Consider the following 241,189-nt stretch of genomic DNA (forward strand, 5'->3'; position numbering starts at 1 on the left):
TGCACCACTTACTGATGTTTGCTACTTTTCCGGTTTTTCAAGAAATACTTGTTGTAGCGACTAGTGTCAGTTTCAGTTCGTACGGTTTGCCAAAACTGACATGAGACAAAAAAGGAAGTGGAGGCACGGGTAGCCCAGTCGTCTGAGCGCCAAAATTCGCTTTGATGAGTTGCTCCCCTTGGGCACGCTAGAAACCTATGATTGTGGGTTAGAAGCCAGGGTCGCGCTGATATGTTTCTGTATGATTATGTTGTCAGCACCATACCTGTGCTCATAGGTTTCACCAAAGTGGTAAACGTCTGAGACATGCATCTCTTCGGGCTTTCCTCCCACATTAGGGTTACAGCCCGTGATACAACTTGACAAAGTGGCGTTAATCCCGCTTCACAATTAAAAGTTACACACTGAACCATCAGGAGATACCGCGAATTTCAGTTTCAACACTGGCTGTTCATTAGTTTGACCAACCCTTTAAATTTATGATCGTTTTCAAAACTGCCATGATTGTCGTGTAAATGGCCAAATATTACACACCACGAATAATCAAACAAAAATATGAATTCATGATCGGATGTTCTGATAGTTTAATTCGTACATTAGTGGGTCATTGAATTACACACTTTTTAAAAACCTTAACAGCTGATCGTTTGCTTGCTTTGCTTCATCGGTATGCTACATTATCAGTGACAGCATCCCCATCAATGCCACCTGGTAGGACGTTAGTATAAGTAAGCCTTTGCAGACTTACAGTTTTTCTTTTTCTTGATCTTTGAAATCTTTTCAGATACAACCAGTATCGCTGTCCACCCCCACCCACCAGCAGGAATCCAACTACCAAGCACAGCAAGCAAGGGTGCAGCGGCTTAGCCGTGATCTGACTGAAAAACAGTTAGTTACAAAGGGATATATATAGGCGAAAAGTCTAACGACTTGCAAAATGACAATCATACTAGACACACGTTACACTGAAGTGAGTAAGCGAGTTTATGCTTTACGTCACATCGGCAATATTTCAGCTATATCGTGACGACGTTACACTGAAGCTGCACAGCGATATGTTTCGCATGTACTTTTTACACCATGTTTTGATATGGACACTCAAAGAGAACGACTGCGTACAAATAACGGTTATGACATTAACATCTAATTACAATGGAAATCTCTGCAGCGAATGTGGTATGTTCGGGCTAGTATCAAGAAGTAACAAGAAAAAATATGACACCAGTGGTCCTCGGTATCTATAAAAAACAGATTAGTTTGTTTAACCATGTGCGGACTTAGAGTACAAACGAATTTGCTGTATGTATCAAATAAAATGTCAATAAATATTTCTTTATCCCCAGATGTCCTTAGATAATGTCCGTGCTGTAAGATAAACTGTCCATTTCAACACGCGTCACAACAAATGTAAAGGAAGCAGGCGTAAAATGTTAGGATTTCTACACAAGTACGTTCACCAAAGATGAAAGTAATATCAAACGAAGATGGTGTTTGTTGTTTAATGCCACAGGCAATTAAATCTACGTAAATTGTACAGTAGGAAACAAACAAGGTTGGATGATTAGCCCAGCATTATTTGTTATATTTTTGAATGAATATATTGACACAGAAATCTGAGTGCAAAGGAATCTAGTTTGGGGAATTACTGTAAAGTCTTACTACTTTGTTATTTGCTCATGATATGGTTAATGCAGCCGGCACAGTGTTGAGATTACACCAACAGATTGGCCTTCTGGGTGACTTTAATAGATTTAATTTGAAATGAAAGTGAACAAAGATAAAACAAAGGTCGTGGTATTTAGAAGAGGAAACATTTTAAAGAGCACAGGAAATTGGAATAACGATGGATCCCAGTTAATGTCAATACCTCACTCTTAGTATCTTTCATGGAGCAAAACCCATTTGCATTTGTCAAGAAAAGCATCACTCTGCTTAGTTAGATTTATTCGTGAATGCGTCATTGATATTAGGATGTGCAGATATATTTCTACACACCTTCACTCAACGTTCATCATCAGACGTGGAACTCAAATTTGCAAAGAAAACTCCATCTTCAAATATTACTGAATGGGTGGGGGCGGTCGGGTAGCCTACTGGTTAAAGCGTTCGCTCGTCACGCCGAAGATCCGGGTTCGATTCCCGACATGGGTACAATGTGAGAAGCCCATTTCTGGTGTCCCCCGCCGTGATATTGCTGCGTAAAACCATACTCACTCACTCACTGAATGAGTGAGTGTGTGAATTGGGGTTTAACACCGCTTTTAACGGTGTGCCAGTTAAGCTTCATGTGGGAGGAAGCCGGAAGTGATGCAGGTTTCTAACGTTTACAACTTTGATGAAACCCACGAGCACAGGTGGTGCTGACAAATCAAGGAACATAATCCGGTCGAATCCATAATCCTATTCCACCATGATGAAACCCACGAGCACAAGTGGTGCTGACAAATCAAGGAACATAATCCGGTCGAATCCACAATCCTATTCCACCATGATGAAACCCACGAGCACAGGTGGTGCTGACAAACCAAGAACCATAATCTGGTCGAATCCACAATCCTATTCCACCATGATGACACCCTCGGAATTCCAGAACACGGAGGCCATGAGCATCAGCTTTGTCACCCATGCGTGAACTTGGAAATGTCCTTCTCTGTAAAACGTTTCTTAGGCCTTGAATGTTGTAACCCTGATCAAACAATTTATGAACAAGAGACGTATGACACTTTTAAAATTTTGGTAGAAAGAGCACGGGTATGGTGCTGACACATCTAGAAACATAATCGGGGGGAACAGGGATTCGAACCCACGATCAAAGGTTTCTGGCGTATGCAAGTTACGCAACTCTGCACAGCAAATTGCGGCGCCTTACGCGACTGAGCCACCCGTGCCCCTATGTTGCCTCCCTTCCAGGTTGCGGTTTTGGAGCTTAGGACACTAAGCGGAGCAACTCCATGTGACGGAGGCTTGGCAACAACGCGTTTCTGGGCGACCGCCAGGGTAGTCCTGGACGGACGGTATTGTGAAGATCTAGTGTGTACTTCTGGACTGTGACATAAAGCCGTTAACGCAAACTGTTTATGAATTGATCAGTGGAAGGCAGGATGACACCGGGTCTTCAGTCCACGCGAGTCCGAGTTAAGTTGGGTTAAAATGCAATACTAGTAGAGCTTTTTATGATTTCCAAGGAAGTGGAATCATAGTATCAAGATATCGCAGACAGACAGACAATAGTTTATTAACGTCTCACTTCTGTACATACATAAAACAGCTCTGTACAACTTGACATAGATAGAATGTACAGAACCATTCTATAGAATTATGAGAGACAAATTATCACAGAATTTATACATAAATGATATAAAGATGATATAGTAAAAAGTTATCCATATAAAAGATCTTTTCTACGATTAAGAATTAAAAAGCAGGCTTTGGCAAGTATAAAACACACACTGGAGTCACTGAAAATTAAACAAAATTTGTCGATATCAGGTATATCTAAAACATTATAAGATTTAGCAATACATTCATTAAAAAGAGTTGCCCTGATATCGTCATATAATACGCAGTGAAACAAAACATGGACCTCGTCTTCTACGCTGTTATTACAGTGAAAACATTGTTGACAGGTACACCTTCGTACCGACCGGTTTCCACTCGAATAGGAGCCACGCCACATCTAAACTTGGCTAGTTTCTGGCCATCTTATTTGAAACCTAGTATTCTGTCCCATATACTTGTTTGTAACATCGAGATATTCTCAATTTATTAAGCCCACTTCGCCCCTCTTCCTTTCTTAACATATCACTCCAACGGGTAACATATTCATTCATACACCATTGTTCCACCTGTGTACAAACAGAAAATTTATCAATAAAACCTGTAGCGTTTAATAGATGTCCTAAATCCATATTAGTTAACTTCTTTCTTACCCTACCATTCCAATTTTTACAACCATTTACAGCGTATCTATCAGCCCAGTTAAACACGTGTTTGTTTAACCTACTAGACATATTCTTAAGGTGACACCATTGTCTTGCTACACTTTTCCACTGTCTGACAACAGGCGGTATCCATCCGATGTCCCCATTTATAGCGACGTTAGGGGCGTATTTGCCGGGTCCCAAATAAAATATAATGGCTCTATGGTGTACAGCATTTATTGTTGACACATCATAATTACCCCAGATAGCCGCCCCGTAGTCAAGAACAGACCACACCATACTATCGTACAGTTTGAAATAGGTTTGGAAATGAATACCGCCTATTGTCTTAACTTTGGATATCAACAGGCCCAAAGCCCTATTAGCAGACTTCGCTGCTGCACGTGCCATTGCAGTAAAATCTAAGTGGTCTGTGAACAGTAGACCAAGATAATTATACTTAGCAGCAATGTCTAAAATCATATTTCCGACATTAAAAACAGGCTTCGTCTGTATGACAGACGGGTTTACAAAATGGAAATTTTTAGACTTTTCCTTATTGATCTCTATCTTATTTGTGCAACACCAAGTATGTAAAACATCTAACAGTCGACTGAGATCAGCTTCATTCTCAGCTAGCAATGCTAAATCATCTGCATATGCTAATGCAGCAATATTAAAATTGTCTACAGTTACACAAATATTAAGACTGTTGAGAGTATATAATAAATCATTTATGAACAAGTTAAAAAGCAAACTAAACGTAGCCGCTTGACATTCCGTGTCACGGTATCCGGTCTGATGGCAAAGCTGTGTCACGTCGCCATCCTCCTTCAGCAACACTTCAGTGCGTGTAGAGCGATGCATCCGACGACTTATCTTGTACCGGGAAGTGCAATCTCACAGAGGCATCTTTTAACAACGCTTCATCAGTCAAACGGTTCACGCCACTAAATTCGAAATGATTATCTATCAACGACGTCAACTGTTTTCTTAATTGTTTTCATGTCCCGTGTTATTGCTCATGTTGGAATATATGTAGAGTATTTGCAGGAACTGATACTATTATTTATCTCACCTTACATTAAAATACCAGCTTCTCTATGGTTTTAGGAGTGGGTAATTACTTTCCATGTAGCCGCTCATGAAGCCCGCTGAGAAATTAAACGGGACACACTATAGGTAACTTGCTTATCTCGTATAAGTATCGTTTAGCAGAAACGAACCGATATTTATCCGGAGTTATTCAGTTTGCGTCGTCTGCTAGCTGTCAAAAAGGCTGAATCAAAGCGTTTTACCCGGTGAAACTTCGGACATATAGTCTGTGTGAATGAATGTCGGTGAGATAAATTCGTCGCAACAGATCCCTCGAGGCATCACGGCTTGGGGTACATAGGCTCACACACTGGGTACATCACACCATATACCTTCGAGATCCGTTGTCAACTTAAAATGCATATCTAAATTTATATGTTGGTGTTTATGATTATATGTATGTGTTTGGATGTGTTTGTCTTTTATGTGCGTTTCTGCGTTAGTCTTTTGTATGCATGTACGTGAAGCTCACGGGCACGGGCGTAGTTCTGAATGACAAAACATTTAAACGGGGCAGTCCTGGGATTCGAACCCACGGTCAAGGGATTTTGTCCACCTGTACCTCTACATATTTCCGACTAAAATACCGTTATGTCGGTCGGTCTACAGGAATGTCGCGATACGTCTGCATGTAACTGTAACACTGTAACCTCGTTAATCTGAACAGTACAGTTCGCAGTGAAATAGTTTGGATAAATATATTTCCGGATTCATCAATGATGGATGCGTCGTAATGTTGCTTCAGATATGGTGATCTTCTGGATACAATTATTAAAGACGAAAATGTACATGGCATTGCTTTTGCAATTGTAATATAATGAAAACATCAAAAAATGTATAAATTAAGTTATCAAAAATCTCTTGCAACTGAAAATGAAACCCCTTTAAAATTATAATTTCATTCATTTCGCTATGTCATACCCGGTGCTGTATGAGTTGTAGCCGCCCTATATAAAATCAGCGTGTAATAAATCACAACTTTGCAGTGAGTAGGACATATAAATAGACCACACCTTCACCCTCGAACTTGCACCCTTGAACCCAGGAGACATGTACATAGCAGAGGACTACAGCGACACCACTGCCTAGGCTTACAATGGCTAAACACATCTATCTTTGAAGCAGTCCTTCAACTGACCGCGTGAGTCAGTAAATTTGAAACAGTGTGACAGTTACCAGCCGGGAAATCGGGAGTAGGATTCATACCGGGGAGTGTTTTCCTACCCCCACTTTCCAGCTGACCTACTTGGCGCCGTGTATCTGGGACGAGTGAGGTAAGAAATAGCATTGTTGTTAAACTGTTCGTCACTATACTGGCTGGGATCGTTTGAATTACCAGGCATTGGGGTTAAATATGCCCAAGGATAGCGTTCAACGACAGGTAAGTTTTCAAGTGTACTTGTATAACCATTCATTTTGACAAGACCCCCATTTTAGCAGTATGTCTAACGTGGGAACAATTACGTGATTTTTTAATGTCTCGATTACTTAGCAGACCGAATCCTACAGCAGATGTTTACTTAAGTGTCAACTAGAGGCCGTGGAAGGAAAGACGCTGTGACACATGACTACGGTATTCTGTCTATGCATGTCACCATGTTCCTGGTAAGACCAGTGTTCCCTTGTACTCCAGAAATAGCTGACACACAAGTTTTTGACGCTAGGTATTAAACTGATAACAACGTTGAAAGTTAGAGTGACATAACGGAAGCATACTGTACACTGTGCGTTGCGGCCGCTGCAACGACAATTGGGGAAATAACAATAGTTGTAGGAGCGGTCTACCTAACCCGTCCATATATTTGCATAATTAGCTCCTTATTTACAATTTATCAATGAATCAATGTTATGATAACTGGTAATACGTTTGATCTGTCGCAGTGAGAGACAAAGAGTCTGGGTGGTTACAGAGAAGAGATGCCGGTGTGATAAGACTGCATGTGTCTGGATGTTCAAACACTCGCTGAACCGACATTACATGATTACATGTTAGCCCCGGCAAAAGGCTTAGATGGTGTCATCAAAAGAACCTTCAATCCCAAACTGACGTGCTATTACGTATTTATGGCCAAAATTCATTCCAGCTTGCTTAAATGCTATCATTGTTAAATCGTTCGTATTCCGACATACATGTAGACACGTTTAGTTTGTTTTACGACGCAATGTTCTAGCTATAATGTATGATAATGGTACGCATCGGTGTGGATATGTGTATTAAATTAAAAAACCCTAAAAATCTGTAATTTAATAAAACAAACATGCTTCTTCATTGACAATTGATCGTTATGAAGCGCTTGTTCAAATTGTAGACACAGTTTTGACCTGTTGACCGGTTTATTTGTACCCCGAAACACATTCCTCTGCTACACTCCTTTTGTGTAACACGATATGGCGGAAATATTGCCGATGTGACTTTTAATCTCACTACTCACTCCTTTTGAGTAAACCCATCTATAGACCAAGTAACATCATAACTATTAGAGTAATGCTTATAATAATACATGTGCTGTACTTATTTAATATTTCAAATTCAGGGCAAGTTGAAGTGTTATTATTGTATTCAAGACATCCATAATTTTTCAATTTTTCAAATTCAAGTCAATTCGAAGTGTTATTATTGTATTCAAGACATCCGGCTCATGGACAACAATGATTAATACATACACGCGTCTCGTTTTGACATACGTAGATATAGAAAGGCCCACAATGTATACATAAATACACAAATATACAGCCTTTCTCGTATTTGTAATCAAATATAAATATAAACTATGTGAGGACAATCGAGACAAAATTAGAGTCGTTAGGGAGCTAAATGGCGGTGTAGAGCTCGAAGTGATGTAGGATAGAGACGGTTACTACGTTTACAGCAGTCTGTGAAAAACCCATGAGCACATATATGGCTACCGACAAACTATAGATCATAATCAGGGCAAATCTGCATTCGAACTATACTCAGATCCTGTCATGACTAAAGGGACTCAACTCTGCACGTCAAATTGCGACTCAATATGCCACAATATCACACGTGTATTCTTGTTGGAATGTTTTTCCTATTCACATGCGTACACAAGACATGATTGTTATTTATGCAACTGTCCAATATTTAAGTCCTATATATATCCAAGAAAAGGGTTAAGCACCCCCTGCAATTTTTTACAGAGAGGGTCGTACGAGCGTTGGCAGTGAAACCCTGATAACATAACCTTTGAAAAAACAAATACATACCAATCATACGCCATTTTTGCGCCTCTCATAACTTTCTTCGTGTCATGTTCACAGATAATGCTTCAACCGTGCAAAACAGTGACGGTAAATACCCACAAAATTGCGGTGAACGGAAACTGCATTTGAAACATGCATGGGTGGCATACGGCACGTGCATGTCGTGCTGCGATGTGATGTCACAGTTGCCATTGTGCTCTCCTATCATTTCAACGGAACGCCATTCTAGATGTCTCTTTTTCTTTCAGGTTCAATCAACAATGGATCGCAACCCGTGTGTTATGTGTGAACTGGCGTCAACGGTTGACATAATGCCAGTAGGGAAATCTCTGAACAAATTCGGCTTACTGTCCAAGGAAATATATCACGACTTGCAGAAGTCGTCAGTGAATGAGGGAATAAAGTGGAGAGGACTCTTACATTCTCTCAACTTCCAGGAAAATGAATTAGCCAGAATTACCCTTGTTGAACTTGTTCGAATAGATAACCCAAACATTGCAGATGAGCTGGAAAAACCGGATTTCCGACGTCAGATCGGTTGTGTTTGCGGGCAGAGGACCAGTGGTCCTCGTTTGAAGAGATCCAACAGTCTCCCCCATATGAGAGACACGTCCGGCACCCAAGGCTTGCAAGCGTTTACCTTCGAGGGGTTCAATTTAGGAGCGTTTAACAACAGCTTTCCTCAATTTGGTGAAAACCAGGATGAGAACAATTACAAGTATATGTCCCTCCAAGTACCTAAATCCCCTGATATCACACCGAGTCCTCGTCGAAGGTCAAGGTCTCTTGAGATTCTCAGACCGTTTATTCCCTTGGAGCGAGAAACATTTATGCCGATGGACAATTCCGAATCAGATTTAGATGATGAAATTGATTTTCTATTTGCTGGTATAACCGACACATCCCTTGGTTCGGAGGACGTAGCTGATTTATCAAATGAAGGCATTACAAAAGAAAATAAAGATGACACTTCAAGAACACAGAAAGACGATTCTACGCTTAAACGAAATATGGAATTTGACGAGAATTTCTTTCCCATGTCCTCTTGGGTGGGTAGCACATCTTCTGCAGATACTGTAGAACATGTGTCTCTCAGTGAACAAAGGGACTCAGTGTTTCTGGAGGATGATGGACACACTCACGATACCTACGCCTCTTGTTCCGATGGTGCTACAACTTTGGAAGACAGGGATTCAAGCTCCATCAATGGAGAAACCAGTACCAAGCAGACAATATCTGAACGCTTACCTGCCCGGGAACAACTTGGCGACCGAGGTATGTCTATGTGTTATCAATCTGCAGTAGAATACTCTGAAACCCTAAATTCAGAACTGAATAAGTTACAGCTTCATCTGTTTGAATAAATGGATGGTTTTTTCCACCGTAGTAAGCAATACCAAAGCTGTATACCGGTGGCATGGTGATGGTCGAATCGGGATCAGGTAAACGAGTGGTTTGTGATATGAGATCGTACAAATCGTCTACAAACTGACATTGACGAGCTCATCGTTTGTCCAATATCAGAGGATGTTCTCACCGGATGATTTACATAGTATAATCAGATTCGTACTACGGACTCTGCTTTTAGCAGAGATTTCTTATGATTATTTACGCTTTTATTCACATGCATGTTGTTCGCGCCAGACTGGCCGTCATCTTATAGTAACTGTCTATGTCTTAAGCATTTCTCTAATTTTATCAACACATTAAATGAAAAGACAAAAATGCATTTTGATATATATGAGAACATTTCTCATATGTTGCATTTAGCAACCTTGACGTTTAAGAGTGTATTCTACACAACATATATATGTGTTTGAACTAGCTGACGATGTTATCCTATGTTACAGATGCTGAACAGCCTGGGTTGGTCCCGACAACGCATAGAACTCTACATTCCCAGGTATTTTAACATTTAATGTTTAAATAGGAAAAGCAACTGTGATCATGACTTTTGAATAACTGAAAACCAATGCCGACTAGATTATATAAACTAAATCGGTTTGATTACCGGGGTTTCCTGGGCTATTGGAGCAATAATGAGAATCACAGTTTAAGTTTCTTTCCCTTCAAACTGTCGCACTGCGTAATGAGATTTCACTAGGAGGTGCAACTTCACTAGTGTACAAAATACCTAGGGAGTATGCGATTTCAAATACAAATTTGTTTAAAATAATTCTTGAGAAAGCTAATGAGGATTTGTTTAGTCAAATTTATCAGGAGTTAATTCAAAGAACGTGTTTTATATTGCTAACAACAGCAATACTATAAGGAAGCACACTTACACAGCCACTTTCCTCCACTGGTAAACAAGGTCATGTTCAGCTGACAACAGACTGTCCGTGTATATCGTAATCGTCTCGTTTCAAAGACTAAATTATCCAACTTGGAAACAATATGACACCGAGGGGTTAAACGTTTCATATTCTACCGGTTGTTGTACGAATCGCAATTTGATGCAGTCTCACTGATTACATTATTAACGATGCTTGAAGAACTCTTCTTAATCAATGTTTCTAGTCTCACTGATTACCAATATTCTTTTGGTTTCAACGAATCGGACATGTTAACAAATATCGAGTGCACATATTTAACTTTCATATCTAATTGTTTAAATAAAGCTTACATGCTTATCATAAACCTAACAGTTCTCATCCATATGTTCTCTTATAGTTTGTTATGCGCCTACATGCATTATGATTTCAGAGACGTCAGGTGCCCCCTGCCGACGCATCCTGGGCATTACATGTGACAATAGCGCTGTTCCTCCTACCACTCGGACTCTGTCTGCTGCCGAAAGATCTTCTATTCAGTATTGTAGCACTGGTAGCTTTACAAATATACACAGACAGGAACAGGTAGAACATGTCCCTTCAGATGTTTATTGAAATTATCCATTGTTTGTAAAGATTAAAACGTCAGTCCCTTACGGTGGCTGAAACATGCTTAGCCTAAAAGACGAAGGCTGCATAGTCGAGATTGAACAGTTGCATGCATTAAGTTAAAATCGTCCCAGGCTTATGATGCACACAGGGACCACCGACCACTAGACCACTAGACCTCTGTTTTTTCTCCAACTGAAAGGGCTGACTCCGTGGATAAAGACCTAGTGTCAACTGTAGCGACTGATGCTCCTTCCTTTACCATTGTTAAGAGGTGGGCAGCGGGTTTGAAGCGGGGGAGAGAGCCTCGAAGGTGATCCAAATGAGGAAGTCCTGGATCTGTCACCACTGAGGAAAATGTTGATAAAGTACATGATATGATAATGAATGATCGAATGAGAACAAATGTTTAAGCATGCTGGATTCCAAGACTCCTTTTTCCTGATCAGACACGAGCCAGGTTCATCTTCTCTCGTGAGAACTTACGTCATTGTGAGGTAGACCCTGCTGATTCTGTTGAGCGATGTGTAACCATTGATCACCACCATCAGCCAGAGACTAAACAACAGTCAAAGCAATGGACCAGGCTAGCGTATCTTCCTCCGAATAAGGGCATATGTTCCTTCATCTGACAACGAGATGGCTTCGGTTTTCTCGGATTCCTAAGGAATCCTTCTGGTGGACTACCTCCCGAAATGTCAGACCATTAATGGACAGTATTATGCTAATCTACTTAGGCAACTATGTGAGAATACCAAGGCTAAACGTCGTGGAAAAACCCACCTGTGCACAAATCTGTTGTTACCATGGCTGCAATGCCGTCAGATTTCCACCTTTTCTCAAAGTTTAAGAAAGAACTGTCTTATGCAATTGACGATGGCGTCATTTTCGCTGTGGATGACTTTTTACACCTCAAGGAGGACACCTCCGACACCAGTGGGATCCAGGGACTCCATCAACACAATCCATCAAAGACTCAGGACAGTTCAGCTATCCCTCCCTTAAAGTGAAAACATTCTAAATACGTTAGTACGTTCATGTGTTTTGTTATATATTTTGATATGAAATATTTATCCGTTATTGAACTCAAACAGGCATGCACTCACTGTAAGTGTGCGATTTATGTTATTGTTTAAAACGTAAGAATATTTTTTCGTTTCATTGATAAAAAGCATCAAGTCACAAATCTATAGGGTCTACGTCCGTTATGTCGACCTTGGGGAGTTTTGCGACGAACAATTAACGATATGAATAATTAATTAGGAAACTTCGAAATAAACATTAATTGTGATATATGAGTAGATAAAAAGATTGGTAAAATTCGCTTGTTCAAATAATTTTGTGAAACAAGAGTTCGAAATGACTCACACATGTAACTGGTCTGGGAGCCTTTATTGTGCCCAGCAAATATATCCAGTCAATCATACAGGGAACGTACACCAGGAAACCTTGTTAATCCGGAACTTTGCTTAACCAGGTAAACAGACATCCGCACTGACGATTAATTATGTAACACCCCCCCCCCCCCCCTCTCGTGTGTCAAATAGGGGCACAGTAAAGGCCTCTCACATTTAACCGGTCTGTATTCTGTAAACCACCTTCTTCTGTGAACCTGCCATGCCAATGTTGTTATGTTTTGCAAACATTTTATGCAGTATTCTAACATTCCTCGATGTATTTAACTCGCACCGTGAATGATCGTTTGTTACTTTATAGATACACGCCAGAATATATTTACCGACAACTTGTCGAACACTTCAACTAACCGGGTATATTAAAACTGCACACCCCAGTAAACACCATCATTATCACCGCTTGTGTAGCAGGCAGTCACTGTTAGCCTGCTTTGTAGGGGTGAAACTTGTTGACTGGGATACAGGTCACGTTAATCTGTGGAATGTGTCACCCGGTTCGTACAAACTAGTCCAACTGTCACGCACGAACAATCGCATATACTTATATCATTGTATAAAATTATCCTGACTCGAAACGGAAATAATTTTCACGTAATGAGCTCCACGATAGGCACTGATAATAACATGCCATTGAAGAAGACTAAAATGAGCGAAATGATGTTTTCATGTGTATATATGTAATTCATGTTTTGCACCAACGGTTTATGTGTAGACACAATACAGACACAATACAGGCACAACAGAGACACACTCACACATATGAAAGACACACATGCACACACACACACACACACAGAGACAAGCACATACATTCACTAACAAGCACAGAGGCTAAGACACTGCGCATGCGCGCGCACACACAGACAGAGATACAAGCATGCATTTATTTGATAGACACAAACAGGCACACACTGACACACACACATACACTAACACACACACACACGCACGCACGCACGCGCGCGCGCACACACACACACGCATATGCAGGCACAACACAAGTACGACAACATTTTTATATCGTTGTTTTATTATTAATTGCAAGAAGATGAACTGTACTCGTTATGATTATAATGTCATGCCTGTGTATCACCAATGACCGTGTTACATAAACTGTGTTGCCTAAAGGGGGACTTTACTCCAGGCTCCGGTGCCGGCGTGAGACAAGATCTAGACGTTGTTTCTATGTAATTCTGTAATTCGTCACGGTTAGATTGATACACATCACGGTGGAGAGACCTTTACCACAAGGTATACACATGTACGTCCACTAGGGGAGAGACCTTTACCACAAGGTATACACATGTACGTCCACTAGGGGAGAGACCTTTACCACAAGGTATACACATGTACGTCCACTAGTGGAGGGACCTTTACCACAAGGTATACACATGTACGTCCACTAGGGGAGAGACTTCACAACAAGGTATGCACATGTACGTCCACTAGTGGAGGGACCTTTACCACAAGGTATGCACATGTACGTCCACTAGGGGAGGGACCTTTACCACAAGGTATACACATGTACGTCCACTAGTGGAGGGACCTTTACCACAAGGTATACAAATGTACGTCCACTAGTGGAGGAACCTTTACCACAAGGTATACAAATGTACGTCCACTAGTGGAGGGACCTTTACCACAAGGTATACACATGTACGTCCACTAGTGGAGGGACCTTTACCACAAGGTATACAAATGTACGTCCACTAGTGGAGGAACCTTTACCACAAGGTATACACATGTACGTCCAATAGGGGAGAGACCTCTACAACTAGGTATGCACATGTATACACAGGTAAACGCAGATATTTTTAACATTAAATCTATGAGCCAAAATATTTTTTTCTAAAAGATACCACATTGCAACAGTTTAATTTTTGTGGCTGACAATATCTTTTCAATTGAGAAAATGTGAACATAATTATATTTATCGAGAATTTTCGATGACAATTTATGTTGAAAATGTGTGACCAAAACGCAAGTCTTACTACTCGCTTAAGTATATGTATTGTGATATGAATGACCAAGTCGTGATATAATGTATTTAGGCAGAGATTGATACTGTGATTTAGTTGTTTGTGACATGTGATAATTATCGATATTCCTGTTTACCTTCAAGCAATTTGTGGGAGGTTTTGTTGTTTTATTTTAGGAAAGCGGAACAAAGATTTCCGTGTTTGTACAGATGTACAGTATGTATCATTTCGTTAATATTTCGAGACAAAAGAATACATATTGTATGGAATTGATGTAATATCCCATATGTGTCAATAGTTGATGTGAGAGAGAGGGAGAGAGAGAGAGAGAGAGTGTGTGTGTGTGTGTGTGTGTGTGAGAGAGAGAGAGAGTGTGTGTGTGAGAGAGAGAGAGAGTGTGTGTGTGTGAGAGAGAGTGTGTGTGTGTGTGTGTGTGAGAGAGAGTGTGTGTGTGAGAGAGAGACAGTGTGTGTGTGAGAGAGAGAGAGTGTGTGTGTGTGAGAGAGAGAGAGTGTGTGCGTGTGTGAGAGAGAGAGAGAGAGAGAGAGTGTGTGTGTGTGAGAGAGAGGGAGAGAGTGTGTGTGTGTTAAAGATATCCTGGAATCACACTGCTTCCTCGAAATAATTAATTTCTCAACAAGAAAGTGTGTTCGTGAAATACATGTACAATAAAACTGGGCATATTGTGTGTTAACATTTACCAATTACACATAGTCCATGTACAAACACAAGGTTAACAAGCACGATTTCATTTGATGAATTACACCACACATGCGTTACACTATCTGTAAATGCAGAAATGGTGTTTTTCATCTGTTTCAAGAGTTTTGTTAAAAGTTCATTTTCTATATTTTGGTAATGGTTTAAGTTTCATTTATTTTTAAAAAACAAAGTTTTTCTTAGTTAAATATTAGGTCCGCTTAAAGTCATCTTCATTTGAACCTCCTCACTTTGGCTTAGTGGATAAAGTGTTTGGTCATAAAATGTCACATGACCTTTGAAAGCTAGACATTGTGAGTTCAAATCCCCATTTCTCAATAAACTTTTGCAGATAAATTAATTACTTGTTTACAGCCTCAATTCCATTTCAAGTCACATGATCTAAAAAGCACATGTTCCCCACACAATCAGTCAAATCTCCATCTTGTTAGGACCACGGTTACATTCTCCAAAGTGTAAAGCAACACAAATGTAAGTAAACTCATATTTTTCAATGCCAAAGTTAATATTATTTTATCTCTCAAGTGCTCAATGCATTTATAACTTCAATTCAGTAACCATTTGGCAGTTGTAAGCAATTTTGAGTATTTTGTCAGACAGTTGTTTGTTATTCTTTTAAATTGGTAATTTTGACTATTTAATTGGTTCAGCCTAAAGTAAGGATTGTATTTTCTTTCTATTTTTAGTTTTCTGAACCTCACCCACCAACGTATTCAACGTAAACAATGTAAACAAAGATAGTCGTCTTGTAACGAGACTGAAATTGCCTCATTATAACGCCTTAGAACGTAAACATAGTTTGAAGTTGTATTTTGAAGTCGTCTTTACCGTTCAACGTCAGCTCTTCAATTCAACTCCTTCACCAACGATTATATCTGAATGGATATTGTTCAACGTTTGTACTGAACCTTGTGATTAACGCTCAACATCATGTAATAAAAATCCCTGTGGGTGCGAGTGTCAGAAGTTTGTGTTTCTTGCATCTACACTATCTGAATATCACCGTACTCATTACAATATCAAATATGACTGACAAAAAATTGAATAAAATAAGAAATATCTCAATGCTTGTTTTGTTCAGTTTGTCCTGGAGCCGACACTGGAGAGAAACTGAAACACTTTTCCTGTTGGCGGTGAAGTGGCCTAGTGGTTAATGCGTTCGCTCCTGACGCAAAAGCCCCGGGTTCGGACTCCCCACATGGATAAGATATGTGTAGCTCAATCGCAAAAAAGGGCATTGAAATACAAATTCAAAATGTGCGCTATATATTATTCATGCTAAAAAGCTAAGAGAGAATAAAGTGAATACTTTACACTTCAAAGGTCGTTACGTATTGAATATGACAAACTTTCTAAATTTCCAAATCATGATATCTCCCATATTTAAGATCTTGAAAATGATTTAGAGCAATTTGTACATAGAAAATGTCAAGCAGCGATTCTTCGATAGAAGGTTCAGTGGTTTCTAGAATCATATAAATATATACTGAGTCAAATTAAAAACTTCACATTTTTAAAAGTAATCCCATATATGATATACATCGGACAAATGTATCAGAGAAGGTAATTTTTAATCATTAATGTCCAAAGAAGGATTTTAATTAACGGTGGTAACCATAATTTGTTCCAAGTACCTACGGTATTCGGTAATAAGATCAACAGTTTAACTCATAAGTCCCAAGCACAAGAATCTGATGGCACACAAGTTCAGTAGCGTGTATGGCCACCATGTGCGTTGACAACTGCCACACAACGCCTCCGCATGGACCTTGTGATGCTTGTGAACACATGATTGGGAAGACGACGCCATTGTTGCTGCCAAATGGTGCCAAGATCTTGCAAATTCTGTGGTTTGTTCTGGAGAGTGCGCAGACTTCTGCCAAGAGCATCCCAGACGTGTTCGATGGGATTGAGGTCGGGAGACCTTGACGGCCAGTCCATGACGTTGACTCCCGCATTCTGAAGGAAATTCCTTGTCAAAATTGCTGTGTGGGGTCTGGCATTGTCGTGTTGGAAGATCAATCCGGGTCCATGTGCAGCCATAAAAGGCAGAAGTTCTGGTGCCAGTACCTGGTCGCGGTAAGCAGCAGCGTTCATGACGGCGCCTCCACACCCTCGCCCTACCATCAGCAAATCGAAGATTAAATCGGAATTCATCACTGAAGACGACTTGATTCCAATTCCTCCGAGTCCATCGTAAGTGTCGCTGTACCCACAATTGACGTTGACGTCTGTGTAATTGAGTCAGAATCGGCCCGCAGTATGGCCGTCGTGCTTAAAGGTGAGCAGTTCTCAGACGGTTTCGAACAGTTTGCGCACTCAGTCTACCCCTAAACAGTTCATTTCTGGTTGATGTAGCCGTCAAAAATCGGTTACGGAGGTGACGTAAGACAATCTGACGATCCTCTGTATGTGACGTCACACGTGGTCGACTTGGCCGAGGGCGATCAGCGGTGGTACCCGTTTGCTGTAGACGCGTCTGTAAATCATAAACAGTCCGTCGACTACAACCCATCGTCCTTGCCACTTCAGCTACGGACGTTCCCGTCTGCAACATGCCGATGGCACGTTCACGTTGCACATTTGAAAGACGTGGCATGACAAATGGCCGTAAAGACTTTTGTTTTCTTGTGTTTTTCTTTTTTTGTTAATGACTGCTAACAAGTATGGCTGAAAACACGCGCGGTATTATGGCCACGTGACCAGTTGCACGTGAAAAACCACTTTTGCCACTATAGTGCTGTGCAAATGATTTTGATCGATTCACCTGCACAAAAACGGGTGTTATCTGAAGACAATACGTGGCCATTACTGTTTAAATACACAGGGCCCACAATGATAACTGGTCAAAATGTTAAAATTTTAGGATTGTGAAGTTTTTAATTTGGTTCAGTATTATACTCCTTTTTTTCTACACCAGGAAAAAAGTAAACAAGAAGCTAATTGTATCAAATTACTTGAAACAGGCAATGGGCTAGTTCAACCAACTGAGTAAGTGAGTAAGTATGGTTTTAAGCCTCCTATAGCAGTATGTCATCTATATTCCGGCGGGGTACACCAGAAATGGGCTTCACCTATTGTACCCATGTGGGGAATCGAACCAGGGTCTTCGGAGTGACTAGGCTGGGTACACCACCCCCAAACCACTGAGGACATATTGGAGCATGCATACTAATTTTATTCATACAGCAGTAGAAACTGACGCAGATAAGCAACATGAAATTCTAGGTTTAGTAACTGATTGTTTATCAGATGAAGATAGAAACAAACTGGGTGTGGGTATCACTGATGAAGCAATAACTGCAGCCTTAAAGGCAATGAAGCGCCGTAAATCACCTAGTAATGACGGGCTACTGTAGAGGTTTATGTTTCATTTTGACAACATTGTAAATTGTATATTTCAGGAGAAACATATGTCCAGAACCATGAAAAGGGGCGTGATAAGTCTTTTCTTTAAGAAGAAAGGGAGCAAAAGAGATATTACAGGCCTATCTGATAATATTCACTCCATAAGATATGTTTTGATTATGTATATGCATTTATTTTGCAGATGGGAATGAAGATAATACTTATATTTAAGTCTTTGAAAGGCATTTAGAAGTGATGTACAAAAGGAAGTGAATTTATGGATGTCAACTTCTTTATTATGAGGAACACAACGTTTCGGAGGTTTTTTTGGCGTTTATCAATTTCTATATTTCCGTACTGAGGAGGCCACAGGCCTATAGTACATTTATGATTTGTACATTCAGAGCAGTAGAGTCTACAACATAATATTTTTCCTGTGTCTCATTGCATGATAAATGTACATAGATACATTTTGTAAAAGTAAGGACTCAGAGTTGTTTAACAGAGATGTGAATTTAAAGAAATTGGGATTGACATGTTAATATTCAGGTATATACTTAGCACTTAATGTTGCATAAAATGGGCATATAAAAGGAAGTGGTATTCATCTTCAATGTAATTCAGGGCGCACAATTAACAAAAGCGTTGTTCTCTTTAAATACGCGTGTAACGTCAAGTTTCAATAAATAAATCATGTGAACAACATCGAAATCTTGCTGAGGAAACCCGGATTTTTTTACATTTAAAAAGGATAAAATACTGTTCGAGATATAAATAATATTTTACCATTTTGTAAAAAATACAAATACAGATTGAGACCAATTTTGTAAATATATATCTTTTAGTGTTTGTGTTAATGATCTAATGAAATAAGAGTGACATTGGATACATAGCCATAACCAACGGAAAACAGTTAGTCTTTTACGTCCTTTTCATTTTTATCAAAGAGTACCATCATATTATAACATTCTTTTGGAACCTATAAGATGGCATATTCAATAGTCTTAACCAAAATTTAATAACCTTTAGATATGACTATATACAGAACCGCAAAAGAAACGTCACCATGGATAGATATATGAGAAACCTTATCTTTCTAAACACTGTAAACATACTTTGAGACATATTAAAAAGATGAAACTTGCCAATCTGATCATCAAGGTTGAAAAGTGTCAAATGTTCTTTAAGTGAAACACACCACTAGTCTCTGAGAAAATGGCATCACAAGTCAGAATCTCGTGTGTCCGCCATGTACATTGATGACAGCCGTGCAGCGTCGATACATGGAATGGTTGAGGCGGTTGATGAAGGCCATATGCACTTGAGCCCACACTCTGAGGAACGCTTGTCGCATTTTAGCTTCAGTTGTCAGCCTTGGTCGGACGTCATTCAGCCGTCTTTGAATCTCGTCCCACAGGTGCTCAATGGGATTTAAATCGGAACTGAGGGCAGGCCGCTGCATCGCTCTGATGCCATTCTGGTGAATGAAGTCTCTTGTTGCTCTCGCAGTGTTGGCACAGGAGTTATCATGCTGAAACTCGTGGTTGCGGCGACATGCCAAATGAGGTATGGCGTGTGGTCTCAAGACCTGATCATTGTACCGAGCTGCTGTGACACCATTGCCTCTCCCTGAACGATGTTCTGGAAGACCACAGGGCCGACCCTCTGTGCAAGACCAATTGCACCCCACACCATGATGCTCGGACCACCCAACGAGTCTCTCTCAACAACCCAAGCATCCGAATAACGTTTCCCACGGCGTCGCCAGACTCCCTCTCTGCCATCTGCTGTTGGGATACAGTAACGGCTCTCGTCTGAGAAGAGTACTCTTCTCCACTGCTGGTGGCGCCAATGCTGGTGCTGTGTTGCCCACTGAAGACGGTCCCGGTGATGACGTGGTGTCAGAATGGGTCCTCGGTGTGGCCTGTGACAATGGTGTCTGCTCGTCAATCGTCGACGCGCGATGTCCGCACTAATGTGTCGCTGGTGTGTCCCCATGGTCTGTCGAGCAGTTTCCGCAGCAGTAACAGCGATCTTGATGATGCTCTCGCACGATCCTGACGTCGGGTGGTGACCATTGGTCTGCCACAACGTGGTCGGTCATCTGTAGTGTTGGTGGTCTGGTACCGTTGCTGGAGCCTGTATATGGTCCTTACGTGGACCTGAAATACATTGGCTACTTGCCGGGCGGCTCGTCCAGCTTGCAGTCGTCCAAGGGCTTGGTGTCGCTGATTTCTTATCAATCTTGGCATGTGGTAGCAATTCAATAACGAATAAATGTTATCTGATCTGGTTAGAGGGCAAGAAATGGGTGCGTTTCAATTTGCATTTCAATTTGCACGGAACTCACGTGCATCGGGTTACCATGGCCGTTGCCGTGATGCGTTTGGGCGATCGGTTTTATTGTCATCTGGGTTTTTTTTATCATCAAATTTCATTTTTCCGGACAAGGTTATGTTAAATTTAAGAAACTTTGACAAAAATTATCCATATATTTAAATGACAACTTTCCATGCAATGTTACTTGGGGTGACGTTTCTTTTGCGGTTTAGTATATATAGATTGGAAATCTGCCACAATCACCATATACCATAACACTTGGTGTATTAACCTTAACACCAAGGCATTTCTTGCAGGCATATAAATGTACTTTTTCTATTTGTTCATGCTTACTGAGTCCCCATATCTCTGCTCCATATAGTAATATCGAACTCATCTTTAAATCTAATATCTTGAAGAACGACCTGTAAATAATAGTTCCAAGAGTAAAGATTTGTTTTAACACACCAATTAATACCCTTTGAGCTTGCGTCGATGCTTGATTGCATGCAGAGACCAACGAAGATTATTTGTAAACAGGTAGTTTCTAGGCATTCCCCTTTGCTAAACCATTTTCCTTTTGAGCAAGTTTCCCACCATTTTTTAAAAACAACGATCTTCGTTTTATCTTTGTTTACAGTTAATTTCCATTCATCACAGTATTTTTCTATTTCTTTAATTTGCGTCTGTAAGCCGCCAATACTACTTGAGAATAATATAATATCGTCCGCAAATAATAGTGAAAATAATTGCGTCAGGATGTAGTTGAATTCCATTTGTACACTTATCTTGAAATTGTGTTGCTAATTCGTAAATAAAAAAATAGAACAAAAAAGGACTTAGCAGACTTGTCTCACTCCTAGTTCACTATCAAACATTTCCGTCGATTCCCGGTTATTTCTGACACACACTTTTCATAAATATTACATAAAAGTTTGCTCATTTTACAACTAAGACCATGGGAATACAGAAGTGACCGTAACTTATGTCGTTGTACAGAGTCAAATGCCTTTGCAAAGTCAACGAAAAGAGCAAGGAATTTTCCACCTTTTGTACTTTTGTACGATTGTTTGTAGTATAAACATATTATAAATAGTTGTATAACTCTAAATCCAGCTTCGGCTTCACTTAATTTATCCATAGCGTTACCCCAGAACACTAATCTCTTGTTAATGATAGATCTTACTGAATATGCTTCAAAGGGTAATACCTCTGTAATTATTTACGTTATTTATATCATCTTGTTTATGGATTGGGACGATAACACCAATCGACCATAAATTTGGAAAATGTCCATTTCTAATATCAAATTAAATATTAATTCTATGTATGGAAGTAGTAAATCTGAAGAATGTTTAAAGAATTCAGGAATGGTATCATCTATACCAGCTGCCTTGTTACTTTTAAGATTATATATGCTGTCTACATACTCAGCATATACTTACTCCTTCATCAGGTGAATGAATGATATGGAGCCAGAGAGCATATATATGTACATGTAAGGACAAAAAAAGTAATAAGACAACAAGAGCTTGAAACTTTACAAGAGAAGCCAACAAATAATTGGCGCTGATAGGTGATTGGCGATAGACAATGGAAGCCAACACTTTACAGTAATTAGCGCTGATAATTATGGACAACTGGAAGCTAGGACTAAATTATCACTGATTGGTAATTTGACAATGAACAAACGGGAGGCCGGGGGTAATTAGCACTGATAGGCGCTGATTATATTGTCACTATTGACCAGGAGAAGGCTTTTTATAGAGTTTCTCATTCATTTTTGGTTCAAAACACTAGAAAAGTTGAACTTCGGTGATAATTTCAAATCACGGATAAAGATTTTATACACTGACATGAAAAATAGTGTCAAAGTTATACACCATATTTTTCCTAAAGTCAATCTGTAAGCCAAGGAGATCCACTTAGACGTTTACTGTATGTCATCATCAGTGAACCTCTTAATTTGCTTATAATGAATAATGTGCATATTCATGGCATAAAAATATCTCACAATTGCACATCACCCTCATATCAACATACTGATGATACTTCAGTTATGGCATCTGATGTCCAATCTGTTTATTATACCATTTTAACAGTGAATGAAATGTGTTCAGCTACTGGAGTCAAAGTTATTTTTCCCAATCAGTCATTTTGTGTATAGGTACAAACAGCTTGGATCTTGTTTTTTTCAACATTCCTGCTGCAGTACAAACCGACTGTCTTATAATACTTGGGATTTTCCTTGACCTGGATTAAAAATAAAATAAAATTGCCAAAATGAAATCATTGTTTGGATTATGGATACAATAAAATCTAACCTTCGGAGGTAAATCAATTGTTGTGAACACATTTATCTTCCGAAACACTGTACATTATCAACCAGTGGGAAATGGGCAGCTTGGACAATCATGGGACCAGCTGTTCAATTCATACACACCAGCTGTCCTTTTTTTGCCAAGTCTTGAATTACAGAAGAAACGAATCTCCTAACAGAAGCTTGAAGCTATTTAGAAGAGCTTTAATTTCAGTTGAGAAAGGGAGAATGAATTATTGAGGAGGCTGATATGCTTACCCTAGCTTCTGTGATATGATGGGATGGAAAAGCTGAATTCATTTGCTGAATATTTTGTGAATCGGGGACGGACATGTCACAAGGTTGCAAAATCTAAGAATTATCGAATTTGGTTACCATGACAAATATTATGATCTGAAGCCTGGCTGTTCCCGGAATATAATGTAAAATGTATCTTAAACTGTTCAATAGATTCAAAAACGAATCTCCTCTGAGAAGCTTGAAGCTATATAGAAGAGCTTTAATTTCAGTTGGGAAAGGGAGAAAATATTATTGAGGATGATATGCTTATCCCAGCTTCTGTGATAGGATGGGGTCGCAAAGCTGAATTCATTTGCTGAACATTTTGGTATTCGGGGACGGACATGGCACAAGGTTGCAAGTTCTTTGTAATTAGCGAAATTGGTTACCATGACAAATATTATGATCTGTAGCCTGGCTGTTCCCGGAATATAATGTAAAATGTATCTTAAACTGTTGAATAGATTAAGAAACGAATCTCCTCTGAGAAGCTTGAAGCTATTTAGAAGAGCTTTTATTTCAGTTGAGAGAGGGGGAAATTATTATTGAGGATGATATGCTTATCCCAGCTTCTGTGATAGGATGGGATGGAAAATCTGAATTCATTTGCTGAACATTTTGGCATTCGGGGACGGACATGTCACAAGGTTGCAAGTTCTAAGTAATTAGCGAATTTGGTTACCATTACAAATATTATGATCTGAAGCCTGGCTGTTCCCGGAATATAATGTAAAATGTATGTTATTAAACTGTTGAATAGATTAAGAAACGAATCTCCTCTGAGAAGCTTGAAATTACTTAGAAGAGCTTTAATTTCAGTTGAGAAAGGGAGAAATCATTATTAAGTAGGCTGATATGCTTACCCTAACTTCTGTGGCAGGATGGGGTCGAAACGCTGAATTCATTTGCTGAATATTTTGTGAATCGGTGACGGACATGGCACAATGTTGCAAGTTCTAAGAATTACCGACCTTGGTTACCATGACAAATATTATGATCTGAAGCCTGGCTGTTACCGGAATATAATGTAAAATGTATCTTAAACGGTTGAATAGATTAAGAAACGAATCTCCTCTGAGAAGATTGAAGCCATTTAGAAGAGCTTTAATTTCAGTTGAGAAAGGGAGAAATTATTATTGAGGAGGCTGATATGCTTACCCCGGCTTCTGTGATAGGATGGGGTCGAAAAGCTGAAATCATTTGATGAACACTTTGGGAGTCGGGGACGGACATGGCACAAGGTTGCAAGTTCTTTGTGTAGTCGACCGGGGGTTATTGTGGGTAAATATATATATTTAAGAACATAGTGGGTTGGTTAGTTTAAGGGTGAGTTGAACGGCTGACGTAGTACCTATCTTTGTAGTCCTCGCGTAGTGGCTTATGCCCACGCGGGCGTAGTGGCTGGGAAGACGTGACGACGGCACGCTTCTTGCATGCTCGGCTAGGCGGAAGCCATGATTGAGAGAGCTGAGATGTAAGGAGCGTGTTCATTGGTTGTGTCCGTTTTCCTGGACACATGGTCCGCGTGTTGGCTTTATAAGCCTACCCTGGGTAGGAAATCGTCAGTCGACACTCACCAGTACCTGGTAAGCACGGTCGACTCCCGCGTCCTGAATCAGGATCATTCATTATTATTATAGGGCTTTCATTGAGGTGTTAGATTAAGATGGTATGGGTGGGGGAAAAGTAGAGCAGTGATTGAATAGGTTTGTTTATAGACGTTTTACTTTTGGGAGTTAAGTTAGACGGGTGGTTAATAGTACAAGTTTAGTTATACGGTTGAATAGGTTTAAGTAGGTAGGGAAGGGGGAAAATTACGTAGGGAATAGATAAGGTTAGGATTTTGCCCCTTTTGTTTTGTTAAATAAACTTTAAACCTAACTCCGTTCTTTGTGTTTTCTTTCTGATTAGAATTGATAACCTGGTCAGGAGCCTCCTAGAATGTAGAGACATAAGAATACTGCCCAGAGAGAAGAAAACACAACGCAAAATAAGGCAGTATAACATCTGACCTTTTGTCAAATATGTCTATAATTCTACTGTCACTGGGCGCCTTTTTACAGGCTTTAGAGGGAGCCTATTACAGATTTGGTGCCGAGACCAGGATCGGGTTATATTTTTCAATTTCTAGTTATAGTCTGTTTCTGTAAAGTTAAAATTCAAGTGAAAATATGACTGAAGGTTTAGGTTTAAATTGGTCAGTTCTGTCTGAGATGATGATCATTTTCTTATCGATTTGACAAGTGAGTTACCACTCCCTCAGCAAAATACGTTTCTTACCTCTACACCGTACACACTTCTACCGTTTGTAGAAGATACAGTCGATTTAAGGAGTGGGCAAGCTGGCAGGGATACATATTTGGGGTCAAGCTATAACGCACCTGCACATCGGAACGCTGATTATCCGTTGTTTGGTCACTCTTTTCCAGACGGCATCATGACGGGTGGTCGTTCAGTTCATTTCAGTACACCAGGAATGTCACAGGATAGGTCAAGGGTTTATTTTCCGAGACCCAGAGGTTGTGATAGTGCAAGGTCATTAAATACAGCGGGCACTGTTTTGTCAGAATTTGAAAAGACTAGGGTTTCTCATCGGGAAGTTAGACCTGACAAATTTGACCGGACGTCATGTGATTGGCAAGATTATATTGTTCATTTTGAACAAGTTGCTTCATGGAATGGGTGGACCGAGTATGAAAAGGCTCAACAACTTAGTATGTGTTTGAGGGGCGCAGCACAAAAACTTTTGAGTAATCTTACGTTAGGACAACTCAATAGTTATCAGGCGGTCAAAAATGCATTGAGTCAGCGTTTCAACCCAGTAGAACGTAATGTAGCCTATAGAAGTGAATTCCGAAATCGTCGACAAGGTCATGACGAAACAGTTTCGGATTATGGGTATCAGCTCCGGAGATTAGCAAATTTAGCTTACCCTACCAGCACTTATTCATCACTAGAGGTACATTTAATTGATCAGTTCTTAACTGGCCTGCATAGCTTTGACATGAGGAAACATGTCACTTTTGCACATCCCCAAACACTTGAAAATGCTATTTCATACGCCATGGAGTTTGAAGCTGTGGATGGTAGCAGGAGAAAGAAACCTGAAACCTTAGACGGAGTAGCAGGAATCAATCAAACTGTTCAACCAGTTGGTAGTACTGGGGTGACACTTGAGGCAGTTGCCAAGTTGATCGATGATCGTCTGGAAAGTTTCAAACGTAGCTTACGTAGTGTTAGGCCCAATACCTGCTATGTCTGCAATCAACCAGGTCATTTTCGTGATAGGTGTCCTTACTTATCAAAGCTGGGTTTACCACATCAGTCTGTTACCAATAAACCTGAATCGGGAAACTAGATGCGGCTGCGATTGAGGCTGGGATTTCAGCCAATGTTGGACAGATGGGTAGGCCACGTGAAGATGTAGTTCCGGTGAAGTTATCTTCACCTGATGTGAAAGACAAAACTATTTTAACTGTTGATATTGGAGTGCAAGTAGATTTACCTAAGTTGGAAGGGAATAGTGTAGATCCCTTGGTGAAGCAATCTTCACTCCATGGTGTTGGGTTGGGAGAGAGGTTATCTTTGTCAGCATCAGGTGTAGGGAAACCGATGAAGTCATCTTCGTCAACGAGGACTGGTATGTCTAGTCCACGGGAGAAAATTGTTTTGCGTTCTCCAGTCTCGAATATCTCACAAGATGATGTCCTTAAACTGGAAGTTCATAAAGATTTCTTTTACGGCCAACGGTACACCTAAAGTTGTTCATGGTTCTGCTTGTTTTGAGTTTTGTGTTGGAAACGTGCAGTTTCAACAAGAGTTTGTGGTTGCAGATTTGGGTACTATGGGTAGTATTCTTGGCATGGATTTCCTGGAGGATTCTGACGGTGAGGTATATGTGAGACGAAAGACACTGTCTACATCTAGAGGTAGGCTCAAGTTGTACAAATTGAACACAAGCAATTGTGCACGGGTCAGAATTATTGATAAGGTTAGAAATTAATCAAATGTACTGTTGACGGTTCATTGGAGAAACAAAGGAATTTTTGTGGCTAGAAGTCTAGTCCAACCTGACAAGGATGTAGTAGTCATTTCAGTGCTAAATATGAATAGCAAGAGGGTAACCATAGATAGTTCATCCGTAATGGGTACAGTTGGCATGGTAGAGCAATTGGTTGCGTGTGAGGATGTTGTTACCGCTAATGCTGAAGGCCAGGACTTACCTAGACACTGCAGTCACTGGTTGATTGCTTTTCCACTGATCTTTCAGAAAGCCAAAAACAGTCTGTTTCTGATTTAGTGGGAGAATTTCAGAATGTTTTCGTCAGTGAAGATGGTTTGATGGGGCAGACAGATGAGATTACGCATACCATCAATACTGTTGGAGCAACCCCTATCAAATTACCTGCTAGGAGGGTTCCTTTAACTAAGAAACAGTTAGTAGAGGAGGAAATTGACAAGATGTTGCAACAGAACAATATAGAGCTGAGTAGTAGTCCTTGGTCTGCTCCTGTTTGTCTAGTAACCAAAAAAGATGGATCCTGCAGGTTCTGTATTGATTTTAGAAAATTGAATGACATCACTTTACGGGATGCCTATCCTCTTCCCTGAATAGATGAAACACTTGAAACGTTAGGTGGTTGTCATTGGTTTAGTACCCTGGACTTATCTAGCGGATATTGGCAAGTCAAAATGGATCCGAAATTAAGCATAAAACTGCTTTCGCTACTCATGTCGGACTCCATCAGTTCAATGTCATGCCGTTTGGAGTCACTAACGCTCCAGCTACTTTTGAGAGGTTGATGGACAGGGTACTGGGAAATTGAAGTGGAAAAAGTGTCTGTGTTACCTGGATGATGTCATCGTTTTTGGGTCAGATTTTCAGTCCGCTTTAAACAATCTTAGGTTAGTTTTCATTCAGTTTAGACAAGCTAATTTTAAACTCAAACCTAAAAAGTGTATGCTCTTTCAACCTGAAGTTGCTTTTCTAGGACAAATAGTCTCAGCCAATGGTCTGAAAAGGTAGAAGCTGTCAAAAGTTGGCCTAGACCAGAGACCCGGTCAGATATTTGCAGTTTCTTAGGTCTTGTAGGTTACTACCGGCAGTTTGTACCTAACTTCTTGGATATCGCTTCTCCTATGGTGCAGCTCACTTGAAAGGGTATACCATTTCAATGGGCTAAGGATTGTGAGAAGGCGTTTGATCAGTTGAAGCAATGTGCCATAACTGCTCCAGTACTTGCTTTCCCTCAAGACGAGGGACTTTATGTGCTTGATACAGATGCTAGCGGGTTCGGTATAGGTGCAGTATTGTCCCAGGTGCAGGAAGGGGAGGAAAAAGTTCTTTCATATGCAAGTCATACTCTGGGACAGTCACAACGCAACTATTGCACAACCAAACGTGAGCTTCTGGCAGTGGTAACATTCCTTAAGCACTTTAGACACTTTCTCTATGGCAGAAAGTTTGTTTTGCGCACGGATCATGCTCCTTTGATTCGGCTGCAAAACTTCAAGGATCCAGAAGGAATATTAGCAAGGTGGCTTAGTGTTGTAGAAACCTATGATTTTGAGATCAAGTATAGGCCTGGTAGAAAGCATCAGAATGCAGATGCATTGTCACGTAGGTCACAGCGAAGGTGTACATTTGAGAAGTGTCTTGATTGTCATTCTTCAGATTTGGCTTGTAGTCAGCATGATAGTCAGTTGGTCGCATCCATAGAGCCTATTGATGATCTGCAAGTTGCAGAAAGCCGTGTTCAGTCACCTGAACCTGTCAGTCCGATTGAAGTAGAGGAGAGGAATGTTATACCTACTGATTCGGAGGGAGATGGGAATTCTACGGATGACGGCTCTGATAGTTCTGGAGTAGGCGGTAGACTATTCAATGACTCTGCAGCTCGTAGTGGCGTGGCTAACTGGTTACCAGTATGGACTCGGGATGAGCTAATTGGCAATTAGCTGACCTAGGCATAGGTCCAGTATTGAAGTTGTTGTCAGTGGATGGTGGTCAACCTGAGAAATCAGAAATCATAGATTGGAGTTCAGATGCAAAGATGCTATGGGGACAATGGCAAGATCTTAGGCTGGAGAATAGACTGTTGTACCGTCAGGTAGAATCTGATATTTTTGGCTCTCGTTTACAGTTGGTAGCACCAACCGCTGTACGTACATCCATTTTTGAACATTTGCATACTTCACATACAGCTGGGCACTTCGGTCGAGATAAAACTATGAAATCTATCAAAACCAGATTTTATTGGCCAGGAATGTCTGAAGACATTAAAAGATGGTTGAAATCTTGTGACTTGTGCGCGCGCTGTAAACAAGGTCCAGGACGAGGCAGGTCTCGATTACAACAGTTTACTGTACGAGCTCCTATGGAATGTCTGGCCATAGATATTGTTGGTCCTTTACCTATAAGTAGAAATGGCAATGAGTACATTATGGTAGTTGGAGATTATTACACCAAATGGAAGGAAGCGTTTGCATTGAGAAATCACACAGCATTATCTGTCACTGACAAATTAGTGTCTGAGGTGATCTATAGATTTGGATGTCCTGAGCAGATTCACACCGATCTGGGGAGAGAGTTCGAGTCTCATTTATTCCAAGAAGTGTGCCATTTGTTAGGGATTGATAAAACTAGAACTACCCCTTATAGACCTCAATCAGAGGGGTTAGTTGAACACTTCAATATGACCTTAAAGCAGATGCTCAGCATTTACTCTGATCAAGAACCCTTAGATTGGGACGACCATCTACCATACCTACTTATGGCATATAGAGCCTCCGAGCACAAGAGCACTCACTGCTCACCCAATCTAATGATGTTGGATCGAGAAGTAAGTCAACCGATATATCTCATGGTGGGTACCCCACCTGCAACTGATTGTGACCGTTGCCCTAGTGAATATGTGAAATGGTTGAGGGAGACCACGCAAGACATATTTCAGTTTGCAAATGACCAGTTAGGTAGAGCCGCTCAATTACAAAAGAGAAACTATGACCACAAGTTGAAGGCTAGATCTTATGAAGGAGGCTCCTTTGTTTGGCGATGGTATCCGCCTAAGGCCAATCAGAAGTTAGGGTTGGGATGGGATGGGCCCTATTTGCTAGTAGGTCAGCTGTCCCCTACAACATATCGAATCCAGAGGAGTCTGGGGAAGCCAGTTATCAGCGTTAATGTTGATCAACTAAAACCAATTGAGGGTTCTCCATGTCCCAGGAATTGGTTGAATCAACCAGAGGAAGACGCGCTGCTGCGGAGGTCCAAGACCTCACATTTGCGGACACGGAGGGATCCTTTTCAGAGGGGGGAGTAGGATCTCCCGAAGCTGTGAGAACTCGTGTGGGGAGGACTATCAAACCGCGAATAAGGTTTAGTCCCAGTTAGATGGGAGGGGGTTTGTGTTCAGTGATATGTAGATAGTTCCATTGTCGTTTGATTGTGTTTGTTGTTGTTTTGGGGTTGTTTTGTTTTTCTTGAAGGGGTTCCGGATGGGCAAACTTGACCACTATATATTTTTTCACTGGGAATAGATCTGCTTTTCAAGTTCTGCTTTCAGATGGAACTGCAAATTAAAGTCAGTGAGGCCGAAATGTCTGAGTTTACTGAAAGGGAACGGCCTATCTGGCCAGATGAAGGCATGACATGTGCCGTGGAGGGTTGCACAAGTAGACACTTCACGAAATACCGGCAGATGGTGTACCATTGGGTCTGGGCACACCGCCCTAACCATAATCTGAGGGAGTGCTCCATCTGCCGGAGGGTCTTCCAGCGTAAACCAGAGGCATTAAAACATGTGCAGACTTCCCTTCCAGGAATAATCACTATTGTGCAGAGGAGGAACCGCCAGTTCCATGATCCAGGAGACTGTTTGCTGCCACGGAGAGACCCTGTCTCAGGGCCTAGAAGAGTACAACGCGAGCAGGCTGCTCAATTACGGTCGGCTCAACCAAAACGACGCCTGAGCCGAGAGGCACAAGACATGGAAGATCAAAAAACGCTGGCCAACTTCTCCAGTGATTAAGAACGTTTGGCATTTTGCATTGTCGCATTTTGCATTTTGACAATAATGTATGGGCCTGAATCCTTTTATTTATTTTTGATATAATCCACAGGTTTTTCTATATATTTACACTTGTTGATTTATTTAGATTGTTTTGTTTGGTTTTTTGGGGGGTATTTTTGAAGGTGGAAAAAGGGGGAACTTTTTTACTTAAGGGGGGGTGCGGTTACCATGACAAATATTATGATCTGAAGCCTGTATGTTCCCGAAATATAATGTAAAATGTATCTTAAACTGTTGAATAAATTAAGAAACGAATCTACTCTGAGAAGCTTGAAGCTATTTAGAAGAGCTTTAATTTCAGTTGGGAAAGGGAGAAATTATTATTGAGGAGGCTGATATGCTTACCCCGGCTTCTGTGATAGGATGGGGTCGAAAAGCTGAATTCATTTGATGAACACTTTGGGAATCGGGGACGGACATGTCACAAGGTTGCAAGTTCTTAGTAATTAGCGAATTTGGTTACCATGACAAATATAATGATCTGTAGCCTGGCTGTTACCGGAATATGTATCTTAGACTGTTCAATAGATTAAGAGCCGAGGTCCGTATGGGTAGCGTGGCCGAGCGGTCTAAGGTGCTGGTTTAAGGCACCAGTCTCTTCGGAGGCGTGGGTTCGAATCCCACCGCTGCCACAGTTCTTTTGCATCCTCTATAGATTTCAAGTCTCCACGACAATTGCAGCTTGGGGAATCGTGTGACTAGCTGGTCAATTCATACACACCTGTTGTTCTTTTTTTTCCAACTCTTGAATAACAGAAAAAATGAATCTCCTCTGAGAAGCTTGAAGCCATTTAGAAGAGCTTTCATTTCAGTTGGGAAAGTGAGAAATTATTATTGAGGAGGCTGATATGCTTACCCCGGCTTCTGTGATAGGATGGGGTCGAAAAGCTGAATTCATTTGACGAACACTTTGTGAATCGGGGACGGACATGTCACAAGGTTGCAAGTTCTTAGTAATTAGCGAATTTGGTTACCATGACAAATATTATGATCTGAAGCCTGGCTGTTCCCGGAACATAATGTAAAATGTATCTTAAACTGTTGAATAGATTAAGAAACGAATCTCCTCTGAGAAGCTTGAAGCTATTTAGAAGAGCTTTAATTTCAGTTGAGAAAGTTAGAAATTATTATTGAGGAGGCTGATATGCTTACCCTAGCTTCTGTGATAGGATGGGATGGAAAAGCTGAATTCATTTGATGAACACTTTGGGAATCGGGTACGGACATGTCACAAGGTTGCAAGTTCTTAGTAAATTAGCGAATTTGGTTACCATGACAAATATAATGATCTGTAGCCTGGCTGTTCCCGGAATATGTTTCTTAGAATGTTCAATAGATTAAGAGCTGAGGTCCGTATGGGTAGCGTGGCCGAGCGGTTTAAGGCACCAGTCTCTTTGGAGGCGTTGGTTCGAATCCCACCGCTGCCACAGTTCTTTTGCATCCTCTATAGATTTCAAGTCTCCACGACAATTGCAGCTTGGGGAATCGTGTGACCAGCTGGTCAATTCATACACACCTGTTGTTCTTTTTGACAACTCTTGAATAACAGAAGAAACGAATCTCCTATCAGAAGCTTGAAGCTATTTAGAAGAGCTTTAATTTCAGTTGAGAAAGTGAGAAATTATTATTGAGGAGGCTGATATGCTTACCCCGGGTTCTGTGATAGGATGGGATGGAAAAGCTGAATTCATTTGCTGAATATTTTGTGAATCGGGGACGGACATGGCACAAGGTTGCAAGTTCTTAGTAATTAGCGAATTTGGTTACCATGACAAATATTATGATCTGAAGCCTGGCTGTTCCCGGAACATAATGTAAAATGTATCTTAAACTGTTGAATAGATTAAGAAACGAATCTCCTCTGAGAAGCTTGAAGCTGTTTAGAAGAGCTTTAATTTCAGTTGAGAAAGTTAGAAATTATTATTGAGGAGGCTGATATGCTTACCCTAGCTTCTGTGATAGGATGGGATGGAAAAGCTGAATTCATTTGCTGAATATTTTGTGAATCGGGGACGGACATGGCACAAGGTTGCAAGTTCTTAGTAATTAGCGAATTTGGTTACCATGACAAATATAATGATCTGTAGCCTGGCTGTTCCCGAAATATGTTTCTTAGAATGTTCAATAGATTAAGAGCCGAGGTCCGTATGGGTAGCGTGGCCGAGCGGTCTAAGGCGCTGGTTTAAGGCACCAGTCTCTTCGGAGGCGTGGGTTCGAATCCCACCGCTGCCACAGTTCTTTTGCATCCTCTATAGATTTCAAGTCACCACGACAATTGCAGCTTGGGGAATCGTGTGACCAGCTGGTCAATTCATACACACCTGTTGTTGTTTTTTTTCCAACTCTTGAATAACAGAAAAAATGAATCTCCTCTGAGAAGCTTGAAGCCATTTAGAAGAGCTTTAATTTCTGTTGGGAAAGTGAGAAATTATTATTGAGGAGGCTGATATGCTTACCCCGGCTTCTGTGATAGGATGGGGTCGAAAAGCTGAATTCATTTGACGAACACTTTGTGAATCGGGGACGGACATGGCACAAGGTTGCAAGTTCTTAGTAATTAGCGAATTTGGTTACCATGACAAATATTATGATCTGAAGCCTGGCTGTTCCCGGAACATAGTGTAAAATGTATCTTAAACTGTTGAATAGATTAAGAAACGAATCTCCTCTGAGAAGCTTGCAACTATTTAGAAGAGCTTTAATTTCAGTTGAGAAAGTTAGAAATTATTATTGAGGAGGCTGATATGCTTACTCTAGCTTCTGTGATAGGATGGGATGGAAAAACTGAATTCATTTGATGAACACTTTGGGAATCGGGTACGGACATGTCACAAGGTTGCAAGTTCTTAGTAATTAGCGAATTTGGTTACCATGACAAATATAAAGATCTGTAGCCTGGCTGTTCCCGGAATATGTTTCTTAGACTGTTCAATAGATTAAGAGCTGAGGTCCGTATGGGTAGCGTGGCCGAGCGGTTTAAGGCACCAGTCTCTTCGGAGGCGTTGGTTCGAATCCCACCGCTGCCACAGTTCTTTTGCATCCTCTATAGATTTCAAGTCTCCACGACAATTGCAGCTTGGGGAATCGTGTGACCAGCTGGTCAATTCATACACACCTGTTGTTCTTTTTGACAACTCTTAAATAACAGAAGAAACGAATCTCCTATCAGAAGCTTGAAGCTATTTAGAAGAGCTTTAATTTCAGTTGAGAAAGTGAGAAATTATTATTGAAGAGGCTGATATGCTTACCCTAGCTTCTGTGATAGGATGGGATGGAAAAGCTGAATTCATTTGCTGAATATTTTGTGAATCGGGGACGGACATGGCACAAGGTTGCAAGTTCTTAGTAATTAGCGAATTTGGTTACCATGACAAATATTATGATCTGAAGCCTGGCTGTTCCCGGAACATAATGTAAAATGTATCTTAAACTGTTGAATAGATTAAGAAACGAATCTCCTCTGAGAAGCTTGAAGCTATTTAGAAGAGCTTTAATTTCAGTTGAGAAAGTTAGAAATTATTATTGAGGAGGCTGATATGCTTACCCCGGCTTCTGTGATAGGATGGGATGGAAAAGCTGAATTCATTTGCTGAATATTTTGTGAGTCGGGGACGGACATGGCACAAGGTTGCAAGTTCTTAGTAATTAGCGAATTTGGTTACCATGACAAATATAATGATCTGAAGCCTGGCTGTTCCCGAAATATGTTTCTTAGAATGTTCAATAGATTAAGAGCCGAGGTCCGTATGGGTAGCGTGGCCGAGCGGTCTAAGGCGCTGGTTTAAGGCACCAGTCTCTTCGGAGGCGTGGGTTCGAATCCCACCGCTGCCACAGTTCTTTTGCATCCTCTATAGATTTCAAGTCTCTACGACAATTGCAGCTTGGGGAATCGTGTGACCAGCTGGTCAATTCATACACACCTGTTGTTGTTTTTGCCAACTTTTGAATAACAGAAGAAACGAATCTCCTATCAGAAGCTTGAAGCTATTTAGAAGAGCTTTAATTTCAGTTGAGAAAGTGAGAAATTATTATTGAGGAGGCTGATATGCTTACCCTAGCTTCTGTGATAGGATGGGGTGGAAAAGCTGAATTCATTTGCTGAATATTTCGTGAATCGGGGACGGACATGTCACAAGGTTGCAAGTTCTTAGTAATTAGCGAATTTGGTTACCATGACAAATATTATGATCTGTAGCCAGGCTGTTCCCGGAATATTATCTTAGACTGTTCAATGAATTAAGAGCCAAGGTTCGTATGGGTAGTGTGGCAGAGCGGTCTAAGGCGCTGGTTTAAGGCACCAGTCTCTTCGGAGGCGTGGGTTCGAATCCCACCGCTGCCACAGTTCTTTTGCATCCTCTATAGATTTCAAGTCTCCACGACAATTGCAGCTTGGGGAATCGTGTGACCAGCTGGTCAATTCATACACACCTGTTGTTGGTTTTGCCAACTTTTGAATAACAGAAGAAATGAATCTCCTATCAGAAGCTTGAAGCTATTTAGAAGAGCTTTAATTTCAGTTGGGAAAGTGAGAAATTATTATTGAGGAGGCTGATATGCTTACCCCGGCTTCTGTGATAGGTTCGGATGGAAAAGCTGAATTCATTTGCTGAATCCCACCGCTGCCACAGTTCTTTTGCATCCTCTATAGATTTCAAGTCTCCACGGTAATTGCAGCTTGGGGAATCGTGTGACCAGCTGGTCAATTCATACACACCTGTTGTTGTTTTTCTTCCAACTCTTGAATAACAGAAGAAATGAATCTCCTTTGAGAAGCTTGAAGCTATTTAGAAGAGCTTTAATTTCAGTTGGGAAAGTGAGAAATTATTATTGAGGAGGCTGATATGCTTACCCTAGCTTCTGTGATAGGATGGGGTCGAAAAGCTGAATTCATTTGGCGAACACTTTGTGAATCGGGGACGGACATGTCACAAGGTTGCAAGTTCTTAGTAATTAGCGAATTTGGTTACCATGACAAATATAATGATCTGTAGCCTGGCTGTTCCCGGAATATGTTTCTTAGAATGTCCAATAGATAAAGAGCCGAGGTCCGTATGGGTAGCGTGGCCGAGCGGTCTAAGGCACTGGTTTAAGGCACCAGTCTCTTCGGAGGCGTGGGTTCGAATCCCACCGCTGCCACAGTTCTTTTGCATCCTCTATAGATTTCAAGTCACCACGGCAATTGCAGCTTGGGGAATCGTGTGACCAGCTGGTCAATTCATACACACCTGTTGTTCTTTTTGCCAACTCTTGAATAACAGAAGAAACGAATCTCCTATCAGAAGCTTGAAGCTATTTAGAAGAGCTTTAATTTCAGCTGGGAAAGGGAGAAATTATTATTGTTGAGGATGATATGCTTACCCCGGCTTCTGTGATAGGATGGGGTCGAAAAGCTGAATTCATTTGATGAACACTTTGGGAATCGGGGACGGACATGTCACAAGGTTGCAAGTTCTTAGTAATTAGCGAATTTGGTTACCATGACAAATATAATGATCTGAAGCCTGGCTGTTCCCGGAATATTTTTCTTAGAATGTTCAATAGATTAAGAGCCGAGGTCCGTATGGGTAGCGTGGCCGAGCGGTCTAAGGCGATGGTTTTAGGCACCAGTCTCTTCGGAGGCGTGGGTTCGAATCCCACCGCTGCCACAGTTCTTTTGCATCCTCTATAGATTTCAAGTCACCACGGAAATTGCAGCTTGGGGAATCGTGTGACCAGCTGGTCAATTCATACACACCTGTTGTTCTTTTTGCCAACTCTTGAATAACAGAAGAAATGAATCTCCTATCAGAAGCTTGAAGCTATTTAGAAGAGCTTTAATTTCAGTTGAGAAAGTGAGAAATTATTATTGAGGAGGCTGATATGCTTACCCTAGCTTCTGTGATAGGATGGGATGGAAAAGCTGAATTCATTTGATGAACACTTTGGGAATCGGGGACGGACATGTCATAAGGTTGCAAGTTCTTAGTAATTAGCGAATTTGGTTACCATGACAAATATAAAGATCTGTAGCCTGGCTGTTCCCGGAATATGTTTCTTAGAATGTTCAATAGATAAAGAGCCGAGGTCCGTATGGGTAGCGTGGCCGAGCGGTCTAAGGCGCTGGTTTGGTGACCTCCCTTGCTTCGGAGGTGTGTGGACGTGCTGACGATCGAGCAACACAGATTCTCATATTAAATCGTTCACAAGTTCCGTGGAATACCAGATTTACGCTAACAAGGTAGGCAACACTTTGATATGTAGTTGTCCGAAGACCTTAAACATTTGCATGCACGTTTGTGCATGCTATTGACTTTGGTTGTCTTTGAATCTCCCACGCTCACTGGGTTCAAAATGGCGGACACCAAACAGAAGAGAAAATATCTGAAAGATTGCACTATTGAAGTGAATGTTGGTAACAACAAAGTGATTAGTGCTAGTGTATTATCTTGTGCGCTATTGGAATATGTGTCCGATGTATGGGCGTGCGTCCTAAAAGGAACAGAATGCTATGATGTCACTGTCCCAGACAGTAACGAGGCAAGGATTCTTGCAGAAACTGATGACTTGAAAATAGGAGGTACACCGATTAACTTCAGGTTACTTCATTGTGAAAGCGTCGTAGTATCATTCCTACACCTTCCACCCTACATTGATGATGAGGAAATTGAAAACATGTTGATCAAAAGGGGTATCACTTTGAAAAGTGATATTAAACACAGGACCCTGAAAGGCACTAGCATTTTTGATGGTACCAGGTATGTGCGCGTCGCTTTCCCCCCTGAGTGTAAATCCTTGCCATACTCCATGGGTTTCAACACATTAGATGGTTATCGATACTTTCGAGTCATTCATAATAATCAAGAACGATTGTGTTTTAAATGCAACTCGGGAGACCATATGGTTAAAGAATGCCCAAATACCAAATGCTTTAAGTGCAACGGACATGGCCACATTGCCAAAAACTGCAACACAGAAAGAAGACTTAAACGTAGTTGTGAACTGTGCTCTCTACCTATTGGTAGCTGCAGCTGTTTCCTAGACGAGGAAGACAACGGTCAGTACAGCATGTCAGACGAGTCGGAGCAAGAAAAGGAACTAGCCCCTGAAAGGTCCTGGGATGAAGATCCTTTAGATAATGATGATACATCTGTTGAGGACTTTGAGCCTGAAGAAAAGAAAAGAAACAAAGATGGACCAATAGAGGAAAAAGGAGAAGAAAATGAAGACGAAAAACTTGATCAAGCCTCTGAAATTCCTTGTACAAATAACCGTGTTGGAGATGACATGGAGAGTGATGATAAGACAATGAGACAGTCGTTGCCTCAAGATGGACATGAAAATATAACACCTTTTAAATCTTCGAAGAAAAGAGGAAGAAGAAATAAAATACAACCCAAGATCACAGACTGTGTACTTCAGAACAATGACTTAAAAAATAAATTGAGAGAAAGTAAAAAAGATGAACAAAAGAAGAAGAAAGAAGAAAAGGTTAACGATCGACGAGAAATATCTGGCGTGTCTGAGAACGGTGTATAAACTAACAATGTGTTTGTACATACATTTCATATTTATATTTGCAATGGTCACAACATGGTCATGGAATGTGAATGGACTCCGTGATGTCACAAAAATGCAAAATGTATTCTCTCTACTAACGAACTCCCATGTCAATATTGCCTTTTTGCAGGAGACCTTTTGGTCTGATGAATTCATTGAAAAATATATATATTTATGGCCAGGAACAATTTTATACTCCAATGCTGGTAATGCTAGAAAAGGAGTTGCTCTTTTGATCTCTCCTGACTTTGAAGAAAAGGTGGCCATGCTTGAAAAAGACATTGATGGAAGACTACTAAAGGCGTCTCTATCTCTTGAAGATAAAACAGTGATTTTATTAAATGTGTATGCCCCAAACGATCCTAGAGAGAGAATACTATTTTTCAATGATTTAATGAAATGGGTTAATCATGAGCATTTAATTTGCGCTGGAGATTTTAATGAAATTCTTGATCCTTCACTTGATAAAGGTCCCAATAACACAACATTTAACATCCAAAGTAGCAATGTGTTAAACACCTTTCTTCACAAAAACAACCTAATTGATATATGGCGGTACAAGAACTATGACAAAAAAGAGTTTTCTCGAATACAGTCTGTATTAGGAGTTATTAAACAATCTCGGATCGATCTGATATTTGTTTCAAGAAACCTTATTTCAAATATGATCAACTGTTACATTAGATATTCCTCTGTGAGTGATCACAACATTGTTGTATCAAGGTTAGACTTTTCTCCTATAGAAAGGGGTCCTGGTGTATGGATTTTTAATAATCAGCTTCTTGACGATTGCACATTCTATCAAAAGATCACTGAAATAATAGAAGAGGCAAAAGGGTGCCCTTTACTTAAAACTGAACCATTGATATGGTGGGATAACTTAAAATATCAGTTCAAAAAGTTTTCCAGGTATTATGCATCCAAAAAAAGCAATCACGAAAAAGCTGATTATTTTAAAATTCAAAATAAGCTTAGAATAGAATATCATAAGATATCCTCCATTCCTGGCTATGTATCTTCTGTTTTACAATCAATAGAAAATGAGCTGGAGACATACGAGATTAACAAATGCAAAGGAGCCATTCTCAGGTCAAAGGCCCAGTGGACGCTCGTTTCCGACAGAAATACCTCATACTTTTTAAATCTAGAAAAAACAAAACAGCAAGCAAACTCGATCAAAGAATTATTCAGAGGAGACGGTACAATAGCCAACAACACAGAGGATATCTTGGATACTGCTCAACAATTTTACTCCTCTTTATTCACTGCTGAACACTGTAATGTAGAAAAACAACAGGACATTGTTAATAATATCAAGGACAAGCTTTCCGAAGATGAGAGGAATTCATGCGAAGTACATATTTCTCAGAGTGAGCTTACCGTGGCACTCAAAGGTATGCAGAAAAATAAATCACCAGGCCCAGATGGTCTAACAGTTGAGTTTTATTTGAAGTTTTGGAACATTTTATGCCCCTTCTTCATACAAGTTGTTGATTGTGTACACAAAGAAAACAGTCTTTCACGTACCATGAAAAAGAGCATAATTAGTTTATTTTATAAAAAGAAAGGTGACAAGAGAGACATTAAATGTTACAGGCCTATTTCATTGATAAATGTAGATTGTAAACTAATATCCAGAGTGTTGTCATTAAGATTACGAACTGTCATGTCCTCAATTGTCTCCCCTGAACAATCTTGCTGTGTACCAGGAAGAGACATAGCTAACAACCTTCACTCCCTAAGAGATGTTATTGACATTGTAAATAATCGTGATGATGATGATTCATATCTCATCAAAATAGATCAAGAGAAAGCTTTTAACAGGGTCTCACATCAATACTTATTTCAAATTCTCAGAAAATTTAACTTTGGAGATTTCTTCATCTCATGGATTAAAATTCTCTATACTGATATACATAGTTCTGTTAAATGCAATGGCCATTTGACGCCTTATTTTCCTTTAACTCGTGGTGTTCGTCAAGGAGATCCAATGAGCTCCATGCTGTACGTTTTGGTGTCAGAGCCACTTAATCTCCTAGTTAAGAACAATCCTGAAATCCACGGAATAAGTATCAACAATGACATTTATTCTTTGATATATCAACATGCTGATGACACTTCAATCACTGTTTCAGATGTCAACTCCGTCGAAGAAACATTTAGCACAGTTAACTCATACTGTGAAGGAACGGGAGCAAAAATCAACATCGAAAAATCAGAAGTTTTGTTGTTGGGTAAAAATAACCTTCGTGACTGTTCAATCAACGTCCCGGTTAAAATCAAAAAAGATTGTGTTGAAATATTAGGCATTTATTTCGGCAAGGATAAAGCAATGTGTGAAACGTTGAATTGGAGAAAGAAAATGGACAAAATTCAAACATTGTTAAATTCATGGTTACGTAGACAACTTACTCTACAGGGTAGAGCAGTTGTAATAAATATCCTTATGAGTTCCCGCTTATGGTATGCGTTTACTGTACTACCTGTCCCACAATGGGTTGAGCATAGATTTACTCATATGTTTAGTAAATTCTTGTGGCACAATAAAACTGCCAAAATAACATCAGATACCTGTATTGGTATTTGTTTAGATGGTGGTCTGAATATACCAAAGTTGTGTTTTAAAAAATATGCACTGAGACTTAAGTTGCTGAGGGCTTTTGCTAATTCCCAGCTTAATTGTATTTGGAAACAAACAATGCTATATTTTATGTCACATCTTCTGAAAATGAACTTGGGAATTCATGTTTTATCTCTTGAACATAATAAGGGTGATTTACAAGATATAAGCCCATTTTATGCTGAGCTTTTATCTGCATGGAATGAAATTACTGGAGGGAAAAGACCCTTGCTTCAAAATGTAGATGATATCATGAACCAACCACTTTTCAAAAATCCATTAATTACTTTCAATGGAAAAACTCTAATGTTTCAATCGTTTATTTCAAGTGGAATTATTTGTATTAAACATATTTGTTTTGAAGTTATTCCAAAATTCATGTCCTCACAAATTATTGTAGACATTGTACGTGATACTTTACCTGAAATGGACAAAAACACTATACAACAATGCTATGCAATCATTTTATACGCGCTTCCATCAGAATGGAAAAATATCATTTTGTCTGATGTCGGCAAAAACCTTCCCTCTGGAGACATCTTCTGCACGATTGATGGACAGGACATGTCAGTTGAAGTTTTAACAGCTAAATTTTGCTACGAAATATTCAGACAAAAACACTTCAAAAAGCCAGTTGCTATTTCTTTTTGGAATAATATTGCTTTGGACATTAATTGGAAAGATATTTGGCTGAATGTGTGGCAGAAAGATAAATCAACAGACTCTATACAGTTGGATTTTAAAATTGCTCACAATATTATCTTTACATATGATAAACTGTGCAAAATTGGATTGTCAAACACTGATGTTTGTCCTGTGTGTCAAAATGAAACAGAGGACATTTTACATTTGTTTATCTTCTGCCAAGAGTTATCTTCCTTGCAATCTCTATTAATTGACATGTTGACAGATGTTTGTCAAGATTCAGGGTTTAGTCTTGGACAGTTAAATCTCTGGTTTCTGTTCGGATTCCTGCCAGAAAAGAAGTTGTCATGTAAACCGTTCATGAACATTGTATTGTCAATATATCGCATTGCTGTATTTAAAAGAAGAGTTATTATGAGTCAGGAAACAATCTCATTTCACATGAAAGCTTTTTTCAAATCTTTGATTAAGCGGCATTTCAGCCTTTTGTTGTTTCACTATTCAAAAATGAATCAATTACATATCTTTATTCAAAGATATATAATGACCAATACATTTATCACATTAGATGGAAATGAGATTGTTCTCAAACCTCCTCTAGAATAGAAACATGTAACGTATAAAGAACGTGTTCAATCTGCATTCATCTTTTTGTATCTGTAAAGACGTGTTTAGATAATCAAATGTAAAAGACTATTTCTCATATTTTCTTTCTGTAGAATCGGAATGTTATCCACTGCCACCCTACTTCTGTGATAACCATTTTATTTTTGTGGTGGCAGTGTCAGCACTGTCTGCGTTTGTATTATATTCCTGTGAATAAATTTTATCAAGAAAAAAAAAGGCGCTGGTTTAAGGCACCAGTCTCTTCGGAGGCGTGGGTTCGAATCCCACCGCTGCCACAGTTCTTTTGCATCCTCTATAGATTTCAAGTCACCACGGCAATTGCAGCTTGGGGAATCGTGTGACCAGCTGGTCAATTCATACACACCTGTTGTTCTTTTTGCCAACTCTTGAATAACAGAAGCAACGAATCTCCTATCAGAAGCTTGAAGCTATTTAGAAGAGCTTTAATTTCAGTTGGGAAAGGGAGAAATTATTATTGTTGAGGATGATATGCTTACCCCGGCTTCTGTGATAGGATGGGGTCGAAAAGCTGAATTCATTTGGCGAACACTTTGGGAATCGGGGACGGACATGTCACAAGGTTGCAAGTTCTTAGTAATTAGCGAATTTGGTTACCATGACAAATATAAAGATCTGTAGCCTGGCTGTTCCCGGAATATGTTTCTTAGAATGTTCAATAGATAAAGAGCCGAGGTCCGTATGGGTAGCGTGGCCGAGCGGTCTAAGGCGCTGGTTTAAGGCACCAGTCTCTTCGGAGGCGTGGGTTCGAATCCCACCGCTGCCACAGTTCTTTTGCATCCTCTATAGATTTCAAGTCACCACGGAAATTGCAGCTTGGGGAATCGTGTGACCAGCTGGTCAATTCATACACACCTGTTGTTCTTTTTGCCAACTCTTGAATAACAGAAGCAACGAATCTCCTATCAGAAGCTTGAAGCTATTTAGCAGAGCTTTAATTTCAGTTGAGAAAGTGAGAAATTATTATTGAGGAGGCTGATATGCTTACCCTAGCTTCTGTGATAGGATGGGATGGAAAAGCTGAATTCATTTGATGAACACTTTGGGAATCGGGGACGGACATGTCATGAGGTTGCAAGTTCTTAGTAATTAGCGAATTTGGTTACCATGACAAATATAAAGATCTGTAGCCTGGCTGTTCCCGGAATATGTTTCTTAGACTGTTCAATAGATTAAGAGCCGAGGTCCGTATGGGTAGCGTGGCCGAGCGGTCTAAGGCGCTGGTTTTAGGCACCAGTCTCTTCGGAGGCGTGGGTTCGAATCCCACCGCTGCCACAGTTCTTTTGCATCCTCTATAGATTTCAAGTCACCACGGCAATTGCAGCTTGGGGAATCGTGTGACCAGCTGGTCAATTCATACACACCTGTTGTTCTTTTTGCCAACTCTTGAATAACAGAAGCAACGAATCTCCTATCAGAAGCTTGAAGCTATTTAGAAGAGCTTTAATTTCAGTTAAGAAAGTGAGAAATTATTATTGAGGAGGCTGATATGCTTACCCTAGCTTTTGTGATAGGATGGGATGGAAAAGCTGAATTCATTTGCTGAATATTTTGTGAATCGGGGACGGACATGGCACAAGGTTGCAAGTTCTTAGTAATTAGCGAATTTGGTTACCATGACAAATATTATGATCTGAAGCCTGGCTGTTCCCGGAACATAATGTAAAATGTATCTTAAAATGTTGAATAGATTAAGAAACGAATCTCCTTTGAGAAGCTTGAAGCTATTTAGAAGAGCTTTAATTTCAGTTGGGAAAGTGAGAAATTATTATTGAGGAGGTTGATATGCTTACCCAGGCTTCTGTGATAGGATGGGGTCGAAAAGCTGAATTCATTTGGCGAACACTTTGGGAATCGGGGACGGACATGTCATAAGGTTGCAAGTTCTTAGTAATTAGCGAATTTGGTTACCATGACAAATATTATGACCTGAAGCCTGGCTGTTCCCGGAACATAATGTAAAATGTATCTTAAACTGTTGAATAGATTAAGAAACGAATCTCCTTTGAGAAGCTTGAAGCTATTTAGAAGAGCTTTAATTTCAGTTGGGAAAGTGAGAAATTATTATTGAGGAGGTTGATATGCTTACCCAGGCTTCTGTGATAGGATGGGGTCGAAAAGCTGAATTCATTTGGCGAACACTTTGGGAATCGGGGACGGACATGTCATAAGGTTGCAAGTTCTTAGTAATTAGCGAATTTGGTTACCATGACAAATATAAAGATCTGTAGCCTGGCTGTTCCCGGAATATGTTTCTTAGAATGTTCAATAGATTAAGAGCTGAGGTCCGTATGGGTAGCGTGGCCGAGCGGTCTAAGGCGCTGGTTTAAGGCACCAGTCTCTTCGGAGGCGTGGGTTCGAATCCCACCGCTGCCACAGTTCTTTTGCATCCTCTATAGATTTCAAGTCACCACGGAAATTGCAGCTTGGGGAATCGTGTGACCAGCTGGTCAATTCATACACACCTGTTGTTCTTTTTGCCAACTCTTGAATAACAGAAGCAACGAATCTCCTATCAGAAGCTTGAAGCTATTTAGAAGAGCTTTAATTTCAGTTAAGAAAGTGAGAAATTATTATTGAGGAGGCTGATATGCTTACCCTAGCTTTTGTGATAGGATGGGATGGAAAAGCTGAATTCATTTGCTGAATATTTTGTGAATCGGGGACGGACATGGCACAAGGTTGCAAGTTCTTAGTAATTAGCGAATTTGGTTACCATGACAAATATTATGATCTGAAGCCTGGCTGTTCCCGGAACATAATGTAAAATGTATCTTAAAATGTTGAATAGATTAAGAAACGAATCTCCTTTGAGAAGCTTGAAGCTATTTAGAAGAGCTTTAATTTCAGTTGGGAAAGTGAGAAATTATTATTGAGGAGGTTGATAAGCTTACCCAGGCTTCTGTGATAGGATGGGGTCGAAAAGCTGAATTCATTTGGCGAACACTTTGGGAATCGGGGATGGACATGTCATAAGGTTGCAAGTTCTTAGTAATTAGTGAATTTGGTTACCATGACAAATATAAAGATCTGTAGCCTGGCTGTTCCCGGAATATGTTTCTTAGACTGTTCAATAGATTAAGAGCCGAGGTCCGTATGGGTAGCGTGGCCGAGCGGTCTAAGGCGCTGGTTTAAGGCACCAGTCTCTTCGGAGGCGTGGGTTCGAATCCCACCGCTGCCACAGTTCTTTTGCATCCTCTATAGATTTCAAGTCTCCACGGCAATTGCAGCTTGGGGAATCGTGTGACCAGCTGGTCAATTCATACACACCTGTTGTTCTTTTTGCCAACTCTTGAATAACAGAAGAAACGAATCTCCTATCAGAAGCTTGAAGCTATTTAGAAGAGCTTTAATTTCAGTTGAGAAAGTGAGAAATTATTATTGAGGAGGCTGATATGCTTACCCTAGCTTCTGTGATAGGATGGGACGGAAAAGCTGAATTCATTTGCTGAATATTTTGTGAATCGGGGACGGACATGGCACAAGGTTGCAAGTTCTTAGTAATTAGCGAATTTGGTTACCATGACAAATATTATGATCTGAAGCCTGGCTGTTCCCGGAACATAATGTAAAATGTATCTTAAACTGTTGAATAGATTAAGAAACGAATCTCCTCTGAGAAGCTTGAAGCTATTTAGAAGAGCTTTAATTTCAGTTGGGAAAGTGAGAAATTATTATTGTTGAGGATGATATGCTTACCCAGGCTTCTGTGATAGGATGGGGTCGAAAAGCTGAATTCATTTGATGAACACTTTGGGAATCGGGGACGGACATGTCACAAGGTTGCAAGTTCTTAGTAATTAGCGAATTTGGTTACCATGACAAATATAATGATCTGTAGCCTGGCTGTTCCCGGATTATGTTTCTTAGAATGTTAAATAGATTAAGAGCCGAGGTCCATATGGGTAGCGTGGCCGAGCGGTCTAAGGCGCTGGTTTTAGGCACCAGTCTCTTCGGAGGCGTGGGTTCGAATCCCACCGCTGCCACAGTTCTTTTGCATCCTCTATAGATTTCAAGTCACCACGGAAATTGCAGCTTACGGAATCGTGTGACCAGCTGGTCAATTCATACACACCTGTTGTTCTTTTTGCCAACTCTTGAATAACAGAAGCAACGAATCTCCTATCAGAAGCTTGAAGCTATTTAGAAGAGCTTTAATTTCAGTTGAGAAAGTGAGAAATTATTATTGAGGAGGCTGATATGCTTACCCTAGCTTCTGTGATAGGATGGGATGGAAAAACTGAATTCATTTGATGAACACTTTGGGAATCGGGGACGGACATGTCATAAGGTTGCAAGTTCTTAGTAATTAGCGAATTTGGTTACCATGACAAATATAAAGATCTGTAGCCTGGCTGTTCCCGGAATATGTTTCTTAGACTGTTCAATAGATTAAGAGCCGAGGTCCGTATGGGTAGCGTGGCCGAGCGGTCTAAGGCGCTGGTTTTAGGCACCAGTCTCTTCGGAGGCGTGGGTTCGAATCCCACCGCTGCCACAGTTCTTTTGCATCCTCTATAGATTTCAAGTCACCACGGAAATTGCAGCTTGGGGAATCGTGTGACCAGCTGGTCAATTCATACACACCTGTTGTTCTTTTTGCCAACTCTTGAATAACAGAAGCAACGAATCTCCTATCAGAAGCTTGAAGCTATTTAGAAGAGCTTTAATTTCAGTTAAGAAAGTGAGAAATTATTATTGAGGAGGCTGATATGCTTACCCTAGCTTTTGTGATAGGATGGGATTGAAAAGCTGAATTCATTTGCTGAATATTTTGTGAATCGGGGACGGACATGGCACAAGGTTGCAAGTTCTTAGTAATTAGCGAATTTGGTTACCATGACAAATATTATGATCTGAAGCCTGGCTGTTCCCGGAACATAATGTAAAATGTATCTTAAAATGTTGAATAGATTAAGAAACGAATCTCCTTTGAGAAGCTTGAAGCTATTTAGAAGAGCTTTAATTTCAGTTGGGAAAGTGAGAAATTATTATTGAGGAGGTTGATATGCTCACCCAGGCTTCTGTGATAGGATGGGGTCGAAAAGCTGAATTCATTTGGCGAACACTTTGGGAATCGGGGACGGACATGTCATAAGGTTGCAAGTTCTTAGTAATTAGCGAATTTGGTTACCATGACAAATATTATGATCTGAAGCCTGGCTGTTCCCGGAACATAATGTAAAATGTATCTTAAACTGTTGAATAGATTAAGAAACGAATCTCCTTTGAGAAGCTTGAAGCTATTTAGAAGAGCTTTAATTTCAGTTGGGAAAGTGAGAAATTATTATTGAGGAGGTTGATATGCTTACCCAGGCTTCTGTGATAGGATGGGGTCGAAAAGCTGAATTCATTTGGCGAACACTTTGGGAATCGGGGACGGACATGTCATAAGGTTGCAAGTTCTTAGTAATTAGCGAATTTGGTTACCATGACAAATATAAAGATCTGTAGCCTGGCTGTTCCCGGAATATGTTTCTTAGACTGTTCAATAGATTAAGAGCCGAGGTCCGTATGGGTAGCGTGGCCGAGCGGTCTAAGGCGCTGGTTTAAGGCACCAGTCTCTTCGGAGGCGTGGGTTCGAATCCCACCGCTGCCACAGTTCTTTTGCATCCTCTATAGATTTCAAGTCTCCACGGCAATTGCAGCTTGGGGAATCGTGTGACCAGCTGGTCAATTCATACACACCTGTTGTTCTTTTTGCCAACTCTTGAATAACAGAAGAAACGAATCTCCTATCAGAAGCTTGAAGCTATTTAGAAGAGCTTTAATTTCAGTTGAGAAAGTGAGAAATTATTATTGAGGAGGCTGATATGCTTAACCTAGCTTCTGTGATAGGATGGGATGGAAAAGCTGAATTCATTTGATGAACACTTTGGGAATCGGGGATGGACATGTCATAAGGTTGCAAGTTCTTAGTAATTAGCGAATTTGGTTACCATGACAAATATAAAGATCTGTAGCCTGGCTGTTCCCGGAATATGTTTCTTAGACTGTTCAATAGATTAAGAGCCGAGGTCCGTATGGGTAGCGTGGCCGAGCGGTCTAAGGCGCTGGTTTAAGGCACCAGTCTCTTCGGAGGCGTGGGTTCGAATCCCACCGCTGCCACAGTTCTTTTGCATCCTCTATAGATTTCAAGTCTCCACGGCAATTGCAGCTTGGGGAATCGTGTGACCAGCTGGTCAATTCATACACACCTGTTGTTCTTTTTGCCAACTCTTGAATAACAGAAGAAACGAATCTCCTATCAGAAGCTTGAAGCTATTTAGAAGAGCTTTAATTTCAGTTGAGAAAGTGAGAAATTATTATTGAGGAGGCTGATATGCTTACCCTAGCTTCTGTGATAGGATGGGACGGAAAAGCTGAATTCATTTGCTGAATATTTTGTGAATCGGGGACGGACATGGCACAAGGTTGCAAGTTCTTAGTAATTAGCGAATTTGGTTACCATGACAAATATTATGATCTGAAGCCTGGCTGTTCCCGGAACATAATGTAAAATGTATCTTAAACTGTTGAATAGATTAAGAAACGAATCTCCTCTGAGAAGCTTGAAGCTATTTAGAAGAGCTTTAATTTCAGTTGGGAAAGTGAGAAATTATTATTGAGGAGGCTGATATGCTTACCCTAGCTTCTGTGATAGGATGGGATGGAAAAGCTGAATTCATTTGATGAATATTTTGTGAATCGGGGACGGACATGGCACAAGGTTGCAAGTTCTTAGTAATTAGCGAATTTGGTTACCATGACAAATATTATGATCTGAAGCCTGGCTGTTCCCGGAACATAATGTAAATGTATCTTAAAATGTTGAATAGATTAAGAAACGAATCTCCTTTGAGAAGCTTGAAGCTATTTAGAAGAGCTTTAATTTCAGTTGGGAAAGGGAGAAATTATTATTGTTGAGGATGATATGCTTACCCCGGCTTCTGTGATAGGATGGGGTCGAAAAGCTGAATTCATTTGGCGAACACTTTGGGAATCGGGGACGGACATGTCACAAGGTTGCAAGTTCTTAGTAATTAGCGAATTTGGTTACCATGACAAATATAATGATCTGTAGCCTGGCTGTTCCCGGAATATGTTTCTTAGAATGTTCAATAGATAAAGAGCCGAGGTCCGTATGGGTAGCGTGGCCGAGCGGTCTAAGGCGCTGGTTTAAGGCACCAGTCTCTTTGGAGGCGTGGGTTCGAATCCCACCGCTGCCACAGTTCTTTTGCATCCTCTATAGATTTCAAGTCACCACGGAAATTGCAGCTTGGGGAATCGTGTGACCAGCTGGTCAATTCATACACACCTGTTGTTCTTTTTGCCAACTCTTGAATAACAGAAGCAACGAATCTCCTATCAGAAGCTTGAAGCTATTTAGAAGAGCTTTAATTTCAGTTGAGAAAGTGAGAAATTATTATTGAGGAGGCTGATATGCTTACCCTAGCTTCTGTGATAGGATGGGATGGAAAAGCTGAATTCATTTGATGAACACTTTGGGAATCGGGGACGGACATGTCATAAGGTTGCAAGTTCTTAGTAATTAGCGAATTTGGTTACCATGACAAATATAAAGATCTGTAGCCTGGCTGTTCCCGGAATATGTTTCTTAGACTGTTCAATAGATTAAGAGCCGAGGTCCGTATGGGTAGCGTGGCCGAGCGGTCTAAGGCGCTGGTTTTAGGCACCAGTCTCTTCGGAGGCGTGGGTTCGAATCCCACCGCTGCCACAGTTCTTTTGCATCCTCTATAGATTTCAAGTCACCACGGAAATTGCAGCTTGGGGAATCGTGTGACCAGCTGGTCAATTCATACACACCTGTTGTTCTTTTTGCCAACTCTTGAATAACATAGCAACGAATCTCCTATCAGAAGCTTGAAGCTATTTAGAAGAGCTTTAATTTCAGTTAAGAAAGTGAGAAATTATTATTGAGGAGGCTGATATGCTTACCCTAGCTTTTGTGATAGGATGGGATGGAAAAGCTGAATTCATTTGCTGAATATTTTGTGAATCGGGGACGGACATGGCACAAGGTTGCAAGTTCTTAGTAATTAGCGAATTTGGTTACCATGACAAATATTATGATCTGAAGCCTGGCTGTTCCCGGAACATAATGTAAAATGTATCTTAAAATGTTGAATAGATTAAGAAACGAATCTCCTTTGAGAAGCTTGAAGCTATTTAGAAGAGCTTTAATTTCAGTTGGGAAAGTGAGAAATTATTATTGAGGAGGTTGATATGCTTACCCAGGCTTCTGTGATAGGATGGGGTCGAAAAGCTGAATTCATTTGGCGAACACTTTGGGAATCGGGGACGGACATGTCATAAGGTTGCAAGTTCTTAGTAATTTGCGAATTTGGTTACCATGACAAATATTATGATCTGAAGCCTGGCTGTTCCCGGAACATAATGTAAAATGTATCTTAAACTGTTGAATAGATTAAGAAACGAATCTCCTTTGAGAAGCTTGAAGCTATTTAGAAGAGCTTTAATTTCAGTTGGGAAAGTGAGAAATTATTATTGAGGAGGTTGATATGCTTACCCAGGCTTCTGTGATAGGATGGGGTCGAAAAGCTGAATTCATTTGGCGAACACTTTGGGAATCGGGGACGGACATGTCACAAGGTTGCAAGTTCTTAGTAATTAGCGAATTTGGTTACCATGACAAATATAAAGATCTGTAGCCTGGCTGTTCCCGGAATATGTTTCTTAGAATGTTAAATAGATAAAGAGCCGAGGTCCGTATGGGTAGCGTGGCCGAGCGGTCTAAGGCGCTGGTTTAAGGCACCGGTCTCTTCGGAGGCGTGGGTTCGAATCCCACCGCTGCCACAGTTCTTTTGCATCCTCTATAGATTTCAAGTCACCACGGAAATTGCAGCTTGGGGAATCGTGTGACCAGCTGGTCAATTCATACACACCTGTTGTTCTTTTTGCCAACTCTTGAATAACAGAAGCAACGAATCTCCTATCAGAAGCTTGAAGCTATTTAGAAGAGCTTTAATTTCAGTTGAGAAAGTGAGAAATTATTATTGAGGAGGCTGATATGCTTACCCTAGCTTCTGTGATAGGATGGGATGGAAAAGCTGAATTCATTTGATGAACACTTTGGGAATCGGGGACGGACATGTCATAAGGTTGCAAGTTCTTAGTAATTAGCGAATTTGGTTACCATGACAAATATAAAGATCTGTAGCCTGGCTGTTCCCGGAATATGTTTCTTAGACTGTTCAATAGATTAAGAGCCGAGGTCCGTATGGGTAGCGTGGCCGAGCGGTCTAAGGCGCTGGTTTTAGGCACCAGTCTCTTCGGAGGCGTGGGTTCGAATCCCACCGCTGCCACAGTTCTTTTGCATCCTCTATAGATTTCAAGTCACCACGGAAATTGCAGCTTGGGGAATCGTGTGACCAGCTGGTCAATTCATACACACCTGTTGTTCTTTTTGCCAACTCTTGAATAACAGAAGAAACGAATCTCCTATCAGAAGCTTGAAGCTATTTAGAAGAGCTTTAATTTCAGTTGAGAAAGTGAGAAATTATTATTGAGGAGGCTGATATGCTTAACCTAGCTTCTGTGATAGGATGGGATGGAAAAGCTGAATTCATTTGATGAACACTTTGGGAATCGGGGATGGACATGTCATAAGGTTGCAAGTTCTTAGTAATTAGCGAATTTGGTTACCATGACAAATATAAAGATCTGTAGCCTGGCTGTTCCCGGAATATGTTTCTTAGACTGTTCAATAGATTAAAAGCCGAGGTCCGTATGGGTAGCGTGGCCGAGCGGTCTAAGGCGCTGGTTTAAGGCACCAGTCTCTTCGGAGGCGTGGGTTCGAATCCCACCGCTGCCACAGTTCTTTTGCATCCTCTATAGATTTCAAGTCTCCACGGCAATTGCAGCTTGGGGAATCGTGTGACCAGCTGGTCAATTCATACACACCTGTTGTTCTTTTTGCCAACTCTTGAATAACAGAAGAAACGAATCTCCTATCAGAAGCTTGAAGCTATTTAGAAGAGCTTTAATTTCAGTTGAGAAAGTGAGAAATTATTATTGAGGAGGCTGATATGCTTAACCTAGCTTCTGTGATAGGATGGGATGGAAAAGCTGAATTCATTTGCTGAATATTTTGTGAATCGGGGACGGACATGGCACAAGGTTGCAAGTTCTTAGTAATTAGCGAATTTGGTTACCATGACAAATATTATGATCTGAAGCCTGGCTGTTCCCGGAACATAATTTAAAATGTATCTTAAACTGTTGAATGGATTAAGAAACGAATCTCCTCTGAGAAGCTTGAAGCTATTTAGAAGAGCTTTAATTTCAGTTGGGAAAGGGAGAAATTATTATTGTTGAGGATGATATGCTTACCCCGGCTTCTGTGATAGGATGGGGTCGAAAAGCTGAATTCATTTGGCGAACACTTTGGGAATCGGGGACGGACATGTCACAAGGTTGCAAGTTCTTAGTAATTAGCGAATTTGGTTACCATGACAAATATAATGATCTGTAGCCTGGCTGTTCCCGGAATATGTTTCTTAGAATGTTCAATAGATAAAGAGCCGAGGTCCGTATGGGTAGCGTGGCCGAGCGGTCTAAGGCGCTGGTTTAAGACACCAGTCTCTTTGGAGGCGTGGGTTCGAATCCCACCGCTGCCACAGTTCTTTTGCATCCTCTATAGATTTCAAGTCACCACGGAAATTGCAGCTTGGGGAATCGTGTGACCAGCTGGTCAATTCATACACACCTGTTGTTCTTTTTGCCAACTCTTGAATAACAGAAGCAACGAATCTCCTATCAGAAGCTTGAAGCTATTTAGAAGAGCTTTAATTTCAGTTGAGAAAGTGAGAAATTATTATTGAGGAGGCTGATATGCTTACCCTAGCTTCTGTGATAGGATGGGATGGAAAAGCTGAATTCATTTGATGAACACTTTGGGAATCGGGGACGGACATGTCATAAGGTTGCAAGTTCTTAGTAATTAGCGAATTTGGTTACCATGACAAATATAAAGATCTGTAGCCTGGCTGTTCCCGGAATATGTTTCTTAGACTGTTCAATAGATTAAGAGCCGAGGTCCGTATGGGTAGCGTGGCCGAGCGGTCTAAGGCGCTGGTTTTAGGCACCAGTCTCTTCGGAGGCGTGGGTTCGAATCCCACCGCTGCCACAGTTCTTTTGCATCCTCTATAGATTTCAAGTCACCACGGAAATTGCAGCTCGGGGAATCGTGTGACCAGCTGGTCAATTCATACACACCTGTTGTTCTTTTTGCCAACTCTTGAATAACATAGCAACGAATCTCCTATCAGAAGCTTGAAGCTATTTAGAAGAGCTTTAATTTCAGTTAAGAAAGTGAGAAATTATTATTGAGGAGGCTGATATGCTTACCCTAGCTTTTGTGATAGGATGGGATGGAAAAGCTGAATTCATTTGCTGAATATTTTGTGAATCGGGGACGGACATGGCACAAGGTTGCAAGTTCTTAGTAATTAGCGAATTTGGTTACCATGACAAATATTATGATCTGAAGCCTGGCTGTTCCCGGAACATAATGTAAAATGTATCTTAAAATGTTGAATAGATTAAGAAACGAATCTCCTTTGAGAAGCTTGAAGCTATTTAGAAGAGCTTTAATTTCAGTTGGGAAAGTGAGAAATTATTATTGAGGAGGTTGATATGCTTACCCAGGCTTCTGTGATAGGATGGGGTCGAAAAGCTGAATTCATTTGGCGAACACTTTGGGAATCGGGGACGGACATGTCATAAGGTTGCAAGTTCTTAGTAATTAGCGAATTTGGTTACCATGACAAATATTATGATCTGAAGCCTGGCTGTTCCCGGAACATAATGTAAAATGTATCTTAAACTGTTGAATAGATTAAGAAACGAATCTCCTTTGAGAAGCTTGAAGCTATTTAGAAGAGCTTTAATTTCAGTTGGGAAAGTGAGAAATTATTATTGAGGAGGTTGATATGCTTACCCAGGCTTCTGTGATAGGATGGGGTCGAAAAGCTGAATTCATTTGGCGAACACTTTGGGAATCGGGGACGGACATGTCATAAGGTTGCAAGTTCTTAGTAATTAGCGAATTTGGTTACCATGACAAATATAAAGATCTGTAGCCTGGCTGTTCCCGGAATATGTTTCTTAGACTGTTCAATAGATTAAGAGCCGAGGTCCGTATGGGTAGCGTGGCCGAGCGGTCTAAGGCGCTGGTTTTAGGCACCAGTCTCTTCGGAGGCGTGGGTTCGAATCCCACCGCTGCCACAGTTCTTTTGCATCCTCTATAGATTTCAAGTCACCACGGAAATTGCAGCTTGGGGAATCGTGTGACCAGCTGGTCAATTCATACACACCTGTTGTTCTTTTTGCCAACTCTTGAATAACAGAAGCAACGAATCTCCTATCAGAAGCTTGAAGCTATTTAGAAGAGCTTTAATTTCAGTTAAGAATGTGAGAAATTATTATTGAGGAGGCTGATATGCTTACCCTAGCTTTTGTGATAGGATGGGATGGAAAAGCTGAATTCATTTGCTGAATATTTTGTGAATCGGGGACGGACATGGCACAAGGTTGCAAGTTCTTAGTAATTAGCGAATTTGGTTACCATGACAAATATTATGATCTGAAGCCTGGCTGTTCCCGGAACATAATGTAAAATGTATCTTAAAATGTTGAATAGATTAAGAAACGAATCTCCTTTGAGAAGCTTGAAGCTATTTAGAAGAGCTTTAATTTCAGTTGGGAAAGTGAGAAATTATTATTGAGGAGGTTGATAAGCTTACCCAGGCTTCTGTGATAGGATGGGGTCGAAAAGCTGAATTCATTTGGCGAACACTTTGGGAATCGGGGACGGACATGTCATAAGGTTGCAAGTTCTTAGTAATTAGCGAATTTGGTTACCATGACAAATATAAAGATCTGTAGCCTGGCTGTTCCCGGAATATTTTTCTTAGACTGTTCAATAGATTAAGAGCTGAGCTCCATATGGGTAGCGTGGCCGAGCGGTCTAAGGCGCTGGTTTAAGGCACCAGTCTCTTCGGAGGCGTGGGTTCGAATCCCACCGCTGCCACAGTTCTTTTGCATCCTCTATAGATTTCAAGTCTCCACGGCAATTGCAGCTTGGGGAATCGTGTGACCAGCTGGTCAATTCATACACACCTGTTGTTCTTTTTGCCAACTCTTGAATAACAGAAGAAACGAATCTCCTATCAGAAGCTTGAAGCTATTTAGAAGAGCTTTAATTTCAGTTGAGAAAGTGAGAAATTATTATTGAGGAGGCTGATATGCTTAACCTAGCTTCTGTGATAGGATGGGATGGAAAAGCTGAATTCATTTGATGAACACTTTGGGAATCGGGGACGGACATGTCATAAGGTTGCAAGTTCTTAGTAATTAGCGAATTTGGTTACCATGACAAATATAAAGATCTGTAGCCTGGCTGTTCCCGGAATATGTTTCTTAGACTGTTCAATAGATTAAGAGCCGAGGTCCGTATGGGTAGCGTGGCCGAGCGGTCTAAGGCGCTGGTTTTAGGCACCAGTCTCTTCGGAGGCGTGGGTTCGAATCCCACCGCTGCCACAGTTCTTTTGCATCCTCTATAGATTTCAAGTCACCACGGAAATTGCAGCTTGGGGAATCGTGTGACCAGCTGGTCAATTCATACACACCTGTTGTTCTTTTTGCCAACTCTTGAATAACAGAAGCAACGAATCTCCTATCAGAAGCTTGAAGCTATTTAGAAGAGCTTTAATTTCAGTTAAGAAAGTGAGAAATTATTATTGAGGAGGCTGATATGCTTACCCTAGCTTCTGTGATAGGATGGGATGGAAAAGCTGAATTCATTTGCTGAATATTTTGTGAATCGGGGACGGACATGGCACAAGGTTGCAAGTTCTTAGTAATTAGCGAATTTGGTTACCATGACAAATATTATGATCTGAAGCCTGGCTGTTCCCGGAACATAATTTAAAATGTATCTTAAACTGTTGAATGGATTAAGAAACGAATCTCCTCTGAGAAGCTTGAAGCTATTTAGAAGAGCTTTAATTTCAGTTGGGAAAGGGAGAAATTATTATTGTTGAGCATGATATGCTTACCCCGGCTTCTGTGATAGGATGGGGTCGAAAAGCTGAATTCATTTGGCGAACACTTTGGGAATCGGGGACGGACATGTCACAAGGTTGCAAGTTCTTAGTAATTAGCGAATTTGGTTACCATGACAAATATAATGATCTGTAGCCTGGCTGTTCCCGGAATATGTTTCTTAGAATGTTCAATAGATAAAGAGCCGAGGTCCGTATGGGTAGCGTGGCCGAGCGGTCTAAGGCGCTGGTTTAAGGCACCAGTCTCTTCGGAGGCGTGGGTTCGAATCCCACCGCTGCCACAGTTCTTTTGCATCCTCTATAGATTTCAAGTCACCACGGAAATTGCAGCTTGGGGAATCGTGTGACCAGCTGGTCAATTCATACACACCTGTTGTTCTTTTTGCCAACTCTTGAATAACAGAAGCAACGAATCTCCTATCAGAAGCTTGAAGCTATTTAGAAGAGCTTTAATTTCAGTTGAGAAAGTGAGAAATTATTATTGAGGAGGCTGATATGCTTACCCTAGCTTCTGTGATAGGATGGGATGGAAAAGCTGAATTCATTTGATGAACACTTTGGGAATCGGGGACGGACATGTCATAAGGTTGCAAGTTCTTAGTAATTAGCGAATTTGGTTACCATGACAAATATAAAGATCTGTAGCCTGGCTGTTCCCGGAATATGTTTCTTAGACTGTTCAATAGATTAAGAGCCGAGGTCCGTATGGGTAGCGTGGCCGAGCGGTCTAAGGCGCTGGTTTTAGGCACCAGTCTCTTCGGAGGCGTGGGTTCGAATCCCACCGCTGCCACAGTTCTTTTGCATCCTCTATAGATTTCAAGTCACCACGGAAATTGCAGCTTGGGGAATCGTGTGACCAGCTGACTAGTAATTAGCGAATTTGGTTACCATGACAAATATTATGATCTGAAGCCTGGCTGTTCCCGGAACATAATGTAAAATGTATCTTAAACTGTTGAATAGATTAAGAAACGAATCTCCTTTGAGAAGCTTGAAGCTATTTAGAAGAGCTTTAATTTCAGTTGGGAAAGTGAGAAATTATTATTGAGGAGGTTGATATGCTTACCCAGGCTTCTGTGATAGGATGGGGTCGAAAAGCTGAATTCATTTGGCGAACACTTTGGGAATCGGGGACGGACATGTCATAAGGTTGCAAGTTCTTAGTAATTAGCGAATTTGGTTACCATGACAAATATTATGATCTGAAGCCTGGCTGTTCCCGGAACATAATGTAAAATGTATCTTAAACTGTTGAATAGATTAAGAAACGAATCTCCTTTGAGAAGCTTGAAGCTATTTAGAAGAGCTTTAATTTCAGTTGGGAAAGTGAGAAATTTTTATTGAGGAGGTTGATATGCTTACCCAGGCTTCTGTGATAGGATGGGGTCGAAAAGCTGAATTCATTTGGCGAACACTTTGGGAATCGGGGACGGACATGTCATAAGGTTGCAAGTTCTTAGTAATTAGCGAATTTGGTTACCATGACAAATATAAAGATCTGTAGCCTGGCTGTTCCCGGAATATGTTTCTTAGACTGTTCAATAGATTAAGAGCCGAGGTGCGTATGGGTAGCGTGGCCGAGCGGTCTAAGGCGCTGGTTTTAGGCACCAGTCTCTTCGGAGGCGTGGGTTCGAATCCCACCGCTGCCACAGTTCTTTTGCATCCTCTATAGATTTCAAGTCACCACGGAAATTGCAGCTTGGGGAATCGTGTGACCAGCTGGTCAATTCATACACACCTGTTGTTCTTTTTGCCAACTCTTGAATAACAGAAGCAACGAATCTCCTATCAGAAGCTTGAAGCTATTTAGAAGAGCTTTAATTTCAGTTAAGAAAGTGAGAAATTATTATTGAGGAGGCTGATATGCTTACCCTAGCTTTTGTGATAGGATGGGATGGAAAAGCTGAATTCATTTGCTGAATATTTTGTGAATCGGGGACGGACATGGCACAAGGTTGCAAGTTCTTAGTAATTAGCGAATTTGGTTACCATGACAAATATTATGATCTGAAGCCTGGCTGTTCCCGGAACATAATTTAAAATGTATCTTAAACTGTTGAATGGATTAAGAAACGAATCTCCTCTGAGAAGCTTGAAGCTATTTAGAAGAGCTTTAATTTCAGTTGGGAAAGGGAGAAATTATTATTGTTGAGCATGATATGCTTACCCCGGCTTCTGTGATAGGATGGGGTCGAAAAGCTGAATTCATTTGGCGAACACTTTGGGAATCGGGGACGGACATGTCACAAGGTTGCAAGTTCTTAGTAATTAGCGAATTTGGTTACCATGACAAATATAATGATCTGTAGCCTGGCTGTTCCCGGAATATGTTTCTTAGAATGTTCAATAGATAAAGAGCCGAGGTCCGTATGGGTAGCGTGGCCGAGCGGTCTAAGGCGCTGGTTTAAGGCACCAGTCTCTTCGGAGGCGTGGGTTCGAATCCCACCGCTGCCACAGTTCTTTTGCATCCTCTATAGATTTCAAGTCACCACGGAAATTGCAGCTTGGGGAATCGTGTGACCAGCTGGTCAATTCATACACACCTGTTGTTCTTTTTGCCAACTCTTGAATAACAGAAGCAACGAATCTCCTATCAGAAGCTTGAAGCTATTTAAAAGAGCTTTAATTTCAGTTGAGAAAGTGAGAAATTATTATTGAGGAGGCTGATATGCTTACCCTAGCTTCTGTGATAGGATGGGATGGAAAAGCTGAATTCATTTGATGAACACTTTGGGAATCGGGGACGGACATGTCATAAGGTTGCAAGTTCTTAGTAATTAGCGAATTTGGTTACCATGACAAATATAAAGATCTGTAGCCTGGCTGTTCCCGGAATATGTTTCTTAGACTGTTCAATAGATTAAGAGCCGAGGTCCGTATGGGTAGCGTGGCCGAGCGGTCTAAGGCGCTGGTTTTAGGCACCAGTCTCTTCGGAGGCGTGGGTTCGAATCCCACCGCTGCCACAGTTCTTTTGCATCCTCTATAGATTTCAAGTCACCACGGAAATTGCAGCTTGGGGAATCGTGTGACCAGCTGGTCAATTCATACACACCTGTTGTTCTTTTTGCCAACTCTTGAATAACAGAAGCAACGAATCTCCTATCAGAAGCTTGAAGCTATTTAGAAGAGCTTTAATTTCAGTTAAGAAAGTGAGAAATTATTATTGAGGAGGCTGATATGCTTACCCTAGCTTTTGTGATAGGATGGGATGGAAAAGCTGAATTCATTTGCTGAATATTTTGTGAATCGGGGACGGACATGGCACAAGGTTGCAAGTTCTTAGTAATTAGCAAATTTGGTTACCATGACAAATATTATGATCTGAAGCCTGGCTGTTCCCGGAACATAATGTAAAATGTATCTTAAAATGTTGAATAGATTAAGAAACGAATCTCCTTTGAGAAGCTTGAAGCTATTTAGAAGAGCTTTAATTTCAGTTGGGAAAGTGAGAAATTATTATTGAGGAGGTTGATATGCTTACCCAGGCTTCTGTGATAGGATGGGGTCGAAAAGCTGAATTCATTTGGCGAACACTTTGGGAATCGGGGACGGACATGTCATAAGGTTGCAAGTTCTTAGTAATTAGCGAATTTGGTTACCATGACAAATATTATGATCTGAAGCCTGGCTGTTCCCGGAACATAATGTAAAATGTATCTTAAACTGTTGAATAGATTAAGAAACGAATCTCCTTTGAGAAGCTTGAAGCTATTTAGAAGAGCTTTAATTTCAGTTGGGAAAGTGAGAAATTATTATTGAGGAGGCTGATATGCTTACCCTAGCTTCTGTGATAGGATGGGATGGAAAAGCTGAATTCATTTGCTGAATATTTTGTGAATCGGGGACGGACATGGCACAAGGTTGCAAGTTCTTAGTAATTAGCGAATTTGGTTACCATGACAAATATTATGATCTGAAGCCTGGCTGTTCCCGGAACATAATGTAAAATGTATCTTAAACTGTTGAATAGATTAAGAAACGAATCTTCTCTGAGAAGCTTGAAGCTATTTAGAAGAGCTTTAATTTCAGTTGGGAAAGTGAGAAATTATTATTGAGGAGGTTGATATGCTTACCCAGGCTTCTGTGATAGGATGGGGTCGAAAAGCTGAATTCATTTGATGAACACTTTGGGAATCGGGGACGGACATGTCATAAGGTTGCAAGTTCTTAGTAATTAGCGAATTTGGTTACCATGACAAATATTATGATCTGAAGCCTGGCTGTTCCCGGAACATAATGTAAAATGTATCTTAAACTGTTGAATAGATTAAGAAACGAATCTCCTTTGAGAAGCTTGAAGCTATTTAGAAGAGCTTTAATTTCAGTTGGGAAAGTGAGAAATTATTATTGAGGAGGTTGATATGCTTACCCAGGCTTCTGTGATAGGATGGGGTCGAAAAGCTGAATTCATTTGGCGAACACTTTGGGAATCGGGGACGGACATGTCATAAGGTTGCAAGTTCTTAGTAATTAGCGAATTTGGTTACCATGACAAATATAAAGATCTGTAGCCTGGCTGTTCCCGGAATATGTTTCTTAGACTGTTCAATAGATTAAGAGCCGAGGTCCGTATGGGTAGCGTGGCCGAGCGGTCTAAGGCGCTGGTTTAAGGCACCAGTCTCTTCGGAGGCGTGGGTTCGAATCCCACCGCTGCCACAGTTCTTTTGCATCCTCTATAGATTTCAAGTCTCCACGGCAATTGCAGCTTGGGGAATCGTGTGACCAGCTGGTCAATTCATACACACCTGTTGTTCTTTTTGCCAACTTTTGAATAACAGAAGCAACGAATCTCCTATCAGAAGCTTGAAGCTATTTAGAAGAGCTTTAATTTCAGTTGAGAAAGTGAGAAATTATTATTGAGGAGGCTGATATGCTTAACCTAGCTTCTGTGATAGGATGGGATGGAAAAGCTGAATTCATTTGCTGAATATTTTGGGAATCGGGGACGGACATGTCATAAGGTTGCAAGTTCTTAGTAATTAGCGAATTTGGTTACCATGACAAATATTATGATCTGAAGCCTGGCTGTTCCCGGAACATAATGTAAAATGTATCTTAAACTGTTGAATAGATTAAGAAACGTATCTCCTTTGAGAAGCTTGAAGCTATTTAGAAGAGCTTTAATTTCAGTTGGGAAAGTGAGAAATTATTATTGAGGAGGCTGATATGCTTACCCTAGCTTCTGTGATAGGATGGGATGGAAAAGCTGAATTCATTTGCTGAATATTTTGTGAATCGGGGACGGACATGGCACAAGGTTGCAAGTTCTTAGTAATTAGCGAATTTGGTTACCATGACAAATATTATGATCTGAAGCCTGGCTGTTCCCGGAACATAATGTAAAATGTATCTTAAAATGTTGAATAGATTAAGAAACGAATCTCCTTTGAGAAGCTTGAAGCTATTTAGAAGAGCTTTAATTTCAGTTGGGAAAGGGAGAAATTATTATTGTTGAGGATGATATGCTTACCCCGGCTTCTGTGATAGGATGGGGTCGAAAAGCTGAATTCATTTGGCGAACACTTTGGGAATCGGGGACGGACATGTCACAAGGTTGCAAGTTCTTAGTAATTAGCGAATTTGGTTACCATGACAAATATAAAGATCTGTAGCCTGGCTGTTCCCGGAATATGTTTCTTAGACTGTTCAATAGATTAAGAGCCGAGGTCCGTATGGGTAGCGTGGCCGAGCGGTCTAAGGCGCTGGTTTTAGGCACCAGTCTCTTGGGAGGCGTGGGTTCGAAACCCACCGCTGCCACAGTTCTTTTGCATCCTCTATAGATTTCAAGTCACCACGGAAATTGCAGCTTGGGGAATCGTGTGACCAGCTGGTCAATTCATACACACCTGTTGTTCTTTTTGCCAACTCTTGAATAACAGAAGCAACGAATCTCCTTTCAGAAGCTTGAAGCTATTTAGAAGAGCTTTAATTTCAGTTAAGAAAGTGAGAAATTATTATTGAGGAGGCTGATATGCTTACCCTAGCTTCTGTGATAGGATGGGACGGAAAAGCTGAATTCATTTGCTGAATATTTTGTGAATCGGGGACGGACATGGCACAAGGTTGCAAGTTCTTAGTAATTAGCGAATTTGGTTTCCATGACAAATATTATGATCTGAAGCCTGGCTGTTCCCGGAACATAATGTAAAATGTATCTTAAACTGTTGAATAGATTAAGAAACGAATCTTCTCTGAGAAGCTTGAAGCTATTTAGAAGAGCTTTAATTTCAGTTGGGAAAGGGAGAAATTATTATTGAGGAGGCTGATATGCTTAACCTAGCTTCTGTGATAGGATGGGATGGAAAAGCTGAATTCATTTGCTGAATATTTTGTGAATCGGGGACGGACATGGCACAAGGTTGCAAGTTCTTAGTAATTAGCGAATTTGGTTACCATGACAAATATTATGATCTGAAGCCTGGCTGTTCCCGGAACATAATGTAAAATGTATCTTAAAATGTTGAATAGATTAAGAAACGAATCTCCTTTGAGAAGCTTGAAGCTATTTAGAAGAGCTTTAATTTCAGTTGGGAAAGGGAGAAATTATTATTGTTGAGGATGATATGCTTACCCCGGCTTCTGTGATAGGATGGGGTCGAAAAGCTGAATTCATTTGGCGAACACTTTGGGAATCGGGGACGGACATGTCACAAGGTTGCAAGTTCTTAGTAATTAGCGAATTTGGTTACCATGACAAATATAAAGATCTGTAGCCTGGCTGTTCCCGGAATATGTTTCTTAGACTGTTCAATAGATTAAGAGCCGAGGTCCGTATGGGTAGCGTGGCCGAGCGGTCTAAGGCGCTGGTTTTAGGCACCAGTCTCTTGGGAGGCGTGGGTTCGAATCCCACCGCTGCCACAGTTCTTTTGCATCCTCTATAGATTTCAAGTCACCACGGAAATTGCAGCTTGGGGAATCGTGTGACCAGCTGGTCAATTCATACACACCTGTTGTTCTTTTTGCCAACTCTTGAATAACAGAAGCAACGAATCTCCTTTCAGAAGCTTGAAGCTATTTAGAAGAGCTTTAATTTCAGTTAAGAAAGTGAGAAATTATTATTGAGGAGGCTGATATGCTTACCCTAGCTTCTGTGATAGGATGGGACGGAAAAGCTGAATTCATTTGCTGAATATTTTGTGAATCGGGGACGGACATGGCACAAGGTTGCAAGTTCTTAGTAATTAGCGAATTTGGTTTCCATGACAAATATTATGATCTGAAGCCTGGCTGTTCCCGGAACATAATGTAAAATGTATCTTAAACTGTTGAATAGATTAAGAAACGAATCTTCTCTGAGAAGCTTGAAGCTATTTAGAAGAGCTTTAATTTCAGTTGGGAAAGGGAGAAATTATTATTGAGGAGGCTGATATGCTTACCCTAGCTTCTGTGATAGGATGGGATGGAAAAGCTGAATTCATTTGCTGAATATTTTGTGAATCGGGGACGGACATGGCACAAGGTTGCAAGTTCTTAGTAATTAGCGAATTTGGTTACCATGACAAATATTATGATCTGAAGCCTGGCTGTTCCCGGAACATAATGTAAAATGTATCTTAAAATGTTGAATAGATTAAGAAACGAATCTCCTTTGAGAAGCTTGAAGCTATTTAGAAGAGCTTTAATTTCAGTTGGGAACGTGAGAAATTATTATTGAGGAGGTTGATATGCTTACCCCGGCTTCTGTGATAGGATGGGGTCGAAAAGCTGAATTCATTTGGCGAACACTTTGGGAATCGGGGACGGACATGTCACAAGGTTGCAAGTTCTTAGTAATTAGCGAATTTGGTTACCATGACAAATATAATGATCTGTAGCCTGGCTGTTCCCGGAATATGTTTCTTAGACTGTTCAATAGATTAAGAGCCGAGGTCCGTATGGGTAGCGTGGCCGAGCGGTCTAAGGCGCTGGTTTAAGGCACCAGTCTCTTCGGAGGCGTGGGTTCGAATCCCACCGCTGCCACAGTTCTTTTGCATCCTCTATAGATTTCAAGTCACCACGGAAATTGCAGCTTGGGGAATCGTGTGACCAGCTGGTCAATTCATACACACCTGTTGTTCTTTTTGCCAACTCTTGAATAACAGAAGAAACGAATCTCCTATCAGAAGCTTGAAGCTATTTAGAAGAGCTTTAATTTCAGTTGAGAAAGTGAGAAATTATTATTGAGGAGGTTGATTTGCTTACCCTAGCTTCTGTGATAGGATGGGGTCGAAAAGCTGAATTCATTTGGCGAACACTTTGTGAATCGGGGACGGACATGGCACAAGGTTGCAAGTTCTTAGTAATTAGCGAATTTGGTTACCATGACAAATATTATGATCTGAAGCCTGGCTGTTCCCGGAACATAATGTAAAATGTATCTTAAAATGTTGAATAGATTAAGAAACGAATCTCCTTTGAGAAGCTTGAAGCTATTTAGAAGAGCTTTAATTTCAGTTGGGAAAGGGAGAAATTATTATTGAGGAGGTTGATATGCTTACCCCGGCTTCTGTGATAGGATGGGGTCGAAAAGCTGAATTCATTTGGCGAACACTTTGGGAATCGGGGACGGACATGTCACAAGGTTGCAAGTTCTTAGTAATTAGCGAATTTGGTTACCATGACAAATATAATGATCTGTAGCCTGGCTGTTCCCGGAATATGTTTCTTAGAATGTTCAATAGATTAAGAGCCGAGGTCCGTATGGGTAGCGTGGCCGAGCGGTCTAAGGCGCTGGTTTAAGGCACCAGTCTCTTCGGAGGCGTGGGTTCGAATCCCACCGCTGCCACAGTTCTTTTGCATCCTCTATAGATTTCAAGTCACCACGGAAATTGCAGCTTAGGGAATCGTGTGACCAGCTGGTCAATTCATACACATCTGTTGTTCTTTTTGCCAACTCTTGAATAACAGAAGAAACGAATCTCCTATCAGAAGCTTGAAGCTATTTAGAAGAGCTTTAATTTCAGTTGAGAAAGTGAGAAATTATTATTGAGGAGGTTGATTTGCTTACCCTAGCTTCTGTGATAGGATGGGGTCGAAAAGCTGAATTCATTTGGCGAACACTTTGGGAATCGGGGACGGACATGTCACAAGGTTGCAAGTTCTTAGTAATTAGCGAATTTGGTTACCATGACAAATATTATGATCTGAAGCCTGGCTGTTCCCGGAACATAATGTAAAATGTATCTTAAACTGTTGAATAGATTAAGAAACGAATCTCCTTTGAGAAGCTTGAAGCTATTTAGAAGAGCTTTAATTTCAGTTGGGAAAGTGAGAAATTATTATTGAGGAGGTTGATTTGCTTACCCCGGCTTCTGTGATAGGATGGGGTCGAAAAGCTGAATTCATTTGGCGAACACTTTGGGAATCGGGGACGGACATGTCACAAGGTTGCAAGTTCTTAGTAATTAGCGAATTTGGTTACCATGACAAATATAATGATCTGTAGCCTGGCTGTTCCCGGAATATGTTTCTTAGAATGTTCAATAGATTAAGAGCCGAGGTCCGTATGGGTAGCGTGGCCGAGCGGTCTAAGGCGCTGGTTTAAGGCACCAGTCTCTTCGGAGGCGTGGGTTCGAATCCCACCGCTGCCACAGTTCTTTTGCTTCCTCTATAGATTTCAAGTCACCACGGAAATTGCAGCTTGGGGAATCGTGTGACCAGCTGGTCAATTCATACACACCTGTTGTTCTTTTTGCCAACTCTTGAATAACAGAAGAAATGAATCTCCTATCAGAAGCTTGAAGCTATTTAGAAGAGCTTTAATTTCAGTTGGGAAAGTGAGAAATTATTATTGAGGAGGCTGATATGCTTACCCTAGCTTCTGTGATAGGATGGGACGGAAAAGCTGAATTCATTTGCTGAATATTTTGTGAATCGGGGACGGACATGGCACAAGGTTGCAAGTTCTTAGTAATTAGCGAATTTGGTTTCCATGACAAATATTATGATCTGAAGCCTGGCTGTTCCCGGAACATAATGTAAAATGTATCTTAAACTGTTGAATAGATTAAGAAACGAATCTTCTCTGAGAAGCTTGAAGCTATTTAGAAGAGCTTTAATTTCAGTTGGGAAAGTGAGAAATTATTATTGAGGAGGCTGATATGCTTACCCTAGCTTCTGTGATAGGATGGGATGGAAAAGCTGAATTCATTTGATGAACACTTTGGGAATCGGGGACGGACATGTCATTAGGTTGCAAGTTCTTAGTAGTTAGCGAATTTGGTTACCATGACAAATATAAAGATCTGTAGCCTGGCTGTTCCCGGAATATGTTTCTTAGACTGTTCAATAGATTAAGAGCCGACGTCCGTATGGGTAGCGTGGCCGAGCGGTCTAAGGCGCTGGTTTAAGGCACCAGTCTCTTCGGAGGCGTGGGTTCGAATCCCACCGCTGCCACAGTTCTTTTGCATCCTCTATAGATTTCAAGTCACCACGGAAATTGCAGCTTAGGGAATCGTGTGACCAGCTGGTCAATTCATACACACCTGTTGTTCTTTTTGCCAACTCTTGAATAACAGAAGAAACGAATCTCCTATCAGAAGCTTGAAGCTATTTAGAAGAGCTTTAATTTCAGTTGAGAAAGTGAGAAATTATTATTGAGGAGGTTGATTTGCTTACCCTAGCTTCTGTGATAGGATGGGGTCGAAAAGCTGAATTCATTTGGCGAACACTTTGTGAATCGGGGACGGACATGGCACAAGGTTGCAAGTTCTTAGTAATTAGCGAATTTGGTTACCATGACAAATATTATGATCTGAAGCCTGGCTGTTCCCGGAACATAATGTAAAATGTATCTTAAAATGTTGAATAGATTAAGAAACGAATCTCCTTTGAGAAGCTTGAAGCTATTTAGAAGAGCTTTAATTTCAGTTGGGAAAGGGAGAAATTATTATTGTTGAGGATGATATGCTTACCCCGGCTTCTGTGATAGGATGGGATCGAAAAGCTGAATTCATTTGGCGAACACTTTGGGAATCGGGGACGGACATGTCACAAGGTTGCAAGTTCTTAGTAATTAGCGAATTTGGTTACCATGACAAATATAAAGATCTGTAGCCTGGCTGTTCCCGGAATATGTTTCTTAGACTGTTCAATAGATTAAGAGCCGAGGTCCGTATGGGTAGCGTGGCCGAGCGGTCTAAGGCGCTGGTTTTAGGCACCAGTCTCTTGGGAGGCGTGGGTTCGAATCCCACCGCTGCCACAGTTCTTTTGCATCCTCTATAGATTTCAAGTCACCACGGAAATTGCAGCTTGGGGAATCGTGTGACCAGCTGGTCAATTCATACACACCTGTTGTTCTTTTTGCCAACTCTTGAATAACAGAAGCAACGAATCTCCTATCAGAAGCTTGAAGCTATTTAGAAGAGCTTTAATTTCAGTTAAGAAAGTGAGAAATTATTATTGAGGAGGCTGATATGCTTACCCTAGCTTCTGTGATAGGATGGGACGGAAAAGCTGAATTCATTTGCTGAATATTTTGTGAATCGGGGACGGACATGGCACAAGGTTGCAAGTTCTTAGTAATTAGCGAATTTGGTTTCCATGACAAATATTATGATCTGAAGCCTGGCTGTTCCCGGAAGATAATGTAAAATGTATCTTAAACTGTTGAATAGATTAAGAAACGAATCTTCTCTGAGAAGCTTGAAGCTATTTAGAAGAGCTTTAATTTCAGTTGGGAAAGTGAGAAATTATTATTGAGGAGGCTGATATGCTTACCCTAGCTTCTGTGATAGGATGGGATGGAAAAGCTGAATTCATTTGATGAACACTTTGGGAATCGGGGACGGACATGTCATTAGGTTGCAAGTTCTTAGTAATTAGCGAATTTGGTTACCATGACAAATATAAAGATCTGTAGCCTGGCTGTTCCCGGAATATGTTTCTTAGACTGTTCAATAGATTAAGAGCCGAGGTCCGTATGGGTAGCGTGGCCGAGCGGTCTAAGGCGCTGGTTTAAGGCACCAGTCTCTTCGGAGGCGTGGGTTCGAATCCCACCGCTGCCACAGTTCTTTTGCATCCTCTATAGATTTCAAGTCACCACGGAAATTGCAGCTTAGGGAATCGTGTGACCAGCTGGTCAATTCATACACACCTGTTGTTCTTTTTGCCAACTCTTGAATAACAGAAGAAACGAATCTCCTATCAGAAGCTTGAAGCTATTTAGAAGAGCTTTAATTTCAGTTGAGAAAGTGAGAAATTATTATTGAGGAGGTTGATTTGCTTACCCTAGCTTCTGTGATAGGATGGGGTCGAAAAGCTGAATTCATTTGGCGAACACTTTGGGAATCGGGGACGGACATGTCACAAGGTTGCAAGTTCTTAGTAATTAGCGAATTTGGTTACCATGACAAATATTATGATCTGAAGCCTGGCTGTTCCCGGAACATAATGTAAAATGTATCTTAAAATGTTGAATAGATTAAGAAACGAATCTCCTTTGAGAAGCTTGAAGCTATTTAGAAGAGCTTTAATTTCAGTTGGGAAAGTGAGAAATTATTATTGAGGAGGTTGATATGCTTACCCCGGCTTCTGTGATAGGATGGGGTCGAAAAGCTGAATTCATTTGGCGAACACTTTGGGAATCGGGGACGGACATGTCACAAGGTTGCAAGTTCTTAGTAATTAGCGAATTTGGTTACCATGACAAATATAATGATCTGTAGCCTGGCTGTTCCCGGAATATGTTTCTTAGAATGTTCAATAGATAAAGAGCCGAGGTCCGTATGGGTAGCGTGGCCGAGCGGTCTAAGGCGCTGGTTTAAGGCACCAGTCTCTTCGGAGGCGTGGGTTCGAATCCCACCGCTGCCACAGTTCTTTTGCATCCTCTATAGATTTCAAGTCACCACGGAAATTGCAGCTTGGGGAATCGTGTGACCAGCTGGTCAATTCATACACACCTGTTGTTCTTTTTGCCAACTCTTGAATAACAGAAGAAATGAATCTCCTATCAGAAGCTTGAAGCTATTTAGAAGAGCTTTAATTTCAGTTGAGAAAGTGAGAAATTATTATTGAGGAGGCTGATATGCTTACCCTAGCTTCTGTGATAGGATGGGATGGAAAAGCTGAATTCATTTGCTGAATATTTTGTGAATCGGGGACGGACATGGCACAAGGTTGCAAGTTCTTAGTAATTAGCGAATTTGGTTACCATGACAAATATTATGATCTGAAGCCTGGCTGTTCCCGGAACATAATGTAAATGTATCTTAAAATGTTGAATAGATTAAGAAACGAATCTCCTTTGAGAAGCTTGAAGCTATTTAGAAGAGCTTTAATTTCAGTTGGGAAAGGGAGAAATTATTATTGAGGAGGATGATATGCTTACCCCGGCTTCTGTGATAGGATGGGGTCGAAAAGCTGAATTCATTTGGCGAACACTTTGGGAATCGGGGACGGACATGTCACAAGGTTGCAAGTTCTTAGTAATTAGCGAATTTGGTTACCATGACAAATATAATGATCTGTAGCCTGGCTGTTCCCGGAATATGTTTCTTAGAATGTTCAATAGATTAAGAGCCGAGGTCCGTATGGGTAGCGTGGCCGAGCGGTCTAAGGCGCTGGTTTAAGGCACCAGTCTCTTCGGAGGCGTGGGTTCGAATCCCACCGCTGCCACAATTCTTTTGCATCCTCTATAGATTTCAAGTCACCACGGCAATTGCAGCTTGGGGAATCGTGTGACCAGCTGGTCAATTCACACACACCTGTTGTTCTTTTTGCCAACTCTTGAATAACAGAAGAAATGAATCTCCTATCAGAAGCTTGAAGCTATTTAGAAGAGCTTTAATTTCAGTTGAGAAAGTGAGAAATTATTATTGAGGAGGCTGATATGCTTAACCTAGCTTTTGTGATAGGATGGGATGGAAAAGCTGAATTCATTTGATGAACACTTTGGGAATCGGGGACGGACATGTCATAAGGTTGCAAGTTCTTAGTAATTAGCGAATTTGGTTACCATGACAAATATTATGATCTGAAGCCTGGCTGTTCCCGGAACATAATGTAAAATGTATCTTAAACTGTTGAATAGATTAAGAAACGAATCTCCTCTGAGAAGCTTGAAGCTATTTAGAAGAGCTTTAATTTCAGTTGGGAAAGTGAGAAATTATTATTGAGGAGGCTGATATGCTTACCCTAGCTTCTGTGATAGGATGGGATGGAAAAGCTGAATTCATTTGCTGAATATTTTGTGAATCGGGGACGGACATGGCACAAGGTTGCAAGTTCTTAGTAATTAGCGAATTTGGTTACCATGACAAATATTATGATCTGAAGCCTGGCTGTTCCCGGAACATAATGTAAAATGTATCTTAAAATGTTGAATAGATTAAGAAACGAATCTCCTTTGAGAAGCTTGAAGCTATTTAGAAGAGCTTTAATTTCAGTTGGGAAAGGGAGAAATTATTATTGTTGAGGATGATATGCTTACCCCGGCTTCTGTGATAGGATGGGGTCGAAAAGCTGAATTCATTTGGCGAACACTTTGGGAATCGGGGACGGACATGTCACAAGGTTGCAAGTTCTTAGTAATTAGCGAATTTGGTTACCATGACAAATATAAAGATCTGTAGCCTGGCTGTTCCCGGAATATGTTTCTTAGACTGTTCAATAGATTAAGAGCCGAGGTCCGTATGGGTAGCGTGGCCGAGCGGTCTAAGGCGCTGGTTTTAGGCACCAGTCTCTTCGGAGGCGTGGGTTCGAATCCCACCGCTGCCACAGTTCTTTTGCATCCTCTATAGATTTCAAGTCACCACGGAAATTGCAGCTTGGGGAATCGTGTGACCAGCTGGTCAATTCATACACACCTGTTGTTCTTTTTGCCAACTCTTGAATAACAGAAGCAACGAATCTCCTATCAGAAGCTTGAAGCTATTTAGAAGAGCTTTAATTTCAGTTAAGAAAGTGAGAAATTATTATTGAGGAGGCTGATATGCTTACCCTAGCTTCTGTGATAGGATGGGACGGAAAAGCTGAATTCATTTGCTGAATATTTTGTGAATCGGGGACGGACATGGCACAAGGTTGCAAGTTCTTAGTAATTAGCGAATTTGGTTTCCATGACAAATATTATGATCTGAAGCCTGGCTGTTCCCGGAACATAATGTAAAATGTATCTTAAACTGTTGAATAGATTAAGAAACGAATCTTCTCTGAGAAGCTTGAAGCTATTTAGAAGAGCTTTAATTTCAGTTGGGAAAGTGAGAAATTATTATTGAGGAGGCTGATATGCTTACCCCAGCTTCTGTGATAGGATGGGATGGAAAAGCTGAATTCATTTGATGAACACTTTGGGAATCGGGGACGGACATGTCATTAGGTTGCAAGTTCTTAGTAGTTAGCGAATTTGGTTACCATGACAAATATAAAGATCTGTAGCCTGGCTGTTCCCGGAATATGTTTCTTAGAATGTTCAATAGATTAAGAGCCGAGGTCCGTATGGGTAGCGTGGCCGAGCGGTCTAAGGCGCTGGTTTAAGGCACCAGTCTCTTCGGAGGCGTGGGTTCGAATCCCACCGCTGCCACAGTTCTTTTGCATCCTCTATAGATTTCAAGTCACCACGGAAATTGCAGCTTAGGGAATCGTGTGACCAGCTGGTCAATTCATACACACCTGTTGTTCTTTTTGCCAACTCTTGAATAACAGAAGAAACGAATCTCCTATCAGAAGCTTGAAGCTATTTAGAAGAGGTTTAATTTCAGTTGAGAAAGTGAGAAATTATTATTGAGGAGGTTGATTTGCTTACCCTAGCTTCTGCGATAGGATGGGGTCGAAAAGCTGAATTCATTTGGCGAACACTTTGTGAATCGGGGACGGACATGGCACAAGGTTGCAAGTTCTTAGTAATTAGCGAATTTGGTTACCATGACAAATATTATGATCTGAAGCCTGGCTGTTCCCGGAACATAATGTAAAATGTATCTTAAAATGTTGAATAGATTAAGAAACGAATCTCCTTTGAGAAGCTTGAAGCTATTTAGAAGAGCTTTAATTTCAGTTGGGAAAGGGAGAAATTATTATTGTTGAGGATGATATGCTTACCCCGGCTTCTGTGATAGGATGGGATCGAAAAGCTGAATTCATTTGGCGAACACTTTGGGAATCGGGGACGGACATGTCACAAGGTTGCAAGTTCTTAGTAATTAGCGAATTTGGTTACCATGACAAATATAAAGATCTGTAGCCTGGCTGTTCCCGGAATATGTTTCTTAGACTGTTCAATAGATTAAGTGCCGAGGTCCGTATGGGTAGCGTGGCCGAGCGGTCTAAGGCGCTGGTTTTAGGCACCAGTCTCTTCGGAGGCGTGGGTTCGAATCCCACCGCTGCCACAGTTCTTTTGCATCCTCTATAGATTTCAAGTCACCACGGAAATTGCAGCTTGGGGAATCGTGTGACCAGCTGGTCAATTCATACACACCTGTTGTTCTTTTTGCCAACTCTTGAATAACAGAAGCAACGAATCTCCTTTCAGAAGCTTGAAGCTATTTAGAAGAGCTTTAATTTCAGTTAAGAAAGTGAGAAATTATTATTGAGGAGGCTGATATGCTTACCCTAGCTTCTGTGATAGGATGGGACGGAAAAGCTGAATTCATTTGCTGAATATTTTGTGAATCGGGGACGGACATGGCACAAGGTTGCAAGTTCTTAGTAATTAGCGAATTTGGTTTCCATGACAAATATTATGATCTGAAGCCTGGCTGTTCCCGGAAGATAATGTAAAATGTATCTTAAACTGTTGAATAGATTAAGAAACGAATCTTCTCTGAGAAGCTTGAAGCTATTTAGAAGAGCTTTAATTTCAGTTGGGAAAGTGAGAAATTATTATTGAGGAGGCTGATATGCTTACCCCAGCTTCTGTGATAGGATGGGGTCGAAAAGCTGAATTCATTTGGCGAACACTTTGGGAATCGGGGACGGACATGTCATAAGGTTGCAAGTTCTTAGTAATTAGCGAATTTGGTTACCATGACAAATATAATGATCTGTAGCCTGGCTGTTCCCGGAATATGTTTCTTAGAATGTTCAATAGATAAAGAGCCGAGGTCCGTATGGGTAGCGTGGCCGAGCGGTCTAAGGCGCTGGTTTAAGGCACCAGTCTCTTCGGAGGCGTGGGTTCGAATCCCACCGCTGCCACAGTTCTTTTGCATCCTCTATAGATTTCAAGTCACCACGGCAATTGCAGCTTGGGGAATCGTGTGACCAGCTGGTCAATTCATACACACCTGTTGTTCTTTTTGCCAACTCTTGAATAACAGAAGCAACGAATCTCCTATCAGAAGCTTGAAGCTATTTAGAAGAGCTTTAATTTCAGTTGAGAAAGTGAGAAATTATTATTGAAGAGGCTGATATGCTTAACCTAGCTTCTGTGATAGGATGGGATGGAAAAGCTGAATTCATTTGATGAACACTTTGGGAATCGGGGACGGACATGTCATAAGGTTGCAAGTTCTTAGTAATTAGCGAATTTGGTTACCATGACAAATATAAAGATCTGTAGCCTGGCTGTTCCCGGAATATGTTTCTTAGACTGTTCAATAGATTAAGAGCTGAGGTCCGTATGGGTAGCGTGGCCGAGCGGTCTAAGGCGCTGGTTTAAGGCACCAGTCTCTTCGGAGGCGTGGGTTCGAATCCCACCGCTGCCACAGTTCTTTTGCATCCTCTATAGATTTCAAGTCACCACGGAAATTGCAGCTTGGGGAATCGTGTGACCAGCTGGTCAATTCATACACACCTGTTGTTCTTTTTGCCAACTCTTGAATAACAGAAGAAATGAATCTCCTATCAGAAGCTTGAAGCTATTTAGAAGAGCTTTAATTTCAGTTGAGAAAGTGAGAAATTATTATTGAGGAGGCTGATATGCTTACCCTAGCTTCTGTGATAGGATGGGATGGAAAAGCTGAATTCATTTGATGAACACTTTGGGAATCGGGGACGGACATGTCATTAGGTTGCAAGTTCTTAGTAATTAGCGAATTTGGTTACCATGACAAATATAAAGATCTGTAGCCTGGCTGTTCCCGGAATATGTTTCTTAGACTGTTCAATAGATTAAGAGCCGAGGTCCGTATGGGTAGCGTGGCCGAGCGGTCTAAGGCGCTGGTTTTAGGCACCAGTGTCTTCGGAGGCGTGGGTTCGAATCCCACCGCTGCCACAGTTCTTTTGCATCCTCTATAGATTTCAAGTCACCACGGAAATTGCAGCTTGGGGAATCGTGTGACCAGCTGGTCAATTCATACACACCTGTTGTTCTTTTTGCCAACTCTTGAATAACAGAAGCAACGAATCTCCTATCAGAAGCTTGAAGCTATTTAGAAGAGCTTTAATTTCAGTTAAGAAAGTGAGAAATTATTATTGAGGAGGCTGATATGCTTACCCTAGCTTCTGTGATAGGATGGGACGGAAAAGCTGAATTCATTTCCTGAATATTTTGTGAATCGGGGACGGACATGGCACAAGGTTGCAAGTTCTTAGTAATTAGCGAATTTGGTTACCATGACAAATATTATGATCTGAAGCCTGGCTGTTCCCGGAACATAATGTAAAATGTATCTTAAACTGTTGAATAGATTAAGAAACGAATCTCCTCTGAGAAGCTTGAAGCTATTTAGAAGAGCTTTAATTTCAGTTGGGAAAGGGAGAAATTATTATTGAGGAGGCTGATATGCTTACCCTAGCTTCTGTGATAGGATGGGATGGAAAAGCTGAATTCATTTGCTGAATATTTTGTGAATCGGGGACGGACATGTCACAAGGTTGCAAGTTCTTAGTAATTAGCGAATTTGGTTACCATGACAAATATTATGATCTGAAGCCTGGCTGTTCCCGGAATATAATGTAAATGTATCTTAAAATGTTGAATAGATTAAGAAACGAATCTCCTTTGAGAAGCTTGAAGCTATTTAGAAGAGCTTTAATTTCAGTTGGGAAAGTGAGAAATTATTATTGAGGAGGTTGATATGCTTACCCCGGCTTCTGTGATAGGATGGGGTCGAAAAGCTGAATTCATTTGATGAACACTTTGGGAATCGGGGACGGACATGTCACAAGGTTGCAAGTTCTTAGTAATTAGCGAATTTGGTTACCATGACAAATATAATGATCTGTAGCCTGGCTGTTCCCGGAATATGTTTCTTAGAATGTTCAATAGATTAAGAGCCGAGGTCCGTATGGGTAGCGTGGCCGAGCGGTCTAAGGCGCTGGGTTAAGGCACCAGTCTCTTCGGAGGCGTGGGTTCGAATCCCACCGCTGCCACAGTTCTTTTGCATCCTCTATAGATTTCAAGTCACCACGGAAATTGCAGCTTGGGGAATCGTGTGACCAGCTGGTCAATTCATACACACCTGTTGTTCTTTTTGCCAACTCTTGAATAACAGAAGAAATGAATCTCCTATCAGAAGCTTGAAGCTATTTAGAAGAGCTTTAATTTCAGTTGAGAAAGTGAGAAATTATTATTGAGGAGGCTGATATGCTTACCCTAGCTTCTGTGATAGGATGGGATGGAAAAGCTGAATTCATTTGATGAACACTTTGGGAATCGGGGACGGACATGTCATAAGGTTGCAAGTTCTTAGTAATTAGCGAATTTGGTTACCATGACAAATATAAAGATCTGTAGCCTGGCTGTTCCCGGAATATGTTTCTTAGACTGTTCAATAGATTAAGAGCCGAGGTCCGTATGGGTAGCGTGGCCGAGCGGTCTAAGGCGCTGGTTTTAGGCACCAGTCTCTTCGGAGGCGTGGGTTCGAATCCCACCGCTGCCACAGTTCTTTTGCATCCTCTATAGATTTCAAGTCACCACGGAAATTGCAGCTTGGGGAATCGTGTGACCAGCTGGTCAATTCATACACACCTGTTGTTCTTTTTGCCAACTCTTGAATAACAGAAGCAACGAATCTCCTATCAGAAGCTTGAAGCTATTTAGAAGAGCTTTAATTTCAGTTAAGAAAGTGAGAAATTATTATTGAGGAGGCTGATATGCTTACCCTAGCTTCTGTGATAGGATGGGACGGAAAAGCTGAATTCATTTGCTGAATATTTTGTGAATCGGGGACGGACATGGCACAAGGTTGCAAGTTCTTAGTAATTAGCGAATTCGGTTACCATGACAAATATTATGATCTGAAGCCTGGCTGTTCCCGGAACATAATGTAAAATGTATCTTAAACTGTTGAATGGATTAAGAAACGAATCTCCTTTGAGAAGCTTGAAGCTATTTAGAAGAGCTTTAATTTCAGTTGGGAAAGTGAGAAATTATTATTGAGGAGGTTGATATGCTTACCCCGGCTTCTGTGATAGGATGGGGTCGAAAAGCTGAATTCATTTGGCGAACACTTTGTGAATCGGGGACGGACATGTCACAAGGTTGCAAGTTCTTAGTAATTAGCGAATTTGGTTACCATGACAAATATAATGATCTGTAGCCTGGCTGTTCCCGGAATATGTTTCTTAGAATGTTCAATAGATTAAGAGCCGAGGTCCGTATGGGTAGCGTGGCCGAGCGGTCTAAGGCGCTGGTTTAAGGCACCAGTCTCTTCGGAGGCGTGGGTTCGAATCCCACCGCTGCCACAGTTCTTTTGCATCCTCTATAGATTTCAAGTCACCACGGAAATTGCAGCTTGGGGAATCGTGTGACCAGCTGGTCAATTCATACACACCTGTTGTTCTTTTTGCCAACTCTTGAATAACAGAAGCAACGAATCTCCTATCAGAAGCTTGAAGCTATTTAGAAGAGCTTTAATTTCAGTTAAGAAAGTGAGAAATTATTATTGAGGAGGCTGATATGCTTACCCTAGCTTCTGTGATAGGATGGGACGGAAAAGCTGAATTCATTTGCTGAATATTTTGTGAATCGGGGACGGACATGGCACAAGGTTGCAAGTTCTTAGTAATTAGCGAATTTGGTTACCATGACAAATATTATGATCTGAAGCCTGGCTGTTCCCGGAACATAATGTAAAATGTATCTTAAACTGTTGAATAGATTAAGAAACGAATCTTCTCTGAGAAGCTTGAAGCTATTTAGAAGAGCTTTAATTTCAGTTGGGAAAGTGAGAAATTATTATTGAGGAGGTTGATATGCTTACCCTAGCTTCTGTGATAGGATGGGATGGAAAAGCTGAATTCATTTGCTGAATATTTTGTGAATCGGGGACGGACATGGCACAAGGTTGCAAGTTCTTAGTAATTAGCGAATTTGGTTACCATGACAAATATTATGATCTGAAGCCTGGCTGTTCCCGGAACATAATGTAAAATGTATCATAAAATGTTGAATAGATTAAGAAACGAATCTCCTTTGAGAAGCTTGAAGCTATTTAGAAGAGCTTTAATTTCAGTTGGGAACGTGAGAAATTATTATTGAGGAGGTTGATATGCTTACCCCGGCTTCTGTGATAGGATGGGGTCGAAAAGCTGAATTCATTTGGCGAACACTTTGGGAATCGGGGACGGACATGTCACAAGGTTGCAAGTTCTTAGTAATTAGCGAATTTGGTTACCATGACAAATATAATGATCTGTAGCCTGGCTGTTCCCGGAATATGTTTCTTAGAATGTTCAATAGATTAAGAGCCGAGGTCCGTATGGGTAGCGTGGCCGAGCGGTCTAAGGCGCTGGTTTAAGGCACCAGTCTCTTCGGAGGCGTGGGTTCGAATCCCACCGCTGCCACAGTTCTTTTGCATCCTCTATAGATTTCAAGTCACCACGGAAATTGCAGCTTGGGGAATCGTGTGACCAGCTGGTCAATTCATACACACCTGTTGTTCTTTTTGCCAACTCTTGAATAACAGAAGCAACGAATCTCCTATCAGAAGCTTGAAGCTATTTAGAAGAGCTTTAATTTCAGTTAAGAAAGTGAGAAATTATTATTGAGGAGGCTGATATGCTTACCCTAGCTTCTGTGATAGGATGGGACGGAAAAGCTGAATTCATTTGCTGAATATTTTGTGAATCGGGGACGGACATGGCACAAGGTTGCAAGTTCTTAGTAATTAGCGAATTTGGTTACCATGACAAATATTATGATCTGAAGCCTGGCTGTTCCCGGAACATAATGTAAAATGTATCTTAAACTGTTGAATAGATTAAGAAACGAATCTTCTCTGAGAAGCTTGAAGCTATTTAGAAGAGCTTTAATTTCAGTTGGGAAAGTGAGAAATTATTATTGAGGAGGTTGATATGCTTACCCTAGCTTCTGTGATAGGATGGGATGGAAAAGCTGAATTCATTTGCTGAATATTTTGTGAATCGGGGACGGACATGGCACAAGGTTGCAAGTTCTTAGTAATTAGCGAATTTGGTTACCATGACAAATATTATGATCTGAAGCCTGGCTGTTCCCGGAACATAATGTAAAATGTATCTTAAAATGTTGAATAGATTAAGAAACGAATCTCCTTTGAGACGCTTGAAGCTATTTAGAAGAGCTTTAATTTCAGTTGGGAAAGTGAGAAATTATTATTGAGGAGGTTGATATGCTTACCCCGGCTTCTGTGATAGGATGGGGTCGAAAAGCTGAATTCATTTGGCGAACACTTTGGGAATCGGGGACGGACATGTCACAAGGTTGCAAGTTCTTAGTAATTAGCGAATTTGGTTACCATGACAAATATAAACATCTGTAGCCTGGCTGTTCCCGGAATATGTTTCTTAGAATGTTCAATAGATTAAGAGCTGAGGTCCGTATGGGTAGCGTGGCCGAGCGGTCTAAGGCGCTGGTTTAAGGCACCAGTCTCTTCGGAGGCGTGGGTTCGAATTTAGAAGAGTTTTAATTTCAGTTGAGAAAGTGAGAAATTATTATTGAGGAGGCTGATATGCTTACCCTAGCTTCTGTGATAGGATGGGATGGAGAAGCTGAATATTTTGGGAATCGGGGACGGACATGGCACAAGGTTGCAAAATCTAAGAATTATCGAAATTGGTTACCATGCCAAATATAATGATCTGTAGCCTGGCTGTTCCCGGAACATAATGTAAAATGTATCTTAAACTGTTGAATAGATTTAGAAACGAATCTAATTTGAGAAGCTTCAAGCTATTTAGAAGAGTTTTAATTTCAGTTGAGAAAGTGAGATATTAATATTGAGGAGGCTGATATATGCTTTGGGATTCGGGGGCGGATATGGTACAAGGTTGCAAGTTCTAAGAATTAACGAATTACCATGGCAAATATTATGATCTGAAGCCTGGCTGTTCCCGGAATATAATGCAAAATGTATCTTAAACTGTTCAATGGATTAAGAGCCGAGGTCCGTATGGGTAGCATGGCCGAGTGGTCTAAGGCGCTGATTTAAGGCACCAGTATTCGGAGGCGTGGTGTCGAATCCCACCGCTGCCACAAATCTTCTGGGACGGACATGGCACAAGGTTGCAAAATCTAAGAATTAGCGAATTTGGTTACCATGCCAAACATAATGATCTGTAGCCTGGCTGTTCCCGGAATATTATGTATAATGTGTCTTAAACTGTTCAATAGATTAAGAGCACAGGTGATTATTAATTGGGAGAACTGTTCAACCCATCCACCCGTGATGGGTGCCTGAAGCTGTATTTGTCTTTGTCGGAAGGAATACTATAGATATGTACCCCAGTTTCTGTATACAGGGTATACCCGGACCAAAATAAGAATATAGAGAGGTACCCGCCCCCCCAAAGGGCGGACGATTCCGTATTCAGAATACATATTTGTAGTACTAGAGCTGACAACCACTAGCATGCCTATGTAATGTAATTAGTTTCTAAATTTATTGAACTATGTATGTTTGTGTTTAAAACAATCTCGTGTTTTATTAGTATTAAAGAAAGTAACATCACCTTTGATGCTGGGATATATATAACAATCATTGAATATAAACATTTAATTATTTCATTATGTAGATATTGAAATGTTCGTTTTCTCGATGATATTGTTTAGGAGTCAGCCATTTAATTATTATGCCTGTGTATGAGTCAGTTAACACAATAGATGTACTTGGAGCCGACGTATGAGTCAATTAACACACTAGATGTACTTGAAGCCGACGTATGAGTCAGTTAACACACTAGATGTACTTGAAGCCGACGTATGAGTCAGTTTACACACTAGATGTACTTGAAGCCTACGTATGAGTCAGTTAACACACTAGATGTACTTGAAGCCGACGTATGAGTCAGTTAACACAATAGATGTACTTTGAGTCGACGTATGAGTCAGTTAACACAATAGATGTACTTGGAGCCGACGTATGAGTCAGTTAACACAATAGATGTACTTGGAGCCGATGTATGAGTCAGTTAACACACTAGATGTACTTGAAGCCGACGTATGAGTCAGTTAACACAATAGATGTACTTGAAGCCGACGTATGAGTCAGTTAACACAATAGATGTACTTGAAGCCGACGTATGAGTCAGTTAACACAATAGATGTACTTGAAGCCGATGTATGAGTCAGTTAACACAATAGATGTACTTGGAGCCGACGTATGAGTCAGTTAACACAATAGATGTACTTGGAGCCGATGTATGAGTCAGTTAACACAATAGATGTACTTGAAGCCGATGTATGAGTCAGTTAACACAATAGATGTACTTGAAGCCGACGTATGAGTCAGTTAACACAATAGATGTACTTGAAGCCGATGTATGAGTCGGTTAACACAATAGATGTACTTGGAGCCGATGTATGAGTCAGTTAACACAATAGATGTACTTGGAGCCGATGTATGAGTCAGTTAACACACTAGATGTACTTGGAACGATGTATGAGTCAGTTAACACAATAGATGTACTTGGAGCCGACGTATGAGTCAGTTAACACACTAGATATACTTGGAGCCGACGTATGAGTCAGTTAACACACTAGATGTACTTGAAGCCGATGTATGAGTCAGTTAACACAATAGATGTACTTGAATCCGATGTATGAGTCAGTTAACACAATAGATGCACTTTGAGTCGATGTATGAGTCAGTTAACACAATAGATGTAGTTGAAGCCGACGTATGAGTCAGTTAACACAATAGATGCACTTTGAGTCGATGTATGAGTCAGTTAACACAATAGATGTAGTTGAAGCCGACGTATGAGTCAGTTAACACAATAGATGTACTTGAAGCCGATGTATGAGTCAGTTAACACAATAGATGTACTTGAAGCCAACGTATGAGTCAGTTAACACACTAGATGTACTTGAAGCCAACGTATGAGTCAGTTAACACAATAGATGTACTTGGAGCCGACGTATGAGTCAGTTAACACAATAGATGTACTTGGAGCCGATGTATGAGTCAGTTAACACAATAGATGTACTTGAAGCCGATGTATGAGTCAGTTAACACAATAGATGTACTTGAAGCCGACGTATGAGTCAGTTAACACAATAGATGTAGTTGAAGCCGATGTATGAGTCGGTTAACACAATAGATGTACTTGGAGCCGATGTATGAGTCAGTTAACACAATAGATGTACTTGAAGCCGATGTATGAGTCAGTTAACACACTAGATGTACTTGGAACGATGTATGAGTCAGTTAACACAATAGATGTACTTGGAGCCGACGTATGAGTCAGTTAACACACTAGATATACTTGGAGCCGACGTATGAGTCAGTTAACACACTAGATGTACTTGAAGCCGATGTATGAGTCAGTTAACACAATAGATGTACTTGAATCCGATGTATGAGTCAGTTAACACAATAGATGTCCTTGAAGCCGACGTATGAGTCAGTTAACACAATAGATGTACTTGGAGCCGATGTATGAGTCAGTTAACACAATAGATGTACTTGAAGCCGATGTATGAGTCAGTTAACACAATAGATGTACTTGAAGCCGACGTATGAGTCAGTTAACACAATAGATGTACTTGAAGCCGACGTATGAGTCAGTTAACACAATAGATGTACTTGGAGCCGATGTATGAGTCAGTTAACACAATAGATGTACTTGAAGCCGACGTATGAGTCAATTAACACAATAGATGTACTTTGAGTCGATGTATGAGTCAGTTAACACAATAGATGTACTTGAAGCCGACGTATGAGTCAGTTAACACAATAGATGTACTTGAAGCCGATGTATAAGTCAGTTAACACAATAGATGTACTTGGAGCCGATGTATGAGTCAGTTAACACAATAGATGTACTTGAAGCCGACGTATGAGTCAGTTAACACAATAGATTCACTTTGAGTCGATGTATGAGTCAGTTAACACAATAGATGTAGTTGAAGCCGACGTATGAGTCAGTTAACACAATAGATGTACTTGAAGCCGATGTATGAGTCAGTTAACACAATAGATGTACTTGAAGCCGACGTATGAGTCAGTTAACACACTAGATGTACTTGAAGCCAACGTATGAGTCAGTTAACACAATAGATGTACTTGGAGCCGATGTATGAGTAAGTTAACACAATAGATGTACTTGAAGCCGATGTATGAGTCAGTTAACACTCTAGATGTACTTGAAGCCGATGTATAGGTGTTTGACAGTTCTTAATACTTAGAGACAATATCATTATGTGTATCGGTATAATGTCTCGGGTGTAATTAATTTATGCATGCACGCCTCAGCAAAACTTGTGAACGGTTTGGTATGACTATGTATAATCTCAAAAAGATACATACATTAACCACAACCTAATCGTTTTAAGCGACATAACTTCATGCTCATTAAAATATTTCGTAAGCGTGATAAATGGATACAAGTGAACAAATGTGATATTGGAAAGACTGTATTTCGTTCCCTACCCATTCCACTATTTCAATGTCTGCGCGATTACATATGCGCTTTGTAACCGGATGTCAGATTTTGAAAAATCAACATAGACAAAATTCAAGCAATCCTTGAAACATTATACGGCAAGATTAATTTTGCATTTGGAAATATGTCATTCATGGGGGATTATGGAACTTTATACTACCATTGTTGAGCTTGGAAAAGGTGAGTCATTTCAGTGTCCGTTATTCGGTTTCGTAGTCTGCTACGCTACTCGCTAGGCTAGTACTCGCTAGTATAAACAAAGATGTCAGAAACCTTTCCAAATCAGGCATATAGCATTGTCTTTACTCTAACAAGCATGCCTTACCATGAATATTATTAATTTGTTCAGTCAACTTGTTCAAACTGGCATCTTATTACCTTTGCTTCTATGGTGGGTTTAGTCATTAGGTTTGGTTACGTCGAAGCACGCTTAGAACTGGCGCTCACTGACAGTGATAATATTAGGCCTTGTAATTTACTATTTGGCCGAATCTTGTTTTCACAGCCGAACAGTTTTACCGTCCGATTCATATATGAAACATTCACACGCATAACAATAGCTATTTCTTTAAAATAGCATTATCAACAATTAGTAAACACATGAACTGATGACAAGACTGCAAGTTTACTGGCCGCAGCATATAGCGCTAATTGGCCCCGGAAGCAGGTCGTGCCTCTGGATTCACTGATCTTGTATGCCTCTTCGATCTTTAGCATGGTTAGTGTATTTCACCGCCACCCCCAACACTAGCCTTAGACAATTTTGATGATTGAGGTAAGATTCTCTTTTCCTATGAAGCACCCCATCCGGATCTTTGGTTAGATTCCCCTTTTGCAATAAAGCACCCAATCTAGATCATTAGGTTAGATAGACATGACTGTCAGTAGAGGGGATGATCGGATCTTGATCCCCTGGCCATGTCATACCAAATTACAGTAAACTATGGAAGGGACCACTTCTTTTAGTTTGTTATAACCATTGTTTGTTTTATATGCATAGATAGCTGGGGTATATATATATATGTATAGATATATATTCTCACCGCCAAGAGAAACACAAACCACAGAAACATGCAAAGAAGTATATATTTACATTAAGAATTGATGTTTCCAGTGTGTAGCACTTAGTGACAAAACTAAACATTCAGTCAAGTGTTATCAAAGAGTGTTACATGTGCAGCATATCATGATATGCTCTACATGATTTCCAAACTTTACACACTAATCCTGCATGAGAAAAATTGTGCATCTCAGGTCATGGATCTATGACGTCACATGTGATGAGTGCATGAGCGTTGGTTCACACAACATAACAGTATGTTTGTTTGTGCATCGAACCAGTCTAATGTCTCTTGAAGACATTAACTGCCGAAGAGATGTGAACCATATATTCCACATGTATCACACATCAAAATAGTGATTTTGCGATAATATAGAGTTGCCTGCCCTTGAGTTGCTAATGACAGGTACTATGTTTGCCGAACTCAGTATAGGAAATCAGCATCGATCAATCCTAACTGATGTGTCATAAAAGTTGAACATAAAACAAGATTCCTTGTGTGTAACTGTAAGACATATTTAATAGGTTAGTAAGCGTGCGCCATTACGACCCATTATTAAATAACTACCGTAATATTATAACATAGCATGCTTCAGTAAATAACTGGGTCCACAAAGACAGTTTGATATATCTGTCAGTCTGTTATAAACATAGTTTACTATATGTTAAAATATGATGCTTGCCATGCTTACTGTTATCCTGCCTGACGTGTGGCGGTAAGGTAGTAAGACAAGGACTAGTTGCAACGTTAGAAATTGGCACTAGTCCTATAGTCCTTACCAAACTGCCCAATAGTAAAGGTATCCTAAGGACGAGTAGAAATTGGCCCATTTTAAGGGTTTTGCTATATGTTATCATTATAAGGACTAGTGGACAAAAACTGTTAGTTTCTAACCCTGTTAAGTCAGCTCAGCATCAGTATAATGTGTCTGACTAGAGCATTCATGTTGAACTGTGTCATGGTATCTAAGTGGGCTAGCACTATATAACCATCAGAAGTGCAAGCTAGTACCAAGTAGCCTCATGCACATACACACACATGCATGCACATCAATATTTAAGTGCAATAATCTTTATTGCTGTTCTGTGTTGACTCTTACTTCCAAAGCCCTTTCACAAATTCGCTGACATGTGTCCCAACTGTTATTGCCTTACTGCCAGATATAGCCCAGAGACTTCAGTGAACCATCTCTCTAGGCAAAGACTCTAAATTTCACCTCCCCAATTTCAGAAGTTATATGATAGCATATTTTTATTATATTAGTTTTTGTAGGGTTGAAGCAATAGGTAACATATTGAAGCAGCACAATTATCCATAATAAACAGAAGTTTTAATCGCCTGACCAGTATTATTTTCACAAAAACAAGCCATAGTCATGAAGGCTGTATATAGATTGATTGTATACATTACAATATACAGTATACATATTAATATATTATTCCTGATATAAAAATAATTTCAGATACAATTTTTCCCGATCCTTGCATCAAAATCCTGTAAAGTTATATCATTGGGTAATTTTTATCCGAATCACCAGTAGATTCCAAGAAAACGTGTGTACATCTGATTGCTGTTTCAGGCTTAGTTTACAAGAAAATACACAAGGTTATCTTAATCCCTGGATGTAAAACAATGCCTAGCGGAACAAAAAATACAATTTACACAGTAAATCGACATGTCTGGTGATTTTTTATCTCAAATTTGCACTGACCAAGTTTCTTATCACCTGTTCGTTTACTGGAATTCGCTGAAGGGGTGTGGTGTAATTTTTTTCTGCGCATAATATTTGAATTTTTTTTTCAAAATACTGAATCTGCTAGAGGGGGGTGCGCATTATACTTTGGTGTGCACTATACTCAAGAAAATAAGGTAAATAAATATTTCTAAACTACCAAAAATGCCATGGGGATCCCTGTTAGTATTGGTGCCCAACAACCGATGCTTGTCATACAAGACAACTTTAAATGGATTGAGTGCTGAGACTTGATGGCTTGGTTGGTAGTGTGGAGTGGACTGTTGGTCATAATATCAATCACTCTTGTCCCAGACTTGATTATTTACAGGTCAATGTCATGTAGCTGGGGTATTTATTGCTAAGTGAGTCATTAACATGATTAAGAAAGAAATCAAGGAAACTTATTTTTATTTTCCTATGACAGAAGTTTATCCCAGTTGAAACTCTTATTTTTTCCACGTTGTTCCAAATGAACTGATTGAAACTATCTAGGATGGTTATGTTGCCAAAGCCTAGCACTTCTTTTAGTGTCTTGTTCCTGTTTGGCCCCACTTCTTCCTGTTAGGACACCCAGCTGTTCAGCTTCTTACTGTTATCAATAGCATTGTATAGTGGAGGTAGGTAGATGACATGTATGTCCTCAGCTGGCCAGCACAGTGTCATTGTATGTCACGCAAGCAATTTGTGTCACTGGGATTGACAAACCTCAGAGTTGCCAATCTCACTAAAATCAGATCTTAGTTATCACTACCACTAAACAAAGATCTGAGGACATCCCATTATGGGTCACGTCAGACAGACCTTTCGGGAATTTTGACCGACCAATGGAATGACTGACAAGAAGTCGACATTAGCCAATCAGAAGGCAGATTTCTCGTGCTTTCTGGAACTAGTTTCAAACTGGTGACTACGCTTTGAAACATATTTTGACAAATTCTCAATTAAGTGTTTGAAAAAGGAACAAACAATCATTTTGGAGTGGCTAATAGATGGCCTAGATTGTATGGATTCAGTCATTAACATGATAAAGCTCTTAACTGTCGTTCATAATACCACATGTTAAATCTTTCGAGGTTGCATGATCAGAAATCACATTCTGACTATCGCTTTCATGATCTGGTAAACAAGATTGCAGAGTGGTGAGTGTTCCATTCCTGATCTTCTGGACCAATCAACTTATTAATTGTGATGACTGGCATTCAGTGATAATATTTGTTACTAGTTATTTGCTTTCATTTCTAAATACTGGTATCAGCAGGGGTTGAAAAATACCATTGCCCGACACCCGCGCTAAGTAAGGTTTAGATCTCGTTTTCTAATATACCCGTGGACAAGTAGAGCACAAAATGAACTGGGTCAAGTTTCACGTGAATGTAATCATGTGATCATGTTACGATATTTTGACTGTTTAATATTTTGCTAGTGTCCCAAACTGGCAGTCTAATTTGCATATTGCTACACCAGTCAACCAATGGGATTTATACACTTCGATGTCGGGCAGGTCAACAACGAGAACCAGGCTTGTTTCATTGTTAAATCGTAGTAACACTTCCATATATGGCACATGCTTCTTGGAAAATGGAATGACAGACAGTTGACTACTTTCCTTGGAATTTGTAATGCGAGGTAGAAACAATTTCCTACTATAGAAGCTTCGTTAGGCCTAGCTTTGTTGAAACATATTTTTTTTGTGTTTGACACACCAGTCACTGTTGAGGCCCACACGCTCTGGGTCGTGAAAACTTTGTTGACACAAAACAGTCGAATTACAACAAATGTGACTTTTAACGAGTCAAAGCATGTCATTATAATATAGATCTCGGTATCTTTTCCCTGTCAACTAAAGTGGTTGCTGTAAATAATGGTGAGTTGTGAGATCTACCAATCCCTTTACGCACGATTTCGCTAAAATTAAACTATATTGAACGAAATTTTGAATAAAATTAATAAGATATGCTACCAACATATGTCAAGGTGTACAACGAACATGTTTTTATAACCAGATAGTGTAATAATAGGATTAAATTGAGGACATCATTGCGGATTTGTGATTGGTATTTGTGGTGTTGCGTGCTTGCAGTGATCGGCTGGTAATATTTTTTTTGCGATGGGAAAAAGACTTTGTGTCCATGGTGTCAGTGACTTAAGTTTACTAAACGTGTGCATAAATTTTGGAAGCCATGTGTTAACGCAGGCAATAACTGAGTTAGCGTGATATTGAAGAGCGCTATAGTGCGGGATCACTGTAAGTAAACCGACAGTCTTTGGTTTCAAATGAGTAAGCTAGTGAAGGATAGAGTAGCCTCCCTTTGTCTCGTTAGCACTCAGAGGGATATCCACAATAACAATTTACATTGCCAGTACCGCACATGTCAGATCATGTCACAGCTAGTGGTCAATTTAAGTTTCTTCAGCGGTGGGGACAAACTTAAAAGGGAGGCGGAGGGGAATTCTGAAAATTCAAATGAATCTATATATGCCAAGAATAAGAAGTATGACGAATGTAAACGAAAACGAACATTCATCGCTGAGTGGAAAGACACGGCCAAAGTCATGAAGTGCCCAAACATACAAGCTTGCAATCGAATACGAAGTTTCATTGTTGGATGTTCAAATTTCAGAACTGAATATTTGAAAAGTCACAATACATCAGATGTACACTAACATAACTACATTTTAAAATAGGGCAAGTGAGAATGTTGGTCATACTTGCCCTTGGTCAAGTAACATTTTTCATAAATTTTCAACCCCTGATCAGGTCATGGGGACCTTAGTTAAACGCCTGCCGTCCATACTTTTCAAGATTATTGGGAGAATTGAGCTGTTGCTTTTTGATTCAGAGAAGATAAACATGTGAGACTGTAAGTAGTGTAAGTTCAAGGTTGCAAAAGGTAAGATTATGTTATACGATAGAAGTCATTTGCATGGTAAGAGTCAAGGATAGAATGGAAGAAGTAAAACCAAAGGTAAATTAACAGTTATGAAAGTGAGTTTGTCAATTGACACATAAATGCTAAAGGTAAATATGTCAACTATATTGCATTGTTCTGCCAAGAGATTGTAAAATTGTGCACAATGTGCCCCTTATACTACGGAGGGCAAAAATGTGATAAATGTAAGCTTTCTCATTCTTTACTTCCAAATACACATGATTCAGTCTTAATATACATGTATACATGATACAAGGCAGAGTTGAAGTCCATGGGTGGAAATACTTCAGGAGCGCTCACATTGTTCAGGAAGCTGTTCAAATATAACTTTGAATTTGTAAACTTATCTGTTTGATCGAGTCACTTCTTAACGACCAAGATGACATTTGACTTGCTGATGTGGAAGGATTATTTACATGAGAAACATATGCAACAAAACCTGCACATACCAAATCTCTTTCATCAACAGCTTAGTCATGTTAGCTATGTACATATTGTGGACAAACATGAAGCAGCTTATAATGTCATAATAGAAGTTCTATTTCAACAGGCGTGTATAGTTTGTTAAGGGTTTTCTTTTTCATCAGTAAGTCTTTGCACTGTTGGGGCCTGCGTCAATTTTCACAATCTTTGGTAATTGTACAGCCCTTGTTGTTGGGTCACAAACAAACTCAGGCATTGTACAAGCAGCAGAAGCTAAAAGCCTTTGACTGTTGGTATGTTTGAACAACCCCCCGTTAGCTTGTGCTCTGGTCTTTAAAGAAAGATGTGTTTTTTTCCTCCCAGAACTGGCGGCCAAATATCAATATAGTCTATGAATCTGGCAAAGGCCCTGTTGGTGTGAGGTGTTGGTGATCAAATGCTATGCGTTTTTGTCACAGCCAGGGCGACAGATGTCAGTCTAGAGGGTTTCAATGCATCTATGTTTCATCAAGTTGAAGGATCAGGATACTGTTTGAACTTATTATATGGCTGACATGGTGATAACCTTGCTGATTTCCCTGTGACCAGTAAAAATCTGCTTGTTGAAGTTGTTACATCAAGTTGGAGCCAGTAAGTGAAATGCTGTGTAAATTGTCTTCACTTTACTCTTTTCAATATTGTGGTGTTAAAATATACATAATGTGTGAGAGGCCTAATTAGCATGATCATGATGATTAGAAATTATTTTTTTATCGAAAACTATATTTCTAGCTTTCATTAAAACAACATTATTAATAAAGGTGAGGTTGTTATGTAAACACTGTAGATGCTTCATACTGACACCATCTTGTGTTGACAGATGCAGTAGGTATGGTATGTGTGTAGGAGACTTTCCTCTCTTACACCTGTTACAGTAAGCATGGTAAGAAATTAATCATGTCAGATATGCCAAAGGTTTTGCAGGACATTTCTAATGAATAAGCACATGATGTCTTTCGTTAGCAGTTGCTAATAGGCTTCTTCCCGCTTGCTGGTAGACAGGGCTGTGGGATAGCCCAGTGGCTTAAACCTTCACTCGTCACTCTGAAGACCCAGGTTCTATTCCCCACATGGGTACAATGTGTGAAGTCCATTTCTGGTGTTCCCTCTCCATGATATTGCTGGAATATTGCTAAAAGCATCGTAAAACCATTTGTCTGAGGCGCCACAATTTGCTATGCAGAGTTGCATCCCTTGGGCATGCCAGATTACATGGCTTGTGGATTTGCCCTGATCATGTTTCTAGGTTTGTCAGCACCATACTTATACATGTGCGATTCACCAAAATGGTCAAGTTACAAGACCTGCATCACTTCAAGGTTTTCTTCCACATCAACATCAAGGTGACTCACCATGATATATATCCATGATAAGTGAAAGACTGTCAGTAAGCATGGTAAGAGTGAGTGTGTGAGCTGTGACAACTTGCAGGTATAAATATCATGATGAGAAATATTGAAAGAATGGCTATATTTCATATAAGACAATTTAAACTATGTTTATGATGGTGTACATCATAATCTTTTGAATTATGTTATCAGGTTTGGACATCTATTAGTTGAAACTCATGCATCATGTATTTAGCATGTTAACATGGTTAACATGGTTAAGATGTACTTGAGCATTCATGTATGTATACTGCATTTTCAACACACCAATATGTGCATACATCAAACGAAAAGTGTATCCAAGATAACAGTTACCATGGTTACTGAACAGTGTCATCGATTACATACATTTTTTATTTACAAAACCTTGAACATGTTGAAGTTCATTTGAAGTTGCTAAGCAGACATTTTCTCCGATAATGACCTTGTATCAAAATGTAATCACAAATATGGTATTTCTGTTACTTATGCCTTTGCTGTTTCACAAAGTCAAGTTTACTTTGGATTTTATTTGCATGATGTCAGCATAAATACATTTTGTCCAGTATTGATGCAGTTCTTAGACAGTACCAAGCAGTTTACCACTGACAGTGTGACCTAATCAAAGGGATTGAGCTAGCCCAGAAAACTGTGCACCGGTAATGGTTTCAGTAATCAATACAGTTATCATGGTTATATATGCTGCCAGGTACTGCAGACTGGCGGCAGAGCCAGACAACCCAGTCTCACTGACTGAGGTCAGCATGTAATTGCTCATAGACACAACATAGAATCTGTACAGTACTACATGTATACTGTAATACATGAATGTTGCTGAAAACTTATGTAACCCTGTATATTTGGGGATCATTGTGAAGGGGGATGTACCTTCCATTATTTTTAAAAAGAATATTTTCTGTTACAGCAGTAGTTGTGTAGTTGGTATATGGTGTACATAAATTATGTCATTGTCAACACTGTCTGGCTTATTTTGTGATATGGGAATCTAACTACACTCATTATCTATACTGTCACTTTTTTGCTGTAAGCATGTTTAGAACCATTTATTCACCATGAACATTTAAAATCAATTTCAGATTGAACTAAAAAAGTCCTTGCTGTCATCATGGTCATGTCTGAGAGTCAGTTGTCATATGTCCATTTCTAGGACTGCATTCAATGAAGGTAACATCAGGTTTGCCATTTTGTTTTTTTCGGATACACTTTCTAAATAAATCACTTTCTACTCGTTTTAATGACCCCCAGTCACACCCCAGTGCTTTTGTAAGTCAAATATTGCAAAGTGTGTTGTAATAAGCTCCTTAAGCATGTTAAGTTCACTACTAGCCTGATCTAAAAATGTAAAATGTCAAGATGTTTTCACGTGATTTCATGTCCATATGGGTATCATGATCTATGTATCATATGTATCATATTGTGACCTTGCTGTATCATTTCACCCCAACAAATAGTTATAATTTGGGCCTCAATACATTGCAATATGTATCTCAATACAGCTCTTCATATTGCGATATATTGCTATATGATTTATGTGCCAATATGCCAACCCTAATATTTAAGAATTGAAGTTGTATTTGTTGACGTTCATCAGCTGATGAAGACAGTGCCTCACATAAGCAAATTCCAGGATACGGGGAAACATGTATGTTGTGTTTATGGAAGATGTGGTTTCAGGGGGTTGCAGAAAAAAATGATTTTTTGAAGCAAACAATGTAGTTAAGACTCAGGTGCTGTTAGTTGGAAACTTGCATAAAAAGATCTCTAATGTTTCACTGTGAGATCAGGTGAGTAGTTGACTGTGGCATCATGCAAAACTTCCTGCTTGACCCTGGCTCCAGGTGGTGGGCACTGGGATAAAGTCAATAATGCACTTGGCCACAGCTTTATGTCTTTTGCAACACTCTAGGAATGGCTGTGTTGCGATATGTCTCACCTCATCATTTTATATAGGTGACCTAACCTAACGGTACACTTATGGAGAGGCATTGTGAGATGTCCTGGTTTAACATGTTGAAGCAGCTATTGGGCTGGTAGCTATGGAATTGACATATGCATATAGCTGTTGTTGGTTTTCTAATTATATATCAGCCAGATTACCAGCATTGTCAGTGTACTTAATGACATTTGAGAACTATTCAAGTTCATCCATACAACACGATTATGTCATCAGGAAAATAATCTGTTTTGCTCTGTCAGTTTCTGATGTGCTCTAAAGAGGGTCACAACTTGGACCAATTAACAGTAAAAATAAGGTCGAGCAAACAACATGAACAACACTTAGTGCACTGTCTGCAAAGTCAACCCTGTTTTTGTTCTGGACACACAAGGTACCTTATTCATATGGCCAGCGTCACCAGCTTGTGTCATTCTTTCTATTCATGTGTATTGTCTCATGACATCACCAATTACTCGGATAATCCAGTATGATTTGATTGGAATGTGCAAACCTGGTATTTCGTATCCCCATTTAATATTATTATTAATCAATTGCAATTATGGTTATTGTGAAACTACTGCGCATTAACAGCATTGTCACAGTCTTTATTCACTGTAATAATTATAAAAAGACACCGCTTGTGACAGTCTTTCAAAGCATTAAACATATTATCCAGGGTTTCAGAGTGGTTCATTTTCTAGGACATTAACTTATTGTCATCCAATATGTCCAATAGATCTTTTTCAATCAAAAGTTGATGCAATCATAAAAATGTCCTAATGCCATTTGTCTCCAGTAAAATCCCTGGTAATCTGCTGGTGCTGTATCACCCACAATCTTGTAGCTGTCAAACATGCCCAGTATTGAATACAAAACAATTATTTACACCAAATTCATGTCCTCATTGACTGTCTGGGTCATAAAAATCAAATACTAAGCAAAACAAAAGAAATATTAACCAACTTAATACTCTATAAATCCACATGCATCTACATGTGTATTGTGTTAGTTCTTAGTAAAATCAGCGGTGACCAAGTCGTCTTAGGCGCCACAATCCACTGTGAACATGGTGATGGGTTGCATCCCTTGGGCACATCAGCAACCTATGATTGTTGGTTTGAGTCCAAGTTTTCCCAGGTCATGTTTCTAGGTTTTTCAGCACCATACCCATACTCATAGGTTTCACCAAAGTTGTAATCGTCTTGAGACCTGAGATTGGAGATGCGCTATGAAAGACTACAAAGGAACTAATTCATGGATTCATTCATTGAATAATGTATATATCATATTAGTTACAATATCATGAAAACAGCCAATCAGGTACAATGTGCTTTCAACAAGACGAGTAACCAGTTCAAGAATTTTCTAAGCGTGATGTCCCTAATGCCCACTATTACGATATGTATGATAGTAGGACTTTGAGTATCATATCAGCTCTATTGATTACAAAAGACAAAAGCCATATACATGTACTTTACCCATGATGCTGGAATTTGGTATTTGATTCATTGACACTCAAATAAAAACCTCTGCCTCAAGTGAATGACTACATTAGCCTCTTCAGTAACATCTGTTAAGTATGTTAGGGTTAGTTTTTGTATGCGCTTTACTCTAGGATGCTAAGAAGTGTCTTTTGTCCTTTTTCCACACATGAAGTAAAGTTTGACATATGTTGTCACTTGTGATAGTCATTCTTAGTGCTTGGAATCAAGATTATTCTCACTGGACCAAGACTTCAAATGGGCTCTAGACGATGCAGATTGGTTCTCTAATGTGAAAATGAGAGTACAAGGCTCACAAATGTTTAGATTGCTGCAAGATTTACTTGGTATTGCTGTTAAGAACATATGACCAGGCCCTCGTTCCACAAAGCGATCATAGTGCTACGACTATCGTTAGCTTATGTTATAGTATGGGAGTTACGATCACCATAGCACTAAAATCACTTTGTGGAATGGGGCCCTAATCTACTTCACAGTACTCTAGAAGACCCGGGTTGGACAAGGTCTTCAGCAACCCATCCTTGTCATAAGAAGCGTCTAAGCTCCTTGTAAGAGGCGTGTAACTGGATTTGGTGGTCAGGCTCGCTGACTTAAATGATGCATGTCATCGTATCCTAGTTGCATGAATCGATGCTCATGATGTCAATCACTAGAGTGTCTGGTCCAGACTCGATTATTTACAGACCATCGTCTTATAGCTGGAATATTGCTGAGTGCAGCCTTAAAGAACAAACTTTACAGGAATGTTGTTATTAACCAACGTAACATTTTCTATACATCAATATTTCTGTTCCCGTTACCCAAGGTCTCTAAGCATTGGAACAAAGAATTGATTGATTATCCAAATTATGAGTTTTTTGTTTACATGTAGGATATTTTAAAGCATGTCAACCATGTTAAAATGATGAGGCAATTTTGGGTGCTTATTAATAATAGTTTCTCCTTGTTCAAACAGAATTTACATGATGAACATGCTTAGAGGTTGGAATCAAAAAGTACAGATGACAGTTGACAAGCACAAGTTAATTTAAACATGTTTTACGATATGACTGACTTTGAGTAATAAGGTATACTTTTTCCTTAAACTATTATAATTATGATGTTGTATGATGCCAAACTTTGGACTAACCTTATATTGTTATAATTTTTTAATTTGATGTTTACACGATATGCGACTTTTCCATTGGACGAGAGGTCGGTCACATGACCGCGAAATTGACGTTCATAAGTGTATGAACGACACAATTTGACGTTCATACGTTTTTCACGAGACCGTGTTCTTGAAATGACGTAAACACTGACGGACTACTTCCACATTCCTGGGGAAACCCCTGGGAATTCCCTACCACGAAAACATACATTAGCATTATTTCCGATCATTTAGAACCTTTTATCTTGGTCACAGCATTTCAGTATACATTGAGAAACGTAAGAGAGCTTGACTGCATGATTGTTCACGAATTTCTTCGCTACGGCCCATCCTAATGAACAAACGGAAAAATGCACATCCAAACTATCGTCAGTATCGACTGGATCTGTGTCTTGGCTGACAGTGACCGCCTCCAGCAATCTATGAATTTACCTTGGTGTCTGTTTGACGCATCTTTAATCACCTTTCAATAATCGGTCAGTTGATCAATTATGACTAACACATGTAACCGCCACAGGTTCATTAACAACTTCGGAAATCCTCCCGTTACGTTTATCGTGTCGGCCATTTTGACGTCTTGTACTTGATATAATTTATGTATTACGACGCGCTGTCATTGTGACTGACTTACTGAGGTAGTTCATTACAGACCTTTCTCATCTAATGGGGATATTATATGAAGACATGTGTTGCGTAAGATGTTTCTGAAGAGCAAGTTCTGCATCCATACGCTCATGTCACCTCTCTTTTGGGGGATCTATTTTATTCCGCGATATAGCTGGTTGTTGTTTGGCTGTCAGTGTAAACATGAGGTCACACATACTAAATAAAATTGTGTTTAGATCTTGGCCTATGTCCTTTGAGGAAAGAAATTGTGATAAAAAATTATAAGAATTGACTTTCACTTTGTGTGAGTTCATTGGAGTATGAACCTGCATAGAGTGAGGGCCAAACATTGTATGAACTTCGTCGCAAGCTCCGACGTTCATACAGTTTGGCCCTCACTCTGTGCAGGTTCATACTCCAATGAACTCACACAAAGTGAAGGTCAATTCTTAAATGTTTTATTGGTTATGGGTTTAAAATCAAATATGTAAAAAGTGGGGTCCATAAGTTGAAAATCCTCAAACAGAGGTAACTGACAGGCTGTTCCACATAATTGCCAGTCTGTTCTGTTATCTGGTTTGGGGTTATCAAAAGCACATACTATACTTGCTAGAGATATGATGCTATCATGGTTGAGTTAGACATTAATGGTTGGCATAAGAATAAGTGCAGCTTTCAGCAAAATATTAATACCATATTCAACATAATACGCGCCCAGGACGCTCTCAAACTTAGATATAGGGGGCTCTTATTAGAATATTATTTTGATGAAAAACAACAGAGTTGAATGATCGTAAATTTCGCGGTTATGCCGACAGCCTGAAATGTTTATATACGACAGATATATTTTTCCAGAATTTAATTTCACATAAATAAGGATGCATATAACACATGTATTATACATGAATAAATAAGTCTTGTGTACATTTGTCAATTGGAAGGGGTGCTAATTTGGATTGTTCACTAGCCAAAATAATAGAAAATATCGCCATGGGCGCTTATTAGAGCGGGGCGCTTATTACGTCGAATACGGTACATGCTTATTATGCATTACAGTGTTCATGACATGCTAGTTTCACCTTACATGTCCTGGGCCCAGACGTTTAGAGGGCCAGCCCTGACAGGACTTACATTACACCTAGTGATTGATTTATTACGCAAATATCAGGTGATTAGCTACACACTCCCCTAAATGTCATTTTATCAGGTCAATTACCTAAAAATACAATCTGTCAATCAATAGATTAGTTAGGTCACATGGTACAGAAGTGTTGTGTAATCGTGCAGTCGGCAACATGGTAAGAAGGGTTGGTATGTTCAGTTGAGGCATATTCAGTGATCTGTACTCAATGATCCATTAACAGTTATAGTGATGTGTATTGAGGCATGGTAATTGCTGAGCTAAGTGATGTGTAATGTAGTGTAACTACTGTCAATGCATTGAAGTATAATGATGTGATAGGCAGTGAACTAGTATCAAATTGTACTATAGAAAGCTGAGGATAGAGGGAAGTGCCACATTGTGGGCTATAGTTTAACCTCTGGGTGCTAGCAGGCTCGGAAATTATAGTGTCTGTAACTCTGACATTGACATTGTAAGACCAGTTTCATGACATTCTAGTTGTGTAAGGCATAGATAGCACCAGGGCCCACGTGCACAAACAGATCTTATCACTACAACTATTGTATGACCATATGTTGACCCTAAATCTACTTGAAAATGAAAATGATGTGCACTGAGAAATTCGGACTGTGAGTCTCAAATGTTTAGTTATGGGTGTACCTTTTCACCGTTAACATGTTAACTGGTCTGAACTCTGATGCTGGTAAACTGTTTTGTTTGCTCATACACCCATATGTTTCAATTATGTATATTGAAATCCCCCCCAAATAGGAGAAGTTTTGGCTAGTCATGCTACATGAAGTAGGAGGGAGACTATGTCACCTAGTGGGATAGTTAGTGATTTGTAATAGATTAGTTAGGTCACATGGTACAGAAGTGTTGTGTAATCGTGCAGTCGGCAACATGTTTCAATTATGTATATTGAAATCCCCCCCAAATAGGAGAAGTTTTGGCTAGTCATGCTACATGAAGTAGGAGGGAGACTATGTCACCTAGTGGGATAGTTAGTGATTTGTAATACATTGTGAGGGAAACAATGTTTGTAGTCTGGGGTGTCATTCTACAAAACAACCTTAGCGCTACGACTGTTTTAGTCTATGTTAAGGTATGGAGTTATGATCACCTTAGCGTTAAGATCGCTTTGTACAACAGCACCCTGGAAACAATATTTTCGCACTTTAAAAACATATATCTCCCAAACAGTTTGTTAGTCTGACTGTTTTGCAAGGAACTTGAAAACAATAATCGTTCATACGAAAATGCATTAGTCAAGCTTAGGATAGGTGAAATTTGTTCCAGATGAATATGATTAAGAGTTGACAGTCGTATCTCACATTCATCAGTGTTCATTGCGACTATTCTAACTTTTCCTAGGAGGAGAGGTCTAGGGTTTTCTCCTGACTGATAGATTGGACAGGATTTATTATCCAACAAAAGGACAATCCCACCATACATCCTTGAAGTGTGAATAAATCTGTTCCATCATGTCCATTTGTTTTGGGTTTTATGAAGCATAACAGAATCAGGACACTGTTTTATTGCTTTATATAAGATAGCTCCGCAATAAATCACAAAGAATAATGAAGAACGAAGCATGGTTTATTTCATGATAAAAAACATTGTTCTACGATGTCTGTAGATTCGAACATGGGAGTAAAGGTACAGTTAATTGGCATGAAAATTGCGAGAATATACAGATAATACCAAACTTACCCCCCCTGATCACAAAGAGGACTTGTCCGACATTGCTGACGTCGGACTCTATTCAGGGAGTCATCATTATTTAAATACGGTTAAATATTTTAAAATCTTGTACATTTCATTCACCTCCTTAAAGAGGCTGTACATAGTTTTGATATCTCGTATAAGAAATAACCAACTCATGATCATTCTTTATTGTACAATAAAACACTGCAGGGAGAATAAACCACTTGGGACTGCGCTTCTTATTCTCCTTTATTCTCCCAGCAGTGTTTTATTTTATGATAAACAACAACCACAAGTCATTTATGTCTTAAATAACTCATATACAGGATGCTGTTTGTTTTACTTACCAACTCAGTCTTGGATATCTTAACTTTAAAGGGGTTAACATGTTAGGTAGATACTTCATTGTGTTCACAGTGTACAGTTAAAAGGGTAAGGGCGTGGTTGTTTTTTGTATACTTGGACTAATAACAGATGCTAGGTATTTTCTTTCTACTCTACTCTACTTCTTCTCTATTTATCCTGAAATAATTGGTTGATCTTTACTGTAAGGAAACAGTAAATTAGTGTAGGTAGCCACATAACCATTATCAATTCCTGGTCACCTGAGCATGTCAGTGTGGATATGTGGATAGTTTTGCTTCACCCGTCTTCCTTGATATAAGCAAGTGTCAGTTTCAGTGTATTACAGACACACCATATGATGTTCTATGATGATGATGTTGGCACAAGGTCAGTCCAACCTGCCCAGTGACCAGTTTACCTGGACAGTGTACCCCGAGATGTTGCCTGTATCTGCAATGCTTGAGTGACCACCACCCAACACAGCTGTTAGCTTGGTTTAACATATGCAGCCACAGGCCAGGCTATCAATGGCTGTATCAGGCCTATTTCATTCAGTGATAAATGTCTATGTAGAATAAGTAACTGGACCAGCTGTTGGTGCAGTGTGGATTTCACATCACTGTGGTTGTGTGGTTAGAAGGACTTGGATATATCTGGTAGGTAAATGTATAAAAAAGGCGTCCATGTCACAGGTGTTCATTTCTGTTTTCTTACTTTGCATATGTATAGCTGTGTACCTTTCATGTTGTGAATTACTTTCTTTCTATGCTGTTCATGCACTATGTGTCTGAGTTGAGGGGAGCTGTGAAGCAGGGTACACCATATTGTACCATGCAATATTAACTCTGTGTTGTTAGTCTGCACACTAATACTCAAGAATTGATTTCATGTCATTGTGTAATGACGCAATCTTGATTGATCTGTTTGGATTGCATGTAATGGGTTTGTCATGTCCAGCCAAAGGTATGTTTAGATAGCAGTGCCTAATAAACGTCTTTGCATATTCATTAGGCCATGTACCGGTATGTTCCTACTGAAGACTGTGTTGACATGGTTGATGTTAAATATTCATTAGTTGAGTGAAGTAGACCTCATTGCCTATGGATGCTGGACAGTGTGTGTGACAGGACAGGCTACTGATTAGCAACATGCTGGTACTGGTAAGAACTGCATATTTCTCTCCTATTGCACATGTCATAGCCTGCCTCAAGTATTGTTCCATATTGTCATGATTGTAGATCCTGTGGTGGCGCTTATGATATATCAACAATGTAGGAATCATAAGACTAATGTCCATGACAGTAACATTGAGTGTATGAATCAGCCTAATCAACATGATCAATAGTAATTGTTCTACATACCATGCATACTGAGGCTGAAGGGGTCGTTGTCAGCACATGAACTACATATACCCCAGTAGGTTTTTGTATAGAGAAATGTACCCTAGCCAAGATCAGAATACAGAAAGGTATCCTAGGATGAGTTCTTTCCATGACAACGACCCCTTCAGCCACACTGAGCTTGCCTTTCTTTCAGGCTCTTTTACAAGCTGTCATGGTCTCTAAATAATTTGGCTTGTTGATTTATTTGATATGTTCTTTCTGCAGCCAATCTGTATCCTTCAATGTGCATTGTATATTTGTTGGTGATCGATCGCTTCATATCAAGGTTGTAGGCTTCACCTTGTCCCATCAGTCCCACCAGTTGTGTTTGTCCTTGGAAGTGTATTCCACTTTTACCTGTTTTTGCTGTCAGTGTTTCAGTTGCTTCTGTCCCTCTCTCTGAAGGAGTAGTCCACTTGACTAGTTGCCTGGTTACTTGTGAAAGTGACAACATGCCACTCTCCGAATACCAAATGTTCAGACCACAGTTATAAGGTTTGCTTGCACAAGTAGAAAAACATCCCAACTGACAAGATCATGATGGATTAGGTTCATGACAGGCTACTGATTGATGTCAAACTATGCTGGAGAGGACTAGCCTTCACAACACCACTGTAATACAACTAATGAAACAAAGGTGGGATCTTGTTGTTATATTGTGAACCTGTATTCAGCTTGTTTAGAGCTGCTGGCTATCTGTCTCTCAGGTAATCTTTGAGCCCTTTACAGTGTCTTAGAGATTACAAGCATTGCATATGTTGCAGAATCATTACCATCAATACCTTGTACCTTCATACTTTACCTTCAAATCTTCTTGCATGTGTTTCAGAAACCTCCTTCCATTAGTTGTACATCCTTGAAAGATGAGCAGACTCATTACAAGAAGGGAATGGTGTGAAGACCAGACTACATCGCTGGCCGCTCTGGCTGAGACACTCTGCTGATAGTTGTAAGTACATTGCCACCTCCACCACCAAGTCACAGCTCATCAGGAGAACCTGTCAGCAGAATGTCCAAGTAGTATGGTCACTGCAGATGAGGTTCCTTCAATCTAATTTAACTCCAGTAATTACATGCGTATTTAGCGCTAGTTTTTACATATCTGTGTTCTGTTACGATGGTTACTGAATTGAAGTACCCAAGTCTGAACTGTGGTGGTGCAGATATATTTTGAATTGTCAGCTCTCAAAACCATAGTCTCTCTCTCACTCACTCACTCACTCACTCACTCACTCTATATTCCTATCGATATGGCACTATTGTATCATATACGTTTCTACAGTCTGCTTTGTTCCAAACGAGGATGATGAATTGCAAAATAACTCGAAATCTATTACCGTATATCGCTGTGTATAAGGCAAGTTTTTCATACCTAGAATTAGAGGGCTTTCAAGGGGGATCATCTTATACACAGGGTTAAAGAGTTTTGATGTTTTCCCCCCCAACAAAAAGACATTACCGTGAGCATGTAACACCAGAAACACGGCAAAGTCGGCAAACTAATCACGTAATTACACTGTATGGTTATAAAAAGTGTTCATTTTATATCTGGACTTGCGTTTGTTATCTATTTTATTAATTTTATTCAAAATTTCATTCAAAATTGTTTGATTAATTTCGGCGAAATCGTATGTGAAGTGATTGGAAGATCGCACAATTCACTGTTATTTACAGCAACCACGGTCAGATTATCGCTATTGATGCCTTGAAACAAACTTTAGTGGATAGAGAATGGATGTATATATATATCATAAATGCCATACATTGACTCGCTCAAAGTCATAGTGTTGTAGTATGACTAGTATATGTCAACATAAAGTTTTTGGAGCACGGGAGCAGCGATGGTGACTGATCAAATTGTTCCTTATGAAAATATATTCGGCAATAGTGATCAGCTGTACCAGAGTGCTATGCTTATGGTTATTAATTTATTTCAAATGTATATAGTGTAGCTGCAACTAAAATGATATTGGAATAAATTATTGCTGATAAAATAATAGTTTCTGATACAATTTATATGATCGCTGTATCAAAATTCATTTAAGTTATTGGGTAATTTGTAACCGAATCCCTGGTAGATTCCGAGAAATGTGTGCACTGCCGATTGTTGCTTCTGGTTTATGAGACAATACACATGGTAATCTTAATCTCTGCATATAAAACAATGTTTTATCTCAAATTTCAAATTTGTATTGACCAAGTTTAATTGTTATCATCTGTTTGTTTCCCTGAATTCGCTGAAGGTATATGATGTAATTGTTTTTAGCGGAAGACAAACACGTTTTTATTGCAAATGTAGGGATTGTGTATGTGCTGGTGATGTGCTTCATTCCGATTCGCTTTATAGACGAGGTATGTAAATAATAATCTGATAGTAATAATAATCATGACAATCATTGCACTTAATATCAATTATCATGAATATATATAGTACCTCCTCAAAGAAGCCTCACAGAGGGAATGACATTATTTCCCTGCATATCAATATCAGGGATAATATTGATTCAGGATAATAAACAAGCACAGATAGTTTTAACCTATAACTGTCAATTTATATTTTCCCTAATGATATCTTTGACAAATTAACCTTTCTCAAGCCAGTGGGCATTTCTAATGTGTCGAAACATGTACATAGAGTTGCTTCCCTTTGACTTTGGTAAACTCCAAGGGCAGCCGTCAAGCTGGCAGGATCATGTTGAATGTTGTTTATATTGTAGATGTTAGTGGCATTTTATGTATGTTGATGTGTTTGCAACAGGTATACACAATCGCTACTTTAAAGTGCATGTGACATTCAACCAAGCATGTCATGTGAGCACAGTTGTACACAACTCCTTGTGCAACACTCTGTGCTCTACCCAACCCAGCAGGGTTTCAGTTGATGCAGATTTCTATGAAAAGTGAAAAAAGTATAATTGTGAAAACTCAGTGATGTTCATGATAAGTAGCTTGTCAGTCATCATGGTCATAAGGGTTCAATATAAAGTGACGACCTGAACAAGTAAATGGAAGATAATTACCATGTAGAAATTCTGATTCAGTATTCAAAAGTTAGAGTATCTTTTCTTTGCATAATGCTGTATGACATGTATAAAGAAGGAAATGTTGTTAGCAATAACTAAACTAATTCATTGTCTGCTTGGTGGAACTATTAGTACCCATATAGATCTATGTTCATCCAAACAGCTTGAGCATCGGGGACTACAGCATAGCACAGAGTACTGTTAGACACAGCTGTACTACAGCCTGTAAGGCTTACTTCATGTCCTGATGTAGTAGTAACTTTTGAAATGATAAATGTTACTTTTTGTTAATATCTAACATTGTGCCTCTGAGTATGTTCATTTAATATATTATGTTACATAGATTCATACTACTTTATCAGTTCGAAGACTTTCACTGTTGATAACATGAGATTAGATCAGCTGGTGATAGGCACGTTGGCCACTTCATGCTGATATGGCAGCTTCATACTGTATTCAAGTCTAGAGACAGGCAGGGATTGACTCACTTGTGTAGGTTGAACCTTTGATGACTAATATGTCATTACCAAGAAGTTTGAGGATAGTGAAAAACAGTTGTTCCTGTAGGGTTTTTTTGATTGAAAGTTACATATGACATTTCCTACAGTCCCAATATAGTTTGTACATTTATGCTTCAACTCTGTATTGGTTATGTGTGTTAGTCCAGAGAGATGTTTGGGCTTAAAGAATTATATCTATCTTGTGATAGAATCCAGCTACAGAGCAACAAATGTCATCAGATACGTACTTGAGAAAATACCTGTTTTAAATTTCTGGAATGTCTGGGATTATACAGATGGCAAATGTTCTGAAATATCAATAAGCGCAGGCGAAAAATATGTTAGTTGACCTTAAAATGTTAAGCAGGAGAAATGCCTTGAGGGATCACTGCCATCTAACTTGTTCTTGATAATAATGTCAGTGTGGATGTCATTTGAAACTGTTATAAGCACAGGGGTTGAAAAATACCATTGCCCGACGCCCGTGCCAAGTAAGGTTTAGATATCGGGCGTGTAATATACGTTTTCTAGTATGCCCGTGGACAAGAAGAGCATGCACACAAAATGAACTGGGTCAAGTTTCACGTGAATGTAATCATGTGATCATGTTACGATATTTGACTGTTTGATATTTTGCGAGTATCCCAGACTGGCAGTCTAATTTGCATACAGCTACACCAGTCAACCAATGGGATTCATACACTTCGATGTCAGGCAGGTCAACAACGAGAACCAGGCTTGTTTTATTGTTAAATTGTAGTAACACTTCCATATATGGCACATGCTTCTTGGAAAATGGAATGACAGACAGTTGACTACTTTATTTTGATTTTGTAATGCGAGGTAGAAACAATTTCCGACAAAAGAAGCTTTGTTAGGCCTAGCTTTGATGAGATTTATTTTTTTGACACACCAATCACCGTCGAGGCTCACACGTTCTGGGTCTCGAAAACTTTGTTGACACAAAACAGTCGAACTACAATAAATCTGACTTTTAACGAGTCGAAGCATGGTATTTATAATATAGATCTATATATCTATTCCCCGTCAACTAAAGTTCGTTTTAAGGTGTCAATAGCGATAACCTGACAGTGGTTGCTGTAAATAACGACGACTTGTGCAATCTACCGATCCTTTTACGCACGATTTCGCCAAAATTAATATAAACTATATTGAACGAAATTTTGAATAAAATGATGAAAATATGCCACGAACATAAGTGTACAACGAACATGTTTTTATAACCAGATAGTGTAATAATAGGATTATATTGAGGACTTCATTGCGGATTTGTGATTGGTATTTCCGGTGTTGCGTGCTCGCAGTGATCAGTTGGTAATATTTTTTTGCGATGGGGAAAAGACATCGTGTCAGTGACCTAAGTTTACTAAACGTGTATATAAATTTTGGGAGCCATGTGTTAAAGCTGGCAATATGTGAGTTAGGGCGATATTGAAGAGCGCAACAGCATTGCCAGTACCGCACATGTCAGATCATGTCACAGCTAGCGGTCTATATAAGTTTCTTTTCGGCAATGGGGACAAACTTAAAAGGAAGGCGGAGGGGAATTCTGAAAATTCAAATGAATCTATTTCGGCCAAGAATAAGAAGTATGACGAATGTTAACGAAAACAAACATTCATCGCTGAGTGGAAAGACATGGCCAAAGTCATGAACTGCACCACCTGTTCCAAGTCCCCAAGCATACAAGCTTGCAATGAAACTTTCATTGTTGGATGTTCAAATTTCAGAATTGAATATTGAAAAGTCACAATACATCAGATGTACACTAACATTTTACTGAATTTATTAGTTTGATTTTGGGCAAGTACATTTTAAAATAGGACAAGTAAGAATGTTGGTCATACTTGTCCTTGGTCAAGTATCATTTTTCATACATTTTCAACCCCTGAAGCATGATTAAACTTGTGATTACCATGGATCAGCATTCTCTATGAGGTCATTTCAGTGTGTTGGAGCAGGTACCTATCTACACCGTGTGTATATATGAGAGTAGGGAATGCCTATGCCAAATAACTGTTCACAGTTAAATCAGACCACCTTTTCACAGATCACTGGTAATTTTTCTACCCGTTTCACAGTCACAGATAATTATTGTGTAAATTAGTTCATATCTCATCATGTTCATACAGATAAGAAATGATCCATTCTTACCTTTCAATCTGATAGTGACTTACACCATATCATTGTCCATTTTATGTTGTTGCATGTGTAAAGTAGGACTGGACCTCTTGTTATTGTAACATGTAAACTTGGTAACAACTCGTCAGACAGACCGTCTTGGGCACATCTTGATAGTTTTAGGCTGTTCCCCAAATTTACTACATAGTATTCCCAGTTTCGATATATAAATGATAACAAATAATAACAATTCACAAGAAAAATAAACAGTTCACAGAAACGTTTTTATTTCTTGGCAAATTCACAATAACGGGACTGTTAAGAATAAAAGTATCACCAGCTAATTCTGAATGTGAAATATCGAATCATGGCAAATAAAAAGAGCCAATAACGTATAACGAAATAGGAATTTCCTACCCGCATGTATCCGTGAAGGCTGTCTACTGCTGTAGCGGTGGTCCTATCAGTGTCTGACATCTGGGCTTTGCACTCCCCGGGATCAATGCTGAACAACTTTGACGTGCAATGGCTGTTGTATTACTTTCGCAAAGGACACATTCCTCATCAATTTGCTAACAAGTTTGAACTCAACATGGGTATGCTTAATTATGAAATGTGTATTTCTATTAATCAGCTATATGCTGCTGTGATAATATAGTACAGAAAATATAGTTGATGTGACATTGTACATGGTGAAATGTACACCAATTCTGTACATGGGATAATGATTATGGCAGCTTCATACCGTATTCAAGTCTAGAGACAGGCAGGGATTGACTCAGTTGTGTAGTTGGAGCCTTTGCTGACTAATATTTCATTACCATGATGTTTGAGGACAGTGGAAAACAGTTGTTTCTGTAGGAAGTAGTAGATTGGGGACATTTAGTTATGATTGACAGTTAAAAATGACATTTCCTACCATGCCTACAGTCTCAAAATAAATTGTACATTTATATTTCAACTCTATGGTTTGAATGTGTTAATGCAAAGTGATGTTTGTGCTTAAAGAATAACTGAATACCTGTTACAAAGAAACAGTTTCAAAATTTACTGGAGGATATACAGTTGATTTAGAGTGTTGAACTTCTGTTATGATAAAAATCTGTTTTCTGGCAAAAGATGGTAGAATGGTATTATTTTTGTATAATTTCAGGATTATTATATATCAGTGTTCTAAAAATACTGATTATGCCAATAAGCCATGCTTGTGACAGGCATACCTCGGTTTCTCCAAAAATCAATCAAACAAAGATATAATAAAAGTAAAACAGCCAACATATAACAAGTGAAATTGTTGAGCACCAAATATAGTAGCCATGTGGGAAATCAGAACTGTTTTATGGAACAAAATGAATGTGAGGATTCTTTTAAATGATTCTGTTCTGTCAACAACATAGTGCAGGAAAGTCACCCATGGACTGGGAGAGTTCTGCTGCATGCTTAATCACCCACCTTAATCTTTTGATGAAGCCCATATCTTTCAATGACCCCTGCCTATTTCCACAAATTTTAGATGAAGCAATTATGGGAGTTTAGGCTGTTGAATTGTCGACTAGTGTCTGTAATGTTGGGACAATGACCTTCTAACATGTAGCTAGTGATATTTGTTCTATTGACTCAGAACGAGGAGAATTTGTCATGTATTTGCCCGTATTTGGAATCCAGGACCTCGCTCCTGCTGTCTGATGGGTGTAGCAGGCTTTTTAAACACTTGTGCCAACTTGGTGTTGTGATGTTTCTACCCACTGAGTACGTTGTGCAAGCAAACTTGTCTTATCACCTCATGTTGTTACTGCATCTCAGATGTACTGTTTGCTCCTCAGGCCAAGAGGAGGATGCCTAGATTTACAGGCTTTCTGTCCACACCTGGAAATGTACATGAGGATGTTGCTCATTTTATGTTGACTGACTGCATCTCGTACGTCAGCCTGACATTCAAATTGAAAGGAGGTAAAATACTGGAAGGATGTAACCATGTTTTCTAGTTGCGAAATGATGGGAAAGAAGATTTGTGGGCTCTTGTCATTTTAATTAATGTGTCTGTTCCTAAATTAGAAACTGTGACTCAGCATGCTACAGTCTTGTTTTACGGTAGAATTTTAATCCATTTGAATGAATGGAAACTGATATGCAAGGTGACATCCTCCTCATTTGCCTTATTGCAAGCACAGACATTGTGTATGACTGGAGCGTTGAGTACATTGGCACTTGAACCATTGCTGAATGACATCATGTGCACTGTTATCAGCAAGCCTTGGTCACCAGCGTCCTACCTGCCTACCAGGTGTCTATCTGTCGGGGAATGATATAGTGGGAGACAGAACATAAAGCTGAGACCCTCTGCCACTACTTGCTCCTGTTTCCTGGTAACACCTTGCCCATGTAACCAAGATTGATGGCTTTAAAATATTGAATTCACCTTGTTAACCTTGTGCCTGAGGGAAATGAACCAAGCTGATTTGCAGTCTGTTTCATGCAATATGAACCCGATTTCAAGGATATGAAGGTTGAACTGGAAAAGTAATCTCGGTTGTAACTGAGCCTTGTCTATGGCAGCCCAGTCACAAATTGTCTGACTCACTTTGTGTCACAGAAATATGTTTTTCAAGGCAAGACAAACTCAACCGTAATAGGAGTAGTGTTGCATCTGGGATACAGGTTTATGCATATGACACAGTTTGTGAAAGGAAATGTGGTTGGTGTGATTTGTAAACAATATTTTCAGGATGGATATGTTGAATTATTGTGATTATCAGCCTGTTATTTGAGAGTGATGGAGATTGTGTGATAGTATCGTGCGACCATGACTCATCTATGACCATGCAACATTGTTTAGAAAATTGTCATTACCTACTTACAACAATGCTTGTCAGTATTTCACGTGTTGACAATGATATGTCATGTAGTCTATCCTGGTGTGGGCAAATGATAGGTGTTATGGCAGTGCAGCCATTCTATCCCGGGCTTGAGGAATGCACAGATGATATTTCCCCTCCCAAAGCTAGGACAACGCTGTGTTAAAGGAAGCCACCCCTTGACAGGATCTTCCCTTGGCAAAGTGCTTCTGTGTGATTAGCAAGGAGACTCAAGCCAAATTCTTCCACACAACATTTGGTTTAATCAAATCAGCCAAGATTCAACAGTCATCATGAGACAGGTTGACAGGGACATAAGGATGGATGTAATTTGTGACTCTGTCTATGGTGAGTAAATCAGTGTTGAATGTTAGCCATGTTACTCTTTGCCATGAAGTATTTATACAAGAAGGTGTTGAAATGTTGACTCTCACAAGAAGGGAACATTTCACAGAGGTGTGTGGAATTGATCAAGCTTTAGTATTAAAAACTTGATTTGATACAAACAACCACTTAAAATAGCGAAACATGTAAATGAAGGATTTGTTAGTGTGTTTGTTGTTGTTTGAAGTAACAGTGTCAGCTGGTTTGCCGGTGTGTTCTTCATGTTGACTGTGCAACTCCACCAGTCCTGTCTGTGTCTGTAGGTAATATTTTGGTTGAAGATATAGATAAGAGTTTATCAACATTTATGGTAAAATAGGCTAAGGTACAGTGGTTCATATCCAACAAGCAAAGCAGTTCTGTCAGGTTTTCTTTAGCTTGTCAATAATGAATTTGAGTTGTGTGACAACATTGCTGCATGTTGGAAGGAGATAACAGACGTTTTTAAGGGATGATGTTTTTATTCATTTGCTAACAAATTATACACTCACATCATCAGTGATCATGACATTTTGTAGAAAGTGGAATACTGTTAATCATAATTTTGTGAAGAAATATAGTCTCTCTATATGCTTCTTTGTAAAAGTCACATGCTCTGTGGAGTCACTGTGTTTGGAATAGATCACCAGCAGTATATATTGCTGGTGATGAAAGATGACCAAATTGTATTGGGTGGTCATACTCAGAGATCTAGTTGATTTCATGTCCTCGTACCCCAACGGAGCAGAATGTTGCTCATATCAGTGACTGGTTTGCCTGGCCAAGACTTGATTTATAGAAATCCTTGATGTAGCTGGAATATTGTGAAACAATAAACAAAGTGACCCACCCTGTCCTCCATGATCAACTGTATTATATCTCCATTCTATATAATTATACATGCCCTGGACTCACTTGGTTCCATAACTTCACTTATGAAATGATGACTCCATCTCTCCGATCAGCAACTTCTCACAATGTTTTCACTTATGGACAGTGATGAGTGTAATTTGATTGGGTGGCTGTTCTTAGCACTGCATATTTCTTATCTGATTCAACGCTGTTATGGTGAACGAGTCCAAAGTACATATACGTTTTTATTCCATCATTAACATTAAACTAAGGATTTTTTAACCAATGGCTTAGAAAAAGTTATTACTGGTCAGCATACATCCTTTTTGTCGGGCAATTATTAGAAAAAAATTACCATTGCTAACCAGATGATGATTTGTAAGTTGATAAAACTAAGGGTTAGACCCACAAACTTCAGAAGCTGCAGGCCCTGACTAAACTCTTCCGGCCCTCATTTAAACAAAAAAGTGCAGCTTATTGTGACAAATAAATTCAACATCTAAATTTACAGCAGTCCATAAGGACCCATACAAATTTGAAACTATGTCCTCACACAAGATCGACTTGCCACGGGCCTATGGGCAGGCGCTTATTGCAAACACTGGTCAAACATGAACCTCTTGCCTTTACAATATCATCAGATGTTGGGTAGAGACAGAGACTGTCCTCTCATACTGATATATATTACATGAAATTAGATGTGATTAAGTTGCAAGTGTTTCCACGGAAGGGGAATGTGTCCTTAAGTTGAGATGCTAGTGTGGACAATCTGTAGAGACAACCTCATCTCTGTGTACTTCTCCTGCAATTGATGACATATTGACTCATGCAGGGAGTCGGTTGTACCCCTCAAATATGCGATCATGTTATCTTTTGTCCTTTGACCTTTGAAAGATATTGAAATGACTTCAAATTAATGTCTTCTTTATGTTGTTGTAAGAGTCTAAATGTCACTGACCAGTTAATTTGACTTTTATGCAAATACATGTAGTGTCAATTTGAAAGCTGGAATGTACTTAACCTGTCAGTACTGACAGGACTAAAGTACTAACTGAGAGTGGATTTGAAATCGTCAGTCATGAGATTGGGTATTTATAGCAAACAATGCCCTGCAATTGGGATAGAACTAGCCAAACTTCAGATTGGGAGGCTGATGACCAGTGATAACAGATGGTGTAGCATTTTCTGTGCAATTACAGCCACTAACAGGGAGGAAATACACAAACATGTTGAGTCACATTTTGTTTTAAATAAGGGGGCATGGGTGGCCCAGTCGTTTAAGACACTGTGATTCCCTGTGCAAAGTTGCGTCCCTTGGGCACGCCAGAAACCTATGAATGTGAGTTCGAATCCTGGTTCGCCCCGATTATGTTTCTAGGTTTGTCAGCACCATACCCATGCTTGTGGGTTTCACCGAAGTGGTAAACGTCTGAGACCTGCATCACTTTGGGCTTCCTCCCACATTAAGCTGACACGCTGTGATATAACGAGAATACTCTTAAAAGTGGTGTTAAACCCAACTCACTCACTCACTCTCTGTTTTAGATATGCAATTTAGCCAAAAGTTACATGTTGCTTTCTGATTAGTCACTCTCACAGTCCCTGAACCACATTATTTTCCCTTCCGCCCAGCCCTTTCAGTAATTATAAAATCTTCCATCTTTTGGGGGATCCTTTTCAATTAAATGGAGTTATTAGTTTCTTTCAGAATTATATGTTTTCAGAGACTAAGCGTAAGTCTATTTTCTGATATATGACAAAGTTTCTTGGTAATCTTTGTACACAGATAACTTATGAACGGTACATTTACACTGTGCATAGATACTGAATTAGATCTGTTTATGAGAACTGGGATGCCTGTGTCCAATATCCGGTGTAGAAGATATTTCATGTTCATATCGGGCGTAGGGTACTTGTCATGTATATTACAGCCTTAGATACCACCACTGGTCATATAGCAGCAGCTGTCTAAACAGCCTTGATAACTGGCAGTAGTGGGTATAGGGCTTCCCATTACAACCTATAGCTGTCACAGCTTGTTGTAAATCACCAGATCTATATATCAGACACACTTTTTGCACAACATAAATGTATGTGAGTCATTTGGTATGATGAAAATATCCACAGACATCCTGTTAGACTAAATGAGCAATGAATATTTTTTCTGGAATTTTTTATACTGAAATATTTAGTTAAAGAAATAGTTAAGAGAATAGTTAGCCACTTTTGACAGAGTTTATGTATATTTCTGTCATTAAAGTGCCAAGTCCATCGGAGGTATGTGGTTGCCTCCAAGTGACATACATACCGTGACAATCACCTGCCTCTATGCCATATTGAAGTGTGATGTGTAGCGAATAACATGGGTTAATCAAGCCTGAAGCATCATTCATGTATTTCTATGACCCGAAGCAAACACTCTCTTTGCCGATCATACCTACACTTTGTCCGTCTCTACACTACACAGGGTTGACTTAATCTGTTTGACTTACATTTTTAAAATCATCAGTTGCACTGTCACTTCAATCTGTTGTAGCCTCTCAAATAGCTCTATGTCCCGTTTGTGAAATGTCAACATGTTCAAAGTTGTTTTCACGAGATTTATGTTCAAATTTATTAAAGACCTTCAACAGGTTGTTGAGGCTGATCGTAAACCCATAGTCAATTTGAACATGTATGAAATCTCTAACTCAACAATACGTTTTGTAATTGTTACATTTTTGCTGGCTAGAAATTCCGGAATGTGATGCAATATCCTACTGTTGCATTAGCTGACTGCATCATGGTTGAAATGGACACGAGTTCTTACTTCACCTGGCTCATTATAAAAACACATGAGTGTCTGGGTTTTCCTAGTGCCGCTGTTACTGTGGGCCTCAGTTAAAAGCGGCGTTAAACCCAACTCACTCACTGTGGGCCTCCCATTGGATTAAGTCAGCAGTACACACATAGCTTATCTCATGCAATATACCAGTCGATGTATGTCCAATTTCATTTTCACAGAGGTGTCCAAGTACTTTATAATGACAAGCCAAGTACATTACTAGGATAGGTGTATGCATTCCTAACAAGAGATCCGTTAGGCCAGTGTTCCTGTTAGAGAGTTTGAAATAGACAAGCACTTGTTATGTGTTGGCCTGAAATAGATATATACAGCAGAGCTTCATAGATGTTCATTCATTCTAAGCAGCTGGTTTCTGTTGCATTAAGACTGCTGTGATAAGCTGTTTATGATAAACCGGATTAGCGTTCACTTCAAGGAAAGGGCTGCTTGATAGCAAGTGTTGCTCAGGTGTTTGCTGGGACAATGTGTACTAGCCAGGAAAGAAAAGGAGAGAGAGAAAAAAAACTTGGGATAAACTGGCCAAGCCTTTGTGTACAAAGGCAATGAAAGACGGGACGTAAATGACTTGTGTTTGCAGATTCTTGACCCCTCTGTGACCAGGAATTTCTGATAAGAGACTACACTAACTTTACAGTGGATCTCAGCCAGGGATTACTGTGTGTAGTTGAGACATGTTGGGTGTAGCCACTTCTTGATCATGTGCTGCTTATTTCATGAAATGGGGCACTTTGGAGTAACTTATTGCTGGTTGATAGGTGTGTGGTGATATTAATTTATGGATGGAATTTACGTAATCTCTGTTGGGACTGCGGCCTCTTCAAGACTGACATGTCAAACACACGTTGAATTGGTTTGTGTTGAAGTTGCTATTTAACATAGACTTCACCTATATTTTACTGTTTGATTTGGCCAGTGTTGCTGCACATGTACAAAGATTGAGGGTAATCTCTATGATGTGCTGTCTCTGTGTATACCAGCAGTAGATTCTCCAGGATTTGCACACTGTCATGTACATATGAAGTCCCAGCTGTGAAGTTATGGCCAGAAATTTAGCTGCCTCATATGACTGTTCACATGCTGTTTACTTAAGTGTGCTAGTTTTGTCACTTTTTGCTATGGCTTGCTCCAGTCAGGATGCATGTGACTTGGTGTACAATTAGGATTGCTGATAATATCTGAAGCCCTTGTAACTCTTACAGGCTGAGATTTTGGGGAAGATTATGTGCTGCTCAAGGGAAAATATAACAGTGGACCTTATAATTAGCAGAGGATGGCAACAGTCCGTGCTGGACAGTCATCTTTTGCAATTTCAATTTCTTTTTTCTGAGTAAAAACTATATATCTTCTTGAGGATGGCAACAGGCTATGAGAAGGAGGAAAAAATGACCAGAATTGTCGTCACGATGATCACACTTAATCAACCTGTTTGCTCAAGTACAGATATATTTTTGCTGTAAGATTCGCAGTATACTGGATTTCAAGTTTCCATGTGTCTGTGTTAGTGATCATCTGTCCTGGTGTACACCTGTGGTATTCCCTGTAGCTAAGTGTGTGACTGTGACAGACATGGAGCACCTCTGTTTGTACCTGCTGGACCTGGTGGTGATGGCTGCACTAGCTGGGGTAAGTGTCAGGAGCACACAGTAGCAGCTTGTGCCACCTTGTTATTTCTGGTATAAGCACAATAAGCATGTACTCACAATATTTGCCAAACATATCATCATGGTAATAATTATGAAAATATAATAAAAAGATAGAATCCTTGAACAGACATATTCTGGATTCTGAATTAGATGTAAGAGATATATTTGAAAGTTTCCTTCTGCATGTTCTGTGTGGTATGTTCCTGTTAAAGAACATGACAGGTATGGTAGGTTTAGATGACTTTCAAATGATATTGATATTGTGAATAGAATGAGGCATTCTAAAATATATTTTCCCCATTTGTTCTTCTATTTCAATAAGAATGTAATTATGTTAATAGTCAATTAGCAGTTTTCAAAGACAAACTAGGAATTCAAAAGAAATTACATCATGGGACATCAAAGAAGGTATTATTCACAAAACACATGTGAACTTGTCATCGGCTGTCACACATGGATGTTCACTGTGGGCTGTAATGTGGCCCTCAGTAGGCGGGTGGGTGTGTGCGATCTGTCAGATCTATCACCATGTTGCATGTTACCAGGTAATCTGCATGTACCTGCAGTCTATTGGCTGTGTAACATAGCATAAGCAATTGATTCATCGTGGGTGTAAGGCTGCTGCATGCTGACTGTGTTTCTTATGGATGATTTATGCGTGTGTGTCCCACATAGGTAAGGGTATCTCACTCGCAGTATAGTTGATTAACTGCATTGTTCTATCTTTTGCTGGATCAGCATATTCCTCTTGTATATGTCATTACACCTGTATCCAACAGTTCCTCAGCTTTACACTAAACTTTCCAAATCCGAATCCAAATGTGTAGGTAAGTGCTTGGTATATGACATGAATTGCGAGGAGTTCGGACCAACTTACGTAATGTTTTATTATCAGAATAGGTATGTTGTACCTATTGAACATGTCATTTAAAACTTAACTGTAACTTTTTAAAGAAATAAATAATGTGTGGGTGTTGTTTATCGTACAATAATTTTTTAATTTGAACTTTACATGATATAGGGCTTTTCCCTGGACGAGAGGTCAGTCACATGACGTTGATAAGTGTATGAACGACACAATTTGACGTTCATACTTTTTTCACGAGCCTGTGTTCTTGAAATGACAAGAACACTGACGGACTACTTCCACATTCCTGGGGAAAACCCTGGGAATTCCCCACCTCGTATACATACAGAAGTATTCTTTCTGATCATTTCGACCCTTTAATCTTGAACTCAGCGTTTTAGTATACAAAAAAGCGCATCCGATCTATTGTAGTATCAACTCGTTTGTCCCTCACTCTATGAAGATTCATCATACTCCAATGAACTCACACAATGTGAAAGTCAATTCTTAAATAAACACTGCAGGGAGAATCAACCATGAACCATAATAAACCTCCAGTGTCGTTATCCTTTTGTTCTCCAGTTGGGTTAAATCTCATAAACAGGGATGTTATAATATTCCCAGGATTATGTCTAATCCCCGTATTTCATATAACATGCCAGGGACTTTATTAACACAACTTCCGTTTAGATTGTAAAGTATGAATGTTTCTCGCTAGAAATTTGTTTTGCATTTGAACACAATGTGATGAAATGTAAAATCAAATGTCAAATGTTTTCTTTATATTCCCGAGGATCGAACACGCAACCTTCGTTTTTGTAGCCCAATGAGTGTACCACTAGGCTACAGGGGCGCTGATAAATCACAATGCTTTTAAGAATGTCTTACACCCGTTTCCTAAGGTTCATGGAAAGTATGTTTGAAACATAAGTATGTTGATAAATGTTGTTTTAAGTTTCTTTTTTCAGTTTATAAGTAAGATGAAACACTTCCTCTCGTGGTTTTATTATATCTAAAACTCTTTTCCTTGGGCTAAGACCTTGGGGCAGACACCCCTTGGTTTTATTCCAGGGATGCGGGATTTTAATATCTTAAAAACCCTCGGACTTGCTTTATCCTACACATAAACAACGACCTTGAGTCGTTTATTTCTTATATGAGATAGCAACATTTTTTAAGTTACAACATCCCTAAGGATGTTAGTAAAATTTACATTAGCTTTGAAACTATTTACCCATATTCATATAATGAAGACTCCCTGAATACAATCCAAGGGCGGCAATGTCGGACAAGCCCATTTTATGAACAGGGGTTTATGTTTTGTTTTTCTTGAAAATTCTCACACTTCTCACGGCGATTACCTGTACCTCGTCTTGCCTGTACATATAAACATTCTTATGGCTACATGCATTGCCATATACCAGTACTAGAGTGTAGCTTATATCAGTTGTATATGGATTTAATAACTGACGTCAACTGACATTAATGTCAATATATATTATTATACAGAGACGGAAATCCATTCTGTAATCTTATTACTGTCAGGAGAGTAAATTTGTTATGATTCTATGTAGCTGTGATGTGAGACAGTGATTACTTCCATACATCCTTCCCTCTGTTCCTAGTCATGTTGGTTCCACCCAAGTGTGCAGGCCTGGGTTGGTCCTGCTAGGCAGTAGCAGCTACAGTGGCTGCTTGAGAAGGAAGCAGTGGCTGGATTTGCCTGCAGGAAAGTGGGTCGTACTTTAGTGGCATCAATTCCCAGCTTGTGACAAGAATGTTATAGGATTGTTCTGGGGCTGGTCATTCTTCCATCATGTCTGCCAGGAGAAGTGCTAAAGTAGGTGTGGTGGAGACGACCAGGAGGACCCCTAAAGTAAGTGGACAGGGTGGAAGGGGCCGACGGGTGGGAAGAAGAGGGTACGTGGCTGTGTCATAGGTATTCACATGCTCAGTGGCATCATGTGCCGTGGATTTTAAACTGTCCATATGTATATAGCGTACATTGTAATGTGTATCCTGGAGTCTAGAGTGTTGGTTGAACTATTTGTTTTAAACATCCTTGAGAGTTTGTCACTTGTTTGTGGCATTGTTTCTTATATGTTGTATATAAATTTAGTTTCTGAGTAGTAGTGAAGGTTTATGATGTCAGGGTGCACTTAGTGACACTGTGGGACAATTGAGCTGAAATGTGGGCAGGGAAACCTGGTGCGGGGAAGTAAACAGAGTTTTATTTGTGTATTAAGTAATGTGTAGATGATGAAACTTCCCCAGTTAAACTAAGTACTTTCCTGCCTTGTTTCCAAGATTTCCAAGTTCTGATAAACTGCCTGTGTACATGGTTTAGTTCCTAAAGGTGTCAGTCTGTAGACTATTGCTATGTCACTGGTAATGATTGTGAGTCATAACTGTTTCAAGCCTATACTCCCAACATTATTCTCCACTAGTCATGGTCTGATGTTTGATGTGATGATTATACTCAAGTGTTGGAGTGACATTTTCAGTAGGCTCCCCACTGACTTCATGCTTGTTTCCTGTGTAATTGTAATAATTGTAAGACTGTATGTTTCATCAATAATGTTTTTAGCTCATCCTCACTGAAAGGTTGCCCAGTGTGTGTTGTAAACATTATCTCCCCAGAAACCACTGGACCAATGAAACTGAAACGTCACATGCTTGTCCCCACCAATGACACCCCAAGAGATTCAAATCCAATTTTCTGCCATGGCAGCCATATTGTTAAAACCTATTTATGGCCATTACTCAGACATATTTTCAAAAATGGAATGAAAATTGGTATTTGTGTAGTTCGTTGTGGGGCTCATTTTTTGTAATATTTTACATTTTGAACTTGTCTTGACTTTTTCAGTTTGACCACCTTCCTTGCCAAATGCATTTCCATTCATTTCTTCTTTTCTGAAATTGACAGACTGACAAAGCTGACTTGGGCATTTACGTTTCTCTGTGCATATTTCACAAAACTGTACATATCCTCCTACCTACCTGATAATACTTATATATGCCCATACCAACCTCTCACTACTTTACATATCTACATACTTACCCAGCATTTGAACTAAAGCATGAAATTTGACAGATCCTTGTTGTATAATGATACATGTAATACATACCTCACAATACTTTACACATAATGATACTTATATCATAATACTTTACACATAATTATACTTATGTCACAATACTTTACACATAATGGTACTTACTGCCTGATACTTTACACATACATGTAATACATACCTCACAATACTTTACACATAATGATACTTATCTAGTAATACTTTACACATAATGATACTTCCTGCCTGATACTTCACACATAATGATACTTACCTCACGATACTTTATAAAGCCCCATATTTATCTCATGATACTTTATGTATCTTGGTACTTACACACCATACTTTACACATCTTCATATCTATCTCACAATGCTTTATGTATAAAAGACCGCCTCCGTGGTCTAATGGTAGAGCATCCGCCTGGAGAGTGGAAGCGCCAGGGTTCGATCCCCAGCCGCGTCATACCAAAAGACGTTAAAAGATGGTACTTGTTGTTGCCCTGTCTGGCGCTCGGCATTAAGGGGCTAAAACAAGGACTGGTCGGCTCGGAGTCAGTATACTGTGTCTGAGTTGGGTATTCATGTTAAACTGTGGCATGGTATCTCAGTGTGCTAGCACAATAAACTTGGCATCAGTCCGGACTAGTACAAGCAGACACACACACACACACACACACACACACACACACACACACGTGCATGCACGTTGCTATAAAAGTGCAATAATGTTGGACGCGACGTTAAATCCCATTTCACCACCTTATGTATAACAATTCAAGTTATCTCTGTGTGCATCTGTTTAGTTACATCCTTATGGGATCAGGTGGTCAGACTCACAAACAAACAAGCCAACAAACTAACAAACATCCTTATGGATGACAAACATAATCTCTATTGATGCATACTGCTTACATATATCCAGTGTAGGAGGGTGTCTCATTCCCACAGATATATTGATTCATTAAACACCAACCCTTCACTGATGAAGATATGTTACAATGTAAGAAATTGTTATTAAAAAAGAAATGCTCTTTAGAAAAACTAAACTAGATTCTTATGCATTTCACAAATTTTTTAGCTTACCAAGACCAAAAGACTTGTGAATGAATCTCAAAATCTGCTTGTCATGCATGCACTGTTTACCATTTTGCAATGTGTTTCTGTAGATTACTAGCCTGCTAGCCTTGGTCAGTTTATGTACTGGTGAAGGTATCATCCTCAGACATTGTCCATATGAGTGCTTGTAAACATGCCTGTGCTTTAATTGTGAATTATAGCTGATTATTTGCCAAGACCTTCTTCTGAATATGTGACCCTTGGAGACCTTGTACAGTTTCTGTAATGCTCATTAGATTGGTATGAAAACAAACCACCTTATACAGCAAATTAGTGAAAGTGTCATGATTTTTCAAAACAATAACACTTTTTTCCACTTTATGGCTAATCATATCATTGATTGCAAACATGTTCAAACTAAGTGAACTGTCAAATGTGAATTTACATGTACCAGGTGAGCGACAGAGCTGATCTCTATTTGGATATAAATGGATGCATGTGTTTGTTAATATGTTTGTATATGCAGTAATGAACTGTTATGATTGTAAGTTTATACCTGTTTTCTGTGACAGAAATGTCTGCCAGGTGAGTGTGAAACATATTGTACATTGTAGTGAGAGTGAGCAGGAGTGATTTCTGCTGACATCAAAGCTGGGCTTGACTTGTGTAGCTGCTTCCCTAACAATAGCACTGTCAGGCACTGCCCTCCAGCTTTGAAAAGTAAACTCATACACACCCCTGAAATAATGATAATGTAGTGTGGATATGAGTCAGCTGTCGCCTATTTACATGTGACATTAACGTCCATGATTTGGGATATTTACATGCAGGCCCCAGTAATATGATACACAGCAAAGTGAAATTTACGCATTGTACCCAAATGAAAATAACATGGCAGGGAAAGTGAGTCATGTATTTATGAAAACTAATAAATTGATACTGGCTTCTCCAAGCTGCTTAGTTCTTGCTTAGAGAAGGTACAACTTATGGATAATAACTTCTGGTTTATTGCATAAAACAAAGATTCAATGTAGATTCTTACCCAGTTATCAACGGTAAGAATCTACATTGAAAATAAACCAGAAGTTGTTATCCTTAAAGTTGTACGTTTTCTTATATACTCACCAACTTCCAGAATGCCAATCGAACAGTTAGTAAGTTCTTACTATTTGGTGTCTTTCAGAAGATGTGACATTAATGTACTTACTTAATGTTAGATGTACAGCTGACAAGCTGCTAGATAGATTGACTTTTTTTCATATTCATCATCAAGTGAAGCATTTTCTTTTAGTTCTTACATATATATTAAAAGATGGCATTTTTTCTTTCTCTATAGTTTATTATTCATGTTGTAAATGATCTTGTTTTCTTAGTAGATTCTATGTTCGTGATAGTTTTTTTATGAGCTACTTTACTCTTGTAATCATTAAGACCATGACATAGTACAGACTATTTTCTGTACATTTTCACTTGAAGACAGCTCATGTCAACATGTGGTTTTTTGTGAATTTTGGGAGAGAATATGTTGATGAGTAAGAATGTGTACATGGTATAATATTACCATGATTATCTTGTTGCCATAATCACTGAATCTGTGAATGTGACAGGTGAATGTCAGTGCTTAAGTACCATTTTGTATAAATCTCTATTTTCAGTACGTATGATTACTCAAATCGTAATATGTTCATGCTTGTTATGACATATGTAAATGACAAAACTTTTTATTTCCTCTTATTCTATCTTGCAGGTTGTCCACACCAGCAGGATGAAGAAGCAGGAGAAGAACAGCACTGCAGCCAAAGCAGGCTCTGCTTCTAGCTCAGCTCCCTCCACCACCACAGCAGGACAGATGGGGATGAAGCAGTCCAAGTCAGACTCCACCTCACTCAGTTCCAAGAGTCAGGGAAAGGGGTCATCAAATCTAGCAGGCAAGTCGTATCTGAGCAAGAGCCATGAGAACCTCAGCAGCACAAAAAAGAAAATGACGCTACCTCCTGAAACTAGTAAACCCAAGCCAGCATCTGGAACCTCAAAGCCAGACTCTGCAAGGTCTTCTACAGAAAGAAACAAGGAAAATCTAGCCCTGAAAGAGAAGGAAAAAAATTCAAACTTTGCCAAACCAAAGGCAGGCAAAGCCCCGGTGGCTGCTGGAACTATACGCAAAGCTTCAAGCACACAGTCAATAGACAAAACATCCAGTGGAACATCAAGTCAGAAACCACAGCCTGTTAGTAATAAGTCACAGGCCATGAAACGTGCTCAAAGTACTCAGAATGTTAGTAAAGACAAACTGTTGAACAGGAAAAGGACATCTGCTCCTGCAGATGTTATGGCATATAATGCAGAACTGTTAGCTAATTTTGAGAAGGAGAAAAAAAATCTTGAAGCTAGGATATCAGAACTTACTAAACTTACAGAAAGCCGTAAAGCTGAGATTGAGAAATTTAAGTATGAGGTGAAAGCACTGAAGGAACTGATTCCTTCACAGGATGTGAGAGACGAGTTAGAGATGCTTCGAAATCAGAACAAGCATCTGCAAGATCGACTGAAAGAGCTTGGTATTCCTGTTGAACAGATCACAGACACAGAAAAGTTGTTACTCAAACAGACATTTGGTTCCAATAAATCTGTGGGTGGGTCTGAGTGTAACCTGCCAACTAGTGTAAGCTGTGATAGTTTGTCAACTGATGGTGCTAAGGCAGCTGCTCTGCCTGGTCATGTGGGAACACTGGAGAGATCAGCTTCTATGACTGCTTCAGAGCCAGGCTTCTCCTTGGCTGATCTGTGTGGAACACCAGACCATCCCTCTGTTCTGTCTCTAGATCCATTGAACTGGGACAAACAGAGCAACAAGAGTCGGGACAGTGATGGGCTAAGTGAAATATCAGTCCAGTGCTTGACAGAACGGATTCTTCGCATGGAAGAAACCAACTACTGCACTACTGAAGAACTTCAAGCAACACTGCAGGAGCTGGGAGACTTGCAGGATGCAGTCAATGAGCTGACAGAGGAGAACGAGAGACTGACTGATGAGAAATCTGTTCTACTTGAATCCCTGTGTACCCAGACAGAAAAGTTGGAGACATCAAGGCATCAGGTAGAACAGCTTAAGAGTCTTCTGATTAGTGGCAGCCTGCCTGAGAAGTCAAGTAGAGAAGCTCATTTAATGGATTTGTTGAAAAGTGCTCAAGAAGAAAGAGAGGAATTGCTGCGAAAACAAAATGAGATTGCAAATGCAATGCATTCAATGAGGTCAGAATATCGAGAAAACCTGGATGCAATTGATGCCATGCGTGACAAGATTCAACTGGGGGAAGATAAGATCAGCAGCTTGAATGCTGAGCGGGATTCACAGGAACAGAGAATGATGGAGATAAAGAGTCAAGGAAAAAATGATGAGATTGAGATTCATCGACTCAAGACACTTCTTGAAAATGAGAAATCAAAAGTTCAAGAACTAGAACAGTTCAGGAAAGTAGTAGATAAATCTGACATGGAAGCTTTGTTAGATAATGCTAGACAGGAGAAAGACCGTGCTGAAGAGAGGCTTGCCAATATTCAGAAATCACTAGATCACAGTCGTTGTGAAGTGATGAAACTGAAGGAAATAATGTCCACTCGTGATGAAGAGATCAAAGTGGCCAAGAATAATGCTAAGACTCACATAAATGATCTTGACTATAAGTTGACAAAGATGGAAAAGGAAAGGACAGACATGCAGCAGCAGATGGAGGTGCTACGAGAACACATTGATACTCTGGAACAAGATTGTGAACGATATCTCGAGGAACAGAAGACCTTCACTGAGAAAATCCAGGAACTCCAGGATGAGCTAAAGAAGACCCATGACACCAAGAGCGTGGCAGAAGCTCAGCTGTATGAAATCAGGAGCAGACATGAGGAGGAATCAGAGGAGTGGAAGCAGTTTCAGAAGGATCTACAGGTTGCTGTTGTCATTGCTAATGATTTCCGTACCGAGACTCAGGAAGGGATGGAGAAAGTAGTAACTGAAAATGCCACTTTACGTGAAAAATGTAAACATCTTGAAGCAGAGGTACGACGACTGAGATCTGATTTGGATGCGTTCCGTGCTCACAAAACATTAGAGGAGGAACCTAATACTCCTTTCTCAAAATCCATTTTCACTTCTGCTGAGTTGAAAGGGAAGATGCTGTGTACTGTGGACAGAGAACTTACAGCCCTGAGAGAAGGAAAAAAACTTGATCCACGCAGTCAGAATTTGTCTGTGAAAAGTTTAATCCAGTCCATTGAAGATCAAGTGAAGAGTGGTTGCTCTTCCATTCAATCCAGCCTTAATGGCTCCAGAAGGAACTCTAATTCAACAGATGATTCATTTAGTGCTATCCAGGAACTGTTGAAGTCTCCCACCTCACCACAGGCTGAGACACCACTACAGAGTCCACAAGGAGAGTTCCCAATAAGGTCTGTCTTTCGGAAGGGAAGTGAAAAATCATCTTCTCACCAGAGACTTTCTGCCTCTGGATTAAATTACATAGACAAGAGCCCTGGGGATGCACCCAAAACACCACCTGCATTTGGACGTCCAGAGGGCGAGTTCACAAAGGTGTCACCAGCTATTTCCTCCATTCTACAAAACAGGGGACCACCTCGTAGAAACAGTGGAGCCAAGTGAGTATAGGGCTTTAATTATCCCCTGCCCAATGAAGTTTTAGAAAATTTTATTTTTTACGTTTCCATCGCAACAAGATGGACTTAGGTTCTGTTAGGGTAGGGTTCAGTTTGTTTTTTACAATTTCCATGACAAGTTCTACCTCGGTTAAAAAAGGTTAGGGTTTGTTTAGATTTAATTATGTCATAAATTCTGCAACAGGGGCGGGGAATATAGCCATGTTAGTGGCAAACTCTTGTTGATGTTCAATCTGTTATGTGTACAAGGACTAGGTATGTGTACAAGGTCTCATGGCCATTTACTGGGTAAACAAAAATGGAAACTACCATTGTTGTATATACATGAAACAGATACCAATTATAATATCCATGACTTGTTCAATATTTAACGTTAAAGACAGTGCCCATATTTAATTAATATCTATGTATATAAATGCAAGAAAGGACATAATGGATGTGAATATTTGTTGACTAAACACAGTAGATTTTGAAATCTTAATATGTTCACCTATTTTCCATATATGAAGAAAAATAGTTAAGTACGTCTTGAAATCGTCTTCTTTTTTGTCTGCATAATAATGAAATCTCCAAAAATCTCTGTTTGTTTGTTCTGGGGGTCTTGCAATTCCTGAACTCTCTGCATTATTCACTTGTCAAAGTGTCCAACAAGTTTGCACTAAGGGTATGTGTAGAAGGGGTGAGGAGGGGGGACACAGCTGTGATCCAGTCACATGGAGGGTACTCCCGATATTGAACTGTTCACACAAGTTCTTATCTATTAGATGTTATTGATAACTGATAATTCAGTGATGTGACATGTGCGCTGCCTGATACTTGAGCATGTTAATTCAGATAGGATTTCATCCAAAATCAAGGTTCTTGTCATTTTACAATTTGGTCAGGGTATACTATTGAATGTTTTTGTTAGGTTGTCATATGTCAAACATATGAAACAGGAATATTAGGTTAAACATTTTTAATTGTAATATTTTTTGTCTGCTGAATTTTCCATGATCAATCACAAACATTATCGTAAAAACCTGTTAACCTTTCAGTCAGTGTACATTGTGTATGTTAGTCCTGCGTCATGACTCAGGAATAGGAATGTATTTTTTTAAACCAAAATCAATCTTAAAAGTTGTTTGTTTGTTTAATGCCGCACTCAGCAATATTCCACCTATATTATGGCGATCTGTTAATAATCGAATGTGGATCAGACAATCCAGTAATTGATATCACGAGCATCGATCCACGCATTTGGGATATGATGACATGCATCAACCAAGTCAGTGAGCCTGACCACCTGATCCCATTAGTCACCTCTTATGACAATCATGGGTTGCTGAAGACAAATTCTAAAAAAGAAAATCTTAAAAGCAACTCAGCGTCGGGAAAAATAAAACTGGACGTGAAATATATGTGTAACATTTTACAGACTATATGTTAGTCATGGTGTATGTATGCAATCATAGTAAGTTTCCCACTTGAAATGTCTGATGTACATTAGTATCGATAGTGTAAATATCTGGTGATACAGTATGGTATTACGATACGAGACCCACGATACAATACATCGATTTAAAACCCCTGTATTGCAATACATTCCTCTGCAAGTTATAAGGTGTAAAAACCATGTGAATAATAAGAAATTGTTCAACCACCAGTTTATACATATTCTCTGGTATTTCCCTGATTTGCTATAAATTGCATAACACTGGCATGCCCTCCAGCCTATATGTTTCTGCCCTACAATATCCAATCTTTGATCTCTGAAAGTTAAAAACAAATGATTCAGGTTTGTGATTCACCTGCAAAAAGAAAAAAATATCAACCTATAATATAAGAGTACTGTATCGGGTTACAAATTGTATCACACCCATAGTTTTGGGATACTATTGTATTGCAACCCCTATGTTTCATTACACCTTTAGTCTACATGCTTTGAAAGAATTATATTGTGCAAGTATCTGGTCACAGCTGTTGGCAGTAGCTGGGAGCTGTTTGTCAATAGCGACAAGTTAGGTGTGATGTGACAATGTTGGGACTGTGTGTAGCAGGCTTGTTACAACGTGCTCCATGGTGGTAGATGTGTCACATGCCTCCACCGTCGTCCCAGTACACAGTACACACACAACATAATGCTATCAGCAGAGTCCAATAGCAGTTTACCATGTTCACAGGCAGGATAAAACCAGACAAATGAGCATGGGTCATTTAGGTCATGTTCAACTAACCCTTCTATTCAACTGTTAAAGTACTAGGTTTAAATTAAATGAATTTAGTTATGATTTTTCACTTACTTCTCCTGCTTAAGTTATCGCAGACTAGTGGTCTAGTGGCTTTGTAACCCAGCATTATTTCAGTCTTCCTAACATTTATGATAACTACTTAGGCAATAAGCATCGATCGTTACTTTTGAACATTTGAAACTCCCAAAACATGTAATTCCAAATCCAATACCTATGATAACCATGGTTAATCTGGATTCAAGCTACCTGTTTATCATGGTATAATGCTAGGAGTATTATTTATGGGTTCATTCCTAAGAAATAAATTCAGCTTGATAAAAAAACAATTGGTTGCAAGTCCAAGCAAATTGACACCCTTTTGGTATATATTGACTTCCAGTTGCAAGATTCTATCCCCCTATCGGCGATAGAAACTAATAGCAGTCTTAGTCCACTTGTCCTTATAATGATAACATATAGCAAAACCTTTAAAAAGGGCAAATTTCTAGTCCTTATGATACCTTAACTATTGGGCAGTTTGGCATGTGACTATAGGACCTGTGCGTGTCTCCCAATCCCTATGATGTGACTTGTGGTAGTGTATGTAGAATGTTGCACTGCTGGGACCACTAACACCATCTACATTGTCAGGAAATGTTCCCTTGAAGCCACTGTGAAGTCATCGCTTTTCACCAATCTCAGGCACTAATAGTTTTAACTACTGTTTTGATATTTTGTGCTACTGGTAGTTCTCACTTGTTTAGGTGGCAAACGTTTTCTACAGTCAGCCTCAAGCCTTACATGACTTGCTGGATACATTTAACGTGTATCGGGAACTATAGTGCTAGCCATTTTGAAAATGTCATAACACCAAATGTGTTTGATGACTTCCAGGTGGCCTCAGATTCTCATGGTATTACTTAGTGAGACTAAACTAAGTATGTAACTGTTTCAGTGTTGATTCGGAGAGGAAAGAAAATGCTGGCAAGGACCCACTGGCCTACCTGGCCAAGCAGATGGGAGGATCCAAACGCAATGCCCTTCTCAAGTGGTGTCAGCAGAAAACTGTGGCTTATTCCGTGAGTAGAGTCACACTAGTGTTTGATGAAGGGATTTAAAACATTTTCTAGTTCTTTGAAGTAGAGGGATGGTACACTGATGCATCGGTGGACCACAGTGTTTTACTTCTAGATGCAAGTAATGATCACAGTCGTACACTAAGTGAAAAATATCGATTCTAACCTTGAATGTTTGCTTTTGTGACTGTTACGCCAAATACTAGTTAGTATTGAATATTAGTTGTGAAAACGTAAATATCCATATTTGACACTGCCAACTGTAAATCATCAGTATGTCAGATATTTGGCCATCCTGTCTATGAAAGACGTATCACAAATAAGAGCATGTAAAGTATCGTGAGATGTATTGGATTGTGAGCAAGGTATAGTGATACATATCAGATTTCACAGTTGGTGTATCGTCCAAGCCCTAGTTATTGTTATCAGATGAGTATTTCAGCCTCCACTAATGCCTGTGATTGCATATTTCAGCATGTAGATATCACCAACTTCAGCAGCAGCTGGAATGATGGACTGGCCTTTTGTGCCCTGCTTCACTGCTACCTGCCAGAGCGCATCCCATATCAGGAACTCAACTCTGATGACAAGGTAGGTCTGACTAGTTGGTAAGCCAGGCATGAGCTCAGAAGTACATGGATGGATGGTGGTATCCAGACCAGATGATGCTCTCTGCTCTCTCTCTTAATATATTGAGATTTGAAAGTGGCTTGTATATTGTTTGGCTCTTAATTACAGTTGTGTGAAGCCAATTTCTGGTGTACCCCGCCGTGATATTGCTGGAATATTGCTAAAAGCGGCGTAAAACCATACTCACTCACTCACTTAATTACAGTTGACACACCATAAGTAATTCTTGCATTTGTCAGACAATCTGAATCATATTATGGTATGTTGGAAGCCATGATCTAAACTATTTACAGACTGCAGTCATATAGCTGGGATATTGCCAAGTGCAGTAAACAATATACAAACAAACAAAAAACATACAGAAACAGTGTGTTATACTCAAAGACAATAGAACTGTGATATGATTCATTGGTAACATTCTTCTTTTTTTGTCATTTGCAGCGCCAAAATTTTAAACTGGCATTTGAAGCTGCAGAAAGTGTGGACATATCAACAAATTTGGTAAGAGAGGATTCTGACTGTGTCTCTAGTATCAACAGACATATTCAAACTCATTTACCCACCTAGAGTACTTTTGTGATTAATACAAATTGACTGATTATTTTTTGACAGGGGTACAAACTAAACAAAAGTTTACGAGCATGTGTAGTGATGACATAAGAGAATCACCTAGAAAGTTGGAAATTCTACTAGTTTTGAAAAAACATTTGTCAATAGCCAAACTGATTATTTTCTATCTCTTGTTTGATACGCAAAGGAATTACTATGGGTATTGTAAATGATTAACTGTTCTCTGTTTCAGAACATCAATGACATGGTTGCCATGGAGAGGCCTGATTGGCAGGCCATCATGTCCTATGTTACCAACATATATAGGCATTTTGAGTTGGATGGCAAATCATAGTACACTTCCAGTAGCAAGGAATCAAGAGTGATCTCCCTTTGTCTATACTGTGCGGACCAATATTGTTATGCTGTGATGTCTTGTTAAATCATTTTTGCTTAAAACTAATTAACATTCACATATTTGAAACAAATGAGAAAAAAACAATAACTTTAGGTGGGTTGGGGGTCTTTTTTATCTGTCGTGTCTGTAAAATAATGCCTTGTCTTAGGACAGCTTTTATTTTTTATATAAGCTTTAAATTGTGATAATCTGTGACCATTGATTTGTTACATCTCTCTTATCTTCCTTTTTTTAAAAACACCACAGTAAAAGCTTTTGTTATTGTTTTTGTTGCTGCAGTATTATTTTTGAGATGTTGTATTTTAGGTATTATTGCTTCAGACATTCACATTTCAAATTGTATATTTTTCAGTGACATATATTTTTTATCATATGTTTTGACAAATGAGATTGGTATTATGACATTCTCGGTGTCCATGCAAATTCCACAACAGTATATATAGAGAGAAGTAAACCATTAAAATTGATACCATATTAATTTCCCTTACCAAAACAATTAATTGAATGTTTGTTAAACATTTGGCTCAAATCAAAATATTTTGATTCAGTGTACATATGTTAAAAAAGTATTATTCTTGAGTTTCAAAAAGGACATACAAGTGAGATGTAAGTGAATAAATTGCAACCCACCCTCAAAATACTGACAACTGCCTGTACATATTGATGTATATTTATACAAAACACTGTCTGTGTATGCCCACTTTAAGGAAGTATCTACTTGGATTGTTGACAGACATTGTGGTTCTGAAATACAGTGGCGATTGACTCTGTCCTGTTGACAGTATTCATTAGGGCAAGTGCCAGATAGGCCTTCACAGAAATAATTTCTGCTTGTATTTTCTGGTGGCATAGAAATATTGCTTTTAAGTTTGATGTCTGCATGTTATAAATATTATATTCTATTGCTAGTGCAAAATAATCAGTGCAATAATTTTTTGGGTTGTCTCCCTTTCATAATGAAGCCCCTTTTCTTTAATGACAATTTACAAGCTTCAGTCTCATTGATTACTTTTTGCTGTTTCCTGTCTACGCTGAAATGTTGCTGTTCTCGGATTCTTATAAATGGCTTTTCTCTTACATGGGAGGCACCCAATTACATGTGTCAATTTATTGATGTAAGCTCATCATCAGTATGTGTCATTTTACTAACAAGTCTAATACGGTTAATCTTACTCACTGATTGATGGCTTGCTATGAAAATACTCAGTATTGTCTTCACTTTTATTCAATTTCAAATAAGAAATTTTTTGCTGATAAGTAGATTGTCTAGCATGCCTATAATATGAGGCGTGTATTACTGGAAGTGATAGTCAATAGTTACAGAGGAGAATGAAGTATACCAAACTGTATCAGTTTGTGTCGTTCATACAGTTCACAGAACATTGCATGCAACATTCAGACATGGTGCAGTTGACAAGTGTTCCTTTGATTCAGTAATAATCTCATAGTGGAATAGGAAACAGTATTACAGGTACAAAAGCTCAGAACGATGTCATTCATGAAGGAAGAAGTGCTAGACTGGATTGTCTTAGCTGTGGCAACCTTTTGGATGCTATAAACTTAATATTGAATGTTGTGCCATATCTATATGTTTTTTCTCCTGAAACCTAGTTTATTTGGAACATTTCACGAATGACATGTAAAAAGTATTACAATAAGTCCTATAAGTAGTGGAACTGTATACATGAGCTAGTTTATGGTGATAACCATGCTAATATAAAAGTGATGTACATGGGACCAATACATTTGCTTTCCAAGTACTTTTGTTGTTTTTCCAGCTGTCTGCCCAATGTTAATGTAATATTTCATGCCTTGGTCAAACTGGATTATCCATATACCTCCTCAACAGTGTTTGAAATAGAAACAATTGCCAGGCCGCCATCAGGACCCACAGACTTTAGCAGCTGCAGGCCCTGACTCAACTCTTCAGGCCCTCATGTCAAACACTGCATTTATTGTGACAAATAAATCAACATCTAAATTCACTGCCAGCCATAAGGACACGTGCAAATTAAAAACTACAGGCCCAAAGTGAGATCTACCTGCCATGGGCCTACGGTCAGGTGCCTATTTCGTACACTGCTCCTCAATATCTCCATGCTGTTATGATATCTACCCTGAACATGTTGACCACAATAGCTTGTTACAGAAGTTGATGCCACCATCTCGGACCATTTAATTTGCTTATGAGTTTGGAATCAACAACCTGTGAAAATACCTCTTCTGAACGTGAGTTCAGCATACATCTACACTCCTAAACATAGCCTCTAGAAACGAGCCGCAGTATAGTTAATCAGAAGATTATAATGAACATTTAGCTTGAAATGTTTCCGTGAGTATTAAGAGAGTGGGTTGAAGGGGTGCAGATTTGAGGAGAGATTATGTTTTTTATCTTCGACCTATAGAAATGTAAACATTACTTTGAGTTGTACAACTTAGGCTTCCAAATGACAATTTTTGTATGAATGACAGATAATGATGAAATAGAAAGCACAAGTAGCTACTGATTCCAAATATTGTGATGAGGTGGAGGGACGTTTACCTTCATCCATTAGAGAATCTGTGCATATGGATATGTAAACTTGCAGAAACAAACTTGCATTTATATATAACTGAAAGTAAGTGGTCATGTTGATGCTACACATATATGTACCTTCATGAAGATTGGGGTTAAAAAGGTTGTTGGGTAGATTGGGGTTAAAAAGGTTGTCGGGTAGATTGATTCACTTAAATGTGAAATAAACAGTTTTATTCCCCGCTAGTATATTACTGTGTGTATGTCCAAGTTTATGAATGAGAATAACATCAAGCTTCCAGACCTGTGCTTCTCCCTCATACAAAGCCAAACCTGATGCTACAACATCTTTATATCCAGAACACTTTATGGTATGGGCTATCATTGTTTCATTAATGCTGAGACGCTTCCAAGCCAAATGACTACCAGAATAGACAATGTTGGTGTATGCTAAATGTTTTGAATGATGATCGTAGAATGTAGGTTTTATCAGTTGCACAAAGATTGTGGAATGTATAGAAAATGGTTTGAAATTTTACTTTGTGCTAGTTGACCAAAATGTTCTAGTCTCTTGTTTTATGCAAATGACAAAATTGTAAATACATAACTACAATGGCAATATGTTGAAATTGATATCAAAACAAGACCATTTTATGCAGTGGATCTTTTGCAGTGAAATGTTAGTAATTGTGAAGTTTCATTAATTGAAATTAATTGAATCATAATGGAGAAACATAATTTGTGTGTTATTCCAATCAGTGAATTCTCTGTTTAAATTATAGCAACAAATTGGTTTCTAACAACACTCCTAGACTGGTGGTTTGATTGAACAGACATGCACACTATGATCAACCACAGTAGGAAGAGTTGAGTCACAACCATGTTGAGGGTTCCGGTTTCCATTTGTGGCTACATTTTAATGCTAATTATGTTAAATAAATTGAGGTAAGTTTAATCTAATTCTGTCTGTTACAGTTTGAAGAATAAACACATTATTGATGCATGGAAGTGTGGCTTGTTTGTGTGATATATACTGCAGTAACAAGGATCTTCACAAGCAGCTCAATTGCCAGATCGTCTTTTGTTCATTATGTGTCCTTAGTCAATGCAAGCTGTTATACATCAGTTTAAGTCTTATTCAATCTTGTAATCTGAACAAGTTTGACATAGAAGTTTGAACAAGGTTTTGTGTGAAGCCCATTCCTAGTGTCCCCCACAATGATATTGCTGGAATATTGAAATATCAAAGCTGTAAGGACTACTTTTTCCTTGAACTAAACACTAGGCAAACAGTGATATGTATTTCCTGTGGTTTGGCACCAACTCACACCCAGCAGCAAATGCTCAAGCATGACCAGTAGATATATACACAATTGTCTGAGTCCTCATTACCAAGGGTGTCCCGCACAGTCCCCCAGTCAGGACTGCTAGTTCTCTGATGCTGGTGGTCATGTTTCTGGTATTTTTCTTAACATTAAATTTTTTGTATTTACATGTGCCAGTGGATTCATCAGAACCTGACTGCTGTTTCCCAAGGATGAAAGTGAGGTCTAGGTCTGACAACTCACATAATTTCACCTAGCTGAGCCCTTCTTGGTGGAGCCCTGGGACAAAAGGGGGAATGTGTGTTATGTTGAGGGAGAACTGAGATGCCGCCCTCTACCCACCCTTTCCTGTATGCATGAAAACTGTTCCTCTGGTTACCTTAATGAGAGAGTTAGAAACACTTCACGTTTATTGACATCACTTCCAGTTTGGGAAAACATGTCCAATGCAGAAACATTTTGAAACACAAAATCATCTGCCTACAGCTACCCTAATAAGAAAATTATATTGACCTTGCCCCACAATTTCAGCTAATCATATGTTTACATATTTATAGTTGACAACATGCTTGCTCTTACAGACATCTGACATTGGTTCACTCAACGAAACAAGTAGAACTCCCTAACAAATGACATTCCAGTGAACTTACCTTCAATGAAGTTTGCTCAAAAGCTTACCAGTTCACTGACTCATCTTAAGTATGATATGTACCCCATCTCATCCTATGAAAATAAAACTTTTTTTAAGTTTATGACCTTGAGAGTGATCTAGTGGGTAGATCGTCTGTCCAGAGAGTGATAGGTCTTTGGTTCGATCCTCGGCCGCGTCATACCAATAGACATCAAAAGATGGTACGTGTTGTTACCCTGCCTGGCACTCGGCATGAAGGGGCTTAAACAAGGACTGTTTGGCTCGGAGTCAGTATACTGTGTCTGAGTGGGGTATTCATGTTAAACTGCAGCATGGTATCTCTGTGGGCTAGCACTATAAACTCAGCATTAGTCTGGACAAGCACACACACACACGTGCATGCACGTGGCTATAAAAGTGCAATAATCTTGAACGTGATGTTAGACCCCATTTCACCTCACCTATAGAGTGAATCTGACCTTCAATATCAGTTACAACTATTTCAAGGGCAATCCAGCATATGAACCAAATATAATGTCCCTACTGGAATTCAACAAAACGAAAATACTTCTAATTGAAAGTAGATCCAATTGACCCACCATTAGTTATCATTAGATTGTCATCACTTGTCAAATGATATAACCACTACATGCACAAGACTTACAACTAAAAGGGCATTTGAGTGAAAATGGCAAACATACAAATTACCTTCACTGTGACCTTGACCTCAGGATGACGTACCAAGTTTCATTGAGTTTCCTTCTTGAGGTGGGCTGTAAGTTTTGTTCAGGCTATGATGTGAAGGGGACATGACATATCATATGCCAAAATGATTTCCCTGCATCACAAAGGACATATATACATGATAACCCTGAGATGTCCAAGCTCCCCATGGTTTCAAAATGAAACTGCTCATGCTTCTTAAATCAAAAGGATTGTAACTTCTCATACATAAGTATTCAAACAATATAACCACTACATGTATAAAACTTAATACTAACTCTCTGCAGAAAATAACAAAATCTATTTTTAAATGACATTCATTGTGACTTGAACACAAAGTGAAAACCTTTTTTCAGATTGCAGCCCCCTAACTCCATGGTTCACTGAAGTCCCAGTGCTATGTAGTGTCAAGAACAGGGAATGGTTGTCAAATTCAGACAACAATAAAAAGCAAGGTGTTGCATGACACACATGATGAGGATCCTTGTCAGAGGACCACCTCCTTAGTCTAATGGTAAAGCGTCTGCCCAGAGAGAGGAAGGTCCGGGGTTCAATCCCCGGCTGCGTCATACCAAGAGACGCTAAAAGATGGTACTTATTGTTACCCTGCCTGGTGCTTGGCATTAAAGGGCTAAAACAAGGACTGGTCAGCTTTGTGTCAGTATACTGTGTCTGAGTGGGGTATTCATGTTAAACTGCCATGGTATCTTGGTGTGCTAGCACTATAAATATGGACTAGTACAAGCAGCCCCACAAACACACACATGAACATGCACATCGCTATATAAGTGCAATAATCTTGGACGCGACGTTAAACCCAATTTCACCTCACCTCCTTGTCTGAGCTGAACAAACAACAATATCCATCATATGAACAGACATTTTAATATTGTCCATCACAGAACCAATACAGTCTACATTATATCTGTAATGCTACTGTTAACAAGCCTGCCTTGTTGTAACAACTGGCATGATAGTTAGTCTTCTGCACTGGCTTGGTGTCAAATACTTCAGCGGCAAGCAATAACATTTCCTCTTACCAGTACATGTTTATGTTACGTACTTTCATAACATTTAAGAAAACAATAAAATTTAGAAAATAACCATAGATCAAGTGATTAAAAACTGAATTCAGTGAATTAATTTGTATGAAAGATCAAGAATTTCATTTCCACTTTTAGAATAAGACACATCTACTCTTTGAATCACTGTCATAAATGTAGGATACGTTGCAATCAATTGTAGTAAAGGCTGAGTGTACACATTTCATAAGACCAAGCTTAATTTATCCAAGTTTCTAAGACTCGATCCCGGCATACTTGGCCCCATGCTGGCATGGCTGGCACACATGTCTGGGTACCTGCTCCACTTCTACACCCGGAACAACACTGAATCTTCCAATACAATGAACACTGTAACTGTGAGAGACGAAAGCTAGTATTAGAACAAATGAGATCTCTCAGAAAAAAATATCAAGGAAAATCGTTACATTTCTTATTGCCAAATGTTAATAAAAAATGTCCATGATGTCCCAAGATTCTAAACAAGTCAGTTCTGAGTCATGAAGCAAACAATCCAAATTACTTTCAATGTCTGTGGGTGTAGGGAGGAGTTACCTCCCTTCTGTTGCTTGCTGTTAAACATTTTGGTTGGTCCACAGTTTTAAGAACCACTGAATTCTGTTGAAATATTTTAGAAGGTGCAGATAATTATACAGTGTTAGCCCCAAGCTAGGTGTGAAGCAAGTCATGGAACCATTATTATTGTGGGTTTCCAGGACGACAAAACATTACTTGGCACACAACATATAGAATCTATTTTCATAATATATGCTTTTAGTATGCAATATGACATTGATATATTCCTTAATGTCCACAGCTGGTTGACTATTGTGGTATATGAAAGATGACTCTATCATAATATACATTTGTAATTCCATATGATAAAACCATTGATAATATTTAACTCGACATGCATACTGTGATCCTGGCCAAGACGTACCCTGGCACCAGGGGGTCCTCTCTACTCCTACAACAGGAGGGAGCATCCCTTAACTGTCTTTTACTACCCCTCAACTATCTTAATATTACTGAAATATTCCTACTAGCTGATTTAAGATCATATTCAGGTAAAGAAGGTTTGAACACAAACATAAAATACTTGGAGCTTAAAGCATACACAACATATCCAACAAACTATTGCCATTATAGTTCTCTGTTTCATAAACAACACGCATAAAACGTTTTCAATCAAAGCAACAACTTCAACTGTTATTTGATGTGTACATGCAATTTTATTGTAAAACAGCCCGAAAATAATCCCCATTTCCACAGCCTGGAGTAACTGCCTAGTCAGCAATAATGTGGCATGAGTTATGCCTGATGACTCAAAACAACATGGGATACTAGTGCCCTGAAACGCTGCATCATTTATCACACAACAAATACAACATCAACATAAGTATGTCCCTGCATCAATATTTTCTCTGAAACAGTCATGAAAAAACAGCAACACTTTATACAGTGAACTTTCACACAATTTGCATACAATTCACATATGACATTAAAAATCTCGTTGAAAATGACAGTGACAAGTATTTATCAAATTGATGGCTCTGAGATCATATGCTGCATGAAGTATTCGGACTAAAATAAATAGGCTTCACAGATCATCCTCAAACACACATTGCAAAACCCCTGCATGGAAACAGTTACATCGACAACAGGGGATACCAGGTTCTCCTGTAGACAACAACATGGACAAAACTCAAAATACAAACAAAATAATTTGATGACATGCTGCATAAAGAAACAACTTGAGGAGTTGCACCTGGAGTATCATCACCAATCTTACAGAACATCTTTGTTTGTTTGTTTGTTTGTGTTTTGTTAACACTGCACTCAGCAATATTCCAGCTATATGACAGCGGTCTGTAAATAACTGAGACTGGACCAGATAATCCTGGAATTGACATCATGAGCATGGATCTTTGAAATTGGGATACGATGACATGCATCAACCATGGAAGCAAGCCTAACTACCCGATTACATGAGTCGCCTCTTAAAACAATCATGGGTTGCTGAAGAACTATTCTAACCCTGTTCTTCACGGGTCCAGAACATCTTGTAAATAACTAGCTAAGAAGATGTATGCGGCAGTCTTTGAACTAGTTTAGTTTTTCCATATACATATACATGTATATACTGCTGGAAAATTAGGGATCGCATGAGGAGTGACACCAGGAACAGTTCAGGATGTGGTCTCATTCAATGATACCTGGAAGGTATTAGAGGAAAATGTAAACAGAAAGCATGTCATCACAACTTAGTCATTGTGTAACATGGCTGTAAGAGAATGGTAGGAAATTGTTGCTTTGTGGCAGTGGTTGCCATAGCGACACAATACATGACAGTAGCTCGCATATGGCAAGCATTGGGCCTGATTAGGTCGGGGAAAGTTTGAAATTTGAATAGGCAAACTGGTGATGGGATAATGTGGTCCTGATGGAAGTAAAACACAACAAACCTTTACAGAAGAAAATAACAGCATTAAGGGATAGATGCAGTTCATTATATAGCATACACACGATCAAACTGTGTGCACTTAATTAAAACCAACTGGATCAGGAAGCCACTGGCTAGTGATTGCCATTAAGATGACTGCTTCTCACAGTTGGCATGGCGTTCATTGATTTTCCATTCAATTCATGCGATCCACTATTTCTCCAATAGTTTAAAAAAAAATTCAAATTGCATCATTTTCATATCGGCATAATAAACCTCAACAAAGTATTTGGGTCAACCGTGATAAGCCAGTGTGACAGCACATCATTCCTGTCACAGGACATGGCCATGGCAAACACTGGCTTCAGAATGTTGACCTCAATGAGGTAGTCGTTCTGTATTCAAAATAGAGTAAATTCTATCTTTGGTAAATAAGACATTCAACACACAGAGTTTCAGGTGGTCTCTCTGGCCCAGGACAACATTAATAATCTGTAAGTTCATGGTTAAAAATAGGTATGTATTGTGAATTCATTGCTACAGAAGTTTTCCATCATTGATGGTTCTCTTTCCCTACTGTGATACTCCAGGTGGATGGTCACGAGCTGCTGGACAAGGTACAAGAAGTTCTGCTGCCAACACGAGGTACCCTCACAACCTCAGATACAAGTATTATTGGCTGGACCCTGCCCCCCACAGGCTGCTGTGGTGGTGGTCCACAATTGTTCAGTAAATGTTAACACATACACAAACTGGGAAGAAGAAGATATTGACCATACACATAGATGTAAGCAATCTGCACGTGGCTTCTGATATATAACAGATATATATGTTAACTAAATGCTTCCAATATGGACATCAAGAGCAACAAGAACTGCCAGCTCAGCAAGGATATCCTCAGCCCAGCAAGGACTGCCAGCTCAGGAAGGATATCCTCAGCCCAGCAAGGACTGCCAGCTCAGCAAGGATATCCTCAGCCCAGCAAGGACTGCCAGCTCAGCAAGGATATCCTCAGCCCAGCAAGGACTGCCAGCTCAGAAAGGATATCCTCAGCCCAGCAGGGACTGCCAGCTCAGCAAGGATATCCTCAGTCCAACAAGGAATGCCAGCTCAGTAAGGATATCCTCAGCCCAGCAAGGACTGCCAGCTCAGGAAGGATATCCTCAGTCCAACAAGGAATGCCAGCTCAGGAAGGATATCCTCAGCCCAGAAAGGACTGCCAACTAAGCAATAAAATCCTCAGCTCAGCAAGGATATCTATCCTCAGTCCAGCAAGGACTGCCAGCTCAACAAGGATTGCCTACTGTGGGGGGCAGAACAGATATTGGCACACTCATGAACCCTGAATTATACATAATAGAGATTTGTTCCAGAGTTTGTATTTGAAAATAAATATCAATAATTCGGCAGAAAAATCATATATAGTTACAAACTGGGTAATTGAACCAGGAGGCTGAAAGTCTGATGAACTGTGGCTGTTTGATGTGGATCATCTGGCACTTCTCAAACATGGACCCAGTTAACAAAACCTCTGTTATGTCACATTAACTGTTGATAGTCACTCTGCCAGGTGATGGGAAGTGCGACTGTATAGCCGGCCTATGATATTGCATGCATCCTGCAGCTGCCTGCCTGCACCAGCTCCTGCAGGTGGCAACATGTACACAGGGCCTATTTCTGTATGAACACGTCTGTGATTGGAATACCCTGTGTCAGCAAGTGTAAATCAGTAATATCTCTGCATGTCAACCACAACAACTATTAATGTTACACGATCCACTTCACAAAGCAAAACAAACTAATTATAGTTGTGTTGTTGAAAATATAAACTTCTGTCTGTCTCACAGCATAAAGAGTGAATTTGTTCTGTTTCAACTGAGGGAACCCAATAAATATTAAATTGACCCAAGTCACTCCCAAAGATGAAATATTTGGACCGCATGTTGTCTGTACTGTCGATGATGTGGGTTATGTGAAGTCATCTCATCCAATCACATCACCATACCAGTGTACTGTCTTCAGTTACTCAGTCCCTACTGACAGGCAGTACATCACCATCAGGAGAATCAGGGGGGTGTCATAGGCTTCAAAAATTGAGCAGTTCATTTTTGACAAAATGTATGAAAATGTAGACATTAGAAAAAGTTGCTTTCTCTGCAGAAAATACAATGACTATGTATATATAAGGCAGCGAATAATCTAATATATGAAAATACACAAAACATAAATCTGGAAAATATATCTCTAGGTTAGGAAATCACTAACATACATGAAAATAATAATTTGTCCAAAGTATAAAATTACAGACGAAATGTCCACCACAAATTGATTGCCAAGGAAGAAACATTTCATGAAAGATAAAAACTAAACTAGTTCATGCAGTGCGACCAAACATTAAAATAGTCCCAGAGATCAGGATAAAAATTGAAGTATGATGATATTACTACACACCAATATAACACTTTTGTGTCTGTAATTCAATGTACTCAGCATCCCATGATCAATACCCACTTTTTCACATGTCCCTCGATATTCATCTGCTTCTCAGCACCTTTCACTGATAATTCAAGTGGCCTTTTCTGCACCTTCTCAAACTTCATGTTCGCTATCAGCTGCTTCCCTGGAAATTCATGCGCCTCTTTCTGCACCTTCCCTGGATATTTTATGCATCCTATCTGCACCTTTCTTTGATAATTCACTGGCCTCCAGCACCATAATTCTCTTGATACTTATTTTAAATGTCCACTTTCCCTTGATACTTAATTCACGCGTCCTCTATACTTTCCCTTGACAGATATTTCATGTTCCCTCAAAACACTTTTTCCATTTTCGCTTGCAGTACAGTAAGCCACGCCCCTCTACATCTTCCCTTACATGCTGTAATGGAGCAGTAAGCCACGCCCCTCAACAGCTTCCCTTCCCTAACATGCTGTTTCGGAGCAGTAAGCCACGCCCCTCAACATCTTCCCTTCCCTAACATGCTGTATTGGAGCAGTAAGCCACGCCCCTCAACATCTTCCCTTCCCTTCCATGCTGTATTGGAGCAGTAAGCCACGCCCCTCAACATCTTCCCTTCCCTTCCATGCTGTATTGGTACAGTAAGCCACGCCCCTCAACATCTTCCCTTCCCTTCCATGCTGTATTGGAGCAGTAAGCCACCCCCCTCAACATCTTGCCTTCCCTTCCATGCTGTATTGGTACAGTAAGCCACGCCCCTCAACATCTTCTCTTTCCTAACATGCTGTATTGGAGCAGTAAGCTACAGCCCTCAACATCTTCCCTTCCCTAACATGCTGTATTGGTGCAGTAAACTACAACCCTCTACATCTTCCCTTCCCTAACATGCTGCATTGGAGCAGTAAGCCACACTCCTCTACATCTTCCCTTCCCTAACATGCTGTAAGCCACACCCCTAAACATCTTCCCTTTCCTTACATGCTGTATTGGTACAGTAAGCCACGCCCCTCAACATCTTCTCTTTCCTAACATGCTGTATTGGAGCAGTAAGCCACGCCCCTCTACATCTTCTCTTTCCTAACATGCTGTATTGGAGCAGTAAGCCACGCCCCTCTACATCTTCCCTTCCCTAACATGCTGTATTGGTACAGTAAGCCACGCCCTCAACATCTACCTTTCCCTAACATGCTGTATTGGTGCAGTAAGCTACAACTCTCTACATCTTCTCTTCCCTAACATGCTGTAAGCCACACCCCTCAACATCTTCCCTTCCCTAACATGCTGTATTGGTACAGTAAGCCACGCCCCTCAACATCTACCCTTCCCTAACATGCTGTATTGGTGCAGTAAGCTACAACTCTCTACATCTTCTCTTCCCTAACATGCTGTAAGCCACACCCCTCAACATCTTCCCTTCCCTAACATGCTGTATTGGTACAGTAAGCTTCACCCCTTAACATCTTCCCTTCCCTAACATGCTGTAAGCCATACCCCTCAACATCTTCCTTAACATGCTGTAAGCCATGCCCCTCAACATCTTCCCTTCCCTAACATGCTGTAAGCCACGCCCCTCAACATCTTCCCTTCCCTAACATGCTGTGTTGGTACAGTAAGCTTCACCCCTTAACATCTTCCCTTCCCTAACATGCTGTAAGCCATACCCCTCAACATCTTCCTTAACATGCTGTAAGCCACGCCCCTCAACATCTTCCCTTCCCTAACATGCTGTAAGCCACGACCCCCAACATCTTCCCTTTCCTAACATGCTGTGTTGGTACAGTAAGCTTCGCCCCTTTAAATCTTCCCTTCCCTAACATGCTGTAAGCCATGCCCCTCAACATCTTTCCTTCCCTAACATGCTGTAAGCCACGCCCCTCAACATCTTCCCTTCCCTAACATGCTGTGTTGGTACAGTAAGCTTCACCCCTTAACATCTTCCCTTCCCTAACATGCTGTAAGCCATACCCCTCAATATCTTCCTTAACATGCTGTAAGCCACGCCCCTCAACATCTTCCCTTCCCTAACATGCTGTGTTGGTACAGTAAGCTTCACCCCTTAACATCTTCCCTTCCCTAACATGCTGAAAGCCATACCCCTCAACATCTTCCTTAACATGCTGTAAGCCACGCCCCTCAACATCTTCCCTTCCCTAACATGCTGTGTTGGTACAGTAAGCTTCACCCCTTAACATCTTCCCTTCCCTAACATGCTGTAAGCCACGCCCCTCAACATCTTCCCTTCCCTAACATGCTGTAAGCCACGCCCCTCAACATCTTCCCTTCCCTAACATGCTGTGTTGGTACAGTAGCTGTTGCTACTACACTGATCAAAGGGTACTAAATACATTGAAGACAGCACCAGACACCATTAAGAAACATACAGGAATTGACTACGAAATATTGCATCATAGTTACTAAAATATTACTGTCTATGATTCATATAAAACATTGTAAGAATCATATTTGGTATTTTACAATGTTCATTTTTCCACCTCAAACAAATTGCAAGATTTCTGTTCCTTCTCTAATTGTGATGAGCTGGTGTAGTATATTACACCCTCTGATATCAATACTCAAGCATACAATGACTGAGCTGTAATGGAATGATAGTAATTGAGCAAACTTGACGTGCTACAGAACTATCAAGCACTACGTCTGATTTTGCTGACAATGTTACTGTCCACAAGATGCATAAATACAATGATTTTTGATTCTAGTGTCTCCTATGTTTCAACTTCTTTTATTCAACATTAAGAGCCACATGGCCTACATGCAGTGTAGAAATGTGTCATTTATGTAGTATACATTTCTAGAATCTAGGATGTATTGGTATGACAAGTCCTGCAATGGGAATACAAATTATACCGACATAAAACAGTTATCATCAGCTGTAAAAAGTGTGACACTAGGCAATTCACTTTTCAAAATGAAGAAGTTTCACAACAAGACTAAAGTTGCTGACTTATACAATCAGGTGAAGCGAAGTAGACAAGGAAGATGACAGTCTCTTCATTAATCTATTTATGCCTGATGATCATCAGGACATGTTATCAACAAACACAACAATATTGTTGCTAACACTAAACTGACTTGTTCCTGATGTCAGAGACTGCTGGGGGTAAGGCACCAGGTCGGAGCCCAGTCCAGCATGCAGTCCTAGAGCTAAGAATGTGACTGGACTTGGACTCTGCTGTTGCCTTGAAGGTGACACTGACTGACCGTCAGTTCTTGTGACTAGACCAGCTTCAACAACATTAACATAAGACTGTAAACATGAGAAGCACCAGTGAGAAGTTTAGGATGAACATCCCTGACTACAACAGAGGTCCACGGACATCCTGCTCCACCCGCCAGCTCTGCCGGGGAATGCTGATTCTATCTTCATGAGATCGTTACAATGTAGACGGCTTGTTAACCTTGTGAATCCTTTGGCCACTGTGCACAACAAGACATGATGAGGTGCGTCATTTATCCAACATGATGGTCGTGAATACATGCTTTATTCAGTATTGCCAGTCATAGCTGAGACGGAGATGTTCTGTACAAGGTGCTGAGTGAGATCAGAATAGGCAGCACGTGAGCAACTCCCCCAGAATCCTACAACAGGGGAGTTGTCCGCACCTTGGCGAAGGATGATCAGCATTCCCCTGCATGTCCTGACACATCAGTCCCCACTCCAGGGGAGCTGAACTACAGCTGTCAACTGTATCTACATGGACTAATATCAACTGGTGACACCCGAGATGGCGAAGAAACACAAACAGCATCAGCCTTACTACATTACTGAATATCAGCACACCCATTTTGTCAACAGGACAGGAAAACGAAACAGTCCTAGTTCATAACACAATGGACTTAATTCTGTCCTCTTTAACTTAGCTTAGAGCCTTGTTTCCATAAACATAAGGTCTGTGGTTGAAATTGGAAAAAGTGGTGGCAAAAACCTCTGAAAACAGTGACATAAAATTAATATTCAGAAAAAAAGTAATTCCATGAACATATTAATTCAGGGAAAAAATGGCAAGGAAGAAAAAAAATATGCCTAACAACATACTGTCGTGATTATTTGTACATACACAGCCTTTCCTCTCTAAAGAAACATACCACCTACCCGGTACTTGTCAGCTATCAGCCGGGATGGGATGTACACACAAAACCGGGAACTGAACCAACTGATTTTGTATACACTATACGGTAGCTAGTTTCTTAATATTATCATCATGATCACACCTTTCCATCATGTTCATGTATATCATTAACAACAGAACTGCATACAATTTCAGGTTTAAGTAAATACCAAATGTTTCTTCAAGGGCTGACATTGCTGTGTGTGTTTCATCGACCATCCCCTCACAACATCCATTTATCAGTAAATAAATAACAGAAAAAATATACACCTTATTCACAAAAGAATACAAAAGCCTATGTTGTACAAAATGACACATATGTAAAAATATCTGTATAGAAATAATCACTCTCTCATTCAGGAGACAGTGGGTGACCACACCTGTCATCACTGACCAACCTCGGACAGCTGACCGTCTGTTCGTCACATCGCTACTTGAACCAGGTGCATCTAGGCCAAGCCTTGTAACCTTCAACCTGGGATACAACTATCTTACTTTGGACCAAAACTCACAATGATGTTTGCAGTGTGAACCTGACTTGGGGGAACATTAATTTCACTTCTCAACACAATAGTTTTCCTAGAATCAAATGATGGCTAATTTTGATGCTTCATCATACGAACACATAGAGTAATATCACATGCAGAAATAACAAAAAAGCACAAAACTATTGGCAGATGTTATCAAATTCAGGAAGGCAATCCCCAAATGATTATACACGGCCCAAACTGATACTGATCTCCTATGTGTTCCAGAAGTTCCAACACCAGCTCGTGAGTGTGTGACACCAGACCAGGTCCACACTGTACTAACACGGATCATGTAAAATATAGGGAGAATCTTTATCTCAGTCATTGAGTTGGAAGCTAGTGGATCAGATGCATGGCATGAACACCACGATCAGGGAATACTTAGTTTCATCTAGCACTACAAGCGAAAGTGGTTGCTTTGAGACCACTGTCACTTGTTGCTAACAAAGTATGTATCTATTCTGTATCCCCAACTGTTGACACACGAGGTTCACACTACATAGTGCATGGTGTGGTGCTGGGTAATAGGGCAGTGAGCTGTGTGAGCAATATATGAACAGGGGGTTGGGGGCAGGGAGGGGGGGCAGGGAGGGGGCAGCTTAATGGGTGCAGGGTAACTCACAATGGCAGTCATATTTTCACAGCTAAAATAATATATTTTCAAACATTCAAGATGATACCATTTGCCAAAGATGACTATAGAACTAGTAGATTGTTTCAATGAAAAGTAATTCTGATCAAGGAATACTGGATAAGTTAATTTACATTCAGTCCGCAAAAACAAAAGACGCGAAAATTAGGATAAACAGATTCCAAATGTAAATTTCCCTGGCCTGAACAATAATTGAATCCGTCTTTTCTTATCCACACTCCAACAGATGAAACCTGTGTGTATTTGTTGATTATGCTGGCGACTTTCCTCTGTGCATTACACTCACTACTGAACAGTCTGTAAACAAAAGTACATCACAACAACTGTCTAACATGTGTATATAACATAAAGCTACATCAACAAAACAAAACCAACAAAACAATAAATGTACCCGCAGAAATTATGGAATATCAGGTGTTAAAATAGAAGCTTCTAGCTTGACAAAATAGGAAATAAACTTGTGCATGAATAGTGTATAAATTAAGGCAGGATAGAGTAAGTGCATCTGTCCTCAATATCAACAGTAGATAGTCCCTTATATTTCACTTATATGCATTACTAAATATCTCTAAGAAGTCAGATTGTCAAACTGAATCAACAGCCATTTCTTGCAGCCATTCCTGGACTGATTGACTCACTATCATAAATCAACTTCATTCAAAATCATCTATCTTGACTCTCTTCTTTAAAATATTTCCATAGGTATCTTCTGCCATAACAGTAGCTGTGGTGGTCCCCTCTGGTATGGCCTTGACCCTTGACCTCTTGAGTGTAAAGTCCAGTGGTGGAGTCTCGTGGAGGAACTCCCAGTGATGAAACACGAGTCCCCCAGGATCTGTCCGGAGCTCCACCAGCCTCAGACCGCATGCTGACAGAATGTGGCACTTGCTGACAAAGAAGAGTACACATTTATACAATTTAACAATGCACACACCCAGTAAAGATTTACACACATTTAATGGGACCTTAACAAGCATCAGATTTAGGCAATCACATTTTTGAATGAAAGAGTAGTACAATTATTCTACAAAGTGGTTGAGTTTTTCCATGACATCATGTCAGTGTAATTTGAGGTGAAGCAAAAGTGATGTAGGTCCTTGATGTCTACCTCTTTGGTGAAACCCACTAGCACAAGTTTCATACTGTTTGTGTGTTTGTTTGTTGTTTCACGCCACACCAAACAATATTCCAGCTATATGACAGCAGCCTGTAAATAATCGAGCCTGAACCAGACAATTCAGTGATTGACATGAGCATCGATGCTCTCAACTGGGGTATGATGACATGCATCAACCAAGTCAGCGAGCCTGACCACCCGATCCCGTTAGTCACCTCTAATGACAAGCATAGTTGCCTTTAACGGCAAGCATGGCTTGCTGAAGACCTATTCTCCCCCGGATCTTCACGTGTCAGTTTCACGCTGACAGATCTGGGACCATAACAGCGGGGAATCTGTGATCCCAATCCACAATCAACAGATCCTAGCACGATTAGGGTCACAACTCTGCACAGCAAGTCACAGCAGCTTACACATCTGGGCCACCCATGAAAATTAGTTTTTTGACACATCCGAGCCTTTTGTATACACTCAGTGTATTCAAAGTACAAAGCAAGCATGTGTTGGAATGAACAAAGTCTCTTTTTTATTCATATCCACATACATTTGAAAATTTTAATATAAAAATTTCAAAGGATTTTGTTAACTTCTTATATATTGTAGATCCTAAGGGAGAAAAACAGGGTCCTTGTCATTCCATGTCCTTTCACAATTTATTCTAAATTTGTAAAATGTCCTCAATAATTGACTTCTTTCACACCAAAATGGCAAAAAGCAAGTATCAATATTTGTAAACTATGCAGACATATTTCACAATTCATATTTTACAGTGGACATCAGAGATGATCCATCTCAGAACTACACACTAATGCAGCACACACACCAGATAAAGACACCTTCCTGTGTGGCTACGTACTACCAACAGTTCTAGTTACATACACTCTTGTTGCAGTATACCCAGTCTCTACCTTCAGGAAGAACAACAAAGTGTGGAACCTACTGCTGGAGTGTGAGGCTACCTTTGTCTGACATAACACCCGGGGTCCGGAAAATTTAAAATCCCAAACAGACATTTGCATTTAGGCCACACACCCTTCAAATAGCGTATTTTAGTACAACTTTTCACACGCATTACAAGTTGTTACCTTCAGTGTTCCCTCGTTATTGCACGCTTATAGCGCGTGGTAAAGCATGGCTCCCCATATTTACCGACACTTTTTAATAAACTCAAGTTTTCCACTGACACAGCGTTTTCCCCCATCTCAGAAAACATTATCAGCTGATCACCGCGATAAAGGAACAACGGAAATACCAATCAATAAATATAAACTGAAGTAAGCAATTTAATCCTATTATAATAATATCTGGTAATAAAAAAATTGTTCATTGTTTATCTGGACTAATGTTTGCAATATATTTTATTAATAATATTCAAAATTTCATTCAATAATTATAATAATGTTTACAATAATTGCGGCAAAATCGTATGTGAAGTGATCGGTGGATCACACAACTCACCATTATTTACACCAACCACGGTCAGATTACCGCTATTGATGCCTTGAAACAAACTTTAGTTGCAAGAGAATGGATACACACATCATAAATGCCGTACCATAACACGCTCAAAGTCAATTATGCCATTTTCAGTATGGTGTAGCAAACCAAAGCGGACACTTGGCTCAGTACTGATCTATACACTATATTTGTTTGGTGAGCCTGACACCCCTACACAACAGAGCCTGGTAGAGGAGCATGACCTGTCAACTAGAGACGACCATACTCTGCAGCCACTGGGACTCTCCCATGAACAATTGGCTCTATCACCACATATTCACCTTCCACAGAATATTATGAACCCAAAGTCAAGCCTTACTTGGAAAGAACTGGATTTTTTCTTGGATCGTCTGTGCTAGCTTTGTTAAACCATCTGAAATAAAAACATGATTAATAATGAGCATTGATTCTGAATGTACGTCTGTATGTACATAATGGAAGCATAGAAGTTTTCCCGTAGAAGAAGCTCAGTGTTTGTCTACAGCAGCTAGGAGTCATCACAATTTGTGTACCCCCCACAGACACATTCTCACAGCCATATGTCCCTTAAGTGCCATTACATTGAACACACACCAAATTTACGCAAAATCAAATCTCTCTTGGATATTGAAAAGTCAAGTGCTGTCATTACATGAAATCAATTAATCTGATTAGGGTGATTGTGAGGGTTCTGCTATTGGTAAAGCCCTGCTTGGTTGATATTTAAGAGAAGCTGAAGAGACTACATTGAGGAGATAGTGAATAACTGGCATGGATAATTTGTGTGTGGGTTGAAGTAAGAGCCAGCCGGAGGGAGGCCTTCAGCTGGATGTACTGCCACCATCATCTACATGTTGTCTAACTCCTACACTAGCTGACGTGAAGCAAATCAGGAATGGATCATCAAAGGCAATAATGATATATTATACAGTTCTGCAGCTCACTTATCAAGGAAGAGCTTATTGAAGCCTGAAGTGCAAGTGCAAATAATAACTCATTAGTCAATACAACTGTACAAAGTGCGAGGCTTTCAGGTCTTTCTCTGCATCTTTTACTTCACTCAGTCCCCCAAATCCATTTTCTGCACTATTAGTAGACACTTACTGAAGCTTTACTCATAGCTCTAACTACAGTTTGCTGACAGTGCAGGGGTATATTCCACATGAGCAAGTACTGATGTTGTCAAGTGTACATTAGGATACATTGGATCCTCCTCCTCCATTATCCACTGTATTACATGTTTTATTATGACATAAGATAGCTGAGCGATAAATCGCAAAGAACAATGAAGAGCGAAGCCTGGTTTATTTCACCATAAAACATTGTTCTATCATGACGTGATTCCTGGAGATTTGAACATGCACTTAATGATGTCGTAAATGGACATACGTTTTGATAGGGAAGTGTCTAGAGAGTTGTTCCCCAAGTGAACAATGGCCAAACGATCGCATTCAAAGTGAGAGATATATGAAAATCGGTATTGGAAGAAACGATATACATAAACAACATGAAAATTGTAAGAATATCCAGGAAACACCAAACGTAGCCCCCCTGTTCATAAAATGGACTTGTCCCACATTGCAGAGGTCGGATTGCATTCAGGGAGGTATCATTATTTAAATACGGGAAAATGGTTTTAAAGCATGTACATTTTATTGTACAAAATGTTGATATCTTATATAAGAAATAAATGACCCGTGATTGTTGTTTATTATACAATTAACTACTGCAGAGAGAATAAACGATGGGGGGCTACCCTCATGGCTTATTCCCTGTGCAGTGTTTTATTGTGCAGCGTTTTATTGTACGATAAACAACAACCCAATGACCACCATTTGTTTATTTCTTAAATACTCCCTGAACCTATTGGCTGTCATAGCTTCCTTTGAGCCAGACTCAAGTGTAATCATGAAATGTTCATGAATGGGAGAAATTTGGTGCAAAGTTAAAAATAGGTATGTGGTAGGAAGCGGCTGGCAAATGGGTCCAGCGTTTACATCATAATAGAAATAAGATCTAATATACTGAAAATTTGGGGTAGTTTGATCACATCCAAATCCTCTCTCATGCATTGCTGTCGTGTCCTGTCCTAGCTACCTGCTGGGGGGTGTGAGACAGGAGAACAATCATCAGAGGTAATCTAACATTGCTGAACTCAAACCCTTTGGTTCTGGTGTATTGCACACATACCAAGCACATGCACAGATAATGTAATTTGACATTCTTCAAAGTCCACAACACTTTACAGCCAATGAAACAAGAAAGGTGCAAGTCAAACAATGGCCTCCCAGACTTTGTGTCACTTGTATCGTGAACAGGTAGCTTGCTGTCGCTGTACTTTTAATTCTCTTGCAAAAAACGGACACACGTTAGGGAAAATTATATGTTAAATAATTGATTCATTACAATCCCTGGGAGTAAATCAACGTGCTAAGTAGAAGCAGTTTTTTGTAGTGTAAAGCCAAGGCCTGTCACCAGCTTATCACTTGTCAGTGTTGAACACAGAAGGTGGGACCAGGCGGTGTTTAGTGCCAGTGCCAGGGATCATCAGGCATTCATCCGACAGATAAGGAACACGAAGATAGAACACAGGTGAATGCTGTAAACCCACAGGTGAGTGCCTTGATTAAGTTTTATGCCCTAGCCAGTGATACATCAGCTGTATGGCTTCATTATATATAAGGCTACTCCAAACAATACCATGCCAAATAGCAGAAACTGGCCTCCCTCTAACCAGAGAGTTATACAATCATCCAGGTGACAACCATTATTTAAGAAAATAACGACCTGTGGTCATTGTTTTTCGTACAATAAAACACTGCAGGGAGAAGAAACCATGACGGGTGCATTGGCGATGTCAACATTGTGTACAGCCGCTTTAAGCATGATGATAAAATGTACAAGGTTTAAAAATATATACCCGTATTTACAGAATGATGACTCCCTCAATAGAATCTGACCTCAGCAATGTCGGACAAATCCATCTTATGCACAGGTGGGTATTTCTCGCATATTTTCACAATCCTTACGTCGATTATCTGTACCTTTTCTCCCAATACCGATTGTAATAACTCTCCCAATTTTGGATGAGATCATTTGGCCACTTTGTTCTGAGTAGCCCAGCTACATCTATGGGCAACAACTTACCAGACACCTCCCTCTCAAAAATAACGCAGTCCAATATATGACATCATCAAGTTGCGAGGGCATGTTCGAATCTCGAAACCTGAGTACAACAGTGGATGATGGATATGTGGGTACCTGTGAAACCTGAGTACAACAATGGATGATGGATATGTGGGTACCTGTGAAACCTGAGTACAACAATGTATGATGGATATGTGGGTACCTGTGAAACCTGAGTACAACAATGGATGATGGATATGTGGGTACCTGTGAAACCTGAGTACAACAGTGGATGATGGATATGTGGGTACCTGTGAAACCTGAGTACAACAATGAATGATTGATATGTAGGTACCTGTGAAACCTGAGTACAACAATGAATGATTGATATGTAGGTACCTGTGAAACCTGAGTACCATGAATGATTGATATGTAGGTACCTGTGAAACCTGAGTACAACAGTGGATGATGGATATGTGGGTACCTGTGAAACCTGAGTACAACAGTGAATGATGGATATGTGGGTACCTGTGAAACCTGAGTACAACAGTGAATGATGGATATGTGGGTACCTGTGAAACCTGAGTACAATAGTGGATGATGGATATGTGGGTACCTGTGAAACCTGAGTACAACAGTGAATGATGGGTATGTGGGTACCTGTGAAACCTGAGTACAACAATGGATGATGGATATGTGGGTACCTGTGAAACCTGAGTACAACAGTGAATTATGGGTATGTGGGTACCTGTGAAACCTGAGTACAACAGTGAATGATGGGTATGTGGGTACCTGTGAAACCTGAGTACAATAGTGGATGATGGATATGTGGGTACCTGTGAAACCTGAGTACAACAATGGATGATCGATACGTGGGTACCTGTGAAACCTGAGTACAATAGTGGATGATGGGTATGTGGGTACCTGTGAAACCTGAGTACAACAGTGGATGATGGATATGTGGGTACCTGTGAAACCTGAGTACAACAATGAATGATTGATATGTAGGTACCTGTGAAACCTGAGTACAACAGTGGATGATGGATATGTGGGTACCTGTGAAACCTGAGTACAACTGCAGAAGATCTGTACCAGTGAGCGCCATCATCAGCAAACTGAACATCAGGTAGTCGTAGGTCGGGCTCCTCGGGGGAGTTGGGGAGCGTAGAGGGTGTGGAAGATGTGGGGGACAGGCTGGCTGATGATCCTGCACTGGAACATGAACTCGGGCGACGTTCTGAAGACGAGTAGCAGCATTTTATTCCAAATCCTAATGACATTTTATCTGCAACAAATATACACCCTACTTTACCCCTCCTACCCCTACAACACTGCTACATAGCACTGTGGTAGAGACCTTTATCTGTCAACATGGAACTGTGAGTGAATGGACAGTTGAACTGATAGTCCTCATTATAGAGAGCGTCAGATCAACAAGGGGCCCAGATCACTGACCAGGCAAAACAACTAAGTGATATTGGTCCCTCATAAGCATACAGTCAATCAATCCCCATGTACTCATGACCATATAGTCAATCATTCCCCATTTACTCATGAGCATAAAGTCAATCATTTCCCATATACTCATGAGCATATAGACAATCATTCCCCATTTACTCATGAGCATAAAGTCAATCATTTCCCATGTACTCATGAGCATAAAGTCAATCATTCCCCATGTACTCACGAGCATAAAGTCAACATTTCCCATGTACTCATGAGTATATAGACAATCATTCCCCATGTACTCACGAGCATATATTCAATCATTCCCCATGTACTCATGAGCATATAGACAATCATTTCCCATGTACTCATGAGCATAAAGTCAATCATTTCCCATGTACTCATGAGCATAAAGTCAATCATTTCCCATGTACTCATGAGCATAAAATCAATCATTCCCCATGTACTCATGAGCATAAAATCAACCATTCCCCATGTACTCATGAGCATAAAGTCAATCATTCCCCATTTACTCATGAGCATAAAGTCAATCATTTCCCATGTACTCATGAGCATAAAGTCAATCATTTCCCATGTACTCATGAGCATAAAGTCAATCATTTCCCATGTACTCATGAGCATAAAGTCAATCATTTCCCATGTACTCATGAGCATAAAATCAATCATTCCCCATTTACTCATGAGCATAAAATCAACCATTCCCCATGTACTCATGAGCATAAAGTCAATCATTCCCCATTTACTCATGAGCATAAAGTCAATCATTCCCCATTTACTCATGAGCATAAAGTCAATCATTTCCCATGTACTCATGAGCATAAAGTCAATCATTCCCCATGTACTCATGAGCATATAGACAATCATTCCCCATGTACTCATGAGCATATAGACAATCATTCCCCATGTGGTCATGAGCATATAGTCAATCAATCTCAACCTCTGATACATGTATACATGTTGACTTTTCTTGATGAAGTCAAATCAAGAGGCATACTCAACACATAAACATCAGTTATCAATGAGTTTGTTCACTTTTAACTCCTATCTGATCCATGACACTATGTACTGAGTATATGTCACAGTTCCTCAGTGTGGACAAACCTCTGCGAGTGGCCCTTCCACTGAAGAGTTTTCCATCCGTGGCCACATTCAGCTCCGTCACTGTCTCTCCAGCTGGGTCCTGAGCTATTGTTTTGTGTGTCTCAGAGCCATCATAGTTCTTCACAGAGAAAGTCAGCATTGACGGGGACTTGACAGGTTTGAACCCTGTCTCCACCTTGACAACCAGTGGGGGTGGGGCGATGTATATACTATTGCTGCTGCTGGACCGAGAAATCTGAAACAAAACAAGCAGGTTAGTGGTAGATCTAACGTCATCAGGACCAGTACATCAGTAGCAACATGGCAGCTGTGGGAGGATAGGATTACTTTGGTGTAACCCACAGGTATAGTTCCAAAAGGGGAAGAATAAAAAATCAGGGTGAATGAGGGATTCTTGACCAGGCGGGCATGTTTGGAAGTGGAGAAACCAAACACATATGACCTGCTGGGTCTGTTCATTGAAGGACAAACCAAACACACGACCTGTTGGTCCTGTTTAGTGAAGGACAAACCAAACACACGACATGTTGGTCCTGTTTAGTGAAGGACAAACCAAACATATGACCTGTTGGTCCTGTTTAGTGAAGGACAAACCAAACACACGACCTGTTGGTCCTGTTTAGTGAAGGACAAACCAAACACACGAAGTGTTGGTCCTGTTTAGTGAAGGACAAACCAAACCCATGACATGTTGGTCCTGTTTAGTGAAGGACAAACCAAACACATGGCCTGTTGGTCCTGTTTAGTGAAGGACAAACCAAACACACGACATGTTGGTCCTGTTTGGTAAAGGACAAACCAAACACATGACCTGTTGGTCCTATTTAGTGAAGGACAAACCAAACACACGACATGTTGGTCCTGTTTGGTAAAGGACAAACCAAACACATGGCCTGTTGGTCCTGTTTAGTGAAGGACAAACCAAACACACGACCTGTTGGTCCTGTTTAGTGAAGGACAAACCAAACACATGACCTGCTGGGTCTGTTCAGTGAAGGACAAACCAAACACACAACCTGTTGGTCCTGTTTAGTGAAGGACAAACCAAACACACAACATGTTGGTCCTGTTTAGTGAAGGACAAACCAAACACACGACCTGTTGGTCCTGTTTAGTGAAGGACAAACCAAACACACGAAGTGTTGGTCCTGTTTAGTGAAGGACAAACCAAACACACGACATGTTGGTCCTATTTAGTGAAGGACAAACCAAACACACGACCTGTTGGTCCTATTTAATGAAGGACAAACCAAACACACGACCTGTTGGTCCTGTTTAGTGAAGGACAAACCAAACACATGGCCTGTTGGTCCTGTTTAGTGACGGACAAACCAAATCCACGACCTGTTGGTCCTGTTTAGTGAAGGACAAACCAAACACAAGACATGTTGGTCCTATTTAGTGAAGGACAAACCAAACACACGACCTGTTGGTCCTATTTAGTGAAGGACAAACCAAATCCACGACCTGTTGGTCCTGTTTAGTGAAGGAAAAACAAAACACAGCAAGTTGGCATAATAGTCATGATTTTGAACCTAACATATCATTATTACACTTGTTCTCCCCCAAATTGAGTTTATTATACTTTTTGACGAATTATTTTACTGCATAAAATATCACGGAATATTCACATGAAGCCTTCTACAGCTAGACTTTAATGACCAATGACAGCCAGTTTCAATTCACATGGTGTTAAAATATCCATTACTCAGCGATACAAGGTCTCTTAATGGTTGTTATGTCATTTCAGAGGTCATAATCAATCTTTGCAGGTGCAGATAGGGAATTAATAACATGTGTACTGACATTACTTAATTACTCAAAACACTACAGTGTCACATAAAATTTTTATGAATGTGTGGAGCTTTTACCATGTTTCACTTACTACTAGACATTACAAATGTTGAAGTGAAAATCCACTTCTCTTTTTCACATGACATTACACTTTTTTTACCCACTCCAGAAATTTCAAGAAGGGTTGGCAACTCTGCTGTCACTCGGCCACCATCTACTTATCTGCTAGTAACATTGCCCCTGGGAGACATCTACCAGTCCATCCATCACATGTAGCATCACAAACCACAAATTATAGACTGAAAGTCACAATGTCAAAAAAGGTGAATTAATTTCCATGTTCAGACATGTTGTATATTTCTGATATGAATAAAAGCAGCCCTACACTCTTTAGACTATGATGTCTCTGCATTGTAGCCACACTGCCTAAATCAGTCACCCTCTATTATTTAAAAAGATTTTGATCTTAAAAATATATCTTAGAAATTGAACTATTAAGTCTACCCCACTTTAAGGGCCATTGTTAAACCTACCCGCTTGTAAGGACTGCCATAGCAGACATCTTTATATCTTCGTTGATTTGCATCGAGCGACATGGAGAGTGGGGAGCCCTCTATACTGCTGCTGGAGGGGGTCCGTGATATGCTGCTGCTGTTGCTGTTGTAGCGTTGTCGTCCGGAGCTGCAGCTGCTGCGCCCATTGCTCCGCAGACGCTGGATGGTAAAGACTTTATGGAGGTCATCAAAACCTCGAGCCATGATCCCTGAAGGTGTGTGTGCAAGGTCAAAGGTGTGTCCAAGTTCATGGAGAGACGCCCCCAGCCCTGTGGCGTAGTTGGCCCAGTAGTACTCCCTGTCACAGAGAAGCATGCTGCTCATCACAAGTCATCCAGGTCAACATGATCACTTTAAACTCAAAACAGCTGCAATTCAAAGAGTTTCTACTTAACTGTTACTAAAGAAGTTCAGAAACAATGGATACTTATTTTCACGGCATGTAAACTCAGTCTGTCAACGAGAAAAAAATAACGTGTCAAGTTGCAGGCGAAATATAAAAAAAAAAACATGATGCTTTTCATTTTTTCATAGAGACAGTTGAATCGATGAACCATTCTTAAGAAAGGTCTCACCTTATCTATTGAGGAAACAACTAACAAGCCGCGAGGATTTATCAAATATCTATTCAGTGTGAAGTTATGGTCCAAAAATGATCAAATAACAACAAAGATACTAGTCCTTGTAATTCAGAATCCCATGATACATACAAAATGAAGAACAAGTTTGATCCATCATCCTCGTGTCATTTCACCAAAGCATGATACTCAGCAGTTGTGATATGGAAAGTTTGCCCCTTCCATTTCAATGAGACGGATAATTCCACTACACATAAATAATGATTTCAAAAAGTGCTCTGCACCAGGAACCTATTTTAACCCTGCCTTTACAATTTTAATCATGCCATGGCACTAAAGAACAAGGAATTTTGAACCCAGCATTGTTAGGTCTCCTGGTGGGAAACATCAGTGGTGCTTCAGCTAGCAAGATGAGTGTTGAGGACATCCTCCCCTTGGGACACCAAGCCTTAAGGCTGGATTGACTTAAATTATGTGGAGAGCTGTGACCACCAAGGCAGTGTCTTTTTCCCAACACATGAAATGAAACTAGCATGGTATTGTTGACATTTTGTACATTTGGTCAGATTTCCTTTCATCCTAATTGTCCTGACTACGTCCTGGAATCTGGATATTACCCTCTTCTGTCACTATGCTCCCCATACCGTCAAAACACACACATCATCTCTCCTCCAGGGGTAAACACAGTGCCAATCACAAAGATGACAGTTTTCCACTGATATCCACAGTCCAATATCTCCAGTCTTTCTACTACTGCACATCCCAAACCACAACTATTGTCTTTACAACTCTTTGTTTGTACTCTAGTTGATGCAGTTTCCTTTAGGTAGTTCTTGTTCTTGAAACTATAATCCCTACCCAGATTGAAATTATTAGTAATATCCTCATTCTGCTTTCTTTCCCTGAGAGAAAAAGTGCACTATGAACATTTTCCTTTTTTATATTTCAGCAAAACCACACTGTCAATTGTCAGTCAAGTCAGTTCTTATTTACAATCTCTGGAAGTTTTTACAATCATATCTTTGAAATCCACAAGTTCAGCACTTTTCCAACACATGACTTTGAAAGCTGCATTATAAGCTGACAAGAACTAGCAGGAAGTGCGCAGTGAATAACTGCACCATACATATCGTAACAACATTATGTACCTCCACACTACTGTAACCTTCTGTGTAAATGTACTGGTTCTTATATTATCAAGCAGAGATTATGTACCTCCACACTACTGTAACCTTCTGTGTAAATGTACTGGCTCTTATATTACCAAGCAGAGATTATGTACCTTCACACTACTGTAACCTGCTGTATAAATGTACTGGTTCTTATATTATCAAGCAGAGATTATGTACCTCCACACTACTGTAACCTTCTGTATAAATGTACTGGTTCTTATATTACCAAGCAGAGATTATGTACCTTCACACTACTGTAACCTTCTGTGTAAATGTACTGGTTCTTATATTACCAAGCAGAGATTATGTACCTTCACACTACTGTAACCTGCTGTATAAATGTACTGGTTCTTATATTACCAAGCAGAGATTATGTACCTTCACACTACTGTAACCTTCTGTGTAAATGTACTGGTTCTTATATTACCAAGCAGAGATTATGTACCTTCACACTACTGTAACCTTCTGTATAAATGTACTGGTTCTTATATTACCAAGCAGAGATTATGTACCTTCACACTACTGTAACCTTCTGTGTAAATGTACTGGTTCTTATATTACCAAGCAGAGATTATGTACCTTCACACTACTGTATAAATGTACTGGTTCTTATATTACCAAGCAGAGATTATGTACCTTCACACTACTGTAACCTACTGTATAAATGTACTGGTTCTTATATTACCAAGCAGAGATTATGTACCTTCACACTACTGTAACCTGCTGTATAAATGTACTGGTTCTTATATTACCAAGCAGAGATTATGTACCTTCACACTACTGTAACCTGCTGTATAAATGTACTGGTTCTTATATTACCAAGCAGAGATTATGTACCTTCACACTACTGTAACCTACTGTATAAATGTACTGGTTCTTATATTACCAAGCAGAGATTATGTACCTTCACACTACTGTAACCTGCTGTATAAATGTACTGGTTCTTATATTACCAAGCAGAGATTATGTACCGTCACACTACTGTAACCTGCTGTATAAATGTACTGGTTCTTATATTACCAAACAGAGATTATGTACCTTCACACTACTGTAACCTGCTGTATAAATGTACTGGTTCTTATATTACCAAGCAGAGATTATGTACCTTCACACTACTGTAACCTGCTGTATAAATGTACTGGTTCTTATATTACTAAGCAGAGATTATGTACCTTCACACTACTGTAACCTTCTGTATAAATGTACTGGTTCTTATAATACCAAACAGAGATTATGTACCTTCACACTACTGTAACCTACTGTATAAATGTACTGGTTCTTATATTACCAAGCAGAGATTATGTACCTTCACACTACTGTAACCTGCTGTATAAATGTACTGGTTCTTATAATACCAAGCAGAGATTATGTGAACCTAGATTACCAGGCAGACACTTAGACAACAAATAGTCCCTGAAATAAATGGACACAACAAAACAAAACTTCTAAAGGAACCCTCCAGTCTCTTAATTTCAGAAAAAAGCAGCAAATGGGATGAGTATGTGTAGGCATCTGGAGCTGAGAAGGAGATGAGAGTGGAATACAATATATGCTTTGGACATACTTAACCAGCTTCAGTACAGATAGTGAGGTATGTTTTTATTTTTATCAGCCCAGGCAATATTGCAATGTAAAGTCATACAACATAGAGATGTTACTTTCACAGCATTCTTACGTCTTAGTGTACAGCCCCAGCATCAACACAGAGATACTTAAACAGACTGACTTGAATTCAACAGATCTTTGTTTGTCTCAGATAATGACAACATTTAACGAAAGTTGCAAGCTGTTCTGAGCTGAATCACTGCAGCTGTTCTCCAAGCCAACACATTCAGCTTGACTGCCTGATCACACCACTTTTCCACACTGCAGCATTACAGATGGTAATATAAAACACTAAATGCTATAAGTTAAAATGTCAGCATTGTATAACTCAACAATAATTGATACTAGGTCAACATATCTTCTGCTGTGATGGACATATTGATGTCTCTGGTGTATGTGACCTTTTACTGACGACATCCTGCCTCTCTGGCTCCTCTCTAGTGTTAACACAGAGCTAGTGCTGATGCACTTGTGTTTCTAAGTGTGCAGCTAGTGAATATGTGCATTGTGATTAGCTTCGTATTGAACTACAGCTTCCTGAACATCGGAGCCCATGCACCACCACAGCTGTGCAGATGGTGACCTCAAGTCTGGCATGGTGATGACGACATTCAACTCAAAATGACATATGTCCTATAACAAACCAAGCAAAATTGGGTTGTGGCACTTGTGACATTATTGTGGTCTTTGTGTTTGACCATAACTATTGGTCACTACTTCTACAATACAAATACCACCAAGCAAATACTGTATTATTCTTAAATTCAGATTAACCGAAGATACAGCCGTCCAGGTTTTTCTTACACTCTTGTAATGTCCGAAGGGAAACCATGCACACATGATATGTTATTGTAGAAAGTAACATTTTCAATAAGGTCACCATAGAGGCTACATTTAATCCCCGACCCAATTTCTGTGTTATTGTGCGACCCCACTGCTTTCATCCAGAACCTGCTTCAGACCATGTGGTGGCAGAGACTAAAATATTGTCATAGGACAGATGACCATTGACAAAGCATGGGCTCACATGAATCTAAAACTTCCGTTTCTACCCCTGATGGTACAGCACTGTTTCAGTGTCACTATCAGAAACTAGAGACTCAGAAACATTTATGGTCTGATGACCATCTCTCACGAGAAGTAGGACTCAATAAACAGACACTGACAAGTTGGATCAATACAAGTGGGATGAGCATATTCATATTAAAGCATCACTATATGCCCTGTGCACTTCAATCTACTCATCCACATCAACTTATTTGATTAGGGAAGGTTATTCCACTGTGAAACAGGCAGACCTGCTTTTGCTTCCAATATCATGACAAGAAAACTTTGAATCGAGGCATCAACATGGTGGCAACAAATTATCATGTCTTTATTACAATTGCAAACAAATTAAACTTACAATAAAATAATGTTCCCAAAATGTTTAGTCAACAAAGTATTGTTTAAAACAATATGGACAAAATGGTTTTCAATTCATTCCGTCTTACACTATGTTTAGACAGGTTACCTCCCTTACATACTGAGTTTGATAAACACAGTCCTTCCACACTAAATGAGTGGAGTAGCTAGCCTATCCAGGCCACATGGGCACTGAGCCAACTGGAATGAACCAGCACAAAGGCACCATCACTATTGCGGTACACTTTCATGCATTTCAGGGTTTAAATAAAACTAAAACAGAAAAACTAACAACTTATCAGGAATTTTAAAATAAAGTAGACCAAAAATGACATGTTATAAACAATTAAGGAAGAGAATATATATGTCAACTTCTTTATTAGATGATTGGATTCCCTTGTCAGTTTCTACCCTTTGTTATTTTCCACCTTTTGGTATCTTATAAATTTTGTTGTCCTTACATGTACATACATATATTCTCTGCCTCATGGCATTCATTCACCTGATGAAGGAGTAAGCATATACTCTGAAGCGTTGTGTTCCTAATAATAAAGAAGTTGACATGCATATATTCTCTTCCTTACGTGTATCACTTCTAAATGCCTTTCAAAGACCTTATAAACAATTGTTTAGAAAATAGAAATGCATGTACTTTCTATTCAGTTACCCATAAGACCCATAGACTGTTCAGAAAACTATTACACATAGACAGGGATGCTTCACAAATGAGCAAATCTCATAACGATTTATCCTGTTTCCATACACTGTGTGTGATAGAATCAGCACTAATGGGGGCATTACATTCACCAGGGCACACTTGCACAAAGCAATCTTAGCGCCAGGACTATTGTGAGCCTATGTTCAAGCATGGGAGTTACTATCATCTTAGCGCTAAGATTGCTTTGTGCAAGTAGGCCCAGGTTGTACATGTTCCTGTACAGCAGTTTACTGTAGCTCCAGAAAGGCCTGCTTGTACAACTGAACCCATTGGATGTCAAGGTCTGGAAACATGCACACACATGAAACATTTTATTCCTTCAACAAAATACACCAACACAAAGTTTGTGATGTCTTCTTAATGCAGTTTCTGTAGTAGATATATTAGGGCATCAAGAGTAGCTCACAGCCAAGCAGAAAGCAGTTTGGACAGTATTCCCTTGAAAGAAATAGACAAGGCAATCTCCGTTCAAATGAACATCCATTCCAAAAACCAACCCCATGTCAGATCCTTGACAAGCCCTCCTTAAATACAAGATCAACAAATGTGAAAATGGATCACTAAAATGTGGAACTTGTTTGCAAGACTAGCCCTTAAACCAACACAGTGATGCCGTGCTGATTGCAGTTGACATAGGGAGCCAAGACCAATATGAGGGAGTTATCCCAAACAGCAATGGTGCCAACACCTTAAATCAATCGGGCCAAGGCCCGTTGGGGCCAGAGACCTGAACTTTCTCCTATCATTTCCACACCACTAATTAATTGAAGATTTCATCAGCCTGGCATCAGTGGGACAGTACATCCTGTCTAGTCACTCAAGTGTCTCATCATGCTCTCAGTAGTCTGGTCAGTTTGCAGACTCTTGGAGGCTAAAAGAACAGGTCGCTTAGCAGATTACTCAAACACTAGCCGAGGAGACTGGTTGTGGAGCTAGCTCTCCAGACATGACCACCTTCTGGAGTTTATTGTAGCATGCCAGTCCACAACAGGCATTCAGTACTCAAGTTCATCAATTTATGGCCATTGCAATCATTTTAGCTGGAGTTACTTGTTCCCAGATGTCTTCTTGAGAGAAACTAGTTATTGTCCCACACAAGAGTGGCTGGTGGTGGTTCATGTCATCAAAGACTTACAGAACATCATCAACACATCATCTCCACACCACAATGCATATTTGTTTCCACTTACATGGACTTGAACAGTTGCTCACATAACTGTTTACATGATTGCCCTTGTGTCAGTACACTAACAGGGAGGGGAGCTACTGAACTTGCAGACTGGAACACTGGTGGTTCCTGGATGAGGTGGCCACGTTCCACTATCCACAAGATCAGGAAGAAGCTGTTGAGTCCGAATGGAGTGTCAGGCATCAACCCCCTGCATTATGGTATAACATGGGCTAAAATGCCAATTTCAGCTCAATGGATTCCAGCAGTTCATAACTACAAGATGAATATATGTCATCATAAGCAGTACAATACCAAACGTGCAGAATGAGAACACACTATACAGAGCAGCAGGCACATTGTCTGCTGGATTAACTTTCATGGCCTGAGATGCATGAAATAGCCCCACTATTGATTACACATGGAGGTACAAGTGACACAGCCTGGCCTGCAGTGTGCAGCAGCAACAGACACAGATCAATCCCATCATCAGGCCTAATCACCAGACCAGGACAATTGGCATGTCCCTTCCTGACAGTTCTACTTCCTAAATGACCATGTACCATCAGCAACGTGCCCTATGAAGGAAGGAAACTGGTCTCGCAAGTCATCAGTCAATGAATATGAAGACTGACAGCTTGCATGGGCTTATTCTGTTAAACCTATTTTCCCTGTTTTTTGCTTTTCAGTATTGACTTTCAAGGATGGTTTCTCAAAGAATAGAACAATGTAGGAGCAGGGAAAATATACAATCCTGTGAGAATTGTCCTATATTACATCAAGAAACTAGCAGCGTGGGAACAAAAGGGTAGAATAGGTTCTAATGGGAACTGGCTGGTCGCAATGGGTGACACATGACCTAACTGTGTAGTGGAGCTCATGCATGAACGAGACTCTATGATCTAACATGAAATGTCTTGAATAGTGTAGACTGCTATGAAAAAGAAGATTCACACGCACGTACACACGCACACATACACACCTCACGCACACACACACGCACACATTAAGAAACTCAATCATGCTGACATGGAAGAATGAGATTTTCTTGTTTGAATGACAATATTTCTCATGAGGAAATAGTTCAGATTCAAAGAATGAACATGACATCCAGATCATTCCCAATGTACATCCACATCACATAAGCTTCCCACTTGCTGTCTGCACAAGAACCAACCTAACCAGTGATGGGACTCAATAATTACATGATCTAAGTTATCAACTGTGCATTTCAACTTTCTTTCCATTTCTGATTGTGTCCTGAGCCTGCATAGGGCAGGCAGGAAATGAACTGTCTGCATCCGAGACTGCCGAGACTGGGCAAGAGGTAAGCCCATCCGCCGGCCTGTCACTGTGCTGGTCCTCAGTTGTGGGGCTACTACACCACACAAACATTGATAGCAGCATTAACACATTACAAGGAAGGTGAAGAATCCTTTCATTCAGTAGCTGCCATCCATCTGGAAGTACTAACGTTGCTGGACCTCCATACAACACGTTCTCTGTACAGTTAGAATGAACACAGTGAGAAAATAGCACTAAAGTATATATACGATTACTCATCCCTGCACAAATCATTAAAGTGTGTAACAGACGATGTATTTCATATATACGCTGTAAGGAATGAAGAGGAGCAACAAGAGTTTTCCTCAGGAGATGATCTCGGGGTGACCACAGTCATTGCTTCTCACTACAGTGCAGGGATCCAAGAAATCAATGTTCCCATCGCTAGAGGCCGCTCTGCTTACACTAAATGAGTGAAGCAAACACTAAAATGCTTGTGGAACAAGCACCAGAGCCATAAGTATAGATTGATGCTGAGAAGTATAGCAACACATTTCACAGCTAATCACCCTCTGGACACACGCCATTGCTGGCTCGCCTACAGCTCCCCCTCCAATAAACCAGACGGGATCTTCTTGGAGTACGCCACGAAACCTGCTACATGGGTTCTTCCTTGAGGTCTGGCTATAATGGCTCCAGAGAATATATTGTGCATGTGAAATGAAAGTTTTTGGAAGGGTGGTAAAGGTTACTAACTCGATCTTCATATTTTATTTGGTATGTTGCATAAGGACACTTCTTTCTATCCACACTTACTATCCAATAAACTGCAAAACATTATGTTACTACCAGGCATTCATTAAAACCAAATTCCATATGTTTGACCAGAAACATAGGTATGAACTACACGTAAATCACATACATGCTAACACACAGACATCCTTTAGTTATCCCTATTATGTACAATTGGATGTTTAGATCAATATCTTCAATTTTTTTGATAAAGGATCTGCCATCTTTACTTTTTAACAAATATATTTTACTCAAACTTTACTGTATTTTTTCAAAATAAAACATATTAGTTTATTAACAATCTGAACTGAAGTACACCATTTAATCCTGTTACTGATCTATTTCACAAAAGTGTTTAGAGTAGATTTTGATCTTGCTTTACGGTTTTAATTTCTTTATTCAGTCAATCGCTAATTGGTCACTCTCAAATGGTGCGACAGTTGCACAGCCCTTATTTCATGCTGACACATCAAACAGGTAAAATTATATGTTATTACTTACTCTTTCTAAATAGCTCATAAACAACGCGGTTATATAATGCAATGCTCCATTTCATATGGTACCAAGTTTATTAAATAGCTGATTACATGCATAAACTATCTGCAGTAATGAATTTAGCTTCTTACCACCCATACTGACATCAATGGATTCAAACCTCTTTAGCAACTTCAGGTTTCATAATTGGTGGGAACAAGTAGGTCAAGTTTCATCTTCACTGGTCAAGTTATTTTTTCATAATAGAGCACAAATTGCCTATCAATCTTTAACAAGAGCTTGGGGAGGAGTGCTCACTGACACAGCTTCAAGAGCCTTCATAATAAAGCAAAAGTATCCATAAATACAAGGCAAGAACTTGGTCATGCTTGCCATAAAAGGTGACTATGCTTGTCGAAAGAGGCGACTAACAGGATCGGGTGGTCAGACTGGCTGACTTGGTTGATGCATGTCATCGTATCCCAATTGTGTGGATTGGTGCTCATGACATCAGTCACTGGACTGTCTGGTCCAGACTCGATTATATACAGACCGCTAAGCACGGCGTTTAACAACAAACAAACAAAGCAAGAGCATGGGGGAGGACTGCTCACTGTCACAGCTTCAGGAACCTTCACATTAAAACACATCATATCTATCAATATGAGGCAAGAGCATGGGAGAGGTCTGCTCACTGTCACAGCTTCAGGAACCTTCACATTAAAGCACATCATATCTATCAATATGAGGCAAGAGCGCGGGGAGGACTGCTCACTGTCACAGCTTCAGGAACCTTCACAATAAAGCACATCATATCTATCGATATGAGGCAAGAGCGCGGGGAGGACTGCTCACTGTCACAGCTTCAGGAACCTTCACAATAAAGCACATCATATCTATCAATATGAGGCAAGAGCGCGGGAGGACTGCTCACTGTCACAGCTTCAGGAACCTTCACAATAAAGCACATCATATCTATCGATATGAGGCAAGAGCGCGTGGAGGACTGCTCACTGTCACAGCTTCAGGAACCTTCACAATAAAGCATGGAACATCTATATGTATGAACGAACATGATAAAGGAGCATAGGGAGGACTGCAAACACGCAGTGTCAGCTTCAAGGACTTTAACAAAGACCAAAGCACCACACATCTATCAATATAAGGCAAAGCTTGGGGGTGATAAGAGCAACAAATTGACTCAGTGCTCTAAATTAGGTGTAACAGTAAAACACTTGAGGACACAACTGAGAAAGCAATCGTGATAGATTGGTCTAGCGAACACTAACACAAAGGTCAGGACTTCTGCTGCCCAACATTGGCCTGAAATATGCCTTCACATTGTTATTTGATTCAGTGGCTCACTATGGGTTTCCACTGTCATAAACACAACCCATGTCTTCATATTCCTGTCACTATCCTCAATCAACATAGCTTCTATCATAAGTGAGTGAGTTAATGTTGCTTAAACCTTCAGTCAGCTAGAGTAGCAGCCATATCAGTGGCATGTAATTAATCAAGACTGGGCCAGACAATCTAGGTCCTGAAAGCATGAGTAACAATCAGGGTACAATACTGATCCCCGTTTTAGCGGACACTGATAAGCAGGAGGCAGGGGAGATCTGACATGGAACACCCACAGGGTTTGGAAGGGAAAACGGATTCATCCTGGTGGAAAACCGTAAATTAATTACCAATTCTGACAGTTAAAATTACCACCCATTTTTTTGTCAAGGTGATTAAAGAGCTAGATTCCATAGACCGAGAATGAAACACAGCTCATGGAACAAACACAACGCCTTAAAATCAGGAATTATCTGACTATATATTTTTCTTTAAAAAAAACTACAAACATTATTAGCCATTTGAAGAAATTGGAAAGTTTAAATCAGAATTAACAATACATACCTGTCAACTCTCACACATCTCGCGTGAGTCTCACACATTTATCACCTATATCACGCTCTCACGCAAGGTTGGGAAAGTCTCACGCATTCACATAAAATGCAGATAAAAATATAGTTTTTCAGAATACATGCTCTCTAAGGCCATTAAAATAGTCTTAAAATCATTCAAAACTAGTTTACGTCCCCCTGCACCCCCCACCAGGACTTGCAGCCCCTGCACCCTAGCTTCTCACTCATTTAGACATCCAGGGGTTGACATCTATGATAATATTGTGATCAGAAACAGAATTCTTACAACTGAGCGATTCATCTTAAAGCAATACATCAGAAAGAATACTGATGTAATCCTCCGCACACTGTATATTTACCACAATGATGGAGTTCATGTGCAAGCCATTCCCTCACCACAACAGAAAACCTGACACAGGGTTACATAATCTCCTGCGTAATGCTATTGAGATGTTTCAAATATCCAGACTCTGTCTGGCCTGTAAGTAAGGTCATGACACTGTCTGTCAAGTCATTTAACAATATTTTGAGATCAGAGCACAACATAGTTAACATGTAAAACATATTGAAGCCTTCAGCTTCTTGTCTGAGGCTGATGTATGCATAATGCAAATCATTTTCACTTGGTTAGGATCATTGATTCATATAAATAAGTACTGTAGTCAGCACATAACATCTTCCTTGCTTAATATTCAGTACCCACACTCAACAGAAAACATTAACATGAAAGAAACTGAAAGATATTATTCTACTTTCTTCATCACGCTAATGATTAGTCGATGTACATTAAAGTGTATGGAATGTTAACAGACTTTCCAGTTTATTACAAAGCCAAGCAAAAAGAGATATCCTTTCTGACAGCATAAGCCTATTTGTTTAGCCAGGGATCTCCTGAACCTGCGAGTCTATGTACGGCTTACATGACAGTCCAGACAGTTCATTCCTTCTTGTGAAGTCCAGCAAAACCACAAACAAGGTCTGGTATGGAAACACTTGAGGGCTAGGCAGCCCCTAGATGGCTCATATTGATAGATCGATCTCACACGGACTTATGGCCAGTAATTGTGCCTCCGGTCAATGGATAATCACTTCCTTGGCCCTTCTAATCTACAGTCAAATCAGCCACTACAACAACAGGCTCTTCTAACTAGCTTTACTAAGTACTGCAAGAAACATGAGGTTTGTTTATTGTAAGCTTGTAACAAAAGGCACAAAGGCTGACTGTGTGTTCCATCATGAGGCAAGCAACTTTGAACGCCTGCATCCATTACATGAATCACTCACTGAGTATCAGGCAAAGGTCTCATTCTTCTCCTGATATTGAACATATCCATGATAGATTTTGCAAATGTATCATTGGATTGAACAGAAATACACCTAACATTGTAGCCCGAAACAGTGTGAAACGATGCTCTGTTGAAAAACACTTCATTATCAAAGAATGGTAAAATTCTAGCTAAGATTATTGACACAACAAAGTGACTTGATATTGAATAAAACTTACATTTTTATATCAAAAACTGAAGATGATGGTACATGGCAGGACTTTAACCCCCTGGATGCCAGAGGGACATGTATGTCCCTCCTCTACAACCCTCACTTTAACCCCCTAGATGCCAGAAGGACATGTATGTCCCTCCGCTACAACCCTCACTTTAACCCCCTAGATGCCAGAGGGACATGTATGTCCCTCCTCTACAACCCTCACTTTAACCCCCTAGATGCCAGAAGGACATGTATGTCCCTCTTCTACAACCCTCACTTTAACCCCCTAGATGCCAGAGGGACATGTATGTCCCTCCTCTACAACCCTCACTTTAACCCCCTAGATGCCAGAAGGACATATATGTCCCTCCTCTACAACCCTCACTTTGAAGTCGAATAAAATTCAAAATACATCACCCACACAGATACACTTCACAGTTTTGAATAAGGTGGGGAATTCCTCGTTCTGTGATATCATCCACGGGCATTTTAGGCCAAGCAAAAGTACTGAAAATGACCTCTGAAAATTAGGTACATCGTAAATGTCGCCATTTTTTACACATTACTAAATCTCCACTCACAGCGTTATTTACAGCATGTTTTGACATCTAAATTTCTGATATATACTCGGAGAAATGAATTTCAAAAATAGCATATTAGTGATCACGGGTATCTGTCTTTTATGAAATAACCAACGATCATTCCAACACATCTCCGATAACCCTAGAATCGACTTACATGTTACATTTATGTACATACAATCCCTGAATCAACGAAAGTCCCCTTGTAAAATCCTGCGTACTGTTGACAGTGAACACACCATTTTGTAAAAGTCGGTCACTGGTAGTGATGTCATACGTCAACATGGTTGAACATATTTGGTAATTTCTTTGAGGTGAAGGTCCTTGAATGAGAGTGCACACGATCATTGTATCATGCTGTTTACAGTTTCAGTTATGATGTAGATTTTGCATATCTTTTATACATTTTTTCACACAATTAATTTCACTTTGGATATTTGTCAATGTTCAAAATGATATCAAATTCATACATAAATATAGGCCACAACATGGGTGAACGAACCTTTGATAATCTCCTGTTTGTTTGAACATTATTTACATAAGAATTGATAGGAAAATTTATAGTGTTGAATACGCTATTTCTTTCCTTTGGACAAGTGTTACAAGATGAAGTGTAAATGTAACTACAGCATGTACATATTTCTTGGGATGTGCAATAGTCAATATTATAAGTTCATATAACCAATGTCTATGAATATCAGTTTCATTTTATTTTATAACTAAAACTGAATATATTACTTTAACAAAATGGATAATATTTTTCATTAAAATATATGCACACATTTCTGAAAGAATTGTCTTATTCTTGGAATTGTTTTTTACGTCGTTTGATACACAGAGCAGTGATATCTAATGATTCGCCAGGTGCGCGTTAGTCAGAAACAATTTACAAACTATTCCTCTTGTTATGCATTACATAATCAATGGGTTCATTCTTTTTTCAATATTGTGATCACAAGATATTTAAACTGTTTACTTTATTTCTCCAGGAATCGTAAAAAGTGTAAAAATAAAACCCATGCCATGTACCCCGTTGGTTCAACCTTATACGATTATCCTGATAATTCTATACCAATAGAGCTTTCTTCGCATCTTTTATTGTGTAATTCTGAGACAAGAGGAAAAGAAATAATAACATAATAATGAACAAATATATGTTGAATTTTGAATATAATTTTGGTTGTTTTGAAATATTTTTTTGGGTATTTCATTGTGTAAATTGATGCCAAACAGGTGCGCGTCTTGTCCAATTAAGATACACGATAAACTATCTAATCGTTTATATATTTAAGACATTATTTACTTGGTGAAAGCAGTCATTTTATGTTGTGTCGAAAAAGTGTCAAATTCCGTTTTACACATCGAGATTTTGCAAACCATGAACGAACATTAGGGGAGATATGTATTAATCAAAATACCAGTGTCGTCTTTCTCTGACGCTATCAGAGACATAAAACCAGCCATGACGTAAAATAGAAAGGTGTTATTTTTTGGGTATTTCATTACAATTGATGATAAGGCAAGTGCTCCATTAATAATGGTGCAACATTTGTCAAATCACACTTACACATTCAGGAGAATGTTGGAATGTAAGGACTAAGACAAAGGTTAGATAGGGTCATCTATTTCTCTATTACCTTATTTTTATGTAGTACGATTTCTTATGGGTTTTTTTATAACTAAACGTATACAGTTTCAATATTGATATTTGTGTTGGAATAGTTTGGTTCCTCATGAACAAAACAACATGAAAATATATTGTCCTTACCCACAGCTAATTCTCACCAATTTAGTTATCCCCCCTTTTCTTTGTATGTGTGTTGTATGTCGAATGTTGAATGTATGTCGTTATACATACACATATTATTCCATTTAATATATAGTTATGTCGTTCAGATATTAGGCAGTATCTTGTTCGTTCACAGTTGCGGTAAAGATTCTAAATTTAAAACAATCGTCGCACAGTACTTTTATAGGTGTACGATAACACAGAATAAATTCTCGGACAACACTTAGAAGTGTCTGTTTTTAAAACCGGTTTAATATTTGCAGTTAAATTTACACCGTCAAATAGGAAATTTAATATTCTCCACCTCTGCGTAATTCTATAGCTGGAGGTAGATCCAGTGCTGCGGGAGGGCAATTCTTGCACAACCTTCACTTTTCCAATCATAGGAAAATGTGCGTCAGAAAAAAACCTCAGCATCCAGAGTGTTAATGTCATGACATTGTTGTACACCTACAGAAAGTGTCAAATCACAAACTGAGTGCACAACAAGCCATGGAGCCTATTTCCATTCTTCCATTCACTCAGAGAAGGGTGAAGTTACTTCAGCATGTAAGTGTATTTGCAGGCATCTGTTCCCCAACTCTGTCAATACAGTCTGATGAGACGTTACCTCTCCCCTTCGCCGGTACTACCTGTACACAGTGAAAGCCACATCATGTAGTTGAATCAGTCAAATTACAAACAGAAAAGATATAGGGAAATTACAGGTAACTTGTGTCCCGATTAACTCTGCTAATCACCACATAACCATTTTGCTACAAGAAATTCTCATTGTTTTATCATGTTGATGTGAATCCTCAATGTTCATGACTTGCAATTATTGTTTCATGTGCCTAGCCTGGGAAGCTAGGGGAAGGAAGGGAGGGGGGAGAGGAGGGGGAAGAGGAGGGGGAGGGAAGGGGAACAGAGGGGGATTGATGCAGCTTCATCAGCTGACATGATCCGGGGGGTTACAACTCCCATGTTCAGCCCTGAGTGTCAGCTGCAGGGCAGTGTCACACTATATAATAAATCAGCCAGTAACTATGACTACTAAATGCTTGCTTCACCCCCATTACAGATTGGATTTACCCTTTCTGTATCCTGGCAACACTATAGATTGACAGATATATGTTCATGAATGATGACAATGATGCGTATGATCTTACTGCATGTTGTTTTTCACCTCCAGGTCAATGAAATTACACTATTTGCTGATGCATCATTCCCCCCCTAAGTCTATGCAGTGCCTGAAGGATTGCCTCCTTGTTCTTTGGAGGATTCAGTTAATGAGCTTACCAGCTCACAAGAAGGTACACAAAGACCAAACACAGCTCAATCCTGCTCAATTAGCATCGCAAGACTACCATGGTAAACAGCAAACTTGGTGTATTCCTACAGGATTCTCTGTAGGGGACCTCAGGGCAATGTGCTTAATCAAGGTCTTTTGAGTCACAACTGATGGCCACACATAAGCATATCTCTGATTGTCATTAATTTCATATTGTTGGCTGTGATCTAGTTGCCAGCGCTGTGGATCATAAAGAGGACTGGCATATTGGCCAAATTAATCTTGTCAGCAGAATTAACGAGCTCCCCTCCTGGGACCAGGTCACTGCGGGCATTGCCCTGCAATAAACGTTTACGAGCTTAGTCTTGATCTGGTTCCAGGAAATATTATTGTCAAATACTGCAACCTTTAACAAGTTAAAATGTCAGTGTTTAAGACCTTATAAGCCTATTATGATCTCTCAAATATTTATGTTATATGGAAATAGTAAAAAACAATAGGGAAATGCATGCAGTTGATGTTGCATCTGTTATTTTATGCATGTTTAGCCCAAAACTGTTAACCCACCTGTATCTACTGTCGACCTACCTGTATCTGCTGTCGACCTACCTGTATCTACTGTCAACCTACCTTTATGCACTGTCGACCTGCCTGTATGCACTGTCGACTTACCTGTATGCACTGTCGACCTACCTGTATCTACTGTCAACCTACCTTTATGCACTGTCGACCTGCCTGTATGCACTGTCGACTTACCTGTATGCACTGTCGACTTACCTGTATGCACTGTCGACCTACCTGTATGCATTGTCGACCTACCTGTATGCATTGTCGACCTACCTGTATGCACTGTCGACCTACCTGTATGCACTGTCATCCATGTACTTCCTCCTGTTGATCTTGCGGCAGTCGGTGAGGCGTGCGTACACTTCCTCCAGACTCTCAGCCCACGTGTGAAGATTCCCGGTCCCAAACAGTGCCAGTCCACCGCCACCTGGAACATGTTACATGCAAGTCTAGAAATTGTCTCACTGCAAAAACTTCACCATGAAATCAGTAAATATTTAAAACTCTTAACATTGGCTTAAAAAAGTCACATTCCTTAAATAAGTCAAAAATCTTGAACATCACTCAAAGAGGCATCAGCGGTTGGAACTACCGCACTGAGTGGGCGGGGCTTATACGCGTGATCTGACAGGTCAATATGACGTCATGATAACCCACAAATTTCATTGGTTAATGCGTAAACGGGCGACGTCATGTAAATACCCACACACGTGGGCCGTTTGACCACAAGGAAGTAAGTTTTAATGGTAATAAATATCCATCAAACAATTCCAAGACTATTCAACAAAATCGTAGGCCTTTAGTTTCAAAACCTACCTGCCATGTCGTCTTCACATCTTCATAAAATGATACTGTGGAATGTCCACAATTTATGCAACACAGTCCAACACACAAATTATCGTTCTGCTCTATTCTCTGGACACGAATGAAATACCTTTGTTGTGATGTATATGAGCAGTGAAAATTAACAAAAAAACATTACGTATATGTATCACGGCACGAATCGTGTGGTGTACGGTATATCTGCAGTTTATGAACAGCATTTCTTACAATATATACGTCAATCAGTGATTTCAACAGGTTTTTTTATCGTTGTGTTTGTCTTGTCTTAAAGACAACGGTCGTATACAAAGCGGATGGACGAAATAACATAGATTACTTATTAAAAAATGTCTTTCAATAATTGTGTAAGTTATTTTATGAAATTATCAAAAAAAGTTTAAATACATGGTACTAGATACAAATTAATTTATCGGAAACAAATTTTCAATAAAAAACTGAAGAAAGATAAAGTTCACCTGGTTCTTTTATGACGGTGCAATGGTAGATCTAGTAGTATTTCTTTTATTAGATCAGTGCACAATTTTCCACAGCGGCAGGAAAAATGGAGACACAAAAACTTGATATTATTTCACGTCGGAATGGAGATAAAACACGTACAGCCTCACATACTTCGAAACAATGTTCAGATAAATATTTCTTCTCATTAATTCTGTCATGTGCGTGAACATGGATTTCAACATTATTTTCATCAAGATTATTCAGGTTGCTGGCTACACAGATCATCCTTTCTTGTAACTACTTCGGCATAAACATGGCATGAACACATGTTTGGTCTCGAAGCTCAATGCAACAATGTTTCTCTCAGATGCATTTTTTCTCCATCCATGACCAGCATCTGTCATAATGTCAATGTCTTAACAATCTTCCTGGTCAGTTGATTTCAACAATGTAATACACACAGCCTCATTCATGGCATCATCACAAGATTCCTTCGAAGTACCCACCCGCATGATCAGGAATATGACTTTCATTTGCATTTTTCGAAAAGAAATGTTTCTGTGAATACTATTATTAAAAACATCCTGTACATGGTACTTTTGGATTGCACTGCAGATTTCTTTTATTACTTTCTAAAACTTTTTGTTTTCCGAGTGGGATTGCTGCTTACAACTGTCAAGAACTTGGCAAGTAATATGAGCAACAAAACATTTTCATGTGACAATTAATTTGACAGAGAGTTGTTCGAGATGATCAGAGAGGCTTTGGTCATTTTGATTATGACATTGGTGACTTTATCATGAAGAAAGTTCCATTTCAAGATGACATCATTCCGACCGTCAACTCGAATCAACAAGACAGTGCCTCTCTTCCCGCCCTTGCAAGTGCAACAGAAACTTTGACAAATTCAGTGCCAATTCTTGGGATCAGTGGATCAGTGGATTAGTGTCACAGCAAGATTTCATTGTGGAACCAGATGAAGGCAAATGTGTCTGTTCACACTTCTTCTGTCAACCATGCGTGACACAGCATAGGCAATTAGGCAGTTAGGGAATGGTGCGGCCACCATGTTGCAGAAATTCGTCGATTCGAAAACAGTGCACCAATACTTCTGGACTGAGCAGAATAGATGAAGTGTTCGAAGAGATCGTAGATACGCAGACTTGAAGAAACGGATATTAAACATAGCAGCAGATGAAGGATTAGTATGGACAAAACGGGAAAGTGATCCCAAATTGTATTAAAACCTTGTGCGCAAATTGTATCCAAATCCTACAAACAAAAATTACATGGGACACATGTGGATCTAATGATCAAACTCAAAAGGAAATCCATAATTAAAGTTTTCTTGGAATATGTGTATTACAGTTTTTGTTTATTGTAAGTTAAATATTATCTAGAGAGGCCTAATGTAGGTCAAAACATCTAGTATATTAACCAGTTGCTTATGTGCATCGTTATGTTGATACACGTGACATATTCATATTTTGTAGTCAAGCTAAGAAATATTGGCTCAACTTCTGGTGCTTCAAATTAGACCTCTTCCTAACACCAGATGAAAAATCTGTGTAATAATTTCAGTTTTAAAAATATAATGTGATGATTGTGTGTTATAGATCTAACTGTTGAATGCAAATGACCAAAACTAAACAAATATCTGTGATTTTTGGATTGAACAGAAAGAATCTTGTCACTAATACTTATGTAACTAACGTCAATTTCAAATTTATGTTTTGGTTTTGGTTTGTTGTTTGTTGTTTAACGCCGCACTCAGCAATATTCCAGCTATATGACAGCGGTCTGTAAATAATCAAATCTGGACCAGACAATCCAGTGATTTACATCATGAACATCAATCCACGCAATTGGAATCGATGACATGCATCAACCAAGTCAGTGAGCCTGACCACCCGATCCCATTAGTCGCCTTTCATGACTAGCATAGTTGCCTTTTACGGCAAGCATGGATTGCTGAAGACCTATTCTACCCCAGATCTTCACGAGTCTCATATTTATGTATCGTTACTGTAACATCAACTGAAACTGTTGCTGTGCTGCTGTTCTGCCATTAATATATACACCACAATACACTTTGAACACAAATGCATTGAATGTGTCACATGTAAACATGACCATGTGCTTTGCTATTTAAAGCCCAACCCTAAATAAGCTCCGCCCACTGTGATAGATGTAGATGCCAAACACGATCGATTCGGGTTTTTTATGATAAAACTACAGAAAATTTATTGACTTATATTTAGCTTTGAAGCCATTTGTGGAATCCAAAGTTCAAGTTGATAATCTTGTTTGCGTACATTTTTCAAAAAGCTTCTCCTGACACTTGGTTGTGTTTCAGTGTCAGTCACTGTTTGAAACTGAAACACCGCCACCTTGCTGGCTATTTATAGTTAGGGTGGGGCTTTAAGCAGATATATTAGGTGAACTGATATACATTATTTCAATGGATGGTTACCTTCACGTATAAGAATCTTCTACAAGTGTTGTGGGCATCTGAGAAACTCCTTTGTATTTGGATACACTAGTTAATTTGTTTTTGAAAAGTCCTATCATTCAATGAGAAAAATATACAGCTCTGACTTTTGGCCTACTACACAGCTCACAATAAGAAAGGTATATATTTTGTAAATTTCTAAAAAATACTTGACGATCAACCTCCTGCTTCAGAAGGAGTGTTAATTCATGTTGACAAAGAACAAGGGCAGTAAGGGCCGGCCCACTAGGAACAAAACAGCTGGGTCATTTCAAAAGGAAAACCATGCCACATGGTGATCCCTTCTCTCAGCATGGCGACCCGGAGCCCTTGTTCAGAAGATTTTACAATTTACCATGTGGCTGAACTTAATTAATTGTACTTAATGCACATTCAAAAGCGAGTAACTTCCTATTTCAGCCAAAAAATAAAAGTTAACTACTTCTCATGGAAAAAGCAACCATCTGTGACAAAGTGTTGCTCATCATGATGGCAGGGCTGTCATCACCTCACTCTTTCACATGAAATATGGCTTGCTGATCTCTAACTTCATCAACTGGAGAGTCTGCCTTTGACTTTCCGATCGCAAGATTTGCCAGTGTGTCCATATTTTGTTTCAATTAAAAACTCAATGGCGTCTTTAACTCTTGGCTTCACTTCTATCTACTGCTATGTTGTTTATTTTGGACATGCAGATAGAAATCTTGGTCCATGTGGGCATAAGCCCATCCTTGGTTTGATTTAACATGACAAATGACAATGAAACAGCTTCTTTCATGTGTCCGATACTGCAACAAAGCACCTTACAGTGTTATTTCATTTCCTAATATAAGAGTTTCACGAACGTGTCACACACAGTGATAGAGCTTGCATCGTAATGTTGTACACTGCTCACTATCATATAAACACCAGCAAGTGAAACATGCTGACAAATGTTAGTGTCATAAAATATTGATAGTTGGGATATCTATGTCAGTTTTTCGTATAGGACACTTTACACCCAATTGCCATGTGTGGGTGATAATTCTTGCATCATTGTATTGGAAAAATGTGATGCCGCACTGCTGGGCCATCGGCGGATCCAGGAATTTTGGTATTTTAAACCCCTTCCTTTTAACCATGCTGGATTAGCCCTGGGCTCCAGACTGAACACTGTAGAAGCCAATACATAGTGGATGTAGACCTAACACAAGCTGGAGAAATGAACTGTCCGAGGCCATGTGGCAAGCAGTCTGGACATGAAGCCTCACTTCATCACAGTCACTAGAATCAAGTCAAGATGCTGTTACATCAAAAATCAAAAGAGAAAAAAATTCAAAGTCCCATGTTAGCATGGTTAGATTCCATGGCATGACAGACCGTAACCAAATACTATCAAATTATTGACAAAAATGGCAGACAAATGACAAAAATAACTTTCCCAGGGTCTGTTGATTTGATTGAATGTTCCATGCAAAGCTGCTGCTTCATGCCGTCATGGGCTTTCAGGGAAATGTTTAGAAATCATTGACGATAGATGTCCATGTTGGCCCTGTGAAGTCATGCATCTGGTAGCTCAAGGCCAAACGAAGCGAAAAACAGCCCTCACTTCAGCCACTGAGATACATGTTACCATGAGACAATAGCAACATGACCAAGCTGATGGCAAAGGTCTATCTATCCATTGTATCTAGCAAGATCTATCAATGAGTGAATAACCTCTTTCAGTAAGTCACCAAACAGTCCCCCGAAAATCTGTAACAAGGACCATAACTTTCTATGATGTAACCATTTCAAATTATTTTGCTTTGCATTTGTTTTATGACAATAATCCAACATTTCTGAGCAAGTGTTGTTGAAGTTCTGTTCAAGGCATGTAAGATGACCTAACAGTGTCACAATACATGATGATTCAAAGAGGTTCCATATACAGGCGCTGCCATGTCTTATTTGTGCAACTCTCCTGATAAACCATGGCATTTGGGAAAACACAATACTTGGGTTATTTTTAGTAACTCAGACACAAAAGCTCAATTCCAGCCAATCTCTAGTGCATGATTTACAGTATTCACCAGACACTTCAACAGAAGCCAGGCCCACAGATAACTTCTACTAATACCTGACATACACCATTATTTTTACGAAGCAATCTTAGAACCAAATTAGTTGTCACCACCCTTCAATAATAACATCAGTTGCCATTCTTATTTGGACGAGGAGTCCAGTTTCCGTCCAGACCATGTACTGCAGACACTGACATTGACACTGACACCACTTTGATGTGGTCTTCATGTCAGTCCTTGTCGCAGTGCTTCAGCCAATGTGCCAAGTCAAGACTATTGCTATCTGATTACGGGAATCTGGGATCATATGGGCAAATTTAAAATCAAGATGATTAATAGGGATTAAATTGATCACAAGTGTCTACAATCATTAGCAAGGTAAATGGAAATTATATCAGTTTACGAATGTTTTGAATGTCAACATTGTTTTTTTATCCAAATGCAATAATTTAAAAGACAAATTAATATTTGCTCAAAGAAACATGATTCCAAATACGATAATTTCAATGAAATCAATATCCTACTAAAAACACACTTTGAAACTTAGAAATTGAAAAAATGAAAGAAAACTGGCATGTTTGTGAAATGTAATTTCCCTTGGGACTATCTTTTTCCCTGACTCAGTAATTATTGAAGCTGGTACTTCACATTTAAATACTTGCAGCTCGCTCATCAGTTGCTGTATGAAAATTGAATGGAAATCTAAAAAAATAATCATAACGTTGTATGGCTGAAATATGACTGCCTTTACTAGTCTTCTTTTTATCTCAGTATCAAAAACACCTATGCTGAAAGGTTTACCTTGATCTACTTCCAGTGACGTTTTGATTGAAGCTGGGCAAACAGCTTTATTTTCAGTCTGACCTGAGATACAGAACCCATATAAAATAGCACCAAAATAGATCCCACCATCACACACAAATATTTCGCCAATAGCTAAGCATATTTCGAATAGACAACTTAATTACAATCACGGCATTTTTGTACTGTTTTTTAGCTGAATACACTCCCCCTAGACCTGAAGGTTGCCGCTGGTTGGAGTGGTGTGGGCTGACAGCAGTAACAACATGGGGAAACAGGACCCGCAGACAAGTGGGCATTTGCCCCATGTTTTCCTTACGTCTGGTTGGAAGATGACTGATCAATACTGATACCAGGGACACTTCTCAAAAGTTATTTTAGCATCCGTCATTTCCCATAGCTTAACATTCATGGGTTCATATTTTCTGTTCATCACTGGCTACAGACTGTCACAATATTTGTGTGAAGCATGCTTGATTTGCTTCCTGCTCAGCACAGTACTCAAGGGACATCTTACAAAGTTCAGTCGGGATTCTAGAATTAATTGGTATGAGCTATTTTTAGCAGTAATCATTACAAAATACGAAATCTTTCAAACACATACTTAAGCTGGCCACAGACTTTCATCTGTCATACAGTATTTGGGGACAGGGCATATATTATAAGGGGGGATGAGGACAGGGTGGGGGATGGAGGATGAGAGATTGGTCTGAGGACTGTTTCATATTTTGCCACCTCCCCTCCCCATTTTCTGTTACAATTTTTTTGCATGCTACCAAAAATTATGTTCAAATACACAATTTCATAATTTGAATTGCGTCATTCTTTCACCATTGTTCACGCCCAAGTCCCCCTTTTTATAGTAGTGATAAATTTTGGCAACATTCTACCCAAGTCAATGTTGTAAATAAATAGGAGCCAGTGCCACAGATGGACAACCATTCCTCTTGCAGCTCACAGGTTACTCCTGGTCAGCTAAATGGTCAGTTGTTGCCCAATGACAAGAACAGTAATAAATGTATCTAGACAACACTTCAGCAGGTAGTACCCTAAATATTGTATTAAGTGTCCATGGTTGACCACAGTATAGAGTAAGATGACACCCAGGCATCCGTCATAACATGCTGAACCTTCTAGAGAGCCAATGAAGTGGCATGAAAACCACAATTACGTTGTTGGCACTGAGGAACTGTAGACCTGGTAGGAGGGACAAGGCTGGCTTTCTCCTTCCTGATACAGTCTCCTACATGTTAGTTGGGGCCAAGTAAGAAAGCATCATCTACAAACACAGTAATCAACTATTCTGCATTTCTCTCCATGCAATCCTGCACTTGTCTTCAAACTATGGGCAACTAGTGAAACATATATTGACAACCCTCAAACACCAGCCTACCAAGGGAATGTCTCGTCTGGATCATGGCGTCCAGTGTTTGCATACTCATCTCACATCCTACTCATACTTGAATATCCTTTATCAACCACAGTCACAGCTTGATAGCGGACCGAGAACACTTTCTCTTCCACTGAAGACACAGTTTACACACACATACTGTTTTTTACGAAATCATAGATTTACAACCTCAAACAATCTCAGCATTCTCACTAGAATGATGTGATGAACAAAATTTGTGACTCACCTAATGCTGTGTGTCCTTTTGTGTAGCGTAATATCTCACTGTGTGTCTTTGGAATGTCTGTATCAGAAGGAGGCTGATAGCGAGTGAAAGACATAAAACAATACCATTTGCACTTGTCCTTATTTCGTAAGTGTGATGTCATCAGTTCTTTGGCAAAATGGCTCCACAGGTCATTTCCAGACATGGCATATGCTTGTTCTGTCGTTAGCTTACTACGAAATAGATGACACAAAGGGGAATTGTCATCACCAGTTTCCAGCTGAAATGTCCGCCGCCCAAAACCATGTTCCTTCATCTTCTCTGCAGTGAATGTCTGTATCAACTGGGCTCCAAGTGTAATCCTCCGAATGGCACTAGTAGGTGAGCAATCTTCATCATCAGGGCCTTGAAAATAGCCATCATCATCAGACAACACAATATAAACTGGGCGGACAAAGTGGGCAATTTTGGGCTCTTCAAATATGAGAGACAACGTCAATACCTCATCCTCAAATTGTACACTAAGGATGTTCTCTCCAAGTTTCAGCTCCATAAGCACCTTAAAGCAGCCCTCAACCACGGGCCATTGGTAGCGTCGCCCTGACCTGTCACTGGAGTTCCACACATCCAGGACCCCATCGTCAAGGCAGTCCTCAATTTCCCCCAGTAGAAGGATGATGTGATATGAGACCACCTCTCTGTCACCCACATTGTACACCTTGATCTTCATGTTTCTTCACCCTCGGCATCTGTCACGTTGGGGTCGCCATCATCTACAACACAACAAATGTTATACCATTAGCTACACCCTCTCTATGAGCCGGAAAAGTGGATTGAAGTCTTAACATGGATTATTCTTAGCTGAGCTGACCCAAAGAAACGTTACCAGACTGTTGGGCAAAGTGGTTGACTCAACAAGTCTTCAGCACATGCTGACTACATATATTCACTTCTTCTCAACATCTATGTCCCATGAGGATGTCACTATCTACAAGGAAGCACCAGCATCTTTGACACCAGCCAAGCAGTCATTGAGCTCAAACTTCAGATATTAATCGGATAAGCAGATCAGTTAGTATTTTGATAACGGTGTTAGAACCTACACCGAAACGTCGCTCTTAATTGTAATAAAGAAGTTGTTCATCCATAAATTCTTATCCTTACTTAGTATTTTCAGTATATGATGTAACTGTAAACCATGTTGCATAACAAACAAGTCTGCTATGAATGTCATTAATTACCAATCTGCAAATGCACAGTTACTACAAACACACTCCTGCTATTAGTGATGAATACATAGTTTTGAAGCCTGCAGCCTTAAACTTTATAACTTTAAGCATTATATTGAGTATCAATGAAAGTCCTCATCTGTTGAAATAAACTTTGAATAAAATAGTTTTCCTTCAAACCAAATCAATCTTTAAAACTAGCTGCGCTACTTGAAGAAATTATCACTAAACTGCAGATGCATAACTGGCAGTTTAGACGGGGTGTCATAATTCGGTAGGATGACATTCACAGTGAAACTGCACTGAGGAAATCCCCACTATCTGATTATCAAGTGTGATCAATACAGGTCTATCAACTGCTCCCCATTATATAAACCATAGTGGGGCAGCTAGAGTACAGCTCTACGTAGCTCACTCCACCATTTCAAGGTCACATCACTAATTACATCTTCTGAATATGTCTCTCAAATGGTTGCATGTGGATAAATTCATGTCAGTCAAGCCAGCCTCAATCTAAAGTAAATATGAAAATCACAAATACTATTCAGTTATTGATCTCTCTGTAGACACAATAACATATATTTACAGTGAGTGAGTGAGTGAGTGAGTGAGTGAGTGAGTGAGTGAGTGATATGCTCAGCTTCACTTGTTGAGAACCAAACTTGGTTTCAGTTACTTCACTTACTCAAATTTTACAATTTCAACAAAACTCTCATGAACACTGAAATACTTCAACATGTTCAACTTGAACCGATTTCATAATGAAGTAACATAAGAAGACATAAACATAAATGCACATGTACAGTATCACAAATATTGTATATATAAATAAGTGATTTCTTCAGGTGCATATTAGTATTAAATAAAAAAAACAAACAGGGTCCAGATATTTGTGCTTGTCAAAACTCCTTTATCCACACAAGATCTTTCACAAATAGGTTAAGCTGTATTTACATCCATCATTAGTTTAAATAGCCCTATGCTAAATGTTTACAAAAGACAACACAATGTTTTGACGATGCTAAGCGTCAATCTTTAATTGGCACATATTACACATGAATAACTGTCTCACGAATTATTTATTATTGATAAACATCCATTATATTTAGAAATGTCAGGATAGCGTGTAACACTAGATGGTGTTCCCTAGTCTTTCCGTGTTGACATCAGACTGATGGTCTTCACTCGGTAGATCTTCCTCACTTTGCTTCCTGCTGTCAGGACTCAATGAAAATTCAACTTTAATATCGATGGCATTGTCAGGTGATGCCATGGCAAAGGCTAGTAATCTACCAAAATATATACAGAAACAGTGAATGTCTGCAAGTCAACTTTCCACAATGGCGTCCATCTTCCCGAGGCAAGGGAGTTAGCTGACTCTAAAAGTCTATAGTTTCCACCCTTGCAGAACTAGGCTGGAATTTCTCAGCCCAATCATAGCAGCACCAGTGGCTATTACGAGTTATCTCCCTTCTATGCCCTTCCTATTGACCAATCAGATTCCACATTACATATCACTTAGCATTTGCTTCAAACTAAATGGCGGCGTCAAGTCAAGACATCTGATCGATGATCAAGATCTGTATTGTAATGTAACGGGTCTTACCATGCTTACCTTGCAAAGTGCATCACATCACTTGAGCACCTTTATTAAAAACATGAAAAGAATGGGAAAATATCTGTAGATGCCAAATTGACTGTACACATGCTCTGAAAATCCTGCAATCGAACAAATTCGGCACGACAGTTGCCATGTTATTTATGAACAGGATGTTGTTGTAGTTACAGAATTTTGATTGGACTATGCATAGACTCGTTAGTCCAGGCAAAATATGATTCAAGCCTAGTTTGGCAAGGATGGAAACTAGACTTTTTCAGTCAGTTAACTCCCTTGCCTCGGGAAGTTGTATGACATCATATCATGTGATGACAACTCTGCTAAACACTGTGCTGAGTAGGTTTTAACATTTTTTTGTCACAATATTGCCTTTAGAATTATTTCCTTCAAGATACCTGTCTTAATAAGTTTTTTAAATGATTTAATTCCATATTTATATCTTACTGTAAATCTCATTGCAGGGCAATACCAGTTTTGATCGCTGCAAGGCACAGGGTTGTTTTAAGGAAGGTCATGTCACCTTTTCTCAACCAATGAAAATACAGTTAAAACTTGTATATGTATGAATTATCAATTATTGACCATTAATCAGGGCAATATCATGTTTTATGGACCCAATACTTAGATATTGACCGAGGACAGAAACATGATACTGCAAATAATTGTCTTATTACAGAATTAAAAAAAAGATGAATATTTCAAATTCGACAATAACTGAATCAGAAGTTACAGGAAGTCACAGGGGATGATGCACTTGCATTTCACTCTCGCTGAGTGACTGAAAATATTTCTCTCCTTTGGGTGTCTCGGCTTAATCACAAGGGGAAATACCACTTTTGATCGCTGCACATCAGGGGGGTCTCAGAGTTGCACCGTGTATGTACATAAACATAACACCTGAAATACAAACGAAGCACACCGAGACTTCAACACCATACAAAACACACACATCGTACAGAATTGTACTGTACATAGGCTTTGGCGTAACTGTTAACCTGGGACGCTGCACTGTCCTGCACCCAAACCCTTCACCCCCGCCCCTTCCTGGAGACTACTGAGCAGGGAGAGGTGGGATCCTGGGTTACTTCTAAATTTTATCATTGGTTTGAAAAAGCATCAATGATTTGTGTTTTTACACCATGTTTCACTGAATTTTATTACCAGCTTCATTTCATTAAATGAATTTATATAATTGGACAGATTCCCTAGTCACTTCCTTGAGTGGCAACTGAAACTGTTTGATCATCAATGAACTTGATTACAAGTAACACACAACAAGCAGGACACGCACACTGATATTGTCTGGAACGCTCAAGATGAATTGTAACCTAGCATGTTTGGTTTGTAACCATAAAAAGTTACTTAAAAACCAGCAGCATTTAGACGACCAAATTCCATTCACCACACTACAACGTCAACATTGTGACATCACAATGACGGCAGAATTAGCATCAAAATACTGAAGACAAACAAGGTTTACTGAAATAGACCACCTGCTTAGCTGCAGCTAACAGTGAAATTATAACTATGGAATTGGTGAGGTAGGGAAAACCAACCATCAGCTGTAATTCCCACTTGGGGAATAATTTCTCCTGTCTGAACACATCATTCATTACATGCCCTAAATGTGATTACACTTCTGACACAGACATCATACAGCCATCTGACATCTGTCTAACTGGCACTGGTGACACAATCTGAGCCAACCGTCTCTCTCCTGACATACCTTGACACTTCTGATTGCACTTCTAACACAAAAATCATACAGCCATCTGCCATCTGTCTAACTGGCACCGGTGACACAATCTGAGCCAACCGTCTCTCTCCTGACATACCTTGACACTTCTGATTGCACTTCTAACACAGACATCATACCGCCATCTGTCTAACTGGCACTGGTGACACAATCTGAGCCAACCGTCTCTCTCCTGACATACCTTGACACTTCTGATTACACTTCTGACACAGACATCATACAGCCATCTGACATCTGTCTAACTGGCACTGGTGAGACAATCTGAGCCAACCGTCTCTCTCCTGACATACCTTGACACTTCTGATTACACTTCTGACACAGACATCATACAGCCATCTGCCATCTGTCTAACTGGCACTGGTGACACAATCTGAGCCAACCGTCTCTCTCCTGACATACCTTGACACTTCTGATTGCACTTCTAACACAAAAATCATACAGCCATCTGACATCTGTCTAACTGGCACTGGTGACACAATCTGAGCCAACCGTCTCTCTCCTGACATACCTTGACACTTCTGATTGCACTTCTAACACAAAAATCATACAGCCATCTGACATCTGTCTAACTGGCACTGGTGTCACAATCTGAGCCAACCGTCTCTCTCCTGACATACCTTGACACTTCTGATTACACTTCTGACACAGACATCATACAGCCATCTGCCATCTGTCTAACTGGCACTGGTGACACAATCTGAGCCAACCGTCTCTCTCCTGACATACCTTGACACTTCTGATTACACTTCTGACACAAAAATCATACAGCCATCTGCCATATTGCAACCATCGAGCCTGTATTGTTGCATACATAGTTTGATCAGGACACAATCTAACAGTGTTACACTGATCCAGCAACAGTTGCTCTCCAGTTAATTTGTCACTGCCACAGCCTCCCACACAGACATGTGAGTGACATATTTCATGTACCGTATATGACCGCGTATAAGCCGAATTTTGAGGACCAGAAAAAAGATTCTGTAGAAAGGGGTCGGCTTATCCACGGGATACACTTTCATGATAGTATATTTCAGATCGTGATCTGTCAGAAACATCGCCTGAATGACGGTCCGATAGATCACAACTTCCCCAAAGTTTGGAAGTTGCCAGGACTAGAGCCATTATTGTTATAAATTATCAATAAAGTTATTATTATACACCAATGTTGTCATTATTAAAAAAATGTTATGCATGTTACTACTTCCGATAATAAGTTTTTAATTGAATGTTCAAAGTTTATCGTTCTTCGTAAACTCCACAATCTTTACATGTAACAATATATGTAATTCACAGCTATAATATATAATTCCCAGATGAAATCGCCAATAGCTATTACGTACGTTTTGCAAAGTTCATAAATTGATAGTGAACAAGTGTCAACCTTTATTGAAAGAGGCAAATAAACAACTGTATCGGCGAGTTATTCCGTTCGCCATTTGCAAAAACATGTGATCAGCTGTTTCCTGGGGGGGGGGGGGGGAATTATACAGTCAGCTGAGAAGTAATGGACTGTAAGGAGATACAGGGGGATTATACAGTCAGCTGAGAAGTAATGGATTGTAAGGAGATACAGGGGTGATTATACAGTCAGCTGAGAAGTAATGGACTGTAAGGAGATACAGGGGGGATTATACAGTCAGCTGAGAAGTAATGGACTGTAAGGAGATACAGGGGTGATTATACAGTCAGCTGAGAAGTAATGGATTGTAAGGAGATACAGGGGGGATTATACAGTCAGCTGAGAAGTAATGGACTGTAAGGAGATACAGGGGGATTATACAGTCAGCTGAGAAGTAATGGATTGTAAGGAGATACAGGGGGGATTATACAGTCAGCTGAGAAGTAATGGACTGTAAGGAGATACAGGGGGGATTATACAGTCAGCTGAGAAGTAATGGACTGTAAGGAGATACAGGGGGATTATACAGTCAGCTGAGAAGTAATGGATTGTAAGGAGATACAGGGGTGAATATACAGTCAGCTGAGAAGTAATGGACTGTAAGGAGATACAGGGGGGATTATACAGTCAGCTGAGAAGTAATGGACTGTAAGGAGATACAGGGGTGATTATACAGTCAGCTGAGAAGTAATGGATTGTAAGGAGATACAGGGGGGATTATACAGTCAGCTGAGAAGTAATGGACTGTAAGGAGATACAGGGGGATTATACAGTCAGCTGAGAAGTAATGGATTGTAAGGAGATACAGGGGTGATTATACAGTCAGCTGAGAAGTAATGGACTGTAAGGAGATACAGGGGGGATTATACAGTCAGCTGAGAAGTAATGGACTGTAAGGAGATACAGGGGTGATTATACAGTCAGCTGAGAAGAAATGGACTGTAAGGAGATACAGGGGGGATTATACAGTCAGCTGAGAAGTAATGGACTGTAAGGAGATACAGGGGGATTATACAGTCAGCTGAGAAGTAATGGATTGTAAGGAGATACAGGGGTGATTATACAGTCAGCTGAGAAGTAATGGACTGTAAGGAGATACAGGGGGGATTATACAGTCAGCTGAGAAGTAATGGACTGTAAGGAGATACGGTGGGGATTATACAGTCAGCTGAGAAGTAATGGACTGAAAGGAGATACAAGGGGGGGGGGGGGGGGGGGGGGGGGGGATTATACAGTCAGCTGAGAAGTAATGGACTGTAAGGAGATACAGGGGGGATTATACAGTCAGCTGAGAAGTAATGGGCTGTAAGGAGATACAGGGGTGGGGGTGGGGGGGTATTATACAGTCAGCTGAGAAGTAATGGACTGTAAGGAGATACAGGGGGATTATACAGTCAGCTGAGAAGTAATGGACTGAAAGGAGATACAAGGGGGGGGGGGGGGGGGGGGGGGGGATTATACAGTCAGCTGAGAAGTAATTGACTGTAAGGAGATACAGGGGGGATTATACAGTCAGCTGAGAAGTAATGGGCTGTAAGGAGATACAGGGGTGGGGGGTGGGGGGGATTATACAGTCAGCTGAGAAGTAATGGACTGTAAGGAGATACAGGGGGATTATACAGTCAGCTGAGAAGTAATGGGCTGTAAGGAGATACAAGGGGGGGGGGGGGGGGATTATACAGTCAGCTGAGAAGTAATGGACTGTAAGGAGATACAGGGGGATTATACAGTCAGCTGAGAAGTAATGGACTGTAAGGAGATACAGGGGTGATTATACAGTCAGCTGAGAAGTAATGGATTGTAAGGAGATACAGGGGGATTATACAGTCAGCTGAGAAGTAATGGACTGTAAGGAGATACAGGGGGATTATACAGTCAGCTGAGAAGTAATGGACTGTAAGCCTATCATACCCCCAAAACATCCCATGCCAATTCCATCCCCTGAAACACAGAGTTCCCTAATTGAAGTATGTGGCTTCCTATATTTCCAAAAGAAATTAAAGATATCCCTCTTGATAGTCACCATTTCACTCAGCAGTTTATATAAACAGATTTCCCACATAGTAACCAGTGATTGTAAAGGACTGACACCCCAGCAACCAACTCAAATGGCCCTGTACATAATTTCCAATAATCAACACCCTTATTAGCAAACCTACCTTGCAATTATTTCCTACGATCAAAAACAGAGACAATGCTCAACAAACTTATGTCTGTGGTTCACAATATGAAGTGACATCACAACCGTTTGAGGGGATCCCAACAGCAAGTGTGGCCCTCACGACCTGCACAACCCGGCTTTACCATGTCATCACCACTGGCAGTGCCAGAGGGGCATACCATTTACTTTCCAAGCAACAACTATCAATAACTATCAATACATGCTAGATTCGACTCACATGGTCTCATCAATGAGGTCGGTACCTTCAATACCCACACAAGGCAGCTGCCACTTTTACTGAATGGTCCTCAAGGTCTAAACACTCAATCTGGCAAAATATCCTGTGGTTCTCAAAACTTGGCTTATTGAAAAAGAAAGGTCAAATTTGTCAATTTTTATTGCAATTTACTGAAAATAACAAATCAAAGACAATATAATGCAAGAAAATTTCAAACTTTTTTTGACAGGCTAATTGTCTGAAGCAGTGGTGGCAAGCAAGATTATCTTACAATGCAGGGACCAAGATGTTGTGGGGTGGCTTACACACAAAATAGTTTAAGACAATTCCTGTTATTTGTGCATGTTTGTTTGCAGATAATATAGTTAATTTCTTATCGGCCCAGAGCTCATATAATTCCTGACTTCCTATACTTCAGAGCAAGTTACATAATCCAACAGCATCACATACAGATAAGTGCACAAGGTTGCTCCCTAATGTCAAAAAGGATCTTCCAATGCCACTGCTACAGGATTCAGCCATGTTTCCTTCTCCAAGCTAATCAAGGCACTTATGGTGGAAAGCTCTGTGAGCATGGTGAGTGACACAAGAATGCATGTCAACATGTTCGGTGTAATACTGTGGGTTTTAACAAGCTAAAGGTCACATTTAAATTGAAAAACAATCCAGTTTGATACTGAACTTAACAGTCCTATAAATCATTGATTAGTTGTGTAGTTTCTTGAATCCTCTGTGAAAAGTGAGATGTCAAGACTGTCCAGTAATAAGGCTTTGCTCTTGGTTTTATGCTTCTTCTGTTTGCCTCCTTCAGGAATTTAAAAACCCTCGCATTTGATTTTTTCTGATACATAATACTCCCCCTTGCACAACTGAAGCCTCGCCATGCAGCAACTCCCAGTAAATAGTGTACAATACCCAGCTTAATGGCAGTGAATCAATGTGGCAAGTGCCTTTGTTCGCAGGTTTTGCTGGTGTGCAGTGGCTGCATTACTGTCACTGCTGCCTCCACTGATGGCAGGAGCTTTGCTTCTGTCACCACTATCACCTCCCTTGCCACTGTGACAACTCTTCAGCCTGGCTATGAGTGAGTGAGTGAGTATGGTTTTACGCTGCTTTTAGCAATATTCCAGCAATATCATGGCGGGGGACACCAGAAATGGGCTTCACACATTGTACCCATGTCAGGAATCGAACCCGGGTCTTCGGCGTGACGAGCGAACGCTTTAACCACTAGGCTACCAGACCGCCCCGCCTGGCTGTGACAATCAGAGGGGTTCCATAATACCTTACATTGGAATATCTGGCAACAAAAATGCACACAATGTCTCCTAACTGTGAGGATTTCAACCTTCCGTCCCCTCAACAAACTGGAAACCCATTCGACAGTAAGAGTAATTAACATGTCAGTTGCAGAAGCATACAGAACTGCCCTCAAATTTACAGCAAGAGAGTAGGGCTGGGACGTGCAATAAGGTACCCTGGTCCTACTCAGTAACTACATGACCCGGGTGCCCACAGTACTACCGGGGCCCATGGTTAGTCACGTCATATACTGTTTAATGACAATTAATTATCTAGAACTCTATGGTAACACTACAAGTCACTAATGTTCGCATTTCCTTCTCACTATGCACCCATCTGCATCCTTCTAATTATTCATATGGTTGAATAAAGATACAACTTAATTCAACTTCAGTGTATGAATGACCAGATTGTTTAATACATGTATCTAAATACGTTTTGACAGGGCTATGCTAAAAATCTTCCCAATCGGACATTGTGAGACATCTCCTGAAACCTACAGTGGGTACCCGGGTAGGGTCGGGTAATTGGGGGGTGGGTACCGTGGTAGTAAATTTGGACTCGTCCCAGCCCTACAAGAGAGCATGCACCTGTAAGACAAAGGTTCTCAAGAGTTGGCACAGACACTGCACAGATGCTTCAGACATGCTAGCAGTGTATTATGTGTGGACATAACATGCAACTAATCGCAGCCTATGATGTAGAGAGTGTAGGTTGCCCTGCACTCAAGTCACAAATACCACCACACATACAGGTCCCACTCAGCTCCGTCAGTGGATACTGAAGTGGAATACTAGAGCAGCCTCCATGCTGCATGCTTACCACACACACATATACATATACACACACATATACATTTACCCTTGCATACACATACAAACATATACACACTTACCACACACACATACATATGCATATACATATACATACTTTCATGCACCCAACACCTGTACGTTATCATATACACACTTACACTGCACACACATTTGCTGTATATTTTATCATATACAACTGATTGATATAATGAACGCAGATATAGCAAACTAATTTGTGGTCTCGTGTGGACACACACATTATCACTCCCTGCAGCTGTCAGGCATGCAGTCAGTCACAAGTTCTTCTGCTCTTTTCCTGGCGATAACATTGCCACAATGTGTCCACCTGACCCTTACTCTGATTACAGATATGCCCAGATCAGAGATAAAGGAGGTAACAGTGGCACGTTTAATTAACCCTGATTCAACCTTGTCACTGTCTTCCGCAGGATATTGTGTTGTGGCCCTGTCACACTTTATTGATCTGTCGAAGCCCACATCAGCACAAGGCCAAGCCCTCAATACAAAAGAATATGTTTGTCTTGACAAAGCCCACAATTTCATTCTCTAGGGACGACACATCAACAAATCTTTGAACATCACTCATGAAAGAAAACCTGACTTGATGAGACTGCTTCAGCAGCAGGCTGAGCGTGTTGCAGGCTGCCTGGTCTCCCACTGTTGTCAGTGGTACATGCCTGTAGGCTCAGCTCAGCTCACAAGGATTTCAATACCGTGAGGACATTCTACCAACTGCAATAGTGCATGATTACATGTAGAAGTATTTATTCAGAAATCATCTAGTTCTCCACAACAGAAGGCAACCACCCAAAGCGCTTTCAGGAATGACGCGATCCTCCACTGGTGCTGACCATGTTTGTGTCACATGAAGGCATGTAGCACTGCATATCATGTACAGAAGGCTTGTTACTTCTATGTGAGTAGCACTATCCATGCAAACCATAAAAACAGATAAATGATTTCAGGTGGAACGAAACATTGCTCAAGTCAGAAATATCTTCCTTGTGTTAAATTGCTACAAGATCATGCTGGTCACATGATCACAGACAGTATCCTTCAGAATATTCTTCCATATCATTTCTTTCTTTGATCATTGCATTTTCAGCTAGACTGTGAAAATGTTCATTTTGAAAGAAGATGTTGAATTCCTTCGATCAATGGTAGACTTTGTGCTAATAGCTGATTACTATTTGTCATGCGTCAAGTGGATTAGCCAGCAGGTGTGTTGTACCTAACTTGCTTTATGTCTGGTCACTAGAACACAGTGAGCCTTCCAATGTAAGCTGTCACTGACATTCACAGGCTTGTAACAAATAGTGACATTCAGTTGCAGCAGCAGGACTGCTACCACATGTAGTTATTACTGCCGACACTCACCCTGGCAGGTCACATAGCAGGTGCAGTAGGACACTCAAGCCTCGAGTTGGTTGTTGGTTGCTTTGTTGTTTAACGCTGCACTCAGCAATATTCCAGCTATATGATGGCGGTCTGTAAGTAATCGAGTCTGGACCAGACAAACCAGTGATTAATATTATGAGCATTGATTCACGCACTTGGGATACAATGACATGCATCAACCAAGTCAGCAAGCCTGACCACCCGATCCCGTTAGTCGCCTTTTACAACAAGCTTAGTCGCCTTCTAGGGCAAGCATGGGTTGGTGAAGACCTATTCTACCCCGGCACTTCACCGGTCTGAAGCCCTGAGAGTTCACATTGATGGACCTACATGGAGTTGTGCTTATAGAAAGTAGGATCAGATTGTACAATAGCTGATTTGCTCAGTGGCTACAGATTCAGTTGTGCTCCAATACTCTGTTCCAAGGGGCATGTGACCCCTACTCTCCAATATAAAGAAGGAAAACAGCTGGGGTTCATAAGAATAATTAGTTATCCATTTTTCTGGAACATTTCTTGACTAGGCTTGGACATGCTAAGAGTTTTCTTCATTTCAAGTACAAACCATATTCCTTATCAGAATGACTTTTCCTTATCAGAATATCCATAACAAACTTAGAAACAATGACTGTTTGATTGGCATTGTAAAAGTTGGTGACATAGGAGTAAATATGAAAACATGCAACTGTATGGATTACAACTTCTGCTTTATTACATTTAGGGAGGTTTCCATGAAGATTCTTACACCCTCATCAACTCGGAGCACAAGAACAGTTAGTGCATTCAACACCTCTATTACACAGAGTGATAAAAGTAAACTGTCCTCCATAAACCAAGCAAAGCAGTTCAACGCCACTGACCTCAAACATGGGCCAATTCTTTCACCTATGGATCAATTGCTCCATCACATTAAAGACAGACAGCCTTAAGTTCTCCGCCACAACAGTGGTCACAAGGACAATTGGATTCCAGTGAAATCTGTCTTAAGTATCCAGCTCTCATGTACGGAGAAAAAACCCAGTGTTGATTAGGAGGCCCTGTATCTGGAGTTTGTAGAGAACTCAGGGGACTGGCAGTAACACACAGATGACGAGTAATTGCTTTGATCAACGATACCAGATATTGATGTTTGACAGAACATTTCCACAAGTATTACTTTTGGTTCATCCCACCAAGGCTTCACATCCCACTGCTGAAGATATTCCATAGCATGGTGAGCAAATTTGGGGGAAAGTTCAACGCATTTCAGGCAAAAAGGGTTTAAGTGGCTATATAAATCAGTAATTCATCATACTCATATTCTGGGACAGTTGAGAACAAACAACATTTCAATTTCATTTTAACACTTTCAAAAAATTGAAAATATAAATGAGAAAATTCAGGGGGGGTTGAGTTGATGGGATATAAAAAAAAACTTGAATCTGAACCTCCACTCCTTTCATTTGGGAAGTGGGCCTGCTGAAAGGGATGAACAGGCAGTATAACCCAGTATGCATTCACAGGGTTTCTGCTAGTGGACCAGTATTGTTGCTTGTAAGAGTGCTTGTTTCCATGCCTGGACACTGGACACCAGAAATGGGCTTCACACATTGTACCCATGTCCATCCCTTTCAGTGGGTCCTTGTCATACTGCCTGTCCATCCCTTTCAGAGGGTCCTTGTCATACTGCCTGTCCATCCCTTTCAGAGGGTCCTTGTCATACTGCCTGTCCATCCCTTTCAGAGGGTCCTTGTCATACTGCCTGTCCATCCCTTTCAGTGGGCCCTTGTCATACCGCCTGTCCATCCCTTTCAGTGGGTCCTTGTCATACTGCCTGTCCATCCCTTTCAGTGGGTCCTTGTCATACTGCCTGTCCATCCCTTTCAGTGGGTCCTTGTCATACTGCCTGTCCATCCCTTTCAGTGGGTCCTTGTCATACTGCCTGTCCATCCCTTTCAGTGGGTCCTTGTCATACTGCCTGTCCATCCCTTTCAGTGGGTCCTTGTCATATTGCTTGTTCATCCCTTTCAGTGGGTCCTTGTCATATTGCTTGTTCATCCCTTTCAGTGGGTCCTTGTCATACTGCCTGTCCATCCCTTTCAGAGGGTCCTTGTCATACTGCCTGTCCATCCCTTTCAGAGGGTCCTTGTCATACTGCCTGTCCATCCCTTTCAGTGGGCCCTTGTCATACCGCCTGTCCATCCCTTTCAGTGGGTCCTTGTCATACTGCCTGTCCATCCCTTTCAGTGGGTCCTTGTCATACTGCCTGTCCATCCCTTTCAGTGGGTCCTTGTCATACTGCCTGTCCATCCCTTTCAGTGGGTCCTTGTCATACTGCCTGTCCATCCCTTTCAGTGGGTCCTTGTCATACTGCCTGTCCATCCCTTTCAGTGGGTCCTTGTCATATTGCTTGTTCATCCCTTTCAGTGGGTCCTTGTCATATTGCTTGTTCATCCCTTTCAGTGGGTCCTTGTCATACTGCCTGTCCATCCCTTTCAGTGGGCCCTTGTCATATTGCTTGTTCGTCCCTTTCAGTGGGTCCTTGTCATACTGCCTGTCCATCCCTTTCAGTGGGTCCTTGTCATACTGCCTGTCCATCCCTTTCAGTGGGTCCTTGTCATATTGCTTGTTCATCCCTTTCAGTGGGTCCTTGTCATATTGCTTGTTCATCCCTTTCAGTGGGTCCTTGTCATACTGCCTGTCCATCCCTTACAGTGGGTCCTTGTCATACTGCCTGTCCATCCCTTTCAGTGGGCCCTTGTCATACCGCCTGTCCATCCCTTTCAGTGGGTCCTTGTCATACTGCCTGTCCATCCCTTTCAGTGGGTCCTTGTCATATTGCTTGTTCGTCCCTTTCAGTGGGTCCTTGTCATACTGCCTGTCCATCCCTTTCAGTGGGTCCTTGTCATACTGCCTGTCCATCCCTTTCAGTGGGTCCTTGTCATACTGCCTGTCCATCCCTTTCAGTGGGTCCTTGTCATACTGCCTGTCCATCCCTTTCAGTGGGTCCTTGTCATATTGCTTGTTCATCCCTTTCAGTGGGTCCTTGTCATATTGCTTGTTCATCCCTTTCAGTGGGTCCTTGTCATACTGCCTGTCCATCCCTTTCAGTGGGTCCTTGTCATACTGCCTGTTCGTCCCTTTCAGTGGGTCCTTGTCATATTGCTTGTTCGTCCCTTTCAGTGGGTCCTTGTCATACTGCCTGTCCATCCCTTACAGTGGGTCCTTGTCATACTGCCTGTCCATCCCTTTCAGTGGGTCCTTGTCATATTGCTTGTTCGTCCCTTTCAGTGGGTCCTTGTCATACTGCCTGTCCATCCCTTTCAGTGGGTCCTTGTCATATTGCTTGTCCATCCCTTTCAGTGGGCCTGCTGAAAGGGATGAACAGGCAGTATAACCCAGTATGCATTCACAGGGTCTCAGCTAGTGGACCAGTATTGTTGCTTGTAAGAGTGCTTGTTTCCATGCCTGGACACTGTACTCCTCTACCCTGTACTCCTCTACCCTGTCCATAATACTGACATACCATCAGAGACTTCCACATACACATAAACACTAAACACAAGCCTTGTTCTCTGACCAAGCAGTGTGGACATATTATGATATATTCTTCCATCACCATACATTAATAACTCGTCCCCAAGGTGCCCCACAATGTGACAAGGTCCAGTCAAAAGTCACACGTTCATGTGTGATATGAGTCAGCTCTGTTGTTGCTTACCATCAGTACTGCCAGGGCTTTAGCGTATGAGAGTGGAATCTCATGCAGGACTCTATCAGGCCCTAACCTCAATAATAGGAATCAGCTGCGAGAGTAGGGGCATCTGCAAACACGTAAAGAGGGCATATGAGGGAAATGAATATTCTTATTGTGACAAGTTTCCTGTATGTTCTAGTTCCCTGCACAATGTCTGGACACCAGTGGCTATCACTAGTAATATTCACATCAATACTTGAAGCTCCCTCTCACCTAGATCAATAACGAAGATTGTAATAATTTTATTGTTTGATTTCTCCTCAGAAACTATTTAATAATGCAATAGGCATGCTGAGGTAATGTTACTGCCCAATAATCTGTGACTTTGCCAAGTTCATTACTGTATAAACGCTTCACAACCCATTGCTGATGAGATCAAACCAGTTATTTGGTTACATTTACTGACACTGCAATATGCCCTGTACTCTATTTCTATTCCATCTTTACTTCTATACTGAACCACAAAAGAAACATCACCATGGATAGATATATGAGAAACCTTATTTGTCCAAACACTGTGAACATACTTTGAAACTGATCATCAAGGTTGAAATTAAAGTGTCAAATGTTAATAAAGTGAAACAACACCAGTCTCTGAGAAAATGGCATCACAAGTTAGTATCTCGTGTGTCTGCCATGTGCATTGAATGGATGAGGTGGTTGATGAAGTCCTTTGGCACTTGAGCCCACACTCTGAGGAACGCCTGACACAGTTCAGCTGCAGTTGTTGGCCTTGGTCGGACCTCATTCAGCCGTCTTTGAATCTCGTCCCACAGGTGCTCAATGGGATTTTAATCAGGACTGAGGGCAGGCCACTGCGTGGTTCTGATGCCATTCTGCTGGAGGAAGTCTCATGTTGCTCTCGCAGTGTGGGCAACTCATGCTGAAACTCGTGGTTTCAGCGACGTGCCAAATGAGGTAGGGTGTCTGGTCTCAAGACTTGATCAATGTACTGAGCTGCCTCTCCTTGGACCAATGTTCTGGAAGACCCTCTGTGCAAGACCAATTCCACCCCACACCATGATGCTCGGACCACCCCACGAGTCTCTCTCAATGACACAAGCATCCGAATAACTTTCCCTATGGCATATCCAGACTCTGTCTCTCTGCCATCTGCTGTTGAGATACAGTAACGGCTCTCGTCTGAGAAGAGGACTCTTCTCCACTGCTGGTGGCGCCAATGCTGGTGCTGTGTTGCCCACTGAAGACGATCCTGACGTTGGGTGATGACCCTTGGTCTTCCACTACGTGGTTGGTCATCTGTAGTGTTGGTGGTCTGGTACCGTTGCTGGAGCCTGTATATGGTCCTTACGTGGACTTTAAATGCATTGGCTGCTTGCCGGGCGGTTTGTTCAGCTTCCAATCACCCAAGGACTTGGTGTCGCTGATTTCTTGTCAATCTTGACATGTGGTAGCAATTCAATTACGAATGAATGTTATCCGATCTGGGTGGATTTTTATAGGGCAAGAAATGGGGGAACGCATGTGCATTTCAATTTGCACGGAACTCCGGACAAGGTAATGTTAAATTTTAGAAACTTTGACAAAAATTACCCACATATTAAAATGACTTTTCATGTAATGTTATTTTTGCGGTTCAGTATATATTAATCCATGTAAACCATGCCTATCAGTGTTACATTACTGCTTGGGGATCAACAACTTATATGTAACACTACACATGCACAACTCAACTTTGTATCTTTGTGAAACAGAATAATCTTCACTTTATTTCAACATCTCTAAACATGCAGAACTGTTTCAGATTAATAGAAGAGGGAAAAATAAGAACAAAAATTTGACTGGTTTTAGAACTGGCTGGCTAGAACATTGATGATAATGAAGACTGACCAGAAGATTGAAGATCACGAAGACTGACCAAAAGATTGATGATCACGAAGACTGACCAGAACACCGATGATCATGAAGACTGACCAGAACACTGATGATCATGAAGACTGACCAGAACACTGATGATCATGAAGACTGACCAAAAGATTGATGATCACGAAGACTGACCAGAACACTGATGATCATGAAGACTGACCAGAACACTGATGATCACGAAGACTGACCAGAACACTGATGATCATGAAGACTGACTAGAACACTGATGATCACAAAGACTGACCAGAACACTGATGATCATGAAGACTGACTAGAACACTGATGATCACGAAGACTGACCAGAACACTGATGACCAATACGATGATTATTATGAAGACTGACCAGAACACTGATGATCACGAAGACTGACCAGAACACTGATGATCATGAAGACTGACTAGAACACTGATGATCACAAAGACTGACCAGAACACTGATGATCATGAAGACTGACTAGAACACTGATGATCACGAAGACTGACCAGAACACTGATGATCATGAAGACTGACCAAAAAATTGATGATCACGAAGACTGACCAGAACATTGATGACCAATACGATGATTATTATGAAGACTGACCAGAACACTGATGATCACGAAGACTGACCAGAACACCGATGATCATGAAGACTGACCAGAACACTGATGATCATGAAGACTGACCAGAACACTGATGATCATGAAGACTGACTAGAACACCGATGATCACGAAGACTGACCAGAACACTGATGATCACGAAGACTGACCAGAAAACTGATGATCATGAAGACTGACTAGAAAACTGATGATCATGATGACTGACCAGAACACTGATGATCATGAAGACGGACCAGAACACTGATGATCATGAAAGCTGACCAGAACACTGATGATCATGAAAGCTGACCAGAACACTGATGATCATGAAGACGGACCAGAACACTGATGATCATGAAAGCTGACCAGAACACTGATGATCATGAAGACGGACCAGAACACTGATGATCATGAAGACTGACCAAAAGATTGATGATCATGATGACTGACCTATATGCTTCAAGTCAGTGCTTCCACAACTGAGCTATCCCTCCTCCTCATAGAAAACTATACATAAACCTTAAGTATATGATAAGCCCACACTGTGGTTGCTTCAAGTCCCAAGTAATATGTTCGTGAACAAAACGTTGTGAGTCTGGGGAGCAACACCTTGGTAATGGACACGACTGTATGACTAAATAAAGTATCCATGACACAGTCTTGTGGGGGTGTGGGTGCGCATGAGGTTAAGTATGGTACAATACACAGAGTGACATATGAGACAGCTGAGAGGTCCAAGTTGTTGTATTTCCGCATGTATAGATTCATTATTTCTGGACTAACTCAGCAGCCTACTTCCTGCAGTAAAGATCTTGTGAATTTTCAATCATCACAAAAGTCATACTGCTGAGCTGCAAGATATATTATTTTATAAAAACCCTGGAGAAACATGGCCGTCTAATTTTCTCTCCCTGTTGGTTGATATGAAAGTTTCATGGCTCTCCTTCCAGGTGATGGGGGAAATCAATAAATGCCCAAAAATATAGATGGCAGTCAGAGCAAGAAAAGTCTTCATATTTAATGCTGAATAATGTCCAAAGATGTTCAACATTAAAGAAAAAAACACTTGTCAACCCCAGCAGCTTGTACATGGTGTGATAGCATGTTTCAGATTAGTTTGTTTTCCAGGACACTGGCTCTTTGTCATCCAAACTATCCTCAACATTTTATTCATATTTATTCCATAAGCTCTTTGTCATCCAAACTATCCTCAACATTTTATTCATATTTATTCCATCTCCTAGTGCCACTTGTCTCCAGCAATATCACTGGATAGGTCATTATTATGATAAATATTAAGCATATCATGTTCATTATTGTTATGTCATGATAGCTTCAAGATAATCATCATTGTGCCAAAGCACTGTACGTAGCAAGTGATGCCTCAGTGTTCACAAGCAGCAAGTTAAACAGGATGTCAGCGCAGTGATACATTATCCCATCCAAGTTGGAGCCTTGGCTCTAGGGAAAGTCAAGCCTTTAGTAGTGGTCATGCCAACTGTGTAATACGACAGTCTGAGATGACAGAGGACATAGGGCATGAATGTAATATTCAAAGGAACAATAGCATGGTAACCTTGCCAAGCATCCATATTGTATTTTCTCATGAGTAATATGGTTTTATGCCGCTTTTAAGAATGTTCCAGTAATATTACTGCAAGAGAAATAAAAAATGGGCTTCACACATTGAACCCATGTTGAGAATTGAACCAAGGTCATCGCCATAACAACAAACATTTTAACCGCTAAACTACCCCACTGCCCCAAACTCTTCAAAAGCATGGGGTACTTATTCCACCAGATTCTCTACAAGAGGATTGTGAAAGACTATGTTGTAGTGCATGCAAGACGGGAGTCGAAGCCAGCTGACTAATGTATCGGACACAATTCATAGTTAACTTCAATTAGAGACAGTAGCCATGGTGACTCTATCATGGTTAACATTTATACTAAGTTATCTTATAATAATTAGATCTACATCAAGTGCTTTTATGAGTTATCATGGTGTAATATTTATACACCATTTCATATAATTATAGTTTAGCAAGTAATAATTATCATCAGGTAAAATGCATATATAAAATATCAGTAGTTTCAGTTATAGCTTTTTAGATGGTTGCTAGCCTAAGGTATCAAGATCCCATCTCCCAGACAAAGGATATTTATTTAATTATATCTGTCATCACCTACCGGGGTATATTAGAATAACATTACTTCAATTAAGACTCATTAAGGATTAGCCCCCATACAAGCTCGTCTATAGCGCATTAAGGATTAGCCCCCATACAAGCTCATCTATAGTGACACCCTAATCTCTTTCAAAGCATCCAGTAAATATGTCAACAAGATTAGTGCCAGTCCAACAGGATTAACAGGATTTAGTATTCCCCTCTGTCCAGCCATCCATTTAGCATAGGACACAACCAATCGTGTATCAACCAATCACATTCCATTCTATTGTTCAAACTTTCATTAAATACATACTGTAGCCAAGTTCTAGCAGAGAAGGGGTTTGACTCTCTTACCAAGCAGACCTCTCTCCCACAGCCCAGAGTGTGTACCGACTCTCTGTGGCACCCTCAGTTATTTCTAAGTATATTGTAAATTGTTAATTGTTCTTGTAAATAAAATTGTGATTAGTCTCCTGTGACTCTGGCTCTTTGCTGACTAATTCCCCAAGAAAACCAGCACGTCATTTGGAAGGTATTGTTCACCTAGAACAGTTCCATGATAACTCTATGGTTATTTATCATGTTTATAAAAACACACTAAATGTCAATTTCCTCAGAGCATGCTTAGAATCTTTCAAGAAAAATTATTTCTACCACAGATACTCGAGACTTAACTTTGGAAAAATCCTTAAAGCCATAATGTTTAAAACAATATTTTTCCACGACACTGAATCTAACCTGGATATGTAGTCAACATTTTGACAAATAATATATAACAGATAATTACTAAAAACTCACATTAAAATCTACTGAATTGAACAAATTAAGAAGTTTACAGTGCCTCATATGCATTCTGAAAGAAATTATGAACATCAGGTCAAAAGAATGTCAACATGTAAAACATTGCAACAAAACAAAAACCAGAACTTACCCCACAACTTAACTAGCTACAAAATATCACCTTATTTTGTACAAAATATGGCGGAGTACATTACCATAAATAGCTTTTTCATTATGTCTGCCATGGTGGCAATATTGAAAATCAGATTCGAACCTCTTCAACAAGATAAGGTCTTTTTATCACGTTTATTAGTGAAGCCATCTTCACTGGTCCAGTGGTTTCTAAGGAGATGACGTTGACATTGCAAGGAAATACATTTTGAGACAATGGTCTGAACATGGTCAAAATGCAGTGGTCAAATAAACAAAGGAAAACATTTTAAACATTATGAACGTTGATCATGCGTTGAGCCCCACTACACATATCAAATCTCACTACATTATGAAAGACGGCTGCTGAGTAAAGGCCTTCAGAAGTTCATGAGTAAAGGCCCTAAGAAGTTCATGAGCAAAGGTCATATCAAGGTCAAAAGTTAAAATATCTCCAAAAAAAGAAAGAAGAAATATATATGTCGAATCCCACTATCAGCTAACCTGGTAACAAATATCTTCATTACACTTTGAAAAAAATGACTAAGTAATGGCCATATATATATTCTTTGATATCGCTGCCAATGTGTCCACATTGAAAATCAGATTCAAAACTATGGAACTGACTGAAGTGACATCAATGGTGGGTGGTATAAGCATGTGAAGTTTCAGCTTCATTGGTGAGGTGCTCTCTGAGGAAAAGATGTCAACAGACACTACGTACACAGCCCCCAACAACACCGGACACCAGATAAACAGACCATGACGTGAGCTCACTACACTTTGTCAAGTAAGCTAAAGATGGCGAAAATTTGAAACTAAATCATCATGGTAGTCTCTGTGAGTGTCCTCCTGCCCTATTGTAGGCCTTGGTGCAACTGCTTAATCTCAGCATTGACACATCAAGTTTCCTGTCTCAATAAGTATGGAACAAGGCAGGAATATATATCTGGACAGCAACTTAAGACAATCTCATAGCTTCGTCCTTTGAACTTCTTCAATCCAAAGACAAGATCTTTTGTCCATCTGGCACGGACTGACTTCAGTAGCAGATAACAAGTTCGAAGAAAGTCACATTGCTGGACACTGGTCACTCAAAGAGACTCAAGACGCCTCTCACTCAGATACAGACAGACACAATTGTCTCATGTAACAAATGACCCTTCAGTCTATCAATATCTAGTTATGAAGATCTCGACCTGAGGGTATAAGTAGTCTTAGGCTCAGACGTTATTGAATTTCATTCTCTTCCCTTGATGATTCAGCAATCATAAAATGTGAAAATGCCAAGGATTACTATAAGAGGTGACTGTAGGAGATATCACAAACAGATGTCAGTCTGATTCAAACCTGGTCACCTGTATCAGTTTTTTTCGGAAACATCCCACATCACAGACATATTCAGTACATACGACCTTCATACAGGACCCCCCATCAGTCTGTCCTATAACATGACGGGATTGTGTCACAAGCCAACGCTCTGACTACTGACACCATGGTGTGACAAGCAAACACTCTGACCAATAATGGCACGGTGGGACAAGCCAACACTCTGACCAATGACAGCATGGTGTGACAAGCCAACACTCTGACTACTAACAGCATGTTGTGACAAGCCAACACTCTGACTACTAACAGCATGGTGTGACAAGCCAACACTCTGACTACTAACAGCATGGTGTGACAAGCAAACACTCTGACCAATAACAGCATGGTGTGACAAGCCAACGCTCTGACCAATAACGGCATATTGTGACAAGCCAACACTCTGACTACTAACAGCATGTTGTGACAAGCCAACACTCTGACCAATAACAGCATGGTGTGACAAGCCAACACTCTGACTACTGGCACCATGGTGTGACAAGCCAACGCTCTGACCAATAACAGCATGGTGTGACAAGCCAACACTCTGACTACTGACAGCATGGTGTGACAAGCAAACACTCTGACCAATAACAGCATGGTGTGACAAGCCAACACTCTGACCAATAACAGCATGGTGTGACAAGCCAACTCTCTGACTACTAACAGCATGGTGTGACAAGCAAACACTCTGACCAATAACGGCATGGTGTGACAAGCCAACACTCTGACTACTAACAGCATGGTGTGACAAGCCAACACTCTGACTACTGACAGCATGGTGTGACAAGCCAACACTCTGACCAATAACGGCATGGTGTGACAAGCCAACGCTCTGACCAATAACGGCATATTGTGACAAGCCAACACTCTGACTACTAACAGCATGTTGTGACAAGCCAACACTCTGACCAATAACAGCATGGTGTGACAAGCCAACACTCTGACTACTGACACCATGGTGTGACAAGCCAACACTCTGACTACTGACACCATGGTGTGACAAGCCAACGCTCTGACCAATAACAGCATGGTGTGACAAGCCAACACTCTGACTACTGACAGCATGGTGTGACAAGCCAACACTCTGACCAATAACAGCATGGTGTGACAAGCCAACTCTCTGACTACTAACAGCATGGTGTGACAAGCAAACACTCTGACCAATAACGGCATGGTGTGACAAGCCAACACTCTGACCAATAACAGCATGGTGTGACAAGCCAACACTCTGACTACTGACACCATGGTGTGACAAGCAAACACTCTGACCAATAACGGCATGGTGTGACAAGCCAACACTCTGACTACTAACAGCATGGTGTGACAAGCCAACACTCTGACTACTGACACCATGGTGTGACAAGCCAACACTCTGACCAATAACGGCATGGTGTGACAAGCCAACACTCTGACTACTAACAGCATGGTGTGACAAGCCAACTCTCTCACCAATAACAGCATGGTGTGACAAGCCAACACTCTGACCAATAATACCATGGTGTGACAAGCCAACACTCTGACCAATAACAGCATGGTGTGACAAGCCAACACTCTGACCAATAACAGCATGGTGTGACAAGCCAACACTCTGACCAATAACACCATGGTGTGACAAGCCAACTCTCTCACCAATAACGGCATGGTGTGACAAGCCAACACTCTGACCAATAACACCATGGTGTGACAAGCCAACACTCTGACTACTAACAGCATGGTGTGACAAGCCAACACTCTGACCAGTAACAGCATGGTGTGACAAGCCAACACTCTGACCAATAACAGCATGGTGTGACAAGCCAACACTCTGACCAATAACAGCATGGTGTGACAAGCCAACACTCTGACTACTGACAGCATGGTGTGACAAGCCAACACTCTGACCAATAACAGCATGGTGTGACAAGCCAACACTCTGACCAATAACAGCATGGTGTGACAAGCCAACACTCTGACCAATAACAGCATGGTGTGACAAGCCAACACTCTGACTACTAACAGCATGGTGTGACAAGCCAACACTCTGACCAATAACGGCATGGTGTGACAAGCCAACACTCAGACTACTGACAGCATGGTGTGACAAGCAAACACTCTAACCAATAACGGCATGGTGTGACAAGCCAACACTCTGACTACTGACAGCATGGTGTGACAAGCCAACACAAACTATCCACTGTAGCCTTTCTTTAACATGATTAAAACAGTAATCCCACAAAGAACATTAGAGGGTAAAGAATTAATACTTCACCGACCCATCACTGGCCTCTTTGACAACACCGACAACCCTGTACCTGATAATGTCCACTGTTCACCTTGTGAGAGTGAGTGGCATCTGTACACTGACAACACCGACAACCCTGTACCTGATAATGTCCACTGTTCACCTTGTGAGAGAGAGCCATCTGTACACTGACTACACCGACAACCCTGTACCTGATAATGTCCACTGTTCACCTTGTGGGAGTGAGAGCCATCTGTACACTGACAACACCGACAACCCTGTACCTGATAACGTCCACTGTTCACCTTGTGAGAGTGAGAGCCATCTGTACACTGACAACACCGACAACCCTGTACCTGATAACGTCCACTGTTCACCTTGTGAGAGTGAGAGCCATCTGTACACTGACAACACCGACAACCCTGTACCTGATAATGTCCACTGTTCACCTTGTGAGAGTGAGAGCCATCTGTACACTGACAACACCGACAACCCTGTACCTGATAATGTCCACTGTTCACCTTGTGAGAGTGAGAGCCATCTGTACACTGACAACACCGACAACCCTGTACCTGATAACGTCCACTGTTCACCTTGTGAGAGTGAGAGCCATCTGTACACTGACAACACCGACAACCCTGTACCTGATAATGTCCACTATTCACCTTGTGGGAGTGAGAGCCATCTGTACACTGACAACACCGGCAACCCTGTACCTGATAATGTCCACTGTTCACCTTGTGAGAGCCATCTGTACACTGACAACACCGACAACCCTGTACCTGATAATGTCCACTGTTCACCTTGTGGGAGTGAGAGCCATCTGTACACTGACAACACCGACAACCCTGTACCTGATAACGTCCACTGTTCACCTTGTGAGAGTGAGAGCCATCTGTACACTGACAACACCGACAACCCTGTACCTGATAATGTCCACTGTTCACCTTGAGAGAGTGAGAGCCATCTGTACACTGACAACACCGACAACCCTGTACCTGATAACGTCCACTGTTCACCTTGTGAGAGTGAGTGCCATCTGTACACTGACAACACCGACAACCCTGTACCTGATAATGTCCACTGTTCACCTTGTGAGAGTGAGAGCCATCTGTACACTGACAACACCGACAACCCTGTACCTGATAATGTCCACTGTTCACCTTGTGGGAGTGAGAGCCATCTGTACAATGAGGGCAGACTTTCCTCCTATTGATCACTATGTACTTGCATACTTAGTCAATACAGTCTGCACCTAGCCAGCATGCATACTTGTACTCAAGTAACTACAGTGCACAACGATAAAGATTGATGAGACATGGCACAATTCATGTCATGAAAAACCTGAAATCAGAGAGATGTAGAATTATTCTCCAGGCTGAACCTACACATAAAAAGCCAAGTAACAATATTTTCCATGGACAGTTAACGTTCAGTAAAATGTTTGTTAAGTGGAATATTGATGGGAAGTTTTAGAAAAATAGTTTGCAGTACATTATGACATAGCAGATCTACCATGGTAACTGTATCCTAAGTGCTACTCAGGAAGAAAAACGAGCTTAATGGGATCTAAAGAGTCAGCTTGCATAAAGTTTCACTTGTCAACCTTCAACATGTTCCATTGACATGCCTTAAAAAACGTTATTTAAGATATTCATCATCACCTTTAATAATTTGTTAATATATTTTCATAAACATGATAAAAGGGCAAAGCAATGTAAGATTTAAAATCCCTTTAAATAAAGCATGAGTTTGTTTGAGTGACGAAGGACAGGTCAGATCACCTAATCATCTATGTATTTGCATGACAAGTTGACCAGGACCTGTCATCAATAAAGTTGTCAAAATCACATTACCACTCAAGGCTCACTTTTATGAGTTTATGAGTCGGTTATTTGGGAAGGGGCACATTATTCATGTTTCTTACAGTATTTCATATCAAAATGATAACATCCAGACACTGCTAGATAATTCTGAGTAAGGGTTAGAAGTCAATGGGTAATCAGTGTACATCACACAGGAGAAGGACTGCCCACACATTGATGGAGCTCCTGCTGGCATGCTGTTGGAAAATACAGTGCATCCCTCTTATCATCTTACAACAGACCTTGAATCGTCACCTTTTTATTTTCATTTTGAAAAACACTGAAATCTGAGCATACGTTTTCTGGGCTTCATTTTCCTGCTGAGAGAGAAAACTGTCATGACCAGCCTAGCAACTTCATCAATTCATATCATCAAAATCCAATAAAGAGGTCAAGCGATCTTCAACACATTCTAACCCGTTGAGCAATGCACTTCAAATTCCCCATGCAACAAACCAAATCATGTTCATTAAGTTTCCAAGATAAAAGGGAGATTGATGATCAATAGTTGATCTTGGCTAACCTTCCAAAGATGGCACCAGTGTTTTGCCATGGATGCAGCTGCGCAACAGTGCAGTCTTCTATACGGACACCACTAACTAACCTGTCACTGTCACACAGCCTGACAGACAGCTGCTGGAGTCAACGTATCTGTCACAACTGCTACAGCCATTTACTGCCTATAAAAATCATGAATAAGTACAGACATCCACAAGAGTTTTATCATCATCCCTTCTGCGAACTCTCTGCTTCCTGGCATCTTCATTACCATATGTATGTGTATTATGTTGGTCCCATGGACTGTATATGCAAACATCATCCAACATTTATGAATTCATACCAGCTTCCTGAAGCAGTCAACAACATGTAGTATATTTCCCACATCTTGTCAACTTCTGCCAGTTCTAGACCTGGAAGAGGTCTTCAGGAACTGCCATGTCAATATGTGTTACCTAATTCTTCATAATTGATATCTGCAAGACTTATGTGACACTCTGATACAATAATAACCAATAATGCAATGATAACAGCAATATTTCAGCATTAACATCATCGTGATGAGAAGTCATCTAAAAGCACCTTGTTACATGAAGCCAGTCCCCACTGCCTCTGTGCCGACCTGAGCGGCTGCTGTACCTGATGCAGCTCTTGATGCTGTACAGGTGGTGTACATGGCAGAAACAACACTGATTGGGCGTTATGCATGTATGGTTGGAAGCACTTACAGTTCATCAACTTCATCAATGGGTGGTTGGGTCTAGTTTCCAAACAAGGTAGCAACTATGAAATCTGTGAATGATCATATAATTTCACCTTGAGATGATTTAAATGAAATTGAGCAGAACATGTAGGAAGCATGAACAATCTTATAACTGACAAATATTTCAAGATCAGTTGATTTGTACAGAATCATTGATAAGCGTCTAGATTAATGACCCGATGATGATGACTTAACTCTTACCCCAATCCAACAGCTAAACTTGTGTTCCTGCAGACCTTGTTTTACCCCAGGGTTTTAGACACAAATGAGTGTCCAGGATGCACAAATGTATATAGAATGGATGCAGCAAGAATATGTTGCATTTTTAATGATGCACAAAGTACCATTGTACCAAATTCTTGACAAGAACTATAAAGGTCCTGTAATTATAGTAATCAAATCATATACTACAGTATACTACACTTCATTACTTCACATGACCTAAATATTACCTTGAAATTAACAATCGGGGGTCCCATGAACCCCCAGTTTTTGTAAGTTAAGGAAAAACCCTGTACCCTTATACTTTGCATAATTCAGTGTTATTAACAAGTAGAAATTAGGGCTGGGTCCTTGAGGTTTGCTGAAATAGTATTGGAATCTTAACATCAGGACTACAGCTTGCTTGCTCAATTAGATGATGTAACAGATGCCATCGTTGGTTCCAAGTCACATCAAGCTGTGGGAGAGAGATTCAGCAGGGAATGACTCCTACAATCAACCAATTACACTGTTCAACGACTGTTTTGTGTTCAATACGTGTTTTCAGGAATGATAAGACTGATGCCTTTACGATGAAAGAAATCTGGAATGCTGATCTTTCAATACCATCAATTTACAGACAGCAAAACAATTGGCATATATCTATAACAATGACTATTAAAAACAACAATGTTGCCTCCATCAATACATTTGTATAACATGGTGTAAGTGTACTGAAGCATGATAAGTACAGGCATTTATAGGCTGCACCACACTATAAACCATGCTAACGTAGAGGTGCACTTAAGTATGAATACTTCCATTGATTTCCCCTGCTATTGAACAATTTCAATGATTACAAAATGTACTATGCCCGAACTATCCGCTTACGCACATGGTGCGATGGAGTGCAGATTGCACTGTGGTGCGATGGAGTGCAGAGTGCACTGTGGTGTGATGGAGTGTGGTGTGTTGCTGTATACAGGGAGTTGTGTTGCTGTGCACTGGGAGGTATGTTGCTGTGCACTGGGAGGTGTGTTGCTGTATACAGGGAGGTGTGTTGCTGTGCACTGGGAGGTGTGTTGCTGTGCACTGGGAGGTGTGTTGCTGTATACAGGGAGGTGTGTTGCTGTGCACTGGGAGGTGTGTTGCTGTGTAATGGGAGGTGTGTTGCTGTGTAATGGGAGGTGTGTTGCTGTGCACTGGGAGGTGTGTTGCTGTATACAGGGAGGTGTGTTGCTGTATACAGGGAGGTGTGTTGCTGTGCACTGGGAGGTGTGTTGCTGTGCACTGGGAGGTGTGTTGCTGTGCACTGGGAGGTGTGTTGCTGTATACTGGGAGGTGTGGTGCTGTATACAGGGAGGTGTGTTGCTGTGCACTGGGAGGTGTGTTGCTGTGCACTGGGAGGTGTGTTGCTGTATACAGGGAGGTGTGTTGCTGTATACAGGGAGGTGTGTTGCTGTGCACTGGGAGGTGTGTTGCTGTGCACTGGGAGGTGTGTTGCTGTGCACTGGGAGGTCTGGGAGGTGTGTTGCTGTGCACTGGGAGGTGTGTTGCTGTGCACTGGGAGGTGTGTTGCTGTATACTGGGAGGTGTGTTGCTGTATACAGGGAGGTGTGTTGCTGTGCACTGGGAGGTGTGTTGCTGTGCACTGGGAGGTGTGTTGCTGTGCACTGGGAGGTGTGTTGCTGTATACAGGGAGGTGTGTTGCTGTATACAGGGAGGTGTGTTGCTGTGCACTGGGAGGTGTGTTGCTGTGTAATGGGAGGTGTGTTGCTGTGCACTGGGAGGTGTGTTGCTGTATACAGGGAGGTGTGTTGCTGTGCACTGGGAGGTGTGTTGCTGTATACAGGGAGGTGTGTTGCTGTGCACTGGGAGGTGTGTTGCTGTGCACTGGGAGGTGTGTTGCTGTATACAGGGAGATGTGTTGCTGTGCACTGGGAGGCACTGTGTTGCTGTGCACTGGGAGGTGTGTTGCTGTGCACTGGGAGGTGTGTTGCTGTATACAGGGAGGTGTGTTGCTGTGCACTGGGAGGTGTGTTGCTGTGCACTGGGAGGTGTGTTGCTGTGCACTGGGAGTTGTGTTTGTATGAAAGTTAGCTGAGTATGCACTTAGGCTACAGCAATAACTTCCACAATTAGCAGGTACAACATTGAATGATAGGCAAACATCACACATCTGTAGACGCACAACTAACTCCACAATCACAGACACTGGAGCATGGTGATCAGAAATCAATATATGCTATTGTCATATGATTGTAACAACAGATGACAAATTGATCCTCTTTCCGAGAGAAATTGTTCAAATCGATTTTGAAGAGGTTAGCAAGATACACACATTTGTGAAAAATCCTTAGCAATTATTGAGTTTCCGGGTCACAGAATGAGCAGCTTGAAAGTCTGAACACCGGTGGATACAATGTGTAACAACAGCAAACAAGGGCTGGTAAACAAATCTAAGCCTAGCAAACAAAACCAACAGTTGTGAAAGTGTTCTTAATTTTATTTTTCAACATAAGCTCCATTCTTTTCAATACACTTCTCATATCCATAGTGAAGCTTTTCAAGACCAGTCAGGATGAAATTATTTTACGTCACCCTGAAAAACCCATTCACGGCAGGCTTTGAGGTCATCGTTGTCGTCATTGTGTTTTCCACAAAAGTGTTCTTTCAGTTTAGGAAACAAGTGCCTTTGAAAGTCAACAGGTGAGAGAAGAGGCATTGTCATGAAACAGAAGAACACAAGCAGTCAGCTTTCCTTGCCTCTTTTCTTTGAAAGAATCTCTATCTGAGTGAAAGTAAAAGTTTTTCTATCTCGTTGATTGAATCTTCATTGATGGAAGTGGAGGGACATCCAGACCTACGGTCATCATCAAGGCTTGCTCTCCCAGGCTTAAACACAGCTGCCCAACATTTAACAGTGGAATAGCTATGTGGGCACTTATCCCCATAAACTTGTGACATGCGATATGAATTTCTTTGGCAGTACTTTTCTCTAAAGTCAAAGACTTAATGACTGCTCGCTACTCTTTCTTTTCCATTTTTGTGTCCATTTGGACCCCTAACACATTCAAATTGCTGTCACTAATATAAAAACAGCCTTAACAGACCAAATACACTTGTAATGAACCACTAAAACAAATGTACTACATTAACTAGTTCACTTTGCTATGGCCCATAGTTGAAAGTTAGTCAGACTTAGAACTTTTTGACCAGGCCTTGTATTGCCTGCACTACACATCACTGACAACCTGCAGGCTCTACATCACAAGCTTAATACATTCATAATGGCATTAATCATTGAACATGTTGACATTATTTCCAGTATTTGATTATGAGGAATGTATACCGGCCTGAGACATAAGCCACTCAGAAGCCTGAATCTGTATTGTAAGTAAAGTATTATTTATTTCAGTGAAGTAAGCTTGAGGCTGATGAATGTGTTGACCACAGTGTACTATAGCCACAGAGTTACAACTGCATGGTATCATGTAGTCATTGAGCATGTTGAGGTCTGCTGCGGCAACATTTCAATACAGGGATCATAAACTAAAAGACAGAAACGCAGTCCACATCCAGTATACTGCCCAGTAACACATCTACCACAGATTCTGCACAAACTTCAAACTATAGTATTAACCTGAGTCAGTTCTAAAAATAGTAACAAATTCCACACTCTGCCATTTCCATTGCAGTCTGCAGCTACAACAATACACCACAGTGCATCCTTGGTACACAAATATCTCCACTCCAAGCACTGTAGAGTAATTGAAGCCAACAGAACCCCAGCTACACAGAGGAAAGATCAACTAAATGACGTAAACGCAGAAAGATTAACAGATAATTGACCTACCGAAAGAATCAGTCAAACCACATTCACTTCTTCAGTGCTCTTCTAATTGGTCCTAGCCTCATGAATAATCACATTTGTTAAAAGTAATGAAAATCTGATGTTAATTGTATTGGTGGTGATAGTGCTTGCCTGTCAATATCGGAAATTATTCTCATTGATTGAGTTTGTAAATATACCAGTTTTCGCGATTAGCCTGACGAACTGACAGTGGTTGTTAATTGGACTGACCATTGTAAAAGGAAATGATAACCCCAGTCAGTCCCAAACAACTGACCATTTACAACGCGTCTGTGGCTACCGAGAAATATTTGCCAGACTTGATATATATTGATTTTCAGCAGATAAACGAGAATATCGAGAACAATGATTGCCAAAAGCAGACTTCTCCCCCCTCCAGCCCCCATCAGTCCAACATCTCTTCATTTTCTGGTACTGAAGACATCTGGACAGTGACAGGCATGATTTGAGAGTTGTCATATGGCCATTAAATTCTGCGATAAATCTAACAACTTGTTCTATCTGAAGCATAAGAGAAACAACATTCAAGAGGCTGCATTGTTGGACAATCAACATCAGAGAAACAACATTCAGGAGGCTGCCTTGTTGGTGAATCAACATCAGAGAAACAACATTCAAGAGACTGCCTTGTTGGTGAATCAACATCAGAGAAACAACATTCAAGAGGCTGCCTTGTTGGTGAATCAACATCAGAGAAACAACATTCAAGAGACTGCCTTGTTGGAGAATCAACATCAGAGAAACAACATTCAAGAGACTGCCTTGTTGGAGAATCAACATCAGAGAAACAACATTCAGGAGGCTGCCTTGTTGGAGAATCAACATCAGAGAAACAACATTCAGGAGGCTGCCTTGTTGGAGAATCAACATCAGAGAAACAACATTCAGGAGGCTGCCTTGTTGGTGAATCAACATCAGAGAAACAACATTCAGGAGGCTGCCTTGTTGGTGAATCAACATCAGAGAAACAATATTCAGGAGGCTGCCTTGTTGGAGAATCAACATCAGAGAAACAACATTCAGGAGGCTGCCTTGTTGGTGAATCAACATCAGAGAAACAACATTCAAGAGGCTGCCTTGTAGGAGAATCAACATCAGAGAAACAACATTCAAGAGGCTGCCTTGTTGGAAAATCAACATCAAAGAAACAACATTCAAGAGGCTGCCTTGTTGGTGAATCAACATCAGAGAAACAACATTCAAGAGAACTGCCTTGTTGGAGAATCAACATCAGAGAAACAACATTCAAGAGACTGCCTTGTTGGAGAATCAACATCAGAGAAACAACATTCAGGAGGCTGCCTTGTTGGTGAATCAACATCAGAGAAACAACATTCAGGAGGCTGCCTTGTTGGTGAATCAACATCAGAGAAACAATATTCAGGAGGCTGCCTTGTTGGTGAATCAACATCAGAGAAACAACATTCAGGAGGCTGCCTTGTTGGTGAATCAACATCAGAGAAACAATATTCAGGAGGCTGCCTTGTTGGAGAATCAACATCAGAGAAACAACATTCAGGAGGCTGCCTTGTTGGTGAATCAACATCAGAGAAACAACATTCAAGAGGCTGCCTTGTAGGAGAATCAACATCAGAGAAACAACATTCAAGAGGCTGCCTTGTTGGAAAATCAACATCAAAGAAACAACATTCAAGAGGCTGCCTTGTTGGTGAATCAACATCAGAGAAACAACATTCAAGAGAACTGCCTTGTTGGAGAATCAACATCAGAGAAACAACATTCAAGAGACTGCCTTGTTGGAGAATCAACATCAGAGAAACAACATTCAGGAGGCTGCCTTGTTGGTGAATCAACATCAGAGAAACAACATTCAGGAGGCTGCCTTGTTGGTGAATCAACATCAGAGAAACAATATTCAGGAGGCTGCCTTGTTGGTGAATCAACATCAGAGAAACAACATTCAAGAGACTGCCTTGTTGGTGAATCAACATCAGAGAAACAACATTCAAGAGGCTGCCTTGTTGGTGAATCAACATCAGAGAAACAACATTCAAGAGGCTGCCTTGTTGGAGAATCAACATCAGAGAAACAACATTCAAGAGACTGCCTTGTTGGAGAATCAACATCAGAGAAACAACATTCCGGAGGCTGCCTTGTTGGTGAATCAACATCAGAGAAACAACATTCAGGAGGCTGCCTTGTTGGTGAATCAACATCAGAGAAACAACATTCAAGAGGCTGCCTTGTAGGAGAATCAACATCAGAGAAACAACATTCAAGAGGCTGCCTTGTTAGAAAATCAACATCAAAGAAACAACATTCAAGAGGCTGCCTTCTGAATAAATCCCTTGATTCAAAATTGGCTTCCAGCACCAAATTTGTCCATCATTCAACCTCATGTCACACCCACAACTTATCACGATAAGGAAACCTTGGCCATGTTGCAGTCACACCCGTCTCTCATCATGATTAGAAAACCTTGGACATGTTGGCTGTCACACCCACCTCTCATCATGATTAGAAAACCTTGGACATATTGGCTGTCACACCCACCTCTCATCACGATAAGGATACCTTAGCCATGTTGGCTGTCACACCCACCTCTCATCACGATTAGGAAACCTTGGCCATGTTGGCTGTCACACCTACCTCTCATCACGATAAGAATACCTTAGCCATGTTGGCTGTCACACCCACCTCTCATCACGATTAGGAAACCTTGGCCATGTTGGCTGTCACACCCACCACTCATCACGATAAGGAAACCTTGGACATGTTGGCTGTCACACCCACCTCTCATCACGATTAGGAAACCTTGGCCATGTTGGCTGTCACACCCACCTCTCATCAGGATCAGAATACCTTAGCCATGTTGGCTGTCACACCCACCTCTCATCACGATAAGGAAACCTTGGCCATGTTGGCTGTCACACCCACCACTCATCACGATAAGGAAACCTTGGACATGTTGGCTGTCACACCCACCTCTCATCACGATTAGGAAAGCTTGGCCATGTTGGCTGTCACACCCACCTCTCATCAGGATAAGAATACCTTAGCCATGCTGGCTGTCACACCCACCTCTCATCACGATTAGGAAACCTTGGCCATGTTGGCTGTCACACCCACCACTCATCACGATAAGGAAACCTTGGACATGTTGACTGTCACACCCACCTCTAAACACGATTAAAAAACCTTGGACATGTTGGCTGTCACACCAACCAGTCATCACGATTAGAAAACCTTGGACATATTGGCTGTCACACCCACCTCTCATCACGATAAGGAAACCTTGGCCATGTTGGCTGTAACACAAACCACTCATCACGATAAGGAAATCTTAGCCATGTTGGCTGTCACACTCACCACTCATCGCGATAAGGAAACCTTGGACATGTTGGCTGTCACACCCACCACTCATCTCGATAAGGAAACCTTGGACATGTTGGCTGTAACACCCACCACTCATCACGATTAGGAAACCTTGGCCATGTTGGCTGTCACACCCACCACTCATCCAATAAGGAAACCTTGGCCATTTTGGCTGTCACACTCACCAACCATCACGATAAGGAAACCTTGGCCATGTTGGCTGTCACACCCACCACTCATCACGATAAGGAAACCTTGGCCATGTTTTCTGTGACACCCACCACTCATCCAATAAGGAAACCTTGGCCATGTTGGTTGTCACACCCACCTCTCATCACGATAAGGAAACCTTGGCCATGTTGGCTGTCACACAAACCACTCATCACGATAAGGAAACCTTAGCCATGTTGGCTGTCACACCCACATCTCATCACGATTAGGAAACCTTGGACATGTTGGCTGTCACACCCACCTCTCATCACGATTAGGAAACCTTGGACATGTTGGCTGTCACACCCACATCTCATCACGATAAGGAAACCTTGGCCAAGTTGGCTGTCACACCCACCACTCATCACGATAAGGAAACCTTGGCCATGTTGGTTGTCACACCCACTACTTATCACGATAAGGAAACCTTGGACATGTTGGCTGTCACACAAACCACTCATCACGATAAGGAAACCTTGGCCATGTTTTCTGTGACACCCACCACTCATCCAATAAGGAAACCTTGGCCATGTTGGTTGTCACACCCACCTCTCATCACGATAAGGAAACCTTGGCCATGTTGGCTGTCACACAAACCACTCATCACGATAAGGAAACCTTAGCCATGTTGGCTGTCACACCCACATCTCATCACGATTAGGAAACCTTGGACATGTTGGCTGTCACACCCACCTCTCATCTCGATTAGGAAACCTTGGACATGTTGGCTGTCACACCCACATCTCATCACGATAAGGAAACCCTGGCCAAGTTGGCTGTCACACCCACCACTCATCACGATAAGGAAACCTTGGCCATGTTGGTTGTCACACCCACTACTTATCACGATAAGGAAACCTTGGACATGTTGGCTGTCACACCCACCTCTCATCACGATTAGGAAACCTTGGACATGTTGGCTGTCACACCCACCTCTCATCACGATTAGGAAACCTTGGCCATGTTGGCTGTCACACCCAACTCTCATCAGGATAAGAATACCTTAGCCATGTTGGCTGTCACACCCACCTCTCATCACGATTAGGAAACCTTAGCCATGTTGGCTGTCACACCCACCACTCATCACGATAAGGAAACCTTGGCCATGTTGGCTGTCACACCCACATCTCATCACAATGAAGAAAGCTTGGACATATGGGCTGTCACACCCACCTCTCATCACGATAAGGATATCTTAGCCATGTTGGCTGTCACACCCACCTCTCATCACGATAAGGAAACCTTGGCCATGTTGGCTGTCACACCCACCACTCATCACGATAAGCAAACCTTGGACATAATGGCTGTCACACAAACCACTCATCACGATAAGGAAACCTTGGCCATGTTGGCTGTCACACCCACATCTCATCACGATTAGGAAACCTTGGACATGTTGGCTGTCACACCCACCTCTCATCACGATTAGGAAACCTTGGACATGTTGGCTGTCACTCCCACCACTCATCACGATAAGGAAACCCTGGCCATGTTGGCTGTCACACCCTCACTCATCCACTAAGAAACCTTGGCCATGTTGGCTGTCACACCAACATCTCATCACGATTAGGAAACCTTGGCCCTGTTGGCTGTCCCACCAACCAGTCATCACGATAAGAAAACCTTGGCCACGTTGGCTGTCACACCCACATCTCATAACGATTAGGAAACCTTGGACATCTTGGCTGTCACACCCACATCTCATCACGATAAGGAAACCTTGGCCATGTTGGCTGTCACACCAACATCTCATCACGATAAGGAAGCCTTGGCCATGATGGCTGTCACACCCACCACTCATCATGATTAGGAAACCTTGGACATGTTCGCTGTCACACCCACCACTCATCACGATTAGGAAAGCTTGGCCATGTCGGCTGTCACACCCACCACTCATCACAATAAGGAAACCTTGGCCATGTTGGCTGTCACACCAACCACTCATCACGATAAGGAAACCTTGGCCATGTTGGCTGTCACATTCACCAGTCATCACGATAAGGAAACCTTGGCCATGTTGGTTGTCACACCCACTACTTATCACGATAAGGAAACCTTGGACATGTTGGCTGTCACACCCACCTCTCATCACGATAAGGAAACCTTGGCCATGTTGGCTGTCACACTCACCAGTCATCACGATAAGGAAACCTTGGCCACGTTGGTTGTCACACCCACTACTTATCACGATAAGGAAACCTTGGCCATGTTGGCTGTCACACGCACCACTCATCACGATTAGGAAACCTTGGACATGTTGGCTGTCACACGCACAATTCATCACGATAAGGAAACCTTGGACATGTTGGCTGTCACACTTACTTTCCCAGTCATTGCTGCCTCCTCAATAACCTCATCTAACATGCTTCATAGGTCATCCGGCAGCATAATATTTATACTACAATGAACATCTTTGACAAGTGATTTATGACATGAATGATAATGGAATTTATTAAATATGTCAACAAAAAATGTTACACAACTCGATACCAAAATTGCTATTTGTTTATCTTCAATACCAGCACTATAAGTAGCAATACTACTTCTACCATTATGTTAACATATCTCCAATGTCGAATACTAAAATCAAAATACTCCAATCTGCATTTACCAGCTAGCCAACTCCAGCCATTCCACCTGAGTTCTGATGGAGGGGACAGGGTTAAACTCATGCACAGGCAGCCCTTCATGTTAATACAGCTGCACAGGTAACTCTGCCCGTCTGAGTCCTGTAAACATTGGGCTGGGCAGACACTGGACATGCCATGAATTTATAAACAGTAGGTGTTTACTGTGTGCCAACATTGTCTGGGTGTCCACCAGTCTGTCACTCCCTTACACTGCTTAATTCACGACTGAGCAGATATAAAACGCATCCTAATGGTTTTTGATGCCGACTTTCCGTGAGCAGTATTAATACAAGCATTCACTTTCAGTGATCCATACCAATAGTATTCCCTTTCTGTAATCAGTATTAATACAAGCATTCACTTTAAGTGATCCATACCAATAGTATTCCCTTTCTGTAATCAGTAATAATACAGTATTCAATTCAGGTTATCAGTACTGGTAGTATTCAATTCACGTTATCAGTACGGTAGTATTCAATTCATGTTATCAGTACCGGTAGTATTCAATTCACATTATCAGTAATGGTCGTATTCAATTCATGTTATCAGTATCGGTAGTATTCAATTCATGTTATCAGTACCGGTAGTATTCAATTCATGTTATCAGTACTGGTAGTATTCAATTCACGTTATCAGTACGGTAGTATTCAATTCATGTTATCAGTACCGGTAGTATTCAATTCATGTTATCAGTACTGGTAGTATTCAATTCATGTTATCAGTACGGTAGTATTCAATTCATGTTATCAGTACTGGTAGTATTCAATTCACATTATCAGTAATGTTAGTATTCAATTCATGTTATCAGTACCGGTAGTATTCAATTCTTGTTATCAGTACCGGTAGTATTCAATTCTTGTGATTAATACCAGGTGCAGTACTCAATTTATGATCAGTACTAGTAGTATTCAAATGATCAGTACTACATGTAGTAGAACTATTCTCTACGTGTGATCAGTAGTTGCTATTCACTTCATGGAAGGACTGATCAATGAGAGGGTCTACACTATCACAAACCCATCTCTGGGTGATAGATTTCCACACATGCTTAGTTAATGCCTTCGGTTTGTAGTGTTGACAGTTCCATCAAGCACTAACTGAATTTAGAAGGATTTATTTACCGACCGTTCAATATTATATAATTGAAACTTGCTTAATCGGGGGTATTTCTGAATTAGCCTAGAGCTATTCCCAACACCTGTAAGGAGATCGAGACTAGAATCAGTAATATTTTATGTCTATTCTTGGTTATTCCAATATTCAAAGGATAACCATGATAATGAGTGACTGGGCTAGACCATATGAAGTTATATCAATTTCCATAACTGGAGTTCAATATACAGTATGATTCTTCTAAAAAAATGTCATTCTATCTCCTCAAGAGGTGTTCAGAGAAAAGTATCATTTAGATAGGAATCCTAAATCGATCCCTTGTCTGCATAGCAGTGGGCAATTGGCAGAATTTCTCCATTTCTGTATATGCCATGATAACTTGACAGCAGCCGGGCAAATGACAAGTGTATGCTAGTATAAAATAACTTAATAATATTTCAAAATCAGAGTTAACATCCAAACCTCAATCAACTGCAGTGAATTACGTCTGCAGTCCGTTGGCACTGCAAATGTACACAATCCGGACAGTGCAACAAACAAAACATTTCTGGCGATAACACTGATAACAAGGACAGGGATTTTGATACATCCTCAGTGGTCTAGTGGCTAGAGCATCTGGAAGGTTGGTGGCCTTATCTTACCCAAACATGCTAAAAGATGGTACTTGTTGTTACCCTGCCTCACCTGTGACACTAACGAGTGAATCAGAAACACTACACTACATAAAATGCATAAAACAAAATAATCTATTAAACAGATCAGTATTACCATTAACAGCTAATTGGCAGTGAGTCTACTCACAATGTGGATGTGTTTACAGATAAAGCAATTGAGAAGATCAAAACTACTGAATAGCTCTTGACTGTGTTTACAGTTGCAGTGAGTCTACTCACAGTGCAGATGTGTTTACAGATAATCCGCTTGTTTTAGAAGATCAAACTTACTGAAAACCTTACTTCAAAAGTGTACGTGATGAAATTACGCCATGCCTTTCAACCTGTAAAGACAAGATCGGAGAACTGGCCCACACTCATCCTGCTGAACCATTAGAGGTGTAGACCCATGAATATCTGGGGTAGAATAGGTCTTCAGCAACCAATGCTTGCTGTAAAAGGCGACTATGCTTGTCGTAAGAGGTGACTAATGGGATCGGGTGGTCAGGCTCACTGGCTTGGTTGATGCATGTCATCGTATCCCAATTATGTGGATTGATGCTCATGATATCAGTCACTGGATTGTCTGGTCCATACACAATTATTTACAGACCGCCATCATATAGCTGGAATATTGCTGAGTGCTGTGTTAAACAACAAACAATCAAATAACATTTGAAATGTAAGTAGCTGCATTCAAGACCAAGCTGATCTATCATGCGATACAGAATTGACACCGCTCCCTACCATCTATGAACATGAGGTGTCAACACTGAGACGTCACCATGAAGTTGTTTCAGAGGCGTTTCGGTATAGATCCTTATACCATTGTAAAGCAGACAACCGCTTGACAACGTTTTAAAGATCTATACCAAAAGGTCGCCTTTACAGTAATTAGAGAAGTTGTTATCCTCAAATTGTGTCTACTGTGACCCCATTATTAGCTGAGTTTACTTGACCAATCAGAATTATACTCAACTCGGGCTTTGGACTAGTGCCTTAAGTCTCAGAATGTGAACAGATTCCCATAAAATGTTTGGAACAATTAAACTCAGTGGACATTTGTGGTGCGTCTGACTACAGTTTTAGGTAAGTGTGTAGGTCCATGTCGTCAGTGCCTTTAATACTTCAATAAAGGATTACTTTAGTAATTGTTTCCACATGAGGGAAAGACATGATTAGATATTAAAATGTCAATTATCAGTCTCACGCACATTTATGTATCTAGGGGCAGCCTCATACTAATGGTGGTCCATTGATTTCTTCCCAATAATGTACATGATGTAGCAGCCCTATTCATCATGTTCATGACAAACCAACCCTAAAAATAAGACCAATGTTAAATTCAGGAAAAGTATGATATGAGCTACATATTTTTTTAAATATTATACAGTACATAAAAAACAATAAGCATTGTGCATGAAAGTGCAGATGTACTTGTCATTAGCCTCGGCCGTTAAAAGTTAAAACTAAAAGGGGTCTCTCAATTCAAATACCGAACCAACAAACATCAAGGACACCAGGACTCTACTTAAAAAGGAACATTGCCTCTGTGAATTCAAGATTCAGTAAGACACAATGGGAATAATTAATTAAATAAAACATGTATATTAAATTATATTATAAAGAAACTACATGTAATGCCAATCCATTATTAAATTGTTCAAATAGCTAGAGGAATGAATCATCCGACTAGCACCCTTGGGTGGTTCAATGTCACACAAAACTATCCTTGACGTCAGTGAAAACTGACAAGATGTGAGTGACAATAATTTCTCGTTGCAATATGCAGTTGCCTGACTTCCTGCACGGTTTATCCCTGACATAGGCAAGAACACTTACATCACTGTGCAGCCTCCACCATCAGGACACTCTACAGTAACACCTATAGTTCAATGAGGAGCTCACTACCAAAGACAGGAAGTGAACAAACTGTTGGCTAACGCCTCCAATAAATGTAGATATAACAATATTTAATATCAATATATGATATTTACCATATGGAAACACACTCAGCTAATAATCTCTACATCCAGGATTGAAAAAAAATGTGTTTTTTCATTATATTTACAAACATGAAACTGCTGAACTCATTTGTTTCTGAATAGCACCTTGCAATAATCTCACTAGAACATTCTTATGTAAGAATTGACTTTCACTCTGTGTGAGTTCATTGCAGTATCAACCTTCATTGAGTGAGGGCCAAACTGTAGGAACACCAGAGTTTGCACCAGATGACATGAGCATATGTATTTTCATACTGTTCCACAGCAAAAATGTTTGGTAGTTTGGTTGCATCAAATATAAGTAAATAACATTGTCATTAGATGAGGAAAGTCTGAAAAGAACTACCACTGACTCAGTCATGGTGACAGAGCGTCATAATACACTTACCATATTCGATGTCATAAGCGCCCGCTCTAATAAGAGCCCACAGCAATATTTGCTAATATTGGCAAGTGAACAATCCCGATTAGCACCCCTTCCGATTGAACAATGTACGCAAGACTTAAATTTATTTGTGTGTAATATGCACTCATGTGTTATATGCACCCTTAGTTATGGGCAATTACATTCTGGAAAAATATATCTGTCGTATATAAACATTTCAGGCTGTCATTAAAACCACAAAATTTAAAATCTTTCAACTCTGTTTTTTTCACCAAACTAATAATCTAATAACAACCCCCCATTTCTAATTTTGACAGTGCCCTGATAGCTTATTATGTAGAATACGGTACTTCAAATACTGGACATCACAATGAGGATAGTGATGGGGGACATTTCTGGTGTTGTCAATGAACGTGTGGTGATAATGTGTCAGTCATCACTGATCCTTTTGCTGGTCATTCAGAAGTGATCATAAAGATGTGCCAATAGATACTGAACAGGCTGAAGTAAGTTCTACATTGATGTAGAATGTTGATGACTGTTACCGTCCATAGTTTGGACGTGCATTTATTCCTTTTGTCCACTGGGATGGGTCGTAGCAAGGATATTTTCGCTCACAAGCCAACAGTTAAAAACTCTGACTCTTTCCACTATATGTGAAAATGCTGAGCTCAAGATTACAATGTCAAAATGATCAGAAACAATGCTTTTGTGTTTATTCATGATTGGGAATTCCCAGGGGCTTACCCAGGAATACAGAATGAACATCAGTTTTGTGATCATGTGACCAGCCTCTAATCCAAACAGCTATGTATAGTGTAAATTTGTTATTAAAAGATTATTGAATATACAACTGTAACATTTCACAAATATTGTGACTAAGTGTAACCCACATTGCCAACTCTTTCTTGCCTTGTGGTTGGGAAATAATTTTGAAATTGTAATGACAACACTGCACCAGTCTCCTATGATGCTAGCTGCTGCAAGACTGGACTACCACTGATGCTAGCTGCTACAAGACTGGACTACCACTGATGCTAGCTGCTGCAAGACTGGACTACCACTGATGCTAGCTGCTGCAAGACTGGACTACCACTGATGCTAGCTGCTACAAGACTGGACTACCACTGATGATAGCTGCTACAAGACTGGACTACCACTGATGATAGCTGCTGCAAGACTGGACTACCACTGATGCTAGCTGCTACAAGACTGGACTACCACTGATGCTAGCTGCTACAAGGCTGGACTACCACTGATGCTAACTGCTGCAAGACTGGACTACCACTGATGCTAGCTGCTACAAGACTGGACTACCACTGATGCTAGCAGCTACAAGACTGGACTACCACTGATGCTAGCTGCTGCAAGACTGGACTACCACTGATGCTAGCTGCTACAAGACTGGACTACCACTGATGCTAGCTGCTACAAGACTGGACTACCACTGATGCTAGCTGCTACAAGACTGGACTACAACTGATGCTAGCTGCTACAAGACTGGACTACCACTGATGATAGCTGCTACAAGACTGGACTACCACTGATGCTAGCTGCTACAAGACTGGACTACCACTGATGCTAGCTGCTGCAAGACTGGACTACCACTGATGCTAGCTGCTACAAGACTGGACTACCACTGATGCTAGCAGCTACAAGACTGGACTACCACTGATGCTAGCTGCTACAAGACTGGACTACCACTGATGCTAGCTGCTACAAGACTGGACTACCACTGATGATAGCTGCTACAAGACTGGACTACCACTGATGCTAGCTGCTACAAGACTGGACTACCACTGATGCTAGCGACTTCAAGACTGGACTACCACTGATGCTAGCAGCTACAAGACTGGACTACCACTGATGCTAGCAACTTCAAGACTGGACTACCACTGATGCTGCACACACAGTACTCCTGCGATTAGTCTTGTCTAGTCAAGTGACCTTCAACATCAGTTAATTTATCAGGATTTCTTTCGATTGATCTTGCTTTGTCTATACCAAGTATACCATGCAGGGTTTTATGCAACACACAAATGTGCAACAAGTCCACACAAATGTTGAGACTGGACACAGGAAAAGAATATACTGTATCCCAAGGTATGCACAATAATATTCATTGAACCTACAGCACATCAAGAGCAGTGATGTTTGTCTGTCATTCCATCCATCAATCATGACTATGGTCAATGATCATTAAGTCATTCCAAGGCTCTAAAGTAATTATCAAAACATACAGAACGCTACACCATTTCACATTTCAAATTATTTATTGGACCCCATTTCACATTTCAAATTATTTATTGGACCCCAGTTTTGTAAGTCCAAGGTAACACTCTGGCCATGTTATAAGTGTAAACTTATCGGTTCTCAACACTACAATGTTATGTCACAATACTGTACAGGGGTGATTGATTCGAGAGTAAAACAATGACCAGTCATTGGTCACTTGCCACTGTGATAAGGGCTTGACATATTGACTGATTCCCTCCACTGTCTTATGCTGTTCTCAATCCTATATCTAGTCCTGTTACATGCACTAGTGACACTTCCTATATTCCAGCTTGGAATCACTACACATTACACACAGTGACAAATTACAATTCACACAGGTGAACCAAGGATCCAAATCAACAAAACTCTGCTAGTAAGACTTGTAAAATTTAAAAAGGTCCAGTGACATTTCCTTGTGGACTACCACTTTTACCAAAGTTTTTCCTACAGGCCCTGAACCAGAAATATCTGAAAACTTCCAATCAAGTCTACAAAACTTTGCCATGTCAATCTTTTCAGTGTCAGGAAAACAATGAGATTCTCTTGGTTCCTTTCTATTATATATTTGGGCTCGTCATTTTTTTCATAGGGTTGCTGGGTCAGAAGTGTTTAATGTACTAAACATATTGACCCTCCCCTAAAGCATATATAATTGGATGACCCTCCCCATGTCCATGTACATTTTGTCATGACCTTTCCTGAAAAAGACAAAATGCTAAAGCACTATATATAGTTTATTATAAAGTGTCCATTTTTTCATGACCCTCCAGAAATATGTGTATTGTGGGGGAACCCTTCCCTGATTCCCCCTGACAGACTTCACCTATAATAAGAACCGGTCCCTTGAGGGACAATAACAGTACACAAAATGAAAACTTAAACTATTTCCTTTTAAGAGGCCAAATGTTGGTCTACTTTTACCATTACCAGGATTACAGTATCAGAAATTAAGGGGGTTCCTGTCTGGGGTCCTTGAGGTTTGCTCCTGGAATAGTATTGGAATCCAGGAACCACTCTAATCTTTAACTTTAATACTAACATGACTAAGGGTAGGTAACCTGGACATTCGTGCTTAATTTAGAACACTGCATTAGTCAAAATAATAAGGAATTCACAACACTGTGAACTGAATCATCATAGACCACAATTGACATTAATGACGATCTCCATGGGCGGATACAGAGGGGGGTCGCGGGGGTGTATCCACCTCTGATCTCACTGACAAGGAATCCTTGATTGACAATGTAACATGTTAAATAATTTCATACAATGAGAACTTCTTACAAATCATTTACAGAACCTCACCTAATACCCTGTAACCAATAACTCAAAACTGAAATCAAGCAAGGCTTAGGACTTGTTATAATCTTATCATCAATACCACACAACCAGCTGATTGCTCCAGCTGATTGCTAGAATGGTAAAGTCATTCATGCAGAACAAATGCTCCTGATAAGCTATAACTGTTATGTATTGTGTTGTGTGCAGTCTCCCCTCATAACACGGCAAGTACAATTCGTGACGTCACTTGTGTTTATATCATAAAGTTAAGGCAAGTTTGTGAATACACAACAAATGCTAGTATTATTATTGTGTATGCCAGTGAAAGAGAGGTATCTTCTTCAGTCTGCATGTCTACATTCCACTGGTCTATTTTGAGTGTGGTGAAAACATGGAAAGGTGTTTAATTGCAAACGCAGATTGTTTGTGCAGGGGTGGATGGGAGCTGCAACAGCCACCTATGTGGGGTGATGGTACATTCACTGTCACAGCACTAGGACAACAGCTGATCAACAACTGCAGCTCCACGACTGTCGATGTCGCTTAGCTATGCATTTCACGCACATTCCCATCTCCATGAAAAGGGAAATTCCTCGACGGAAACGCAGCACTTTCCTCTGAAGCATGAGATATGATGATAGGCTATACACAACAAACACAAACATTGCTGAGTGTAATCTTTCAAACGTTTCTCCCAACTCACACATATCGATTTGGGAGGTGAATTCAACGCTGACGACGTAAGATCTGGGTCACATCGCGAAACATAATTTCGCGACAGTCACCAACTCACTGCCGGCAACTGTAGCTCATAGCAGCGACAGGCAAGACAATTAGACCCACCTACTTACCCCGACTCTTGTCTTGGAAGTACATCCATGCTAGACCGAGCTAGAGCGTATCCACATTGAATGGAAGGTGGTAGGCAGGACCATTTCACTACACACAGTTTGTGACTTGCAGACCATAACAAATCCGCTTCTCTTCCTCCCGCATTGGAGAGTTCCGAATTTCGCGCACTGGGCAGTCGAGCGTGACGTCATAGACTCGGGATTTGCACCAATATTTTCACATTAATTATGTAAATGTCCACTTTATCCATACAGTATCATGGCAGCACCAAAGCTAAAATGTGTCGTGGTCTCAGTCTTTTAAAATTCAGCAGGCACATCATTTATCAACCTCCCCTGGTTTCCAGACACTATCCAAACCTCTAGCTAGCTTTAATAGTTTGCTGTTACAACCCAAGATATATTCATGAAATTACATGTATTTCAAGATAAGGAACTCGAATAAGGCAAAAGTCACTTGTATTTTCTATGACCTTTTCATTGCGGGATTCTAAAACTGTAATTCTAAAACTGTAAAAATGTTGTTGTTTTTAAAAGTAATATTCAACGAGCAGACGAGCACAATGAAGGTTACACCATTCACTAGCCTAATGCCTGGGGTAAGTGAGTTTAATTTTACGTCACTTTTAATATATACATGTCTTTTAAACATAATTCCCGTGAAGATCCGGGTTAAAATTGGTCTTCAGCATCCAATGCTTGTCGGAAGAGGCGACTAACGGGATCGGATGGACAGGCTCGTTGAATTGGTTGATGCATGTCATTGTATCCCAAATGCTCATGATGTCAGTCACTGGTTTGTCTGGTCTAGACTCGATTATTTACAGACCGTCGTCATATAGCTGGAATATTGCTGAGTACGGCGTTTAACAACAAACAAACAACCAACGTTAAGAAACGATCTCTTCATGAAGCCATATACCTCCGTATAAAAACACACAAACATTGTGTTATCTGAGCGTATGCATCTCTAATTTTACTAATACCTATGTCAATAATTTTGTATTGAAATAAATGTTCACACCACGCGCGAGTCTGTGTATAAAACAATATAGTGCTCGTCAATGTACGTATAAAACACAATTAGTGTTTGCACTGCCATTGGTTCAATGTATAAAACAAGTGTTCTCACTGCGATTGGTTCAATGTAAATAAACAATTTAGTGTTCGTACTGCAAGTGGGTAAATGTATATAAAAAACAGTCCATGTCTAGTCACGTGACCTTCAAGATCAATTAATTGATCAGGATTTCTTTTAACTGATCTTGTTTTAGCAATACCACACCCTGTTATAATAGTGAATTTACAGTACAAACGTTCAACAATTCTCAACATTCTACAATGTTTATTTTCAATATTGTATATGGTTGATGAATTCGGAAGTAAAACAATGGTCAATCACTGGTCACTTGCCACACAGTGGCGAGAACACTATCCCGTTATCCCGGGGTGAGTATAAATACTTTCCAGCCAGTACAAATCTCCCAATTTCAATGTTGACTTAACGCGCTAGAATTGGCATCAGTATAATTATGTTTTAAACAGTCCCTTTTGGACTTTACTGCATGTATTCTGACGAGCATCGTATAGATGACGTCTGATTCGGTGAAGGTGAAGTGTATGGGATACAATTACCCAGCTGTAGTTGGCATCTTACTAGTTTGATGAATACGTTAAAAAACTATACTGTGATCTTTGCACAAATCCTCATAAAAAGCAATTATACATAACATTGTGAGAGCTATACTCTTGAAACAGGATCGACTCACGTTTAAACTCAAGCATAGTTCTTACAATGGGAAGCGACCATTTATCGCCATTTTTCGTGATTTTACTGTAAAATTCCGTGTCTAAATTTGACTGTACTAATAACCTTGATTTTTGAGAAACTATGAGCAAATACGCATATTTTTTATCCGAGGAAAATGTTTGAGTAGATTTATGTTATAACGCGACAAGAGGGAATCGAACAGTGGAAATAAATAACTTTCCGATTGACTAACTGTACCAGTTATCGCCATCGTTTAAACAACAGGTGCCCCGAGATCACGCGCAACGCTTCAGTTATACACATTGTTGTTGTTGTTACATCTGGTATCGCACTCAGTTATTTTCTTCGTTACAAATACAAGAGATGTGTTTATCAATTTATCGTCTGCCAAAAGACGGAAACCAATATCCCCTGATTTCGATCTACACATCCATATCCATAACACAATGTATATATATGAATATTTACAGGTTTGGAAAAAAATAACTAAATTAGGTTTTAGAAATGTATTTTTGTTGAGAAATGACAAACAGAAGGTAGGCAATGAACGAACTAAAATGTGCATCATCGTGTTTGGTTGATTTCTGTGTCTTTGAGCAAGGTGGTTATATATGGTGTGTGTTTTAATATTTTCTAACAAGTGTAATTTTTGTTTATCATATTCGGATACATATTTATATTTTCTAATGAAAACGAGCAAAAGTGCCTGTGCCCTATAACGAGGGGTTTGGCGATATTTGGTCCTCAGCGATAACTAGACAACGGAAAACAAACTTAGAGTTCTTCCCCCAAGATCTAGTTTCATTCAGAAAATATCGTAACTATCCGGAGATAATGTATTCACATCGTTGGACGAGATGTCCAGCCTACATAAGGCTATACACGTTTGAACTTATTTACAATGAATGTAAACATTAAAACAAATAATATGATATAATCACAGATTAAGATACTACCACTATTTACTGTATAAGTATAACCGACCCGGGAATAGGTCTCCGGAATAGGTGACTATATGCTTGTAAGAGGCTACTAAAGGGATCGAGTGCATGGTCAGGCTGGCTGACCATCTATCCCAACTACATAGATCGATTCTCATGTCAATCACTGGATTGTCTGGTCCAGTCTCTATTATTTACAGACCGCCGTCATATAGCTGGAATACTGCTGAGTGCGGCGTTAAACAACAAACAAACAAACAAACAAACAAGAAAACCAGCATCACATTGTGTCACAGAGAAGTCATGTCAGAACCCTTAACCAAACAATCAAGTCACAAGGCAATATAGGGGCAATATAGGTGTTCAAACATTCAATACACGCCCATGTAACGTCATTCTCGATCCCGACATCCTAGTTCTATACTCCTGTGTTTGGCGGACGGACTAAAGGTCGCCGACGTCGATCTATTTCGTCCCAATGGTCCGAGCGGACCAAGGCATCATATTCAGAGGTTTTGTTGCAAATGTTGCTGTGCGAATGTTGATTTAAGGGCGTTGTCGTGTTGAAACAAGACAAGTTGTCTGGAAGGGCGACAGTCTCAAAAGTCTCATCTCGGTGACGCACGACCTTGATCATTTTCTTCTCCACACGCACACAATCACGTATGCACGCTCGCACACACACACACACACACACGCGCGCGCGCGCGCACCACACACACCGGGTCGCATTTGCAACCTCTCGTTGCCTGCACCACTTTTAACTGCTTTAAATGTCAAAATGTCCATGTAGCAGGTTGGGTTTATTAATACTCCCGACTTAATTCAAATATCCACAATTTTCACACAAAACTGTGGATGTGTTTAACATGCACACAGTGTCATCCATACTATATAGTGTTAGTGCAATGTGCACAACTGAATGGTGTCACAATAACGTCTGTTGCTTTGTATATATGAATAACCGCACCTATACATCATATTTTATAAGATACGGTTGTATATTTCAGGAAAGTTACTCTACCTATAATTTCCATATTAGTCAGTTTTTAAAGCGTTCACTTATGACGCCGAAGGACCGGGTTCAATGGCCCACATACTCATAGGTACAATGTGTGAAGCCCGTTTCTGGTACCGCCCGTAGTGATATTGCTGGTGCTGAGTAAACCATACTCACACACGCTTCATTGAAACGTGTGTAAAATATAGTCAGCAATTTTCTTGCAAGTAGCTGTACGAAGAAAAATCTCCCTCTTATTGTAGCGAAATGCTGGAATTCAAAGCCTCTTTAAAATATACTTCAAGTTGATATATTTCCTAAAAAGACCAGTGCTCGTCGTAAGAAACGACTATATGGGTCTGGACATAAAGCGGAGATAAAGCGCCGTAGATTGTGTCATCGTATCCCGACAGCACGGGGCGTATATATATATGTATGTATCTCAAGCAATCACTGGTTTGTCTGGTCCAGAATCGATACTGATACTATACAAACCGACGTCATTATAGCAGGTCTACTGTTGTGTGAGGCGTTAAACAACAAACTGTAAATGTTTAATCGTGTACCTGATATATTTCATGCTCATCATAAGTGTTTATGTCATCTTAAATCTTCGGAAGTAAAAGATAAGATTACATATGTATTGTGTTGCTATCATCAGCTGTACACATATATGTGTTTGAAGTCGACTGAAATATGAACTGTTAACAGCTATCTTAATGTTATAATAATAATTGTCACATATTTCACTCACTGTAAAGTGTTTTCATTTGGGACACCTTTAACATTTATGTGTTTATGAGTTTAGTTATAAACACCTCAAGGGCGTTCTCGTTGTTACACTTTCAAAATACTTACAGGAATTTTGTTTGTATTTGGTGTTTCATTTAAAAACGCTATTTTAGTACATTGTTTAAAGACAATACAGCGTTCACATCCCTAATAAATATATAAAGCTTTATATTTGCACTGGACAAAGGTTCTTGGTTATTTACTATATATAACAAGCATTTAGAGCTCAACCCAGAAAGTTTGATTTAAAGCTATGAAATGCTATATCCATATTAATCAGACAACAAAGAGCTATGAGAAATTGGAAAATGCCTCAATCGTCCGATATAACTGTACCCAGCATAACTGATTGCACTGTATAGAATGCAGCTTATAGCTAGCATAGAGATGTGCTATGGACACATCAGAAGTTTAGAAACAACAGTTACTCAAAATTACCTAATCCAACAGTTTATAAATGACAATTCTACAGAAATAACGAGTCATCCAAAGTATGTACCATTAAAACAAGTATTGTCTATATTTATCTTTACCAAAACAAGATGATGACAAATGAAAACATCCCTGAAAAGCTTTACGTTTGTACTGAATGCATTTCTTAAAACGGAAGATACTTAACGTCTTTCTCACCCTCCTGATTAAGAATTTGAAATTATCAAATTATCGCTCTTATAAAAACCAGGGATAACCATGTTATTTCTATAAAGTAAAGACCTTTCTGAAATATATCCAAAGATTCTAAGGAATGTTTAAGTGTTATCTCTGCCTTTGTTTGTAAACTCTAAAAAACAATCAATTTTGTCACTGCGCATGAATATTTTATACAGAATCGAAGGCGATATTGCATCATGTAGAAGTTTAATTTCCAGCAATACATTTCTTACATGCCTCAGACAGGTTAGGAATTCTGCCCTATACAATTCCATATGTAATGTTACTTCGTGTGCTAAATCTCAAGACCTATGTCAAAAAGCGTCTTTAACGATCAACGTTAACGATCAAAGCACACATTGCCCCACTGAAGTACGTTACATGTTCCCCTGTGTATATAGTCCTTGTCTAACTGCTGCACACTGGGGGTCACGTCTTCTCACGAAGCTGGCACACGTTGACATTGATTTTCAATGATGAATTTAATATGGTTGTGTCATTACGTTGTAGTTACGATGTAGCCATAAAATACCTCTTTGGTAGTTTCCATGGTGACGGTAGGAAACTATATAGGTCTAAGGATTTGTGATTGTGTGGTAAGGTTTTGTATGACTACATTCCATAACGTGCACACATGGGGATGGGCATTAAACTATTTTTATGACTCCTAATATGATAAGTACACAATACTTGACGTACCAGGGAACTGTTGGCCATTCACACTTGTATATATGGCGTTTGTGTGACAATAGTTGTTTTTAAGCCAATATGCAAAAAATCTGACAGGGCAGAATAGAATATATAAACTTGCATAGTTTCGTTTCGTTCCCCGCTATGGCAATATGTATCGACACTATTTGCTATCACTATATCGATTCCTTTTATCATACATTCTCCACATGTCATACTGGTGTTGGCAGTTTGCCCCTCACATTGTACAGGTCACATTAGAAACATACCACTTTCAAAACAAGCCATTCTTTTCATACCGAGTTGTTTGACGGGAATAACAATCAATGGATTTTTTACTGGTGAATTTATGATTGCAAATTACACTTCCAAATATTCGAGGATGTCCCCATTAGGCCATGGAGCAATATTTTAAGGTCAGATAACACGTTGACCAAATGCCGTCGGCGTGGGGGAATATTTGCAGAGGAGTTCTTGACTTTATCAAGAATAAATCAATCACTTCGGGTGTTCCTTTGACATTAGGTTGACACGTCGTGAAGTAACAAAAAAAAAACGGCGTATAAACCACCGGTGCCCGTGTGCAATAATATCGACTCTACACAACCGAGCAGACATAGCCCCACAATTGCAACAAGCTTTAGTTATTATATGAGTGATTCACACACTAAGTCGTTCGTCCATCAGGCGTTACATGCTGAATGCATGACGATTAGGTTATTCACATGAATTTAACCAGTCTTACAAGTGTCTTAGCTGCATGGTGCTACTCACCTTGATCACATTGAACACAACTTGTTTTCCATACCCAGACATATTCGAGGCTGCCGTGATAGTCTTACTCTCTCATTCAAGGATGTAAAATATTCTAATGACATATTTCAAAAACATTTTATTGCATTTTTCTCATACTAAAGAGGAAATATTAACAAGTTGCAAACAGAACTGTAACTTTGCGTATGCAAACCGGACACATATTGGTATGAATTAGTACTAACACCATGCACTTGAAACCTGCTACCGGACAAATCCGTTATCTTCACATATGATCACTGTGCATGTGATTCAGTAGGAGAGCCTCACTATCCACCTCGATGTTACAGTGACCACAGATGTACAAGGATCTTGTTTAATGACTAGAATGGGACAAGTGGTTAGACCGAAGATCTGGGTCTACGTCGTACAACACAATTTCTTTTTCACAGTTTGCATTTGTAATTGCCTGAAGATTGATTTCATGCAACTTCAGTGGCGCATGTTGCATGTATGACATATTATGAGACATATCACCGCATCCAGGTTTGTGTACACATGACCCAGGAACCATCGATGCACCAACATGTTCGGTTGCCATGGTTGTACCCTTTTCGTCGACAGGTTGCTCTGACTTACTGTCATTTGGGGATATCATGTATTTTCCTTGTTCATAACTGCTTTCTGTAGTCAGCGAATCCCGGCACCATTCCCTGTGCGTCTACCTAGTGGAGCCACTACCTGGTTTCTGCCATCTGGTCCTACTACAGGGTCATCAATATGGCAATAATAGGGCAGATTTTCACTGTGATAGTTCCTTACTTCTTCGCAAGGAAGTCGCGGTATGTAGGGTGGTACTGTAGATACTGCATCCATGTTTAACCGAGACCGGCCGCCTTCACTATGGTCAGTGTCTGTGTTGCATGATCTCTGTTGTAGTGTACTTGTGTATTCACACCTTGGTCCCGATTCTTCAAAAGACTTCCAATAGGTGGTAACTTCGTATAGTTCTTCACAGGGACAATATTTTTATGACTTGTATGAGATGTGAATTCTTGGAGTATTTTACGCCCAACCACCGGTACAGTAGCTTTATATTTCTTTGCTTCAGTCACCCTTGACAGTTTCGTTGTAACTTTGGTGTCATGAGAAACAGGCACCATTTGCACACAGCCAGACGCCTGGTTGTAAAACACGTATCCTTCATGTGGAGAAAAGGTGATCAGTGTGTTGGAAGCATGCAAAGCATGTGAATCTCCACAGTGTAACCCTTCACTCGGTGGTTTGAGACAACCGTTCTTGGACGAAGTATTTGATTCCGGAGACGGTAAATGAGGTGTCGACAAACAATTTCGACGAGACATCCCCGAGATGTGTCTCAAGGCTTTTGTCAGGCCGGACATCAGTCACCATAGCAGCATCGGATGATGCGCTCAACCGGGTTGCTTTTGCACACGTGTCTGTCGTTTTCCTAACCCATCTGTCAAGGGCTTCCATTGATAGCCACTCGCCTTTGTGACGTTGGGGTCACATTTATCCTACCCGAAGGTATAGACAGGGCGCTCATAGTATGGTAACCCTCTGTGGTACCATTACCTACAGGATACACAAATGACCCATTTTGAAGTACATGTTCCAGAATTTGTGGCGCCTGGCTGATCTTACTGAGATACTGGTCATCCGCATGAAACGATTGGTCACAATTGGTGTCTGGTGCCATTGAACCATTATCAGGTGTATGAGTGTGGTTACTGTGGATAAACCGAGCTCGAACAGAGGATGCTTTCGTTGCACCTTCAGTCGATGAATCTTTTGTTCTACTTGTGTGGTGTTCCCAAGCAAATTGAGATGGGTCTCTTAATACGGCTGAATGATGTTCATCTGGTTGTGGCGCACACACTGACGCAATTGCAGATGTTGAGGCATGTCCTGCAAAACTTTGGACCAGTTCAGAGAAATTCATTCTACTATCCATAGGAGCTGATCCATCGCAGCTACTTTCTGACATATTGATGGAATTTTGAATGTGGTTGATATTAGCATTAAACCTGACATGCACGTCGACAATACCGCTTTTCCTTGCAATGCAAGACACGGGTTGAACGATTGATTGCTTCTGGGTATAACGACTCTTCAGAAGAGAAAAAACCGAAGTTTCAACAAATCTACGCAATTCAGACCTTTCAAAACCGGACGACTTGGCACCTCCAAGGCTATGTCTTCGCCTTTGCCGTCGTTCCTGAGACAACGTCTTTGATGGCGAATTTGAACATATTCTGGAATGTTGAAGTACTTCTTTTTTATGCTGATCTTCCATGACTGGCATCTCTTAAGACCCGTTCTCTCCAGATTTTAGTTCAATATTGTGTGATAGAATCTCTAATAAACAATTCAACGTTTCTTCAATATCACTAGAAACAATGTGATGCAAATTCAGAGTAATTCCTAGTTGTCCATGTTGTGATGATTCTCAACAAATAGGACATCGACATGACGCATATATACCTGCAATGAAAGAGGGTAGTATAATTTATTCTTATATTTATTTATTCTATATATAATAGTGATGTCGCGATTCACATTTCACATCGGTATTAGTCAGTTGTGCTTCTTTGTCTTTATGAGCGAGTCTTTTGACTCTATTCTCAGTAAAATGACTGGGTTTTCCGCACAAAATGTCAGATATGCAGTATCGAGATGCATGGCGTACCGTGGGTTCTGTATCGAAATATGTATCGTATCGTGTGACACCTATATGGCGACATCCCTAATACATAACACTTTCAAAATGTGACATAAATAATTACTTAGAATGAAACTGAAACCCTAATGGGTTTGTGCTCAAATAAAGAAGCCGACTATGTTGGACCAACCATCGTGCGAAACATAACTCCATCGATGACCCTTGACATACAATATTTATTTTTAGGGTGTAAACAGATAAATATTTGTCAGTTTGGAACAAATACATCCGTATAAGGGATGGTTACATGTCATGGCCATGTACATCTCCATGACCCCATAGCATCAACTGCATGGCCGCTTGGTCTGTGAGTCATTTCAGAATTGACCTTCACTTTATGAACTCACACAAAGTGAAGGTCAATTCTCATAATTTTACCTCAAAGGATTTAGGCCAAGATCAAAACACAATTTTATTTTATACGTGTGACTTCATGTTTACACTTACAGCCATACAACAACCAGCTATATCGCGGAATAAAATAGTTCCTCGAAAAGAGAGTTGACATAAGCGTATGGATGCATAACTTGCTCTTCAGAAACATCACGAAAACATGTACAAGTACAAGACGACAAAATGGCCGACACGATAAACGTGACGGGAGAGATTTCCGAAGTTGTTAATGAACCTGTGGCGGTTACAAGTCATCATTGATCAACTGGCCGATCATTGAAAGGTGATTAAAGATGCGTCAAACAGACACTAAGGTAAATTCGTAGATTGCTGGAGACGGTCACTGTCAGCCTAGACACAGATCGAGTCGATACTACGATAGTTTGGATGTGCATTTCTTCGTTTGCTCATTAGGATGGGCCGTAGCGAGGATGTTCGTGAACAATCATGCAGTCAAGCTCTCTGACTTTTCTCAATGCATGCTGAAACGCTGAGACCAAGATTAAAGCATCTAAAAGATCAGAAAGAACGCTTATACATGTTTTCGTGCCAGGGGATTCCCAGGGGTTTCCCCGGGAATGTAGAAGAAGTCCGTCAGTGTTTACGTCATTTCAAGAACACAGTCTCGTGAAAAACGTATGAACGTCAAATTGTGTCGTTCATACACTAATGAACGTCAATTTAGCGGTCATGTGACTGACCTCTCTCCCAATGTAAAAGCCGTATATCGTGTAAACTTCAAATTAAAAAAATATATCACAGTGTGTCTCTAATAATCGGACTTAGTTCACAACAGAGACACCCAGGTGAAGTAAGCCTTCAGGAACCTGTCCCAGACCAGTACTAGTGTTACAACTATAAGTGAACGTTTACGTAGCTAATATTAACTGGTTCAATTGTTTTTCGAACTTGACTTGTGCCTATATGATATCAAGGCTTCAAACTGAATCTGTTTCAGACTCGTTGGTGTATGTCCAAGGTACAATCATTAAACCAATCCCACATTTATGTGACTTCTGACTCCCGTATGTTTGGCCGATGTAGCTGTATATCGAATCTGACGTGTCTATGGTTCTATCAATACGATATCAATTTCGGTACAAATAAGTCGACGTGTCAAATACATCAAAAGCTGACCTTTTTTCATGCGAAAAAAACCCTTTTGACATACGTTCAACTTTTCGTCAAGAAACCAAAAGATTGTAGAAACTGTACTGGTGTATAATATATTACCAGTTGAACTGATAAAATAGAATTCACATTTGAAAATGGGAAAGAATTGTTGGAAGAGCCTGTAAAATTACACAACTCTACGCCGATGATTGAGCAAAACTGAACGAAATTCAAGACAGTTTTTTCCACTTCATAAAATGTCTATGGATTGCAATTACGCTTTATCGGAACGACAAGTCGTAGTTAAATTTACTCAAAGACAATATCATATGTATACAATATCATTTAAATCAGCAATGTTTGTCGATTCCATTATCTCTGTGCTTCAAGATATGACAACCTTTCCGTGTGCCCATTTTTACCCCTCAATAAGAAATCGTGAGCCATTGATGTCAGCTTTCTAAAAAGATTAATCCTCACTATATTTTTAATTTTATAACACAATCCGTGGCACTCAGAAACGAATTATTTGGAAGGCCCGTTTACATTTTCGTTTTCGCAATACGGAAATCTAATGCTGCTCCGATTGTTTCTCTGGTTCGTCAAGTATTTATCAAGTAGTAGCTGCAACTGAATAGATAGAATGCCTGGCATGACTTCTTATGGAGGGGTTGTCTGATTTTGAACAAATAAAAGTTATAAAAGAGTAATATGAAACTACATCAATATAGCAACAACTTAATCATTACAATTTGTTTCGACCCTCAAAGACTCGGGATAAATTATATTGGATAATTAGATACGCTCCTCATTCGTATTTTTCGACATTCAATTTAACAGCATTCTCCATAAAATGGTAATACATGTCTTGCGCCTGTCTTGGCCCAGGTTCAGCACTACTCAAAAGAAGTTAAAGAACACCAGATATATAATACACGATTTAGCAAATTGGTCATGGCATTATGTGTTATAACATTACTATCATCTAATGTTTGGAAACATGTTGCACCACGTCTGGGGTATTGCTGATCCTCCTGACACTTTCTGGAAACACTTCTGGTAGTCATGCAAATGAATTGAAAACATGAGCAAAACACAGGAATATTGTCGCCCAAACACAACGCTGCACCTGTCCTTAGCAACAACCAACACAATTTTCATGCTCAGCATATGAAAGTGGTGATGTTCATGGTGCACGTGCATGCTTTCCCTTTAAGAAGGCGATGACGATGATCGTGTTATCACACTTTCCAAAACCATGCCACAGAGACGACATCTGACTGATGTTGATAGAGGACGAGCTATTGGTTGGCTCCAGGATGGTCTTTCTTTACGTGAGGTGGGCAGAAGATTGCAGGTGTCCCCCTCTGTCATCCACACCCTTTGGCATCGTTTTGCTGCCACTGGCAGAGTCCAAGAGCAACATCGTTCTGGACGCCAAGGTGTACCTCACAACGTGATGACCGATACCTGGTTCTCCAAGCACTCAGGCAGCGTACATCAACAGCAATTAACCTCAGGTTACAGTT

The 241,189-nt window shown here is 40.2% G+C and overlaps 8 protein-coding genes, 50 non-coding genes and 1 pseudogene across 69 annotated transcripts; 55 read left to right on the forward strand and 4 right to left on the reverse strand.

Moving 5' to 3' along the window:
* The first annotated feature begins 6,070 nt into the window (after nt 1-6,070).
* On the forward strand, nt 6,071-14,882 carry LOC139456388 (uncharacterized). Of its 2 annotated transcripts, none has more exons than XM_071238069.1 (4): nt 6,071-6,289; nt 8,489-9,515; nt 10,091-10,143; nt 10,947-14,882. In XM_071238069.1, the coding sequence occupies exons 2-4, from the start codon at nt 8,501-8,503 to the stop codon at nt 11,100-11,102; spliced, it is 1,224 nt and encodes a 407-aa protein (XP_071094170.1). In that variant the 5' UTR covers nt 6,071-6,289; nt 8,489-8,500; the 3' UTR covers nt 11,103-14,882. The 2 variants fall into 2 exon arrangements, with proteins under 2 accessions (XP_071094170.1, XP_071094169.1); XM_071238068.1 differs by lacking the exon at nt 6,071-6,289 and adding an exon at nt 6,328-6,396.
* A 9,851-nt stretch (nt 14,883-24,733) lies between these two features.
* On the forward strand, nt 24,734-26,929 carry LOC139454993 (uncharacterized; annotated as a pseudogene).
* A 5,195-nt stretch (nt 26,930-32,124) lies between these two features.
* Trnal-aag (transfer RNA leucine (anticodon AAG)) lies at nt 32,125-32,206 on the forward strand. Its single transcript has one exon. It is a non-coding gene; the product is annotated as a tRNA-Leu (tRNA).
* A 1,518-nt stretch (nt 32,207-33,724) lies between these two features.
* Nucleotides 33,725-33,806, forward strand: Trnal-aag (transfer RNA leucine (anticodon AAG)). The gene has a single exon. It is a non-coding gene; the product is annotated as a tRNA-Leu (tRNA).
* Nucleotides 33,807-35,323: 1,517 nt separating this feature from the next.
* Trnal-aag (transfer RNA leucine (anticodon AAG)) lies at nt 35,324-35,405 on the forward strand. The gene has a single exon. It is a non-coding gene; the product is annotated as a tRNA-Leu (tRNA).
* A 426-nt stretch (nt 35,406-35,831) lies between these two features.
* Trnal-aag (transfer RNA leucine (anticodon AAG)) lies at nt 35,832-35,913 on the forward strand. The gene has a single exon. It is a non-coding gene; the product is annotated as a tRNA-Leu (tRNA).
* A 715-nt stretch (nt 35,914-36,628) lies between these two features.
* Nucleotides 36,629-36,710, forward strand: Trnal-aag (transfer RNA leucine (anticodon AAG)). The gene has a single exon. It is a non-coding gene; the product is annotated as a tRNA-Leu (tRNA).
* Nucleotides 36,711-37,137: 427 nt separating this feature from the next.
* Nucleotides 37,138-37,219, forward strand: Trnal-uag (transfer RNA leucine (anticodon UAG)). Its single transcript has one exon. It is a non-coding gene; the product is annotated as a tRNA-Leu (tRNA).
* Nucleotides 37,220-38,450: 1,231 nt separating this feature from the next.
* LOC139454994 (cylicin-1-like) lies at nt 38,451-39,089 on the forward strand. The gene has a single exon (XM_071236582.1). The coding sequence runs from the start codon at nt 38,451-38,453 to the stop codon at nt 39,087-39,089; it is 639 nt and encodes a 212-aa protein (XP_071092683.1).
* Nucleotides 39,090-43,704: 4,615 nt separating this feature from the next.
* On the forward strand, nt 43,705-43,786 carry Trnal-aag (transfer RNA leucine (anticodon AAG)). Its single transcript has one exon. It is a non-coding gene; the product is annotated as a tRNA-Leu (tRNA).
* A 427-nt stretch (nt 43,787-44,213) lies between these two features.
* Nucleotides 44,214-44,295, forward strand: Trnal-uag (transfer RNA leucine (anticodon UAG)). Its single transcript has one exon. It is a non-coding gene; the product is annotated as a tRNA-Leu (tRNA).
* A 1,019-nt stretch (nt 44,296-45,314) lies between these two features.
* Nucleotides 45,315-45,396, forward strand: Trnal-aag (transfer RNA leucine (anticodon AAG)). Its single transcript has one exon. It is a non-coding gene; the product is annotated as a tRNA-Leu (tRNA).
* Nucleotides 45,397-46,119: 723 nt separating this feature from the next.
* Trnal-aag (transfer RNA leucine (anticodon AAG)) lies at nt 46,120-46,201 on the forward strand. Its single transcript has one exon. It is a non-coding gene; the product is annotated as a tRNA-Leu (tRNA).
* A 723-nt stretch (nt 46,202-46,924) lies between these two features.
* On the forward strand, nt 46,925-47,006 carry Trnal-uag (transfer RNA leucine (anticodon UAG)). Its single transcript has one exon. It is a non-coding gene; the product is annotated as a tRNA-Leu (tRNA).
* A 427-nt stretch (nt 47,007-47,433) lies between these two features.
* Trnal-uag (transfer RNA leucine (anticodon UAG)) lies at nt 47,434-47,515 on the forward strand. The gene has a single exon. It is a non-coding gene; the product is annotated as a tRNA-Leu (tRNA).
* Nucleotides 47,516-48,534: 1,019 nt separating this feature from the next.
* On the forward strand, nt 48,535-48,616 carry Trnal-aag (transfer RNA leucine (anticodon AAG)). Its single transcript has one exon. It is a non-coding gene; the product is annotated as a tRNA-Leu (tRNA).
* A 427-nt stretch (nt 48,617-49,043) lies between these two features.
* Trnal-aag (transfer RNA leucine (anticodon AAG)) lies at nt 49,044-49,125 on the forward strand. Its single transcript has one exon. It is a non-coding gene; the product is annotated as a tRNA-Leu (tRNA).
* Nucleotides 49,126-50,143: 1,018 nt separating this feature from the next.
* Nucleotides 50,144-50,225, forward strand: Trnal-aag (transfer RNA leucine (anticodon AAG)). Its single transcript has one exon. It is a non-coding gene; the product is annotated as a tRNA-Leu (tRNA).
* A 427-nt stretch (nt 50,226-50,652) lies between these two features.
* Nucleotides 50,653-50,734, forward strand: Trnal-uag (transfer RNA leucine (anticodon UAG)). The gene has a single exon. It is a non-coding gene; the product is annotated as a tRNA-Leu (tRNA).
* A 1,018-nt stretch (nt 50,735-51,752) lies between these two features.
* Nucleotides 51,753-51,834, forward strand: Trnal-aag (transfer RNA leucine (anticodon AAG)). Its single transcript has one exon. It is a non-coding gene; the product is annotated as a tRNA-Leu (tRNA).
* Nucleotides 51,835-52,261: 427 nt separating this feature from the next.
* On the forward strand, nt 52,262-52,343 carry Trnal-uag (transfer RNA leucine (anticodon UAG)). The gene has a single exon. It is a non-coding gene; the product is annotated as a tRNA-Leu (tRNA).
* Nucleotides 52,344-52,770: 427 nt separating this feature from the next.
* On the forward strand, nt 52,771-52,852 carry Trnal-aag (transfer RNA leucine (anticodon AAG)). Its single transcript has one exon. It is a non-coding gene; the product is annotated as a tRNA-Leu (tRNA).
* Nucleotides 52,853-53,575: 723 nt separating this feature from the next.
* Trnal-aag (transfer RNA leucine (anticodon AAG)) lies at nt 53,576-53,657 on the forward strand. Its single transcript has one exon. It is a non-coding gene; the product is annotated as a tRNA-Leu (tRNA).
* A 427-nt stretch (nt 53,658-54,084) lies between these two features.
* Trnal-uag (transfer RNA leucine (anticodon UAG)) lies at nt 54,085-54,166 on the forward strand. Its single transcript has one exon. It is a non-coding gene; the product is annotated as a tRNA-Leu (tRNA).
* A 1,018-nt stretch (nt 54,167-55,184) lies between these two features.
* On the forward strand, nt 55,185-55,266 carry Trnal-uag (transfer RNA leucine (anticodon UAG)). The gene has a single exon. It is a non-coding gene; the product is annotated as a tRNA-Leu (tRNA).
* A 723-nt stretch (nt 55,267-55,989) lies between these two features.
* On the forward strand, nt 55,990-56,071 carry Trnal-aag (transfer RNA leucine (anticodon AAG)). Its single transcript has one exon. It is a non-coding gene; the product is annotated as a tRNA-Leu (tRNA).
* A 427-nt stretch (nt 56,072-56,498) lies between these two features.
* Trnal-uag (transfer RNA leucine (anticodon UAG)) lies at nt 56,499-56,580 on the forward strand. Its single transcript has one exon. It is a non-coding gene; the product is annotated as a tRNA-Leu (tRNA).
* Nucleotides 56,581-57,303: 723 nt separating this feature from the next.
* On the forward strand, nt 57,304-57,385 carry Trnal-aag (transfer RNA leucine (anticodon AAG)). The gene has a single exon. It is a non-coding gene; the product is annotated as a tRNA-Leu (tRNA).
* Nucleotides 57,386-57,812: 427 nt separating this feature from the next.
* Trnal-uag (transfer RNA leucine (anticodon UAG)) lies at nt 57,813-57,894 on the forward strand. Its single transcript has one exon. It is a non-coding gene; the product is annotated as a tRNA-Leu (tRNA).
* A 777-nt stretch (nt 57,895-58,671) lies between these two features.
* Nucleotides 58,672-58,753, forward strand: Trnal-uag (transfer RNA leucine (anticodon UAG)). Its single transcript has one exon. It is a non-coding gene; the product is annotated as a tRNA-Leu (tRNA).
* A 723-nt stretch (nt 58,754-59,476) lies between these two features.
* Nucleotides 59,477-59,558, forward strand: Trnal-aag (transfer RNA leucine (anticodon AAG)). The gene has a single exon. It is a non-coding gene; the product is annotated as a tRNA-Leu (tRNA).
* A 427-nt stretch (nt 59,559-59,985) lies between these two features.
* On the forward strand, nt 59,986-60,067 carry Trnal-uag (transfer RNA leucine (anticodon UAG)). The gene has a single exon. It is a non-coding gene; the product is annotated as a tRNA-Leu (tRNA).
* A 1,611-nt stretch (nt 60,068-61,678) lies between these two features.
* Nucleotides 61,679-61,760, forward strand: Trnal-aag (transfer RNA leucine (anticodon AAG)). The gene has a single exon. It is a non-coding gene; the product is annotated as a tRNA-Leu (tRNA).
* A 1,019-nt stretch (nt 61,761-62,779) lies between these two features.
* Nucleotides 62,780-62,861, forward strand: Trnal-uag (transfer RNA leucine (anticodon UAG)). Its single transcript has one exon. It is a non-coding gene; the product is annotated as a tRNA-Leu (tRNA).
* Nucleotides 62,862-63,880: 1,019 nt separating this feature from the next.
* On the forward strand, nt 63,881-63,962 carry Trnal-uag (transfer RNA leucine (anticodon UAG)). The gene has a single exon. It is a non-coding gene; the product is annotated as a tRNA-Leu (tRNA).
* Nucleotides 63,963-64,981: 1,019 nt separating this feature from the next.
* On the forward strand, nt 64,982-65,063 carry Trnal-aag (transfer RNA leucine (anticodon AAG)). Its single transcript has one exon. It is a non-coding gene; the product is annotated as a tRNA-Leu (tRNA).
* A 723-nt stretch (nt 65,064-65,786) lies between these two features.
* Nucleotides 65,787-65,868, forward strand: Trnal-aag (transfer RNA leucine (anticodon AAG)). Its single transcript has one exon. It is a non-coding gene; the product is annotated as a tRNA-Leu (tRNA).
* A 723-nt stretch (nt 65,869-66,591) lies between these two features.
* Trnal-aag (transfer RNA leucine (anticodon AAG)) lies at nt 66,592-66,673 on the forward strand. The gene has a single exon. It is a non-coding gene; the product is annotated as a tRNA-Leu (tRNA).
* A 723-nt stretch (nt 66,674-67,396) lies between these two features.
* Trnal-aag (transfer RNA leucine (anticodon AAG)) lies at nt 67,397-67,478 on the forward strand. Its single transcript has one exon. It is a non-coding gene; the product is annotated as a tRNA-Leu (tRNA).
* Nucleotides 67,479-68,201: 723 nt separating this feature from the next.
* Nucleotides 68,202-68,283, forward strand: Trnal-uag (transfer RNA leucine (anticodon UAG)). Its single transcript has one exon. It is a non-coding gene; the product is annotated as a tRNA-Leu (tRNA).
* A 723-nt stretch (nt 68,284-69,006) lies between these two features.
* Trnal-aag (transfer RNA leucine (anticodon AAG)) lies at nt 69,007-69,088 on the forward strand. The gene has a single exon. It is a non-coding gene; the product is annotated as a tRNA-Leu (tRNA).
* A 723-nt stretch (nt 69,089-69,811) lies between these two features.
* Trnal-aag (transfer RNA leucine (anticodon AAG)) lies at nt 69,812-69,893 on the forward strand. The gene has a single exon. It is a non-coding gene; the product is annotated as a tRNA-Leu (tRNA).
* Nucleotides 69,894-70,615: 722 nt separating this feature from the next.
* On the forward strand, nt 70,616-70,697 carry Trnal-aag (transfer RNA leucine (anticodon AAG)). The gene has a single exon. It is a non-coding gene; the product is annotated as a tRNA-Leu (tRNA).
* A 1,019-nt stretch (nt 70,698-71,716) lies between these two features.
* Nucleotides 71,717-71,798, forward strand: Trnal-uag (transfer RNA leucine (anticodon UAG)). Its single transcript has one exon. It is a non-coding gene; the product is annotated as a tRNA-Leu (tRNA).
* Nucleotides 71,799-72,521: 723 nt separating this feature from the next.
* Trnal-aag (transfer RNA leucine (anticodon AAG)) lies at nt 72,522-72,603 on the forward strand. Its single transcript has one exon. It is a non-coding gene; the product is annotated as a tRNA-Leu (tRNA).
* A 723-nt stretch (nt 72,604-73,326) lies between these two features.
* Trnal-uag (transfer RNA leucine (anticodon UAG)) lies at nt 73,327-73,408 on the forward strand. Its single transcript has one exon. It is a non-coding gene; the product is annotated as a tRNA-Leu (tRNA).
* A 723-nt stretch (nt 73,409-74,131) lies between these two features.
* Nucleotides 74,132-74,213, forward strand: Trnal-aag (transfer RNA leucine (anticodon AAG)). The gene has a single exon. It is a non-coding gene; the product is annotated as a tRNA-Leu (tRNA).
* A 427-nt stretch (nt 74,214-74,640) lies between these two features.
* On the forward strand, nt 74,641-74,722 carry Trnal-aag (transfer RNA leucine (anticodon AAG)). The gene has a single exon. It is a non-coding gene; the product is annotated as a tRNA-Leu (tRNA).
* A 427-nt stretch (nt 74,723-75,149) lies between these two features.
* Trnal-uag (transfer RNA leucine (anticodon UAG)) lies at nt 75,150-75,231 on the forward strand. Its single transcript has one exon. It is a non-coding gene; the product is annotated as a tRNA-Leu (tRNA).
* Nucleotides 75,232-76,249: 1,018 nt separating this feature from the next.
* Nucleotides 76,250-76,331, forward strand: Trnal-aag (transfer RNA leucine (anticodon AAG)). The gene has a single exon. It is a non-coding gene; the product is annotated as a tRNA-Leu (tRNA).
* Nucleotides 76,332-76,758: 427 nt separating this feature from the next.
* On the forward strand, nt 76,759-76,840 carry Trnal-uag (transfer RNA leucine (anticodon UAG)). The gene has a single exon. It is a non-coding gene; the product is annotated as a tRNA-Leu (tRNA).
* A 723-nt stretch (nt 76,841-77,563) lies between these two features.
* Nucleotides 77,564-77,645, forward strand: Trnal-aag (transfer RNA leucine (anticodon AAG)). Its single transcript has one exon. It is a non-coding gene; the product is annotated as a tRNA-Leu (tRNA).
* A 1,019-nt stretch (nt 77,646-78,664) lies between these two features.
* On the forward strand, nt 78,665-78,746 carry Trnal-aag (transfer RNA leucine (anticodon AAG)). Its single transcript has one exon. It is a non-coding gene; the product is annotated as a tRNA-Leu (tRNA).
* A 5,125-nt stretch (nt 78,747-83,871) lies between these two features.
* LOC139456389 (cytospin-A-like) lies at nt 83,872-131,665 on the forward strand. 10 transcript variants are annotated; one of them, XM_071238075.1, is made up of 9 exons: nt 83,872-84,005; nt 92,478-92,565; nt 101,982-102,101; nt 120,930-120,942; nt 122,105-125,007; nt 128,191-128,314; nt 128,786-128,902; nt 129,383-129,442; nt 129,744-131,665. In XM_071238075.1, exons 5-9 carry the CDS (start codon nt 122,123-122,125, stop codon nt 129,843-129,845), a joined length of 3,288 nt encoding a protein of 1,095 aa, XP_071094176.1. In that variant the 5' UTR covers nt 83,872-84,005; nt 92,478-92,565; nt 101,982-102,101; nt 120,930-120,942; nt 122,105-122,122; the 3' UTR covers nt 129,846-131,665. The 10 variants fall into 10 exon arrangements, with proteins under 10 accessions (XP_071094176.1, XP_071094175.1, XP_071094174.1 ...); XM_071238074.1 differs by lacking the exon at nt 120,930-120,942 and having other exon boundaries at nt 92,478-92,575; XM_071238073.1 differs by lacking the exon at nt 120,930-120,942.
* Nucleotides 131,666-139,812: 8,147 nt separating this feature from the next.
* LOC139456391 (uncharacterized) lies at nt 139,813-228,911 on the reverse strand. Of its 2 annotated transcripts, none has more exons than XM_071238081.1 (8): nt 228,814-228,911; nt 182,063-182,814; nt 174,105-174,237; nt 156,987-157,305; nt 154,660-154,894; nt 153,148-153,328; nt 149,306-149,359; nt 139,813-147,260 (listed from the first exon to the last, which is right to left on the reverse strand). In XM_071238081.1, exons 2-8 carry the CDS (start codon nt 182,769-182,771, stop codon nt 147,026-147,028), a joined length of 1,866 nt encoding a protein of 621 aa, XP_071094182.1. In that variant the 5' UTR covers nt 182,772-182,814; nt 228,814-228,911; the 3' UTR covers nt 139,813-147,025. The 2 variants fall into 2 exon arrangements, with proteins under 2 accessions (XP_071094182.1, XP_071094181.1); XM_071238080.1 differs by having other exon boundaries at nt 153,148-153,376.
* Nucleotides 193,059-196,662, reverse strand: LOC139454995 (eukaryotic translation initiation factor 3 subunit A-like). Its single transcript, XM_071236583.1, has 2 exons — nt 195,573-196,662; nt 193,059-193,237 (listed from the first exon to the last, which is right to left on the reverse strand). The coding sequence occupies exons 1-2, from the start codon at nt 196,660-196,662 to the stop codon at nt 193,059-193,061; spliced, it is 1,269 nt and encodes a 422-aa protein (XP_071092684.1).
* Nucleotides 196,666-197,166, reverse strand: LOC139454996 (nipped-B-like protein B). Its single transcript, XM_071236584.1, has one exon. The coding sequence runs from the start codon at nt 197,164-197,166 to the stop codon at nt 196,666-196,668; it is 501 nt and encodes a 166-aa protein (XP_071092685.1).
* LOC139454997 (streptococcal hemagglutinin-like) lies at nt 204,747-206,758 on the reverse strand. Its single transcript, XM_071236585.1, has 2 exons — nt 206,747-206,758; nt 204,747-206,597 (listed from the first exon to the last, which is right to left on the reverse strand). The coding sequence occupies exons 1-2, from the start codon at nt 206,756-206,758 to the stop codon at nt 204,747-204,749; spliced, it is 1,863 nt and encodes a 620-aa protein (XP_071092686.1).
* Nucleotides 214,531-216,281, forward strand: LOC139454999 (involucrin-like). Its single transcript, XM_071236586.1, has 3 exons — nt 214,531-215,150; nt 215,260-215,646; nt 215,756-216,281. The coding sequence occupies exons 1-3, from the start codon at nt 214,531-214,533 to the stop codon at nt 216,279-216,281; spliced, it is 1,533 nt and encodes a 510-aa protein (XP_071092687.1).
* Nucleotides 228,912-241,189: the final 12,278 nt, after the last annotated feature.

This window comes from Haliotis cracherodii, unplaced genomic scaffold, assembly GCF_022045235.1.
Source record: "Haliotis cracherodii isolate W230 unplaced genomic scaffold, xgHalCrac1.p SCAF_11, whole genome shotgun sequence".
In the NCBI taxonomy this organism is placed as follows: domain Eukaryota; kingdom Metazoa; phylum Mollusca; class Gastropoda; order Lepetellida; family Haliotidae; genus Haliotis; species Haliotis cracherodii.

Excerpts from the sequence above, each read along its gene's own strand:
- LOC139454995 (XM_071236583.1), bottom strand. The coding sequence starts at position 196,662 with ATGGACAGGCAGTATGACAAGGACCCACTGAAAGGGATGAACAAGCAA. Across the intron at positions 193,238-195,572 it reads ACTGAAAGGGATGGACATGG|TGGGAGACCAGGCAGCCTGC; the intron begins GTACAATGTGTG and ends CACTGACAACAG.
- LOC139456389 (XM_071238070.1), top strand. The coding sequence starts at position 118,039 with ATGTCTGCCAGGAGAAGTGCTAAAGTAGGTGTGGTGGAGACGACCAGG. Across the intron at positions 128,903-129,382 it reads AACTCAACTCTGATGACAAG|CGCCAAAATTTTAAACTGGC; the intron begins GTAGGTCTGACT and ends TGTCATTTGCAG. Across the intron at positions 129,443-129,743 it reads TGGACATATCAACAAATTTG|AACATCAATGACATGGTTGC; the intron begins GTAAGAGAGGAT and ends TCTCTGTTTCAG.
- LOC139454999 (XM_071236586.1), top strand. The coding sequence starts at position 214,531 with ATGGCCATTAAATTCTGCGATAAATCTAACAACTTGTTCTATCTGAAG. Across the intron at positions 215,151-215,259 it reads AACATTCAAGAGGCTGCCTT|AGAAACAACATTCAAGAGAA; the intron begins GTAGGAGAATCA and ends AATCAACATCAG. Across the intron at positions 215,647-215,755 it reads AACATTCAAGAGGCTGCCTT|AGAAACAACATTCAAGAGAA; the intron begins GTAGGAGAATCA and ends AATCAACATCAG.
- LOC139456388 (XM_071238068.1), top strand. The coding sequence starts at position 6,370 with ATGCCCAAGGATAGCGTTCAACGACAG. Across the intron at positions 6,397-8,488 it reads AGGATAGCGTTCAACGACAG|GTTCAATCAACAATGGATCG; the intron begins GTAAGTTTTCAA and ends TTTTTCTTTCAG. Across the intron at positions 9,516-10,090 it reads GGAACAACTTGGCGACCGAG|ATGCTGAACAGCCTGGGTTG; the intron begins GTATGTCTATGT and ends CCTATGTTACAG.
- LOC139454994 (XM_071236582.1), top strand. The coding sequence starts at position 38,451 with ATGGTTAAAGAATGCCCAAATACCAAATGCTTTAAGTGCAACGGACAT.
- LOC139454996 (XM_071236584.1), bottom strand. The coding sequence starts at position 197,166 with ATGGACAGGCAGTATGACAAGGACCCACTGAAAGGGACGAACAAGCAA.
- LOC139456391 (XM_071238080.1), bottom strand. The coding sequence starts at position 182,771 with ATGAAGATCAAGGTGTACAATGTGGGTGACAGAGAGGTGGTCTCATAT. Across the intron at positions 149,360-153,147 it reads GTTGTACTCAGGTTTCACAG|ATGGTTTAACAAAGCTAGCA; the intron begins GTACCCACATAT and ends TTTTTATTTCAG. Across the intron at positions 147,261-149,305 it reads AAAAATCCAGTTCTTTCCAA|CAAGTGCCACATTCTGTCAG; the intron begins GTAAGGCTTGAC and ends CTTCTTTGTCAG.